The sequence below is a fragment of the Pangasianodon hypophthalmus genome, chromosome 26, assembly GCF_027358585.1.
Source record: "Pangasianodon hypophthalmus isolate fPanHyp1 chromosome 26, fPanHyp1.pri, whole genome shotgun sequence".
Taxonomy (NCBI): Eukaryota; Metazoa; Chordata; class Actinopteri; order Siluriformes; family Pangasiidae; genus Pangasianodon; species Pangasianodon hypophthalmus.
This window is the reverse complement of record NC_069735.1, coordinates 6,128,210-6,388,453: the sequence shown is the minus strand read 5'-3', so window position 1 is coordinate 6,388,453 and position 260,244 is coordinate 6,128,210. Positions and strand designations below refer to the sequence as shown.

Sequence of the window (260,244 nt, the reverse complement as noted above, 5' to 3'; positions counted from 1 at the left end):
TCTATTATATATTTCATTCTGCTGTATGTAATGTCCTCACAGTGGAACTGGAAAGGGGAAACACACATTCCCTCTTTTCACAATGTCAAAAAAAAAAAAAAAAAACCCTAAAACAGCCCACAGGGTTCATAATGTTAAACTTTATGGTTAGTATATCAGTGCATACAATATCCCTCAAATATTGTATATTAATTGAAATTAATATACAGTAATATCTAACATCTTGTATTAATTAAAGCATAAATATATTAAATAATGGACAAATGAGACAGTTGTATAACCTGTAAGAATGTAATATTTCATGTGTTTCACTTGTGTTTTACTTTGTGTTTTATTGTGTTACACTGCTGTAGGAAACACTAAATGTTTAAACTATTGTGTGTGCTGCCACCACTATTAAGGCTGGCAGTGAATTATTTTGATGTAACTCTTTAATATTTAATTTAATGTTTTTTTTTGTTAGAGAAAACATGAAACAGTGCAATATAGTGTTCATTATTCACTCACTAAAACCTCCATTTAGTGTTAGACGAGGCAGTTCAGCTTAAGTCAAGGCCTGTATTGCCCTCCTGTGGTCATTAAACTTAATTGCGTTTTTCTGTGCTGGTGTCCAAGTCTGCGCACTTCGTTAAAGAAGGAAGAGGAATCATTATGACGCTCTCTGTTACAGGCTGGCTGACTGCAGCGCATGCCGTAATACTTGAAGTGAAGAATGGAAATTCGACCTGTATCAAAGCAGACATCTCAGCCAACTTCACCATCACATACCCCATCACCAATGGAACAGTATGTACACACACACCCACACACACACACCCACACACACCCACACTAATTTTAAAAGCAAATATACATTCTGTTAAGAGGTGATTAATGAGTCACAATGTCAACTGGGCTGTGAGCTAATTAGAAAGCTTCATTATTATTACTGATGATTAATAAGTATGTAGTGCTATTTGGTACCACTTTATTAATCATTGGGAAAGATGACCAACATGAATAAACATTGCTTTTCCATACAAATACTGTTTTGGTAATATTTATTTAACTGATTCCACTTTAGGGCTTTAGAAAACATTCATAACATGCATATTTACGAGATATCCCTTATCATCCTATGCAGATGTGACTGACATTTCTGTTTCTTACGTCACCAACTGAAGGCTTAACAACTGAGTTAGCAATATGCGTTATTGTAAATATTTGTTTTTCTAAAAGTAAAGCTAGGCCTGTGTTATGAAGGCTTTATGAAGACTCTAAGAAAGGACTTTAAAGTCTTACTTTTCATACAGATCCAGTTAATGTCTTTGTATTCGAATATGTTGACCACATGACAGTTAACTGACAGTTAACTGACACATGACAGTACTTAAACAGGATGCTGTGTGATGCAGTTTTAATGAAATGTAATTTTTTGCATGTTTGTCAAGTGCTTTTCCTAGTTTCACTTAAATATAGCACTGTTAATATGCGTGTCTGTGTTTCCTGTGAGCAGAAAACTGTAGTTGTGCCGCTCCCGGGATCAGCAGTAGTGGGAAATGGCAGTTCCTGTGAAGGAGACTCTCCGGACCTGCTGGCCACCTTCGGTGATGGTCACTCTCTGGGCCTGGTGTTCTCCAACGATGGCCATAGATATCACGTGGCCAACCTTAGTCTGACCTACAACCTGAGTGACAGTGCCACCTTTCCTCAGTCCACCAGCAAGGGTATGAAACACCAAACCCTCCTTTCTGTTATGCAATATCATTGTACTGCATTCTGCTCCATAATTGTCTCAAATAAAGTGCGTTTTTTTCAGGAAGGAGTTCAGAGAATTCACGATTAGTACATTTCTGAGAGCTTTAATAAGGTATATTTAGGAGTCGCAGTCCTAAGTCATTTATAATGAAGTATATATTAATATTAAGTAAAGAGTACCACATTATGGGGCGTGCTGTTCTAAGAAAACAATCAGCAATAGCGATTGAGTGATGGGACCCTCGTGTACTACAGCAATTTGCCAGCAATTGCTTTTTTTTCTATATAAATTAAAGAATGGCATGTTGTGGTTACGTTTAATGTTGTGAAACCTCTGTTATCACTTATCATCCACTTTATTAGCAAGACCTGCACATTCATGCAATTATCTAATCAGCCAATCATGTGGCAGCAGCTCGATGCAAAGAATCATGCAGGTCAAGATCTACAGTCGTTGTTAACGTCAAACATCGGAATGGGGAAAAAATGTGCCTTTGACCTTGGCAGGGTTGTTGGTGCCAGACACTGTCTGATTATTTCAGAAACTCCTGGGATTTTCACACAAATTAGTCTTTAGAGTTTACACTGAAATGATGCAGAAAACAAAAAAACCTCCACTGAATAGCAGTGTTGCATGTGGAAATGCCTTGTTGATGGCTAGACTGGCTCGAGCTGACAGGAAGGCTATGGTAAATCAAATAACCACTCTTTACAACTGTGGTGAGCAGAAAAGCATCCATGAAAGCCTAGCATGTTGAACCCTGAGGCAGACGAGTTACAACGGCATTATGTGATTCAAGAACGGGAATCTGAGGCTACAGTGGGCACAGGCTCACTGAAACTGGAAAAAGGGGGAAAAATTGGAAAAAGACCAAGTGACTGTTGGCTGAAGTTAATGTGAGTGTCTCTTATTTGTGCAGATATTACGGTGTTGACTACAAACACCTCTCCGATCTCAGCACAGCTCAATACCACCTACAGGTGTTTGAGCCCCAGCTCAGTCAATCTGGGAGGCCCTGGAGTGACGATCACATTCTTCAACCTCCACATGCAGGCCTACATGCACAGCGCCAACCTGAGTACTAACGGTACTGTAGTGCTGTTAATCACTATAATGTTTATAGTGATAGTGGTGTTTTCTTAATGCTGTTTCCTTGACCTTGTGATATGTGATGTGTATGGTATGTCTTAAGCACAGATAATGGTTTCTCTGCACATCATTTTTAAGTTTATATAAAGTCTTAGTGTATTGGCGTGATGTAAATGGTGTAATGCGCTAAATAACGTGTTGTTTTCGCATTACTTCAGAGACTGTTTGTTCAGCTGATACTCCTACCACCACTGCTGCACCCACTACCACCCCTATCACCACAGCCACCCCCATCACCCCAACCAAACCTGAGCGCGGCAACTACAGCGTTGAAAACTCCACCGGCACGGCCTGTCTTCTGGCCAGAATGGGGCTGCAGCTGAATGTAACATACTTCTCCAAATCTCAGAATAAAGTAAGGACACATGCACAGTAAGAACATCAGTCTTTAAAAAAAGTGGTAACTGTCCTTGGCATAACGTGCATTGCAACGTCAATTATTAGCAATATAAACAAAGTTTATGGGAATAGACATACAAATCACCTTATGTTTGGGGATCCTCATAATATCAGATGTGTGCACTTGAGCCATCAGAACAGAGTACACTGTTTTAATACTATTCAAATTTTCTAAATAATCACATGTGCAAAAGCAAAAAAAACTCCAATCTCCAACATTTTCTCGCCTAATATACACTATATAGCCAGAAGTTTGTGGACACTTAACCATCACACTCCTGTTTGCTTACTGAACATCCCATTCCAGATTTAGTCCCCCTTTTGCTGTTATAATATCCTCCACTCTGCTCGGAAGGCTTTCCAGTAGATTTTCAGCCACAAGAGCATTAGTGAGGTCAGGCACCGCTCAGACGTCATGTCAGGCGGGAAGGCCTGGGTCGCAGTCAGTGTTCCAGTTCATCCCAAAGGTTGAGGTCAGGGGTCTGTGCAGGACACTCGAGTTCTTCCACTCCAACTTTGGAAAACCATGCCTTCATGGAGCTTGAAGTGTGCACAGGGGCATTGTCATGCTGGAACAGGTTTGCGCCTCATCGTTCCAGTGAAGGGAGATTGTAATGCTACAGCATACAAAGACATTCGATACAATTGTGTGTTTCCAACTTTGTAGCAACAGTTTGGGAAAGAACCACATATGGGTGTGATGATCAGGTGTCCACAAACTTTTGGCCATATAGTGTAAGTGTATCAAAACACATTTTAACACCGTATGTTTGACAGCATAGTGTAGTATCTGTAAGTTCTACAATGTCATTATGTTATACCTCATGTCGTGAGTATAAATAGTGAGTGTGTTTTGAACACAAGTGATTGGCTAAACTTTGACTCTCAACACAATTCCAGACTATTGTGGTGATAACGAACGTGCAGCCCAATAAGACGCATATCTCTGGGTCATGTGAATCCACAAGTGCTACTCTGCTGCTGACTGGAGAGCTCGCCAACCTCAGCTTCGCATTCACATTGGTGAGGGTCTTAAACACACTCACACAAACCCGTCCTCACACTTCCTCTGTCTTCCACAGCAATGAATTCTAACACATGTCTTATCCACATATCCACAGAACTCCACCACCAATAAATATCATCTCAGCACCTTGAATATGTCTGCCAGTTGGGAAGATATGTCAGGTAAGGTACCATAGTGCTCCTTGTAATAGCTAATACTGTACGTTTTTACTGATAAGGAACTTCCACTTCCTTTACAATATATTATCTTACATATGGATCCATGCAGCTGACTGACATCAAGCCTTTTCACACCAAAATGGATGCAGTTTATTTCTTTACCAGAGGGTGAAAAACAGATACAGTTCAGCCCCATTTTGGGCAGTAGCACAATTTTACATGACAGATACTTGAAAACGGCATGCTGTAGTTCCAGGGAAGAGTTTGTCATTGTGTAAGAAAGTCAAAGTAAAAGAAAACGCTGTTAATGGACTTAGAGCACAGACAAAAATTAATTTCATCAGCTTCGACAAGAGCTTAAAGTATACAATACAGAAGATACTAGCAGCCATAATTTACATAAAACCACTGTTTGTCTTCATAAAACCTTTTTTTAATATACAGTGTATTATAAAACACCTGTGTTTTAATACCCATACAGTTGGGTCCATAAGTATTTGGACAGTGAGACAGTTTTTGTAATTTTGCCTCTGAACACCACCACAGTGGATTTGAAATGAAGCAATCAAGATGCGATTGCAGTGAAGACTTTCAACTTTAATTCAAGGAGTTTAACAAAAATATTGCATTAACAGTTCAGGAATTACAGCCATTTTTTAAATAAAAAAATGGCAAAGAAATGCAATGTACTTAGTCAGGCCGAGTCAGTCACCTGTATATACACATAACTGAAAATCATGTGACGTATGACTTGCTTCCTAATTGCTCAGTCAGTTTTCCGATAAAACACTGGAATGTAATTTGGTTCAATTTTAAAACTGATGCACCGTCACAGAGCAAGCATGTGTGTTTTATTCATTAAAATCATGTGTCCATGTGAGTGGTTAGCCCATGCAATAACGTATAATGTAATAACAATTAGCTCTTGATTATAGTTTGATTTGTGTGTGTTTGTGTGTGTGTGTGCCGGTCTCTTTAGAGCTATTCAGCGTCAGCAACAGCAGTCTACAGTACATGCAGGGAACCCTGGGCCGCTCCTACATGTGCAGTGTTGAGGAGGTTCTTCCTGTGGTCAGCACTTTCTCTCTAAACACCTTCGACCTGCAGGTGCAGCCCTTCGGCGTCCACAACAACGAGTTTGGACCAGGTACACCCCTTTAACCTGATCTGTGTCACTCTCAGAGCTGTGTTCAGTCACTTGTGTGCGTGTAACAAATATAAGATAGGCTATGATAATTAAGACACCAAATATTATCATGGACCCTCATCACTAGCAGTTGTGGTGCTGAAGGGTGTCTATGACGTGATTCCCATAGTGTTTTATTCTTCTTATCTCATAGCAGTACATATTTTTCATTAACGAACACATCACACTATTTATATGTTTATAGTTACATTTAATGATATGGAACATCAGCGTACCAAGTTATAGCAGCTATAAACAGTCATAACCTCCCCAGCCTCTCTGTTTTGTCTCTCTTGAAGATAATAGGACAAAAAAAATGCAGCTCACCATGTTACTGAGAAACCAGTAATTACTGTTATTAATCACTATTATTATTATTATTATTATTATTATTATTATTATTATTAGTCTTATGTGGAGCGTTAACTATACAAGTGAATTTTGTACAGTTACAATAAGGTATTAGAACAAGTGCATTAATATGAACCTGTGAGATCATTGGAGCCTGCACTACTGCCAGATCTGCTGTTATAGAAAATGAACCAACACCTTCTGACAAATCAGATTCAACAATATCCAAAGTGTTGTAGTCAATAGGCTGAATAATGCAACTCTAATTCTGTAACGCAGTACCTAGTTCTCATGTGCTTTTTTTTTGTTTGTTTAGCCGACGAATGTCGAATGCAGAAGGACAGCATGCTGGTGCCCATCATTGTCGGTGCCTCCCTAGCCGGCCTCGTCCTCATAGTCCTCATAGCTTACTTGGTCGGCAGGAAGAGGAGTCACGCAGGCTACCAGACCATCTAAACCACTATTGTCTGTATAGGACTATACTGTGTGTGTGTGAGTTTGAGTACTTCTTGTTTCCGGGTTGTTAAACCTTTATCTTCATTCACGCCTCTACTCTTGGAGTACATAAGAAAAAAGGCCACCTAAATATTACTACCGGCTCTGTTTCACCGACTGACTGACTGACTGACTGATTCCGAGTGTTGAGATATAGATTTGCAGGGGTCACTTGTGACTCCTGTACAGTAGGTGGCAATGTAAACCTAAAATATGGGCCAGTAATTCCTCATTAAATACAGAGAGGAAGTGTTGCCACTCTGGTACCATGTTTCCATGTAATCCAATAAACCCTAAACCAATAAACCTCGCCTTGGGAGAATAAACCCTAACTCGAAATTTCCCTCCTCTGACTAGGAAAAACCAAAGAAAATGCCCCCTCAACTTGGAATTCCTATTTGGAAAGTCAGGAAGGTCTCCTCAACCCCAGGTTTAGCATATGATGTCGTTAACTTGGTCGCTCACACCGTCAACAGTAAATAAAATGATCAATCAACACAGACACAGTAGTTGGTTACATCTCTAACACTGACCATACAGTTTGCTGTTTTGAGAAAGTACATTAGCTGGTTATCTTATTAAAAAAAAAAAAAAGCAAACAAAAAGTGCTGTCATGGCTGCATCTGTGTTTTTTCCACGATTTGTAAGCTTGAATGTGATGTGCTTGAAAATTAGATAAAAATTTCTTCCTACTTCCAAATTAAATGCAGCGTAATATTTCGTATTCAGAAGCAGGCCACTGATTGGACAGTTGAGAAGCCTGATTACAGAGGGTGGAGGTGAATATCCAGCAAAAGGGTGTTTGTCTACAATTTTCGCAGGTTTCACTGATTTGCTGTGGTTGCCACGGTGATGTAAAAGCTTTCTGGAATATCGAATAAGAACATTCAGATGTAGCTGAGGAAAGCTTAGCTTTACTGGAATACGAATGGGGAAAAATAACGTTTCATCAGAAGTAGCTACATCCAAGTTGAAAGCTGATCATTGCCGGTGGAAGTTAACAGGCAGTGATGTATTGGGGTTACACACTGGCACTATTTATCTTGAGCATTATGCCATTACTGAGCGTTATTAATTATCAGTATCAGCCACCTTTGCACTTAGCTAGCTAGCTTGCATGTTATCAACAGTGATGCCGCATTCAAATAGAGTAGAAGTCAAGAGAAGACTAGGCATGCTAGGCCACTGGGAAATATGGATACCAAGCATGAAAGCTAGCTAGTGACTTAAGCTAACACTTTGGCTAGCTAGTGCATAGCCGTTAAGGCTTTTATGCAGATAATGTAAAGGCAGAATGGCATTAGAAACAAGACAAAACTGTTGGGAATATCAACATTTTCCTCAGCTGTGTTGGTAAATCCATAAGAAAAGCTTCAGTATGATTAAAATTACAGAGTAGTTACACAGGATCAACCACAAGCTAAACTTAAGTAGTGAATAACAGAAGAATGGGCTGATACATGACCCCATTTGAATGTGGCATATGATTCAAAAGACATCAGTTTCTAGCCTCCCATCAAAGATTTGCGTAATTTGGAGGAACAGCTCACATTCTATATTAGTGACGTGTGAAAAATTCAATGGAAGTCTGGCAAAATTTAGCTTGCCTTATTTAATTAGATCCCGTTTATCATTTAATTGTGTTTTATTGATCATGGATGACCTCTTTGTACTAACATCTACTGACTTTTAAGAGGTCATTCGTAAATGGTTTTTATGTGTAATAAGTACTTGCATGGAACCTGTAAGTTTGTAAGTAACCATGTAAGTTATAAAATAGCTAAGAAGTTCCAAACATCGCTACTATGGAATTATCCAGCCTTCATGGCACAGATATTCAAGATTCAAGGCTGGGGATGTGGACTGACCTGAGCTCTGACCCACCACAATAAATTGGGAGAATTGTAAGACTTAACAGATTTTGAGAGAACAGAAGAGGAGTTAGCACATGAGTGTGTCTTGGTGTGTATGACAGAGAGACAGAGAGAGAGAGAGAGACTGATACTGATACTAGGCTTGAGGATAACGGCATCGAATGACAAAAGGCTTACAAGCTCAGGTTAAATAATTGATGCACTTGTCTCGTATTTTCTCCCAGTTAGGGAGCTTGAATTAGGGCTTGGATCTTATTCATGCTGTCTTTCTGTCGCTCTTTCTCACAGAGAAATTTAGCAAGTAAACCTTCTCAGGTTGGTGTAAGAACTTTACGCTGAAATTAATGTGAAAGCTCTCAGCGTGTTTAGAAAACTGCATCTTTTAAGCACATACTGACAGCAATTTGATATATTCAGTCATTGGTCTGTTTTGGTAACTATTAAAACACACCTCTTATGATTCACCATCTAGGACCCGTTTCACATTTTTAGGCATGACACACCAAAGACCAAAGACATCTTACTCAGTATCAGTGTGTATTTAGGCCTTGAATGGATTGGGTTAGTATGAACTCCTTTTTTACATCTAGATATATTCCACTTTGTTTTTGATTTTTCTTTTTTTAATGGTAGCCATTTTAACCTTTGTGTAGATTCCAGTGAAAAAGGGAAAACCATGATCGTCTGTACAAACCTATTATTTTACTTTCTCACCCACTGATACTAATTAACGTCGTGACCTTTGACTCCGCATGCTACAGTTACTAGTCACTTTCTATAAGGTTCTAAAATTGAGGTTTTCTCAAAGCAAATTGAATAATGACTAAGCCACAGATGCAGTTTAATTTGTTTTCATGTTACAATATATGAAAACTGTACAGCTCCTGTAGCAGAACCTAACTGGAGATGCTTTTAAGGGGGAGAAGTTACGTAATGTGGGGTGTAGCAGCTGTCTGTGTAAAGAACATTGAGGACTCTGAAATTATCTTCAGGGATATAATCATTCTCTCGAGCACATAATGGAACCTTTCTTGGTGAAATACTGAACAGGACAAAAGTCAAAGAAAGTATCTAATTTCGGTGCATGTGTTTGCTTTGCAGTTCCGATTTTTTTTCCCCTTCATTGTATACTGTACAGCAGACTTTACGCTTTTTCAAAAATGTTGCTTTGTCTAATCTCTTTTGGTTGATGGTTTGCTCATCTATAACTGCAGTGATCTGATCTTTTATTTTTGTAGAGAATATTTGTAATGCGTGGTGAGGCCAATAAATGAGGTGAACACTTTATTTGTCCTGTTGTTCCATAATTAAACAAACAGAAACTGTTGACTGGGGAACATTTTTTTTTTTATGTATAACGTTGAAGTAAATCTTCCACTGGACCACCCACATTGCATCATACCAGCTCACCTGCAGAGGTGCCAGTATGCACTACGCTGCAAACATGACAAGTGAAAATATCTTGAATATATTCACATTTATCTAGTATTTCCTATTACTAGATTATCAACAAACCAAATATAAGATTACTAAAACCTATTTCTAGACATGTTTACTAATTTCAAGCTTGAAACAGTCTCGGTCTATTGGAAGATAATTTTGCTAATATTACGCATTTATTTCTAGAAAAAAGCAAAATTATCTGCCAATAGAACAAGAAACTGTAGCAGATGGTCCCTGGAGGATGACGGGTTAGGCCCCAGCGCTCTTAACACTGTGGCCTGGGTTCGATTCCCAGCCAGGGAACCAACCCCAATGCACTTCCAGCGCCAGTCCCAAGCCCAGATAAAATTGGGGAGTGTTGCGTCAGGAAGGGCATCTGGTGTAAAAACTATGCCAAATCAAATACGTGTACCAGTGATCCGCTGTGTGCTCCCCTAATGGGAGCAGCTGAAAGATGAAGAACTTGCATTAGAGCATAATATGCATTATGCATTTTGCATTAGAGCATAAACGTCATGACACTGGAGACTCCTTCCATAAATGTTAATCTTCTCCTTTTTTAGTGTCCTTAGATTATGTCTAGCAGTTGTATAAAGGAAGCTTAGACACTCAGCTGGTTGCTTATAAATTTAAACGTTTCTGCAGATTGCAGTTAAATCTCAGTTCAACCCATAAAAGTTTTAACATTTAGGCTGTTAATTTAATTTTTTCTGCTTGCTAGGATTTTCCTGTTGGCACCTCTACACTCTGAAAATATGATCTGGGATCAGGTTGCCTTAGGTACATAATAAATAACACACACATGTAAGACCTGACTGTAATCCAGATTATTTTAATATTGTCCACTTAGAAAACTGACTACACAGAGTTCATTAGAAACTGCAGCACTGTATCACTGTAAGAAACCCTTCATTCTCTTGTTTATAAAGTGATTGCAGGTGTGATGAGAACTAATTTTACAGTTAAAATTGCCTGTACCAACAACTTAACATGTATTTCACAAACATAATTGAAAAAATTACCCAGTGTAATAATGCAACAGTACCGAGCTCTTCATTTCAGAGTAGTTTAGCAACAGTCATAAAAATCTGATAGATCCAAAAATGGTCTATCTGGAGAAATGTGCAAGGTAACCAAAATATAACTGTACAAGCTTTTGGAGGAAAGGCTACATCATGCTCATACTTTTAAAGACTTGTGCCATCACCAATTGTGACCAAAAAAAAAAAATGTCACTCAGCTCATTGACTGCAAGTCCAAATGTGGAGCGTACTGGATGTAATATTGACTAAAGCATATGACCCTGGTTTCTCACTGTAGTGTAGTTTAGTGTTGAGCTTCTATACAGGATATAGTTCGTATGAACAGTTTCAGCCATCAGATTTAAAAAAAAAAAAATAATAACAGGACAGTGCAAATACAAGTCTGGAATGTTTGAAGCATTAGGGGTGAGTCAAGATTCCTCAGCCATAATCCGTGCTCGGCACACCACCCGCAGCTTGGTGATGGTCGCCATGGAGAGGCTTCCAGGTTCTTTAAAAATGTTCTGCAAGGAGAGACAGTAAAAGAGCTGGATCAGAAAATTAGGAAGCCTGCCACAAAAGAGGAATACAAGCATGAGGTGAAGTGTTATGATGACTAAAGCCTGTAAACCTATGTTAAAAAAAGTGTGTAGCCTCTGCAACTGAAACATTTTCTACAGTCCAAACCTTTCCAAGAAGACTGTGCTTACAGGGATTAAAGTGATTAGAATGTGTAAATAAATATAAAGCATAATAAAAGATTTCGTTTTAATTATTTACCTTATGTATGCAAGTAAAGAGGTTTAGAGGATCAATACACACTGACTGTGAAAAAAAAAGAGCTACGGTCCCTATACTCACACCTACAAGGTAAGTAGATAATAAAGTGTTTAAAAATCCCAAGAAAGCTATTCTACCTGATACAACACGCACTACCATGTCAAATAATATCTGCTCTGTCCCTTTACACTGATGGATGAGGTAGAGCGGGGCTGACAAATTGTTTATACCAACAACATGCTACAAAGTGAACTGATAAAACGGTCGCTGAGTGACATTATATACCCATATATCAGACATCACTCTTAATTAATTTGACCAAAATCATTTTTTGGATCACATCAGTGTTGCCAAGGACAATGTTGAGGTATTGACTAACAGACAATATATTGTGTAGCCATAGCTCATAATGTGTAGTCATACCTGCATGAACGGGTGGCAGTCCTCCACAAAGGCTCCTTTGGTGATCTGTTTGAAACAGTCGCAGATGTCTGGGAGGCTCCGAGCCTGTGAGATCAGGGCCTGGTTGTGACGGATCAGAGTGAGCGCCACACGGAATAGGATCTTAGAGCCCTCATAGAAAAGGCAGTCCCAGATACGCAGAACAGTCTTGGAAAGTAAAAACAGAAAGTAACATTTTATAATAAAACTCTGGCTCTTTGTCCTGACTCACTGCACGTTGGTTGTCAACATAATTTGTACAGTTTCTTCATTAAGAGATGATAAAATGCTGAGAGAACTTCATCAACAATTACAAAAAGTGCTCTGACTTTAAAAAAAAAAAAAAATCCTTTAATACCTACCTTTAATAAATCTGTCCTGAGGTTAACATTTGTTTCAGAGCAACCAGTTAAATATATTGATGCAGAAAGACTCCAGGTTCAGGATTTTTAACATTACACTATATCACAATTTTTCTGCATATATTACTCCTGTTACTGTACAATGTTGTTACCATCAAGCAGGATTGTTGTTTGCTTACACAAGTTTCAAATTGGTTGCTCTTCTTCCTCACTTTAACAAATCACATCACCTCGACATCCTAATCCCATCTTGTGTTTTTCTCACTTTGCACATGATGTCCACACTCTTACCTCTACAGGGAGGATGTCAATAAAGAGGCAGATGAACCAGCGTGACACCACCAGTGTCCACATGACGTTGTGTTCCACCATGGCCTGCCAAACAGCTGGCACTTTAACCTTCACCAGCTCTCCCAGCACCTCCTGGTCTGTCTTCAGGCCCAACATGGCTGGTGTGTAGAAATCTAAGGGGGTGGAGAGTTAGCGGAGCTCAGCTGCGAGACTGCTCATTCATGCGTTGTACGGGTGTTAAGTGCAGTGGAAAGAAAGGTCAATAAAGAGCTCATAAAAGACCAAACAGTATTCAAATTTAAAAACAAACAGCTTAGTTGAGCTTATAAACCTTGTCGTCTTAATCACGCCCGTCTAACAAGTGGATGCATCGTTTAAGAGTTTTGGAACTTGTCAGATTTCACCTTGTCTCACTAGCCAGACTTCTAACATTTACTACAGTCTGGTACATTTCATCAATAATCCTGGTCAAAGCAGGTTCCCAAGTGGTGCAATGGAAAAGCAGGAGTCAGGAGTCGAAGTCTGTGGTCCTGCCCTCTGCATTACACTCTCCCTTGTCAATCAGTGCACTACTGGCCAATCATGGACTTCTGCGAGCTCATGTATGAGGAAGAGAGCCGTTAGCGCTTTCCTCTGGGTAAAAATAAAAACATGGCGAAGAGGGTGGTTGACTGACATGGCAGATGATCAACCACAAACCTTTTTATGTAACCTGTCAGCAAACATGTGAGACTGTGTTGTTTACTCACCACTAACTGCATCAAACGAAACTTTCTGCTAATAGACTCGCAAGTGGCGCAACAGAAACGTGTTTACCCTAGTGTTGGGAGATCGCGAGTTTCAATCCTGGTGCGGCCAGGAGGCCAAGAGAGCAAAATTTGGTGAGATGCTTTCTATCATGTCACCACTAGGGGTGGGGACTAGCAAGATCAAACTGAGAAGAAAGTGGAGGGGGAAAAAAATTTAATAATCTTTAAAGACAAGATTCTGAAGCTTGTGGGCTGAATAGTGTACAAAAGGTATCAGACAGATTCGGACTAGGCTGCACCAAACTGCATATCATATCATGGTTTTGCATTCTTGTTGAATGCTGTTAAGTCGAGTTGCCAGGTCCAGTACCTCAGTACCCTGGACATGCAGTATAAAGAGTTTCTGATTGTTTATTCTGCTCTGGTAAAATAGCTCAATTGTTTTCTACATCAGTTGATATAGCCATGGTGTTGTCTGCTTGTGTATCTCCTAATGTCATGAGGCAATCAACAATGCCACTTAGCTATTAGTGAAGAAAGAAAAGCGTCTGACTACACACACACACACACACACACACACACTATCAGAGATTTGTACACCCCAACACTGGTTGTATAATAGATATGTAATTTAGACTACACTTTCACATTCAGTACTTATGTTAACATAATTCCTGTACAACATTTGCCTAGAGGATTATAGGGGTTGTGACAGGATAGGACATTAATGTGGATGAGAGTGCAGGCAACTGCGGCGTGTACAGTGTGAGACATGTCTCTCTCCCAGGGTGTGACTGGTGTCTAACAGGATTTGAACAGATCAGAATCATGTGACCTGACACTAGATTTATTTATAGCTCAGGAAACGAGATGAGGTGCTGAGAATAGCTCTGGACAGGTCACCTAAACACATTCTATTCCATGCAAACACATTCATAGCTGCAGCTCCAGCCAAAGATACAGTGAGTGTACAGTAACCTGAATATACAGAATAACAACCGGAGAATTGAAGTAATTGCGGTGCAGTGGTCGTTTGCATTTGCTAAGCAAATTCATTTCATCTGTTCTTTCCATGCACAGTGCTATTTAGTGCATGCAACTGTGCCATGTTTTAACTGGCGTCTTTTATGAATGAAAGAGTGCTGTATTGATATTTTGTGTGCAGACAGACAGAGCCTTACATAAGTATTCACACCCCTGGAACTTTTCCACATTTTATAGTGTGACAACCTGGAACTGAAAGACTTAATTGCAATTATATTGCATTAATATAGAATTAACTATTTAATAAAATATTAAAGTGGGCAGATAATCAATAGTGCAAAATTATTTACAAATAAAAAAACATAAAAAGTTGTGATTATGTAAATATTCACTCCATGAAACCCATAAATTTGTTTTGGTGCAACCAGTTGTCATCAAAAGCCAGATTATTAGTTAACTAGTTGAATGTGCACATAGGGTCACATGATCTCAGTATTAATACACCTGTTCCTGGAAGGCCCCGGAGTTTGTTAGAGAACGTATCATACAAGCGCCAAGGAGCTCTCAAAAACAGTCTGGGACAAAGTTCTGGAAAAGTATCAATCAGGATACACCAAACGTCCCCTGGAACAACAATAAATCCATTACTAAAAAACAGAAAGAATATGGCACAACCACCACGCTACGTTTGGTGTATCCTGATTGATCCATGGTGGAGACTCATGCCAAAAGGCATGGTGGAGACTCAGTAAAAATGTGGAAAAGGGTTCGCTGGTCTAATGAGGCCATAACTGAACTTTCTGGCTTTAGCACAAAGCATTATATTTGGTTTAAAACCAACACTGCTTTTCACCCTTTTCACCGTGAGGCTGGAGCTGCAGCTACCAAAAGTCAGTGACAGGGTAAACAGGGTAATTATTCAGAGAAGCAAACAAGACTGGTGAGAGCCATTGCTCAGAATGGAGAAGCTGTTCACAGCTTTTCTCACCACCGTGAGAAGCAAGCCATTACTGAAAAAGTGATATGAAATGCCATATGGAGTTTGCCAAAAGGCATGGTGGAGACTCAGTAAAAATGTGGAAAAGGGTTCGCTGGTCTAATGAGGCCATAACTGAACTTTCTGGCTTTGGCACAAAGCATTATATTTGGTATAAAACCAACACTGCTTTTCACCCTAAGAACACCATCCTCACAGTGAAACATGTTGGTGGTAGCATCATTCTGTGGGAATGCTTTACTTCAGCAGGGACTGCAAAACTTGCCAGGGTTGAGGGCAAGATGGAGCCAAATCTAACACTAGAAGAAAACCTGCTCTAGTCTGCAAGGGACTTGAGACTGGAGTAAAGGGTTCACCTTCCAAAAGGACAAAAGGCCCTAATCATACTGCCAAACAGGGCTGTGAACAGGACGATAGAAAAGTGTCTATTGATAGATATGTTCCTATATCTTGTACCTCACTCGTGTCGCGAAACCCACTTTTTGGTAGCTGATTCACGTCACTAAGGTCGAAACTAGGAACTACTAGAGGTGTGCCGTAACAAAAACAAAAGCAAGCATTGAGGAGTGTGATATAGAGCAAAACCCCCCACAACACTCCAACACAGAACAAGCATCAGCCCAACTGAAAGATGAGGAACTTGCACCTAAAAAGGGATGTACTTCTGTCATTTGGGCGTGGTTTAGGTATAACAAATCAGACACTGACCACAAAATGGTCATTTGTAAAGTACGCCACAGCCTCATGAATGCATGTAGTTATTTTGTATAGATAATTTTTTTCATGAATTTTAGATAAAACATAATATATCATGATATTTATCATTTTAACATATGAAATTATCCATATTCTGATATAAGATTTTGTCCATATTGCCCAGCTCTACTGCCAAAGCTCCACTGGAGTGATTCAAAACCAAGAACCTGAAAGTATTAGAATGACCCAGTCAAAGGCCAGATCTGAATCTGCTGCAAGACTTGAATTCTCTTTCCAATACTGAGCAATTTTCGCTTCTGATGTGCAAAGCTAATAGAGACATATCCCAGGAGACGTGTAGCTGTAACTGTAGCCAAATGTGGTTCTGCCAAGTATTGGGGGTGATTAGCTATACAACCAACAAATGTCTGCTTTTTTGTTTAATTGACCTTCGTGTCACGAAAGTATTTTGCACCTTCAAATGTTTGCTTGATTGTTTAAGCCTTCAAGATTGTTTAAGTCAAATTGTACAAATCCAGACAGATGTTCCATTATAATCGTTATTCAAACCAAAAAAGCAGAGGTCCGATGATAGCGTGAGGTGATTGTGTGTGGTCCTGGTGTGATCTGATTTTGTAAAAAATGTGTCTGATACATTTGCTGTTTTTATTTTGTGAGAAACAAGTGACATTAACAAAATAGAGAGACAATTTACTAGCCACTTAATTGTTAGTTGCAGCCCTCATTTTATTACATGAATCGTGCAACATATATTCAAATCAATTCAATGATTTGCAATAAATTCAAATTGCACAAACCTGGAAGTATCCTGCCTAGCAAAGCCTCCATCAGCCAGAAGGACTTCTCTTCATCTTTGGTGATGATGAGGAGGTACCCAGCAATAAAGTTCATCCCCTGTAAGAGCGGGAATTATGAAGGACTGAGAAGCAGGAAGACAACAGAACACATCATAACACTAATCACAGGATACCATAGAACCAGACAGAAAGTTTGCCTTCAATGCTAAAAAAGTTTCATGAAGTTTCATGAAGAATGAAAAATAGTGGAAAATCGAGGTTAGGTTCAACAGGAACAAGCCTCACAGCAGGCAAATTTGTGAATTTGCAAATTGCAAATCTGATGTCAGGTGCTACAGAAATGTTGACTGTCAATGCAAAAGACTTTTTGTGCGTCAGGACATTGACACACCCAGAAACCAGACGAGTATGTTGCAATACAACCACTATACGTTGACTAAATGGCATCATCCTGAAACCTGCGTCAATCTTTCCGTATCTTCGCTTCAAAGATTAACTTGGACCTAAAACTTCTTTGGTACTCCCATGAGAAGGTCATGTGCCCATCATGCAGCTGACAGCGGGACATTTTACCCTAAATCAGCAAAGGAGGGAGATCAAAGTTTATAGTGGAAAATCCTTTACCTGACAATATCCCACTGCCTTGTTGTGGTGTCCGTACGCCACCAGAACGTTATACAAGGGCTTCTGCAGGCACGGCTCCGCCGTCTTCCGGAACTGCACGTTGTCTGGGAACGTCCTGTGCAAATCTGTGGACAAAGTGCTGGTCTAGGCGTGTGCTCAATGTCAAAAGAATACAAATACTACGTTTCAGTGAAAAATGAGAGCCAGTAGGATCAGTTAGTGTCATCCAAATCACTTCTTGCTGTTTGGTGGCCATCAGCTGCCATTTAAAGACATACTGGCATATCATGATGAGGAATTCTCTGGTAACATTATGTTATGCCAGTATAGAATAAGGAGAAACATCTCTTTCTTAACAAGTCCATCATAATCTGTAGAAGTTTGCCTAAACAAATTTATTTGATATCATCCACTAGTGAGCAGATTCACACTGTTCCACCCGTAGTTGTCAGAAATATTCCACCCGTAGTTGTCTCCTGATCATGAGGTGAGGGTCATACCAACCTGTGCGGATGGTCTCCACGAGTTTAGGGTCATGTTGCGCCTGGAGGAGTGAATTGTAGTAGCCTGGATTCTTCTCCATCTGCTCCTGGGAGCCGCTTGCTGCCATCCAGATCAGAGCTCGGTATTCGTTTGGGATCCCTTTCCGTACATAACGCTTTACTGTGAGGGACACATACAAGGTCATGATTAGTGCCAAAAAAAGATAGTGGGTTCCCAGTCCCTGTGTTCTGCATGCATCTCTTTCTACCCTCTAGAAAGGCCATTCAAGGGCTACTTCAATAATGAAGTCAAGCAGCCCGGAAATAGTCCATAACAGATGCTCTCAATATTTGCAGTAACAGGGAAATAGCCGAGGAACATGAGGACACATAATAAAAAGTAGAACTCGACGCCAACTGCGTCGACAGGGATACCACTGCCACAAGTCTAGTCCTTCTTGTTACTAATTTGTATGACAGAAATAGCCTTAAAATATACTTCAAACAGGAAGAAAAATTATTTCAGACATACGACCTTGCTGTAATGTTGACTCTGTTTGGACCAATTCAAAATCTATTCATCATCTGCTGGTTACAGTGATAATTCCATATAAAATCCTACAAACTTTCAACCAATCGATCTTGAGATTTCGCGTTAATGAGAATCTTGGAGGGTAGGACAACACCTCAGTGGGGGAGGCATAACAAAGTTGTTTTTTGATGGATATCTTGTTATTGCTTACATTTCCTTCTGTCAGTCATGTTACAGTCAGAGATGTGAATATGGCCAAAAATAGAACCAAAATAGAACCAAACAGGTCACACTCTGATTTTAAACAAAAATTTCTCAGACTTCCTGTCATCGGCCGTCTTCGGTTCCAATGGCACCAAAAAAGGCTGCCAGTGAGCATGTCGCATTATGAACAGTGCTTTGTGTAAAAACTCAACCTTGACATCATGTGTGAAAGACCCATAAACAATGACAGGTGAGCTGAACTGCTGCCCACCATGTTTCTTTTGATCTCATTTGTTCTGTGATATTCCAGGTTCCAAGAGTCGAGATCTGACGGTGTGTATTGTTTAATTTTAGGCAAATCATGTCATTTGTGTGGGTGTGGGAGGGTTTAACATGTCATTAAGACAATCCAGGACAAAAAAAATCAGTGTAATCTGTCATTCTCTCTAGGGTCTCGCACATTTTCCATATTGGTTAGGACTGTATAATGTTGTAGGCTTTCGAGTCGAGCTATGGCCCTCTCCCAACAGCCTAAAGTTTTCATGGAGATGTGTGAATGCAGCATATAGCAGTTAATAATTCATCAACTACATAAATAACTAACCTTTCACTTCACTGGAAAACATCACTGTGATAATGTATCATCATCATCATCATAAGTAGTCTTGCTAAAAACAGCTGTCAATAGAGTATAATAGCAGCTGAATAACCATAGCATGATCTGTCTGTAGTTTAGGGGAAAAATGAGAACAAACACTTGCATAATTTGAGGCAAAATGCTTATCTGTTTCCTCTCAAAGCAACCAATATATATTACTTGCTTTTTCACAAGCAGACATTCTCGGGGTCTGTAGTCGATCATTGAAAGTGACGGATGCTTTCTGTTATGGGTCAGTATTACTGTTGTTAAACCATGTTATCCTGTTGCACTTTGTACAAGGTCACTTTGCAGTTTGTGTATGTAGTGAGCTTGCAAAACAGATGAAAATCTACATAAATACCTCACATCTGAACCTCGGTAATAGAGTAGTTGACTGTTGATGGGCTTTTGACCCATCTCTACTCAAAATAAGCTGGAAAAAAAGCATGTCCCTACTCCAACACACTTATCAGGCAATTACCAAGTCCTTCATCAACGCAATTAACACGTAAACAAGCACAGCACTGTAAACCACTGCTCTACCATAAAAAAAAACACAGTTTCAAATGGGGCTAATGGACCAAATATACAAAGCTATGCATAGTGATGGTGTATTAAACAGGTAGGTCAGTTTGTAGGTACATGTTATTCAGAGCCTTTAAATAAGTTAAGAGCCCACACTCACGTTTAAGATTCTTCTCGATGCGTCTTTTCCCCTGCAGCAGTTTTGACCACTTGATTGACCTTTTAGTGAGAACAGCCAAATAGTCGGACATGAGCTCCTCATAGGACTCGTAATCAAAGTCGTTAGACCTCTCAAAGCCATACGGATCCACGCTGTGGAGACATGGAGTTCAATAAGAGAGTGCACAAAGAAGGGTGAAGACAAATACACCAACATCAATTACTTATTCAGCTTTGGACAAAAACTGTGCTGTGACAAGAACACTGAGAAACTGGCTAAAAGCAACAGACAACAACAAATGTAAATCTTAGAGAAATCTTAACAGACGAAATGTAAAGAAGTAATGCAAAATGGACTTTTTTCCACTGTTCTATTAATATTTATTTAAATTTATTAAATATTTATTTTCCCCATGTTCTATTAATATTTAATAATGGCTGTTCTTTTGATTTAACAGTTTTTACAATACAGTTTTTTTTTTAATTTAAATTCAGATGTCAGATATATGATCTAATACTTGTCTCAGTTATAAGAAATCTCACATATACTTTTGGAAAATTTATTCACAGGTCCAGATCCAATTCCTTCTGCTGGCTGGAAGCAGGTGTGTACTCAGGTTAGAGTGGAAATAGTGGAAAAAGTCATTTAAACAAGTTTGTAGCAACAAGTTGAACATAGTCTCTGTAAGACATACATTACAAACACAATGATGCCATTTCTTTCCATTTGCATGGAAAATGTAAATACTAAACTAATGAAGCTTTATGCATCAGCTGATACTAGATACAGATACGACAGCTGATATCCCGTGTTTACATTTATTATCTGTGTTTTGTCAGGCAATGTGCTTGAATTCTTCAGTCATAAAACAATAAATATAACCTAGCTTCCAGCCCCAGCTTTTTTATCAGATGTGTCAGACACAGTGTTACGGATTTGCAAATGGGAGATCACACTGTACCGGATCTGATACTTATCTAGTATTTCAGGCCACTATTAGCTCAATACTTCATCAGTGCATCTCTAATAAATATAAAGGCAGCTTTACACTGTGCTATAACAGCAGTATTGTAAATGTATTGCCTGTCACGCTGTACGAGGTAATGGCAGTAAAACCTTGGTCAAATTCTGGGGCAAAATATGCAATATCTTTTATGTTCACATTTAAAACACAAATAAGATTCTCTAATGATAAATCTACAATCCAACACAGAGATGACCTCCTGCTATTGGTGACTTTTCAGATACTCACTGCTGAACAATGCCAGAACTCGCCTGTTGGTCACGAAGGCACTAAACACGTCGTATTCAGTAATCCAAGACCAAGAATTTTAACACAACCGAGGAACGTTTCAAAATCTGTGACTGTTTTCTGCAACAGCATTATCAAGACAAAATCGAACCAAGTAAAGCAGCCTTAACTTTTAAAGTTCATGTACACCAATGTTAGTAAAAATGTAAAAAGTGCTAGACCAGAACATAAGGCTTTAAGTTAATATTCCTCACTAATATTTATTTATTGTAATTTATATTAAGATTATTAACAGTGTGCGTTGGTCTTGGGTTGTTTGTACAAGCAAGAAGCCGAGCAATCAGAATTAATTATACAATAAAATAATAAACACCGGCTGCGTCCCAAACGATAAGTATAACACTATTTTAGCATATTATTTAGTGTGGTAGTATGCTATTGGGACAGAACCACACTGTCCCTAGGTACACATCATGTCTTTTAAGCTAATACAACCATAATTTGGACTTTTAGTACCTATGAATACTAAGCTACGAGAAGATAATATCAGGAGGAATACAGGTTTCTGAGGGATGAGTTAAAAAGCCAAACAGCTCAAAGTAACAATATGCTTAGTATCTCCCGAAATGAACATTTTAGCAATTAATTTAAGACACTACTGGTAATAAGGACAAGCTGATCACGACAATAATTTCTCAGATTTTTTTACATCTATAACATGTCTTCTCTTATAAACACTACTAACTCCAGTGGAAACCATGTTAAAGTATAATGTATTTTTAAACAGGTTTTCTCAAAATCATTTTTTTCTATATTCAAAGCCAAACATTTCTTTGCAGATGATCTACATTAATGAAATTTGATTTCAAGTTAAAAGGATATTACAGAGGAATTTTCCAAGATATTGATTATTGTTGAATTTATGATAGACTTTATACTGGAAATGGCATAAAATTGTTTTTTTTTTCTTGATTAAACAAAAAAGAAATGACATTCCAACAAACAATCTTTCTATTGAGGGCAACTTCACAGCAAATAAATAAATATTTTAATTCTAACAGCAAATGACTAGATTTTTCATTTTATTAAGTATGCAAATATATGCATATTTAATTAGATGAAGCTTCACTGGCATAAATAAACATACTTTTTTTTTTGAAAAAAAGATCCAATACAAAAAATATTTATCAGTAATAAACTGGTGAAGATTGATTGCAATATTTATTATTATTTATTCTATATTTAAAAAGTACTCTATTCACCTGTAGTGTCTCTTTAGCTGTGTTTTAAAAGAGTGATCTGGGAAGACGGATGTGTCACTAAAACCGTCACTAAAACCGGGAGGAACTCGGGCTGGCGTTGGTGTTTAGCTTCTCCTCAGAAAGCAAGTGTGTCTTGTGAGATGTGATTACAAAATGTACACATATTACCATCATCTCAGTTACTATACTGTACATATTCACCCCTGATCTAGGCATTTTATGTACAGGGTGTCCAAAATGTCAGAAACCAATGAGAATAATATGTTGAGCAACATCATGATACAGTATCTGAGAAAATGCGTAGGGTGTAAAGGTGAACATATGTTGTAGATCATATGTTGTAAATAATAAATACAAAATTAAGTATATAATATAATACATAATATATGTATTTTTACTCTCATTAAATAAAAATGGACATCTCGGACACCCTGTATTTTAAGGTAGGAGTCAGTAAGTTAAAAGTAAACACCTAAAGTGTGACCTAAATCTCACAATGAAAAAGTGGCAACTTTTTAATGTTTTACTGATGGATAAACTTCAATCATTTAACTAAGAAGAATATTCTTCTTCTCAGTTCATGAGTTAAAAACAGAACTCAGAATGAAAAGAGTTAAAAACAGAACTCAGAATGAATGGAGTGTTATAGTATATTGTTCATGTAAGAAATAGGCTTTTGTCCATCCAGCCATCCATCCATTCTCTGTACCGCTTATCCTACACAGGGTCGCGGGGAGCCTGGAGCCTGTCCCAGGGGACTCGGGGCACAAAGCAGGGGACAATAGACCCCCTCTGCCCAATAGACAGGGTGCCAACCCCAGGACACACACACATTCAAACACTACAGACAATCTGGAAATGCCAGTCAGCCTACAGAGCATGTCTTCGGCCTGGGGGAGGAAACCGGAGTACCCAGAGGGAACCCCCGAGGGAGGCGGGATTCGAACCCCCAACCCATGGGAATATTCATTCTCATGTATATTACCTTTTCCTAGGTCAAAGGTCAAATGTTGTACACTACAAACAATTTTAGAAATCTAGTTTGTGGATGTTGTAAATCTATAAAACATTGTTAATTTTTTACTGACATTTGTATTTTTCCATAACAAGGTCGCCTGAGAGATACTGAAGAGACATTGAAGAGATACTGAAGAGACATTGAAGAGATACTGAAGAGACATTGAAGAGATACTGAAGAGATAGATGAGAATTGAGGTGAAAGTGGGAGGTATACCTGGACACTCTCTCCCTGGCTGTACTCGGGACGTTGATGCGGAGCTGAGGCTGCTGCGGTGCGCGCGTGCCGTTTGCCTTCTCCATCGTGCGTGTTTCACCCGCAGCTTTTCACGCACAGCTCTCCCGCCTTCATATTAAAGCCAGATCTCATCTCAGCACATATCCAGCAGTTAGGTGTACTGGGTGTATTAGTCGCAGGAGGAGGTGAAACACTCCCAGTGAAGTCCAGAGCTCAGGGAGAAGTTTATTACTGGCTGAGCTTCACCAGAAAACGCATGAAAACGCAAGAAAACGCTGAATAAGCACCGTGTGTTCTCCACATTGTCTAGTTTCTCAGTCTCACCGCGCGCACACGCGCGCGCGCACACACACAGCACCCGGCGTCCATGAACCTGTCCTGTCCTGAGATACAGAGACAAGCTTCCACTTTACACCGTGTGTCTCTGTGTTCCCGAGCTGTGTTCACTCCTAACTCATCCTCACGCTAAACATCCAACCGCATTTGTTCTATCCAAACACGCAACAGCGCGGCTTCATCCCGCACGCGCACGCACGCACGGACCCCTGATCGCACTGAGCCACGCTCGCCTGAGCAGTCGGTTTCGCGAGCTCAAGGGCAGACGTCAATCAATCCGCGGAGGCGGGGCTCTGGAGTGGCCCTAGGCCACGCCCCTCCCGGAAGATGTTCCATAGGCACACAGCGCCCTCAATGGGCTCTATACAGTAGAGAGCACTATACCAGGGTGAACACACAAGCAGGAAACTCAACCTTCAGGAATCCTAGAGATTCATGGGTGTGTAATGCAAATATTTAAATATTAAACACATTCAGAACATAAGTTATATTTAATGACAGGAGCCATCACCTGACTTTACCAAGGTTCACAATAACACTTAATTTGCATATTGCCTTAAGTTTCACAATACCTCCGTAGATAGTCCAGTGTGTATATCCAATGTGTAATGTGTGTCCAGTGTGTAAAGATTTGCACCTCCCAAAAGCAGGCTTATGCTCACATCTCACCCTTTCTTCAGTAGATCAGAAGTCTGACCTGCATCTGTACCTAAGAACTGCAGCTGTAATCATAAAGACTGTCCTATGCTCATCCCATTCCCAATACACTCATACTGAATATCCTTTCAACACACTTAGCATTGTGTGACTGTATAATATACACTTGTAGAAGAGTAATGATTTATATTCTCACTATCCGGTGTCAGAAGAGGATGGGTTTCCTTCCTCACGATGTCTCAGGGAGTTTTTCCTTGCCACTGTCGGTTCTAACTCACTTTATTTTTGAACTCTGTGCGTAAAATCATTGCGATAAAAGACATTGTTTCAACACACTTTTTCTAGTTGTATTAAATATCAGTTAGATTCAAGACATTTTAAAGCTTATTTTTAAGGTATTCTGCTTTTTAAATAAAAAAAAAATTAGACAACTTAGGAGAAACACATTTGTGTAACCAGCATCATTTTAAACCTATTAAATTCAAGAAATCATTTAATTAGATTTAAAACTATAATAACAAAATGTCATAAAAAATAACAACAGTACTAATAATGTAAAAATAATATCATTTCAGACTCCATGCCACAGACACGTCATAGACCCTTGTGAGTCTCTAGACTCCATTTTAAGAACCATGTTTTAGTGATGGATGGGATCAAGTAGCCAAAGCGTGGGCCTGGCATGACAGGATAATTTACCTCTCAGAATTTGTCTATAAATTATTTTCATTAACCGCACGATCTTATCTTTGAATTTACACCATGGTCAAGATTTGTATGTTAAATCACTACATCTTTTCACTAATGTTCTGCATTTCTATGTGTATGATGAGCCTGGTGTATGCACCCTGCTGTTCCAATCATTCTCTATCCTCTTCCTCTTCTCATCCCTCTGCTGTTGTGGAAACAGGCTCAAAGTAGATTAGTGTCATATCCATTTGTCCTGACGACTTCATGATGCTCTGCTTAATATTCCTCAGCATGATTATTTCTTGTTCATCATATCATTACAAGAAGTGGAAAGTACATCTTTAGGGTTTTATATGTAGTTTATGATATGCCTAAAAGGCATGGTTTTAACAGGGACGCAGGATTTGAGGAAGTGCTGGGTTTTCTGTAATTATTACAGTGCTCTAGTGATTATAATGGAAATCTGATCTATGCATAGTTAGCCATGTGTGCAATGCTGGTAATCTGACAAGAATTTCTGTTTCTCAAGAATTTCTGTTTCTCAAGATTTTGGATAACACTTAACAGTTGACTATTAGGTGTACACTCTTCATGGCCTTTCGGAATTTAACACCTTAGTGGAAAGACATTTCTAAAAATTTCATGGTTCACAAAAGTCTGACAAAATATACTCCTGGAGAAAAGCCTTGTCAGATTAACTGGGATCCGGGTCAGTTTCCAGGAAACAGATTAAGTCTATTCCTAGACTAAAGTAGGATTCATCTGTGACAAAACACCAAACCATTGTCTGTTTCTGTAAATTTTTTAATATAAAAATGAATAGGTTAATATTTAAATATAACATATATAATATAAATACTATAACAAATAATATAACAAACCATTTAAGCAGTAATACAGCATACAATTTCCACTGAGTTGTGCAACAGACACACCTTTGTTTATAGTGTGTGTGTGTGTGTGTGTGTGTGTGTGTGTGTGTGTGTGTGTGTGTTCTTAAAGGAACCCTGCCCAAAATATAAGTTTGAATTATTTTTTCAATGAAACATTCAATAAAAAAATCTTTAAATCATTTTGATTGGTTTAATATTGCTTTGTTTGGATATTTGGATATTTTTAAATGACTGTACTCAATTGAGTAAACATGGAATATAAAATTCTATTTTTTTGAACAAACTAAATTACACACTCAAATTTTACTGGTGACTGAAGTGCTTAATATTATATACTCTTAATATATTATATATTCTGCACACTGTGGTACATTGTTACCAGCCACTGACACACCCTCTCATTGCCCATAGTTTTCTACATCTCCATTCTTCCAGTAATTAGGATAAGTATGATCAGTGTACACAACTTCTAGATATACATGTAAGCCTATGTGTAGAGCTTTGGACAGAAAGGTGCTGTTAACTTGACAAGAATTGTGGAGCTAGCATTTAATAAACAGCTTCACAGCCACGACCAATAACACACACTCTGTCCACCAACTCCTACAAACCTTGATTGGAAATAACCGATTTGATGTTAAAAGTTTGTACTGAATCTCTCACTCATTTTCAGTAAGCATTTCATCCTGATCAGGGTCGCGGTGGATCCAGTGGTCAATCCTGGGAACACTGGGTGTGAGGCAGGAATACACACTGGATGGGACACCAGTCCATCGCAGGGCACTTTATGCACACACACACACACACACACACACACACACACACACACACTATATATATATATATATCATTCACAACTAGGTGCAATTTATCTAAGCCAATCCACCTACTGGCTTGTTTTTGAGAGGTAGGTGGAAACCCTCCAGGGAGACACAACAGGGAGGACATACACAGCAACACCACACAGACAGTAACCTGAGCTCAGGATTGAACTCGAGACCCTGGAGCTGTGAGGCAGCATTTTAAATCTGTTTTTTTTTTTTTTTTTAAAAAAAGGTGATTTTCCCCCTTCCTTTTCTCCTTTTTGTTGTTAAATAATTGAATTTTTAGATATTAAAAAAAAATTCATCAAACCTATTTTTTAAAAATATATATATTTTTAAATATAACACTAATATTTTGCTGGTGTTTTGCTAGTAAACCTATATACTATGATACACATGGTATTGTGGCATGTAAGTATTGTGATATTTTAGTCATATATCACCCCCATTCTTTTACCCACAATCTGTATTAATCAACTGACGCAAAATCTGGTATTGGGAAGATTATTTCAGCAAACATTTAATCCAGATATATAAATCAAAAGCAAGCTTTTACAAGGTTGCCCCTTTTTAATTTTCCTTAAGTAGTTTCACCTTCTCTTCGCACTGATCGTTGTTGAGAAGAATAAATGGTTAAAACTCACATGTTAAATGAGTTTTCCTGAAAATTGAGCTGGTCTGAAATGACATGGCCAGACCATGGACAATATCAGAGAATTTGAGCTCAGTGGCATCATGATATTTCCATATGATTGTGCTAAAAAATACACTGTTACTGACATGCCATTGAAAATTACAGGGTTAGCTTTTATTATCTTTCTGTGGGAAAACTGGTCCAGGTGTGTTTCAACAAACAGTTCTCTCCTTAATCACATAAAGAGCAAACAGACTGATGTATAAGAGGTCTAGAGGTTTAACCTTGAAGATTTAAAATATATATATATATATAAAATGAATGAACCATAAAAACTTGTATTAATCAAAATGTACTTCTACAGTAATAGACTATATCTGCTACAGACAATGATATACATAAATAATAACTTCTTTTTCCTTTGAAGAGCTATACCACTCCCTAGAGAACCAGGTGTGTTGCTCATATTACAGTACCTCCCACTGGAATTTCCATTACCTCACTTTATTTACTGTGCATCATTAAATACAATAGCTGAGGTCAAAGCTCTAAAGTGCTTTTTATTGTTACATATTTCTGTTAGAACACATAGGCAGGTGCAGCAGGGTGGTTACCGTGACCTCCACAAATATTAGGACAGTGAAGTTTGATTTGTTTTGCAGGAGTACACATGGTCACCATGTGAAAAGCTCTGATTCCCCTATATATCTTAAATTCATTCAAAATGTATATTCAGTTAAAAGTGTATTTTATCATCAAAAATAAATGCTCCATTTTAAATAACATAAGTTAAAGGTGATGATTTGTTTTCACATATACTATAACTTTGAAGGTTGCCTCAGAACTTCTACGTGCACAGTATAATTACATCTATGAAATAGAACCTATACAATACATACTGAACGAAAAATAAACAGAAAGACAAAACATTCACCCTCTTGTTTTCTTTTTACCTACAAGAACAAGGTTCATGAATTCAAAGGCCAACATCCCGTGTCCTTTCCCCTTCAGTGAATTTAATTCATGTTTGACTGCTGTTTAGCTGACAGCAAAGTGAGAAAAGTGTATTTTTTAAGTGTCTCCCATAGCAAGGGGCCCAAAATCATAAATGCTGCAGCTAAACCATACATGTCTGCATCTCTTTTTTTTTTTACATTATATGGCCAAAAGTTTGTGGACACGTGACCATTACATCCATGTGTGCTTTTTGAACACTTGAATCTCATTCAAGATTTAGTCCCCCTTTGCTGTTATAATCTCCACTCTTCCGGGAAAGCTTTCTGCTAGATTTTGGCTGTGGGGAGATTTGTGTTCATTCAGCCACAAGAGCATTGGTGATGTCAGGCACTAATGTCGGGTGAGGAGGCCTGGTTGTAGTCAGTGTTACAGTTCATCCCAAAGGTGTTCAATGGGGTTGAGGTCAGGGATCTGTGCAGGACACTCAAGTTCTTCCACTCCAATCTTGGCAAACTATGTCTTCATGGAGCTCGCTTTGTGCACAGGGGCACTGTCATGCTGGAACAGGTTTGGGTCTCTTAGTTCCAATGAAGGGAGACTGTAAAGCTGCACCATACAAAGACATTCTATATGATTGTGTGCTTCCAACTTTGTGCCAACAGTTTGGGGAAGAACCACATATACTGTAGAAGTGCTGGTCAGGTGTCCACATACTTTTGGCCATATAGTATATATCTTGTTTGTTGCTGGTCTACATTTAAAATAAATTCCTCTCTCTTCAGTGAAGCTGACTAATAAATGAGCAGTTCAGAAGTGCTGAACACATTTTGAGGGATCAGAAGTTGAAAGTATCAGTAAACCTAATAGTCTTGGGTATATAAGTTCTCATCACAGAGGGATCACTATAATTAAATGTTGTGTATTTTGGGCACTCCTTTTGTGATGGTAGATTTTGTTCATCCTTCGTCATTTGTGAAAGTTGTCTGTTTGATGTCTTCTGGCTGCATGAATTGCCTACTAGAATCATTTTGTTTAGTATACTTTTTCCTGAGGGATAAGGGATGTCTTGCTCACTGCCTTTGCTAGCATGACTCGCTGAATCATGGTAGGCTTTTGCTGTACATGAGATTACATTTTGAGATGTGTGTTGTGACAAATGGTTGTCACAGTACTCAAGTGTTGTGCTGTTTATTGGTTTTGTTAGAGTGAATAATGATGTAGAAGAGGACATGGGCTCCATACTCTCACTGTCAGTTCTCATGGGTTTACCTTCCAATACTTCTGTTGAAAGACATTTGTTGGAATCCATGCTCTGCTCTGGTGAATACAATCCACTGGATCTTTGTAGGATCAGAGAAGCATGATGGTCCATCTGTGATTTCAACTGAAGCATTGGACTTTTGAGAAACATCATAAGGACTTCTTTTTCACAGTCACCTGATGACTCTGCACCATTATATGTAAGTAAAGGTCTTTTGAGACAATCATCTGGAGGCTCAATTGGTGAATGCTGATCAAACTCTGCTGTATGATTCTGAAGGGTCTCCTGGTGCATCTTATGCTGAATCTCAGAGGCCACTGGCTTCATGGTTTGTAATCCTGCCTGGTCAGAGCATGGCACCTCTGTACCCTTTTTATGAGGTTGTAGCTCCAGTACATGCTGTTTGTGGTGGTGATGTTCCAAACTCTCCTTTGTTGAACAGGCCAGTTCCCAAATATAAGGGTGTGGTAGGACTATAGCTAGATTCCACTTCTGTGGGTTCTCTATCACAAGAAGTCCATATTCAGCCTCAGATTGGGAGTCCACCAACAAAGCACTGAAGGAAATCATCTCGACTTTTCCATACCTCACTGTCTGTTGAGTCAGAGGTAAACAGAGGCTGCTTACCAGTTTTTTGGAAACAAGGTCTTGTTCAGCCTTGAGTAAGCTGCACGGTGAGCCTTTTACTATTGCCAAAGGACTTTGCTGTTCCTCAAGACTACTGCTGTTTATCTTTGAGCCGGTATATTTAACTATCACCTGTCTCTCTTGCTTGCCAAAAATCAATAAATCTTGAGCTTTCTTTTGTTTAGTCACTTTCTTCTTCCCCATTGGGTTAGACTCACCCGCACAGTCTTGCTTCCTATATTTAATTAAATCACTTCCTTTCTGCAGGGTTGACAGATCCTCAAGATTCTTCATCATATCAGACAAAACAGGACCCGTGTTAACCTGGCTGACCAAGTCTCCATTTGCCAGATCCTTCTCATTTTGCTCAACAGCTGCAAATTTGGCAATCATGTCTCGAACCCTGAACCTCCCTCCCTTAACATCTTGCCCTGTATCACTAATGGGTTTGTCCACTTCCTTGATTCTGTGGACTGTTTTTATATTCAAAGTACCCACTTCCCTTCTATGGGTTAAGGCTGGCCTGGGGTTGGCTAACAGATACTTGGATTGAAGAAGCTGGAAGGTGGTAGGTTGACGAACTGCTGCTTTCTTGGTATTCCTACTCGTTGCGTTCTTTTTTACTGACCTCTTCTGGGTACATGGACACTGCCTTGGCAACTCCTGGGTTATATATTGCAGTAGAGTGTCCAGAATGTCTCGGATCACTGGACTGGTTGAGCGTTCCAAGACTAGCTGTTTAAGTGTCCTGCCATTTACTGCTATGTTGATCTCTGGGGCAATGACTCCTTGAGGCCTTTCCTGTTCTGCTCTGTATGAAATAAAAGAGCCCTTCTTTATGCTCAGAGATCCTCAATAGAGTATTTGTAATACTCTTCTTTGTACAGAGGCCTCCACATAGCAAAAGCAATGCAGGAATGGGGATTTGGTTATTCTCTAAGAAATAGGGGCCTCTGCTGTAAAGCTGCTTTGTGCATTTGAGATGAATAAGGGTTAGGTTTACAGGGACATAACACAGCTAGAGAAGGTTTAGATGATTTTTAGGGAGTGGGAGGTTTCACACTACATCATTTTAGAGAGTAAATTTTTGCCCCTAAGGACCTTAGAATTCTCTGGGAAATCTTCAGAGATTGGTGGAATATCAGTTATATAAAAGCATTGTATTGTGCAAATGCAAAAGAACATTATCATATTATGTAGTGTGAAAGGTCAGAAGTGTAGACAAGTACAAGAATACTATTTGCTTAGCTGTATTATATTGCAATTAATAGGAATAGGATTTTGGTAAGAAATCAAATTCTTACAAAGTAAGGTCTGTTTAAGGTCTTTTAATTTACAAAATATACATGCACCAGAACATGCACAGAGTTCTTTTTACTATAATTTGACCAGACATCATGAATTAGCAAAGAATTAGCAAAGCTCCTGGCCAAACTACATAAAAGTCTCTTGGGGCAAACAATCGTATGTTTTTGTAAGTTACACATATTTTGTCATTGAAACAGCAAAACTGTTTAAATGTAGGATCAGTTAATTGGTATATCTTCTTAGTGGAAATTAGCAGTCCTTTTAGTTATACCAAGCTTTGATACTGGACTTAATTTACAAATCTGTTAACTGTCAAAGGATGGTGGTGTCAGAGAGAGTTGAATGCTGAGAACAGGTACAGGAGGGGTGTGTAGCTGTGCAGCTTGGGAACCATGTGAACTCCCTGTGTGAACAAGGAGGTGAGGAGCAGAGTGTTACTTCTCTATATACTTTTCTGCAGCTGCCATCTGGTACAGTTTTGCTCCAAGCTCTTCTAGTTTCTCCCTCTTTTCCAGGTCTTGGTACAGTCCTGAAGGCACTTGGTTCAGTCCGTAAAGCAGGCCATAGAGACAGCCAGCAATCAGACCTGTAGCACTGCTCTCTCCTGGAATAGTGCAATCAACAGTTTTAGTGTCAAGATGTCATTATCTATACTTCTACAGCATAATGTTAATGGTTTAACTATTTTATTACGCATATAATCTCGTTATGTTTACATCTACATGAAAATGATCACAGAATGGAATTTGGGCTGATGTTATATCAGCGTTCTCATTTGGGCCCAAGATAACAAATGTGCATAACCTTTACCCAAATATGTACACATACATACACTTTTTTGTAATGAATTTGGTTTTGGGTTAATATTGACACTTCACCTCCATGAAACATGGCCCGTTTGCACAGCTCGCCCCAGTCTGAGCCTGCAGCCAACAGAGCATCATAGGCAATCATGGGTGCATCGTGGCCCCTATGCCCTCCTCGGCCTTCTGAGCTCCAGCTCTTATACACCTGAGAGAGATGCAGTATAATTACCATTATTGACAGCTATATTTAATGCTGGCGATTTTACTGACAGTTGATAAGCGACTTGGACATAAGCAAAGATAAAGTCTAATTTATATTCTAGTTGACTGTGTCTATAGACATCACAGCTACACTAGAAAACTGTGTGTCCTTTCATTCATTCATCTTCAGTAAGCATCTTATCCTGGTCAGTTTCACTGGGATTCAGAGCCTATCCCGGAAATAATGAGCCCAAAGTGGGAATACACCCTGGACTGACTTAGGGACAGATTAAAGTTGCCAATCTACCTACTGGCATGTTTTAGGGAAGAAACTCAGAGGAAACCCATTCAGACCTGGGGAGAACATGCAAAACTCCACACAGACATTAACCTGAGCTCAGGATCAAACTGAGTACCTTGGCGCTAAAAGGCAGTAACACTACCCACTACACTACCATGCAACACCCTAGTTTATTCTTCATCTTCATATTCATTCACCTTGTTTAGGTGTCTTCCCTAAACCTTAAATAAATCAATTGTGTTTGTTTAATGTTTAAAGTTACAGTGTCATAGACACACCTACATACATAGCTAGATTACAATATCTGCCTTTGAAGACTTGATGGCGTTTTATAGCAAGGAAAGAAATTAGTTCAATCTTCATTCTGGAATAGGAACATGTTAGATTTTCAATAATATCTGTGCTTCCAGAACTATAATTAAAGTACAATTAAAGAACAGTAATTAAAGTACAATTACTGATCTCTACTGGTATGTGCAGCTTTTTGTTTGCCAGTGGCTTTGCCCATGTGTGTGTGTGTGTGTGTGTGTGTGTGTGTGTGTGTGTGTGTGTGTGTGTGTGGATTGAAAGACAGTTGTTATATGTACACATACAGCCTGTTTATATTATATTTTCGGTCCACCCATTTGTCCCTACCAACTTTGGGTCCAAACCTATGCCTGCAGATTCTACAATAAATGGTGGATAATAACTTATCAAATTAAAGTATATTATGATGCAATTAAAAATAATTAGGCCTAACCTTATCTGTCTCATCTGCGTCATATGAATTAGGAAAAAGAGGCTTGTTCTGTCCCTCCTCCTCAATCCCTCTCTCCTGCAAATAGAACTGCCACTTGGCTTCAAAGTAAAACCATTTCTCCTGGTACTCTGAAAAGAGAGATTATTCACACAGTGAGCACGTTTTAGGAAAGTTGCTCTCACTCCATTACATGTTTAACCTGGAAGCATTAAGATAACGTAAATGATTACACAGTGTCAATAAAATACCAAGTCGAGTCCGATTACTCTGCAGTAGTTTCCACAGACCTCTAATATTCAATGATCATACACTCACAAGCCACTTTAATAGGAACAACTGTACACCTGTTCATTCACGTAGTTATCCAATCAGCCAATCATGTGGGAGCACCTGCACAAAATCATGCAGATACACAACAAGTACAAGTACTGTACATCGTGTACAGGCGTTCCTATAAAGGATATATACTTTAAGGTTTATATATTGTGTTGTAATTTTGTGTAACACATTGTTCTTAAGTTCCTAACCTGCCATGTGGCGTATAGTTTTCCTGCAGTATTCTTCAGCCTTGGGGATCACCTTCATGAGATCACGGCCCCAGTTCACCAGTGGCTTGCCTTGGACTGCATATGAGGCAAACAGGGCACTACAGAGAGATCCCAAAAATCCTGCATACGAAAGAAGTGGCTTAGCTTCTATTCCAGGTCTGTTCTAACTAACCCTCATTAATGACCCTCTAAGTGTATATCACCTACTGCTTTTTCTTTCTGATGTTCATTTTATTCTGAAATTTATGTTTTATTCCCATGTATTTGTGTCATTGTGGTAATAGAAGTAAAATTTGTATTTTTCTTCTACTAGATCTATTTAGTGAAATTTTTAGAGTAGGGATTGGTCAATAGACATTGGTCAGTGTATTTTTTTTTAACCAAAAAAATGCTTTTCCATCATAAAGAAATGTGGATTACACACCCACCTGTGCAAAGGACAGACTTTTGGGGCTCGATTTACATCAGTGTTGTTTATATTGGTCATGACTGAGACGTAGAGACCGCAACTCCAGGTTTTTAAAAATTAAATCGAAAAGCAGTGACCTGGAGCAGACGTTACTTAGTAATAAACAGAACATAAGAGGTAAGATGGTATGGGAAGATGGTGAGTGCAGAATCCATTTTATAACATTTGGTGAAGGTTGTGAAGTTCTCATCACATTCCAGAAAATGTTAATAAAATGTCTTTAAAACTCTGGTCTCTGGTCTCTGTTGCATCCCACCAATCAGGAAGCATCTAGCCTTGCCTGTCAATCACACTTCTGGTGTATTCAGAAAGCTCCCCATCTTGTTCTAGTATTCAGGCGTTCCAGCCTAGGCAGCTTGTATGCATGTGTTTTGGTGCTATAGGAGCCATAAACTTACATATATGAAATTATTAGATAATTTATCAATCTTTTCATTATGTTATTTGTTTCAGTGTCTGTTTCAATATATGGTTTTGTATTCTGTGTTTCACTGGGGGTGAATGATAGTTATTGCACCTGCCTTTGCTACTTCCTGTGGGCAACCATTTTAAACAGGAAGTAAAAAAACTCCCTTTTTTTAACTTTGTGATTTGTTCATTCCAATGAAATGTCAAGATTTTCTCTACTTGTTGCGAGTAGCATCAAATACTCTGTCCTACATGGAGGTGGATATATTTCACTGAAAGGAAGCCATTATGGGGGTGTGGCTTCAAAGGGAACACTGAAGAGGAAGGCTCTATTTCCAAACAGCTAGCTAATTCCCACTTAAAGTTGACTATACCTTTGATAATGAATGACTGGACCATATCATTGGAAGTTGGTTTGTTGGCTAGTCATGATTCTATGACTTCTTGTGGCATGAGGACCACGTGGTACCTATGGGGTGGTTGTGGGTCATCCGGCCTATTTCGATGCTCACTTCCACCAGGTTTTCCAGTCTTTCAGGCTGCCAGTAGCGCATGCCCACACACATAGCCTTCGTGGCAGCTCCGAAACCAGAACCTGTTAGCATTGGTAAGTACATATATTATAACAAAAGATAATAATAAATACAAACCCAGTAATTAGCAGATCCGGTACAGGACTGGATCACTGCTATGGATGAAGGTGTACCTTTTTCATTAAATGGCGTATGCCAGGCCAGCAGGTAGTTGTCAGGTTTGAGGTAGGAACAAGCTTCTACTGTGCTGGGGTCAGGAGTTCGGCCTTGGAGGGACACCATGGCTGCCACAAAGAGCCGCACAACTTCTCTGTACAAGTCTTCCAGACACCAGTAATCTTGGCAAAACAACACAATGCAGCATAATCAGTTATACAGTTTGTGACATTTTCCCCATTTTTTGCTAGATGATGTCACACATCAGAACAGTGAACACTTTTTCTGGCTCTCAAAGATTTTCATGCCGTCATGTGGTATTATCATGCTTGGCATTCCAGGCAACTGAGCAGTAGTGTGTCAGGCTAAATTTAGCCGTGTGTATGAGAGAGTTGGAGAGGGATACTTTCGGGGCATTAGTGGGGCTCATCATTAGCCACATACCCTCTATTCCGTCTGTCCACATCCCTAAAACAGAGCTCATATATAGCTCCAGAAGGCTTAGGGATTCCCTTTGTGGCTGCTGATGTGAACTGAGACGGAGAGGAGCTGTAGATGTTATTAGGTGGGTTCTAATTACAAGGCATTATTAAGGAGCTTATTATGAAGTTAACCTCCTGCCCTTAACCATACTCAGTGCAAAGAAGGGTACGGTTTAACTGTGATTGCTGGTTTTTCTCAGTAGTATTGAAATGTGAACAAACGAGAACCTAATCCCAGAGTCTGTCCTCGTTCCTGTTAGCCAAACTTTGAGTGACCCGCTGATGATACTGGTTCAATCGCCACCACTGTCCCACTGTGGTAGAGGATCACGTTTAAGTTCTATTCTCAGCCTGGTGGCAACTATGTGGCTGAAGACAACTGGAGTTTAGGTGTTGTATGATGCAGGATGATGGGTACTGACTTTAACCTTGAGGTTTTAAGGGATTAAAGATGGCGGGGTTATCTATAACTTGAGCTATGTATTGCTGCAAGCGCATCTACAGATGAAACAAGAGGATGAATTCAAATTCCATTCTCATATTGGTGGACACAGAGATAAGAGGGAGATAACAGGGAGCAGGGCGTGTGTTATTGTTGTGAATGCACGTGTGTGAATGTCATCAACTGTTTATGAGACTATTTATGAGATCAGATGTTTGCCTGTGTCATGGTGACCAGGGATAATGAGTGATCTGGTATGGTATGTGATCTGGAAAGACTATGCTGAGACTTTTTCCTGCTATATATGGCCAAATCTAGAGAAACAATCTTAGATTCTATCGACGATCTCCAACAGGCCATACACGTTTACCCTTAAGCAACTTTGCTTCCTTCTTCTCCCTTATTCTGAAACTAAAAGCAAGCAGTTTCCCTAATCTTAATAATAAAAAAAGACAGGATCAGTAAGTGAATTTTCTCATTTAAACTTGATGAAACATTAAGGACAGTTTAAAAATGGATTAGTATTTATTTGTAAACATGAAACAAAATGATCACTGTAGCTCCTATTGTAGTGTTCTCTAACAAGAACAAGCTACGATAAAATCTCCTGTGGGAAATATTTATTATTAAAAGCAATGGCAATACAGAGGCTAAAGTCAGATTATAAGTGTTGGAGGTGTGAAATGTAACAGCTGCCAGATCTAGATAAGTCTTTCTGGCAAGACTGAACATAAAGGTTAATATTCATCCTCTGTTACTTTTTAAGCCTGAAACTGATGGCTTATGATTGAGTTATTCATCATAAAGCATGTTATTCAGTAACTACTACATAAGACCAGTGAAACTAGTAGTCAAGGTATGTAGCTACGAGGAAGAGAAATGTAAATCTTGATCTTGACCCAGTGATATGGTGAAGTTGAAAAGCTGGGGACACATCTTTACCTGTAACAAGGGCCTCCGCTGTGGTCATGTGCATCAGAGCTCCATCACTCAAAGGCCAGTTTTCTGGATCCAGTTTAAGGGCTGCCAGTCCCCCAAGAGCCGAGAGCTCTTTCTGTATCTGAGATCCTGACGTGCAGCTTTCCCAGCGGCCTTTGCGGTATCCCAGGGAATCTCCTACCGCACCCAGGAGCATTGCGGCCTGGAATTTCTCCATCACGTGCCTTTTCAAACCCAAACCATCTACAAAAATATCTTCAGGCACAAGTAGTAGCTGGTGTTCTTGGCTAGATGTTTGATGAGACCTTACAGGAGACTGGACTACCAGTGTTTTTCAGCTTTAGCTCTTTAGGATTGGGCTTCACTACTTGAGTGTCTGAAAGCTCTACAGAGTACAAGCTTGACCAAAAACCAGCAAATACCCCCTCCTCTGTCCCCTCCCAGTCACTCTTCCTAATCACCAGGGCCATATTCATCTCACACACTCAACCAGCAGGCTCTTATCACCAAGCCTTCTTTGTGTTGCTGTGATCAGGTGTCTCCTAAAAAGGCAATCCCCATGGCACCATAGCGAGAGTCCAGAATCCAGCAGCTGGTCCAGGATCAGTGCTAAATCCCCTCCCAAAGCCACAGACAAGAATGGAGTCTTAGAAAAGAGAGACAAAAGTCATCATACTACATACAATGCCTTGTATGCACCCCCTTTCAACTTTTCAAAATTTTATAGTCTTTCAACCTGGAACTGAAATGAACTGAAATTGGTATTATAAATTATGAATATATGCAAAAATAGCCCATGATGTTGGGGGAAATAAATAGAGTTTGCATGATTATTTACAACGTTGTGATTACATAAATATTCCCTCCCATTGAGCCAAACAATAAATTAGATCTGGTAAAGCCAGTTTCACCTTCCAACAGGACAATGACCCTAAGCATACTGCCAAAGCTACACTGGAGTGGTTCAAAACCAACAGCCTGAATGTGTTAGAATGGCCCAATCTAAGTCGAGACATCAATCTCATAGAGGATATGTGAAAATACTTGAAAATTAGTGTTCACCAATGGTCTCCAACCAATCTGAAAGAGCTTGAACAATTTTGGCAAAAAGAATGACCAAAAATATCAGGATCCAAATGTACAAAGCTAAATCCCAATTCCCAAAAGACTTAATTCCAGCCACCTTTGGTGTAGTACCAAGTTCTACCAAGAAATGAATAGGAATGAATACTTATGCACCCAAGAAATGTCTATTTTTTTGCTTTTAACATTGTGTCACAATAAAAAAAAATATATTGCATCTTTAAATGTTTTTTTCCAATTTTCTCCCCAGTTTAGTCACCCGCCAATTCCCACCCACCAGCCAGCTCCCCCATCATATGACAGGTATCAGTGAGGGTGTAGGCTATTACATGCTTCTTCCAAGAAACGTGAAGCCAGCCTACTGCATCTTTTTGATTTGGTCACAGGCCAGCGAAACACACTTGGAGGAAAGTACTATCTGCCCTCTTCCACATACATGAGCTCATAGACACCCATGATTGGCTAATGTTAATCGTCATGATTCGAAATCGCTCGGCTCCTGATGATAGAGTGAACTCTTTTCTGTTGTGCCACTTGGGAGCCCTTGTTAGACATACTTTGTAAATAAAATGGTAAAAATCCTGAATAAAGCCCATTACAATTGCAGGTGGTAACACTGCAAAAAATTCATGGGGGTAAATACTTATGCAAGGCACTGTACATAATCAGAAATGAACATGACAATGCTACGGTCACTTTCTTTCGGCATATAACCCATACAAGCTGAGATCTTTGAATTAAATCTTTGAGAGCAACCTACAATGAAAATTCGTAGAGCGAAACTGAACATCAGGACTTAAACGGATAATATTACTAAAAATAAATATTAGTCATAGTCTTGGTTATTTTTGTTAAAAACATGCTTTATTTAACACCTTCTTTACTCCACAGTCAAACAAACAGGTTTGGATTTGACAATGGAGATCTGCCATTTGTTTTTCCTTAAATAAACTTTATTTACATATGCAATAATACTGATTTGACGAGCTGAACTCGACTACCTGGGACTCAACACTCAAAACACTCTGCAAAGCGTACCACATGAGGATAATGCTGCCTTCCTCATGATGGAAATAAAGGTGACATCAAACTGGACAAAAATGGCAATCTGTAACAAACAAGTGAGGCAAACCAGAACACCATAGCACCTTGTCCAGAACTCTGGAAGAAATATATAATAATAATAAAGAAAATCTAAAGGAACAATCAAAAACATTTAGTGTGCGCACAAAGAAATGTAACATTATTAACTGAAAATCCACTCTCACTCTAGGTTAGTGTTTTTAAGTCTAAAGGAATCAATTTCTAAATTATCTACTTGATCACATTTTCTGCATTTTGATGTTACACAGTTTGATATGTGCATATTTTGAATAAAAGAATTTCAATGTTTTTTAAAAAAAAAAAAACTAAATCAAATAAATCTGAAAAGGAAACCAATAATTTAAAACAAACTTAAAACCCAATATTGCCTCTTAGATCTGGAAACTGCACAATGAAGACATCTGTTTTAAATGTGAAATTCATCCAAACACTTTCTTGCCACATTAATAAACTGTATGTAACAATATTTCTGTATGTTTTCCACAACACGTCTGTACATCACTGTTAGATACAGTATATTACAACTGTAGCAATATGACGTCTGCTGGTGTTCTGAGCATCGCTGCATGTTTTCTCACTTCAGGATCATGAATTTTTCACCTTTTCACATCTTTGCAAGTTCATCTGGACATCATCAGACTTAAATTAGAATTTTTAAGTTGTATAAACATGATTGTAACAATGCTCAATAAAACAGGACCTGTACTTGACACTGCTTAATGAAACGGATCCTGCGTTTTTCCCGCTTAAAACTTATCAACTGCAGATAACACATCCGTCATCCTCATCGTCCTGTATTCCACCCCCACTTGGGTTTCAGCCTTGGCACTTGAGATGCTACTGCAAGCTACGGCTTCAATGTGCAGACTGGTGGATGGTGGACGGTTAATGGGTCATGAAGTCTGTCACTATGCCGTATGATTTCATGCACGTTTTTTCAACCTGGGGCAAATTTCTGAACGTGTTTCCATCAGCTGCTGTTATGGGAATATTCTGAAGAAGGAGCGTGATGACAACATAATAAAAAAAATAGTGGGAGCCAAACACACACCTCCAGACTCCAAAAAAAAATCCATCCTCTTCCATCATTTCCATCTTTGTTACGATACTTCAGTTTCCAATAGGGTTCAAAAGCTGCGTAAAAACCGGTGAATGGAAACCCCGACTTAGTCACCTTAAAGGCGGGGCAACTGAAATCAGATGACGCCGCTTCCTCGCTCCTCCACGCCACTGTCGCCCCCTGGTGGTGATACGCATGATGCACTCTGACTCATTCCTGATGCGGTGTGTTCAGCTCTGCATTGTACTGCACTCATCTCATGTTTGGTAGCACAGACTCACATCTTTAAAGTCTCTTGCATTTTCTTTGTTTTCTATTTAAATAATTTTTATATAAAAAATGTCTAAATGGAGAGAGATGCCACTTCCCTCTTCAAGAGGAAGGTGGTGATTATACATTTTTGCGCTTGCCTGCTGTAATGATTGGCCGAGCAAACTCCACAAAGTCATCTATGAGGACGGGCCACGCCCCTGAAAAGAGAAACAACAGAATATAATTTCACATTAATGTATTGGTTTTAATGCTGTGTAAATAATACATCTCTTTCATACCTTTTCTTACAAACTGTATTGAACACTCCAACCTTTTTAAGGGAATAATTCAGAAAAAATGAAATTTACACAAGTTTACCACTTCCCTTAATGCAGTTGATCAGCAGAGACATGTTTGTTTTTTCAGTTATTTTTTTGTTTCAGTACTAGAACTAAGAAAAAACCTAAAACTCCCAGTTTAGTACGCTGCAAACTGTACACCTAAATCATCACAGACATCATGCTTTACAAGACACAGTTTGACTCTCAAACACATTTGATACATTTAATAAACGTATTTAATAAATAATGCTTATATATGTATACGCATGATGCCATTTATACTTTACTTTTAGTCTGGCTGGATGTTTATGAACTCTATATATCCATATATATCCAGCGCTATATCCATAACTGGAACTTTGTTCTTGGGTCAGGTAAGTGTAAGGGGTTTGTGTAAAAAGAAGGACAGTTCTACTGAACCTAATCCTGATTGTTGATTATGGTGGAGGAGCTACAATAGTTTTCCTTGTTAGGATACGTGGCATCAAAGACTTGTGGTTTGATCTTCCAGCAGGATAATGATCCAAAATATGCAGTCCCCTCTGAAAGTATTCTAACAGCAAGGCCAATTCTTTAGATTTTGCAATACATTGAAAAGATTTGGGTTTTAGATCAAAAGATGAATATAAGATGACATAAGAATTTCAGCATTTATTTCCTGATAGTTATATGTGGATGTGTTAAACAACTTAGAACATGGCTTAGAGTGGATCTTGGGGAATGGCCTCTATATTTCTACTCTCAAAGTCTTCTTCGAGCAGTGGATTGTGATACCTTCACCCCTGCCCTGTGGAGGTTGTTGGTGATGTCACTGACTGTTGTTTTGGGGTTTTTCTTCACAGCTCTCACAATGATTCTGCCATCAACTGCTGTTGTTTTCCTTGGCCAACCTGTTTGATGTCTGGTTGTTAGTACACCAGTGGTTTCTTTCTTTTTCATTCTAAATTGCTGTATTGGCTAAGCTCAATGTTTGTGCAGTGGCTCTGATCCCTTTCTGTTCTCACTGTTCTCAGGTTCAAAATGGCTTGCTTTTCTCCCACAGACAGCTCTCTGGTCTTCGTGTTGGATTATCCTTTTAACAACAAATGCAGTCTTCACAGGTGAAACCCAGGGCTCAAACCAAGAATAGACATTCAGAGCTATTAATAGTTTAAACAATCAATCTAACAGGACACACCTGGGCAACAAGAAACATCTGTCAGTCACATGTTCCAATATTTTTGATCACTTGAAAAATGGGTGGGTTCAACCAAAAGGTGCCATGTTCTAAGCTGTTTAAAACATCTAGATGTCAACATCAGGAAATGAAAGCAGAAATTCTGATCTATCATCTCAACTTCATCTTCTGATCTCAAACCCAAATGTCTTCAGTGTATAGCAAAAAACAAAAGAATTGGCCTTGCTGTTCCAATACTTTCGGAGGGGACTGTACGTCCGAATCCACACAAAATGGTTCAAGAACCACAGAATCAAGCTTTTGATATTCCAGTGACCTGAACCTAAACTCCATTGAAAAACTAAGGAGTGAGCTGAAGAGGAGAGTCTACAAGAAAGGTTCTACAGCCGTGGAGGATCTGAAGTGGTGTACTGAGGAGTGACCTCAGGGTCCTTGCTCTGTATTCTCCAATCTCATCAAACATTACAGAACAACACTTGGTGCTGTTATTTTGGCACAAACTACTAAATGTAGCAGTGTCAATAACTGACACATTTTTTGGGCTATTTTTTCATAGAGTAGGTTTGCTTCGCTTATATGTCTCTTAGATTTTCTTGAGTTAGAAACTGATATAAACTTGAGTTTAAGCGAATTAACCATAGACATTTTTTCATAACCATTTTTAAAAGTGAAAATTTGACTGTGTTAAAAGGGATAATAGTGGAAGTACCATTTTTGTCTGAACCATTTCTTGATAGATGTGCTTTACTTTTTTCTTGATAGATGTGCTTTACTTGAATTTGTTCTGTAAACAAGTCTTTCTATGTATGTAAATGGCCCAGCTCACCTTCCTCATCATAGTTCGACATATCGTCTGCAATCATGTTTCCAAAGTCTAAAAGAAGATTCCATGTGTCTTTTGGAATAGATCGCTTGTGATGCTCCTTCAAAGAATAGAAAAAAATATAATAATATTAATAGCTGTCATGTCAGCAAAGCTTAATAGCTTAGTTTAATATCTGTGCTCTTGTACACCTTTTTTGTATAGCTGTTTTCTTGAGTATGCAGTATTAAAGATAGTTTGTGTACAGCTTGTATTATCAGCTACATTCGTTTGAATATTATTAGTAATACTTGAGCAGAAATTTTTGTCACTTGCTATCAAAATGTTTAGAATCTGTTCTGTGTCTTTGACATTGATGTTTTTGAGAACTATTGTCTATTTACCAGCAGGAACGTGTTCCAGAGGTCCAGAAACTTGAAGCGGCCCGTCAGAACCAGGTTCCAATAGGCTACAGCCATCTCTAAGTCTGAGCAACAGTCAGGATAGGGAGACGAAAGTGAAGAACGAGAAAAAGATTAAGAGAGAAGTAACTGAGTTACAGACAGTGATCGATCAGACAATGGCCTACTGTGAAGTACTAATAAAGAGGTTGGGGTCACTGCAAATTGACAAGCTGCACCCTTATGTCTACGCCAGGAAAAAACCAGAATCCCAGTTCAGGGAACTCCCATCTCTGGAGAAACACCAAAACTGAGAGAGGCACTAAAGGCTTCTATAAAGGGCCATATGGTGTAGTGACAAATTCATGGCCTTTCAAAGTGACCTATTCTATTCAATTCAATTTTATTTGTATAGCGCTTTTAATAATGGACATTGTCACAAAGCAGCTTTATAGAAATATACAAATTGCAGATATAAATTTTAAATGTATACCTAATGAGCAAGCCAGAGACGATGGTGGCAAGAAAAACTCCCTGAGACGACATGAGGAAGAAACCTTGAGAGGAACCAGACTCAAAAGAGAACCCATCCTCATCTAGTGAGATTGTAAATCATTCCCCTTCTATAACTGTATACTATATAATCAAAATGTGCAACTGTATAACCAGGAACCAGGAGTTTAGGAGCATCAGAGTCATTTCTGAAGTCATTATAGTTTTAATTTGAGGTCTAACAGTACTGCTGAACTACTCAAACCTAGTTTAGTTACACTTCTAGCTAGGTACCAGACATACTGACCAAAGATTTAATTTTTTTTAATTTATTAAAAATGTATTTCTTAAAAAAAGAAAAAAAAAAAAAGGAACACAAGGCAGCGTCCCAAATGGCATACTACCATACTTCTTGTAAAACTTAATGCTGAGTAAAAGGTTAATCAGCCCATGAAGCTCCTCCGTTGTTACTACTGTTAGTGTTCAGTGTTAACCCGAGCGTTGCATGGGAAATGTCACCAGCCCACAACCTCCAGAGAAATGTCACGGGTTCTCGACCAGGATACAGAGAGGTCTGGATCTGGAGTAGTAATTGCACCTTGTCAGGCCACACTCTTTGGTAGAAAAGCATTATGAACCCTATATTTTATGTGTTCCTACGTTGGCAATGCTAATTTTATAATAGACAGGTATCGCAGATCTTTGTGAAATGAATGCACGGTCTGTGTAAAGTGACTGGGATGCAATTTAGCCTTTTATGTTCAACTTTATTATTATTATTTTTATTTATTTTTTTAATCATTTTCAACAGTGAATCTAAGAAAACATGCATTAACCATTCTTTGGCTGAATTTTGTTCTTAAATGAGAACGGGGTGAAAGTAACAGGGTTGAGTTTTTTTTTTTTTTAAGAATAGAATTAGAAAAATACCTGACTTATACCAAATATGGTTAACTAGCATTCTTCAGGATCTTAAAAACATTCTAATGATTTATTTACAATTAATTTTTTTAAATCAATAATTTAGAATGTTATAAACTAAAAATGTACATGACTCACTAGAAAGGATATTTCAGGCATGAGATATTAAATGTTGTGTGAAATCGCCTTGTAAATGTGATGAGGGTGTCCTTTGCGTGACACTTACCTAAGCCTTTCTGGCCTGGATTCTTGGCAAAATTGAAAGTAAACTGGTAGAAGTCCTTAAACTTTGCAGGGTCTTTGAGCTCCTGTTCTAACCTGGGCAAGATGGCCTTCAGTTTCTCAGGACTGTCACAGCTATGGAGACACAGAGGCAGATCTAGATCAACCTGTGAACATCACTGTGATGATGATAGCGATGTTTTAAAAGTCTTACCCCAGCTCTGACATGCCGTCCAGGAACTCCTTCCGGCTAAATTCACACTGCGTTGCTGCCCGAAACTTCCAGGCCACCACCAGAATGCTCATGCTGGCTGGATCCAGAGTGAGGTCATCGCAGAACTGCTGGATCCCATCAATGCCAATTTTATTCTCATCCTGAGGGTCTGTGGGAGAAGTTACAAAATGCCCATTATTCATTATGAACATTTATTCAGAGACATATACACTTCAGTGACATGGGAATAGGCTAAAACCTAGGAGGGTATAAGAGTTTATCCTGCAAATGGCTGGCAGTAACACACAGATTAATGGTGTTAAGGGAGTCCACACGTTTCCAAAGAAGCTACTCATTTTTGAGTTGGAGGTCCAAGCAGAATCTCTGAGCCTTCATTGGCTGTAATTCTGATGTGAAGAAAACAAACTGAGGACCAAGATGATCTAGTGATTTACCTTTGTATCGGTTATAAAGCTGCTCCAGCTTCTTGCGGTCCACTGTGGTTTTCATGGATTCTTTATAGTAGAGATCTGGGTTCTGGAAGTAGTTGTCTGTTGCCACTTCTAGTTTCCAGTCATTCTGTGTGAGACAGTAGACGGCTGTCCTCTCGCCGGCCTGGGTGAAGGACATGAACTGGCGAACCTTCTCTTTCTGTGATGACTTCAGCTTATGCTGTGGGGTAAACACACACACACACACACACAGAGGACTGATTAGTCACATTTCTACAGTGTAACAAACACCTGAGAGGTGGCATGAGTGAGGGATTCCCACTGATTCTAGATCTTCAATGGCTAAATGCTGACTGATTCTTTCACGTCACGCCGCATCACATCGGAAATATCGTAATTGCAAACGGAAACAAATTTTATAAAACAACAGAGATGTTGCTTTGGGGACCATTAGTGAGCCGCTGGACTGATCAGTGTTCTGGTTGAGTTTTCAAAATTCAGGAAATCCAGTACAAATTGGGATTCTTATATATAAGATGCTTCTCATGTCTTTACATGTATTTCCTTGTTTCACTTACATGCAGGAATTGAATGTAACGACATGCTTTCCTGACGTCCTCCGATTGGGACATGCTCGCTGAAATGTCAATTTAAAGTGACGTCAGTTAAGTGAGATTTTATTCTGCAGGCTTTTGTGTAGGAGAAATCTGTGTACGCTTGATCTGGAAGACTCATCTAGCCACAATTTTAAAGCAAATTTAAAGAATAATTATGCCTGTAAAAATGGCTGAGTGTACCAGATTTCTCAGCGCAGGACTGAGAAGTCAGAAATGCTTAGCTTATGTGACTTGCAATCTTGCAATAACTGTTAGGTTAAGTTCAACTTCTTGATAAAGCATAAAGGAATCTTCTGAATCAAAGTCATGGACATTTTAGTGTTTTCACATCCTCCAACGCTGGCTTGTTAATTAGCTGATGAATTCGAAGGATGTCCCCATTCTATTTTTGATAGAGATATAAAAGTGCTGAGTGTTATTCAATATCTGATACTACTCTGATATTGACATGCTCACACTGAACAAGATGATAGCATCCTTTCCAACAATTTAAGTCCTGTCACAGATCCTGTAAAACAGCGACGGCCCCAGAAAAACCATCAACTACTTAATACAGTAGTAACGAAACATAATTTCATCTTCTGAAGTGATAAACAGTGATGCATGAGGAGTGTGTGTGTGTGTGTGTGTGTGTGTGTGAACTCACTGAAGCACACATTGACAGGTACGCAATGATCTAGACACAACTAGAAGATGCTTCTTCTTCAATGCCCTTCCTTACAAGGCCAGGTATGTTTTGTATTGCAAGTGAGCACTAATGCAACATGATCACATGAAACCACGAACGCACCAATCTGATACTATCCAAGTGAACGGTGGACTGGAATCATTATCAGATCAGACTTTTCCAGGCTGACCCACGAACATGTGATTTTGAGTCAAGGACACAACCTGTGTTTGTTGCCAGAGTGCCTGTGATGTTTCACATAACCTGGCAGCAGAAGCACACAGAGAGTCAACTCTGTATCGGATCAGAGCTCTGGATGATCGGAATGAGAAAAGTGGTATAGGTGTACTTTTAAATACAAGATAAGAAGCACAGAAGAAAACAATATAAAATATGCACTATTAATCTGACAGGTGTGGGTCTCTGGAGGACTAGTGGTTAGGCCACGGCGCTCTGGACCCGCCCCGGCCCGGGTTCGATTCCGGGCCCGGGTTCGCACACGACAGTGCACTCCCAGTGCCGGTCCCAAGCCACGATAAAATTGAGGAGGGTTGCGTCCGGTGTACAAACTGCGCCAAATCAAATATGCAAACCAATGATCCGCTGTGGGGAGAGAATCTGACAGGTGTGTTCTTTTGATGACAATTAGATTTGAAAAGGTGTTGTTCATCATCATCATCATCATCATCATCACACTGACAGTACACCTGTGTCCAAAAAGACAGGATCAACCAATAAACACACATTAGTGTGGTGATGATCGAGGTGTCTGAATGCTCAGGAGAAATGGATCAGATCAGCAGGACAGAAGCAGCCTGACAGAGGGATCAGGAGAAATTGTCCCGGTTCTGTCCACTGACCCGCCCAGCTTCACTATCATACACTCACACTCACTCACACACACACACACACACACACGACTAACTCTGCATAGGCGTCACACTCAGAAAGGAGGAAAGAGTGCATGCTGTCAGAGCTCACAATACCAACAAACTGACCTTCTGATTCTCATCCATCACCACACACACACACACACACACACACTTGGCCAATACGACACGGTCGGAGGACAACTCCCTTAAAATACAAAACCCTCCTCTCACCCAGGCGTGTGAAATAATATCCCTACATCTCTCTCCCTCTCCCTCCCTCCTTCTCTCTCTCTCTCTCTGTCCCTGTCTGGACACAAAGTTTGTCTTTACCGGTATTTTTTTCCCATCTTACCTACCATTTTTATCTCCCCGCTGTTTGACCAACTTGATAGGCAACAGCCCGCAGTGCGCATGCGCGGGACTCTGCCGGGCCTGCGCTAGAGCGCGTAGCGATGACGTCACTAGTGGGCTTTTAATGAGTTGTGTTTTTATTTAATTTATTTATTTATTTAATTTATTTTATTGTAGTCGCAAGTATGTTGTCGATTAAAATCTTCCCAAATTCATAACTTCGTGGTTAATAATATTTTACGACTAATCTTTAAATAAATATTTAAAAAAAGCATTTTATTTATTTTTTTAACAAAGGTTTAAGAATCAGGGCTAAATTAAATACAGCTCGTTTAGATTCATCTTCAAATATATATATATATATATATATATATATATATATATATATATATATATAAGTAAATATATGTATTATACTAAACTAACATTAATTACTAACTAAATAATAACTGACGCTGTGCGGTAAACCAACCCGGCCTTGGGGGGGGGGGGGGGACTACATTACCCACAATGCACCTCTGTCCCTCATCCGTTTGGATTTGTTTCGGAAGTAAAAACATTTCTGTATAGTAACCAGCTAACTAAATTATGTATCACACACACACACGCATGCGCATTTTCAACAGGTGATGTCACTCGATAAATTCAGTCCAGACTTTGTGAAAAGTTGGAGTAAAGCTAACTTCTGCTGCGCTTCTTGAGGAAAGCATTAGCATGAGTTAGCATGATTTAAACTCGCACTTAATTCACAAACAAACTCTGTGGCGCGTCTTCGCTTAGCGGAAGTTCTCCTGATATTAAAGCTAAAGGCTCTCTGACTTTATGTATTTAGTAAATGTTACCCAGCACGGGTTTGTCATTGGGAAGCGGAGACTCTAACCTACCTGTAGGAATGAACAACAGTGACGTGTAGCGACAGCAGGTTCAGCTGCTCCTGTGCTGCCTTCACGCGCTCCCACGGTTTCATATCAATAACAAACATTAACATCATGTACACCGAGTATCCGAGTTATTAGTAACTTTTACCAAGTGTATAAAAGAATAGATTCAGTTGTAGGTTGCGTTTAATCTTTTTTTTTTTTAAATACGACATGCTTTTTGTAATCACGTTATAAACCAGTTACAACTTTTGGTTGCATTGTGGACCTTTTTTTTTTTTTTTTTTTTTTTTTTTTTACAAAATGAATAAATGTTGAAATAAGTGCTGAAATAGATAGTCATAAATAAACAGCTGATTATGTGACGTTAGTGGTGCAGTGTTTTTGAACCCCAGAAGAATTTGTAATTACAGCTTACCAACTCGGAAACAGTAAAAAATCCGAGGAGCACGTGAAGGTATCACGACTGCCGCAAACCGGTCTGTGGGTGTCACGGCGCCGGCGCTCAGGTTCAGCTCCAGAGGAGTTTAGTATGTGGCGGCTGGAGAGGGGCGGAATCACAAGAGCCCGATTGTTTCCTTCATTAACTGAGGAGCACAGGGCTACAGAGACGACCTAAACATTCTCCAAGGTATGTTCCTTTCCTTATCTACTTCCGTCGCTGATCTTTTATCTCGGGTTTGAGAGCTGATGTCAGTCATATGACAGCTGATGCTGTGTCCATGATCTGATCACCCGTGATTGCGATCAGGAAATCAGATGTTGGAAATGGACAGTTTAGACAAGACACATGGTTATGACCGTGTGTGTACAAGCTTGGAGCAAGATATCCTTCCAGTTAAGCAGTACATACATCTCAGATGTATGAGCTTCCCATGAGTCACATGTATGTTTACCATGAATGTACTAAAGTATGAGTATATTTTGTGGGGGGGGGCGGGGTCACAGTGGACTAGTGGCTAGCACGCTTGCCCTGCACCTCCATGGCTCAGGGTTCGAATCCAGCCTCTGCCCTGCGTGCATGGAGTTTGTATGTTCTCCCTGTGCATCAGGGGTTTCCTCTGGGTACTCCGGTTTCCTCCCCTAGGCCAAAGATACGCATTGTAGGCATTGATTGGCATTTTCTAATTGTCTGCAGTGTGTGTGAGAGAGATTGCGTCCTGTCTAGGGTGTCCCCTGCCCTGTGCCCCAAGCCTAGGCTCCAGGCTCCCCGTGACCCTGTGTAAGATTAGCAGTACAGAGGGTGGATTTGCATTTTGGTTGTGACTCTGTGTGTGTTTGCATATTTTTTTTTTTTTGCCCATAACAGAACATCACTATAATCTCGTTTTATAAGCTCCACTACATCTACCATATAGACTGACTTCCATTAAATTCAAGTCAGCTCTAATGTGCCTGTATTACATTTCACACTAGAAATGGTCACAAAGCAGCTTCTGGATGTAGATGTTGATCACTAATGAGCAACAGAATAGGAGGAAGAACCCTGGAGAGGAACCAGACTCAAAAGTGTTGACACTGGATAGAGGGATTATAAATCATTACACTTCTACTGTATTGTATTGTATGCACAAATTGTACTGTGTGTTGAAGAACTGTTCAGTACGAGCGTTGTTAGCTTTATGATTACAGCAGCAGTTCTATACAGTATCCAGGTGAAATTATCTACTAAAGAAAAGGTGAGACTTGAGCAGGAAGTGAAAGTGGTTAGGTCACATTAGTCACTGTATTCTTGCTCTACCTTATTTGTTCACCTTGTTTGTTTGGTGACTATAGCGCAACTTTTCCATGCACAGTATGTGTTAATCATCCATTAGCCCTTCGCTGGAGTCGGTTTTTGAGCACAGGACTGTTGTTGGCTGGAGAGTGTAGCTTGATGAACTGTATCTCGACCCAGCAGTGACACTGAGGTGTTTAAAAATTCCAGCAAGATCGAAGAAACCAATGCACCTCTATGCTGAGTATCTGCACTGTGGTGGTCCCTTTCCATTGACGGATGTGATCGAGAGCGGACGACAAATTGTGCATAGCAACAAACATACTTACGCCAGTGAAAGTGCACCGACACAGTCACCTATACAGTAGAATTTCATAATAAAATCACCACTGAGTGTATATCTTACTTATCAGGTTAACGCCCCACCAGAGTGGAATTAACAGTGTGTGACAGGTGTAATGTTTAAATACAGAATCCCACAACTTCTTATCACACAACAGGGTTTTTATTTATTTCTATATTTCTTGTTTGAACAGCTCAGCACCGTGCCACACCTATGTGAGCTCAGTTTAGACACCTCTGACGTTGCAGGATGTTAGCATAACCTAAATTTTTTTCATTGCTGTAAATATTTTCTTTCTTTCTTTTGATGGATTAGATGAAGCGGCCCAGTGAGAAATCAGGGCAGATAAATAAAGCATGTCATTCTCACCCAAATTCTTTTCTGTAAATGTACGGTAGTTCCTAGGTATTGTTGAGGTGACTTGCTGATGTGGTTTAGGACACTGTCTAACTTACTGTAATCTATAAACATAGAGAAATGCTGTAATATAATGGGTAGCCATCTTTCCTCTGTGCACTTGGTATCATTCTGCGCTTTTGTCTGATACGTCTCATGGCAAAGTTAGGAGGATATCAGTATAGTCTGATGAACTATCCCTGCTATTTAACTATATATATGTATGTGTATACATATATACAGCAAAGATTTTGATTTTGTTTCCAGTTCTACATTTGCTTCAAAGCTTGAGTACAAAACACCAAACGTCTTCACTGATCGAGTAATAAAATATTGGACTTTTTGCCTAGCAGTGTTTTAACTCCCCACCGTGGAGGGTGTGACACAGTTCCTGCAGGTTTTTCTATTTTCTCTTTCACCTCTAGCTGACGTGACCAGCCAGCTGAATGCAGACCCTGTATGTGCTGCTGTGTCTGGGCCTGGTGGGGGCGCTGCAACCGGCTGAGCACCTGGCCCGGAGTGCCATTCAGCTCCATCGTGGCAGGGGGGTGGCATCTGCCAGTGGGCACCGCTGGGTGGCCGAGAACTGCCGCCGCCTCTCGAGCCTTCTGCGGCAGAAGAACGCTGCCGTGAGGAAGCTGGAGGCAGCAGCTGCAGCGGCGGAGCGTGACCAGACGCTCTCGGATGCTGAGCGCCTCTTCCAGGTGCACACACTCGAGGTGTTCCAGAAGGAGCTGAATGAGAGTGAGCGTTCCCTGTTTCAGGCTGTGCTGGGTCTTCAGCGTGTGCTGAAAGGTGACTTTGGTGATGTGGCGAACATGAAGGAAAGCAGCCGCCAGAGGCTTGAGGCGCTCAGGGAGGCGGCCATTAAGGTGAGGCAAACTCAAATTCTGGATTGAAGACCTGAGAACTTGAAAGATAAAGCTTTCAGTTCCTCGATGCATATGTAATTCTTTCCCGTCCCTGTTTGACTTTGTATTAAAGCTGCGATTTGTAAAGTAAAAATGTGTTTAAATCTCTAATAATTGGATTGTTTCAAAGATACCTGTCACTATGTCACTGTGATTCACAATGCTAATGTAAATGGATCGTGCAGTTTCTTTATTTCAGGTGTCTTTTTATATTTTTCTGGCCCTGAAATTAGCTCTACCTCCAGCCAGAGCAAAACTGTTTCTCTTCCCTTTTTTCCCTTAAAAGGCAGCTCACAAATCAGAGTAGGTTTAATAGAGGAGGAAGGGTTTGCTGAGGTGAAGGAGACAGGAAAACGTTTGCTTTCATTTGCAATTTGCATCAGAAGCAGAAGAAGGCACTTTACTCTATTGTTAATTAAAACTTATGAATATGAAGTTGAGGCCCTATAATGTAAGCAGGAAGTGATTGTAATTGGCAGGACTGATATAGTGCTGTTTCCATGGCAGCACCAAAATGCCGGGGTGTTTTCCTGAGGTGCTGGAGCTATTTTTGCATAGAGAAGATCTATTCTAATCAGGGAAGGATGGCACACAATGTGTCTCGAGACCTACTGATTGCACACTGCTGTCTTTGTTTGTCAGATGCAAGTGAAGTGTGTGTAGGACAGTGTGTTATTCAGTGAGAAAATGAGGGGAAAAAAACAAGAAAATTGTTTGTTTTAGTTAAGTGTTAAATGATTTGGCTTTACCTGAACCACCAGCTTTAAATATAATATTCTAGGAGACTTCAATTCGATTTTACTTGTATAGCGGTGTTATCAATAGGCAGAGTCACAAACCAGCTTTACAGAAATATCTATGTAGATCTAGATTCCTGATGAGCAAGCAATGAAATGTGACGAAACCTTAAAAGGAACCAGACTCAAACGAGAACCCGTCCTGACGTGATAAAGGTCTTTCCTGCCAGGAGGAGCAGGAGTATGTGGAGCTGGTCGCAGCCGAGAAGCACCAGCAGGAGGCGCTGAAGGTGGCGCAGGAGCGGAACAAGACCCTCTCCATGCTGGACGAGATTCTTGAGGATGTTCGGAGGGCTGCTGACCGCCTGGAAGAGGAGATCGAGGATCATGTCTTTGACAACAACAAGCAGGTCAGTCATCAGACTCTCTTCCGTTTTCTTGTTCTTGTGAAAGACATTTTTCTTTGTTGGTTATTACAACTTCTCTCTCATTTTGAAAGTCACCCCATTATTTTCCTTGCTTTGTCCTTCTCCTTCCCTTTCTTCCTCATTGTCCATCTTTCAATCAGATGAAGGGGGTCAATGTCGAGGCAGTCCTGAGGGTGGAGGAAGATGAAGAGGACAACAAGAGGAAGAATGTTTCGTGGCAAGTAGCAGAAGGTGACCTGGGACTGAGTATGCTCATTGATTCACAGAACAACCAGTATGTACTGACCAAACCCCGGGACTCTACCATTCCTCGTGCTGACCACCACTTCATCAAGGTTAGTGTCTGAACTCACCGCTCATGCCAACTCAGCTCTTCATTCTAAGAGCGCCTGGCCTGTCATTATTACCTCGTTGTTTTCCAATTCCCACCCACTGGTTATCTATCACCTGGCACCAAATGGAGAGGTTGAGGGCTAGGATCTGCTTTCTCTGAGACACATCTTTTCAAACTGCTGCTCATTCTACATCACAGGGCAACTGAACACTCGGAGGAAAGTGCTATCCGCCTTGTTCCGCATACATGAGCTCACAGACACCCACGATTGGCAAACGTCTATCTGATTGACAGGGAAGAGAGAAAGGTCAGTTGTGCTCTCTCGGACTCCTAATTAAGGATGGCCAGGATCATCACCAGGATTTGAACTTGCCACCCCTCAGTGACAGGACACACACTTTTCTTTGTGTTGGAACCCTCAGAAGAACTTGGCACGTCATTCTCTGAGATTTAAGAATGCTCGTGAAGTAGGATCTCACTGCTTACGTGTAAACTCTCTATTCCTTTCCACAAAGGACTAAAAAAAACTAAATCTTTAGATAAAGTCATGCATAGCTATTCTCTGTATTTTTCTGCACTGCCATTTATTGTTTATGCAGCTGTCTATGTTCAAAATTCTTCTTTTTTACTTACTGACCAGACAACTCTAGCACTTAGTGACCTTAGTATTATAGGGCTATCTCTGGGTGAGGAGCTGTTTCGAGATAAGGAGATTCAAATTGTAACATTCCATCTAATGAAACTACTTTAATCTACATGTACAGAACAACAAGGCCTACACTTTATGGTTACTTTAAATCTCCATTAGAAAATTATTATTTTAGGATATTGATTGGCTTGTGTTGCATATTCGTCCTGGATGATTGGTTAATCTGTGAATTTGTAGACTGCATGTTTTATTTTTTAACTTAACCACACCACTGTTGAATTCCTGAATATAATTGTCAGAAGGTGTTGATTAATTTTCTATAGCAGCAGCTCTTACAGTAGTACTGACTGTAATTCAAATCACAGGATTATATTAAATATAAGATATGTAAATATCAGGAAATGAAAGCTGAAATTCTGATCTATCGTCTTATATTCGTCTTTTGAGCTCAAACCCAAATGTCTTCAGTGTATAGCAAAAACAAAGGAATTTGGCCTTGCCGTTCCAATACTTTCGGAAGGGAACCGTAAGTGATAACCTTGCTTTGCATAGGGATGCATGATGCCAACCCGTTCTTGATTAGTTTCCTATAACTGCATGGCCCAAATTGTTTTATTTCTTATATATTACACCAAAAAACAAAAAACCTCACCGGGGAATAAAGTATCTCCTATTTTTGAACCTTGTATGAACCAGTGATAGTTTCTAATTTTTTATTTATATTATGAACAGACTCAGTGCATTGTATCATAGTGCTCTGGATGGATTTAGAAGATTGATAGCTATAGGGCTTTTTTAGATTTTTGGATCGTTGCAGCACGCTCAGTCCTCAGACAGAGGTACACACTTTGTTTCCTCCCACAGGACCTGGTGTCAGTGGTGATGCTCTCTCTGCCCTGCGGCTGGCTGTGCACACTGGTTGGACTGCCTCCTATGTTTGGCTACATAGTTTGTGGGATTCTGCTAGGTCCTTCAGGGCTTAACAGCATTAAGGTACGTTACATGCGGTAGTTGTAGTTGTAGTTATTAAACCTGTTTGTACTCATTCTTATGTAATTTGTCATGTTTGGAAAGGGTGTTCCTTTAAAGTGTCTAAACCTATACTGTACTGTTTGTATAGTATATGCGTTCATTCTCAGTGTTCTCTCTCTGTTTCTCTGTCTCTAGTCCATGGTTCAAGTAGAGACGCTGGGGGAGTTGGGTGTGTTCTTCTCACTCTTTGTGGTTGGCCTTGAGTTCTCTCCTGAGCGACTGCACAAGGTAAAAATAAAAATCCATGTTTTATTTCCTTATGTGTAACACACAAGCTCAGCAGACAAACGTTACTCACCTCCACCAATAGCAGCGCTTGGCCCAACTGGACGAATATACTGAATATAAAACCGGTGTAATGAACACAGTTGATGCCGTAAAACCTTGACGTGAGATTCCCACAGGATCAAGTGTAAAACTGGAAATATGTGGAAGCAAAAAAGAGACATAAAGATTTGAATATTAAATTATTAAACACCATTGAATTCATAGCGTTTATTCATCTGTTTATAGAAATATATATCGCTTCAAAATCCACACATCTGTATTTATTTGATTTGAGTTAACCTTGAAATTCAGAGAGGTTTTATTTCAGTGTTTGGAGATTCAGATATTTGAATTTAAATTTTCAAAAACAAAACAAAAGAAAACCCCAAGAATCTATATTCAAATTCACTTTGCAAAATTCACTTCGGAAAAAATACAAGTTAAGCATCTGGGCTACCCAAGGATAGGCAAAAGCTGTCAAGCCTAGAATGAGAGACTGTGTGCTGATTGGCTCATATCAAATCATTACATTCCAAGCTTGATGCTTTTTGCCTATCCTTGGGTAGCTTGGATGCTCCAGACTTGAACCATACTAAAACTTTGTGGTATAAATTAAAGAATGTAGTCCACAAACTGCACAAACATGAGAATATAAAGGAATTTAAAATATTCAGCATGGAGTAATGGATCTAAGTGTTTCCAGCTCACTCAGTGCTGGTATTCTCTTCTGGGCAGTGACAAAAAAATTGCTAGGGGGCTGATAATGTTGAAACTAGTGTGAATGCAGGGTTTTTTTTTTTTAAATAAATTTTGTCTAGATAGAATATGTCCCTGTATATTTGAGTTCAAAATATCATTATTGCATGTGTTAGTCTTTTTATACAGTATATTAATGTCTATATGGAACCAATATCTCTAGAGGGCACTGTATATGCTCTTTTATTATGCACAAGCTTAGATTATGCAGATCTCACTAGTCTGCATTCTTCTCTTAACTTGTTTTCTTTCGGCTGTTTCCTCAAGTTAAAAGACACTATGCTGATATTCATGCCCTTTGAAATTTTGCGTATTTAGTTTTGACATTCTTTCATTCTGTCTCACGCTTTCACTTTGTCCTGATAACAGAATGGTTATCTCAATAATGACAGATGCACAGACAAACCTGAAGACTGAAGGGTGGAAACAGAAATAACACATTTCATATGCGTCCATTATGTGACCTATTTGGGAGTGAAACAAGATATTTGGACGTGAAATGATGTAAGGCCTGACATGGGTTTTATCAATCAGGATTTAATTGAATTGTTAAAAATGCATAATAAAAATTATTTTTAAAAATGACTATGAGGTGAGTATTGTTTTTCCCACTTGTGCATGGTGATTTCACAAATCAGTAGATATTCAGATGTGGGTAGAAGTACTTGAATTTTGATAGGAGAAAAACAAGAAAGAAAAAAAGAAGCTTTTCTTAAAGTGATTGAAACAGACGGGTTGTGTACACTGTGACACAGAAATGAACTGGAGACAACCAAATGATAAAACCAACCAATAGTTTGGTGTCTTTTGCAGGTGTGGAAGATCTCCGTTCAGGGCTCCAGCTACCTCAGCCTCCTGATGGTGGGGGCGGGGCTTCTTTGGGGAAAGGTGTTTAGGCTCCACCCTATTCAGACGGTGTTCATTTCCAGCTGTCTGTCTCTGTCCAGCACTCCTCTCGTGTCGCGCTTCCTTTCTGGCGGGTCCAGAGGGGATAAGGAAGGTACAGGACTGTGTGTGAGAAATGGAGAGAGAAATAAGAAAGGTTCTTGTGTCTTTTTGTGTTTAAAAGGCTTTTGTGAATGTGTGTGTGTGTGTGTGTGTGTGTGTGTGTAGGTGATCTGGACTATAGCAGTGTTTTACTGGGTATGCTGGTGATGCAGGATGTTCAGTTGAGCCTTTTCATCGCGATCATGCCAACTCTTATCCAGGCAGGAAGTGGTGGGATGGACAGGTAAAGTAACATCCATCGTGCATGCAAGTGTGTTTTTTTTTCATCTGTTGCTTCAACATGGTGTCTGTACAGTACTCAAATCAGCGCAGTCCACACCTTGGTCCTACACACTGAGAGAGAGAGAGAGAGAGAGAGAGAAAACATCATGTTAAGTAACTGTTCACAAATAAGACTCAGGTGTGCCGTGTTAATTCCCCCACACTCCCGCCACAGACTCCTACTAAACCACACCCCACCTGCCACTAGTGCCTATAACATCCAGTACTTTGAAAGTCAAGCTAAGTGTGATTTCCTCACACAGTAAATATTGCACGTTGATCAGTTTATTGGATATCTGTGTGCCATAACAAAACGCACGTAAGCCTATTCCATTCAGATTAACAGATTCTGTCTGTCAAAATGTCTGATGCCTCTGTGCCACAGTCGGAATCAATCTTTAAATGTTACCTTCCCTCTTTTCACTTTTGGGAGTAACCAGATTTTAAAATGCTATAAAGTTACTTGTAATTGAGATACATACAAAAGGGAAACACTTTTTGTTCAAGAAGGTCTGTAGATTTTCAGAATAATATATAGTAAAACATGTAAAAAAAATTGACATCTTGAAGGGTTTTCCCACACACACACACACACACACACACACACACACGTGTGTGTATATAAAATATATATATATATATATTTACTATATACTAGTAGTAGGCTTGGATTTGGGAATAGCAGATTGAGAAGCTCCGTACTCATCAGTGTGAAGCCACATTAGGCTATTTTGTTAAAACCGTATTACTTTTTGAACAGTTGAGTTGGTTCCCAGTAGTTGTGGGCTGCAGCAGCTGTTATGGTTGGTCATGTGGGCTGTGAGATGTGGGTTGCGAACGTCGGCTCTAGCAGTTAATTCCACTGTTTCATTCAGGAACATGAACATCTCAGCCTGCTCTGAGTGAAACCAAGAGTTCAGAAGGTATAGAATAAGTATTTCTGCAGCAAACACCTATTCTGGTGGCATGGACAAAGCACGGCAATGATATATATTATATTACTCCTTCTGTGTTTGTAATCCTTGCCAATCTCTGTGGTCATTTAGAAAAGGAGTAGTATTTTAAAGCCTAATTTCTCTCTCTCTTTTTTTTTTTTTAATTTAATACCTTTTTAAATTTGGAAGATCTGGCTCATGGCTCTACGGCAGTGTCTGATTGGTTGCTCCTGCTCTGTTGCAGTGCTCTGATCGGAGGATTGCGTGTCCTGGTGCTGTTGGCTCAGGTACTCGTCTCCTTCGCCGTCGTGCTACTGATCTGCTGGCTCCTCAGATCTCATCTGATTGGTCCGTTCTACAGAAAGCTCCACACTGAGAGTAAAGGGAACAAAGAGATCCTTGTGCTGGGAACTGCAGCCTTTGTATTCCTAATGCTCACAGTGAGTGTTTTTCATTAGTCTGAGAAATGGTTGTGACTGCACTGATGTTATATGCTGTAAAGAAAACTTTGATATGACCAAATGGAATAGACATAGACATGCATAGATTAAGATAGAGTAGGAAATATATGTAGGCAAAGGTTGGGGCTGTGGCTCATGCTATTGTTCTGACATCCTGATATTTAACTTAACATATAGTGTTTATGTGGCTGGGTGCAAACTTAAACCAACACTGTCCTAATCCTGAATCCAGTGAGGCTCACTGATGATTCTGTTTGCCAACAGCCATGTTCTGGTCATATTTATATCATCGTTATGTCATAGTTATGTACTTTACCTTATGTAGCTTGCGCTATAGAAACATAACAGATCAACACTTTTTAGGTAACAGATTTTCTGGACGTTTCCATGGAGCTAGGCTGTTTCCTCGCAGGAGCACTGCTCTCCTCACAGGGTCACATGGTTACCAGTGAGGTCATGAGCTGTACTGAGCCAATCAGAGACTTCCTGGCAATTATCTTCTTTGCATCTATTGGTGAGTGGGTTGATATTTCACCTCCTACTTGTTGGTCGATTCTTTCAGTACTTTTTATTTATTTATAGTTACATTTAACGTTGCTGAATGTCTTTAACGTTGTTGAATGTCTTCAAAAGAAATTCATTCCCGTTAACAATTGTTATTTGCCTATGTACAGTCATTTCCTCACTTTATCTGGAAGTTAGCAAGACAAAAGCATATTACTGAGAATCCATCAAACGCAACAGCTTCCATTCTGTAGACTTTCCAGCAGGGGAAAAAAAATTAAAGAAACAGCTTTAGATCTCAAGAGAATTTTCTTGTATTGTTTCTTACAGGGCTGCATGTGTTCCCGACGTTTGTTCTATACGAGTTAACCATCCTACTGGTTTTGACCCTGTCAGTGGTGATCATGAAGGTAATGACTAACACATTTCTGCAATGCTCCTGAGGGCTCACCTTCCGAGATGTGACTGAAAGACTTTTTTCTTCTCTCATTCCACATTTTCCTGCTAAGTTCGTCATGGCAGTGCTGGTGCTGACGGCAATCCTTCCCCTGGGATACCGACACATCCGCTGGATTGTATCAGCTGGCCTGGCGCAAGTCAGTGAGTTCTCCTTTGTCCTGGGCAGCCGAGCTCGCCGGGCTGGCATCATCTCAAGAGAGGTGAACCACCAGAAATACCATTTTACTGCTATATTAATGTAACTTTAATTCATGACAGGTTTGTAATAATCAATAGATATCTTGTCCCAGGTTATATAAAACCCAACATTGTCCAACAAAAATGGACAATTTTCCCCCATTTTCTCCCCAATTTGGTCACCTGCCAGTTCCCACAATCCACCCAGCTCTCCTCTATCATTTAATGGTTTCTAACCAGGGAGGGTTTAGGCTAACATGTACTTCCTCTGGGACACATGAAACCCGTCAACTGCATCTTTTCGAACTGCTGTGCTTCATGCTGTGTCACAGGACAGCGTAAGACACCCGGAATTAAGTGCTGTCCGTCCTCTTCCACATATGTGAGCTCACAGATGCCCGTGATTGGCTAGTGTCACTGTGATTGACAGGGAAGAGAGACCTGACCACGGATGGCTGTAGCATCATCGGATTTCAAACTCACAGTCTCAATAGGGCAAAGGTTTTCTTTTTCTTTCTGTTGCGCCATTTGGGAGTCAGAAAAAAACTTTTGCAGTTTGGCTTTGCTAGAGAAGGCGATGTTGATGGGCTTTAGTGATCATAAATCGTTGGTGTCGTTCTAACACATTTAATTCCATGCTTACTAATTTTATAGTGATTTCTGAACCGTGCTTAAAACCGTCTTTTCATTCTTCTTCTTCAGGTGTATCTTCTCGTACTGAGTGTCACTACATTAAGTCTGCTGTTAGCACCTGTGCTATGGAGAGCTGCGACTCTCAAATGCATCCCCCGGGTTGAGAAGAAACCATCCACCTGACCCAGACTCAGCATGAGGAGACTCGCTGTTTTCTCACGTGGAGGATTGTGGTACTAGAAGGGTTGTAAGCCAAGGCACCTTTTGGCTTTGACACAAAATTGCATCATTTTTGTGTTCCAAGCCCCTCTGGGACAAAGGGACTGCCACGTCTCACTTTCTAATGATAACCAGTTCTAAGCATATTTTAAAGCCTCGTTCATGGAGCATACTTAGACAATAATACAAAAGATTGCACAATAGGGTGAGATGAGACTTGAATTTTTATAGATGTGACTAAGAGTTTATTGTGTTTTAAGCTCTTTATTGCATAAACTATATTTAAACTGTATTTATTCCTGTAGATTTGCAAACTGAAAGCTGTTCTGCTCGTATAAGGAAGTGCCTAACTGTGCCTTGACGTCAGCTGATGTCAACAGATGTACCAAATAAACTTCAGTGGCGAAGTACATACCAGTTTGTCTAGTTGCACCAGCCTTCGAAATCTCAATAGATTTTTGCATGTGTACACGTTTGCACATTCTTATTGACTGTTATAAAGGTCAGCAGCTTTCTGGGCAGAAGTCAAATTAGAGCAGAAGTGTCATGAAATCAGCAAACACATTCCAGCACTGTCATGTGTATTATTCTGAAAGTGGCCACTGTCACAAGTGGCCATGTGTACTTTTCATGAATGTCCAATAAATTATTTTTGAAAGTCTGTAGGTAATGTGAATGCCAGGGTTTTCAGACGAAGGAGTTGGCCATGTTGTCTTTATTAAACTATGCGCTGTAAGTAGGAGAAATTACAGTTTACAGATGTAAAGGGTTCATGAATATATGAGATCAGGTCATATTAAAAGAAATTATGACTTATGACTTGCTGCACTCTGGTTTCTTGCTACTAAATGTATATGAGCTCATATCTATTATTACCTACAGTTTGTCTATATCTACATCGATATATTATCTATAATATCAGGGCTGGGCTGGAGTTCGGACTGCACCACACTGCTGTAACTCTGTGGGTTCCCTGACACCGTCAGTTCGATTCCGTTGTATTCTGTGTTAAAACTGAAAAAAGTACTGTCTAAAGCTTTTACTATGCTGTGATAAAAGCTTGCAGTGTATTTACTGTGGACAGTAGTATCATTTTTCAATTATTAGTATTAAAACATCTTCCATTTCAAGAAGCGAACATTCTTCTGAAATTACTTTATTTTCATAAATATTAAATCGGTTGTTTAAATGCACATATGAACAACTTATGAAAGAATCGATAAATGAGGCCCAATGTTGGGAAAGTTGTCTCCAAATTAAGACCTCATACTTCACAATTCTAAGAAAGCTTCTCATAATTATGGCATAATTTTGATGTAATGACATCATAGATTCATAATAATGAGGTTTCTCAATATTGTTTTTTTGTATTACATATGCTCACTGGTGTTTATTGATGATGTGACTGCTGCAGAAGTAGCAAGATGAATTCTGAGGTGTATAGGGCTATACTCTCTGCTCACATTCAGCCAAATGCTACAAAACTAATAGGACGCCGCTTCACAGTGCAGGTGGATAATGACCCTAAACATACTGCGCAAGCAACTCAAGACTTTTTTGAAGGCAAAGAAATGGAATATTCTTCAATGGCCAAGTCAGTCGCCTGATCTCAACCCAATAGAGCATGCTTTTCACTTACTGAAGACAAGACTGAAGGCAGAAAGACCTACAAACAAGCAGCAACTGAAGGCGGCTGCAGTGAAGGCCTGGCAAAGCATCTCCAGGGAGGAAACTCAGTGGAAACTTGATGTCCATGGGCTTCAGACTTCATGGGCTTCAGACTTTCATCCAAGTATTAAAATTATGGTTATATTTCCAATTATGTCATTTTGTCCAAATACCTCTGAGCCCCTGAAAATGGAGGTACTTTGTTGAAAATGGCTGTAATTCCTAAATGGTAAATGCCATATTTTTGTGGAACCTCTTCAAATAAAGCTGAAAGTCTACACTTCGATCACATCTTGATTGTTTTATTTCAAATCCATTGTGGTGGTGTATAAAGGCAAAATCACAAAAACTCTGTCACTGTCCAAATACTTCCGAACCTAACTGTATATATGAAGTTCCTATATAAATATATATGAGAGTTTATATATGAATTTATATACTTCAGTATGGATCCTGACAAGTAAATTCTGATCTAAAAGAACTCACTCTGGACTGTGATATTTAGTGCAGATATAGTGTGTGTTAGTTGTACACTGATGTGCACTATGAGTAACAATATAGTGAACTATCCAGGGGAATATGATTTGTCCACTGAGCATTTGGACAGCATTACAAAATGGAATGAACCGAGACAAATGTCTGTATTTATGAGGCCTCTTTTGGAGCAGAGGAATTAGTTAATGGTGGATGAATTCATTTTTTATGAATCTGCAGTCTAGCAGTTCTATAATGAGAGCACAGACCTGAATGAATGAGATTTCTCATTATTATGTAATGAATAAAACACAATGGGCAGAGCTGCTATAGGAAAGTAATCAACAATGGGACAGTGTGATGTGAAGCTGATTATTTTCCAATAACAGCTGGAATTGTTTTATTCATCTTCTACCACAGCATTTTGCCAGTGATTACAATTTTTATTTATTACTGACCTATATTTTGTACTTTTTTATCCATTTATAGTTACGTTTAATGTTGTAGAACATCCACCAGACAAGTTAGTTCCTGTTATTACTTGTGTTATAGCAGCTATAAAGGTTAGAAATAAATTGTTCCCTCACCAGCCTGACTTTTTCTTTTTCTTTTAGTTACTAAGACAAAAGAAATGCTTGTCATCTTACTCAGAAACCAAAAAGTGCAAAGTCCTCTGTACTGAAGGCTCTCCACTGGCGGAAAACTTATTGACTCGTACAAAGTGCTGAGCGGTTTCAGTAATAGCCAGAAAACATTCTTACCTTTTAGCCAACAGGTTTCATTCCTGCTTCATCTCTGACTCAGTGGCCAGCAGTCACAGCTTGTTGAGCGTTTCTCTGTCCTGCTTTAGTTTTCTTTTTGACGCACTTTACAGTTATTCAGTGCCAGTTAGCACCTAACTGACCGCTGCAGACCCTCACACCAATAACATTTACGAACTGATTGAGATTCTGTGACTGTACATTCACTGCATCAGTGTTCTGTGGATGGTGGTATGTGTGACAACGTAATCATCTAATCGTTCACTTTAAATCTACAGGCACCAGGAACCATAGACACGCGCCCCGGCCCTGCCAGTAACCCGTCTCTGGCTGTTACTATAGAAACAATAACAAACTATAACATATACAGTATTAGAATCAGTCTCTGGCTGTTACTATGGAAACGATAACATACAGTATTAGAATCAGTCTCTGGCTGTTACTATAGAAACAATAACAAACTATAACATATACAGTATTAGAATCAGTCTCTGGCTGTTACTATGGAAACGATAACATACAGTATTAGAATCAGTCTCTGGCTGTTACTATAGAAACAATAACATACAGTATTAGAATCAGTCTCTGGCTGTTACTATGGAAACGATAACATACAGTATTAGAATCAGTCTCTGGCTGTTACTATAGAAACAGTAACATATAGTATTAGAAGGAGTCTCTGGCTGTTACTATAGAAACAATAACATACAGGATAAGAAGGAGCCTCTGGCTGTTACTATAGAAACAATAACACAGCATTAGAAGGAGTCTCTGGCTGTTACTATAGAAACAATAACATATAGTATTAGAAGGAGTCTCTGGCTGTTACTATGGAAACAATAACATATAGTATTAGAAGGAGTCTCTGGCTGTTACTATAGAAACAATAACATATAGTATTAGAAGGAGTCTCTGGTTGTTACTATAGAAACAATAACATATAGTATTAGAAGGAGTCTCTGGTTGTTACTATAGAAACAATAACATATAGTATTAGAAGGAGTCTCTGGTTGTTACTATAGAAACAATAACATATAGTATTAGAAGGAGTCTCTGGTTGTTACTATAGAAACAATAACATATAGTATTAGAAGGAGTCTCTGGTTGTTACTATAGAAACAATAACATATAGTATTAGAAGGAGTCTCTGGTTGTTACTATAGAAACAATAACATAGTATTAGAAGGAGTCTCTGGTTGTTACTATAGAAACAATAACATATAGTATTAGAAGGAGTCTCTGGTTGTTACTATAGAAACAATAACATATAGTATTAGAAGGAGTCTCTGGTTGTTACTATAGAAACAATAACATATAGTATTAGAAGGAGTCTCTGGTTGTTACTATAGAAACAATAACATAGTATTAGAAGGAGTCTCTGGTTGTTACTATAGAAACAATAACATATAGTATTAGAAGGAGTCTCTGGTTGTTACTATAGAAACAATAACATATAGTATTAGAAGGAGTCTCTGGTTGTTACTATAGAAACAATAACATATAGTATTAGAAGGAGTCTCTGGTTGTTACTATAGAAACAATAACATAGTATTAGAAGGAGTCTCTGGTTGTTACTATAGAAACAATAACATATAGTATTAGAAGGAGTCTCTGGTTGTTACTATACAGCCGGCACTAATGTCAGAGCTGGTGTTATAGAAAAAAAGAACAGGAGTGTGTGTGTGTGTGTCTGTGTGTGTGTATGTGTGTGTGTGTGTGTGTGTGTGTATGTGTGTGTATGTGTGTGTGTGTGTCTGTGTGTGTGTGTGTGTGTATGTGTGTGTGTGTGTCTGTGTGTGTGTGTGTGTGTGTGTGAGCCGCTTCAGCCTCAACGGCGCGCCAAAAACTGAAAACAACTCGTGGGCGGGGCTGCGAGCTGGACGCCGTGCATACGTCACATCGTGCGTATCCAATCACAACACAGCACCGTAGGACACCGCCAAGATTAGTTTGATGGCTAACTCAACAATATAGCTGGGCTTGTAGTGGCTCCGCTAGCTAACCTCCATAGCGAGCTAGCTAGCCTGCCTCACACCACCACCCTCACTCCCAGCCAGCACCAGGCTTCACCCGAAACGGGTGTTTACGACCTCTAAAGTAGCAACAAAGCCAAAACTTATAATGACGACACGAAGTGTGGAAACTTAGCTGAGGTAAGCGACACAACACCAACAGTCCGTCCTGTGCAGATAATAGCGGCTGCTATCAGGACTAACCTAGCTAACGTTAATTATAGTTAGCCAGCTAGTAAGGTAGCTTGCTAGCTCCAGTTAGCAGAACTCAGGCCTCTGAGCTGGCTAAACACTTAGCTCAGCAAGCTTGTTAACACTTAGTTTTAAAGGTAGAGCCGCTAAACTTCCCTCTCTGTAAACTGGTTTATTTGGATTTCCTTAAAGTGAAACTGCATTATATCCTGCCGCATTGATGAAGCGTTCCTTCACTCCAACTTTACTCAATTATAGTTTATCATTTCAGAAACAGAAGCGGTTTCTTTCGTGTTGTGAGTTTCTCATAGCTAAATTTTCGCCCAGACTCAAAACTCAAAAGTTGTTTTATAAATCTGCCTACTTCACCAAAACTAGAGATATTCCACAAAGAGTGGCTCAGGCATGTAGTTAGTTTAATAAAATAAATAAATACCCAGATGGGGCATTTTTGTAATAATGTCTTGTTGCCACATTGTTTGTGTATGGCTTATAGTTTTTTTTTTTATTATCATTTCCACATACTCGACATGCTTCCTCCCCCCAGAGAGATAATATTTGTTTCTTTCCCTTCACATCTACATAAAAATATTATTTCTGCTCTTGTTTTTTTGTAAATCAAACTTAGTCTCTTTTCTATTGGACAATTTGAAATCATAAAGTCACAGCAATTCAGAGGTGACTTGAACACTGCACAAAGGAGCCTGAGGCTTTATATTTATTTTATAAATATTTAACACAGTACTCAAACTCGATATAATGTGTGTTTAACAATAATAAGGTTACTGCAAAAGCCACATCGGTGGCACATGTGCAGTGTTCAGAGTTTTAATTCAGTACAAAATTATATTTTAATTTTCCATCAGCTATTTTGAGAAAGAATGATAAGAATAATGATACCTGTGATATTTCAGAAATGTAACAATGTGTTATGTAACAATATCAATATTATATTTTCATATCAGCCAACATTCGTGTGTTAACTAGGGGTTTAACAGAGTAGTCGACTGACACTACAATGGATATAAAAGTCTACACGGCTCTGTTAAAATGGCAGGTTTTTGTGATATAAAAAAAAAAAAAAAAAAAAAAAATGAAACCAAGATAAATCATGTCAGAACTTTTTCCACCCTCAATGTGAAATTACAACGTATAAAAATGAAGTGAAAAACAGAAACCTTTTAGGGAAAAATAAGTTGCATAAGTGTGCACACCCTTTGACAGTTGAGGATATGGCTGTGTTCAGAGTGAACCAATCACATTCAGTCTCATGTACAAAAGAAATGATCATGCAGCCGTCATCAGTGAAATTATTCTGATTAACCCCCAAATAAAGACCAGCAGTTTCTGTAGGATTTTCTTCGCATTTTCTTGGTTTCATCTGACTGCTGAAGCCATGGTCTACAAAAACCTTACAAAGCATGCATGATATCTCACTTCTTGAAAGATATCGATCAAGGAGAGAGGTATAAAAGAATTTCCAAAACATTAGATGTACCGTGGAACACCATGAAGGCCATCATCAACAAGTGGAGAAAATGGAGCACCACAGTGACGTTACTAATAGCAGAAGGTCCATCCAAAATTTATAAAATGACAAGACAAAAACTTACCAGGGAGGCTGCCAAGAGACCTACGGCAACATTAAAGGAGCTGCAGGAATATCTGACAAGTACTGATTACTCTCTGCATGTGACAACAATCTCTTGTATTCTTCACATGTCTGGGTTATGGGGTAGGGTGGCTAGACAGAAGCCCTTTCTCACAAAAAAACATCCAAACTCAACTAAATCACCTTAAACCATGTGGCAAAATGTGTTATGGTCTGATAAGGTATAATAATTCCATAATTCCAAAAGGCATGTTTAGTGCAAAAAAAAAAAAAAAGCACATCACCAGAAGAACACCATACTCACGGTGAAGCATGGTGGTGGCAGCATCATGCTTTAGGGCTGCTTTTCTTCAGCCAGAACTGGGGCTTTTATCAAGGTGGAGGGAATCATGAATAGCTACAAATACCAGTCGATTTTAGTGCAAAACATTCAGGTGTCTGCCAGTAAGCTGAAGATGAAAAGGAATATCACCTTTCAGTACGACAGTGACCCAAAGCAAACATCCAATCAACAGAGGAATGACTTAACCAAAAGATCAGTGTTTTCGAATGACCTAGCCAGCGCCCCGACCTCAGTGTATTAGTTTAGGGGTGTGCACACTTAAGCAATCACGTTATTGTAAGTTTTTTATTTTTCCTATTTTTCACTAAAATGTTTGTTTGTTTTTCACTCAATTTTTATATGCTGTAATTTCACATTGGATGGAAAAAGTCCTGAAATTATTTACCTTAGTTTCATTTTCTTACATCACAAAAACCTGCTATTTTATCGGGGGTGCGTAGACTTTTTATATCTGTTTAATATGGCCAAAAGTTGCTGGACCCCTGATCATTTTGAGTGTTTCCGCATGGCGTTGCAGCGGTCAGGTGGTACAACTTGGAGCTCTTAGAAATTTCATAGTTTACAAGTTGTAATTATGAGTTCTACAAGGACGTGATTGCTTTTTACAAGTCAGAATCTAGTAATTACAATAATTGCAACATGGCGTGAATGCAGCTTAAGAGGCCCAAACCTGTTCCAGCATGACAATGCTGCTGTGCACAAAGTGAGCTCCATGAAGACACGGTGTGTTTAAGGTTGGAGTGGAAGAACTCGAGTGTCCTGCACAGAGCCCTGACATGTTTCAGGCTAGATGAAACCAGTTCTACAGTCAGCTGCACATTGTGGAAGACTGCACTGGAGGGAAAACAAATTTCTTGTGTCAATGGAACGTTACAGCATCATACATTTTAATGTTTAAAAAAATATAAGCAAATAACTCATTTAAACCATGAAAGCCATAAAAGAGAAGGTACTAAAGATGAGTGAATGATTAAGTAAATCCCAGTTTACACTAGACACAGTGAACAGTGTTTAATATGCTCTCATTTCAATCAAAGTGGCTTTTCACCGTCCCGTGAGCTTCATATCTGACCGCTTCCTCCCACACGCATGAGAGTAAACTTTTTGTTGGGTCTTGCCGTAACTCAGCCTTAATGCAGACCACTATTTAAATCTTCCATGTTTAAACGTCTGATGGTTTCATAAATAGTGTGAAATGATACACGGAGATATATGTAGAGTTTTCTATTTTCATTCTTAAGAGTGTAGCCTAAAAAGCATTATAGCTGGAAATGTAAATTGTTGCGTGTGCGTGTGTGTGTGTGTGTGTGTGTGTGTGTACCTCTGCTGGAATCCTTTTGTTGTGGAACTACTGCACAGTTTCAGTTCTGTAATGAAGCGAATGTGGAGGATCTGAACTGTCCATCTTCCTCCAGGGAAAGTAGACCAGAAGCTGAAACGTGCAGTGGGGAAGACGCTCTTGCAGCCTCTGCAAGAGCCAAACATGATGGCAAGAGATGTAAGTGTGATGGGACCATTGACAAACAGCACGTCACCATCATTACAGCGTAAAAGTCTAAAAGAGGAAACTGACATTTGCTGATCCACACTGAACATTACAGGATGTGTAGCATGTGCCACTGGGCTGCTGCTTGGCAAATTGTAAAATCCACACTGTTGTATCTGCTTCCTGTTTATCACTCGAGTTAGTTGTATGGAAGTTGCATGTGATAAAACATGTCGTTTATGTAGATCTGTTGTTAAAAGCACTGTTTTTATTTTGTTGTCCTTTCTGCACTTTATATTGGACTGGGAAATATATTGAGAAGAAACTACCACTGAATGCTTGTGAATAATGATGAGCTAAGACTTCTTAAATACCTCTGTACTTTTTTTTTTTTTTAATTCCTTCCTCACTCTTTATATGTTATAAATCCTTCATGGGACCTTTAATGACTCAAAACACAGACAGGCCTCCACACATGATTATTTTTCTCTATTTGTAAAATTTTTATTTATTTATTTATTTTAAATACTCAAGGTTTTTTTTTTTTTTTTTGTTTTTTTTTTTTTTTTTTTTTTTTGGACATTTCGGGTCATCATGCTCTTTTTCGTGGGTCTTTGCATGTTTGAATCTAATCTCCACCATGTCCAGCGGGGTCAGATGAGATGACGAGGCACAGTTCCTGTGTGTACATTACCGCAGTGGAGTGCACTGCTCGCTTGATAGCCTTCTTCGGCTTCTGTCGCAAACTAGATTTCTTGCGTTTAAGATTATTAACAGCAGAACATCATTACTTGTGCCTGGTGTTGCTCTGTGGTGGAAAAATCTGTATCGTCTGTGCCTGGGACAAGCTAATTTAATTTCTGGGCTATTCTTTTATTCATAGTTTGCAGAACAAAAGTCCTTTGGTATGCATATTTAAATGTAAGGTGCTTCAGGGTGAGGTGATGCACCTCGATGCTAGACCCAACACGTCAGCTGAGGCACAACCTTTTATAGTGATTTTTAGTACACAGAGTAATTAGTGTACACAGATGACAGGCGATCATTTCAGAATGAAGAACACACAGCTATGTGGAACCGCTGATGAAACCGAGCAAAATAAAGTGCAGCACAAGCTTTTTAACACTCCTACTAGAAGTAGCAGTCATCTCATGATTAAACATTGAGACAAAATAAAGCCGCTAGCCCAGGGGTGTCGAATCTTATCCGGAAAAGGCCGGTGTGGGTGCAGGTTTTCATTCCAACCAAGCAGAAGCCACACCTGAGTCTATTGAAAGCAAAGATCAACTGATTAACCATGTGGACTCAGGTGTGGCTCCTGCTTGATTGGAATGAAAGCCTGCATCTATACTGGTCCTTTGTGGAGAAGAATGGACACCTCTGTGTTAGCCAGACTTGATTGATATCTGTATTTGTATCTGTATGTGAGAACAGAACACCATGAGTTTGAACTTTTGCCAGTGACTTGAAATTTAAAAAAAAAAAAAATCCTATTTTTCTTCACTCATCAGCCAGCTCTCCCCTATCATACGACAGCTATCAAGCAGGGAGAGTGAAGGCTAAAACGTGCTTCCTCCGAGACACGTGAAGCCAGCCAGACTTCTATATCCAGCTACTGCTCATGTTGTGTCACTAGGAAGAAGGTGCTATCCACCCTCTTCTACATACAGTCAGGTCCATAATTATTTGGACAGTGACAAGTTTCATAATTTTGCCTCTCTACACCACCACCATGGATTTGAAGATATGATTGAAGTATAGACATTCAGCTTTAATTCAAGGGATTTAATAAAAATATTTCATTACCTTTTTAGGAATTACAGGCATTTTTTTTTTTTACATAGTACCTCCATTTTCACAGGCTCAAAAGTAATTAGACAAACATTAAAATAATTGTTATATTTAATATTGGGGCAAATCCTTTGCAGTCAGTGACTGCCTTAAGTCTGGAACCCATGCACATCACCAAGAGTTTCCTCCCTTGAGATGCTTTGCCAGGCCTTTACTGCCGCTGCCGTCAGTTGCTGATTGTTTGTGGGTCTTTCTGCCTTTAGTTTTGTCGTCAGTAAGTGAAAAGCAGCTCAGTTGGGTTGAGGTCATCAGACATTTAAGAACATTTGTTTGCCTTAAGCCCTTTGTTTTGCTTTGCGGTACGTTTTTGTGTCATTATCCATCTGTACTGTGCAGCGCTGTCCTATCAGTTTTGCAGCGTTTAACTGAATCTGAGTAGAAAGTATATCTCTGTACGCTTCAGAATACATCTTGCTACTTCTATCAGCAGTCACATCATCAATAAACACCACTGACCCAGTTCCACTGGCAGCCATACATGCCCATGCCATAACACTGCCTCCACATGTTTGACAGATGATGTGGTATGCTTTGGATATCTCTCCATACTCTTCTCTTCCCATCATTTTGGTTAATCTTGGTTTCATCTGTCCAAAGACTTTTTCCAGAACTGGGCAGGCATGTTTTTTTTTTTTTTTTTAAAAAGATGTTTTCTAACAAAGTCTTATCTGGCCTTTCTGTTCTTGAATGTTACCAGTGGTTTGCATTTCTGAGGTAAACCCTCTTTACTTACATTCATGAAAACTTTGATTGTAGACTTTGACAATGATACGCCTACCTCCTACAGAGTGTTCTTGACTTGGCTAGATGATGTGAAGAAGTTTTTCCACAGGGATCATCCACATTAGTTGTCTTCTGTGCCTTCTGGTGTTGCTGAGCTCGCCAGTGCATTCTTTCTTTTTAAGAATGTACTAAATTGTTGATTTGGCTAAATGACATTTGGACCACATATTGAGTTCTCATGAACAGCTACCAAATATAAATTCAACACTTGGAATCTCCAGACCTTTTATCTCCTTAATTTTTCATGAAATAAGGAGGAAACAGACCACATCTGATGATGAATATACTTCAGTCAATTGTCCAATTACTTTTGAGCCTGTGAAAATGGAGGGACTCCAAAAATGGCTCTCCATTCCTCATGTTAGCTACCACTTTTTAGCCTAGTTAGTCAGAATTCTGGCCAGTCAGAATATGGACTGGACTGTGGGTTAGTCAATAAATGTATGATTTATCCACCCTCTCTTATGCACTAAACTAAAGAATCGCTGTGATTAGGACCCCTTTTTTTTAAGGCCACTAACTCAATCTGATGCCTAATTGTGACTCTGACCACTAACCCTCTTTCTTTTTTTTTTCTTTTTCCTTTCCCCCCTCAAAGGGTGGCCTCAAAGAAACCAGTGGAGAGCTGAAGGTTTTTACCACTCAGAACGTGAGTCCTGGAACAGGTGAGTACGCCTCGGAATCCGGGTGTGCAGTTCACTGGAGCAGGTAGAACACAGTGTGTGTCGTTATTTATTACTTTGCACGTCTGTACATGTTATTGTTAAGGAACACTGATGAGACACAGCTTTTAGATTCAGGAATAGGCCATCTGAGTTTAAGTACCTTTCTCACAGGACATTGGAGGCTTGATGCAAATTCTCGTTATGCTTGTATGCATGTTAACGTTCTTTTGCAGTTAGCCTTTAATAATTTCTGTGTCGCTGGACTCTCAGACAGTGATAGCAGTGAGGTTTGCTTGGAATAAAAAAAAAATGCTCCAGCTGTCTAATGTGTATACACTGCATCTGTCTCATTATGTGCGATTATCACAAACTTAATAAATAAATTCAGAAATACTTCTGCTGCTACTACTACTACAGATTCTGCTACAAATTCTGTAACTAGTCCCATCTCTGAAAGGGCTGCGCCGTATAACTATATAACATTGATAATGTGATAAATTGTCACATTACAGTTTTCTGAGACATCACAGCTATGATTAAAAAAAAAAAAAGTTTCTAATGACAATTGCAAACTCTGACAGAAATGAGCTTTAAAGTAAGATGTAAGAGTCTTTCCCCCTTCTCTTCAGTGTTAAATCATTTATTTTGCAGACATTGAATAAAACAATTCGACTAATTAAGTTTTTCCACTTTCTTGTATGCAACAGTGTTTTGCTGAGAGTTTCAGTGTATAGCTTACGTATATATTGTGATACGTGACCTGTATCATAGAAATGTTTTCAAGAGTCTTGATCTACATGTCATATTGCCCACCCCTATTCACAAGTACCTTTGAGGAATTGATGAAATCATTCTATAAATATTTTAACATCAGTTAATTATATTTATTACTTGGATGCTGCTGAAAATTGTCAGCGGAAAATGGTCAAAAACAGCATTTTCAGCTGAAAGAAAAAAAACTGAACATATAGTCTTATAATGAAGTGTCAGATCTAACACTTTTAATTATATTATAATTATATGTTAATAGGGTTAGTAATTAGAAAGTGGTTACATTTTTTGCTCAGGGCCTTCAGCCCGTGGCTGTAGAAACTGTAGTCCATATACTGTGTATATATACAGGAACCACCAGGCACTTGGGAGAAAAAGGTGCCACTCATCTGTTTTAGTTCTGGTGTAGACACTAGAAAAGTTGTCATGCACACTTTCTTAATTGCTGAACATAACATCTTGTCACCTAGAATAGAAAGAAAGTGTCTCTAGCTAAACTCACAGATAAACAGCTTGTGAAAGAACTTTTCATACAATACACCACAAACTTTTGTATAATGCTTGTTAAAGTTTTAACACCATGCATGAAGACCAGTGTGTATAATTGTCTCCAGCAGAGGGCAGACGTCCAGGGCATGTTGTGAACTGAAAATACAGAGCTCTGTTTTACCCAAGAACATAACAGAACATTAACATTTTGTTGCCTTGCACCCGGATGTTAACTCTTAAACAGACACACACTGCATCCTTCAGACCTTTTGTTAATATTGGACGTATTATTATCTGTGGCTTTCTCTGTCAGGTGCTGTGGTGTCTCTCGTGACTGTCCATCCTTCTTCTGTCACCGGAGTGAAGCAGATAATGCCTAAAGCGCTCGGTGCCCCTGGCGTTAATGTGCTTTCACATGTGGTAAGACATCTAAGGGTCATAACCATCCAGGGTAACTGGCGTGACTACACCGCTCATCTTGTTTTGACTGTCAGTGTCTCTGACTATGTGATAGGACTTTCCATTCCCAAATAAGGCTAATCTCACCTGCACCAGAGCTCCTTTCCCTTCTCACAGGTTCTACCTGTTCCCGAATTAGAGCCCGGGCTCCCTCTAATACCTCGTCTCTCCTCCAATGAGGTTTCCCCATCCTTCCTTTGAATATGTATGGAGAACAAGAGCGATAAAATCCTCCATTAACATTAAGCGAGGTGACCTGTGAGACTTCCACCTAAGCTGATCACAGAAGTTTGGAGTCAGCAGGATTAGAGCGCAAATCATCGCCATCATCCAATTATAGACACAAGCTCTCAGCCAGAGCTGGGTGGGAGATGGACACTGGGATATTGTTGGTTGTCTTTGTCTCACCACTATAAATGATACAATGATGTTAGGCCAAATGTTTGTGAAGTTTTCTGAGGCTAGCATCATCAATGTTCTAGTTTGCGTTTTTATTTTAGCAGCTTAAAGGTTATTGTTGGCCACCAGAAATGAGCACCTGGAACATGATTTGTATTAACACAGTATTTGATATTCTGAACTCAGCAAACACATGCTTTTCTCTGAATGAATCAAAGAGTTCAAACTGTCTGATGTTGACAGTATGGCTTGGATAAAGGAGAAAATGGAAGGGGTGAGAGCTGCACACTGAACCTTTTTCCTCCATAGATTCAAAAACCTTTTAACTGCAAGTTTTACCATTCAGAGATTAGTTTGCTTTCTGTTAACTCCGTATGGAGCCACAAACGGCCAGCACAGATGATCATCACCATCGATGATGTAGAAATGTTTTTATTTACTATTTAATCTTGCCCTGGCATCTTCCTGCAAAGATAGTGTAAGGAGCCAGTTTAACAAAGAGTGGTTAAAAAGATGTATAAACCTTCCTGGTTAAGTGTGATTTTTGTCACAGAAACAGAAAAATGTCAAATCATTTCAACTGAATGTTGCACTTTAATCAAGTTGTTGGATAGCTATGTGTCATAGAGAAATGGACGCAAGTTTAATCCTTTCAGTTTGTAATCAGATATCTGATTATTCGATTGTCTGTGATGCTGTTGCGCTGCAGTCGGAATTATATCTTTAAATACAATTTTCTCCCTTTTCGCTTTTGGCAGACTTTAAAATGCTACACAGTTACTGATTCTGGTTGAGATGCATACAAAAGAGAAACATTTCAGTTCAGGAAAGTCTGTAGTTTTATATAGTATAGTATTTCCTACTATATAGTAGGAAATGTCAAAATTTCAGCATGTGAAGGTTTTCCCAGGCCTCTACGCAAATACAGTGGGATTCCCAGTATGTATTTATGTATATGTGTGTACACACACACACACACACACACACACACACACACACAATATGGGTTTGTGGACATCCATTCATCACACCCATGTATGCTTTTTTTTTGAACATCCCATTCCAGATTTATTCCCCATTTGCTGTTAAAATAACGTCCACTCTTCTGGGAAGAATTTCCACTAGACCTTGGAGTGTGTCTGTGGGGATTTGTGTTCATTCAGCTATAAGAGCATTAGTGAGATCAGGCACTGATGTTAGGCGAGAAGTCCTGGGGTGCAGTCATCGTTCCAGTTCATCCCAAAGGTGTTCAGTGGGGTTGAGGTCAGGGCTCTGTGCAGGACACTCGAGTTCTTCCACTCCGACCTTCACACACCATGTCTTCATGGAGCTCGCTTTGTGCACAGAGGCATCGTCATGCTGGAACACGTTCGGGGCCTTTAGTTCGAGTGAAGGGAAATTGTAATGCTACAGCATACAGAGGCATTCTATACAGTTGTGTGCTTACAAGTTTTTGTTAAAAGTTTAGGGAAGTCCCACATATGGGTGTGGTGGTCAGGTGTACACAAACTTTTGGCCATATTGTGTATGTGTGTGTGTGTGTGTGTGTGTGTGTGTGTGTGTGTATATATATATACACATACACATGTATATGTTGTTGTTAATAATAATAAATATAATATTATACTTGGAGGATCTGTAAGGTTTTCCAGCCTTTGGAGACTGGTTCTTAAAACTGTATAAACCACTTTTTTGTTAACAATGTTGAATCAGTGGCGGTTTTTATTCTTACACTTGTTTAAAGGGCATGTTGAGAGATGGTAAATTTTGAGAATTAATTGTGTAATCTGTATCTGTAGGTGATCGGCACTCCTCAGAGGCCCACTGCTCCTGCTGGTGCTGCTCTATTAACCAGCCCCAGAACTCCCAGTGCTCAGTTCCTCACACCACAGACACACACGCGAGAGTCTTCGCCCTGGTCCAGTGGGTAAGTCATATGTATCTCTGTACACCTCTCTGGATCTCAGCAGGATTTTTAACCACAGTAACACAACCTTTTTTTTTAAAAATGACCACTGAGGGCCAGTTGTCTCAGTCCCCATGCTGGCCTTATGCAGTATCAGAGGCATCTTTTCTTAGCAGCTGTGGTTAAATAATGCCACTTACTTGCAGGTTGTTTGTTTATTCACCTACATTGTAATATTTATTATCTATTTATTAGAACATAGATTTCCAAGCACTTTGTAGCCAGGGTGTAAATTTTTACTGACCTCCTTATCATTGAGACTTCTTTTTTTTTTTTTTTTTTTTTTTTTATATGATCCAGCAATTCAAGCATTAGAATTATGCAAACATGTATCATTATATTTATTGGATCCATTGGAGCTTTTATTCCTGAATCTTTCACGCACAAAACCCAAACCAGTTACTTTCATTAAATTTATTGTTAAATCCAAGTATTTACACTTTTAAGCTACTGAGCTTTAGATTGAACCCACACAATGTAAGTGACCAGTCTATTAGGGTTTAAACTACACAAACTGATTTGCTCTAAAAAAAAATGTACAAACATTAAAACAAAACACATTTAATTGTAGTTAATGGTTATTTACACCACCATACTGTCATTATAAAAACAATAATAATAAAATCACAGAACCTCTGGTTAGACATCACAGACCCTAGTATTAAAGAGATTAATTAGATATTAGTTATATGTGTTATAGGTCAACATGAATATTTTGTAATTAAAAGATGATTGAAACTATATTTGTTCAACTTAGTCATAGTCTAGAATACAGTACTTAAATAATCATAGGGTGACTGTATCCATGAAAATAATACCATCATTCCTGCCAGTGCTAAAAGCAGGATAACTCTTCACCCTAAAGGGTGTAAAATAATTTGGTAACAGCAGGGGCCTAGACACCATAGTTTTCACTTTGCAGCCAAGAACACTGGATTTGAAATCGTACAATAACTGTAAAGTTTCGGAGAGCAGATTGATGGCTCTAATTCAAGGTACCACCACAAGGCTTAAATATCAGAGATCAGCAAATCATCTTAATGACTGTTTTTCTCCCCTACAGACGCAGCAGTAGAAGAGGGGACAAGAATGGGAAAGGCTTGAGACATTTCTCCATGAAGGTATGCGAGAAGGTTCAGAAGAAAGGTGTAACCTCCTATAATGAGGTCGCAGACGAGCTGGTGACTGAGCTGAGTTCTGGAGACAACATCTCTCCCAATGAATCCGTAAGATCTCACCATTAACATGGGCTTCTGTTAGGTCGGGTTGTGCCTTTTTATTACTGTGTCTCAAATACATTGTTAATAAAATACATACAGTGGAATGTTGGGGTGGAAAGAGTAGATAAGATGGATAAAAGCAATTTATATATATTAGATTTATAAAGTAAGTTAAAATACATCTAACTTTACTGTGTCATGCACACATAGACGTTCCTAGAAGAGTTTGGTACTCAAATTTACTTTTCTGACTAGATACTAAGGATTTGCTGACCATGAAAAATCAGCTGAAGTTTCAAATGTTTCCCAAAATCTAAAATTATCACATAAAAAAAAAAAATTAGATTGTCTCACCTTCTAGACCTTTTCTTGTCTATATTTTATATTATTTCCCACAGTAATAAAAACTGAGTTGTTTTTTTTTCTTCTTGATTGATCTAACTTAGATTTTCCATATGTTCCTGTACCAACAGCATGTTTATGACCAGAAGAACATTCGGAGGCGGGTATATGATGCACTAAATGTCCTAATGGCGATGAACATCATCTCCAAAGACAAGAAGGAAATCAAATGGATCGGCTTCCCAACCAATTCTGCTCAGGAGTGCAAGGAACTGGAGGTTAGAAACCAATATATACACATGCATACAACATGCATAAAGTACAGCTCAATGCAAGAAAGACATTTTACATTTTAAGTCCTGTAAGTTGCAAGCTGGGACCTCCATGGATCGGACTTGTTTGTCCAGCACATCCCACAGATGCTCGATTGGATTGAGATCTGGGGAATTTGGAGGCCAAGTCAACACCTTGAACTATTTGTCATGTTCCTGAACGATTTTTGCAGTGTGGCAGGCGCATTATCCTGCTGAAAGAGGCCACTGCCATTAGAAAGTACTGTTGCTGTGAAGAGGTGTACTTGGTCTGCAACAATGTTTACGTAGGTGGTACGTGTCAAAGTAACATCCGCATGATTGCCAGGACCCAAGGTTTCCCAGCAGAACATTGCTCACAGCATCAAACTGCCTCCACTGGCTTGCCTTCTTCCCATAGTGCATCCTGGTGCCATCTCTTCCCCAGGAAAGTGACACATGACCCCGGCCATCCACATGATGTAAAAGAAAAGGTGGTTCATCAGACCAGGCCACTTTCTTCCATTGCTCCATGGTCCAGTTCTGATGCTCACCTGTCCATTGTAGGCACTTTTGGCGGTGGACAGGGGTCAGCAGGGGCACTCTGACCGATCTGCAGCTACACAGCCCCATACGCAGCGAGCTGTGTGTTCTGACACCTTACTATCAAAGCCAGCATTACGTTTTTCAGCAGTTTTTGCTACAGTATCTATTCTGTGGGATCAGACCGGACAGGCTCTGGCCCTTGTCCATGGGTGCATCACTAAGCCTTTGGCACCCATGACCCTGTCACCGGTTCACCGGTTGTCCTTCCTTGGACCACTTTTGGTAGGTACTAACCACTGCACACCGGGAACACTCCACAAGACCTGCTGTTTTGGAGATGCTCTGACCCAGTTGTCTAGACATCACAATTTGGCCCTTGTCCAAGTCACTCTGATCCTTACGCTTGCCCATTTTTCCTGCTTCCAACACATCAACATCAAGAACTGACTCTTCACTTGCTGACTAATATATCCCACCCCTTGACAGGTGCCACTGTAATGAGATAATGTTATTCACTTCACCTGATAATGGTTTTAATGTTATGGCTGATCTGCGTATATGTTGAGCCTGTTGAGCTTTTCATGCTTTGAACAAGACTTAACAGTCAACACATTTACTACAAGTCTTTAGACATGTTTTAATAAGGCACATGCTAAGAAATTAACTACAGTACATTAACGTTAAGCTTGCTTTTATTATGAAAAGCTTATTAAATAGGTTTCTGTTTTTCTAACTGGAACCCCAGAGGGACCCAAACCTTTGCATGCAACTGTACATCCTGGCCAGTGGTTTCAATATGAGTGAAATCAGTAGAACATGCTTGATTTATGCATGCATGAAGTGTTATCTGTATACTGTACTGATTCAGAGTGTGTTTCCTTCACGAAAGGCTGAGCGCCAGAGACGACTTGAAAGAATCAAGCAGAAACAGTCCCAGCTTCAAGAGCTTATACTACAGGTACGCACACACAGGGGTATGAACATGTTTATTTAAACCAAGTTTATTATGGCTCCTAATCACACACTGTTGTATTGAACATAAAAAATAAATCTAGCAAATAGCCTTCAAGCGCCTAGTGCAAAGGAATCGCGAGGCAGAGCAGAAGAACCACAGACCTCCTCCCAATACGGTCATCCACCTCCCCTTCATCATTGTGAACACCAGCAAGAAGACAGTCATCGACTGCAGCATCTCAAATGACAAGTAAGACTCATGCTGACTTGTTCTCCTGCTGTCACGACATTCCTCAAGCATGCTCAGCATAAATTTGTTGTCCTCCGCAGGTTTGAATACCTGTTTAACTTTGACAACATGTTTGAGATCCACGATGACATCGAGGTGCTGAAGCGCATGGGCATGGCGTTTGGGCTCGAGTCAGGCAAATGTACGCCAGAAAATCTGAAGATAGCCCGGACCCTTGTACCTAAAGCTCTGGAACCGTATGTAACAGGTCAGAACTCAAACTCTTCTCAAAGAGCACAGTTCATCTTAGCTTTTACATCCATGGTGGGAGACATGGCGTAGTCTGTCTTTGAATCTGACACGGCATGAGCGCAATTTGAAAAGAAATTGTTGGCTGGCTTCACGTGTCTCTGAGGAACCACATATTAGCCTTCACCCTCCCTGGTTGGGAGCTGATGTAAAGTTAATCCAGTAAAATTTCATTGTCTACGCACTGTGGCAGTCTTTCACATGGTTTGGCTTTTAACCAACGCCAGAGTGTGCACTATACATGTATGCTACAATAAGCTGTGAAATATCTGAACTGAAGTATCACCCATGTGCTATTTAGGTGACAGGTATATACTGAATCTTTTATTTTGTAGTTTTTATAGGTAGAAACCACAGCCATGTAGCACTAAAATAGCCACTCTGCATGTTTTTCCCCTGATGAAGTTGTTTGTTGTGTTGGCAGTGTGTTTTGGGTCATTGTCTTGCTGCATGCTAGATTTATTTTTCCCATTAGACTGGATGCATTTCTCTGTAAATTGGCAGACAGAATGTTTCTGTAGACTTCTGAATTCATTCTGCTGCTACCAGCATGAGTTACAGCATCAATAAAGATCAGTGAGCTCGTTCCAGAAGCAGACGCGCAAGCCCAAACCATGACGCTACCTCCACCGTGCTTGAACGATGAGCTCGTTTGTTTTGGATCATGAGCAGATCCTTTCTTTCTCCACACTTTTAGAGGTTAATCGTGGTTGCAGTACTTTTGTGGCTCGTCTGTGTTTCTTTACAAATTCTAATCTGGCTTTCCAATTCTTACTGCTGATGAGTGGTTTGCATCTTGTGGTGTGGCTTCTGTATTTCTGCTCTCAAAATCTTCTTCGAGTGGTGAATTGTGATACCTTCACTCCTGCCCTGTGGAGGTTGTTGGTGATGTCACTGACTGTTTTTTTTCTTTTTTTTTTTTCTTTTTCTATTTTTCCCCTCTTCACAGCTCTCACAATGTTTTTGTCATCAACTGCTGTTGTTTCTTTGGCCGACCTGTTCGATGTCTTTTTTGTTAGTACACCAGTGGTTTCTTTCTTTTTCAGGGCATTTCAAATTGTTCTATTGGCCATGCCCAATGCTTGTGCAATGGCTCTGATCGACTTTTACTCTCTTTTCTTACATAGACAGTGCTCTGGTCTTCATGTTCTTTTTTTTTTAACAACAAATGCAGTCTTCACAGGCAAAACCCAGGGCTCAAACCAAGAATAGACATTCAGAGCTATTAATTGTTTAAACAATCAACCTAACAGGACACACCTGGGCAACAAGAAACATCTGTCAGTCATGACATGTTCCAGTATTTTTGATCACTTGTAGAATGTGAGCAAAAAGTTGTTTAACGCATCAAGAAACAAAAGCTGAAATTCTGATCTGTCTTTTAATATTCATCTTTTGATCTCAAACCCAAATGTCTTCAGTGTATAGCAAAAAAAAAAAAAATGGCCTTGCCGTTCCAATACTTTCGAAGGAGTGTAGGTACTGTTAATTCATCTGTAACATTAACTAACTTCACTGCTATGCAGAGTTCCAATACACATGGTTGATTAGATGTTATATTTATTTATTTGTTTTGAATAACTGATCATTTTACATGTAGATGCCTGGATTCAATAGGGCTGATTAAACTACAGCAAAACTGTGTTGTATCTGGGTTTTTTTTTTCTATGGAGTGAATTACTGAGAGCAGTATTTATACAATACCTGTACAATATAGCACAGTTGTGTTATATAAATAAATCTTATTTTATTCTAATTTGTTTGTGTTGGTTTAGATATGGCACAAGGCATCCACAAACAGCCCAATGGAGGCTATTCTCGTACAAACAGGTGAGTTCCTCTCTCAGAAATACAAACGCACTGTTGGAACTCTCAGAGCAATCATGCATGCACATAGTTTAGATTAGTTTTATAAGTATTTCTGTTTTTTTACCTACAATCTCAAATGGGATTCACTGAGCGCGCTGACCACGTAGGAGCAAATCTCAGCCGTGACCGAAAGAATTCACTTACTCGAGGATTGCAAATAAGATTCAGCATACATGCAATTATAAATACAACTTACCCAATTTACGGATGTTAAAAGAACCACTGATAATCATGAAGCCCGTGAGCATCGACTGAATAAATAGAATGACTCAGCACATGGTACCGACTGATGCCAATTCATTCAACTTTCTTTAGTGTTTGTAAACACTTTATAACACAGTGCTGCTGAATTCTCCAATCTGATTGGTCAGAAGGTGTTGATTAATTTTTGGTAGTGCCAGCTGTAATTGAAATTGCTGGTTTATTCTGAAGTGCTTGTTCTAATATGTTATCATTTCTATAGTAACAACTTGCACAAGGACTTGTATGCTAGATGCTTGTAGCTTGATCTCAGCGTAATGATAATGAACAGATTTAAAACGTTTCATTTAAGAAGATGAGGAGAGGAAATGATTGTTTATAGCTATGTAAATGTAACATTATATGTAACAAACAGAAAAAGTACACTGTGACGTTCATTAAGTATCACACCACCCTGTCGTTGATCATTTCCTATAACAGCATGCCTCATCTTTATTTGTTTATTTATTTATTTAATTTTATTTTTTAATTCCTTCCTCATCGTTTTATAGTGATAACGGAGCTGTTGCCACTGTGGCCTCCAGCTCCAACAGCTCATACCATGGCAGCTCTCGTGATACTCCAGCATCCTTCCTGGAAGACGAGGAGGAGGAGGATGATGAGGATGACGAGGACTTTGATGATGACGATGATGAAGATTAACTCCTTTGCCCTGCCTTTGCGTTAGTCTGCACCGCCTGCAGCATGGCGGTGTGTGTGGAGTGAGATGTATGTTCTAATAAGAGGTTTCTGTTCTTCTGTGGCCTCTACAAATCCTCATATGGTTGTATGTTCTAGCAACCCTTCACAGTCTGCTGAGCAAAGTGCAGCTGCCTTGTAAAGGACCTCAGTGGTGCTTTGGAAACAGACTTTTTTTTTTTTCAGTGTTTTTTGTTTTGTTTTGTTTTGTTTTGTTGTTTTTTTCCCCTTTTTATCCCCCTTTAACTGTTTATGATTCTGTTGAAACACTTTTTGCATTCTGTTGGAAGTTGAGACCTAATGCTCATGTGATCACTTTTCCTGTCCAAAGATTCATACATGAATTGTAATATGGAAAGCCATTTTCTTAACATTCAGCTTGATGTGGCAGATTTTTTTTTTAACTGTTCCCTTACTTCTTTTCATACAGGCAACTATTTTTCTTACCTTAGAAGGTTTTTGGAATGATTGAACACTTTCCACCGAGTGTCCCATTATAATAACCTTTGATCTGTAATTCCAAAGGCAGTATCTCTAGTTAAGAATGAATATTAAATTTCTGCAGGTGTTCATTTTTATGTAAATTCCTTTTTTTACAATTATTTTTTAAAGAACAACAAATATCCTACAGATAATATACATTTTATATGGGTTTATATGGACGTGGGGTTGTTCTGTAGTTCTTCTGTGTGTCTAAGCTTCTTATTTCAGGAAGGGCTAAGAAAAGCATAAGGTATTTGTAATCTTTTATTCATATCTTTATGACTTACTGTATGCTGATAATTAACTTACATACAATTTTAAATTAAGAAAATACATTTTTGGACAAGTAAATACAACTTGATTTTTTTTTTTTTTTTTAAATTCTTAATATTGTCTCTAATACAAAGGTTGATTTGCAAAGCAAGTTTTTTGTGTTATTGATTCATACTGGAATGACATGGAAAATAAAATTTAAAAAAGGCACAAACGTAATCTTGAACATGGCTAACTCAGTGCGGTTAAATGAAAGACCACTTTTCCTTCGTAGGGATCGTAGATGTTCTGATAAGCGATGTTGTTGGCCATTACCCTGCACTGGATCACCGCATGCCTCTGGTTAATGAGATCAAATTTTACAGCCACCAGCGGATTCACGTAGGATGGCTAGGAGAGAATACAACACAAGTTCACTGAGACGTGATGTTTACAGATATTTCTATGAAAGAGCAGAATACACGTTGAAGGTGCTGACCTGGGCCAGCTTGCCATAGTATGGAAAGTATGAGAGGTCGAGAGTTCCATTAACAGGATAGTACTCATAGCCACGAACATTATCTTGACCCTCCTATAAACAGACAAACGCTTCCCGTTAGGCTTATCAGTGATATCAGTGTTTGACATCCATCGACTAATATGGTCCACACTCACCAGCACGGTGCAGTTCACATATGGTGCGTGTCCTGTTCCGTTGTTTGGCAGGAAATTGATGACCTGAGAACAACAACGAGTAAATACTCAAATTCACTGTAAGCCAGCCTTTGGATTATTTCTACACAACCCTAACTTACCCTGTTCATCTTGATGATTACACATGGCTGAGCAGTGTTGTAACCAAATGTGGGGTCACCAATGCCAGAACAGTTACCCAGTGTGCTTTGGTAGAAAGGACAGGACCACTTTGTATGTTTTGGAGCGTTGTACATATGTTGGAAGAAGTACTTGCCAGTAGTACAGTTGTAATGATTGCATTGTGCCTGTGTGGTATCATTGTATGCTGAAATTAAAGGGAGAAGAAAATGGAGAATTAATTGTTAGGCCATATTCATTTTTGGAGTTTGTATAGGAAGAGTAGATACATACGTTTAAGGAACGTCTGAAGAATTTTGGAGTTCTTCATCCAGTTTTTCTTATCAGACATGTTGTAGGTGATCTCTAGCACTTCATCATTATACGTGTCCGGCCAAACCATTACACCTATAAAAAATTTTTAAAAAAAGCATGAAGCAATGTCAGCCTGAAAGCTGTGTGTGTGTGTATATCAATATGTATCACAATGAAAGACAGCTTTAAGGGTTTGCTAACCTGGCGATTTTAATCGATCCTGGTAGTCTGGGGTGTATGGGTCCACTGTGTACATGAGCACGTAGATGGCCAGGGAAAACAAGCCTGTCATCACCACGTAGAATGCTACATAATACAGGCTGATGTACACTGAAATAAAGAGTTGTATACATTGTTAAAAAAAAAAAAGAGGCAAGTTTAAAAGTCTTTTTTGCACCTCATTTTGCTCATTTTAATCACCAAGCAGCATGAAAATGTCCATATCTTGATATCCATCTGCAAAGAATTACTTATCTCTCTCTTATCTGTCAGCAACATTCACTAAAAAGCCGTGACTCGTTTTACCAAAAACAAATATACCATAATTCACTTCACACAAAAAGGGCATCAGAAAGTCATAAGAAGGTCATAGGTTGTGCGTCCTTGCTGACTGAATTTTGGAAAATACGCAGAATTCAAGCAAGACCCATTAAAGACAGAATATATCCTTGATAATTTGGCAAAAGACTACTGGTGCAGCTGTTCTATGAAAGAACAGTTAAAGCTGAGCTTTAAAGTTTTATTTTATAAATTGTTAAAAATGACCTGAGGTGAGCAGTAACAGTCTGGTTTTTAACAGTCTGGTGATTTACATGAGGGTTGTTTTTTGTTTTTTTTTTTTTGGTTTTTTTTTTTTTTTTTTTTTTTTTTTCCCTCTTTCTTCTTTCCCCCATCTACTTCTTTTGACTAGATTCCAAAAGGGAAATCTCTACTTTCTACATCACTACATTTTTCTAAAATTGTAAATGTCACAATGTGATTTTTTTTTCCTCAGTTCTCGCAGCTACAAGGAGATCAAAGATCTAAATTCCCAGCAAATCTAAGCTTTAACAGACTTGACAGCAAGAATGGAACTTGTAATCTGTCTGCTGCTATGTAATTCTAACACATTTTGTATGGTGACAGCTAGCTATTACCATTCAACTAGTTGGTATCATGATAGCTAAGATTTTAGGCAAATTTTAGGCTGCTGTTACTTAGCCTTTGCTAAGGTTTTCTGATTTTCCTTGGTGAAAGGTGCATCAATTTACTATGAGACATCTTTTTCTTTTTTGTGCCTTTACTTTCATACATTAAGTAAATTTAAGTATAAACATACTTTAAGTAAGTTTTTACTTTTCTACTTTAACTTGAGTGAGGAAATTGCTGTTCAACTTTTACCAGAATGTTCATTTAGATGATTAATTGCAATTTTACTTGAGGAAAGAATTTGCAGTACTTACCCCATCTTGCTGGTGTTCTACCCATAAATTTCCCTTCATCAGAATTCCAAACAAAATGGCCAAAATCCTGACACCTTTGGCCACAAGTTCTCTTTTCCTTCAGAGTAGCCATTGTTTAGGTCTTGACTGGGAGCTATTAGTTTGTAGAAAATCTTACCAAATCGTTAGTTTTCCAAATTAATTTACAAGCTGTCCTCTATCACTTGGACTACCTGTCTCTTTTGGGTATTTCTTTTGATTTCTCTGCGTTGTGTGGGCACAACAGTTGTGCACCTATCCCATGTCTTTTTATATATGGTGATAAGCACACAATTAACATGCATAACTCTGGGCAGGACTAACCACTCACAGGTACCCTCATTCACCCAGTAATGGAAATGTGCAGAGATTCGTTGTGGTCACCTTGAAGCCTTGGATAAGGCCATGAGATCTCAGCTTGAGTTTGAGTAAGATCTTGGTACCTTATCAAAGAGTAGGACCCAGCACAATGCAGAGATAAACTGTTTGGTTTTAGAGTTAACATTCAACACGGGAAGCAAATGCCAAGATTTTTTCAGTGAGTGTGTTACTCACTTAAACACTTTAGCAGAGTATTTGGCTTGAGATTGGTAGGAAGAAGCTTAGTTACAAGAGAGTTCATAACCCCTAAGATAATCTACTCCAGGGGTCAAGTGTGCCTCATAAAGGCCAGATATTGTTAGGAAAGTAATGTCACAAAGCAAACCAGAGTGATCCACTTGACCAACAAGCCATCTTGCTGTCTATTTTTAAGTATTAGAGTGAATTGATTTAACACATATTTTGGGTTTGAAAGTTGAGTCCTCAAGGGTTAACATGGGGAAGGTATTATGGAGTTAGGAGATAAGGGCTTTATGAAAGGTGATGAGACAGGCAGATCTGGGTGCTCGAGTGTCTGTGCCATAGGGCTTAGTCTTTCATGCTACTGTCTGACCAAAGCCCCAAGCTGGATTCTGCGGACACTTTCTCTGCCTGAATCCTTCAAGACGCAATTTCTCCAGGATTCTGAGTCCCCTGGGATTTGATGTCTGGTTATCCTGTCTATTTCCCTTTGTCTCCTTTATTGGCACTCTGTCTATTTGGAGAGAAGTGCTGAGTCCCAATGCTCAAGGCCTGAACCAGAATAGTTGTTTTTCTGCTCAATTAGTTGTATTTTCTCCCAGTCAAGTTCACCCGTTGAGTTGACACCATGGATATTGGTGGTCTTACAACAGTGGTAGCCAACTCGGCATACATCTCAGCTCGTGGAAGCTTCGATGGCACAGCAAACGCAGCAGCAAATCGGGACAAGAAGTACCATGCCAAGCTCAAACTGCCTCACATCACAGTATGTGAGGGCCTTAGGGAGACACTGGACCTCCAGTTTAACAGTATCTGTGTCGAACAACCCATTGGCAAGCGCCTGTTCCAGGAATACTTAGAAACAACTAATGAGTACAAGGGGCCCTGTCGCCTATGGAAGGATGTGGAGGAATATGACACGGCTGAGGACAAGGATCGTGTCAGTAAGGCTGCCAAGATCCTCCAACGCTACATGGACCCTGCAGCCAAGTACTTCTGTCCCTTTCTCCCTGAAAATGACATCACCAAGGTGAAAGAGCGGCATGCGAATGCTTCAGATGACCTGTTTGTTGACATTCTAGCCTGCGTTCTTGATTTCCTTAAGGAGGTCCCATATACCTTCTACCTGGAGACCATGTACTTCAAGAGGTTCCTGCAGTGGAAGTGGCTGGAGATGCAGCCCATTGGTGAGGACTGGTTCCTGGACTTCCGCGTGCTTGGGAAGGGGGGCTTCGGCGAGGTGTCTGCCTGCCAGATGAGGGCCACAGGAAAGATGTATGCCTGCAAGAAGTTGAATAAAAAAAGGCTTAAGAAGAGGAAAGGGAATGAGGTAAGAATCATATGATTTAGATCAGTGGGGCTTAAAGTTTTACAGACACCACTGAATCATTGTTGAGTCTGCGAGGATGCAGTATGATCAAATTGCTTGTCAAGTCCAGCAAATCCTGAACAGGGCTTTATTCAACATAATGGTTTACATCAAACATGGTCAGTAAACACCACGTGCCAAACTTTTCCAAAGTTTTCTAGTGAAGAGCACTGTGCATAAACCATATGTACTTATATACGTACAGTACGTGTCTGTTCTATTATATTAGGAAATGTCCTCCTAGTCTAAACCAATCCATGTACTTATTTAAAGGTAAATATACCAAAATCCAAAACAACTCATACAGAGTCTTTCACCTTCAGTTGAATGTCATCGTTACTCAGATCACAAGAGCTGCTTAGTTGCATAAGACTCGCTACTGTGGATTTCAAAGTGGCCCACTATCCTGTTCCGTAAGTGTCAGTAACTAAGCCACTTATCTAGTGTTGCACCTTACTATTATGTTACAGTGATAGGAAAGAAGTATTCAGACACCTTTTGTTTTTGTTATTTAATATACTTCCAGTTCACATATCCATTTCAAATTTACACACATCTTTTTTTCCCTACTTGTAAATATGAACAAAAAAGGGTGTATTCATAAGCATTAAAAAGATATACTAAAAAAAAGTATGTCTTAAGGTTATATAAAAATAAATCAAGTTCTAAATGCTGCACAGAAATGTTCTTGTGCAAACTGCACTAGGTGTGAGTATAAAAGATGTTGCCAATGTTTGAGAAGATTTTACACAAGTAGCAATCATTGTGAAGGTGATGGAGCTTCCTAGGGGACAACATTATTTAACAACACTTGAGTGGAAAAAGCTACAGAGCGATAGAAAAGACCTTAATCATCCCTGTCAGTACAAAATAGTTTGATAATATGCAGATGGAGAGTTGATTAAACCACAACTATTCATCCCCAGACAGGTGTACCATGCAAGGTTTCACAACACATACTCAGATTAATGATCAGATAAGGTAAGAGAGAAGCCAGCATTCAACTCAAAAAGAGTTAAAGGACGACCTGAAAGCAGCAGGAATAGCAGTTACGTAGAGAATAAAAACTACACCACAAACATGTCTGTTCCTGCACCACACACAAAACTCCTCTGCTTTAGAAATCAAAACTTTTTGAACAATATACTCTGGTCAAATGAGATATAAATGTAACTCTTTGGTAATAATTCAGCTTATCATGTTGGAGAAAGAAGGGTTGCATGTATGATCCCAATAACACCATAAGTAAGGAGGTGGGAGCATCATGATACGGAGCTGCTTCTCTCCAAACGCTACTGGAGCATTACACATCACTGAAGGAAACATGAATGGGGTGAAGTACCGGGACATATTAGTGGAGAATTTAATCTCAGCAGCCAAGGAAGTGAATCTGGGGAGAAAATGATGACCCCAAACATGCAGCCAAAATATCTCCAGAAGCTTAGCCAGTCTCCTGACTTAAATCCCATTAAACATTTATTTTGGATTTTGAAATTGCACATCCATCAGATGGATCTGCGTAACCTTTGGGAATTGAAGATTATATGCCCAAAAGGAATGGGCCAAAATTGAACCACAGTGGGATATATGTACTTCAATGGATACATGCACTGGAAGTATATTAAATAAAAAAGTGTCCAAATCAGAGCAATTGAGCATTTTGGCAACACAAATAAAAAATCAAATAAAAAGTATTATTCAAAGGGGAAAAAAATATAATTTCAAGCAATTGTATTTTAGCAACAGCATATCATTTGAATTAAGACTATGGGAACTAGATAATAAAGGCTAATAAAAAACAAACAAACTATAGATTAGTGGGTAAAGTGCCAACTTCAACATCTTTAAATATGGAACAGATTTTTCTAAGTGCTTTATTGCAAATATTAACACTGGGACATGAGAATTATTGCTTCTCTGAACCACTGCAGAAGATGTGTATACAATTGTGTCATACTTAATTGTATAATGGACATTTATGCAGCAAGGAACCTGAACCTATGAGCAACATTGTAATCAAACACTGAACCGAAGAACAGTTTCTTAGGCAAAATCATTTCTAACAGAGAGACAGCTTACATTTACTCATTCGTCTATGTTCTTACAGGTATTAGGCTAGTTTTAATTTCACACCTAATGCAAACATTCCATTAAAATGTGATGTGTGGAAATGATTGATAATTTGAATATGTTGGTCTTGCCTAGGGTGCCATGGTGGAGAAAAGGATTCTGGCTCGTGTTCATAGTAGATTCATTGTTTCCCTGGCCTACGCCTTCCAGACCAAAACGGAACTTTGTCTGGTCATGACCATCATGAATGGAGGAGACCTGAGGTTAAGATCCAGTCCTCAAGAACCTCTATATATGTTCACTACTTCAGTACTTCAAAACTTATATGCCTTTAAGGTGCTTAAAGCATATCTGAAATGAGATTTTGTGCTTACTTTGTTCTCAGGTACCACATTTATAATGTAGATGAGAATAATCCAGGCTTTGATGAGCCCAGGGCATGTTATTATACAGCTCAAATCATTCAAGGGTTGGAGCACCTTCATCAGAAGAGAATCATCTACAGAGACCTGAAACCAGAGAATGTTCTTCTGGACAATGAAGGTAATAAGGGCAGTCTTTTTTCCAAAATTGCTGCTAGAAACTGGTGGCATTTAAGAAGATCTGTGACGTACAGTACAAAGACGTACAAAAATGACGGACACAGTGCACTTAATGCTTTTGTAATACTGTATAAACATGGCAGTGATTGTTGTTTTAGTTAGGACTGCAATCTTTGACGTTTGTTTGCCATTGTGCTGATGTTTGTTCAAAGGTAATGTGCGTATCTCTGACCTTGGTTTGGCTGTGGAGTTAGCAGACGACCAGGAGAAGACGAAAGGCTACGCTGGGACTCCAGGTGTGTTCTGAAGTTCCAGTTGGTGCACAAATCTCAGAATCTCCCTTTTCTGTTTTGTTGCTCTGCATCCTGGATATAAATGATTGTATGATTGATTGTAGACCCTCATAGTGAGCATGCATGATTGGCCAGAAAGGCAGAGAACCACTGGTCCCAGTTAAACTGCAATAACACAATATCACAAAAAAAGGACTCCTAGACATGTAAATTGTGTTATCAAGGCCATTCTGTGAATGTATGAGAACACTTCTGACCTTTGACTTTTTTCTTTTCTGAATTTTGAATTCAGGATTCATGGCCCCTGAGTTGCTGAAAGGAGATGAGTATGACTACTCTGTAGATTACTTTACTCTTGGAGTCACTCTCTACGAGTTCATTGCCGCCAAAGGCCCCTTCAGGACTCGAGGAGAGAAGGTGACCAACTACATTTTTACACAAATTTAACCTCCAAGAACTGTATTTGTCTTGTGATTCATAGATCCACATGATCTACACAATTTCGGAGAATGGATCAGGAAATAATTCTGTTTTACACAATTTTCCACTTATACCAAAAGGTAGTTGTTGTTTGCTTTTAAGATGTTTGCTTCCTAGTTTTTGCACTGGAGATACAAACATAACAGAAGTCTATCTCATCCACAATCTCTACATTTTTTAAAAGTATCATGGTTGATTTTTTTTTTTTAAGTAAATAGACCAATAAAATAGACAGTTCTAAAACAGTACATATGCATATACATCAAGATATATAAAATAAAGGTATAAAATAAACTAATAGAGAGAGAACTACTGATGTCTAATGGTGCATGATAATCCATTCACCACAAAAACAGCTACTATTTCACCATATCATCAAGTATTTGATGATGGTGTAAACTTGATTTCTCACTGAATCATTCTTTTCTCATCACAGTCTGACAGCAAAATGTGAATGATCAGAGGTTTTTCAAATCAGGTGCACTGGATGAGGAATCCATGGTCACAAGACCTAAACCAGGGTTCCCCAATTCCACTCTTGAAGGGTCGGAATCCAGCACAGTTTTGTGCTTTTACTGTTTCTAAGTGTATTAGAGCAGGAAAATCTCTGTGCTGGACCCCAGCCCTCCAGGACAGGAACTGGGGAACAAACTCTGACCTATAGGAATATGCTGATCAGATTAGCATGATTGATCTCACCAACTGATTTGAAATTACCACTCATATGTTTACAGTTCTAAACATTTAGCTAGGACCGCCTCCTGATGGGGGTATTGTACAAATGAGGTTCGAATTTCAAAAACTCCAAGCCTGAATTCAGTTATGTAGAATAGTTACTTCTCTCACTGTGATAGGCATTTAGCGTTCAGCAAAATATTCTTGACTTTCAGCTTTTGTTTTCAACCTCTTTATATCTAATCTCAGAATAAAACGTCAGCTAATATTCTTTGTTTGCATACTGATTGGAAAAAAAATGATTCTCTTTCGCACAGGTGGAGAACAAAGAGGTGAAGAAGCGCATCCTGAATGACCCAGTAACCTACACAGAGAAGTTCAGTGAGAATGCGAAGTCCATATGTGAAGCCTTGCTAGCTAAGGAAGTGGACAAGAGGATGGGCTTCAAGAATAGGACTTGTGATGAGCTGCGTGCGCACCCTTTCTTCAGCAGCATCAATTGGAGGAAGCTGGATGCAGGTATGATAGGATGGTACCAATGATTTTTTAAAAAGGGGCACTTTGGGAAGACCCATGTATAGATATTTCTACTCTAGAAATAGGCTTGTTCCTAGTCGGAAGACAGACACTCGGCTCTGTCCCTCTACTACAGGAAGTTTCAGTCAAGGGTGTGGGGTCAGTTGGAGGGAAGGGGTTTTCACTGTGGATCCAATTCACCTGGCAGCCAGCAGAAGGCTCTAAAATTCACAAACTGCTCTTTTAACTGTACTATATATTGAAGTCATAATGTTGTCTCCTTTGTTCTCATAGGAATTCTGCCACCTCCGTTTGTCCCTGATTCTAAGACCGTGTATGCCAAGGACCTTGATGATGTGGGAGCATTCTCCACTGTGAAAGGAGTCAACCTGGAAGATTCGGATAAGGAGTTTTTCGATGAGTTTGCCTCTGGAAATATCTCCATACCTTGGCAGGAGGAGATGATTGAGACAGGAATCTTTGGCGAGCTGAATGTGTGGGGTCCTGGAGGCACAGTGCCCAACGATCTACGGCGTGAGTCTCTCCTGGAGCAGCCAAAGTCTTCCACATGTACCATATCATAAATGCTTCTATATAAAGAGAACTCTTTCCCCTTTCCTTAATGTTCTCTGATTGGGTTGATGCCTGGACATAAAGAGATTCAGGAATGACCAGAAGGATAAAGTTATTTCATGTTGTCATGTTTTTATCAACAAAAATGGACTGCAGAACAGCTTTTAACAAGCATTAACATGTTAATACAAGCTTTGAACAGATGAAAGAAAAGAATTGGTGGTGCATTGATGAGTAACACTTATTCCACAGCGCTGTTGAATTTTCGATTCTGTTGGGTCACGACGGTGTTAATTACTTTTCTGACAGTAGTGCCAGCTCTAAGGCAAAACACAGGTTCTATTTCACCCCCACCAGGGGCAGTGTCTAACACCTGAATATCCTCTAGTGTACATGTGCACATGTACTGAGACCTTCAACAAGTGATGTAGTGTTTGCTGGTTCTACACAAAGTATTTTCTTGTTCAGAAAACGAAGGCAGCACCCGTCCTATTCTAGGCCAGCTTGGTTCCTGAAAGTCCTCTCCTTTTGCATGCTAGCATAGTCAAATGTTGTTCATTCCATGTAGCCAAAAGACAGGTCAGTAGATCTTGCATCACAGCATGTCTCAGACATCACAACGCTTGCCAGCAGTATGCAAGTGGGTTGCTCCTGTACACGCGAACCCAGTTTCTATTGAGGATGCTGGACTTGTTGACTGCAGTCATATCAGTGGTTCCCTTGGGCCTGCTGGGACTGAGGGGCTACTTGAAATCAGGGGCATGTGGCCAAATCCTAGGCTCAATCAACAAAGATGCAGTCTCATCTCAATGAAAGTGGTACAGACCCATAAAGAGATGGTCACCATCACCAAGGATGCCTCCTTCACTGGATTGGGAGCAGTGTGGTATCACAGGAGGCATGCCGACCCTCAGTGTGAAGTCAGAACACATTAAACTGCTGACTATTGCGTTCTGTCTAACTGTTCTGTGACACTTTCCATTTGGGCAATTCAGCAATGGTGAGGCGCATAAATCACCACAGATGCACAAGTTAAAAAAAATTTGCTCTCCACGTTATATGGAAGCTCTTCCAGTGGGCTCAATGATGGCTAGCCTCACTGACATGTGAGTACAATGGGGCTGCAGACATGCTGTTCAGGCAGCACAGAGTCGTGCTAGCATTCAGAGGTGGTGCAACAGGTCTGGGAAAATTTTGGCCAGTGAAAGGTGGACCCTTTTCCTGGTGTCTTGTTGGCTCATTTTCCTCAGCAGAGTGGGAAGGTCCTCAGGGACAAGATGCACATTCCTACCTCCTTTGCTGATTCTGCCCATGCTACACATAATTCAGCAATCAAACCACAGAGTTCTGCTCAGGATACCAGCATGACCAGTGAAACCGTGGTTCTCACTGCTGCTTATTCTAGTGGTTGGGACACCCTGGCAACTCCCTCCTCAGGCAGACTTGTTGTCTCAGATGAATGGGGAACTGTTCCAAAAATGCTGTGTGCCCTGTTGATTGCTGCCCAATGCCCAGTGCTGCCTAACCCTCAAAGTCAGCCATAGGTGAGTCAGTTCCTCACTACGTTGTCGCAGAGGGTATCCAGATGTTAGACACTGTGTCTGGCAGTCAGAAGGGGTGAAATTCGATTCTATGGTCACCCAGTAGGCCCTCGGTGAGTAGGTTCCAGGAAGAGAAGTGGTGTGGTATGAATGTGTTTATAGCAAATACTACGTCACTGTCACTAGTGTTTATATTAATGCACCTACTTATAAAAATTATTGTTTCTATAGTAACACCTCATTCACAGTTACTTGCATGGCAGACACACAACATAATCCAATACTAATAATAAACAAATGAATCCCTGTGTTGTTATTTAACAAGGAAAAACATATAATTGTTGATCTGTCAGTTTCACCCGATGGGAAAGTCTTCAGGAGAGAGGGCTCTGTCAAGATCTTTGACAAGATCTGTTTTTTTTTGTTTGTTTTTTTTTTTGTCTTATTCATTTAAAGAGAGAGAAAAAAAGGCTTGTGAGGGAATAACTGTTTATAGCTGCTCTAATATAGTGATAACAGGAATTAACTTGTCTCACAACAAGTTAAATGTAACTATAAACGGTTTAAAGAACTGACATGTCATTGGTTAATAAATTTAAAATTGTAATCCTTGGCAAATTGCTGTGGTACAAGAGGAATAAAACACTTTGCGATGTGCTGTTATATGATGTTATACGGTGTGATATGGAAGCGGAGATAACGCATCGCCGAAGTTGATTGATTATTTTCCCATAACAGCGCACCCTGTCATGTTCAGCTAGCTTGATTTCCATCATTCAAAGGTACCACAGTTAGGAGTTTAAAGGGTTAAAGGGTTAATGTACTGTACTAATGGACTGTCATTACACTGCTGTATTTTCTATGTTTATTATGACTATCCTAATTTGCATATTGCATCAAAGCTGAGAAGGATATGAAGGTTACTTTATCAGCCTTAGTGAATTAATTTCCTCTCTTGTAAGAATTCACTATACAGATATCTAAGGGTATTGTAGGGCTATTTAATCCAGCAGAAAACTGTCATGTATGATGTTTTGGATAATGAGGAATAAAAAAAAGAGGTGCTGATGACTAATTACACAGGAAATGCTTGTGCTTTTCATAGTGTTTTATTATGGTTTGCTGAGTGCTCCTGCCCAGATAAGCTTATTTCAGCCCACTTAGATCATCCTTTTGTGTAAAAAGCTGTGAATGAATGTTGATTGTGCAAACAATATTACAATGAATAACCATTTTTTGAATTATGCAATAGGTATCACATTTATTCAAATAAATATTTTGACAGAAATGTGCTGATTTTGTGGATTTATTTCATTCAAACATACTTACATTGATACTCACATAAATATATTATGGCATACTAGTGTAATCACTTCACTTTATAATAAAGTTAAGCTATTAGATACTTTTATTTAGTGAACCACCAGGCATAGTTGTTGTAAGGTTATATTGAGAAAAATAAAAGCTGTAAATAACCTCCAAAACACTTGGTGGCAGATTCAAAAGACCTTTAGTACAAAGTAAAAAAATTGTTTAGGCCAGTGTTTCTCAAACAGACCCCCAGGAGTCCATGTTTATTTTGTTACAGTGGTGGAAATCCACCATCATCAAAGTCTTGTTTAATATTTAATACTGAGTTCTTATACATATTAACCTATTTGACTGGTCACTAGAATTAAATGGTTTAATTCAAACATTAATAACTGAAAAAACATGTAGGCCTATAAATAATATAATAACACTGTATTATTACTAATACTAACTGTATTAGTTTCTCATATATATATATATATATATATATATATATATATATATATATATATATATGAATTTCACAATCAATTTCAATTATAATGTTAAATGACTTTTAACCATGAAGACATGGGGTGTTAAGGTTGGAGTAGAAGAACTCGAGTTGTTCAGTATGGAGATATGGGTGTGATAGTCAGATGTCCACAAACTTTTGACCATATAGTGTATCTTTTCAGTAGCTGCATTACAGGGTCATGGTAAGCAGCCAGCAGTGTGTGTACTTACTGAATGTAGGAGAACCCGAAGGTATTTCGAGAAAACACAAAAATTATTTCAAAAATTATTATTATTATTATTATTATTTTTAAGAAAGACCTCACTGTGACACTTTAGGGGCCGAGAAACAAGGCATTACGAGTTGTCGCCTTTGGTGCTCACGTGACTGTGGCCGCATTGTGATTGGACAGAGGCCCGTGACGTCGTCCAATCAAATCGTTTCAAAATTTAAATTTCTTTCTGCAGTCTGGTTTAAACAGAACAGCGCTCGGCAGTTTGGTCGGTTGCTTGGGGAGTTTAGTTTATTACTGTAGAGGCGCAGGACGGATATGAGGGAAAAATGACTGAAGAGTCTGCTGTTAAAGTTTGTGTTAGGGTTCGACCCCTTATAAAACGGTAGGAGAAACACTTATTTTGTGATATTTAGTAGTTTTATTGAGATTTTATTGAATTCTCATTGAGAAACAAATGAGTTTACTGAGGCGAGGTTATGATGCTAGTCTGAGATGCTAGTTTTATTATTATTATTACCATTATTATTATGATTTCTTACAGTCGTATTATGTCAGTAGTTAATGTTGGGTAGACTAGATCCAGTGGGGTGTTTTTCACATATAAAGTGCTTTTGAAATGAGCCAGTGGTTAAAATGGAAAGCTATTTCCAGATGACCTGAGTGCTTGTGGTACAACACAAACGAGTTATTCTGGATGTTAATGAGCTCAGAGCACTTCTTCACACCCCACTGACTTGTGGATAAGCTCGTGGAAAATGCTTATTTTACATGATTCTGTCATTTAGCTTTGGATTAAAAATGAATAAAAAATACTGTCGAGAAAGCGAAATGTGGAGAGGGATTGTGTTGCTCAGCCATGAAATCCAGCTCCTGTTTCATGCCATATATACTACATATATGCTATCTACTACATATATTACGGTAGTAATGTACAGGAACTCTATTATTATTATTATTATTATTATTATTATTATAGCTGCCTACATACTTAATAGCATATTTGCTAGTGCCACACAGTATTTATTAGCCTGTATGTCAGTCATGTTGCTACCTAACACTGCTTATTGTATCACTGCTTACACACACACACACACACACACACACACACAAACCACTGGCAGCCATTTTTATCTTGAAGTGACAGAAGACTGCAGTCACAGTGCATTCAGCTTTATGCTAAAATACTTTGAACTCCCCCCGCCCCCCCAACACACACACACACACACACACACACACACACACACACACACACACACACACACCAGTCTACACTCCATACACCATAATGGAAAAAAAAAAACATTCTTTTAACGCATTTTAAAAATGAAGGGGTCTGAATGTACTGTACGCTGATTGACAGCAAACTCTTGCAAGTACTTTTTTTTTTTAATGAAGATAAATGAGAGTACTGTACTGAGACCCTCTCTAGAGCTGACCTGAGTACACTTTGCTTGTAGGTTGAGGTGTCTGAGTTCATTGGTTGTGTTCACATGTGCACAAAACATGCCAAGTCACTGATCTGAGACAACTTGGGATGCTAAAAGGGACTAAGTGTGAAAACGTGTTCAAAAAAAAAAGTTTACTGAAGTGAAATAAATTGTATTGTATGGAAGTCCAGAAAGGTCATGAGTTATTTATACATTTCTCTTATCTTAAGATCACAACGTATTTTTCTTGCGATCTCAAGTTAACAGAAGTTGTCTTCTTGTAATCATAACGTTTTTCTTGTGAGCTCGTGATAGCTGAAGTTATTTTCCGAGATCACACAGCAGCAGCATGCTAACATTACATCGCTGTGGCCAGTAGCACACTGTCACGTGGCAATTCTGCAGTATTGCTTCCTAGTTCTGAAGGTTCCCTGAAGTCCCTCCAGTTGGTTGACAGTGTAACTGACCCCCCATTCAGGATTACTCTGCTGTCCATGATGGTATAGTTTCAAATTTCACCTTCACAAGTGATGGACAATAATTTGGAAATTGTGTAGCGCTGACAAACATACAGCCATTTGCTCTTGTGTCAGGCCCTGATTGAAATAGTGGTAGGTGGTGATGGTAGTGTTAGCTCAGTGGGTAAGACGTTGGACTAATGATCGGAATGACGTGAGTTAAAATGCCGGCGCTGCCACTGCTGGCCCTGAACCCTCAGCTGCTCAGGTGGATAAATAAGATGAATGCAAGTCTCTCTGGATAAGTGCCGTGAATGTAAAATAAAAACAGACGCATGAACATCATGAACATTTCTACATCATGAGAAGAATAAGTTCTTGAGAAAACAACTTTAGTTATCTTGATTATGAGAAAAACAAGTCATGATAGATAACGGCACAGAAAAATTTAAATAACTCATGGCTTTTTTTTTTTTTTTTTTTAGACTTCCATAGTAATGTTCCTAACATTAGATACATTTTTAGCTCTTGTCCTCCAACAGCAAGCCATAATATAAAGTGCTGCTTTTTTAAATCCTAGTGAGGAGGCGGATAATGCAGAGCCTGTACAGTTGTACTGGAAGGCTGATAAACAGGCTATACATCAGATTGACGATGACGGCAACATGACCAAAAGTTTCAGCTTTGGTAAGTAACTGGCGTAAGAATGAAATCGTAAACTTTACAGTGAATATCTTGGGTAACTGTTATTTATTTACTTCAATTTTCAGACAGGGTTTTTAGTGCAGAAGAATCCACCAATCAGCTGTATAACGACATCGCCAAACCCCTGGTGGTGTCCACTGTAGAAGGATACAATGGTAAGTGTGACAGTTAGACCATGAAGTATGTAATATAGAGTTTATTGAGCATGTAGTTTGACAGCTATATTCTTATCTTCACCCTTCAGGAACTATATTTGCATACGGACAGACTTCCTCAGGGAAGACTTTTACAATGATGGGCAGTGAGCACACCCCTGGCGTGATCCCGCTTGCCATGGCAGATGTTTTTCATACGATCAAAAATGTAAGATTTTCTAGCAGTACAGGTTTGATTTCAGTCATATAACTGATCTGAATCTGTAACAGAGTCCAGTTGAATCACGTCTGGGTCATGTCGATCATTCCAGTGTCCAAAGAAAGAGTTTCTTCTGCGTGTGAGCTACATGGAAATTTACAATGAAACAGTTACAGATCTCCTGTGCGACAGCTGGAAAAGAAAACCGCTGGAAATCCGCGAAGGCAACTACGTAAGTATTATCTTTTTACTTGCCTGCATTTTGAATGTGCAGCATCTAATAGTGAATGTTTCTCATACTGGCAGAAAAACGTCTACGTGGCTGATTTGACAGAAGAGCTGGTGACGTCTCCAGAACAAGCACTGGCCTGGATCCGCAAAGGAGAAAGTAACGTGGTTATTTCTTTTAGCAACCTGAGTAAGGAATAAAACAGAATGGGAAATGCTGTTTTAGCAAAATAATCCACAACGGGGAGGTGTGTCGCGGCCTGATGCGAAGCCGAGTTACAGCTTCTGATTGTAATTAGATTCATTTCTAATTACAGCACTTCCAATGTGTTTTATTCCTCTTACACCACAGCAATTTGCCAATGATTTTTTTTTTTTTATTAACAACATACAACAGCATCATACTTATGTCGATTCACATTTAATGTTATGAAACATCCATGAAATACATTTACGTGGAACCATAATGTATGTTGGTACTATAGAGTTACTATAGAAAGTGTATGTATGTGTGTGTATATATATATATATATATATATATATTATAATATAATATAAATATTATGTGTGTAACTCTATAGTACCAACATACATTATGGTTCCATGTAAATGTATTTCATATAATATATATAAAATCATCAGACTAATTTGTTGCTCTTCTGGTCCATCCTTACAATCATTTATTAATTTCTGCTCTTAGAAAACCGACATTATGGGAAGACAAAAATGAACCAGCGGAGCAGTCGCTCTCACACCATTTTCCGCATGGTGAGTGATCTGCTAAATGCTCATTATTTTTTTGCATCTTGATTTCTGGAGTAAGCTCATGAACTTTTGTTTTCAGATCTTGGAGAGCAGAGAGAGAAGTGACCCAGCGTCTGGGGAAAATGCAGACGGCGCCATCATTGTGTCCCATTTGGTGCGCTGACTTCAAAGCTCCTCCCCTTTCAAATCTCATATGGCCTTCATTATGTAGAAACACTTATTTCCGTCTCTTCATCCTATCCAACAAGCATTTGCCTATATTTTAGCTCTCGTTTTTTCTCCCCTTCAATAGAACTTGGTGGATCTTGCTGGGGCTGAACGAGCGAGTCAGACTGGAGCTGAGGGTAAGCTGAGGTCTCGTTGGTGTACAGTAAATAATTATTAATGTATTCAGTATGCTGCTGTTATTACTTAAATGCTGGCTTTGCTGCTTGTTTTAATTCAGGAACCCGGTTCAAAGAGGGATGCAATATCAATCGCAGTCTCTTCACTTTGGGACAAGTCATCAAGAAACTGTCTGATGAGAGCCAGAAGTATGAATCACAAACACTCGATACTAATTAAATACCTGGTTGTACACTGAACATCAAAATTTTCAAATTGGGTTTGCCTTTGGACTAAAAGCCTATTAGGATGAGGTTGCTTTTAGGCTTTTATCCTGTTTATTTGATCAATTTGGTCCAGATAGGCAGCTGTCACATTAGCCAGATGTTTGCTCCTGCATTGTAAAAATGCAGAGAATTTTGAAATACTTGAAGTATTTCTGGCAAAATCATAAAATGGATGTTTTTAATTGCTGCGAGTAGCAACAATTTGTCTTAATACTTGGAACCAACTAGACAGAAAAACCGTCAATTGGAATAGAGCTCTACCCCTCAGGCCTATTAATGAAAAGGTTTATATATATATATATATATATATATATATATATATATATATATATATATATATATATATATATATATATATAAAATATCAAATCGAAGTTAGTTTTTTTTTTTTTTTTTTTTTTTTTTTTTTTTTTTTTTTTTTTGAGTATCTGCTGATATTGAATACGGTTCACAGTAAATTAGGCAAGACCTTCCAAGAAAATTTGTGCCCTGTGTTCAGATTTACGGCATAAACACACATAAGCAAGATGAGATCGGGTCTAAAAATATCAAATCAGCCTAGATGCAGATATCTGGTATTGTTTCAGTTTTAATATCTTCTTGTTTTAAAAAAAAAAAAATATATATATATATATATATATATATATATATATATATATATATATATATATATATATATATATATATATATATATATATATATATATATATATATAAATCTTTAAAGTGGTTTGTGAAAGATCAAGAGTCATGAAAAAAAAAAAACTATAAACTCCCTCTGTGATAAATGGTAGCCATCTGGATGCAAATTTTATTACAGATGAGTCAAGACTATCCTGTGCTCAGTCCAGGACTCGTGTTCACAATAAACACACAGTGAACTTTTTTTTCCCTTCAACTCCTCTTTCCTTTACTCTTCTACACCTGTGAACTGTAACTGAGTAACTGCTACTGGGAGAATTGAAGGAAAAGAAATGCTACAGTGATGCTTGTTCATGTAGCATGTAGAAAGTGAAGGAGAAATGACAATGTCCTAAACTTAAACACTAATAACAAATCTGTTTTCACTTCATCTTACAGGGGTTTCACAAACTACAGAGACAGCAAACTAACCCGGATCCTCCAGAATTCTCTGGGTGGCAACGCCAAAACGGTCATCATCTGCACCATCACGCCCGCTACTGTGGATGAAACTGTGAGCACTTTACAGGTGGGGAGGAGACGAGACGCTCTCACTGACAACTCATGTCGAATGTCTTACAGCTGCTGAACATTTGTTGGTTAACTGTCTCTTGTCTAACAGTTTGCCAGTGCAGCAAAGCGCATGAAGAACGATCCTCATGTCACGGAGGTCTCAGACGACGGTGCTCTTCTGAGAAGGTACCGCAATGAAATTGTGGATCTCAAACGACGCCTTCAAGAGGTAAATCAGGAAAAAAGATATTTCAGTGTCTCTGTCTAACAAAGGCATGTGTCCAATGAAAGCAATTGAACTTAAGAGCGTGATTTTCGATGTGTTTGCTCCTTCCTTTTTAGGTTTCTTCAGTCACCCAAACAACTGTGACTGAGAAGGAGACACTGTTCCAGCTCCTACAAGAGAAGGATCAACTCCAGAGAGACCAAGCAGATAGAATAAGGAACCTAACAAAGCTGTTGGTAACAGCATCAAATGTGGTTCCTTTCCAAAAGGTAACACCTTTAAATCATTTCTTTTGAGTGAGAATTTATTTATTTATTTATTTAAATCAGTAGTAACTTCATGGCTCCCACATGTTGCTGTGTAATCAGATTCCCAAGAGAAGAGTGACATGGGGTGGAAAGCTCTTCAGATCAGCTCCGTTAATGTCAGATGATTATGGATCTCCTGATATGAGCTTTGCTGAGCCCTTTTTCAAAAAGAGGAAAGCTGATCTTACTGTGACTGAAGAGAGTGAAGGTGGAGATTCTGCTTTATCTAAATTTCCTTCTTTTATATACAGTTTCTTACCATTGCTGTATAATTTGATGGGGTTTTTATGTTTGTGTGTGTGTGTGTGTGTGTGTGTGTGTGTGTGTGTGCCTGCAGACATGGAGGAATTTGACACAGCACCAAGTTTTTACTCCCCTGCTGAGGACACCTCCATAGACCTGGAGATGAACCAGAGTAACGTTACAATGCGCAGCTCTGCAGAAGGGTGAGACGACTTCAGGATCCTTCACGTCTGTGTTTCTCGACGCTGTACCCCGAGAGCTGGGATTTGATTCTGTGTGTCTGTCAAAGGGCATGACTCAGAAGCTGACAGTTTGATCAGCTTTTGTTTTTTGGTCGTGTTTGGGATGCAAGAGCAGAGGTTTTCAGCCACCATGCCTCTGATTCATACATGGCATTTAATCATGTAACACGAGGGAGTGAAATAAATCAATAATGACAAGCAAGATTTCTGGAAAACTTGCACCCCTTTGTTCTCAGATTAAGATTTTGGAGGAATAATGCAGGCACATACAAAGTGCAATTATCTTTAAAAACACACAAGGGACACTTTGGAGAGGGGAATTTACACACAGGATGTAAATGAATGATGATGTACCAGTAGATTGGACAGATTTGTTCTAGAGAGCATTTGATTGGACATAATTGGATGAGTACAGGATGAGTCAAAACTTTCAGTTTTTGAAATAAGAATATCTACAAAACAAAGTATTTGCAGTTGTGTGTATACTGACTTATGGTTTGTGTTCAACACCGAGAGACTCGTACACGGCACTTTCTTTTATAAAGAGTCTGTTATTTACCAAATACTTTTCCCAGATCTTTTCTGCTTTGATGGGACACTTAGTGCTAGGTGTATTATTATTATTATTATTATTATTATTATTATTATTATTATTATTATTATTAGAGATATTAAGCAGTAATTTTTATGTTAAACTAAAATCAAATGTCAGACTTCAAACTAAAAAAGTCTTTTAAAAACAAAAAGCCTTTTAGTAGTCACTTTTATTGCATTTCCATTCAATCTTATATCTTATATCTATAATATCTTGATACTCAGCCAGAATTCAATTATTTTAATTATACAACTTTGACTAATGATTTGATTCTCTTACTAGTATTATAGGCTTAGCAGTAGTGTGTGTGTGTGTGATTGCTATTATCAGACAAGTGTGAACATGGGGAAGGGGATGACTACAGGAGGTGACTACAAGTGGAGCTAACATTTGCTTTGTCTCTGAACCCTCTTTCCCCGCTACCACCACCCTCTCGTCAGCGTGTGCACCGACTCACCCCAGCTCATGTTCAGAGTCGAATGTTTGGAGCGTCAGTTGGAGACAGAAACTCAGGAGAAGCAAAAGGCTGAAGAGAAGAGTGCGACGCTGGAGCAGAGGACAGAAGAGCTTGAGAAACAATTGCAGACCTTAGAGCAACAGCTGGAGACAGAGGTGCAGGAAAAACAGAAAGCTGAGCAGAAGTGTTCCACGCTGGAGCTGAAGGTCGCAGACCTGGAAAAGCCTTCAGAGCCAGAGAAGGACGACAAAGCCTGTGAGCAGGTATGAAGACGTTACTGGCTCATACACGGCTGGTTTTGCTTCTTTCTCTCTATTTCAGTGCTACTTGGATCAGCAGTGGCGCTTGTGGAAAACCAAAATTGTTTACGCCTATGAAGGACATGTTTAATTGCTGAAGACAAGTTACTTCCTTTGTTGTACTAGATTTATTTATTTATTAATGAGTGAATGAATCTTTCCTACTCTCTCTCTCTCTCTCTCTCTCTCTCTCTCTCTCTCTCTCTTCAATAGTACTTTGCGGAGGCTGTCCAGCTCTGTCACACGCTGAGCTCTGAGAGGGTGAGTGTGCTAACACTTTCTGATGTATAATATAAATATAAAACAGCCCTGTCAAAAATGTGGATTTTAAATTAACTCCTTATTGATTGCTCATTCTGATTTATATGGAGTTTAGATCCATGGAGTTTGAATTATATGGGGTTTAGATCATTTTAAAAACATGCTTTTTCTTAAAAGGTTGTTTTTAAAATTTTTGAAAATGTTTAAAATTATATTGCAGCTGCTTTTAGTGCATTTAAGTCCAGTCATTCAACTAACTGATTTCCTCCCATTGAGATTTGTGTTGCATGACTAAATTGTGTGTGTGTATGTGTGTATATATATTATATGTGTGTTATTTATTAAACAGGAAGTAATTGCTGCAGAGCGGGACATGTTGAAGCAAAGCCTTGAGCTCCTGAAGCAGGACATCGAGAGACTAAAACAAGACAATGAGGCGCTGATGAAAGACAAGGAGACTCTCCTGAGAGACATTGAAGAACGGAAAGACGCAGAGGAGTTTGAGAAGCTTGAGGAGGAGAGCAAGAAAGACTATGAGGTCTTTGGGACTTCAGACTTTTTGGGATTTTTATTTATTTATTTATTTATTTATTTAATATTTGCAATATTGCTGTTAATGAATCTGCTAAACCTTCTTGACGTCTTGTGTTTTAGCGAGAGTTGGAGGCTGAAATTTCAGCTTTGAAAACGGCTTCGACAGATGCAGAAGATCTGGTCCAAAAGCTGAAGGTCTGAATATGCAGTCATACACTTCATTGTTTAACATGATACTTTTACACCGTATAGTAGTACAACTTTTCTTTCTGTATATTGGCTTTACACAGGCTGATCTGGAGGTGATGTCCGAGGAGCTGAAAAAGAAGAACGACTTGGTGGCTGACCTGCAGAGTTTGGTATGTAGAGAGATTTGTTAAAAAGCTAATTCATGAGTAAGATCTAACCACTAGTAACCGCATGGGAAGATGATTTAATGCTGTTTTCCACTTAATTCGGATACAGGAAATCAGAATTCGGAAATTACACCTTTTTCAACGTCCGTGCATGAATAACTCCGTATTCATCTTTTGGTAGAAAATACCAGCGTATACAGTATAACTCATTTAAAGGCATGAAGTGCTACTTTATTAACTGTTAATGCTGTGAGCTGCCATGCTGATTTGATATCACATGCGGAACTTGGGGTTGGGGAGATTTACCTGACTTTCCGAGTAGGAGTTCTGGGAAAGCATTTCCTTTCATTTTCTCCCTAGTTGGAGGTCAGAGATTTCAAGTTAAGAGTTCAAGCTGAATGCGTCTTAGCAGATCTAATGTTGATTTTTTTTTTTTTTTGGCGATCCTTATACAGAACGGTAAGGACCTTGTTCAGGAGGTAACGCGGCTACGTCGCTCGTTAGACGATGCAGAGGGGCTCAGTTTGGAAACCAAAAAGGAGTGGGCTTTCCTGCGTAGCGAGAACATCTCCCTCAAAGAGCGAGATGTAAGTATCAACTAAATTTCATTAAAAAATTGTTTATTCTCTTAAGTGATGGCGACTAACAGACATTTCCTACACTAGGAGACTTTGAGTGTTCAGTACAACCAAATGGAGAATGAGGTCAAATCCCTGCAGAGCCAACTGGAGCATGAGAAATCCCGATTCAAGAAAATGCAGGCTGACCTCCAAAAAGAGCTGCTTGGGGCTTTTGATGAGAACACCAAGCTCACTGCTCTTCTGGATGGAAAAGTTCCTAAAAGTGGGTGTTTCATATTTCTCTGTCCATCTGAATAAAAATGATCTAAAATTGGCTCTGTGATGGAATAAAACATTTATTTTCGAATGCTCTATTTAGATTTACTGGATAACCTGACGTTGGAGAAAACAGTTGCTGAATTAAAGAAGGAGCTTGAGAAGAGCCAGGAGAGTGAGAGAGCTCTGCAAAGCAAAACGGAGGAGTTAAAGGCTCTAGAGATTCTTCCAGCTAAAGTGGATGATTTGTTGAGACAGGTGAGAACTTTACCAATATACAGGAACACCATCATGTTTAGCTAAAAGTATACACAATCACTATATTAGGATGCATATATTCCGCTCTAAAATTATTGGCACTTTTGGACAAAGATGGGTAAAAAGGTTATAAAAAAAATATAACCTTCAATTGAAGTAAATTTATTTTTTTCAGTGGAGGTGAGGAGAACATCAAATATTTAACAAAACCACCAAATCTCTCCAGAGCCTCCATGGTTCTAGGTCCTGTCTTATGGATTCACCTCTTCAGCTCGCCCCACAGGTTTTCAAAGTGGTTCGGGTCTGGTGACTGAAATGGCCATGAAAAAGACTTGATTCTTTCTTGGTTGAACCATTTTGTGTGGATTAGGATGCATGCTTTGGATCATAGTCCTGATGGACGTTCCAAACCATGAACCAGTTGTAGCTTCTTGATTGAAGCAGCCAGATTTTCATTTATATGATTTTTCATTCAAAACCTGTTAGTACATGGAGTCCATGGATGCCATGTAGCCTAACAAGGTTCTCAGGGCTTTTGGAGGAAAAACAGCTCCACATCATCACAAACATCGTGGAGAGTAGGTTGTTTTCTGTTAATCCAGATTTGAAGGCTTTGAGAGCCCAAAATAATGCCATCCTTTGCAAATCTCCAACACTCAGGTACACTTACAATCAAATAGAAATGTTGACATGCTTCAGTTACATTTTGTTTGTTAGAATTTCTTAGGCATGCCATTAATTGACTGGTAGGGTATTGTTAAATTTATTCTTAAAATAAAAAAAATTCTTAACTAGAATGTACTTTTAAGGTTAAATATCAGTCTGAGATTAGGCTTATTATTTCACCCCATCTTTGCCAAGGGTGCCAATAATTCTGGACCAGCATTGCAATACTGCAGCTTGTGCAAAGAGTTTAACATTTACAGTATATATATTTTTTAGGAATATTAAACAAAACTGAGTCTTACATGATTAAAAAAAATTCAAATGTGCCTTTTTGGGCTTCTAAAGGAATAAAATGAAAGTTGAAGTGAAGTTTTGATGAAGTTGGTGGTTTGCCAGATGTGTTTTTTGCAGTATTTGAGACCTCAGCCTTCTACTTTGAAATCTTACAATACCTTGTAATACAACTGGATCTTTATCATAAGATGAAAGTAGGACAAACTTTAAGTTGTGTTGTGCATTATCTGTTCTCAGGTGTGTGAGCTCAGTGGTGAACTTTACTCTGTGCAAGAGGAAAGGGACAATCTTGTCTCTGCTCAGGCTGCGTCCAGTGAGGACAGTGAGAGACTGAAAGGAGAGGCTGTAAAGGCCCAGGAGGAACTTGAGAAAATGCAGAAGGATTTGGCAGATGCAGAACTCAAGGAAGTTCAGCTAAGCCAACAGCACACCGAGACCACAGAGCAGCTTGCAAAGGTCCAAACAGATCTGGAACACCTCTTGGAAGAAAACAGGAGTCTCCTCAGTGCCTTGGAGGAAGCCAAGCAGAAGGTTGGGACACCCGTTTGTTTGGTCCAGTGTTCATTTTAATTTAAACTTCCTGAACTTTGACTTAGATGTTCATCAATTCATAATCAATTGTGGTTTGTGGGTTTTTTTCCCCCCCCCCTTTCTTTTTTTTTTTTTTCTTTTATCTTTTCCTTCCTCTCTCCTCTTTTGCCCCCATAGTCAGTGCAGTTGTCTGAGGAACTGGAATCACTTCGCTGTGAAAGAGAAAGGCATTTGTCAGAGCTGACCGCTGCAACTGAAGAGAGGAACCAGCTTCAGGAAGCAATTCACAGCAAAATTTCTGAGCAATCTGAGCTTGTTCAGAACCTGCAAACAGAGCTGCAAACTGTTAAGGAGGAGAGAGATCAACTGAAGAGAGACATGGAAGAAAATGTGGAGCTGGTACGATTAAGATTAAATAAAGATGCTGTTTTTTTTTGTTTGTTTGTTTTTCTCTGCATATCATTGTCTTGTGACATGTTTACACGTAGCCTAAAATGTATACCATGACTTGCTGTGCATGTTCATGCTGAATGAATTGGTGGAACATGATGGTAAATATAAGAATGTTGTCTCTTTGGATATTTAATTTGTACTTGTAGTCTTGTACTTTCATTTCCTTTCTTAACTTATTATAAAATAATTGATCTATAATTTTAGATGATAGAAAATCAAGAAGAATTAAGGGCAGCTCTGGAGACGGCAAAAGTGCAGCAGGACAAAATACTTCATTTGGAAGCGGAAAAAGCTCAACTGGAGTCCAGACTGTCGAATCCAGCTGAGAACAGTCTTGTTGAGGATCTGCAAATTCAGGTACTTTTTAAAAATGTGTTGCATACCACATGGTCCAGGCTCTGAATGAGCTCGTGTATGCGGAAGAGGGCAGACAGCACTTTCGTCTGAGTGTGTTACGCTGCTGTGGATGGAGGGAAACATGCTGTAGTGAAACGGACATAATCCTAATCAATTCAGAGGTCTGTTCAGGTTGCAGCCATATTCCGAATACAATGTTCATACGTACAGGCATCGGAATGTTATTGTAAGTAGGCCCGAGTTGCCACTCCTAAATACCTAGCCTACAGCTACGCATCTGTTAGCACCCACAATTCTTTGCGGGCTGAGCATGTGCATACATCATCTTTCAGTGGATTTTCTGAATAAGGTGTTTACATGCAACAAATTTCCAATTAAATCCGCCATAATCCAGGTGGGAATCAGAATTTGGAGAATCAGAATATTGTCTTAATCTGAATCGGACAATCGGATTGTGGCGTTTACATGGTTCGATATTAATTTGAATATTGGCAATGACCGATTAATATCAGAATATTGATGTGTATTTAAACATAGCCAGTGTCTCATCATAATTAAAATATTTAAATGCTATTTTATCTCTTAATACTTTCGTTATACTTTACACTTACGTTAATACTTAATACTCTTTTAATACAGTCTTTAATGTACTAAAACTTTACTTCTTGTTGATTTTGTTTGCTTTGGTATTTCAGTTTGGGAGAATCTGTAGTTTTCAGCACTGTATATAGTATAAGTGTCAATCAATTTTGCCACATGAAGGCTTTTCTCAGGCTGCTTTGCAATTAATACTTGCAATCTGGTATAACTGGTATAAATACGGAAATCAATTTAATCCCATATTTCTCATTCTTGGTGCATGGGAATGTCCTAAACAGAACTGTTTACGTTCCAGGTGAAGCAGCTGAAAGAGGAGCTGCAGTCTGTGTGTGCAGAAAGAGACAATATTGTGTCTGAGAAAGCCCTTGACTCCGAGTTGGAGAGGATGCAGTCCAATATCAGCTCTCTAACTGAAGAGAGAGACCAGCTCCAAGAGATACTGCAAGGACTGAGAGAAGAGAAAAGCCAGCTGAAGAGAGAAATGGAGGAAAAAGATGAGCTGGTAAGGGAAGAAATTTGTGTAAATTATGATTCGCTCTATGGGCTTAAGGGGGCTTCAGTTAGAAACAGTGTTAAATACTAAGACTAATTCAACAGCAGTTCTTTTTCCAATTCAAGCCATAAGCCAAGCAGTGAAGTTTACAGATTAATATTTCAAGCATAACCAAGATTAATGTCATTTTTATATGATTATTTTTCAGATCATCCGCTTCCAGTCGGAGATGAACGAGAAGCAGTTTTCGGACTCGAATTGCATTATTAATGAGGAGAATGAAGTTCAGCTACAACAGGTATTGCTGTCATGGGTTTGGGATGTGATCTGGGATGAAATTTTCTATTACTGTTACATAATATTCTATTAATTTGTAGATGCAGGATCTTAAAAAGGAGGCTGAAGAGTTGACGCAGGAGAATTCCCGGCTGAGAACAGAACTTCAGGACATAACTGACAAGGTAGGGACTCCATCATGCTTGGGGCTTTAAACTGTAGATAAATACAGTTTGGGAAACAGTTTTAGGGTTTGAACTTTGGTTATTGTGGTATTAAAAACAGCAGACGTCTTAAACACGTTTTCTAGACTTTACGGTGGTTGTGAGATCCTTTCGCAGCATACACGTTGGTCTTTGTGTGATCGAATGAAGGCCTGAGTAACAAATGAGCACACGTTAGGCAAATGTTATTGCCTCATAACATTAGAGTATATTATTTGCCCCTACGCAAATGCAGCTCACGCAACACCTTTAAAAAGGCAAGCAGGTGGGTGTGGGGTTAAGGAGCATGCCTAATTTGCATATTCACAGAAGGTTGATTTCTTGATAAAGGTAAAAGTGTATGGCAATTTGAGCCTTGTACATAAAACTCCTTGTGAACAAAGGTCTGGATAAGCAACTAACATCACCGCATTCTGACAGTCACATATTAATGCTTAACCATTATTGATTAGTTCATGGCTATAAATAGGACAACTTACAGTGGTTACATTTAGTGTCCTTCTCTGTCCTTTAAACTTTGTTTTTGTTTGACTTTATATAAAAAAAAAAAAAAAAAAAAAGACGCAGTCAGTTTAGTAATCAGACCAGAGACGGTAAATAAAATAAAAAAATCTATGAAGAGGATGAAGCCTTTATTTGTCACACACACCTTATAGCACAGTGAAATTCTTTTCTTCGCATATCCCAGCTTGTTAGGAAGCACAGGGTCGGCCATGACGTGGCAGACCCTGGAGCAGAGAGAGTTAAGGGCCCAGCAGTGGCAGTGTGGCGGTGCTGGGGCTTAATCCCCTGACCTTCTGATCAGTAACCCAGAGCCTTAACCTTTGAACCACCACTGTCTGTAGAACAGCTTACAGCACCTGGTATTCCCTGGCGGTCTCCCATCCAAGTACTCACCAGGCCCAACTCTGCTTAGCTTCCGAGATGAGACGAGAGTGGAATGACTGTAAGCGTAGGACTCCACTGTCCTACCTGTGAAAACTTTCCTTTCTCACGTAATGTCTCCAGCCCTGTAGCTAGTCTCAAGCCTGATGAGCTGCCTTCAGCTAATTCATTTACATAAATGTGCGTGATTTAGATGATCTGCAACAGAATCTGTGATGGTTCATGTTTAGAAAACTGGAGAAAACATTTATTGGTCCAGCTAAAGTGCTTTTTCAAGAACTTAAGTTTGGTTTGCTTTGTCTGCATCCAGGCTGTGGTCCACATGCCAGTTACATACTTTTCATTATAAAGCTTGTTTGGTACTGAACTATATTTACTGAGTATGCTGAGTATGCTGTGATGTAGTGGACATGAAGAGTTTTTTTTTTTTTTTTTTAATTGTTTTTTAAAACTTCCTTAACACATTTTTATTCTCAGGTTAATGAGCTCTCAGGAACTCTCAGTGCTGTGCAAGATGAGAAGAGCAGTTTGCTTGTTGCTCAATCCACCTTGAATGAAGAAAATATAAGACTTAAGGAAGAAATGGAAAAGGCCCAAGAGGAACTTGTCAGGATGGAGAGTCAAATGATTGATTCACAGCTGAAGGAAGCTGAAATCAGCCAGCAGCACATGGAAACCACTGAGCAGCTCGCAAAGGCTCAGGCAGACCTGGAGCACTTTACTGTGGAAAATAGCAAATTGTTCACGTCTTTAGAAGAAGCTAACCAAAAAGTGAGTTTAAGTGTGCAGGTCAAAGGAATTTCTTATTTATTTTTGTTTTGTTTTATTGTTTTTTTTTTGGACAATGTTTATTTAATGTCTATGTATGTCCTGTACAGACAGTGCAGTTGGATGAAGAACTCAAATCTCTTCATTTTGAAAGAGAACAGCTTCTGAGAGAGAAGATGGAGGGAGCTTGTGATCAAGAAGAGGTAGAGAGCCTTCGTGCCACAGTTACCTCCGTGACCGAGGAGAGGAACCAGCTTCAGGAGATTCTTCAGGGTCTGAGAGAAGAACGCAGCCAGCTGAAGAGAGATCTAGAAGAGAGCAATGACATGGTAACTCTGAGATTTAATAATAAACATGAATGCAATGTCTCTGTGGATGGTGGACCTGATGAAGTTTTCTTCAGCTCATACAGGTGCAGGAGAAACTAACGCAGAGTGAGATCAGTTCACAACAAGAAGCCACATGTGTGCAAGATGAACTTCAACAAGTGAGTGTGACTTTTTTTAATGGTATACAGTAATCTATATTCACAGGAGATGTTTAGATAAAAAAAAAATAATTGTTGTCCTTAGGTACAGCAGCTGCAAGAGCAACTCACAGCACTGACTGAAGAAAATCACCAGCTGAAGATGGATGCTGAGGAAAATGTGGAAATGGTAAAACATGGCTCTCTGTCTGAGCCGTACTGTTCCTGGACTGAATGATCTGAAAAATATTTAATGACTTGTTTTAATGTGATGCAGATGATTGAGACTCAGGCAGAATTGAGGTCAGCACTTGCGAATATAAAGGAACTAGAGCAGAACATGCACGAGCTGGAAGTGCAGAAGACTCAGCTAGAGTCCAGAGTGTCCCAGACAGACAGCAGTGAGGAGAGCAAACGTGTGGAGGATCTGAAAATTCAGGTATTTACATGTCAGGGTCTTAAAAAGCCTTTCATGAATTTAGTCTCAAAATAATTTCAGCTGTGTGGTGGTCTGGAAAAACCTGTTCAATATCACTGTAGGTAAATTCTGGCACCCAGCTGAAAAAGATGAAAAAAAAATTACCATTTGTAAATAAATTTAAGCTGTTGTGCCAAAAAATATTGACTGCTCCACAGCTGCCCTTAACATAAAGAGTTTTGAGTATTTTCTGGTTTTTATTACTCATTACAAATGTTATAGGTTGTCTTGAGTGATATTTTTTTCTTTCTCTCCTATTTCTTCAACTAACCCCAGATTAACGATCTGAGTGAAGAACTCAAAGCAGTTTATGAGGAAAAGCAGCGTCTTCTTTCCGAGAATGTACACTATGATCATAATAGTGAAGAGCTGGAGAGAGTGAGGATGAACGTCAGCATTCTGACTGAGGAAAGAGACCAACTTCTGGATGCCTTGCAGGGCCTGAGAGAAGAAAAGAGCCAGATAAAGAATATCCTAGAAGAGAAGGAAGACATGGTCAGAATTATACATTTTGGAAAGATGTTCGTTAATGCACATCAAGAATGTAAAGCAAAACGATAATGTTGATGTCTTCTCAGATTATGCAGCTGAGAGAGGAGCTTGAGTCTGCAGCTGCAGAGAGAGACGAGCTTCTGAGTGGAAGAGCTAAAGACGCTGTGGAGGATGCTGCCCTGGAGACGATTCAGACGAGTGTATCCGCTCTCTGTGAAGAAAGAGATCAACTGCTGGAGATCCTGCAGGGCCTGAGAGAGGAGAAGAACCAGATGAGCAGTGAGCTGGAGGAGAAGAATCATAGGGTAATCCTAATCTCGCCTGTTTTTCTGATCAAGAAGTCGGGATCTCTTGCTAAACGTGAAGGACAACTTTGTGTTAAATGCTGTGGGATGTAATTGTGAATCTGTATTGCAGCTGATGCAGTTGATGGACGAGCTCCAATCTGCTACAGCCGAAAAGGACAACTTACTGGCTGAGAAATCTAAAGATGACCTGGATAACAGAGCCGAGTTGGAGAGACATCAGGTCAGTATCGCATCTCTGACTGAAGAGAGAGACCAGATGAGTGAGGAGAATAAACAGCTGAAGACTGAACTGGAGGAGACCAATGAAAAGGTACAAACTTAAAAGGTTCTGTAGTTTATTCTGCCATTCGTGGTGCCTGAATCTGACTAGTATTAGGGGTTTTATGGTATAATATCCTAGTTTCACAGGATTACGGTATTAATCAACCATTTATAAACACACAAGCCAGTGGTGAAAACGAAAGGAGTCTGTGTGAAGAACAGGACGATGCTGCAGTATGATTTAGGGGGAGACCAGGGGGAGGGTTTGTGAAATTTTTTTGGGAAATTGTAGCCAGACACAAGGGTGTGTGTGTTAATATTTATTATCCCACTACAGGTGATGCAGTTAAGAGAGACGCTTCAGTCTACAAGTGCAGAGAAAGAGCATCTTCTATCAGAGACGACCAAAGAGAGTCTTGCTCACATGGCTGAGCTCGAGCAGATCCAGGCAGATATGACCTCCGTGACTCAGGAGAGGGACCAGCTTCTGGAACTGCTGCAGGACCTGAGGGAGGAGAAGATTCAGCTGAAGAAAGATCTTGAGGAGAAGGACGAAATGGTAAAGGAAAAAGCATTCTTTGTACTGTACATGTCAACGTTTCATGCTGTAGGAATTTAAATGGGCCAAGCAAATGAAGCAGGTGCTGATGGAGACGTGGGACAGGAGCAGGGCTGTTAAACAGAAATAAACTTTTACAAGCATGCATGGAAATAACCAAGCATGGGGAACACAGTGCTGGTTCTGAATAATAATCATGGGGAGACAAATCACATAATGTATTAGCTAACCCAGTCCCATGTTTTGGTTGCCTGGAAACCTAATTGGCTGAGTTAAAAAGTAATAACTTATGACAAGCTACTTAAATGCATTAATACAGATTAAGAGAAATGAATGCTAATATAATCATGTCTTGTCATCCATGCACACTAATCACCAGCTAGTATTAATTATTTTTTTGTTAGTATAATCGTTTATTTCTAAAGTCAATAATAGGAGATTTTTTTTTTCTTGGTTGTTGAACCAACTTGTCCACAGGGCAACTATAAATAAAAAAAACCTAATAGTCTGGACAAGAAATCTGTTTGTCCAAGATGTCTGGGATACTGAGATGTCCAACCCTGAATTATATGCATTGTTTAAAAAATTTTTAAAGCAGTTAAAGCAATGCTGCCCGCAACCCATAATACATAGCATGTTTGATTCACATCCTGTAGCTAGTTTGAAACCTTTTACAGCAAACAAACCTCAAACCTCATTTTCTCCGACTAGTTGTTTTGGTCCAGACCAGAGTGAGATTTGTGCTTAAAACATACTAAAAGTAAGACGTGCATAGACTGATGCTGCTTTTTAATTGAATTTCCCTTCTGCAAGGTGATGCAGCTGAAGGAGGATTTTCAGTGCGCTAGTAACGAGAAGGATCGTCTCATGGCTGAAAATGCTAACTGCAACCTGGAGAACATTGAGAAGCTGGAAAGACATCAAGCAAACATCATGTCTCTAACTGAAGAGAGAGACCAACTTCTAGAAGTGCTGCAGGGTATGAGGGAGGAGAAGAACCAGCTTAGATCAGACCTGGATAAGAAGGATGAAATGGTAAGGAATTGTCTAAAATTATCTGGTGTTTTTTGGTATAATACATTACATCAGTCTGTTGGATTTTAAAATAAAGGCTTGGGGAAGATCAGTGACTTCTAGACTAGCCCTGTCCTGCTCACATTAGTCAAACGTAAAATGTTCAGCGAGGTGTTTTTCTTTCCAATCAGTCTGCTAGGATTTTGTTAGCAATATCGGCACCATTGCGTAACTCGGTATGGATCTTTTCTTCATGTTTGAATTAAAGATACAGCAGCTGCAGGAACTCCAGGCGGAGAGAGAGCAATTACTGATAAAGGATGCATCGTGCAGCACTAATGCGAATGAAGATGGAGACAGTCTCCAGGAGCTACTGCAGGGAGTGAGAGAGGTACGACAGTCCAATAAAAATCAGATCCATATTCAGTAGTGAAGCATTACAGGAGACTGCAGAAGAAGCAGACTGTTCATTAATAATCATCTTCTTCTGTGTAGCTCATCCAGGTCCAAGGCGAGTGGAAGCAACAGAAGCCACTGAGTCCTAGAGCCACCCGGAAAGCTGAGCTTCAACAGGCCAATCAAATCGTAATTAAATAATTGATCCTTTAATCAACATCAAAACAATTGCATCTTTGTAATTAGCACCTTAATGTTAACGTAGGTGACTCGAATATCTGTTTCTGTCCTTGTAGAACATTCAGAAGAGAATGAACTGAACCAATACCTTTGAACACCTACAATCCTTGTAATGTTCTTGCATTATTCCACAGATGCAGGCTCTTAAGGATGAAGTTGAGTATTTAAGGAACGAGAGGGCGTTACTCAGAAAGGATCTTCAGGAGGCTGCTGAAACGGTAAGACTACTGAATGAAGTGGATCATCAGATTTGCACCTTCATGCTTGGGGAGTGGGGAAAAAGCTCATTTTTTTTTTCTCTTTCTCTCTCCTCCGTAGTCAAAAGCCTATCAGAACTTACTCCATTCTGCGAGGGAGGAACTGAAGCAGCAGCAGAATGCTGACTCCATGGCCCAAAGTGCTGAAAAGGACTGTCTACTTCAGCAGCAGGTATGTGCATTCAGCTGTGTGTGTGTGTGTGTGTGTGTGTGTGTGTGTGTGTGTGTGTGTGTGTGTGTGTGTGTGTGTGTGTGCGCGCGTGTGCACGCCGTTGCTACATTTCCATGCAGCATAATGATCTTCTTACAAGCTTTATTGATATAATAATCCATGCAGAAACCCAGATTAAATAAAGTGAAATGTGTGATGCATTCACTCCCTTCATTCATCTTCAGTAGCTGCTTTACCCTGATCAGGCTTACGGTAGTTTAAATTATTCATTTGTTTATATTTTGAGAACTAGACTAAGCTAAGTTTGTTAGTTAGTAATAACCACGGGAACGGCTAGGTTTGGTCAGAATTCCATTGTGAGCATTTGGGAATAGGATTAAGATTGAATTAAAATAGGATTAAGATGCTTCTAATGCAGGGTGCAAATTCTTTTTTCCACCTTCTGTTCAGTGAGGACATTTGTAGTATATATAATTTAAGATTTTGCGATATAATTTAAGGTGATGCGATTATTTTCCGTTGATATACTTTCATGTGCATTCTTATTTACATGTACAGTATAAATAATTGAAATGCTTCACCTCCAAATGCAGATTACAAAGGACCCGTTCATGATTCATGTTTTTACTTGATTTTTTTCCTTCCCATTAGATGAGTCAGCTGAATGCAGATCTTTCGAATTTGAGAGAACAGCTTTTGGTGAAGAATACCTCCGAGACTCAGAATCTCAACACAGAGGTGCAGAACCTTCTGACTCGCATTGCGTCTCTTGAGGAAGAAAAAGCGAAACTCCAAGAGATGCTCGAGTCTGCCAGAGAAGAGGGAACTAACCTGAGACGTGATCTTCAGGAGAGTGAACAAACGGTAAGCATCATGGGCAGCAGATGTGTGTGTACACTGATTTTCACTGGAGTTGACCAGTGCTTACAAACACCTTTTTCCTCATCTGTAAACTGGGTTTTTATTCATTTGTAGAAACACAAGCTGATGGAAGAGCTTGAAAGTCTTGGTGGCATTAAAGAGCAGCTTCTTAATGAAAAGACACATGCAGATCAGCTCCAGGAGGTTTTCCATGGGGTCAGAGAAGAGAGAGACCAACTCAGGAGGGAGCTGGAGGAAACAATGGAGGAGGTAAAAATTACTGGGTGGTTTAAATGAAGTGATTTCCTCTTTTTAAACTGTGCAGCAAATAAGGATTAAATTGTGTTTCAGCTGACGCACATTGAGGAAAAGGTACAAGGACTAGAAAAGGAGAAAATGCTGCTTGAATCTGAAGTCAGTACTTTGAGCCAGGTTAGTACCATCATATGGGGATTTTTCACAGGTGTACAAATACCTGGTTACCAGTTTGTGGTGCCAGTATCCGAATACTGAACTCACTATTCAGGTATTCATCGTGTCCTATATGCACATAGTCCATGAATAAATATGGAAAAGAAAAGCTGTCTGGAAATATTTTGATGCAGAGAGCTAGAGGTACTGAAGTCTTAGGAGCGGTTTTTACCAAATACCCTACGGTAAACTCGTACTGCTTGTTTTATGCAAATATATAATGCTCACAGAGATAACAAACATCCAGTATGACAGCATTAAATTTTTAAACTACAACAGACACTTTTTTTTTTGTGTGTGTACACCTATGGGATTTCATATGTGAAACCTGGGTTTTTATTATCTTTGTAGTCTCTTCATGAGGTGAATGAACACACTAATGCACCATCTAATGAAGAAAGGCTGAAGGTGATCTCTGAGATTGAAACCTGTAATGAAAAGCTTAAGGTAAGAAATTAAGAACTTCAATTTAAAACCAAGTGTTTTCATGTTCTTTTTTTTTTTTTTTTTTTCCCTCTTTGTAGAGGTTGTTTGATTTATAGCTCAGTGTCAGTTTCAAGTGTTGTGTGTTGGTGCTAGAGATGACAAAAATGAGTTGAACCTAAAGGATGTAATTGCTTTAGATTCTAAACAATACGTTTTTAAACTTACCCCCAACTCTAGGTTGCCTTCTTGAAGCTCCAAGCGATCATTGACCGTCCAAAACCCAAAGATCATCTTGCAGATGGCAATAGCAAAGAAAATGCCTTGTTTTGTCAGCTGTTACCGTTTGTTCCGATGTCTTATAGAACTGTGTTCACTTGTCTGACTTCCAAAACAAGTCATCTTGATGACCTGCTTAGGAAAAATGAGGTGAGTCTCTATCTGTTATTGAACATTTTTAAACACTTGTGCAAATGTTGAATCTGACAGAATCGGGGAGAAAAGCTTGAACTTGGCCCTTAATTTCACAATGCAAAACAAAAGCAGAAGTTTGAAACATTGAGAGGTTCTAATTTACAGTGCAGTAGTTACATAATAGTTGTTTTGTATCATGGTCTTTATAAACTTTTGGATCGAATCAATTTCAAGAAATTAACATAAACCAACAATCCTTCTCTTAAGGTGGCCTTGCAAAGACTCGCAGCTCTGCACAAGACCCACTTCATGAAACAACTTCACCGTGATGTGGCTTCCTTTGAGGAGAGAAGGCTGCTTGATGTGCTTATTCGCCGAGCTCAGGTTCCTTCACAATCCCTCCAGATGCTCCCTGGGGACCTCCAGGAGATTTGGGACCAGAGACTGTTGGAGCTGTTGGACAAACGCAGGCAATATCTGCAGGTCTGTATATCTCACTAAACTGCTTTTCATATTTACTGCAGAATATAATGAGTGTGCAATCAGAACTGAAAAGGTCTTTTTGATGTCACACCATAATATCTACGAGGGGCATCAATACAATTTGTCACCAGTCCAAACAGTCATGTTTCAGTAGTGTGCATCAGATTATTTTCCTCAGGGTATTAAGTAAAGTCTTTCCTATTGGTAGAACATGAACAGCATTCTGGACTTCCTGGAAGACGCTGTTGCCAAACATGCAGTCACACTCTCGGAGGAACTTCAGGCACGGACCCGTGCCAATGAGGAGAGTAGAGTGCTGGCTGGAACCAACACAGCAGCTATAGTTCAGTTCTTCGAGCGAGAGCTTGTTCGACGCACGGCTTTGACAGACCGCCAGAGAGTTTTCCGCCAAGTAAGAAATAACTTAATTTTCAAGAAAATATCTAACGACGTTATTAGCACTTGATGCCATGTTGAAGGCGTGGGCTTATTAAGAATCTTTCTATCTTGTAGAGCATGTTGGATAAATATGGCTCTGCAGTTTCTGTCCTGAAGCCCTTGGAGGATGAGTCGATTCAGAGACTGACGGAGGAGAGGCGTGAGAGTCTGGCACTGCTGCCGTCTCAGGGCAGTGAGAAGCCCAAAACTGAGGCAGACCTGCTGCAGGACAAGCAGCGCCTCTCCCTTCAGTTACAACAGACTCAAAAACACTTAGAGGTAAGATTTAAGCAAGATGAGTTTTTGTGACTTCAAATTTTGTATGTTCACTTTATGGCCAAATATTTGTGGACACCTGACCATGACAATGCCCCTGTGCACAAAGCGAGATCCATGAAGACATATTTTGGCAAGGTTGGAGTGAAAGAGCTCGAGTGTCCTGCACAGAGCCCTGAGCTCAACCCCACTGAACACCTTTGGGATGAATTGGTACATCGACTGCACACCAACAGCCACGTTCCAAAATCTAGTGGAAGACGAGCAGAAGAGTGGAGTTTATAACAGCAAAATGGGGACGGAATCTGGAATGGCATGTTCAACATGCACATGAGTGTGATGGTCAGGTGTCCACAAACATCCACTAAGTTATTCAGGAAGAGTTGTTGATAGGATTGGATTTCTCCTCTTTGAGCTAATTCACACGAAACATGCTTCATAGAATATTTAATGTGTATAATAGTTCTTAAACATTTTATGTAAGGAATAAAGCACAATGGGGCAAAGTTAAGACAAAAAATAAATAAATAAAAACACAGTCCTTTGTCCTGAAGACTTCCCATGCTGGAAAATTTACTCATCATAAAAGCGCTGACACTGGAGACTCCTTCTATAAATGTTAAATGAGGAGAGTAGAGCACTGGCTGGAACTGTAACACAAGAGGTGTTGTGGGTTTTTTCTCCTCTTCCTTCTATTTATATAAGGTCCTATGAATGAGTTTTAACTATAGAAACTATAACGTATTGAAATAAGCATATTCATTTAGAACTTACATTGACTTATAAAATGAGTCTTACTCATATTTCCGTACATATTTTAGCACAGGATCACTCATTTTAAATACGATAATTATCCCTGTCAGGAGCTCCAAAAGAAAATGGAGGAGTTGAAGACCCACTCAGATGTGTCGAACCAGAAACACGCTGCCAAGCTTGAAGAGCTGAGCTCGGCTTTAAAGGAGAAACAGGATCTCATCCAGAACCTGCAAATGAAGCTGAAGGAGTCTGAGGTGGGTTTAAAATGGTTAGAAAAGGAGACATGCTTGAGTGCTGGTCTCTAATAAATGTTTCAGTTTGGTAGACTGTTGAACAGTTATGTGACGAGAGCGCAGTTATGAGGTGCTTCACTCACATGTTTACATAATAGTGTTCAAGGTTATAATGTGTTTATAAAAGTTGTGTGTTTCATGAGCGAAAAAGCCTAACGGTTATCCACGTTTAATACCACTGCTCTGTTCTTGTCCAGGTTCTTGCTAAAGCTAAGATGCCGCCTAGTGCTGCTGAAATGGAGGCCATGAAGGATAAACTGGTGAAGATGGAGTTTGACCACATCGCCGTAACGACCAGTCATGAAAAAGCGTAAGAGATTTTTGTCTTGTTACATGGGATGAAATGTAAAGAGTTTGATTTGACAAATAGTACAAAGGGTAAATGGTGTAATATGGTGTGAACGGTGTAATATTTTATTGTAATAAAGTTCACAACCAGCTGATTTTTGCTGATGTTTTCTAGAATAGCACAGTTAACGTCAGTGGTGGAGCACAGAGGAGACGTCATCCGCAAGCTGAAGGAGACTCTCCGAAAAACCCAACAGCAGGACGAGCATTCATGTAAGTGGCGATCACTGGGTTTATGAAATTTCTTTAGCTGGCTCTCATTATTCTGTTCTTCTCCACAGTTATGGACGGTGAGGAGCCTCATACTAATCCTGGCACCCAGCCCAAAACTTCTACTTGTCATAAAGATAAAAAGATTGAGGAGCTGGAGAAGAAGACTGCACAATTTGAAAGGTAAATTGGTAGATATTAATTCAGCTAGTATTTAATCCAAGATCTGAACCCCATTTAAAATAACTGATCTGTCTAATTTCCAGCCTGGTGAACAAGCAACAAGAAGAGATCACTAAATGGAAAAACAGAGCTTATAAGTTGAGAGAAAGTAAGAAAGAAGCTCCTCATTCTCCACGCACACCAACCAAGCGACCTCCACTGTTAATAGAAAACGAAGTGAACTCCCCTAAGAAAGCGTTCCTCGATTCTCCAAAAAGCAAGTTCTTTGACGTCCATGCCGGCACAGAGCCGATGTCGCTCAAGTGCCCAAAGCAGTTCTTTGATAACTCCAGCCTTGGAACCATGCCAGGTGTGTATGCAGCTGTTTGTCCCGATAGGTCTGAAAACCACTGATTGTGTTTTGTCGCTTTTCATTTGATGCATTTTCTTGTCACGTATGCCAGCTGAGCCAGCTATGGATGATTCCTCAGGAAGTGATGAGGGTAATGTACTGTACACATTGAGGGTTGGTGGTGTGCATTTAAGATTTCCTAACACGCTTGGGGTTGCACGGGCCTGGTTCTGCCTCACCACAGTTTGGATTAAGTTCTGCAATGCCATAGGGTTGCACAGTTTTTCCACAGTTTTAAGTACGCACATGACAGTATAATGGGAAGAGGAGCTGCTGGGGCTGCAGGCAAATCCCCCCCAGGTGGCAGCTACATAGTATCTTGGTCACATCAGTAACTTTATAAGGTAAAAACATAAAAATCTTAACCATAAATTAGGTTCAAACAGTGGGTACAGTTAGCTTTAATTGGTTAATGAGCTTGCAAGGAATAGGCCTGTTATTACCAATGCAATCAAACTCCGTCATTAAATCCTGCTGAAAAGGTTTATAACTTGGCTGTGTAGCATTGCTTTGAGCAATTCACTAGCAGGAAATAATTAATCGATTCATCTTGAAGAATGATGCAGATGACGGCTTCCATAATGATGAATAAATTGTTTTTCATTTATATAGGCTTCTTGCTAGGCTTTGTACTAGCTTTATAGACAGTTTTAGCAAAGCAAGCTAATTAGATATATACTAGATATGTACACTCACAAGGGGCACCAGCGATTTCTGCTATTTCCTCACACACTTTTGCAGGTAGGATCTAAAGTTGTGAGTGTTGAACTGAATCAATTGATTGGCTTCGCTGCATCGTAGCTAACTTGCATAGAATTGCGAAAATCTCAATTCAAATGCTGCTTCTTGCATTGTCACTTGCCATTGTCCAGAGAAACGTTAATGGTTGCCTGAACACTAAAGAGGGGGTTTTGGCTCCTTAAATACTTTTGTAATTAGGAGTAACTAAAATTTTCCAATATTAAAACCACCAATTTTAACAAAGGAAAATACATTTTGGAGAATCACAGCCTTTAGAGTAACCCTGGACACAAACATGGTTTTAGATGATTAACTCATCTTTCATAGAATCTTTTAGCCACAAAAATGTCGCATTATACTAGCTCACTAGCAAATTTGGCTAATGTTAGTCATGTCAAAATAAAATCTTTATTGATTTATAGTATAAGTTGCTGTTAAATTTCTGAGATTCAGGTTTCAACAAAGTCTCAATTTGCATTATGTTCTGGCTGATGTCTCCTGATGACAAACGTGTGCTAGTTTGCTGGTTAACCTCTTACCATTTGATATGGTGGGAAACCATGGAGTTTTCAAATTGTAGAGTTGTTATAGGATATTTTTAGTCATTTCTTAAACATTTAACAGAAAACATAAAGTTTATGGTTTTGCATAAATTATTCTTACTGAAAGTGACATTAAATTAAAACGTGCCTCAATTTATTAGCCAGTTATGAAGTCCTTTACAAGGTTTTTCTCCACTACGTCCATATCTTTTTATTTAGTCTTAAACATTTGCTTGTGTTTGTGTATTTTCTCAGACACTGGCCCCAACGCAGCCGTCAGCTCTGACACACACACAGAAAGCTGGTGGCATATTCCAAACTCGTCACCGAATAAGACCAACCTGAATCTGGATGCCAACGGCTGTCCAACACAGTGATTTAATTTTATTTGTTCGTTTGTGTTTTTTTTAATGTTTGTCTCTGTCATTCATCCACTTTTCTAGAATAAAATGACCCTATTTTAATGAACTCTAACTTTTTTTTTTTTTTTTAAGCAGCTTTGTTGGAATTGTTTTAAAGCTGTTTGTTGGATACTGGTGTATATATTAAACTAAAACCTTTTCTTTTAAAAAGTAAAAACTTTGTGTTTATTTATGTAATCTCACATAATCGTGCGTGACTCTTTGGAATTACCAAAAGTCAGTGATGGCTGGTGGCTGAAATATATCATCAGTAGTTCAGCAGTGAAACTGCTAGTGTTGAGCATCGCATAATATCAAAAGGTCTCATTGATGGCATAATAATGATAATGATGATGTGAGGCAAGCTGTTACATACACGCACAAAGGTAGATGGGCAATTACGTTTGTGGGTTTGTGTGTGTGAGAGAGAAGTTTCAACTCTAATCCTCGACTAGCATTGTTTGGTGTTTCATCTAAATACCAAACATGAAACCCCAAACAAAACAACACTAAAATTACAGTTCTGTGCTTCTGTGTAATTTGTGCTTAATCTGTCTACTTTTAGTTTCTCCTCCAAGTGCATTTTGGGGGGAAAAGACGATAGAGTAAATCTACATTCGTTCACAGTCATTGCACCTGCAACTGTATCGCACATGCGTCGCCTTCTGTGTGTGCGAGATGGCTGGGAAGCTCAGCCCAAATGGAGATCAAATCTAGGGGTTGTTTCACTCTGTGTAATCACCTCACACCACTGACGGTCTGTATGAATCTACAGTCTGGGATAGAAAGAAATCAGTCCCAGCCTCACTTCTTTCCGTGCCCTTTTTTTTTTTTTTTAATAACCAAGCTGTTGCACTTTGTTCTTCAAAAATCTTCAAAAAAAAAATAAATAAATAAAAATCTCCATTTGTTGATGGCAAATAATCTGATGTGGATGCCAAATAGAGGCTTAGCCCTGCTGGCCCCATCTCAATTTCATGAAATTCTTAATGGATCTTAATAAATGAATGCACAACCTTCATGCATAAAAGTAAAGCAACATCATTGCTTCTGGGTTTTAATTTTGCATTAAAAACATTCAGGGCCAGCTCAGAATCTTTTCACCGGGTATTATATAGTAGGAAGTTTGGTAAATGCAGCACTTTAGCCGTGAGGTGTCGCCTCTGTCTGGTGTTGAACAGTAACAGTAACAGTAACAGTAACGGTACACCCGGGCTCTGTGAACGCACCCCGCGCATCAGTTAAGCAGCACACCTGCCTGAGGAACGCTGAGAGGCGGCTTAGCTCACACACCAGCCTCGGCTTCTTCCCAAAACTCCTTACCCAGGAAAGAAAACTAATATATTTAGAATAATTTAACACTTTTGTTTTAGAATTTCGTCTCTTTTGGTGGTTAAAACAACTGAAAGATGCAGCAGCCCTCGGTAACCCCGAGCACAGACGCAGACTCGTCAGGTAAGCAGCCTGAAACAATGCTGTGTTCATTTACTGCTCTTTTCAGTCTTTCTCTGAATCACTCTGTGCAGTTTAGCTCATTTACAGCAAAGTTAACCATTTTCACTTCGAGTAAACCACTTATTTATGTCATTTATATCGTCGTAATATATTGTTTAAGTAAAACTAAGAGACATTGGTATTCATGTACTTCATATTGCTCACCACTTAAAGTTAAAGACTCTTCTTGTTAGTATTGAACAGTCACCAGACTGTGAATTAGAAATAATAAAGTACTGAGTGTTAATGCTTTTCTTTTCCTTATGAGGAGGTTGTTTTTTTTTTTTTTTAGGTAGGACTAACATTATAGGACTATATTCTATATGTGTATATGTTTCTCAGTTTTTAATCTGTTTCCTCTTCCATTTATATATATATATATATATAAGTGTGTGTGTGTATGTTTATGTAGGTTACTTGAAAGTTTATTCATATAAACCTTTAACATCTGGCTTAGTCACATTTACAAACAATTTAAACCTATGATGTATGCATTTTTGCTTATTTTTTGCTTATCTTCTTATTTTCAGATAAGACATAAGCAATGATAAGTACCACATTCGTTGTGGCTACAGTATGAGGAACGTTTTCAGCGTAGGTGGTATTTGTGCACGTTGTTACAGTTGAATTACATGTGCTACATCAGGAATGGGTGTTTACTCATATATTATTTTTTATCAGACTCTTTACCTGTGTAATATGGCAGTGACATTGATGTTAAAGCTCTGTCAACATCTGAATGATAGAAAACTTTGTCATGTTCATTGTCATGCTGTTCTGCTGGTCTAATTGTAAATTTATAAACAAATATACCTAGGGATTGGTGCATTGAGCTGATGGGATACTGACTGTCTTACCCTGGAGCATGGCAAAAATCTAGCTATGAATCAGTTAGTTGCAGAGTTAATGTGACATAATACGATTAAATTTTAATGCTTAATACATCTCCCAAGATTATAAACTGAAATTTACTGCTGTATTAACATCTTGCGTTGCCTGGATTGCACCTGGATGTTTGACAACCAAAGCGACTTATGCATTGATTGACATCTGAAGAGACTTAACAACATTAATCCCAAGGAGGGAAACAGGGATGGCAGGATTTATTTATTTTTATTTATTTTTTTTAAAGTATCTCCTCACATCCCCACCTTAACTCAAGCTCTAGTTACAGTACAGTCCAAATGTCTGAATTCACGGTGACTACCATTAACAGTAGTAATAAATAATACAAGATTCTTATTTCTCTGGCATAAGTATAAAAAAAACTGATTGAGTGATTTTGTACACCGAATATCATAAGGATGGTGACGCAGTTCGAGGAGTAAGCTGGGTCGCTGTCAGACGTTGGTCAGTAATTAATGCTCTTAAGAGCATAGTGTTTGAATGACAATACATCTTTAAAGAGAAAAGTACTCAAATGTTGAATATTTCAATTTCAAGGATTTCTCAAACTGAAAAAAAATTCTCTCTATCTCACATAATGTTGACTTTTTGAAATTTTTTTGATTAGTCTGAACTAGATTTCTAGGATTTAGTATATGTATTTGATAAATGATAATATCAGAACAAATCTTTTAGAAAAAACGTTGAAGAATTCTAGAGGGGAACCTTTAAACAACGTATACAGAAGCCTACTGCAAGGGGTTTCCTTAAAAAAAATTTAATTAATTAATTAATAATAATAATAAAAAACCTAAGTAAACCCCTTGGGGAACGGTTGCATATAAAATCCTACAGCAGAGGCTTTCTCCTTTTAGAAAAGGTTCCCAGTAGAACCCCACTGAAGAACCCTTAAAGTCTGTATTTAAACCCTGCAGTGGAGCTTTCTGTTTAAAAAAATGTTCAAGGTAGAACCCTTTGGAAAACCCTTAAAGGTTGTATGTAGAACTGTACATCCCTTTGAGGAAATGTTCTAAGTAGAACCTCTTTAGAAAGCGAAAACTCATAACTAACCAAAAACAGCTGAGGAACCTTATTTAGTGTCGTGCACCCAGATGTTTGGAAGTTACAGTGTGTGTGTTTTGTTGAATCATCCTACAGAGCAGTACTCAAAGAGACGTTGCACAGCGATGTGGTGCACTGTGGCTTTACACTCTCTGTCCGTCATCATCCTGCTGATCGGCCTCATGGCTGCTACCCGCACTGGAAATGTGGCAGTGGCTGGTTACTACTCAGGCATTATAGTGAGTAAAACCATCTGAACAAGCGCAGTCTCTTATAGTTTCATCAGTGTGAGGGATGTGAGCTGAACGTGGGGTTGGGCTTGATCTGGGATTCATGCAGTTCTCATCATTTCTTCTTTAGATAAACAAATGGATTGACTATAGATTTTTAGGACTTAAAAACATAACCTGTCCATAAACTCTTCCTTTGTTCTCCTAGCTGAGCTTTGGGACGTTCTTGGGCATCGTTGGGCTCAATGTGGTGGAGAATCGCAGACCCATGGTGAGTCACAGCTCCTTCATTTCCTGGTGCTGAACATAGTTTTTAAATACAAAAAAAAAAAAAAAAAAAGAAATACAAAAATTGACCTTTTCTTAACGTTCACATTCACAAAACTCTTGTTTATCTAAATGTAATAACTTTTGTCCACCTTTAAACATCTACTGATGTGTAACTACATCATCAATCGCATACTGATGGTGGAAAAATAAATATTAACCAATAAGATCATCACATGTTTCACACAAGCTTGTTTTACTTGGAAATAGGTGACATTATAAAGGAAAAATGCCTAAGATTTCGATTTCAGGTTGTCTTTATGAAACTTGGCTTGTCAGATCATAGGGTGTACATTAGCCTTATGTGAATACATACATACATACATATATATATATATATATATATATATATATATATATATATATATATATATATATATAAAATGTTTTTCAGTTTTTCCCTAAATGTTCTATTCTACAATAGACTTTTAATGTTTTAATGTTTTACCAATTTATTTACATGCCTTTGTTTTCACTGTACGTAGGTAAGGCAATGATTGTGCATCAATTATTTATTCACCTTGGTTACTGTAAATAAGTCATATGCTCTCCATCATTTCCTGTTAGAAGGTATTCAAAAACAGTCTAAATAAGAAAAACACTCCACCCTTTCTTTATTTTTAAAATGCAAGAATCAGATAAATCCATTGTGAAATCCATACATATCCTGGTGAAATGTTTCCATGAACTGAAGCTGAATGAATTCGCATTATGCAGGTTGATTTGCTAGGTTATTTCTCCAGAGCATGTTTCTCTCTTTACGATTATTTCTGACCTCAGTATTTTTGTCATTAGCAATGTTGCATGAATCAATCACAATTTGATTTTGGTACTTCTGTTTATTTCTGTCACTGAACGATTGTGTTACACATGAAAGGATGCAGGGATCTTATTGCAAACAAATAACATTTTACCTGGGAGTACATGACAAATAAAATTACAGAATAAATGGGCATTGCTTTGTTAACTGCCTGGGTCGAGACGCGGTCAACAACCTTCACTGTGATTGGATAATGGCTTTAAGCACGAGCATCAAGCAGAATTATATTAGCATTGGTGAATGGCTGGATTTCCCAGAAAACACTGATGCTCAACTTTTCTCTCAGTGAGGGAACTTTAAATAGGCTTTTCTCAAAAGCATTTCTCAACTTCAAGTTAAATATAACCTTAAGCCTGTTTTAATTCCAAATGAGCAGGCACGGGATATGTGTATCACAAGCACATGCCAAAAATCAGCGATACAGTATACTCAAACGTTGTTTGACTCTTTAATTATCATTGCTTGTGTATTTCTAGGTTTCATTTAAAGGCATGTGTTGATTTGATAAAATTAGAGTTGCATTACACCACTTAATTTTCAACATAGTTTAACAAATCCGCGATTATATCCTTAAGCTCTGAATAAAATCTTAACCTGATATTAATTCTGATGGATTTACTGGTTTGAGCAAGTAAACAGCCACTATGTTACTCTTGACATGACAGACTAAATGAAATCCTTAATATTTTTTAACAAGGTTTAAAGATGGTTGCAACAGGATGTATAGATAAACTTTAGTTAAAGCTTAATCATTCCTCTTGCTGCCCAGTTTTTAAGACTCGGTGTTGTGTCCAATTTCACTTCTTATGCACGTTTATTTTCATTTAGTTTCCAAATCCTATGACGTTTTATCCAGTAACTACATAAAAACAGTGCAAAATGATTAAGGGAATATTAGGAGTGGAAGTGTGGAACCATTCATGATTTCTTGGTTTAGGAACTTAAAGGCAAACGCGTATCCTGAAAATTGAAATTAATGTCGTAATTATGTTTCTTTGACAAGAGTTCCTTTAAGCATTGACCTTTTAGACTGCACAATCAATGGTATAATTTATCTACCTAATGTAATGCAGCCTTATAGACAGCACTCTATTTTCCCTCTACTGTTCATTATCTAGTCAGCTTGCTCGTGATACAAGTGCTAAGCCTATAAAAATGTATTACGTTCATTTCAGTTTTATTTTTATAGTGCTGTTTACAATAAATATTGTCATTTTATTGAAATCTGGCGATTTAGATTCGTAATGAGAGGTGACAGTGCCAGAGAAAAACTCCCTGAGACAACATGAGGAAGAAACCATGAGAGGAACCAGGCTCCAAAGAGAACCTGTCCTCTTCTGGGTGACACCGGATAGTGAGATTATAAATCATTATAGTGTACATGTGTACAAGTCAAGTCAAGTCAAGTCAAGTCAAATGGAGTTTATTGTCATTTCAACTACATACAGCCAGTTAGTACATAGTGAAACGAAACAACGTTTCTCCAGGGCCAAGGTGCTACATAAGACATACACAGAACAACACAGAACTACAAGGGACTACATAAATTTATACGTAAAGTGCACAAGTGCAAACGTGCAGACAGCACAAGACAGCACAAGACAGTACAGTGACTACTGGGATAGACAATATGCACAGTAAGTCACAGTTCTGTTTGAAAGTGAGTTCAGTGAGAATAGTGCAAAGAGTACAAGAGTACAATATAAGTAGCTGAAATAGTGTAAACATAAGAGTAGCAGCCTGTGTACAGTGTAATAAATATTGTAGCAGCATAATATAATGTGCAAAAACCTGCAAAAAAAAAAAAACTTGCAAAGAGGATGGAGGATGTTCAGTTGTGTTTGTGTATATATGTAAGTGTATGTGTTCTTTCAGTTCAGAAGATAAAGGAAACAGTAGTAGGTGTTGAAAGGATGTTCAGTATGAGCTGATTGTCCTGGAATAAGCACAGGACAGTCTTTATGATTACAGCAGCAGCTCTTAGGTACAACTCTGCAGCATCCAGGTGAGATTATCCACAGTGGTGTGAAATACAGTGTTCTGCTCCGAGACTGTTGTGAAGAATGATGAGTGTGTTATGCCTGTCTTTTTTCCCCGATTGCACTGTCACCCAAAGAGAGACCTCAACCAAACCTAGTAATTTATTAAAATAAAATAACATTATGTTGGAAATGTAATATTGGCACCTGAATGTTATAGTACTAATGTTATGAATGAAGCAAAATCAGAAATGTTAGTTTCTGATTTGCTCAAAATAGAATTGCAAAACCAAACACGATACAATATTATATTAAACTTCTATATGTGACACAAACCTAAAGAGAATGTACTGTTACTATGATCGTAACAAATGTAGGCCGGTGTCCTTCCTTAGTTACCCGCAGTAACGGAGTCGTCATTTTATTAATTAATGGTGACTGGCTTTAGTGTAACTTGAGTTGCCATATCACTGTCGCTGTCCTTCTCCACTGAAACAAATTTCTGAGGAATTTCGAAAAGCACACAGTGTTCCACTGACATATAACACCTACCATATACTCGTACAACAACACACACTCAATGCTTCCTGTATAATTCAAGGCTTCTTCATTTTTTCAAAATTGTGCTGGTTTAATCCACACTTTGGTAACATTGTGACCGGGATTTAGGATGTAAGTGTGGCTGTTTGTCGAGATCTCTTTGTCTGATTTAAGGACCTGTTCTCTGTGCCCATCATCTTGGCACTGATCCCAGAACACCCTTTAAAATTTAATGGTGGAGACTCTGCCACATGCACACACTCATCCACATACATACTCACACAGAGGTGCAGTGTTTGTAACCGAACCCCACAGATGCTCACACACATTCTCATCCACACTGATATTGTGCACTGTATGTCTTCACTCATGTAATGTGTTGCTTATACAATCACACTTTTACACACACAGTAACTTATGCGAATACTGCTAATTCTTGCCCCGAGTCACACTGAGGAGCAGTGTAAGTCTGTCTTACACATTAATGTGCAACAAGCCCTATCATGCTACTGCCAGATCGCTAGTGTCAGGTAGCCTGCTAGTGAGGCCACATATCATCTTCCACTCCTCTGCTGTACTGAAATAATCGGAAAATGGGAAAATTGGATCTATTTGGATTGATGCATCGATTTGAAAGGCAACGATTGAAATGAATTGAGTACGATGAATTGAAACGATTATTGATTATAATTGATTAAAAATTGATTATTATTGAAAAAAGAGAGATAACTGGTATAAAAATAATATTGATACTTTAAATAGTCCTCCTCTATGCCGTCATCATTCGGAAATTCTGAGTTCAGTGACGCAGGGTCAGTGGTATCATCAAATGTTTATTCGATGCCTTAAGAATTAAAATAATGCGGTATAGTGTGGAAGCCTGAGGTTAACACCAATAATACCTACTCATTATTCTTAAAGTCACTAAATCACCAACACAGCATGATTTAAAAAGTCTAGAATCCATGTAACACTTCCAGCAAAACAGTTATGATGTACAGTCAGGCCCAAAATATATGGATAAATCATGAATATTGTGCAGACTTTCAGCTTTCATTTGAGTGTATTTATATCCAAATCCGGTGAGCGGTGTAGGAATTACAGTAACTTGTACATGTAATTCCTAACAATTATAAATTAAATTGTCATTTTTAATATTTGGCTGCAAGTCAATGAGTGGATGAAGCCTGGAACCCATAGACACCACCAGGCACTGGGTTCCTTTCCTGGTGATGCTCTGCCAGATCTTTACTGCAGCTGTCTTCAGTTCCTACTTGTTCTTGGGGTGTTTTTTTTATCCTTCAGCAAGTGAAATGCAGCTCAAATGGATTAAGGTCCAATGGGTTTTGAAGCATTTGGTTGAATCTGAGCAGATAATATAGTCCTATACACCTCATAATTCATACTACTGATTTTGTCAGCAGTCACATCATCAATAAATACAAGGGAACCAGTTCCATACATACCATCTCTGTCACCCACCACAGTTGTTTTCTGTTGTCTTCCAGGCCTTTTGGTGTTCCTGAGCTCACCAGTGCATTCTTTCTTTTCAAGAATGTACAAAATAGTTGATTTGGCCACACCTATATGTGGTGTGCTGAATTTTCAACCTAGGGTAGTGATGGCTTGCTTCACTGGCAGTGACAGCTCATTTGTCTTTTGTCTAAGAGTTAACAGCAACAGTTTCCAAATGCAAATGCCACAGTTGAAATCAATTATAGACCTTTTATCTGCTTACTTGTAAGAGAAATAATGATGGAATAACACACATTTAGCTATGGAACAACTTCAGCAATTGAAGATGAAAAAAATCACCTGGTCTTTTTCCAGTCTTCAACTGTTCAGTATGTGTGAGTCCAGTATGAGATAGCGTCAGATTCTTGTTCTTGGCTGACAGGAGTGGGACCTGATGTGGTCTTCTGCTGCTGTAGCCCATCCACCTCAAGGTTTGATGTGTTGTGTGTTCTGAGATGCTTTTCTGTTCACCACAGTTGTAAAGAGTGATTATTTGAGTTACTATAGACTTCCTGTCAGCTGTGACCAGTCTGGTCATTCTCCTCTGATCTCTTTCATCAGCAAGGTGTTTCAGCCTGCAGACCCTCCGCACAAAGGATGTTTTTTTTTTCACCCCATTTTGTCTAATCTCTAGAGACTATTTTGTGTAGAGATCAGCAGTTTCTGAAATACTCAAACCAGCCCATCTGGTACCAACAATCATGCCACAGTCTCAGAGATCACATTTTTGCACCTTATGATGTTTCATGTGAACATTAACTGAAGCTCTTGACCTGTATCTGCATGATTTTATACATTGTGCTGCTGCCACATGATCGGCTGATTGGATAACTGTATAAACAAGCAGGTGTACATGTGTTCCTATTAGGATGATAAATGTATATACATCCATATATAAGTGGATGATAAGTGTATATACCCTCAAATTAAAGATAAATATCTGTACTTTGAGGTATATTCATATTCATATTCATTATATAATTTCAACTCCAATATATGATGAAAGACAGCTAAAATAACAATAACTTTGTCAATGTCCAAATGTTTGTGGAACTGACTGTATCTTTGAAGAGGAATGCACAAAAACAGAAAACATTTTAATATACAGTGGAGTCTTAAAGTCTGAGACTTGATTGATTGAGATTCTGCATTATTTCTAGGTGTGATATTGAGCATGCTAACTGCTTTGTACAAAACGTCAGATTTTCCTCATGCCTAATCTCTTCCTTTGAAGCATATGTTCAGAAGAGACTCTGATGGATTTGATTTAAAATGGATCATTTTATGATTTTATGATTAAAATGGATCAAGGTTTTGCACAAACTTGTGGAGTCCATGCCAGCTCGAGTGTACACTGTCATTAAAAGCAAAAAGAGGACATACCAAATACTAAGAAACTCTGAAATTTGTGTAAATATTTCAGAGATTCTGCTGTGAGTGCTCTGTAGGCAATGAGGTGGTGTGATGTGGTCCCATATGAAGTGTAGTTACTGTTACCACCTGAAGTTGATTATGGTGGTATAAAGGTGTTACTCCTTTTACACAGCAGCAATTTGCTAACAATGACAACAGATCTGTGTGAATTAGCTGTTGTGATAAAACGATAACGTATTAGACTGAGTGTTTTAATATAAATCTGTGATTTGAATTATTGTCAGATCTGGGGTTATAGAAAATTAATTACCACCTTCTGAAAATTTAGATTTGGAAATTCAACAGTGCTATGGTGTAATTCTGTTGTTTATCACTTGAAATATTTCAGGCTGGGACTTCAGTTGAATTCATGCAATAAAAATCAACCACTTTTTGGTTGCATTGCCAGAATGACACTATTTCACGATGCCAAAATTGTTGAGAAATTAATTGAAATGCCTTTCATTTTAATTTTGTATTTCTACAGGACTGTATGTTACAGTAATAAATACTGAATACTTACCAGACAGAATTGTATTGAATTTCCTACTGCCTGCACACTTCGGAAAAAGAGTACTAAACTGTACTTTTTTTCTTGTCACTGGGGCTGAGGTACACCTTTTGTACCATCAGTAAGTATGTCTAACCTAGAAAGGTGTGTATAGTGTACCTTTAAAGCTTTATTATAAAACTCAATTATAGTGCAATTATGTACCTTAAATAAGTTTAATAACGCTACACTATAGCCACATTTCCAGGTGAAAGATACAGATTAAAGGTACAAATTATGTACCCTTAACAGTACCACTGAAGTGACTGAAAAGATACATTTTAATACTATGTGTAGCGCTGATGTACCAGGATGAACGTCACCCCAACACATTCTCTCATACATCCTACTTTGTTGTGTGTGTGTCCTCTGTTGTAAAATATTTAAGCGTTTGCTGTTCTCTAGGTCACCTTGTGGCCAAAGCAGCGTTCTTGTCAGGGGTCATAATTCTACCTCCGGACCCTGCAGTTCTCATTAAACCAGTGACCACTGGTGTTATTGATCACTTGACCACGCTATTCTGTTTGGCCTTGAGCTGATACAGACGATTATGCAGTGATACAGATGCTTTTTATTTTCTCTCAACTGTTTCACTATGGTGTGTAGAGATGCTGACAGTGTAAATGCTCTGATTGGCTGGCTTTTGGGATCAAGTCATTATAAACGAAAGGAGCAAGTGTGTGGCTATTTTATAAGAGAACAGCTGGCCAAAAATGTGCATTAACTCGCCGTCAGGGCCCATTCTCTCTGCCTCTGTCGCTCTACTGGTGCGTGAAATGGCCACTCATGGAAATTGTTGGTTAGGCACAATGGACTTTATTTATGTTTGGAATTATTACAGATTGCAGGTGGCAAATGAAGAGACTTAATGTTGGTCAGACATTCACCCTGCTTGAGATAGTCAGTTCTGAAGGGTGTAATTTTGCTTGCATTTAGGAATAAGGATTGTTTTTAAACTCATAAGACAGGGTTATTCCTAAATAAAGGTAACATATCCCTATGTGACGTGGTTTTCCATCAGCACACTATCAGAATAAAGAGTACTAAACTGTAAACTGTAAAGTCATCACTGGAGTGGTAATCTCAAGGGTACATCTTTCTTAGCTTTAGCAGCTTTTAACAGAGCTTTTAAAAGACCACTGAAGGTGTGCTGTGGTATCTGGCACCAAGACGTTAGAAGTTTACAGTACCTTTAAGTTGCCAGGTGGGGCCTCCATGGATCAGATTTGTTTGTCCAGCACATCCCACAGATGCTCGATTGGATTGAGATCTGGGGAATTTGGAGGCCAAATCAACACCTTGAACTCTTTGACATGTTCCTCAAACCATTCCTGAACAATTTTTGCAGTGTGGCTGGGAGCATTATCCTGCTGAAAGAGGCCACTGCCGTTAGGGAATACCTTTGCCATGAAGAGGTGTACTTGGTCTGCAACAATGTTTAGGTAGGTGGTACGTGGCAAAATAACATCCACATGAATGCCAGGACCCAAGTGTTTCCAGCAGAACATTGCCCAGAGCATCACACTGCCTCCGCTGGCTTGCCTTCTTCCTACAGTGCATCCTGGTCCCATCTCTTCCCCAGGTAAGCGACGCACACACACCTGGCCGTCCACATGATGTAAAAGAAAACGTGATACGCAGCAAGCTGTGATGCACTGTGTGTTCAGACATTTTTCTATCAAAGCCAGCATTAACTTTTTCAGCAGTTTTTGCTACAGTAGCTCTTCTGTGGGATTGGACCAGACAGGCTAGCCTTCACTCCCCACGTGCATCAGTGAGCCTTGGGTGCCCATGACCCTGTCTCCAGTTCACCAGTTGTCCTTCCTTGGACCACTTTTGGTAGGTACTAACCACCGCATACTGGGAACACCCCACAAGATCTGCCGTTTTGACCCAGTCGTCTACCTATCACGTTTGTCCCTTGTCGAAGTTGCTCAAGTCCATACGCTTGCCCATTTTTCCTGCTTCCAACACATCTACTTTGAGAACTGACTGTTCACTTGCTAATATATCCCACCCCTTCATCTATTGACAGGTGCCATTGTAACAAGATAATCAATGTTATTCACTTCACATGTCAGTGGTTTTAATGTTATGGCTGTGTACTCTTAGAAAAAAGGATTTGGATAGCTAGTGGTCCTCTTTGATAAGTTGTAGAGTTCTTCATAGAACCATTAAGGGTTTCACCAGAAGGACAAACTGGAGAACGCTTTAGAGAGCTACATTTATCCTTCATTTCTAAAAAGGTTTTAGAGGCTTTAACTGTTTTAGAGGAAACCTTTGTTTGATTGTACATAGAATTGAACAAACTGAAGAATTCTTTAAAGTGCTAGATTGAAGCATTTTAACATTTATACTGGTGTACACATTAAATCACGTCTTGCCCATGGGCATACTTTACTCAACTCATCTTAACCATATTAATAATAATTCAAGCTATGGGATAAAGCTAATATCCTTTTTGCAAGGACTCTAGCTTTAGCACTTTCATCAACAGCACCATCGCAGTGAATCTCATGGCAGACCAGCAGATGGACGAGGAGTTCAGAGTGACCACAGCCATGATTTTACCTCAGTATACACAAGCTCACATGTGCTTAATGTCTCTTGGCTGGACAGAAGAGTGGCGTTTACCGCATCCACTGTTCATCATCCACTAATGATTTTACTCTACAAACCATCCCTGATTAAAAAACCCAGTTGGACAGGATTTTTAGGAGTGGCAAAATTTATGATCAGTCTGGGCTTTCAGTTTGACAGGAAGCTTGGTGAGTTTTCCAGGAATTAAAAACGCATTAAAAAGCGCATGCATTTCTTAAAAACTGATTTGGATTCTGTGTAAGGTTGGCGGGAATGTTCAGAAAAGCAGAGAAATTTCCAGATGTAAAAGTTTTCATTATTCGCAATAAGCTTGTGCAGTGTTTGAGGAATCCGATCGGTGAATGAGATTGCCCTTTGCTGAGTGTAGTGTTGCCCTTCAGGCTGCCTTTGGTCAGTAAATTACACATAAAGGACCAGTTGGCAGACAGTTTCACAGGCTGTACATTTGCTTTATTACTCCAGTCCACATCCAGACATTGAAGTTATCAACTAGGAACGAAGGAAAGAGAGACAAGGGCATTTTCAAAACACATGGCTATGTATGGATGTGTGTGTGTGGACAAGAATGCAGTACAAAATGAAGATATATGTTATACTAACATAGTCAGTGTGTTACCTACAGATGGTTATCGCAAATAATAAAATGGTCAAACAGTGTGTGTTGATATTAATAATAATAAAAAAAAAATCAGTTCAAATGTATGGCATCTCACACATTTGAACTGATATAATTATTCTCTAATACTGACCCTTTGCCACGGTATTTAAGGCCTCATTCTTCTTGTCATATATAGTATAACTGCCATATTGTTTGACAAGTTTTATTCATTCTGCTTAATAAGCTGTCCTAACTTTACTAGATGTCATACACAGCCTTCTTCAGATCAGGTGATGAGACTGTCAGGGTCGGTGCGAAACATCTTTCCTGTAGCTGTGGAATTTTGAATAATACAGCCACAAGCTAAATGGAATTTGTTTTTGTTTTTTTGGGTTGATAAATCGCAAAATAGATGTGCATTTTCTTTTTATTTAAAGCCCTGAGGGCTTTGTTATATTAATACTGTATGTCTGTCTGAAAGTGTTGTAATGACAAGGCCAATTCTTTTGCTATATACTGAAGACATTTGGGTTTGAGATCAAAGATGAATATGAGCTAATAGATCAGAATTTCAGCTTTCATTTCCTGATGTTTACATCTAGATGTGTTAAACAACTTAGAACATGGCACCCTTTGTTTGAACCCACCGTTTTTTTCAAGTGATCAGAAATATTGGAACATGTGAGTGACACGTGTTTCTTGTTGTCCAGGTGTATCTTGTTAGATCGATTGTTTAAACAATTAATAGCTCTGAATGTGTACTCTTGGCTTCATCCCTGGGTTTTACCTGTGAAGGATCTGCTCATGATCCAAAACATACGAGCTCATCGGTCAAGCATGGTGGAGGTAGTGTCATGGCTTGGGCTTGCATGGCTGCTTCTGGAATGAGCTCACTGATCTTTACTGATGATGTAACTCATCCTGGCAGGAGCAGAATGAATTCAGAAGTCTACAGAAACATTCTGTCTGCCAATTTACAGAGAAATGCATGCAACTAGTTGGAGAAACTTCATCATGCAGCAAGACAACGACCAAAAACACCCTGCCAACACAATAAAGCACTTCATCAAGGAGAAGGTTTTAGACTGGCCAAGTCAATCACCAGACCTTAACCCAACTGAGCACGCATTTCACCTCCTGAAGAGGAGACTGGAGGGAGAAACAAACAAACAACTGAAAGAAGCTGCGGTACAAGCCTGGAAAAGCATCACAAAAGAAGACTGCAACAGTCTGATGATGTCAGTGAGTCTCTCGCTTGATGCAGTTTTTGCAAGCAAGGGATTTGCCACCAAATATTATATTATTTACTTTAAGACTATCTGTTCCAATTCTTTTGCTTACATAAAAATTGGGTGGTCTGCCACCAAAAGCACCATGTCCTAAGTTGTTTAACACATCTAGCTGTAAATATCAGGAAATGAAATGTTAAGATTGCTCTGTTTATTATGGTTGATTGAGAGGAATACAATAAGACTAATATAATACTGTATCCAGACCAAATTGTATTGTTCTTGCTTTGTTCTTCAGCTCCTGATCTGTCCATGTTTATGGCTTGCTTTTCTCTTGCAGTTGGTGGCCTCCATCATTTTCATCAGCCTGGGCGTAATCTCCTGCTTCTTCTGCGCCATTGTGGACGGCATCATCGCCGCTGAGTATATTGTAAGCAGCACGAGAATTTATTGTTTGTATGTTAGATTTTGTATACAGATTCCTACAAGCGTAGACTTATATAGCACATACATAAATTATGTCACCTCCTTATCTTTTGTCATACAATTTCTTCTGCCGTCCTAGTTTTGGGTGTCAGCTTTGGTAATAAAACTTTGTGGATATAATCAAACAGCAGCCTCGTCTCATCCGGCTGGGTGACTGTGGCTCAGTGCTCCTATCACACACCTCCATCTCACTGCAGTCCAGTCACTGAACCTTAGAGGCTACATTCTGGCCTGTCCCTGACCTCGTCCTAATACACATTCATTTATTGGGAACGGGGAGGTAATCAGAATCTCAGTAATCAGAATCTCAGTAATCAGAATCAGTTTTGGAAATATTAAACCCGGTGCTATGAAGTGTGTGGGATGCTTTATATGTGCTCCAGGTGTGTTAAATCAAAATGTTAATTTGATGAATTTTTATGTAACATTAGCACATAAATAAAGCAAAGAAAGATCACATAACACCACTTGTTTATTTGGTAGATAGATTTATATTTTGATGACTTTGTTCCCTACTGATTTACAATTACACCGATGTATAAGAGAAATTACAAATGCGTTAAACACAGATTGGTCTCCATCTTTTTTATTGTGTCTAAATCCACCACTCAGGGATGTGCATCATACACAGTCTTATGTCAGTGGAGTATATAAGCTTTAGGCTATCTATGGCCAGTAAAGAACACAGCTTACAGGAACAACCAAAGCCAGAGATAAATGGTCATGTTAGTGTTTCTCTGAAGTGGAGATTTTATTAAATGGCTGTTTTGGTGCATTTTGACAGGCCAGAGTTAAACAACTATATGTATTAATGCATTCAGATAGCCTTCTATAAGTGATGGAAAAAAAACACATTTAAACTGTGATTTATACTAAAACTAGATTCATTCTTTGAATCAGTTCCTGCTACTGTAAATGTGGTAATTAAGATCTGTGCAGTCTGATTACTCCCTTAATGCGCTCATTTTATTAATGTTACAGCCAGTAGGTTTTAATAGCTACCTTGCTTTCCTTCATTCACATTTGGCCATGAATTTATAAACGTCTACACCCTAGGTTTGCTGTAAAATTATGAGAAATCATTAGTCAGTTCAAGGATGAGTAACTGCCATTCTTGAAGTTTATTTGGGTAAGAAAGATTGAATGTGACGTCACGTGCACTGGATCTGCAGCAGCCTGGAGCTGAACTGAACATCTTGCTCTAATAAAGCCACAGAGACAGATTCAATAAAACAAAACTTGTGCTTGGTTAATGTTCATTAAGTCTGTGTGGTGTGTGTAAGCCTCTGCTAAAAAGCTTCAATATAGCTTACCTGCAAGCAATCAAATATCAGAGGTGACTGATTATTTTTTTTTATTATGCTTGATAATAGTGCATTCATCACATTGCTTGTTTTACCTCTGTTAGACATGCTGTATTTAAAAAAAAAAACATTTTAATTTAATTGCAGGAATTAATCAATTTGCTGCATCAATAAAAACTTTTTCTTTCTACTGTAGGACAGGAGACCACTAATGGAAGGAAGGTGCGAGTTCTATGCCAGCAGCACAGGTTATGCGTATGACAACTACTACAATGAAGTGAGTAAAAACCACTTACAGTATATGTATCTGGAAAGGGACATATATATATATATATACACACACACACACATTATACATACATATATATATATATATATATATATATATATATATATATATATATATATATATAAAGAGGGAATGATGAGTTACAGACCCACGGCAGAAATGTCTTCTTCAGGGTACACAAACACCCACCAAACTGCCTCAAATGGGCTCTCACCTAGAGCAGCTAATTTAGTCACGCCTGCTCAAATGAAATGACAAAACAGAGGTGGCTAGTGTCAAAATGCCACTAGGTGGAGTAAGTCTAGAGCTAGTCTAAAAGGACACCACTAGATGGTGCCACAATGAGAGAAGACAGATAAATATAAACAGAAACGTGTATAGCAAAAGTCAAACCTATTGCACATATTCAGTACCATGCATTACAAACGTGAATGAATGATTTCAGAGAAAGGAACTAAAATCACTTTCTTCATTTAAACCAGGAAAGTCCATTGCCTTCATCTGATATATGTAAAGTGTTTCCCTTTGTAATAATAGTTTCAAGTGATCTCCACCTTGTACGTTTTTACCTACTGTTTCTAATGCTTCCACTATGAGACTGTCTGGGTTGCTGTTATGTGCTTCCTGAAAATGTCTCGCCATAGGATTGTCCATATTCTGTTTTCTGATGCCATTTTTGTGTCCTGAGACCCTATCCTTCAAGCGCCTCTTAGTTCTACCAATGTAGAAGCAACCACAGCTGCACGATAGCCTATAAACTACATATTGTGTGTTACAATTGATAAATGACTTAATGTCATAGACTTTTTGGTCTTAAAATCAATGTACTGTTGCCTTCCGTTATACTGCAGCAATGGTTGCAGGAGCCATGTTTATGTAAACCCTTTAAAGACTGGTGAAGCCAGATAGTTTTCCTCTTACTAGATAGGTGACTTCGTACTAGTTTATCTTTTAAGGAAGGTGCTCTTCTGAAACAATTTTTTTTTGGGGCATATTCAGTTACAAAATAGATTTTTAAAAATCAATTCTGTTTTGTAATTGAATATAGTCATTTATCTAACCAGGTAAAACAAATTATGTCTAATTAGAATTTGAATTAGAAAGCAACCAGTCTTTAAAGGGTTTACATAAACATGGCTCCTGCAACCATTGCTGCAGTATAACGGAAGGCAACAGTACATTGATTTTAAGACCAAAAAGTCTATGACATTAAGTCATTTATCAATTGTAACACACAATATGTAGTAATGCATGGTACTGAATATGTGCAATAGGTTTGACTTTTGCTATACACGTTTCTGTTTATATTTATCTATCTTCTCTCATTGTGGCACCATCTAGTGGTGTCCTTTTAGACTAGCTCTAGACTTACTCCACCTAGTGGCATTTTGACACTAGCCACCTCTGTTTTATGTAATTTATCATTTCATAAAATTACATCAAACTGCAATATAAGAAAAGATGGCCATCTCCATAACTTTACAGCATTCAGTATAAATTTTACAGTGTTCATGTTTATAGATTACAGTAACAAGCCTGTATGACATTCTGTTAGATGGTCATAAAAATAAGCAGATTTTTGGGTGACAGGTCCACTACTCGTCTGTGCAAAGTGCAAAACTAAAGAAACAACTGCCAGACAACACACACGTCTTGTCTGTTTGACTCTATTTGGGGAACTGTTTCCTCTGACATGTACCGAAGCTGGTGTAATCTGTACAGCATGGCTTTGCTGATTCACTAGGCCAGTGGGTTCTCAGCCTTTTTTGGCCAGTGATTACATTTTAAGTGTTCAAAATTCTCACTTTCTCACATTTTGTAAAGTTTCTAACAATATGACTGTGGTGCACAAAAATATGATTATTTTTTATTTTAAATAGCCTCTGCGTGTGCTGAAAGTGTCTTGTGTAAAAGCCACTTTGATTAACATGAGAAAAAAATAATAAGCTGACAGTTTAAATTATTATTTAATATGTACAATAAATCATAAATCAATATATGCATAGAACTACATCATATATAAGGCTTGATAAAAAAAATCTCCTGCAACCCCATCCATATTTATGGATCCTACAGCAAGTAAAAGTGACAGAACTCTTAATCTGTGGAACGCCAAAGCAAGGGATAATCACATTACAGTAAAGAGCACTGCGCACCAGAAGACATTCAAATGCTGCACGTTTACATTTTATGTGTCTGTCTGTTGTATAGGACAAGGTCTTGTTGCTTATTTCTGTCTGTCTCTCTGACCCTTATTTCCTGTTGCCATAGGTTGTATGTCAGAACTATAACCAAGACTGCAAGCTCAAGGTGAAGACAAACACCTGTTACTGCTGTGATTTATACAGTTGTGAGAGGTGAGCTGTGTGGACTGCAGTGTAAAAACATCACACTGTAATATAGCAACTGTAACTATTAACATGCTCTCCCTCTTGAACTAGGCTGCCTTTACACCCTTTATAAAGGCAGATGGGGTGTAAAAACGTTAAATGTTTGTGGGTTTGTCTCTCCAGCCCAGGGTACCACACACATTACTTTGAGTTCACGGGTGTGAGTAGTTGCTGGGACGTGGTGCACCTGCACAGGCTGCTGTGGTCTGACGTAGTGCTCAATGTGCTGGGAGTTTTCCTGGGCATCATTACTGCCGCCATACTGGGAGCCTTCAAGGATCTGGTGAGACCTTGTACTACCCCTGAACTCAAAACCTTTTTTTTAAATGGTTAACTGTTCTGTTGAAATTTAACACGGCACCGAATTAGTAGAATAGGAGATTCGCCGTATGAACGTGCAGCTGACAAATCTGCAGAAATTATGTGATGTGCTCACGTACCAGAATCTCAGAGGAAAATTTCCAACACCTTGTGGAATCCATGCTATGAAGAATTAAGGCTGGGAGCAAAGGGGGTACCACCTGCTATTAATATGGTGTTCCTAATAAAGTGGCCAATGGGTGTATAACATGCTGCAGCTACATATTTAAGCGTTCTGTTAAAAAAATTAAATAATGTATGTATATTAAACATTTTTGTGTCCATCACAGTGCAAAACCATAATGTGAATGGTCAGTGCCATCTTCAACAAATGGACCAATCAGATTACATCTGGATGTGATTGGATGTGACATTGCTCACATTCATCTCTTCTTTTATGTCCAGCTTGTCTTAATTTTCTCACATTAAAAACAGAGCAAATTTCATATAACCATAAAGCCTGATTATTTTTAAAATAAAGCAGAAGTGCAGTGTGAACAGTTCACGGGATCCACTAGCCAAAAAGACCTTGGCAAGTTAGCTTGCCAATTTGAAAAATAAAAACTATCCTATTTAAAATATAAGTGTGTTCATGTCATATTTTATCAGGCATCTCTGCTCTGCCTGTAAACCAGTAGATTAATTGGCTGCCTATAAAATGGCCCTCGCTACTGCTGATGTAATAACTACAATATAAAGGTTACAGAGGTTTAAAGACACTGAGTTTGTCAGTACTGCTGCAGTCAGAGCCACCTGCCTGAAGATTACTGTACTGATGCGTCAACAAATACTTTTCCTCCGACACTGAGTCAGGGTTGGATTTCTCCATTACGGCCTCTTACCTTTTTGTAATAGTGTAGTAAATTTGTGTTGTTCTTGAAGGACTTTCTTTCTAGGTGAACGTTGGGAGCCGACTCTGAAGAGCTGTAATAAATCCTGTGACGCTTTTGCTCAGAAGCTAGCAGGGGCTAGCAGTAGGGCTGGAGTGAAGACCGCCATTGTCAAGTCCAAAACCAGGACTAGCCGAGATCAAGTCCAAACGAAAGCGAGACAAGATCAAAACTTAAAACCATCAAATCCTTTTTTTTCAAGTCTTTACTTAACTAGTTAGCTTCATTCGTGTTGTGCCAATGATTAAGCGAAGTTTTCTGGAAGGAGGAATTACATCTTGTCAAACCTTGTGCAAGCAAAAAGAAAACACAACACGATCAATAATTATACAAGCTCTTGGTCAAGACCAAGACCATTGCCCAAGACCGAGACAAGTCCAAGTACAAATGCCGATAAATCAGAGACAAGTCCAAGTCACTAAATCAGAGTGTAGTCCAAGACTAGACTAGCTAGCAGTTTGCAGATTGATAGATCCTTGCATTTTGAGGATAAAAATGTAGGAATGTTTCTAAGAAATTTTCATAGTTACAGACATTAAATAATCATTTATTATTAAACATTTTTACATTTATTTTTGTTATTAAAAATAATTCTTTTGAACAGTCAATATTATAAATAAATATTTTTTGATATTCAATTGCATTAGAGTCGTAATTAAAACTATCGTAATTATGTATTACATTTTTAATGCATTGCACAATAGGTTATACAAAACTACTGACCACGACTCCTCTCATGCCTCGCATTACAGGTTCCAGCTGTTCAGTCCCAGATGTCTCCCAGGCCAGCTCCTCCACCACACATCCTCTATAATCCCACCCAGCATGTGGTCACTTACGCAGGATTCTGCCCATCTGGACAAGCCCTGCCTGCTTACCCCAATTATCCAGTGCCCATGCAGGTAATAATGTGCACAGCTGAAGCCGCATTCACAGAAACTCTTCTCTTACCACTGAGAGTTCTGAGTGTTTCTCCTTAAAACCTGTTCATGAAACCGACGAGGGTTTTTACTGAGGAATTCCTAAGATATGATTAAGGGTGCGGTCAATCCCATCGTTAGTGACAGTGCTTCATTCATTTAATTAATTCACCCCCATACACACTCATCTCTCTCTCTCTCTCTCTCTCTCTCTCTCACCCCCCATACACACTCATCTCTCTCTCTCTCTCTCTCTCTCTCTCTCTCTCACCCCCCATACACACTCATCTCTCTCTCTCTCTCTCTCACCCCCCATACACACTCATCTCTCTCTCTCTCTCTCTCTCACCCCCCATACACACTCATCTCTCTCTCTCTCTCTCTCTCTCTCTCTCACCCCCCATACACACTCATCTCTCTCTCTCTCTCTCTCTCTCTCTCTCTCACCCCCCATACACACTCATCTCTCTCTCTCTCTCTCTCACCCCCCATACACACTCATCTCTCTCTCTCTCTCTCTCTCTCTCTCACCCCCCATACACACTCATCTCTCTCTCTCTCTCTCACCCCCCATACACACTCATCTCTCTCTCTCTCTCTCTCTCTCTCACCCCCCATACACACTCATCTCTCTCTCTCTCTCATCCCCATACACACTCATCTCTCTCTCTCTCTCATCCCCATACACACTCATCTCTCTCTCTCTCTCTCTCTCTCACCCCCATACACTCATCTCTCTCTCTCTCTCATCCCCATACACACTCATCTCTCTCTCTCTCTCTCACCCCCCATACACTCATCTCTCTCTCTCTCATCCCCATACACTCTCATCTCTATCTCTCTCTCTCTCTCACACACCCCCATACACACTCATATCTCTCTCTCTCTCTCTCTCTCTCACCCCCCATACACACTCATATCTCTCTCTCTCTCTCTCTCTCTCACCCCCCATACACACTCATCTCTCTCTCATCCCCATACACACTCATCTCTCTCTCTCTCTCATCCCCATACACTCATCTCTCTCTCTCTCTCATCCCCATACACACTCATCTCTCTCTCTCTCTCTCTCACCCCCCATACACTCATCTCTCTCTCTCTCATCCCCATACACACTCATCTCTCTCTCTCTCTCTCTCAACCCCCATACACTCATCTCTCTCTCTCTCATCCCCATACACACTCATCTCTCTCTCTCTCTCTCTCTCTCTCACCCCCCATACACTCATCTCTCTCTCTCTCTCATCCCCATACACACTCATCTCTCTCTCTCTCTCTCTCACCCCCCATACACTCATCTCTCTCTCTCTCATCCCCATACACTCTCATCTCTATCTCTCTCTCTCTCTCTCTCTCACACACCCCCATACACACTCATCTCTCTCTCTCTCTCTCTCTCTCTCTCTCTCTCACCCCCCCATACACACTCATCTCTCTCTCTCTCTCTCTCTCTCACCCCCCATACACACTCATCTCTCTCTCTCTCTCATCCCCATACACACTCATCTCTCTCTCTCTCTCATCCCCATACACACTCATCTCTCTCTCTCTCTCTCTCTCTCTCACCCCCCATACACTCATCTCTCTCTCTCTCTCATCCCCATACACACTCATCTCTCTCTCTCTCTCTCACCCCCCATACACTCATCTCTCTCTCTCTCATCCCCATACACTCTCATCTCTATCTCTCTCTCTCTCTCACACACCCCCATACACACTCATCTCTCTCTCTCTCTCTCTCTCTCATCCCCATACACTCTCATCTCTATCTCTCTCTCTCTCTCTCTCACACCCCCATACACTCATCTCTCTCCCTCTCACCCCATACACTAATCTCTCTCACCCCCCATACACTCATCTCTCTCTCTCACCCCCCATACACTCATCTCTCTCTCTCTCTCACCCCATACACTAATCTCTCTCCCTCTCTCTCATCCCCATACACTCTCATCTCTATCTCTCTCTCTCTCTCACACCCCCATACACTCATCTCTCTCTCTCTCTCACCCCTTACACTCATCTCTCTCTCTCTCTCACCCCATACACTAAGCTCTCTCTTTCTCTCTCATCCCCATACACTAATCTCTCTCCCTCTCTCACCCCATACACTAATCTCCCTCTCTCTCTCTCACCCCATACACTAATCTCTCTCTCTCACCGCCCATACACTAATCTCTCTCCCTCTATCACCCCCATACACTCATCTCTCTCCCTCTCTCACCCCATACACTAATCTCTCTCTCTCTCATCCCCATACACTAATCTCTCTCTCTCTCATCCCCATACACTAATCTCTCTCTCTCTCATCCCCATACACTAATCTCTCTCTCTCTCATCCCCATACACTAATCTCTCTCCCTCTCTCACCCCCATACACTCATCACTCTCCCTCTCTCTCACCCCCACACACTCATCTCTCTCCCTCTCCTACCCCCACACACTCTTTGCTGTCTCCCTCTAACCCCCACTCACACTCATCTCTCTCCTGCTCTCACTCTTAGTGGACTAGACATTCATGAGCTGTATGAGTGAAAACTTTTATAAACAACTATTTGTTCTTACTCTTGTCCTTCTGTCCCTCAGCACCTTAATGGTTACCAAGCAGCCAGCCCTTCTCAGCCCAGTCCTGAGGTGCCTATGTCGCCATCGGAAGAGAGCCAGCCTCCCACTCAGCCCAACAATACCAACCCTTCAATTCCATCCCAGTCCACCTGTCCAGACACCTCAGGCTATATGCTCACTCCAAACGCACCCTCGCTCTACCCTCACTCATTAGGGCCCTTTGAAAAGCCTCCACCCTATGCCTACTGAAGGACTCAACCATTTCATTCTTTGAAAATAGAGGGCACAAACAGCCCTGGTCTAACGTGGTCAGGATGTTAGAAAAGGACTACTTGAGTAAGGTTCTCATAAAAGACTTAGAAGTGTAGAATAAGATGTTGCCTTTTAAAGAACATTATGAACAATATGAAGCGGGGAAATCATTAATTAGAACTTATTCTGATGAGTTTTTAGCACACCTCACAGCCTGATCTGAAATACTGATTCTGTTTTATCCCTCCTAACCCCCAGGGGCAGTGAGAATCACCTGGATAACTTCCTGTAAATTCCAGTTAAATCATGAAGTCATGTATGACGAGTTATTTGCAATAACTACCACAATTGTACAGCCATCTTTACCTTTTCTTCATCTCGCTTTGCACACAGTTCAGACCACATATACCACATACGTATCCCGTTTGGAGCTAGTTGCTTAACCGCATATGACTTGTTAGCTTTTCATCTCCCAAAGTCTAGTATGTGTGCTGCATATGTGCTGCTAGCATGGTTCAGTGCTATACCACACACTTTCTCCCTGAGCCTACTAAGTTAGCTAGACTCCACTAATGTGCATACTGGGGCTGGAGTAAAGCTGAACAGTCACAGCTTATTCACAGCTGAACAGTTGAAAGTTAAGGGCCTTGCTCAGGGTCCCAACAATTGGCAATGCAGGGATTCAAACTCACAAGCTTCTGATCATTAGCCCAATGCCCAATGCCTTAACCAATGAGGCATCCCTGCCTCTTCCCCTCCCTTACTCCTGCCTTCACCTTTCTGCTGAGTAAGGGTTTTTCCGTACTTTCCACCATCTAACAGACTGGCAGGCCTGTAGGTAAGTGCTGCTACCATGGATTAGTTAGTTTCCTTCACTGTACCACACACCATTTGCTGCTGAGCCCCTGCAACCTTAGCCAGATTCGCTACACTGAGGCTGGAATCACTAAGCACTGCTAGCATGATTCAGTAGGTTCGTCACATTATGGCACTCGGTCTCACAGTGAACTCAAAGCGCTCCCTAACACTGAAACAGGCCACACAATTCATCAACATGAAAGTAGATTACGCAGGCCAATACCAGCTACCAGCTCCTACTGAGGAGGCTAGTATTTATGACGGTGCAGCTTCAGGATTAGTTCTCTTGGGCTTGACATAACTGAGACATCCAGTGGGTTATCATCTGCAACTACATCCTAAGAACCACCGGAAGAGGCATGTCCTCATTTCACTGAGAGGGGCACATGTTCTTGTCTTGTCCACTTGGGAGTGATACCCCATTGGAGAGTCACCAAGGACCTCTACCTCACTGGCTGTGGGGCAGTGTTGTGCCACAGGAGGTGTGTGACCACCTGGTATGAGATCAGAACACAACACCAGCTAGAACTGAAGGTGCTCCCTCTAGCAACAGATACATCAAGCATCAAGGTTGCACGAGATCGAACAGCTTCTTCACCTTACACATAAGCTCCTCAAGTGGGCCTATCCATGGTTAGCCTCAATGAGAGCGACTCACCTAACAGGACTGTACAATAGTGCAGCAGACAGGCTGCAGAGACAGTGGCATCTGCATCCAGAATTGGGATCTGAAAAATGTTTGGCAAGGAAGATTGCAGTTCCCCTAGCAGAGCCAGGCAGCCTGGTGGGACATCTACTGCCGTTTAACCTCAACCACTGCTTCTGCCAGAATTCAAACAAAATTCAGCAGCTAGACCACAGAGTCCTATTTGTTACTCTGCAGTAGCCAGTAAGGACTTGGCTCCCATTGGTGTTTAAAGTTGGGGTCATAAGTTTACGTACACCTTGCAGAATCTGCAAAATGTCAATAAATTAAAAAATAAATAAGAAGGATCATAACAATTCCTTTTTTAAATTTAGTACTGCCCTGAATAAGCTATTTCACATAACAGATGTTTACATATAGTCCACAAGACAAATTACACCAATCATCCTGTTCAAAAGTTTACACCCCCCTGGCTCTTAATGTAATGTGTTGCCTTCCTGAGCATCAGTGAATATTTGCACCTTTTGTAATAATTGTGTATGAGCTCCTCAGTTGTACGTAAACATCTGTTATGTGAAATAGCTTATTCAGGGCAGTACTAAATAAAAAAAAATTGAGCCCTCATTTTTTTTTTTTTTATTATTAACATTTTGCCAATTCTGCAAGGCGTATGTAACCTTATGACCCCAACTGTATGCTAATTGTCTGAACACCCTGGCGACTTCATCCCCGAACAAATCTTCTATCCCGAGTGGAAGTGTGCACCTAACAGTCCAGGAAACATCTGAATGCAAGAGCCCCTATTATGCCTTATGATGGAACCTGTTCCATGAATGGTGCAAACCTCATCGGCTGAACCTGTGCACTGCCCAATTCTAAAAATACTAACCTTTCTTGTTGCAAAGCAGTCCACAACCTGGTAGCCAGATGACTCTATAGTTATGCCCAGATTTATTGCCCAAGGTCATAGTACCCAAATTTGACGTTATTCGGGTGACTCTCAAAGAAGGGGTGAAATAGAACACTAGATATGTATGTAACTGTGGTTCTGTGAAGACAACCGCCAGGGTTCATTGTCATTCAGAACCAGAAAAGACCCAGTGAGAAACTTCTAGAGCAAGAAGGCTGGATGTCTGGTATTTATTGCAACTACTGTCATGCATCACTTTGTGACTTTGTTGGAAGGTCTCAGTATGGGTGTTTACCCAGATAAGAAGGTATCCAGGCGAGTCTCACCATCCCTGGGAGTTACAGCCAGTAAGCCATATCGCTTACTTACTTACTTACGTATTCTTCTGCCAGGGCAGTTACTCAAAACTCCCCAATTCACAGCTGACTCATACTCTGATGAGTTCTGACATTTACTATGTTCGACAAACTATGAATAATTTGCAATAGGCCTACAAAATTTAGTTTGTTTGCTAAGTCCATTCGGTTTCTTTTAAAAGCAGTAACAAGAGATTGTAGGAAATAAATCAAGTCTTATCCAGTATTACCATCTTGCACTACAGAATATCCAGACCAAAGAATGTTTTCCGCTCTATACAAGATAGAGCACAAACACAGTCTTATTACAACCACCTTTATTTTTTTTAAACAGCACTCAGCCTCCAGTTAGAAAGAGGAGACTGAAGATTTCCCCAGTACTAAATGCACCAAGGACTAACATAAGAGAAATACAAAAACAAAAAAATTCAAATACAATACAGTTGATTAAAAAACAAATGCTTAAACAAATAAGGAATGACAAAACAAAATTATAAAACAATGACTTTGAGTACCTACTCAGCCTTTGGTGGCGTATGAAGACCTTTTATTCTAGAAATGAAGGTAGCAGAATGTCTTTGTCTTTTTTTTTTTTTTTTTTTTTTAAAAAGCATTGTACAGTCACGTATTTACATATACACTATGTTACAGCGCTCTCTCTCTCTCTCTTTCAGTAGCTTGTGTTGTGGCGCAGTGCTTTTTCAGATGTCTAATGTAAGTGTACACCTCCCATTTCTCAATGAGTATAATATAAATTATACAAGTTACAGTGTCTGTGATTGTGTATACATTATTTACTATTGGAGGCATGAGTATGCAATGAATCTGTCAGAATAAAACACAGGTTTGAAATGCAAGTGTTGGTTTTACCCAGAGGAGTGTATGTTGGACAATGTAGAAGATGTGGCTCGGTAAGCCCATTATCAGTCAGTCCTAAAGAGACAAATTAAGTTTACTCTTGAACTAAAATTCAATTTTACTCAAAAGTTCTCTTTTTAAAGGCATTTGGTTGCAGCGCTAAGCTTAAGCTAGGGCCGAGCTAGGTTGCCCTGGCATTTTCTCTGATTGGTCCAGCTAACCTTTTGTTTTTCACTGGTGTGGGCCCACTAGAGGGCAGGCGTGAGAGCGGACATCATTGTGCTTGTGTTGGGCCTCATCCATGTCTAACAGATGGCCGTTGACTGTAACGTCCATGCAGCCCGTGTAGAAAGCAGAGACCGGCATAGACACCAGAGAAACATCTGCAGAAGGAAACCAGAGTGTGTACTCAGTACATGCGAATCTTGTTAGCAGGGTGACTATTGCAAAATGTACCACTGACCCACAAATTTTTTTTGTAGTTCCTCACCTGGTATGCCTCCAATAAATGTGCTATATGAGGATGAAAGGTCCAGAGGCTCCAAACCCTCCACAGATTCAGTGAGGCCCAGCCGCCCATCCACCTCTAGTGTGGTGCTGTTTCCTGCCACAGTCACATTCACTGTGTGCGTCTGCCAGTCACACAGATGGGCTGCAGCACTGGCCACAATAACATTGCCGAAGGACACTAATATATACTGTTATGGGAACACACAAATGAAACTAAATGCTTAATTTGAAACTGCATTCATGTGGCTGGTGATGTAAGGATAGAATACACCTTGATCTTGCTGTTTTCCTAGTAATCAATTTTGGAAACATATTTAGTAACAACAGTCCTTCATAACACATTCATAAGAACTGTAAACGTTTTAAAGCACTGCTGAAATACAAAGGTTTTATGTCAAAATGTGTATGGCAACAATAGACGATTTGTGACTATAATGGAAACCAAAAGAGAGAAAAACCCCTTATAGTAAGCATTAAGTATAAACTACATAACTAAAATCACCTCACGTTTTGATATACGCCTTAAACAAATCCTCCAGCATTGCTTTCTGAAAGATGTACAGAATGCTAAAAAATGCTTATAAAAGCGTTATAAAACTTCAAATGCCCATTGATAACATTAAACATTAGTAGATTGTATAGACAGTAGGTGTATAACAGTTTTTCTAAATAAGTGCCACAAAACTTACTGACCTCTGCCCCCTGCTTAGTTCCAGAATGGTAGTCAGATAAGGAGATGGAGAGAGGCACAGTATCCTGTCGAACGAGTGCAAACAGAACTCCCGTTGTTGAGGCTGGCCGTATGGTGAGCTGCACACTGAGCACCTGCGTGTCACCTGTGTGAGATAGTGAGTTCAACTACAGGTGTCTCCTGCTCCCTTCCCTCACAAGCACAAATGTGCATCTATTAGAATCAACTAACCAAACACAAATATGCCTGATATGTAAGATAATTAATATATTTACTGTGAATGTAAATCAGCAAACACTGAACACACCATGGCTGTGATTGAAGTAGGCGAACCCATGGCCTGGGAAGAAGGAGCTGTGATCCTCAGTGGAGTAGCACTGCATGCGTTCGTTATGGCGAATGGTCTCCTGGATGGATGTGTCTTCATCAGTCAACCAGTGCCACTCTTTCATACAACCGTCTAGACGTGGGTTCACCTGAAGTACAACAAACACACATGTACAGAGCCAATGCCATAAAGGGACAAGTTAAATTAATCCGTCATACATGGCCAGAAGCGCAAGCAAGAAGAACAGTGTTACATGTGTGGCTGGAATGATATTTTCCCCTAACAAATAGGTTTTGGTACAAAAAATGGTAAAGTAAGGCTGTGAAATTTCCTCCCATCCAATTAATCAAATAGGACTGTGGGAAAATATATAATGGCCCAGCCTCTAGGAAAAATTCCAATAAAAAAAACAAAAAACAAAAAAAAAAACATTGCATTAATCCCTACTGCTGGTGCCCTTTACACATTTGTCCTGTGAAAAAATCTTACAAATTTATAATCGAATCATTTGGTCTTTGGAGCCGTAAGCCGTAAGCCTCCTGCCATAATCGATTTCCATAAACAGAGCACCGTATCAATGGCCTGGCAAAGCACACAAACAACTGTTCAGTCAGCTGTGCCTCTTCATCCAGCATGCTTTTGATTTCTATTAAGACAAAAGTGTACTCAGAAACTTATCCTCATTTGAACTCTGATGGCAAACTTCAAACTTAGAAATTTTCTGAGCTACTGACAGCATCCAGGCCACCACTGCACATGAAGCTTTTTCCCCTGCCCATTTATGAGACATGGCTGCCTCCTGGTGGAGCAAAAAAAAAAGCATCTACCCATAATTCTCCAGGTCAAAGTCAAAGGGGCTATCCTTTTTAATGCATTGTTTTTCCTGTAGGACGATGATGATGATGATGATGATGCCTACGACTGTTGTGTGGGAAGAAATGGGCTGTGCTGACAAAACCCGAGCACTGCTGAGCTCGCAGGAAGTGGAATTCACAGCAGTGACATTGTACATCAGCATCAATGGGCTGAAAAAGGAGTTAGACCAAGCGTGCACCAGTTCCTAGCTAACACTGTGCCAAACTTTCTTGTTTATGTCTTATGTTAGGTTTGGAAACGAGGTTCAGGGAATAGGCTTCGAAGGTCATGACGTGACCACAGGCTTACTATCATTGTCCAGTTCTATTTTATAAATTCTACTGACAGTCTAATGACAACTGGATGCAAGATAAACAATTATAGTATATGATAAATGCTCTGGTACAGACTGACTTGCTAAAGTGCTTTGTTGTCTAAGGCACTGCAAGAAAAGGTATCAGTGCTTATTAAAAAGATTAAAGAAAGGAAGTGACTCTGTTGTTTAGGCAGCCAGGGGAAGTTCATTCATCCACCTGGGTGCCTGTATGGAGAAGAGTGTTAATGCTTGTCCTTTTTGCATTTTGATGGGTGGTATATTGGTAGTCTAAAGATAGCAGGATTTGTTCACTATCATTAGATGGATGGGGTTCAGTTGGCCATGTAGGCAAGCATCTGGGTTTTATATATTATTTAAAACAATTACAGGAAACCAGCAGCCTGAATACAGCAGTGAAAACAAATCAGGTTGCTACATCCTCGATCAGTTACATTCATGAAGACCAGCTTGTAGCAGGCTGCAGTAGTCAAGTTTCAACAAAAGGGAGCTCTGAACATGCAAATGAGTGGCCAACCTGAAACAAAACTGTCGATTCATCCTAAACGTTGTAAGCTGAGAATGATAACTGATTGTCGAACTCTACAATGAAGCTTGATGTATACAACACCACACAAGCGTCATGCACTTCCAGGCACAGTGGACCAAGGACTTCTCAAAGGAAATGACAAGATCAAGCTGTGGACATGCATATCCAGAAATAATCAGCTGATCAATCTTACTAGTTTTAGCTTTAGGTGATGAGCTACTATCCATGATGTGACAGACATTCCAAAATACGATTAGCAATCAGAGAATCTGATGGTGGGAAGGAAGGAATGAGTCAAGTGTCATCAGCATAATAACTATGGCAGGATAATGACATTTTGACAAGAGTATGGGTACAGAATGTAAAAACAAGTGGACTGAGAACGGAGCCTTGAAACTTGCCAGTAGAAACTGAACTGGAGAAGCAGTTAGTTTAAGAAAGTGGGGTGGAAAGCATTGAATCAGTTTCCAGTGAGAGAGAAAAAAAAGGAGTCAGGTCACGGAACACTATATGGCCAAAGGTTTGTGGACACCTGACCATCACATCCCTGTGTAAGACTCCCCCAAACTGCTGCCACAAAGTTAGAAGTGCACAACTGTAGAGGATTGCATCCAAAAGGTTCATACTGCTGTTCTCAGTACCAGAACCTCATCTGTTAAACAAGCACATCTTTCAAAACCTTTTGGTTTTGCATCTTGTCTTCCAGTGTTTTTCGTATTTATTGAGTTTTTCATTGGTGGGTTGTTACTGAGTGGCTTTCCATAGATTAAAATCTAGATAATAAAATGCAACCTATTTGCTGGCAGGTTTGCTGTAATAACATCTAATGAAGAAAGTGAAAGTGTCTTCACACTGACTTGTTAAGACAAATCACTCACAGGAGGAAGAATGTTTTGAAGAGGAAAATATATTGTTGATGTAGAGAAACCAAGCTCTGAAAGCAGCAAGCAGATGGCACTGGATAGCGCTATTATGCTTTTGTGCCTTTTAGATTTAACTACTGCTTCTCTTTCAAAGTTTGTCTGAAAAGAAACTCATGTAAATCATAATACCACATCTATGTGAAATATGTCCACTGAGAAATAGCAAAAACAAAAAACAAATTATGATGAATAGATTTAGAGAAAAATATCTGCCTAACTTCATCCTTACCTTATTAAGCAGTCCGTCCTCTTTGAAAGGAACTCCTCCCACAGTAAGGTTGAGCTCATGGATGCCTTTCTTCAGAGTAAAAAGATCTCCATTCACTGCAATCTTCATCACTGCCTCCCTGTCAATCTTTATCACAAGGCTTCGCCCCTGCTCTTCTACTGAGATCTGGCAGCCAGTTGAAGAGAGTCAAATTTTAGCACCATTAAGCATCTGTGTGCTTTGAGCACAAAGTACAATTTGGAGAAAGGTTGATGTAAATCACAGTACATCCACGTGCTACTGATAATGTACATTTCCCACAGGATTAAAATGTATTGAAGAAAAAATTGGCTAGTATTGAGGTTCACATACATCCCATAGTAACCTTTTTATACATCATGGCTTACTCAGAAACGAATGAAGGAGTCCTCAGTGTTTGCTCACCTTGTGCCACTGGCCATCATTAACCAAAGGGCCGCTGCTGGTCACCCGGCTCACAGCTCCGTATTTCAGCTGCAGCTCCAGTCTCCCGTGGTGGATTGCCAGTACGATCCAGGAGCTGTTTAAGTGACCACCAGCGAAGAAGATAACTCCTTCAGTGTCATATGTCCTCAGGTCAAACTCTGCTGTGAAGCTGGATGGGAATAGAGAGTGAATACTACATAAGTAGACAAGCTAGTGTAATAATAGGTCAAAGGGAAAAGTACATATTGTTCTGTTTATACTGGTTTGTGATCTGGTTACTGAAATGCCAAAGGCAGATCATTATAAATCTGCTAACACAATAAGTGTGCTGTGCTCACCCAGTCTGAACTAGGCGTCTGAAGCGTAGCTTGACCACAGGAACTCCACTGAACATGCGGCCCAGGTACAGAGAGCGAGTGTTTCGCTTCAGGTTCAATTCCAGACAAGGCTCAATACGCTAAAGAGTGTACATGTATAAGAGTAAGCATACAGAGTAATAAAAACAGCCGTCAAGTGGAAAAGAGCAGATGTATTCAATTAAGCAGCTGTAAATCACTCAACAGCCATTCCGTTATATTTTTCTTAATGAATCAGTGCACCACCGTTGCTCCTGTAGTCTTCATTACGTAGGTATTACGTGTTATATGAGTAAAATGTGCACAGCAGTAAAACAAGATTTCACACATGGAAGATGTATCAACCCTATTCATTACCTCACAGCTCCTCAGGTCATGCCCGAGCTTCTTGCCCTGTCTGCCGTCACAGTAGCAACGGAAACTCCCGGGCGTGTTGACACACTGCTCCTCACACACAGGTGATTCACATTCATCCACGTCTACCAAACAGGAAGAGAACAGAATAAGTCATTTCTCTCCAGACAGCAACAACAAGGCAGCATGTGTGTACAAGTAAAACAAAAATGTCGGAACGATTCACTTTGATAGCCTGGCTTTCCATCGCATATAATAAGCTAAGACCAAAAAAGGCAGTGTTTTAAGAACATTAACACAAAATAATATCAGTACACATTCCCCGATTTCCAGTCTGTGATATCGCACCCCATTCCCTGACAAAAACAGATCGCAATCTTAGAATATTGTTATGGTTTACACTGATATGTTTTGACTCAAAAGATGTAACAACAGAAAAAGTAAACCTTATAATCATTCGTAAAACATTGTCTAGACTCTATACTAATTCAGCCTGTTTGTGCTGTGAAATATATTGCTGGAAATGACACCCCATGACAGCCTTAAAGATTATAACCATGTTTGGTTTACCAGAGTGTTGAAATGAACTGAAGACTGATCAGTCCAATATGTTCTTCCAGACCAGTGCCAGAAAAAATAACTTCAGAAAAACATGGATTCTAATCACTCATTACTACACCGTGTTTCCTGGAAGATGGTGCCATTGTGTATAATGCTTGTGTTAGTTTGGCTTGTCATAATGTGCAATATCTGATGCTCATGCATGTCAGTAACTGCACCAAGTCTGTAATGATTTATTTTATATTATCTTTGGATTTTATCTGATGGGGATATTGTGTTTTTGAATGTACCGTTACACAGAATGTATAAATCAGCCAACAGGAATCTGACGCACCGTCACAGGTCTTGGTCTCATTATTGTAGACGTAGCCAACATCACAAAGGCACTCGTAGCACCCTATCAGGTTCCTGCACTGCGCAGAGCCACACACACCAGGAACATCTACGCACTCGTCAATATCTGGAATAGAAGGAGGAGAAAATGATCTACAGTTTACAATCACCATCAGTTATATTTAATTACGCTGAAAAAATGATGTCCTAGCAAGTAAGCTTAGCATGTATTTATTCATACAATGTAGGAGCATTTACACAAGAAATTTGTTATTCATGAAAATTCCGTAATTTCGGAAAAACATTTGTGTCCTATTCATGTAATTTGTGACGAGTTACTGCACTTTTATACGGATTACGCTGTCAAGTTTAAATCGCTTGTATGTTTCAGTCACACAGACAAATTTAATGAAAGTTTTGTGAACCCCAGTCATTTCCTGTTCAAAATCCTGTTCAGAAAACACCCCAGTCAAAAAGCTGTTTACGTGCAACTGCCAGAGCTGCTGTTATAGACAATTAATCAACACCTTCTGACCAATCAGAATTGAGAATTCATACATTTAAAAAAATAGTTTATGAAATGTTTCCGGTAATTAAATGTGTGTGATTAGTTTGTTGTGGCAACAGAAACATGCTTGCGGCTTTTTATTTTCACTTTTAGTTCTGAAGTTTTGAGTGGGTTTTATCTTACTCTCTCTGGATTTGACTTACCCAGACAGCGGTGGTGGCCGGACAGCCTGTAACCATCACGACAGGAGCAGTGGTAACTTCCCACTGAATTACTGCACTCATGATCACACTTCCCATTTTCTTTACTGCATTCATTTACGTCTGCCAATCAGAGAAGGAGATGAACCAAAATGAGCCAGTCACAGAAATATGGGAGGGATTTGCCTGAACCAATCAGATTTGAGTACCATAGTCCAAATGAATGGGCTGCACTAGGAAGACTCAAAGACACAGTAGCTCAGTGTTGTGGTGCAAACCATGTCACATTTTCCTAAATTTCCTAGGGTGATTTTAATGCAACTGTAACACATAAATGACTGCAGCAATGACAGGCTTTTCCACAGCTGAGCTCCAGCTCCTTTTGCTCAAATCTTTTTTCCCTCCTGTTTTCATCTACTTGTCATTCCGCACTGGTAGGTGAATGAGTCATAGTGGATATGTGCACTGCAGATAATCTTTTCACTCCCTGTGTTTAGGACAGAAGTTCTCTCCCTTCTTTCTGACAGCTGACTCAGAGCTGCGGCAGTGTTGCTTTGTGGGACTATGTTTGCATGTGCAAAATAATCTGATATTTATCAAAATTACCCAGGAGGTTTACATGCACGAGTAATTTCAAAATATTTGGAAAAAATCCAGTGCTACACTAGTCAGTCAGTGACTGGATTTTTTTCTAAATACATGACTAATGCACTGGTATAACTGCCTCAACCATGAACCCAACGATGTCATTGGGGATGCCTCCAACAGCAAGTTTAGTCCTTCTTGTTACTAATTCGTATGCCTCAAATACCCTTTATTTATACACTATATGGCCAAAAGTCTGTGGACACCTGACCATCACACCCATATGAGGGTCTGTCTTTGCGTGCTGGAGAGTTAAGATTTCCCTTCACTGGAACTGAGCGGCGCAAACCTGTTCCAGCATGACAGTGCCCGTGTGAACAAAGCGAGTGCCACGAAGATATGGTGTGCCAAGGTTGGAGTGGAAGAACTCGAGTGTCCTGCACAGAGCCCTGACCTCAACCCCACTGAACACCTTTGAGATAAACTAGAACGCTGAATGCACCTCAGGCCTCTTCGCCCAACTTCAGCGCCTGACCTCACTAACGCTCTTATGGATGGATGGACAAATCCCACAGCCCCGATCCAAAATCTAGTGGAAAGGCTTCCCAGAAGAGTGGAGGCTGTTATAGGAGGAAAGGGGGGGATCAACTCCATAGCAATTCCCATGGTTTTAGAAAGGGATGTTCAATGAGCACATTGTTGTGATGATCAGATAACCACACACTTTTGACCATTTAGTGTAGGGCTGCACGATATTGAAGAAAAATACGATATGCGATAACTCGTTAAATAATACAATATGCGGTACGATAATGCTATAACACGTAAAATCCATTTAAATTATATTTATATATTTAAATATATAAAATCTGAAAGACATAACTCAAAGACAAGTTTCATGTTCTTTTGAGGAAAAGAAAGCATTCTCTGCTATCTGCATCACCCTAAAACTTTGATTCTTCCTAACTGTTTGAAGCATTAAAATCGCGAGCCCTTGCAATACGCATATTGCAATATTTTGATAATTTCTATATATTGTGCAGCCCTAATATAGTGTACTTCAAACAGAAAGGAAGCTATTGAAGAAAAACTATGTGACTTGATCTTGCTGTGATCTTGACCCTGTTTGGATCAACTCCCAAATCTGAAAAACAATCCAAAAAGTAAAAGGACAAAAAAATTGATTGATTCAAAAATAAATCGACATCCTCTCAATGAGTGTGAGTAACACTGTGGTTGGCTGGAGTTCCACAAGTACCAAAATCATCATATATCGTGTGTATCGTGACAAGATATATCGTAATAGTGATAGTGAATATTACATACAGAGCACGCAGGGCCACTATTGTCTCATCACTGTAGTTAGGTATGTGCTAATCCTGATTTAAAGGCAAACCAGATGAATAACAACAAAACAGGAACCTTTCACAGAACAGTGCAGTCATGATAAGCTTTCCGACATACAGTGGAAAATTGGCTAACAGTGTTTCTGTTACTGTTCCCCTCAGCACTATTTTAAGTCTCAGCTGAAAGCATACCTTATTCACTACGACTTTTCCTTCTGCTTATTTCATTCTTCTTTCTCTACTCCTTCTTTTTTTTTTTTTTTAACAAATAATATGCAGCATGCTCGAGTGTGAGAAAAGCACCATATATATGGGCATATAATTTTTTTTTCTTTATTACTGCTTGAACTACAAATATCATGGTCACTCTGCATACGAGCTTGTAAAACAGGAGAAGGGACAAGTGGGACATCTTAAAGGACGAGAGGAAATGTGCACAGTCATGCCAAGTCAGAGCGGCAGAAGAGGACACAGCAGGCACCCTCCCAATCCAGCTGCATCTAATAATAGACACTTCTAATTCTCTAAAGGGATTTGACATATTAAAAAAACGTACATGAGTACTCGAATTAGTGATGTCCTTCAGTAAAATGTCTTGCAGCAGGTGTCTTTTGATGCTGAACCGTGCTGTGTGTACTTAAAGATGATGACTGATGAGTCTTACCTTTCTCACACCTGAGGCCAGTCCACCCTGTGAAGCAGTGGCACTGGAATTCGCCCTTTTTGTCCTCACAGCGCACCGTCCCTATGTGATGACAAGGATTGGGGGAGCACTGGTCTGGAATGTCTGAGAGAAGAAAAACAGACAGAGAGAGAGAGACAGAGAGAGAGAGAGAGAGGGAAAGTTGGCCAGAGGACAGAATGTTAGATTGGTTATTCAGGGTCAAAACACAAATCTGGGTCTAAAGCCCTGCCATTCTTCTCCCTCCCCTCATTCTCACGAGTTATATAATAACCAAACATCCACCACCTACAGTTCTCAGGACAATTTGTTCTTCACAGCTGCATCTTAGTTTATGAAATGCTTAATATCATCTTTCAGTTTCCTTTCACACAAAGCTGTAGTCTCTGATCTGTCTGCTGACGCTGCAAAGTCTCACTACACTAAGTCCAGGCATGTCTGGGCAGAGCTGAGAGAGTGCGCGAGCACGATGAAGAGCGAGAGGGCACGAGAGAGAGAGAGAGAGAGAGAGAGAGAGAGAGAGAGAGAGAGAGAGAGAGGGGCACTGCAGAGTCACAGCATCACAGTTACTGACTCAGGGCTCCTGGATCAACCAATAGGAGCAGAGGATTCTGAGCTGGCACACTGCTGCCTCTGATTCAGCGGAAGCTCGTGGTGAAGGACGAGCCTCCAGAATGCATCAGTGCTACCAGCTCACATCACGTCACGTGCTTACATACACACACACAATCCAGAAGCTAATTCAGGGCATTGAGATACCCACGATTATCTACCAAACATACACATATCACTAATACTACAAAGCTGCAGAACAGACACAGAAACGTGCATTTGTTCTGAGTGTGTTACCTGCTCCTTCAAAACTACTGCAATGCAGTGCTCGAGCAACAGACAGCGTAAGAGCACTGCATTCCTGTTCAACTATTTATAAATAGGAGCAAGAAAGCAGAGAGAGTGAGACTGACAAACGGACACTCACTGTGGACGCAGGTGACCAGGTCTTCCTTCTTCTTGTCTGCAAATTTCTCCACACATGCTGAAGACACAGGAGAATGCTATTTATGCTTATGTTTTAGCACCTTCTAACAAAAGCGTGATTAAACTGTATATTGTGTATGAATGACTCTTGTCTGAAGTTTAGACAAATAAAGAGATTTTTTTTCAGATTTCAGAACTTACCCAAATATTTGGGGAAGAAATAGTCCTGAAAAAGAGTCGCAAGAAATGTGATTAGACATCATCATCAAGTTTGGCTTGAATGCTCATAGACTTAGGTACTGAAATCTCTTGTTTTGACCTGTGACAGATTGCCAACTAGTTATTCAGGATAGCAGGATGACATGAAGACGTTTCCAAACTGCATATTCATAGCATGATTAATGAGAGCAAACGCGCTCTTATGCCATTCTGTCATTAGAAAGTAGTTTAAGCAATGTTTTATTATACCAAGATTGTTTTAAACTGTTTAAAAAGACATGTTTTGAGGTACTATAAATGCAATCCAGTCTACATTTCCTGTTAGAGAACTCATTCTAAGTATGTATCGTTGTATTCCTGTAACTCCCACACTCTGAACAACACTGGGGCCGGAAGATGTGATGCAATTATTCTTCTCTGAGCTCGCCTTTAATCTCAGTGTCCTGTCACAACATGTTAGGCCTGAGTATCTTTTCATCTGTTAATGTCAGGAACCAGACCAGTTATAGTGTGTAAAATGTGTCTCTGGCACCTGATCAAACCACGCTACCTGCACACACTGCAGAGGTATGGGGTGTGGCCAACCTACTATGTTTGCACAGCTGATGAAGGACTTCTTGTTACTGTTGTTTCTCAAGAACCATTGTGTAGTTCGCTTTTACTATATCTACAATAAATACTTATGTACATTGCTGTTACTCTATCTATCTCTTTGTCTTTCCATGCACTGCAGTCATAGATCAGGTCAATCAACGTGACACCATTATCCACAGATCTGCTCTCCTTACAGAATGAGTGTATGTACAGACAGGTCCTTAAGTATTTGGACAGTGACGATTTTTGTAATTTTGCTTCTGAACACCACCACAATGGATTTGAAATGAAGTAATCAAGACGTGATTGAAGTGTAGACTTTCAGCTTTAATTCAAGGGGTTTACCTTTTAGGAATTACAGGCTTTTTTTTTTTTTTTTTTTTTCCCAGAGTCCCTCCATTTTCACAGGCTTCAAAGTAATTGGACAATTGACTGATAAGCATTTTCATGGCCAGATGTGGCCAGTTTCCTCCTTATTTCATGACAGATTAAGGAGATAAAAGGTCTGGAGTTGATTCCAAGTGCTGAATTTGCATTGGTAGCTCTTCATGGGAACTCTCACTGTGAGGTCCAGAGAGATGTCGATGCAAATAAAGGAGGCCATCATTAGGCTGAAAAAACGAAACAGACCTACCAGAGAGATAGCAGAAACTTTAGGAGTGGCCAAATCAACAATTTAGTACATTCTTAAAAAGAAGGAATGCACTGGCGAGCTCAGCAACACCAGAAGGATCCAAAGCATATCACATCATCTGTCAAACATGTGGAGGCAGTGTTACATGGCATAGGCTTGTATGGCTGCCAGTGGAACTGGGTCACTGGTGTTTGTTGATGATATGACTGATGACAGAAGTAGCAGAATGAACTCTGAAGCATACAGAGATATACTTTCTGCTCAGATTCAGTCAAATGCTGAAAAACTGATAGGACAGCGCTGCACAGTACAGATGGATAATGACCCAAAACATACCACAAAATCAACTCAAGGGCTTCTTAAGGCAAAGAAATTAAATGTTCTTGAATGTCTGATGACCTCAACCCAACTGAGCGTGCTTTTCACTCACTGAAGACAAAACTGAAGGCAGAAAGACCCACAGACAAGCAGCAACTGAAGGCATCTGCAGTAAAGGCCTGGCAAAGCATCCCAAGGGAGGAAACTCAGCATTTGTTGGTGTCCATGGTTTCCAGAATTCAGGCAGTCATTGACTGCAAAGTTTTGCATTCAAGTATTAAAATAATCCTAACATTTATGATTATGTTAGTTTGTCCAATTACTTTTGACCTGTGAAAATGGAGGGACTCTGTAAAAAAATGGCTGTAGTTCCTAAATGGTTAATGCTAATTTTTTGTTAAACCCCTTGAATTAAAGCTCAAAGTCTACACTTCAATCATGTCTTAACTGCTTCATTTCAAATCCATTGTGGTGGTGTACAGAGGCAAAATTACAAAAATTGTGTCACTGTCCAAATACTTATGGACCTGACTGAATAAGGCAATAATGACAGTAAGAGAGTGCACACTAGTAAGAGCACATTACTGAGTGTGTGCTTCATACGGCTGCTGCAGTCCAAAAGCTGCAGAGTCAGAATTCTGCTGAGTCAGACACAGATTCCACGACTGCACCATGGATAATACACAGATATCTCCACTTGGACAACATGAGCGATGGGTATGCAGGGCGTTTCATCCCTGCACACACACACAGGTTCACAGCATTGAGGATGACCACCACCCTATTTAACCATTCCGCCTTGTTTCATTTCTACTCCCTGATGTATAGCTCACACTCAGCTGCCTGGGTCCCTTTATTCTCCCCTCTAAGGGCCCAGTGGTGTGTAAAAAACTCAACAATTATATCCTAATAATAGCACTAGGCATCTCACAGGATCAAAGCAGGTATAATACGATCATGTGCGGCGAGGAACAGTACGTCACATACAGTATAAGCGCTCGTGTAACAGAAAGCCCAGGAGGAATGTATCTGAGATCAAGACATTCTTGCGTTACTCTGTCACCACCGAGCCAATCAGCAATGTGATAGACATGTGTATAATTTATATAATCACCTACTTGCACACTTTCTTGATGTTAGAGGCCAACTATTAAAGAAGTGCATTTACATAAATCACACATGCTCTCTTGTAGGACTGTCTGTTAGGTGCATATGGAAATGCTGAGGAAAAATAAGCACAGGAAAATATTAAGGGGTTTGTTGTAATGTGGTTCAAGACATGCTCTGTGTCTGAAATCATGCCACGCTCCTCATACAAGCAGCAAAGTGCATTATGGGTATTCTCAGCCTTCTTCGTCTGGTAAGCTCACCTACTGCTTTGCAGACTTATGGAAAGTTAGGACACATAGCTGGATATGTCACTGTGCTATGAATCAAATCTCCTGTGGTTCATGAGCATGTAAAACCAGGGCATGGAAGCTAGGGTGCAGGACTGTTAACACTCTCTGAAAATGTCTCTTCTTTTCGGATAAAAACGTCCAAGGCTGTCTTTCCACATATCACATAGGTACAACTGTTCGAATCAGGAACTTTTAGTGTCGACTCTGATTCAGTTGTGGAGTCAATTCCACAAAATAAGACAGCACAGGGAAAGGTATCTTATGAAATAAACAGTGCAATAGTAATCAAACGCATAATACATCTCCTACTCTTTTTTTTAATCCTGCGTCATCTGTGCGCGTTTAAAATGTATGGAAACGATTCAAATCGAGGAATCGACTCGTTTAGGGATCGAGTCCGAATCCGAATCAGCTACACGGCTAGCAGATCCACACGGATTGATCACGACACTGTAGCTCACACAGCTCGGAAGTGTGCGTGCTGCTAGGTCACCATCATCGCCAAGGACGAGACACCGACAATGCTCTTATTATTTAAATACAAATAAAACCAAAACATTGTACCGTTTCAGGGTCGTTTTCAAACACTTCTCTCGCCTCCTCTTTGGTGCACCTCTCCTCCACACACTCCCTCTCCAAATGCCCTTGTTTGGTTTCCTCAAAAACCTGGTTCGCTCTCCGGTGTCTCCTTAAAAACTGGTTCGCTTCCTCAGGCGATAAGGACACTGAGAAACACAGCAGACATGCAACAGCAGCATGAAACACACAACAGTCACCAGTGACACAGAGAGCCACAGTGAGAGACAGAGAGAGAGAGAGAGAGACAGTGAGGGACACAGAGACAGTGAGAGAGAGACACAGTGAGAGACAGTGAGAGAGACACAGTGAGAGAGACACAGTGAGAGACAGAGAGAGAGAGACAGTGAGAGACACAGAGAGAGAGAGAGAGACAGTGAGAGAGACACAGAGAGAGACAGTGAGAGAGAGACAGTGAGAGAGACACAGAGAGAGACAGTGAGAGAGAGACAGTGAGAGAGACAGTGAGAGACACAGAGAGAGAGAGAGACAGTGAGAGACACAGAGAGAGAGAGAGACAGTGAGAGAGACACAGAGAGAGACAGTGAGAGGTGATGTTCGAGCTCTGAGCTCTGTCCTTCACAACGCTTAACGCTAGCTCCTCACACTGCAGTGTGTCCGTTACACTAACACCAACATTAACACCAACATTAACACTAACTAACACAAACATTAACATTAGCATTAACACCTGCACTAACACCACCATTAACACTAATTACAACCAACACCTATATTAGCATTACTACCAACATTAACACCTACACCAACATTAACACCTACACTAACATTAACACCTGCACTAACACCACCATTAACACTAATTATAATCAACACCTACACTAACATCAGCAACAACACTAACATTAACACTAACATTAACACTAACACCAACATTAACACTAACATTAACACCTACATTAACACTAACACCAACATTAACACTAACATTAACACCTACATTAACACTAACACCTACATTAACACCTACATTAACACTAACACTAACCCTCCAGCTCGTACTCGTGTAATGCCGCGTTTGTTTACTTACACTCAGAGGAGCTGGCGACCAGCAGCAGGATTAACATGGAGCCCGACAGAAGCTCTCCCGGGGTCAGAGGCATGGCTCAGGCTCTGCGTCAAGCTCGGGAAGCTTCTGTGTGTGTGTGTGTGTGTGTGTGTGTGTGTCCGTTAAAGCAAACCGAGGAGCGACTCGGACGACCAAAGTGTTCACTCTACATTCAGCTCGGCACAGAGACACTCTCTACCAACCAAACCTCCCCACTCTTCCTCCACACACACACACATACACACACACACGCAATCAGAGTCTCTCTCTCGGTTAGCGTCCATGAATGTGAGGGCTGAATGCTGATTGGTGGAAAGTTTGCTGCACGCGCAGGGAGGTCCCTTCCTCAATGCAGATTTTTTTTTAGCCAGAGAGCTCACGAGCTCTGTTGACCTCGGATGCATGCTGCAGTACACTACCAGCCCCAAGCTCTGTGTGTGTGTGTGTGTGTGTGTGTGTGTGTGTGTGTTAGTATGCTAAACAATAGGCACTTTCTTATATAAACCCACTTTTTATCTACAGCCGTTAGCCTTTTATCAAGTAGACCTGGCATGTAGGTGTAAGTGTACAGTCAGTTACTGTACACAATTTGTCCTCCAGTCATCCATAGGATCAAGTTTGAGCAGATATTATTTGGGTGGTGGATCGTTCTAAGCACAGTAGTGACGCTGGATGGTAGTTGGGGTTTGTACGTGTGTGTGTGTGTGTGTGCTGGTACGTGTTTCTTAGGAACTGAGGTTTTAAAACATTGGTTTCCATTCCAAGGGTCTAGTCTGTCATATCCCTTGACCCACACACTTCATCATGTAGGAGGTGAGTCCACAAAGTGGCCTTCCCAGGCTGAGTTACATGCATGGCCTGGTCACCAGACGTTCACCTGTGGACACCACTTCAAGACCTGGCTTCAGGGTTGAGTCCCAGTAACCCTAATCCAGCTAGGTTAACTTAGTCTTTTTCGTACCATTAACAGAGGTAATTAGCATCGTTCTGTTTGACTTCTCCCCAGGGATCTGTTCACCAAGCATTAATCTCATGGTGATATAGCTCTGAGGTTCCCCGAAGTACACAAACCCCTTCACTGTGACAAGGGAGAGAATGGTCCCTCACCCAAACAATATATGTATAGCTTTCTGTAGAGGGGAGGCTGAAGAATTGTGTATAACAACACATGGGCTACAGTGACTATACACCTAAAAAAGCACCTATGTGATGGTTGTACCTGATAAAACGGCCAATAAGTGCAGCTACAAGAGTGATACAGAATGTTGTATGCCACTATTTTGCTATTTGGTATGTTAGTCTGTGGCAGTGATGAGCCCTGTCTTGTGTTTGAGAAATGACCTACACTAGCCCACCATATATTAAGTAGAGTGCAGGTTTTTTTGTACATATGGCTACACTTGGACTTAAAATAGACTCAATAAACTATGGGCTCACTTTTTCTGAACTTTTTTTATATTTAAACTTGAGACTTGACTTGGACTTTGACTGGACAACACACTGGTTTGACATATAAGACTCAACAAAAACAATTTCCCTATGTACCCTGTGTGATGCAATTGTAAAGGCAATAGAGGATATTCTGGGTTGGAGCATCTGTTCACTAGGCCTATATAAAATACATTATGAATAGTTTTTGTAAGTTAGGTTATCTAAAACCCTGGAATATACTGTTCTAACACAACTAGCTTTTCTCAGCTCTAACTGAGCAATGCCCTGGTTGCAAACCAGTCTGAATACAAGGCCATTCTACAGAAAATGTGCTCCAAACAAGCACTAAGTCAGAGAAATCCCTTTTCCCCAGTCCTCATCTTTCTTTGACACTGCAAATCACCAGATCATTATCTCCATTCTTGCTGCATTAAGGGCTGTGGTCTGGCCTGCTTTTTATGATATCTGTAGGATAGATCCTAATGTGTAGCCTAGAGAGATCTAGTTTCATCACCTCACAGCATTACAGCAGGAGTTCCCCAGGGGGCAGTTCATGGTCCAGTCTTTTTCTCATTATCCACCAAATCACTGTGTTAAATGATCAGATCTCAAAGCTTCTCTTGCCGCTGCTTAACAAGCTGTAAAGCACACGACTTTACTTCTCTTATCCTCATTCAACATTCCTAAGTCTCATAGAAGATACTAGAGATTTGACATCTCTGCCTGGGTGGAGACCCATCATCTAAAACTACATCATAGCAACGCTGATAACCTACTAATCTAAGAATTCTGGAGAACTCCTAATGCTGGTCCCTTTGAAACGCCACTGACACCTTCATCAGCTTCTCTGATTGCATCACATCAACCAGAAGATTCCACAGATTTCTTTTTCACAAGACAAGCTTGATCCTGACTACAGAAACTGTTGGAACACCTTTGAAATAATCCTGGAATCCTTCATTTCATTTCCTCATCCATCTGTTACCTGCCTTCTTGCATGCCATTTTTTTTTTTTTTTTTCCTCAGAAGTGCTGTTGCTGTTAGATCTTTTCCCTGTAGCTGTTTCCAGAATATCTGTTCCCTCTGTTTCCCTCATTTCCCTCACTTCCCCACCCCTTCTTTTGGATCTAGGTCAGATTACATGTGCATATGCTAAGAAACACAGTGATGCTGTCTGGCCTAATGGTAATAATTCCCTATGACAAAGAATTAATTGCATAGTATCATATTATATTTTACATTATTAGTTACATTGTATGCATTCGTATCATTTATTCTCAAATATGACTGGTCATAATGTGTTAATAAATCTTCTAAAACAGAAACTCTGTTCCAGCTGCAAAGCAAATTACAGCTTTATATTAATGCATGTTTTATGATTTATGATTTATTTTGCATATGTGTAACTCCCAGTATTCTGCAGCCACGTCTTCACATTTTGATATGTTTCTATAATAACTACTTAAACTGGGCCTTGTGTGCTAGACGCGCCACATAAACAGATTTAAAAGGGTGTATAATTGTTGATATGGTGAAGTTTTCTGTTTGATGCTTATTTAACATTTTTGGAAGGAGTCAAGTCAGCCCTTTGTAAAAGTCAGAGGTAAAACAAGATTTCGGACGTGGGACAGTTTTCAGGACAGAGGCTTTAAGGTTTCTCTGTAACATCACAAGCTGCAATTTTGGCTTAAAAACATCAAGAGAGAGAAAAAGGAGAGGCTTGTGGAGGAACAATTGTTTATAGCTGCTATAAAGTAAGTGATAACAGGAACTAAGTTGTTACATGGACATTCCACATCATTAAATGTTACTATACATATTGTAGATAAGAAAAGTTTAACACATTGTTCTTTAATGAATAAACAAGTAGAATTCAACACCAGTGGTGTCTGCTGGGAAGCCTCCACCACCAAGTCTAGACATTTGACGTCGCTGTGATCTTGACCATGTTTAGCTCATCTGCTGGTTACAATGACAATTCCATATAAATCCTACAACATTCACCCACTCATTCTTGAGATATTGTACTAAAGAGAATCTCAGACGAACAGACGCACAGACACCCTGAAAACATAATGTCTCCACCACCTAGTGGCCAGGCATAATAAATAATTGTTTGATTTGGTAAATTTCTGTAGTATAGGGGGAATAAAACACTTTAGAATGTGCTGGTATTGAAAATAATCAACTTTGGGGTGATAACAGTAACGCCACTTCCTGTCGGGCCACATCACACCAACCCTTTGTTGATTGTTTTCCTATAACAGCATGCCCCATTGTGTCTTCTTCCTTAAATATACCATGACAAAAGTAGTCATTCTGTGGTGCAGGAAGGCGTACAGATGTTTCTTCATCACCCCGAGTGCAAATAAAGACATCTACAAGTATTTTTTTTAAATTAAAACTCATTAACAGTTGAATTATTGCCATTTTTTTATTACATTTAACAACCTCTCTATCTTAAAATTCCGACAACAAAAAAAAAAAACTAAACATAAAATTTAAAAAATCTTTTTTTTTTTTTTTACATGGAAAACCTATTTGTCCCATGACAAGCACATCATTCATGTCGAATTAAAACTGCATGAGCCTAATAGATCATACTCATAAATCTTACTGAATACAATTTGAGTACATATTTTAAAACCAATCAAAGCTCTCCTTCATAAGCTATGTGTTTACAATAAAGTAGGAATGTACAAATAAGAATGTCCTCTGTAGTTTCAGTACAACAGTGTTTGTAACAGAATACTCAATGGTTCGTGTGGTTTAGTGGAGGTGTAGGAAAATCTATAACTAGCACCACAGTCCCACCATTCTGTGTCTTACCCTGTCTCTCTCACTCAGCATATTCTAATAAGTATCTACAACAGGACACAGAGCAATAATAATAACAGCATCATAGACTTCACTTCCTGATTAGTGGGAGGAGATGCTCTCTGGAGGGGAAACTGGGGGACAGGAGTGAGATTTGATGCTGTTGTGCTTGCTGACGGCTTCATCAAAGTCAAGCAGCTGATTATTCACACGGATCTCCATGCAGCCGTGGTAGTAAGCTGAGACCGGCATGGAGGACAGGGGGAGATCTAGAGAGAGAGAAAGAGAGAGAGAAAAAAAGAGAGAGCAAGAGAGAGAGAGAGATTATTTCATGATATCCTCCATTTCAGTGTTTAATACTGGAAACTGATAAAGGCCTGATAATTAAAATCCTCACTTAACACTTCATACATTATTAAAACATACACTTATTACTGTGATTGTCTTCATGGCTTTTATGAAGCTAACTAGAAACTTAGTCAACTGGATACTGCATTATATAATAATAATATAATAATAATCCTGCATTTTTCAACCTAATGTGCGGTTGCTATAAATAATTTCAACGTTTCCCTGTTCTGAGAGCAGAAAAACTTCAATTGGAAGTTGTCAAGTTGAATTGAAGCCTACCATGTTTACACTCTACGATTAAATATACACAATATACACTATATTGCCAAAAGTATGTGGACACCTAACCATCACACCCATATGTACTTCTCATTCCACATTTAGTCCCCCCTTTTGCTGTTATAACAATCTCCACTCTTCTGGGAAGGCTTTCTACTAGATTTTGGAGCGTGGCTGTGGGGATTTGTGATCATTCGGCCACAAGAGCATTAGTGAGGTCAGGCAGTTCTTCCAGTCCAACCTTCACACACCATGTCTTCGTGGAGCTCGCTTTGTGCATGGGGCATTGTCATGCTGGATCAGGTTTGGGCCTCTCAGTTCCAGTGAAGGGAAATCTTAACTCTCCAGCATACAAATACATTCTATACAATTTTGTGCTTCCAACTTTGTAGCAACAGTTTGAGAAAGACCCTCATATGGGTGTGATGGCCAGGTGTCCACATACTTTTGGCCAAATAGTGTATTAGGTTGAGACATACATGAGAAAGTCTTACCAAAGCTATTCTTATGTAGTTTTATCTAGCTTTACAACAATCTAGCTTTTACTGTTACCTAGCAGCACAGTTAAAAAAAAAAAAAAAAAAAAAAAAAAAAAAAAAAGAAACTCCAGTATCCATGCACATCATGCAGAGATGGTTATGTTTACTTGTCTCACTGGTAATGCAAAATCAATGAAAAAGTAGTATATTTTAAAAGTTTTACAAATAACTTTGAAGAATTTATGAAGGTGGTCTCCCAAGGAAAATGTCAAAGTTACTGTCTGTGATAATCACACATAACATTGCATATGTGGTTAATAGAGATTAGGTTGAGAAATGCTGGATGATTCCTTTAACATTACTATGCCAGCTTTCCCATGCAGAGCTCTGAAGTTTGTGGGAAACATTATTCTTCAGTCTGCAGGAGTTCTGCACTTAAGCTTTTCCAGCATACAAGTGAAATTCAATTATATTACTCATTTGACCCTGAATTTGCACAAATTTTCCAGTGACTTCAAATGTAGGCATGTTTGCTGTCCAAGTTTTGCTTGGAGCTACGAGGCTAATGTAGTACCAGTAACAACTACCAGAATCACAGTATCTTACAAACTGCACTCTACGATAATGGAAAATTTGTGTGTATATATATATTTTGCCCAGTACCATTACTTTAAGTCTTGTTTGCTTGTCATAGTTTCAACTCTGTAGTCTGAGGAATACCCCCTGAGGAATCACATGCTGACTGAGCGATAATGAACAGGAAATACTGTGCATTATTTAAGAGGAGAATAATACAGATGTGAGAATAAAAATCTCCAGTAAATACATGATCGCCTATTACTGCTGGACAGAAAGCAATATATTGAACAGATTTATGATCTTGAGGAGAGAAGGCTCGGGTGGTTGCTCTTTTAAAAGGGCTTGTCTGTCTGCAGCTCTCTTTAATGCTGATCTGTGGAAGCTTTAAGGTGACATAAGCAGTTCTTTTCTACCAGCATGTGGAATTACCCTGTGCTAAGTAAATCTAAGGATAGTAATGAATTCCCATGGACATGAATGTCTTAAGTATTTCATTTAATTTTTACTGTATATATGAAAATCTCTAGGACATACTGAGAAAGGGTTGTCAGAGAATTAGTGTGAAATTCTTTTCTTCTCATATCCAAGCTTCCAAGTCAGAAAGCTGGGGTCAGAGCGTAGCCATGATGCAGCTTGGTGGTGCTTAGATTTCACAACCTTCTAATTTGCAGCCCTGAACCTTAACCACTGAGCCTCCACTGTCATAATAATCCTAGTGGCAATGCTAATCTGCTCTGTAGAAATTCAATTTTACTTTGTATATACTCTATATACATAGAAGACTTATGTGTATAGTACACTTATAAGACTTAGGTGTGTTTTGGTGTAATAAATGGTATACAATTAAAGCCTGATCTATTTTTAGGAGAGATTGCAGGTTTAAACAACAGATAGGTTGGGCACACATTTACATTTTAAGTACGGTAAATAAGCATTGTAAGCTAGCATTATAAGCGTGGTCAAGCATCAGCTGAGGATGGAGAGAAGCCAGGATGAACCGACAGGTAACGCTTGATGAGTCTCACCTGTGTGTGATCATGGCGAGTTTACTTATGTGTGCTTTGTTTGTCTTTTAGAGCGAGAGCTGAGCTGAGCTAAACTCTGGGTGTTGTGCTTGTGGGTATTTGTGTGTGTCTGTGTCTAAGAAAATGCTGAAATCGCTCCATGTAAAAAGTTAAAATAAAATAAGCATGAAGCTCTGTAAAAAAAAAAAAAAAAAAAAAAAAAAAAAAGTCGCCTATCTCCTGAGTCCTCCTTCTTCTTAGAGACACACCAGGTTCTACAATACTGTTAGGAAATTGATCAAAAACCTTATTCACAAATAGAACTAAAATTATTATTTTGCATTAAAAATCTGGCTAAACAAAAATAGTTATAGCTAGCTAGCCTCCCAATGTCTTAGCCCAAGGACAGTCAGCAGCTCTTTTCGTGTTTGTTCTGCATTTTGCCAACAGATAGGCTGACCAGAAATCCTGAAGAAAGATATATTACAGACTAGTTTCCTAGGCATGGGAAATAAATATTGATAAATAAACATTTCCTGGAAATATTTGAGAGGTCGTGGAAAAGTGTGAAGTTAGGCTACTGGAAGTACATGTCATGGAAGTGTTTCTGGAAAACTGTTCTCTAAAGGGGAGAAATCCTGAGAGACATTTTAAGTAAAATAAGAATTTTTTTGCACTCTGGGTTATGGCTTCACAACATAGCTATACCAAATTAGAGCATTACAGTCTACACAATCTACAGAGAGGGCAGTGATATTCCATCTAGCTTTTTTTGCTTAAAGTGTGGATCATTATGACGATCAGCAAGACAATGAGTATTAACAGTGGTAAGAAAAGATCCACGGAAAGCAATACAGTTATTATTGTTGAGGTAAGTCATTTCATTCCACAATATAATCCATTTTCCACTGTATATAAGAATGGATTGTTTATAGCGTATAGGTTAGGATAGAAGCAGAAACTCTGCAGTTGTCACTCGTGTTACTCTGGATCAAAGCTAATAAAGAAGGAATATAAAGCATACAGTACCTGGCAGTCCTCCAATATAAGTAAAGACTGGTTGCTGCATGGTGGCATTGAGCTTGGTTAAAGCCTGTCTGAGAGCTTCGGTCTTAGTGTAGGACACAGTGGAGGAGTTCGCCGAGATCTGGAGGTCATGAGCAGACACATGCATCTCCACTTCTAAGCGTTCTGGGTAACACAGCATCAATGACTCGAGCTTCACAACAGGAATGTTGTCTAAAAACACCTGCAGGTACTGTAGGAGGGAATTGTGAGTGAAATGTGAGTGAGTGTGCAGGTGTGTATCGGTGAAAACTGACAGAAAAAGGCAGAAAAGTAATCAGCAAAATGAATGCATCATTCAAGATGATCATGGAATGGTGCTGAAGGAAACTTCAGTGCAGCACTTTTACCGCATCGTTTGGTTCTTGAGTTAGCACAGAGACAGAGAGAGGGACGGCGTCGTTGCTGACGAGGGCGAAGACAACGCCTGTGCTACTGGACGGTCGAATGCTCATCACCACATCTACTCTCCACTGACCACCAACATCTGCAAAGCAAACACACAACACAAACTGTGAGTGGATATAATACATTAGAGTACATATCCTATAAGGTTTGTGATGGTCCAGTTTCATAAAAGTTTCATAAAATTCCTAGCTTACAAAGCAGGTAACATGACTGAATGGTGACAAGAGGTGCCTTTTAATGTTTAACCACTGATGATTAGATCATGGCTATAAATAAGACACTTTAACTCAAAGTGGTCACTCTGTTTCGTAGTGGCACTTCATGGATATTGATACATCGGGTTTGAACTTGAAGTGGGGAGAATAAACACATTAATCTCTCTCTGTCCATTAATCTTTAAACATTGCTTTTCATCATCAAATTCCTTTTTTTTAATAGGTGCCATCACTTCATTAATCAGGACAAAGATTATAAATGAAATTAAAAAATCTAAATCTTAACGCTCCCCTTTCTGAGCTAACGTCTCTAGCCCTGTAGCTAGACTCTGGTCTAATGAGCCATCTTCAGCTAAAAAAAAATAATAAGCCTGAGAAGACCTGCTCCAGAAGCTGAGCTGGCACTGCTGATGGAGTTGCTGAACCACAGACTGTTTTATCTCATATACTGAACACTTCAGCTACAGGATTTTCTTCCTCTCAGTCTGTTAGAATTCTTTGCTGGGTTCACATCTGGCCTGCGATCTGCCCGTTGGTCCCTGCTTTAGATCATGTAAATGCTAATTTGTCACTTAATATTTATTTTATATGCATTATATATGTTTATATTTACCCAGATAATCATATATGATTACACTGATATAACCTCATTGCATTGATACAGCCATATGATCAAGCAAATTGTATCCAAAATGTAAATCGTAACTCGTAAAATCGTAAGAGGGAAAAGAATTGCATTGTTAATAGTCTGAGATGACATTCAGTCGTTCAGGTGTATCACAAATTTGTTTAAATTTAAATAGTGACCTAGAAAATGCATCTTGAATACTGAATAGTCAAGATGCTGCTCATTTTGTTTCATTTCCACATTTTTTTCAGAATTCTAAAACTTTCTATTTATTTTCAATTTTACATTTAAAAAAAAAAAAATCCCAGCTTTTCAATGTGGTCTCAGACTTTTAGACCCCACTGTGTGTAAAATAAAGGTTTGAATATAATTAAATTTCTTTTCCTGGTAAGAACACAGACCTTCACATATTTAAAAGGACAAAACAGCCAGCCAGCAAAACACATTATCATGATCTAGAGGTTATTAAAGCATGTGCTAGTTCCTCAGCTTCATGTAGTGTTAGTATGTGTCATATTCTGGCTATGTTCCTACAGTGACACTTACATGAGTATGAACTGACAAACCAGCATCTAGGCTTACACCATGGTCTTTGGTCTTACACCATGGTCTTTGGTCTTACACCATGGTGTAGCTTTTGGTTTCACAGAATAGCTGGAAAACTCTGGGGTGAAATTTAGCCACCTTTGTACACAGCTTTATTATGTTTCAATTCAATTAATCTTTCATGTCTTTTCCATTTTGCATAGATATGCTCCTGATTCAGGGGGAGCTGACAGATATAATTGTGTATCATCAATGTAGAAGTCAAAGCTGACATTAATTTTGCAACACACTCATCCGAAGGGCAGGATATAAACAGAGAACAATAGGAGCCCTAAAACAAAACCTTGTGGGACGCCAGCCGCCAGGTCTCTAGCCTAGTAATATTTATACACTTGAACACTGCGGACTCACTGTAGTCAATGTTGAACTGGGCCATTCCAGCACCACTGAAGTAGGATCCTTTCTCCACGTGCACAAAGCAATGCTTGCTCTCTTTCCCCTGAATGTACTCCTTTACTCCAGAAGCCCCCTGGTTCATCAGATTCCAGCCACGGATGCATCCATCTAATCTGGGGTTGATCTAACACACAAACACACACCAGATGTTCAAGAGCTACTTCAGTGAAAAAAAACTGTGTATGGATCTTAAACAAAGTTTACATAAATGGTTTCTACACTTATAAAATGTTATCTAAACATTGTAAACATTGCCTAAATGTATTAAATTCCCAGCATGCTTATCTGTGAATACTTTCCATTAAAAACCAGGTACTGTCAGGTACAGTTTACATATTAGAGTGTAATATGCAGGCAGTGTTTGTTGCATGTATGTTGGTGAAAGAGATACTTGTTTAATGACGCTGTTGGTGCGATTGGGAAAGCCAGCGATGTAAACTTTGGCCTCCAGTTTGCCGTTGACAGGCATGAATAGGTTGCCAGGGTTATTAATACTCATCACTGCCTCCTTACTGATCTTCACACTGATGCTGTTCTCCAGCTCCTCTACTGATATCTGTGCTCAGATAATGGACACACAGTGGTGCAATGTACAATGATGAATGACTAAGAAAGGCAAAAATACAGGTGAAAAATATTAAAAATAACTCTTACACTGTAATCTATATTTATAACCAGTTCTTATAACCACTAAGCCCTACAGACAATCTTTAATCCATGGAATCTAATTGCAGATACTGACTTCCCATAAGTCATGAAGTTCATTAGAATTGTACTTTTCAGTTTCAATTTTGTTTCCTAAGAATCAAATAATTGCACAAGAGCAACTGAAGTGCATAAAGTAGTTGAGAACTTCAGACGTCAAACTTTCACTTTCAAGTCAAACAGTACACATGTATTCCCAAAAACCTTCTCATTTCCGTGCCAGATCGAAAACACATCAGACCCATATATGGTAAGGGGAAATAAGTATTCAGACACTTTTGGTTTTGTTATTTAATATACTTTCTGTGCATATATCCACTTCAAATTAACACATGTCTTTGTCTACACGTCTAATGTCTTTTGATTTTCTGCTTATAAATATTAATAAACAGTGTTGCAACAAAGTGCCGTTGATCGTTTGTAGTGTCCAAATCCTTTTTTTTTTGCGGATCAATTTCATTTTGTAAACATATCGCTGTTCATACCTTTTTGTTATATTTATACATACAAAGTCAAAAGACATATAACTTTGAGGTAGATATACACTCACCGTCCACTTTAATAGGAACATCTGTACAACTGCATAAATGAGCAGGTGTACAGGTGTTCCTATTAAAGTGCACGGTGTGTGTACCATGCGGCAGCAGCACAATGCATAAAATCATGCAGATAGAGGCTTCAGTTAATGTTCGCATTAAACATCAGAATGGGGAAAACACATGATCTCTGTGACTTCAGCGTGGTTGTTGGTGCCAGAAGGGCTGGTTTGAGTATTACAGAAACTGCTGATCTCCTGGGAATTTCACACACAACAGTCTCTAGAGTTTACAAAGAATGGTGCAAAAAACAAAAACACTGAGTGAGTGACAGATGAAAATTAGAAAAAAAAAATCACCTTGTCTTTTTCTAGTCTTCATCTGTCCAGTTTCGATGATCCTGTGCCCACTGTAGCCTCAGATTCTTGCTCTTGGCTGACAGGAGTGGGACCTGATGTGGTCTTCTGCTGTTGCAGCCCATCCACCTCAAGGCTTGATGTGTTGTGCATTCTGAGATGCTTTTCTGTTCACCACGGTTGTAAAGAGTGATTATTTGAGTTACTATAGACTTCCTGTCAGCTCAGACCAGTCTGGTCATTCTCCTCTGATCTCTCTCATCAAGTGTTTCAGCCTGCAGACCCTCTGCATACAGAATGTGTTTTGTTTTTCGCACCATTCTGTGTAAACTTTAGAAACTGCTGATCAGTAGTTTCTGAAATACTCAAACCAGCCCATCTGGTACCAACAACCATGCCATGGTTAAAGTCACAGAGATCACACTTTTTCCCCATTCTGATGTTTGACGTGAACATTACCTGAAGCTCTTGACCTGTATCTGCATGATTTTACGCATTGTGCTGCTGCCACATGATTAACTGCATAAATGAGCATGTGTACATGTGTTTCTATTAAAGTGGACGATGAGTGTATGTACTGGAAGTATATTAAATAACAAAAACCAAAGTGTCTGAGTACTTATTTCCTCTCACTGTAATTAGTCTGAGTAACTACCTGCATCAGATATGTTGCATTTGGGTTTGGGAAAAAAAAAAAAAAGATAGTTTCTCAGGGACAGAATCACTGACCACTGCTGGAGCCTACATAAACACTCACCACGTGCCACTGGCCATCGTTGATGGCTTTTCCTCCACTGGTGACTTTAACAGAGTGTTGGTTCTTGAACTGAACCTCAATGCGTCCACTCCTCAAACCAAGCATGAACCACGAGTTCTCCAATGATTCAGCGTACAAGATTACACCCTCCGGATCGAACGTCCGGAAGTCAAACTCAGCAGCAAACCTGTTGCTGATGATGACAATATTTCAAAGTAGTTGTTATCTAAAGGAATACTTTTTTCAACATTGCAAATTTTTAAAAACATGTCTTGGTTGTCCCTCACTTTCTGTTCTCTGGAAATCGAAAGTGCAGGTAGATCATAGGCTGGCCTGTGAACTGCTCTCCCAGGTAGAGTATCTCCCCGTACTTGTGGTTGTAGAGCCCAAGACATTCAGGGATTTGCTCACAGGAGTGCCCGTCATCCGCCAGCTTCAACCTCTCTCGTCCATCACAGTGACAAGTGTAGCTGCCCACTGTGTTTACACACAAGCCCTTACATCTGTCCTGCTCACATTCGTCCACATCTGGCCAACACACAAGATATATATAAAAAATATATTATATATATATATATATATATATATATATATATATATATATATATATATATATATATATATACTTACACATACATACAGTATATACACACACACAGTCAACAGATGTGCTTTTGTGGGGCAATTACACTGTAAATAAGTCTGAATTGAGAAAAGCAGGGGTAGCTGGTATAAAATGGGCTAGCAGGGCTCTAGACAGGTTAATATAAGGTGTCGGTTTTGGCATCTACATCAGATTATTTGCTGTTAATAAATGTCTTAAAGTGGATTACTTTGGATTTTTGTGGAACCAAGCGCAACAGCACCACTAATGGTCAGCTAGTATAAATGCACAGAATGGAATGAAGGAACGGAACCTGGGGCTGATTTCTTTTTAGCCCAGCCTGTAAACATCTGTGTCAGGTGATTAAACAGAGTGAAACACACACTAGATTGGATCTCCATTTGCGCTGATATTTTTCAGCCAAAAATGACACATCTGTAACACGTCATCCGCAGTGACTGAGAAAGCGTGTGGTGTGTGTAATGAACATGGACAAAGTGGATTATTTACTCTATCATACGTTTCCCTCCAAAATCCATTTTGAAGGAGAGACTAAAAGTAGACTGAGCACTACACTACACTAAAGGACAGATGACAGAACCGTTTAAAGTTTTTTTTGCGTTGAACATAATCACGTTACAGCTGTTTAAGTGAATTAGGCTCCTCCCCATTAGAACTGATTAGCAAGTGGTGGCCATATTGTTCATAAACCTCAGCATTTTTTGGACAATTACTCTCCTGAGCCATTTGACACCAATTTTGTGAATCCTAGGCCTAGTTCCCAATAGCAGGTTTTACATATTATGCAAATTAGCTATATATATATATATATAAGTGGGCAGAGCTAAATGGTATCTACTGCAAATTGGATCAAAATTAGCCAAGCCAAAATTTTGTCTCTAGGCCTCATGGTTGTCAAGATATGAACTAGAACTGCTATAGTTCCACCATTAGGCTGGTCAGAGTCATCCCTCTTGCATGAGTAGAGGATTGGAATACTACACAATGGCCAAGTTTCATGTCTGTAGGACCTACGGGTTGGTCTGCACTACCTTCCAAAGATTTTTGCTATGTATTCCTTCCTATGTTGTTTTGACACAGTAACAGCAGAGTTATAACCAAAAAGCTAGAGATTATCTGGATAATAATACAGTTTCATTTTAAATCCCTGCCATTTTACAAAAACAGGATTATGTAGCTTTACAGTATCATTTGAAGCAAGTATTTGAGTATATATTTAGGGACAAACTTTGTAGTGATTAGACTGTGTGTGTGTGTGTGTGTGTGTGTGTAAGAGAGATAGATATTGAGACACTGAGAAATTGATCTCTTACCCTGGCACTCATGATACGTAGAGTTGTACACGTATCCCGTAGGGCACTGGCACATGTATGAGCCTGGACTGTTGATACATCTGGACGGCTCTTTGCATTGGCTGGGGTGAAGCCTACACTCATTAATATCTGGAGATGGAGATAATGATTCTACATCTTTCAGATACTATGGCATTATTTACTGTTGTGTTATGTGCACAAACCATTAATGCTCACACTAACACACGTTACCACGTTGCATTCGAGATGTAAACAGGATCCATTAATGTCCAGCAGACATGCCGTGTGTTTACTGTAACCCTGAAGAGGAGCCTGGCCAAATGGAGGTCACTATTGTGCAAATGCTGTTACGCAATATAGATAAAGATCAGCTTTTAAATAGGATCTATATCCTGAGAGAGCAAAACACCAACAGTGTGTGTGTGTGTGTGTGTGTGTGTGTGTGTTTGCACACTGGCTGGGGGGTCCACATTTGCATGTGTGATTGATTGAGATGTTTTCTTTTCCATGGTCTCTTGGTGTGTGTTGTCACACAGCTTGGTCGGAATCGTGTTTTGCTGTTACAGGAAAAATCCCAGCATTCTCAGAACAGCTGTCGAAACTCAGACCCAGCTGGCTGAAAGCTCAGAGTGAGAGAGAAGTCAACTGGATAGGAATCAGGACAGAGCTGGCTCCTCAAATGTGTTTTTTAAGGATTTTTGTGGCCTTAAAATAATTTAGTAGCTCACAGAAGAGTACTGGACATTTTTTTGTATTTGAAAACATGGTTATTATTGTAACTTTTAGTATTATTATTATTATTATTTTAAATCAGCTCCAACTGATTTTGAGTTATTAGATCTTGCCTTAATGAACCATCGTAAAACAATTTAAGCCCAGTTTCCCAAAAGCATTGTAAAGTTAAGATCATTTTACTAGAGAGAGAGAAACAGAGAGAGAGAGAGAGGGAGAGAGAGGGAGTGGGTAGAGAGAAAGGGGAAAAGAGAGGGGGAGAGAGAGGGAGAGAGCGGGAGAGAGAGAGAAGGAGAGGGAGGGAGAGGGAGAGAGAGGGAGAGAGAGGGAGAGAGAGGGGGAGAGGGAGAGAGAGGGGGGGAAAGAGAGGGGGGAAAGAGAGGGGGAGAGAGAGAAAGAGAGGGAGGGAGAAGGAGAGAGAGGGAGAGAGAGGGGGGAAAGAGAGGGGGAGAGAGAGAGGGAGAGGGAGAGAGAGGGGGAAAAGAGAGGGGGAGAGAGAGAAGGAGAGGGAGAGAGCGGGAGAGGGAGAGAGAGGGGGAAAGAGAGAAGGAGAGGGAGAGAGAGGGAGAGAGAGGGAGAGAGAGGGGGAGAGGGAGAGAGAGGGGGGGAAAGAGAGGGGGGAAAGAGAGGGGGAGAGAGAGAAAGAGAGGGAGGGAGAAGGAGAGAGAGGGAGAGAGAGGGGGGAAAGAGAGGGGGAGAGAGAGAGGGAGAGGGAGAGAGAGGGGGAAAAGAGAGGGGGAGAGAGAGAAGGAGAGGGAGAGAGCGGGAGAGGGAGAGAGAGGGGGAAAGAGAGGGGGAGAGAGAGAAGGAGAGGGAAAGGGAGGGGAGAGAGGGGGGATAGAGGGAAAGAGAGAGGGGAAGGGGGGGGGACGGAGAGAGAGAGAGAGTGAGAGAGTGAGAGAGAGTTCAATGTGACATTTGCTCTACGATTTACCAATGACCTTTGTGCTGTAATGCTTTTGGGAAACTCAGCCCTGTTCAAATTTATCCTCAATGAACCACATCTGGATATTAGGTTATGATAGTTTTGTGTTTTAATGTATTGTATTATTATTTTAGGTTACTTTCCATCTCACTGTCATTTTCCTGGGTGTAGTTTTTATTCAGTTTTTATTTTTAAAAAGCATCTATTAGTTGGTTTTGTGTGCCTTAACAATAATTTTTAATCACTGAAAGACTAATGTTGCTAATTCTTTACAAAAATAATTTCCGATTATTATTATAATTATTATTAGTAATAGTAGTAACTATCATATCTTGTTTGTAATTTTGTTTTACTGCCTAGTCTTTTACCTGATTCAACTGCATCACTCAGTCGTCTTTAGAGAAACACTGCATCTCACACAGAACAATACAATTGCGTGCAAAAGTTTGAACCCCCTGCTTTTTTCTCAGTGAAAAAAGCAAACTGTACCACTAATTTACAATTTATCTAAAAAAAAAAAAAAAAAAAAAAAAGAAGTAATAAAGTAATTACAGGCCTATCCTACAGCAACATGACAATCTAAAACATAAGGCAAAAGTTGGCAGAAGCCAAAGTTTTGCTGTGACTCTCTCAGTCTACAGCTCTGACCTGAAGAAGGCAGTCTATAACATCTGGAATTATAACAGCTGTCAGGAGGAATCAGCAGCGAATACTGCTAATGACATGACCATAAGGCTGCTTAGTTGATATAAAAGAGGCAGTTATAAAGGTAAGGCATGTACAGTTAGGGTGTACAGTTTAGAAGAGGATATTTACAACACTTTCAGAAAGGGAGATGCGAAACATTGAATTCACAATTAATTATCTTAACCTACACTCTTTATACAAACTATGCAAAGAACCCTTAAGAAAACCTCTAAAAAAAAAAAAAGTAAAAGGTTTGCAAGCTGTTTGTGAAACACACTTTACTAACTAGCAAGCTCCAGTTTTTCAATGTGAACCATTTCTTTATCATCAGCATGCACCCTTGCTGTGTAAAGCTGTTGAAAGCATAATTTCTTTTCTTTTTCTTTTTTTTTAAGGACTATTTTCAACCATTTTTTCTGACTGAATGGAGAAACTGAGATTTCTGTCTGTAACCAGAGGTGGAAAAGGTACTGAGAAACTGTACTTAAGTAAATGATTTACTCCAAAGGAGAGGTATGGAGCCAAAAGTCAAAACGTATCTACATTCAAGAGTAACAAAAGCAGATATTTTGATGAAAAGAGCTGACCCCAACTCAGATAAACCTGGAATTTGGCTTGTTGCTTAGCTAATTTTTCAATGGATATTAGTGCACTGGCAATGAAAACAAAATCTAACTAGCTAGCTAATTCAGCAAGCTAATTTACAAAACTTAACTAGCTAGCTAATTCAGCAAGCTAATTTACAAAACTTAACTAGCTAGCTAATTCAGCATGCTAATTTACAAAACCTAACTAGCTAGCTAATATGCCAATTTAAACATCCTAACTAGCTAGCTACTTTACAAAACTTATCTAGCTAAATTTAACCTAACCAAACATACTTCTTTGCATTTGATGGCAGATTTTAAAGGCTGATATTTCATTTTTACATGGTAGGCAAAGGAAACATCTCATCCTATATGAATAGGTAACTCCAGCAAAAAAAAAGGAAAACCTCTCATGGCACTGGAGACTTGTAACCAGTACGCTGAAATTTCTTTTCTCTTGGAAATTTACTCAAGTAAGTGCATTTAACTTGAGTAAAGTACGAATCTTCCAAGATAGTATTTAAGTATATAAATAACAAATTATCTAGATTACAATTACTGAAGTATTTTCCACTCCTTCTGTAACTCACACACTATGTCTAAGGCCATAATTAACTCATTATTTATTATTCTATAGATTATGCTACATTAATATTACACAGTGCATGTTTATGAGAAAGAATATAAAGAAAGTAAGTGCAAGCTTGATGTTACAAATGTGGGCTCACCTATACAGTGGATCACGTCATGCTGGTAGTAACCACTATAACAAAAGCACTGGAAGCTCCCGAGTGTGTTCTGGCACCCCTGCTTACAACCAGCAAGGAAATCTGGGTCCTTACACTCATCAATATCTGTCAAAAAATAACGGGTACCAATACTTTAATCAGCTGTTCTATTAAATAACTACCAAGACTAGCCAGTAAAGGGTTAACTCATTCACAGTGACCAATCATTCTCTTTTAGATTCCTTTCTGAATGTAAGGATCTAGTAAGTGTTATGTACTTACCCTCCTCACAGTGAAGCCCTTTCCAGCCAGGTTTGCACACACAAGTATAGGTACCCTGACCATCAACACAGCGCTCGTATCCCTCCTTAGAGCACGGCAGCGGCAAGCACTGGTCATTGATCTCTGTAAATAACGTCAGTAGAAACCAAAAGCTTAATCTTACACGACTTTTTGAAGCATGTTTGGCAATTCTAGGTTTGCTGCAGTAGTAGTTGTAGCTGTGCATTCACAACAACTGACTAGCCTTGAACACAGGTGCGGAGGTCCTGAGGAATTCCAGAATCTGCGTTGTTCGGATTGTAGCTGTTGACGCGATAGTACACCAAACACTCTGAAACACAAAATGATCAACTTGATGCAATCATGTTTGAAAGTCATGGCGCCATTAAAAGTGTCTAACAGAATCTTAAACCACAGCAGGGTTACATTCTCAAATCTGAATGCTCAGAAAGTGTTGATTAATTTCCTGTAACAGTAGATCATCAAAATTAGAGGTTTATATTAATATACTCATAATACTTTTCTGTTTCTATAGTAACAGGTTATACAGGGGCTTGTATGGCGGACGCTCCGCATTGTTATGGTGAAGTTGCTGTATAAATTTGTATTTATCCTTTAAAAATGGAACAGATGTTTTTAGCATGTTTTTCTGAGGTTATGTAAAACTCACACAGTTTTTGCCTGATCACACATAGAAAAAAAACCTTTAGGAAAGTAACCAGCATGACTTTTTCCTATGCTGCTCCAGTAGTTGTTGTACAGAGGATAAGTCTAGAATCATTACACCAGCTTTGGAAAGACTTTATTTTTTTCTATTTAAGTTTTGGTAAGTCTTTCTCATCCTAAGACCATTATAGAGTAATGACTGTGTAAAGAGTTCACCACTTGCCCATAGGCTACGAGTACAAGTGAGGGTTTTTTCCCTCCAAGGTTCTTTTCTGCTCTTTTCTCAATACAGAAAATGTGTTGAAAAAATGATTGTCTGTGGTAATCCCACATACACTATAGATGTAGTGGATAGAAATTAGATAAAGTATAGCAAAAAGGCTGAAATATTCCTTTCAAACATTGAATTAAGTAACTCTTGAGAAGCAGTGAGATCGTTTTGGCTTTTCTGTTTTCATTAGAGAAATAATTTTGTCAAGAAAAGCATAACAGTTGGCTAAATTAGTGGATATGTATCAGTAGAATCTTTTACCTTGTGAAGAAGAAATTTCTCAAAATGCTACTGTTTGGGGACAATCAGTAACTTACCTGTATATTTTGGGTAGAAGTATTCCTAAAAATAAAAAAGACAAACATCTTGTCAGTGTAAACTCTCAGTAACCACAGTTGTTTTTACACTAAGACAGGTACGACTTAGTCAGAATGGTTGATCTGATATCGAAGAAGACATATCGGATATTGTATCTTGTAAAAATGGCAAAGATTGGACTTGGATTTGGAAAAGAACTGTATTTTAGGATCTGAAAGCATTCACATATAAAGAGACTTGATTGTTTTGTCAGACTTGATTTTATTATATTTATACTTTATACACATCAAACATCAGAATGGGGAAACATGTGGTCTCGAGTGTGCCCACGTGGATGTATGATTTTCTACAGTTGTTGTTCTTTCGGCTGCTCCTGTTAGGGGTCGCCACAGCGGATCATTTGGCACAGGTTTTACACCAGATGCCCTTCCTGACGCAACCTTCCCTTTTTAACCGGGCTTGGGACTGGCACTGGCAGTACACTCCCAGTGGCTGGGTTGGTTCCTTGCCCAGGAAGCAAACCCAGGCTGCGGTGGTGAGAGCGCGGGATCCTTATCCACTAGACCACCAGGGAATTTACTACAGATGTTACTTTTAATACTTTTTGTAACATCAGTTTGTGTCATGACACCTACAGGCCAGCAGAAGGCCCTCTCCCATAAGTACTAACTGCCACTTCCTGTTCCATGATCACTTCCTGTTTATAGACTGCATAAGGACAATCAAGTTCACAGTCAGGTTGCGAGGTCTTGTTCATTCCTTTTGTTGTGTAAGTTCTGTTTCCTGACGGATATCTCCGTACACAGATCTTAAGATTTTACCCTTTTGATTCTCCTCTGGCCTCAGTTGTGGCTATCCTGTGTTCTGATCTTCTGCCTGTTTTTTGACATTGCCTCCTGAACTGTGTGTGAAATTGTATTAAAATCCCCAGCATACGGAGTCTAAACCATCTCCTGAGTCTCCAGTGTTTCAAAACACTGACACTGTAAAAACTTTAAACAACAGAAAAGCACCGGGAGATTGTGAGTTCAAATCCCGGCTGATGGGTGGGAATTGGCATGTGACCAGTTTGGGGAGAAAAGTGGGGAAAAAATAATAATAATGAAATAAATAATAAAAGAATATTAAGGAAAAATACATGCATACATACTTGCACCACATGATACTATTAAGACCATGGCCAATTAATATTTTATTGTAGAAAGTATACCTGTATACCTGTCCATTCATGCAATTATCCAATCAGCCAATCATGCGGCAGCAGTGCAAGAGCTTCAGTTAATGTTCAAATCAAACATCAGAATGGGGAAAACATACGATCTCTGTGACTTTAACTGCTGCATGGTTGTTGGTGCCAGACTAGTGGTTTAAGTATTTCAGAACCTGCTGATCTCCTGTCTCTAGACTTCACACAGAATGGTGCAAAAAACAAAAAACATCCTGTAAGTGACATTTCTGCAGGAAGAAACTCCTTGTTAATGAAAGAGAAGGAGAATAGGAGGAGCTGATAGCAAGGCTATGGTAACCACTGTGGTGAGCAGAAAAGCATCTCACAATACACAACATGTGAAACTCGTGAGGCAGATGTGCAACAACAGCAGAAAACTACATCCAGTTCTGCTCCTGTCAGCCAAGAACAAGAATCTGGGGTTACAACTGGTACAAGCTCACCCAAACTGGAGTTAAAGAAAGATTAAGAGTAAAGACCATGGGACGATGTTCCTATCTTCGACTGTCCATTTTTTCCCAAGGTTTGCGCAAAGCTTTGACTATCAACCAATCAGCTTTGACCGGCTGACTGGACAATTGCATGAATGAGCAGGGATTTCTATCTATCTATCTATCTATCTATCTGTCTATCTATCTATCTATCTATCTCTACACACATCAACAGAACAACATGTCATGCAGTTGGACAAGGCCAATGATCCGATGAGAAACATAAAGAGCATTTTACAGACAAACAGCCAACTGTGGAGAGAGTGACATTATGCAGTGCACAAGTTACACATCTGAACAGAAAGTGGTTTTAAAATTTTAGGAAAAGAACTATAGTCGATCATTTATATGTTACAGGCAAAGAAGTTTAAGGCTTTAAGTCAGGTTAACCCACTCCTAAAGGATGCAGATCGGATTAAGGTTTAAAGATGTAAAGGTAAGTAGAGGGGAAAAAAAGCCAAATGAAAGCTAGCTACCGTCTCAGGGATGTTCTCGAAGATCTCCCTTGCCTCCTCCTTACTGCACAGCTCTTCAATGCACTCTCGCTCCAAATTGCCCTTCCTGCTCTCTTCAAACACTGTGTTTGCTCGCCGGTGCCGCATGAGAAACTGGGACGCAGTGTTCTGTAGGAGGACTTCAAGAACCAGAGGAAAAAACGATTTTGATGGTGGGATGTGGGAAATATTGGGCTAGAGATACAGTGTAATATTCGTATGTGAAGCAGAAGATGCACACACACAAACTACTGGAACTTCATGATATCCATAACATTGTGTTTTTACAGTCTAGGATTTTGTAGAGGATCTTAGGGTGGTGTGTTAGTATAGTGGAGGGAGAGAGGAAGGAAGGAAGCATGGAAGAAACGAAGTAGAAAAGGAAGGAAAGAGAAAGAGAGAGAGAGAGAGAGAAAGTCTAGCAAGTCAGATCTAGCAGTTTGCTGAAAAACACCCTGTTTCAGATAAAGTTTCCTTCCTGAGGTAGGAGGTGGTCAAAAGTTCAAACACATTTTTTTTTAAAAGAAGGACAATAACAAATATGCGCTTGAAAGATTTATAAAACTAAACAATATGATTCCAAAGCTGTGGAAGTGTGTAGATTTGTGAGTCCTTTCTCCTTACACTTACTCAGTTCATTCCCAGTGGAACAAGAACTGAGTTAAAGTTAAGATGTCACGTATGGAATTCATTTTATCCACCGTACTGATCTTAATTCACTGATTCCTTTGAAACTGAACTTATTCAGTAAATAGACAGATAGATAGATAGATAGATAGATAGATAGATAGAAAGTCAGACAGACAGACAGACACATAGATAGATAGATAGATAGATAGATAGATAGATAGATATAAAGACAGATAGATAGATAGATATACAGAGAGACAGACAGATACACAGATAGATAGATAGATATACAGAGAGACAGACAGATACACAGATAGATAGATAGATATACAGAGAGACAGACAGATACACAGATAGACAGATATACAGAGAGACAGACAGATACACAGATAGATAGATAGATAGATAGATAGATAGATAGATAGATATACAGAGAGACAGACAGATACACAGACAGATAGATAGATAGATATACAGAGACAGACAGATAGACAGATAGATAGATATACAGAGAAACAGACAGATACACAGATAGATAGATAGATATACAGAGAGACAGACAGATACACAGATAGATAGATAGATAGATATACAGAGAGACAGACAGATATACAGATAGATAGATAGATATACAGAGAGACAGACAGATACACAGATAGACAGATATACAGAGAGACAGACAGATACACAGATAGATAGATAGATATACAGAGAGACAGACAGATACACAGATAGATAGATAGATATACAGAGAGACAGACAGATACACAGATAGATAGATAGATATACAGAGAAACAGACAGATACACAGATAGATAGATAGATATACAGAGAGACAGACAGATACACAGATAGACAGATATACAGAGAGACAGACAGATACACAGATAGATAGATAGATAGATATACAGAGAGACAGACAGATACACAGACAGATAGATAGATATACAGAGACAGACAGATAGACAGATAGATAGATATACAGAGACAGACAGATACACAGATAGATAGATAGATATACAGAGAGACAGACAGATAGACAGATAGATAGATATACAGAGAAACAGACAGATACACAGATAGATAGATAGATAGACAGATAGATAGATATACAGAGAGACAGACAGATACACAGACAGACAGGGTTAGAATGGTAAAGAAGTGCGTAAAGTGCGTTGTTTGCGTACAGCTGTAACCGGATTAAACGCGTGTGCACGTGCATCCGGTAAAGTTATTAACCTAAGTTTCTGCTCAGCTCTGAGAGAGCAGCTACACCAACACGAGCAAAACAATGTCGCTTTTAAACGTGTTTCAATCCTGCTCTCCTAATAACACAGCATGCTTTCATACCGAGTCTAACGGGCCACACGTTGCTGATGTTGCGCAGCGTTTCGTATCATTACACTCCATTCAGATTAGAATAATGTAAAGCGTTAAAATGTGAAATACGGACGCATGAGAGCGGCGGCTGAGCGCTGAAGGACGCGACAGTGTGGAAGTGTGGAAGCGCTGTGTCACTTACAGTGCTGCGCCTGGCAGAGCGCCGCTACCAGCAGCAGGCTGAGCACACAGCCGCTCCACTCCGCTCTCTGCCTCCTCATACTGAACACTCAGCGCTGACTGCAGGCCTGCCCGAGCAACCCTACTCTTCCTGCACAGCTCCTCGCTGCTTCTCTGAGGGAAAAGTGCTGAAGTGCCGGGAGAGTGAGCGGACAGGGGGAGAGCACAGCTCCTGATACCGAGCCTCCAACCAGAGCCACTGCGCACATTAGCCTACATGCTACTGACCCCCTGTTTACACTAGCACAGCTTCAGCGTAGGAAGAATACACAACCCGGGTTAACCTTTCACAGGAAAACACACTCACACTCACACACAAACACACACATACACACACATACACACACCTCATTTTCACAGGAAAACACACACATACACAGACATAATTACTAATGCAGCTACACATTTTTAATCCTATGACTACACTTAAATCTAACCCTAACCTTAACCTCAGTAACCAAAAGGTTTTTTAAATAAAGCTCAAGTTTTTGTTTTCCTCATGGACACCAGCCAAATGTCCCCACAAGGTCAAAACTGTCAGATATTCCTATCCTTTTGGGGACATTTCCTAAATCACCTCAGGGGTTCACACTGCAGCACAAAGTAGGCCACGCTCACTGTCTTATTCCACAGACAAGAGGGAATTTAAGCAAAAACTTCAACTCAACAACACCAAAACCCCAGTATCTAGTTTTAAATGATTTCAGTGTACAGTGGATGGATGGGTAACAAATCAGATATTTTTTTCACCAGTTACTCTAATTATTTCTCTCAGCATAGTGAGATTACATCTGAAGTAGATTCATGTATTGCACTTGTTCTAAAGCATGTAAAGTGACCAACACTGAAATACTGAGAAATGGAATAAAACACACATTCACGGTTTCATTGCTATTGCCTTCATTTAGACAAAAAAACTTTTTTGCATCTACATTTTCATCATTCATTTCACATCGACCTCTACACATCACAGATTTGTAATAATACTCTTTATATAATTATACAAAATACACTGTTCTCCCCTTTTTAAGGTATCGCTGTGAAGAGCACTGATCCGAAGCTAAAATGAGTTACCGATTATAATTCGTAACTGATCAGATATTCATAAAATAACTGATCATGAAATTATTGCATCTTTCATACTCTGCATATGGAGACCTTTCGTACTCAAATACTCTCACCCACAAAATGTTATATTGTGATATAAAAATAAATACTGAACCTTTTTTGGAGTGGGTAGCAAAAATTGTCTGGCTTATATTAAAACAATATATTCACACTAAAACATGCACCAATGGATGAGCTATAGTAAAGGAACTGGGCCATTAGTACATTTCTGTAACTTACACAAATTTCTGTAATACACAAAAGTGTGTTGGTTTAAACAACACTCGGTATGTTACATTTATAAGTGTTGGGAGAATGTTTGTTAAAATAGAACATAATCATTAAGATAAGAAATCTCTTCCTCACACATGCTTCAATTCTCAATCACACACACACACACACACACATCAGAGGGAAATAATTCTCAGTACAAGACACAGATTACAAATGCATTATTTACAGTACATAAAACACAAAAGTACAAAAGACCACAATGTCTGGCATTGGCATAACTGGCAAAAGGGACCTGTTAAGACCAGTTCATTTAAACTGACCAGTTAGATTAAATTAAATCAAAACCTTACAGATGATCTGTTTTTTTTTTCTTCCTTTTTTAAAAAAAACGAGCAATGTACAAAAGTTACTGGCTTAAAATTGGTCTCTGAATAATGAGTTTTAGTGTCATGCCATGCCAGGGCAATATAGATTTAATGTTCAGATTTTGTGGATATTTTGAGAACATGATATCGCTAACTCCATTGGCCAATATGCTTTAATCCTTCAGTTGCTGTTATATTTGGCCGGGAGTCTTAAGGAATGTTCTCAAAAGGCATGTAACAATACTGTAACAAGTCTGGACATGGTCAAGGTGCAGGGAAAAAAAAAAATCAACACTTTTCATTATGGCATAGACAGTAAATCTAAGACAGGTCTCTCAAACAATGCCATTCTAAGAAAAAACAATGGTTACAGTTAACATCTGATTCAGATAGGTCCTTTCAGTCAGCATCCCAATTCAGAGGAATTAAGCACCTACTCATTTTGACTTGGCCTACGTTTCTCACGTTATGTGTTACTTTGGCTAAAGCTATTTTGCCAGAGGTAAAATGCTACCATGCATTAACAAATGCTGATGATTATGTGTTCGTGCATCCTAAAGGTGAAGTTGGTAGATTCTTAACTCTTCTGAGCTGGGATTGGCCACAAGGCTCTCATTAACAGGCATGCACCAATGCGCTTAAAAGTGAAAAGCAGAGGGTTCTCAAACCTGCAGTTTGGTCCTGAAGACTTAGAAGAGTTATAATAAAATTCTCAAGACCTAAAAACAAAGTCCCTCAGTGAAAATTTGCCACAAGGCAGAGCTTCATCGTCAACGGGGCAGGTGTGACGATTAAAGTGCACACAGGTCTGTGGAAAGCTGCTGACTGGGTTTGTACAACATACAAAAAAAGGTATAGCTTTGTGTGAGATTGTTTTTAGCTTAATCTCACACTTGTTTCTCAACTTCTTCCCGTCAATCACGACATTGTTCCTGTGATGTACAGGCATTGTCGTGGTATTCATTGCAGAGAGAAGGGCATTGTGGTAATGGGCGGGGTCAGATTGAGTAGGTGGAGCTCTCCGACTGTTGGCGGATATAGCACTGGAAGCTCTTGTCGCCAATTGGATGCTCCCTGTACAAACAAACAAACAAACAAACAAGGCATTGCTCTGTTATCCAGGTAGTTCACAGTCATTAGCTGGCTAGTTCAGAGCTAAGTTAATGGTTAGTTAATATGTTACCTGCAGGCCTTACTGAGGTTCAAAACTTTATAGCTGAATATTTAATATATTAAATATATTATATATAATATATGAAATAAACAGAAGGTTTTTGAATTTTTAAATATTTGAAACAAAGAAAGTAAATGTTCAATATCTTGAATATTTAATATTCAAGATTCTGCACAATTTCTAGGTCCCTATTTAAATGTAAGCAAATGTGTGATATTGACCATGTTAACTGCTTTGTACAGAAGGACAGATTTTCTTCAGGCCTAATCTCTTCTACTTAACACATGCATTCAGACAACACTCTGATGGATTTGATCTAAAAATGGATCATAAGGTTTTGCACAGACTTGTGGAGTCCATGCCAGCTTGAGTGTACACTATCATTAAAGCAAAAAAAAAGGAACATAGCAAATACTAAGAAACTATGAAATCCATGTAAATATTTCAGATTCTACTTTTCCCTCAAGTTGTTATCAATAATATAATTTGATAACAGCATTTTCACTAGTGCTCTCAGACTTTTGGACCCCATCGTATATGCAACTAGTTTAGACTATAAACATAAATATACCCAGCTAGCTCAGGAGTGTAAACCTGATATATGAATCCAGAATAGCCTGTTAGTTGACAATATAAAGCAAACCTACTTATAGTTTTACTGGGACTGGTAGCTTTCAACAGCCAAACATTTCTGAAATGTTCCCCGTGCTAAATACTTTTATCTACGGATTGTGCCAAATGCCTTAAAACAAGGAAATCACTAAACTGTGTTAACATAAAAACACGTTTCACACATAATCGCAATAATGATTTTAACTTCTTATCCAGCTCATTAATAGAAATGACTGTACAAGTAACCTTCTTAGGAAGTATCTGAAGTGCTACTCACTGGCTACCATACTTGGTCTTCCTGAACTTTTCACGCTTGTACTGTGCATGCTGCTGCTCCAATTTTTGCACGGCTGAGACGATTTGCTTGAGGATCTTGTAGGTCTCCTGTGGGTCATCTATGACAAAGCTGGAGTACTCTTCCTGTTCGGGCCCGTCATACACAGACTTACTGCCGCACGCCTCTGAAATGGTAGGACATGGCCACAGGTTACTGAAAGCACCATCACCTGCTACTCTAAAGTATAGACAACATGGATAACACATAGCGATACACACCTTGCATTTTGACCAGCTTGGACATGTAGGTGCTGAACAGCGAGTAGATGCGCTCAGTCTCTCTGTCTCCATCTATGTCAAGCTGAATGTTTGCAGGCAGGCCACTGCACAAACACAAAGAAAAGACACAGTAACACATCAGTATTGACACTAGCATTTCAGGTGCTTTCATAAAAGCTACTGGATGTAAGATTTTGGAATTCTGTTAGGAAATTTTGTTTGAGACAGTACACAGTATGTATGTATGTATGTGTTTGTGTGTGTGTGTGTGTGTGTATATATATATATGTATATATATATATATATATATATATATATATATATATATATATATATATACACATACACACACACACACACACACACACACACTGATCAGCCATAACATTAAAACCACTCACAGGTGAAGTGGATAACATCGATTATCTCATTACAATGGCACCTGTCACGAGGTGAAGGCGTAGGATATATTAGGCAACAAGTGAACAGTCAGTTTTCGAAATTGATGAGGAAAAATGGGCAAGCGTAAGGATCTTAGTGACTTTGACAAGTTCCAAATTGTGACGTCTAGAAGACTGGGTCAGAGCATCTCCAAAATAGCAGGTCCTGTGGGGTGCTCCTGGTATGAAGTTGTTAGTACCTACGAAAAGTGGTTCCAGGAAGAACAACAGGTGAACCGGCAACAGGTTCATGGGCGCCCAAGACTCACTGATGTGCGTGCGGAGCGAAGGCTAGCCTGTCTGGTCTGATCCTACAGAAGAGCTACTGTAGCACAAATTGTTAATGCTGTCTATGATAGAAAGGTGTCTGAGTGCCAATGCTGACCCGTCTACTGCCGAAAGTGCCTACAATGGGCATGGACCATGGCGCAATGGAAGAAAGTGGCCTGGTCTGATGAATCACATTTTCTTTTACATCATGTGGACGGCCGGGTGTGTGTGCGTCGCCTACCTGGGGAAGAGATGGCACCAGGATGCACTATGGGAAGAAGGAAAGCCTGCAGAGGCAGTTTGATGCTCTGAGCAATGTTCTGCTGGTAAACCCTGGGTCCTGGCATTCATGTGGATGTTACGTTGACACGTACCACCTACCTAAACATTGTTGCAGATCAAGTACACCATTTCATGGCAACGGTATTCCCTAATGGCAGTGACCTCTTTCAGCAGGATAATGCGCCTGCCACACTGCAAAAATTGTCCAGGAATGGTTTGAGGAACATGACGTTGACTTGGCCTCCAAATTCCCAAGATCTAAATCCGATCCAGCATCTGTGGGATGTGCTGGACAAACAAGTCCGATCCATGGAGGCCCCAGCTTGCAACTTACAGGACTTAAAGGATCTGCTGCTAACATCTTGGTGCCAGAGACCACAGCACACCTTCAGAGGTCTTGTGGAGTCCATGCCTCGACAAGTCAGAGCTGTTTTGGCGGCACAAGGGGGACTTACACAACATTAGCCAGGTGGTTTTAATGTTATGGCTGATCGGTGTGTGTGTGTGTGTGTGTGTGTGTGTGTATATAAACACTGATGTCATGAATGACATACTCTCACCCAGTATAACCATGTGTGAAAAACAAAAATACAGAGAAACCACAAACACCTCCTGTTAATCACTAGCCAGCTATCATGAGTTGTCTTCCTAAGAATTTCCTAATAAACTACCTAATAAACTAGTGGTGTAATGGTGCATCGTGAAAATGTGGGATTCTCATTGTGAAAATCATTCTATTAATTATGCATCTAATGCAATTGCACAGTTTGGACACCAGAGGTCCCAATCTGCACAACCCTTAGAGTTCAGATATATAGAGAGCATGCTGGGCCCAACAGCTCCGGAGCGACTGACACACATTGTACATTATATGGTTACACAACCACATTATAACAGTTAAAATGAGTTCTTCAGTAGTATTAAAATGACACCAGCACCATGCTGCTGTGTTCTACAGCGCCCAAGAAAGAGGACATGGAATTTGGGCATTTTAGTCGACTTTAGAGCGCTATTTCCATTAACGCCTCAGGCACTGCTACAGAGCACATTATGTTTCAATCAAACAACTTCCCTGGATCAGAGACTTCAATCAAATCTTTGGGAGAATTTATACACTGATTTATGTATTTTTAAGATATGGTGAACCTGTAGTATGTTTTGTTTTCAATCTAATTTTTTTTTATCTATTTAGTTTTATACAGACAAAAATGCATATTGTTTTGCAGTGTTCATGATTCAGAAAAACAGTCTTTTCAGTCATAATTTTTCTTCATCGAATTGTGAAGCCAGTATCATGAACTGAATTGAATTGTGACCAGAGTGTATCGTTACACCCCTATAAGAAACTATAAAAAAGTTTGACTGGTGGATGGAGAGAAAGCAAGGTGTACACCTTAAATGCCTATTGGTCAACTCCAATGTAGAGCAACAGTTCCCTTGACCCTTATCCTTGCCCTGTCAATGAAAACATTTACTTTTACAATGGTTGAATCTTGTAATATATTTAATATATCTGGCACAAAATATGCTCCATAGCCTGCAATCCACCAGGACATCAACTGGACTGAGCACTGAACAGTGAATTACAATGTGTTTCAGTGCAGGGGTGCAATAATCTAGGAAATATAAAGGTCTTTATATTTAATAAGAATAATAATAAGAAAGTGTTTGACTAACCCGGTGCAGGGTGTGCAGCCTGGAGCAGAGTCAATGGCCTGTTTGCAGCACAGCCAGTGGCCGTTGAGGTAGGCTGAAGGGTGGTAGGTGCTCAGGCGCTTGCGGTTACACTGGCTAACTTTAGTAAGGATGTCAATCCAGTCTCGCGCCTCTACACAGTTGTTGGCTTGAATGTATAGTGCCCGCTCTGGCTGGATTACCTGGAACATCTGGAGAGCCGAAATAGAAGAGCAGAAGCAAAAAGGCCACAAAGTGTTTATTTGATCTGTGGAACTTTATTTTGTTTCTCTAATGGCTCCAGTGAAGAACTCATATTTCATATATCCACTGGACAGACAAATCAGCAAACGTATTGGACAATACTGAAATCCCAGACTCACTTTGGTTCTGCTTAAACAAATACTTCTTTTTGCTTTTGTCATAAATTCATATGTATGTCAATGTAAAAAGAAGAAAAAACTGTCTACTGAAGCGTGAATGGCAGTGCCATTATTAAATGTGCAGTAAGTGTAGCTGGTACGTTTGGTCATTCAGCGTTTTAGAGAGCTGCATGGCGTAATCAGTTTTCTTAGGTACAGTACATGTGTGTGCGTGCATCATTGTCTTACATTCTTCATCTTGAAAGACTCCTCCTCTAATCTCTCCACAGCCAAGATGTTCTCAATAGGGATTCTACACAAAGCTCCTTCACCTTTACACAAAAGCAAAAAATGAACCATGAACAGTAAGTACAAACACAATGCAATGAATTCCACAAATCCGGATTTACACTTCAGTAATGGCAACTACCAAACCTTTCATACTCTATATGAACATTTCAAATGAAGTATGTTGGGCTATATGCATAACAACCAATACCATATGTACGAGATGAATACAAGGTGCCTAACATGGTCACACTCAGAGAAACTTCTGCATTACCTTTGGTTTTATGGTACGTGAACTCATGATTAGTGAGTCGGAACCATCTCTTCTTAAAGTTCTTCATGCCAAATCGTTTCCTCCCTTGCGCTCTTTTGATCATACATCTGGCCATCAGCCAAGGTATGAAGGGAAAGGAGAACAAAAAGAAGAGATAAAGAAGAGCATAGATTAAGCTCAGAGTGTGTTAAAAAAAATTATTAGACATTTTCTACATCACAAGCATTACTTAGAGGTATAGTTTATTTTGTATTGTCTTTTGACATGCTTTTTAATACCTAAATGATTACTGTTTCCAACACTTGCACAAATTTATATGCCTGAAATCATTGTTTTGATGCTTACTGAATGACTGAAAAGCAGTGATGACAAAAATACACATATTAAAGTAAATGGCTGTGTGAATTTCAAGCACACTGAAATGGTACACCAGGTCGCAGCATATTGCACGTTGTAGCTAAACAGACTCACAGACTTCATTCTATCTAACTTGTAGAACATGTCTGTGCTTGGACCATGCCATGTCCAGCCTCTATGACAACCAAGGGGAGGTGGTGCTACCAAAGAACACTGAGAGGCCACAACCAGAGACATTATCAAGAGAGGAGACAGTTCACGAGCTGAAATTTGAATGGGGTAGTGCACAAAGCTCAACATGACGATTGAATTCTGGAAGCCAATCAGCGGGTTGGTAGAGGTATGACTTGGATAAAGCCAGGCCTATCAGATTCATTAACACAGTGCAGATTTAGAGTACTGCTGTCTCTGCCTATCTTCTGCCTCGGTGTTGACTACTGTTACGAAAACCCTCATACCAGTGATGTCATGCTTTAGTGATCTCAAGGATATAAACCTTTTCTTAACTAGACATTATGAAGATAATTAAAAAGATTTAGCTGAGACATTGTCTAGACAAATATTTATGATGCATATAAACCATAAAATTCAGAACAGCTAACAAATATTGCTGTAGGGTGAATCCTAAATGGCTTCCTATTGCCATTATGTTATATCCTGTGTCGGGGTATTTAACCAATCTATGTAAAGGTCCTGTTACATAAAACTCCTTGCTGACAAAGAATATAAGCAACTAACTTCATACCCATAGTAGCTGGAACATCATTTTTGGTTCTGTTTGAGCCAAAGACTGCTAATTACTTACACCACTCCAGTCAGATTTGAACAGTGATTTGAAATCTGCATTAGAAACATCGGCATGGCTATCATGACAAGTTTGTAGGTCTCTTCTAGTTAGATAGGAGCTTGGTCTTGTATGACTGAAAATACATTGCCAGGATGGCTTGCAATGAGTGAACTGTCTCCTCTTCTGATAATGTCTTTGACCTCAACACACAACACAAAAGAACAATGGCAGGAGCTTTCATCTGCATTTACTTTGGCATATTATTAGGTTCAGCACTTCCCTGATAATTGTCTATACAATTTACACGTATCAGGGAAGTGGAAAGGGCTGTGAGGGTCAGAGGAGCGGCCAATCGGGCGCAGCTTACCTGCAAGAACCCTTCCCATCAACCCTCTTATTAGTCAGTTTAACGCTCCTGTGCCCAGCAGAGAAATACAAGAAAAAAGACACCTGAATGTGTCTTAAAGGCCAGAGGAGTCAGACCCTAGTCCTAGAGGGTCACAGCACTGCAGAGTTTAGTATTATATCTCATTTAACACACATGATTCAACTCATTAGCTAATTACCAAGGACTAAAATTTGATACACTGGAAGAGAAAACACAAATCTCTAAAGAGCTGTGGCCCCCAGGACCTGAACTTGACAGACAGATTAGAGATACACACACGTATCCTTTCCATTGGCTCTGCTGTTAATACTTAAGTTAATAATGCATGTTCCAAACTTGCAAAAGATACAAAATTGTCATTTATCACATGCATTAACTCATCTTTGGGATAGCCATTCACAAGATGATAAAAAATACAGCAAAATATTGCTACTTGCTGCTTACCCTTCTTTTAACATGATCGATGTCTCGATGCTCTTCTGGTCCCACCTCCCAGACGATGAAATCAGATCAAGAAACTGCACACGAGTACACAACATGCACACGTCAGAAGAAATGGAATCATTAGCATTTATAAAACAGGTTCAAACGTGTGTCGGCTATGGACTCATCAACAGAAAATAATGCACACTGGATAATTGTGCTTTATTAAATTAAAGAAGAATACAGTGAAAAGGCAAAAATGTTAAGAGGATTTAACAGTATGTGTCCACTTTTAAATTATATTGTCACATGGCAACCCCTGGTGGGCATTTCTCGAATGTTTTTATGGGTTTAGTTATGAGTGGGGTGTTGCTATGAAAATCAAGTAAACAATACTGAAACTATTTTTTATTTAAAGTAATATCATAGTCTAAATGAAAGAGACATTTGTCATGCACTGCACTGATATGACAGAGCTCCACAATGAAATGAATAGGACATGGTGAGGCAAGTGGAGGTGTACCATAAGACTCAGAAGAAGAATCCATCTTACTCCGAATTCAACAAAATCATAAGTTAGAAAGCACAAATAAGCAACTCACATTTTTCACAGCATCTGCATACTTCTGCTCGTTGAAGTAATCATAAAACGCAGCCATATAAGACTCTTTAAAGTTGCCCTGGAGAACAGTGAGAAAAGCTGAGATCATTATCACTTATATGACCAATTTCAATATACAATATTTCAGCACGGATTAGAGAATGATTGTTTCAGGTTTCAATCTTCATCACTGCATAGTTAATTAGCAAGCTTTGAGAAGCAGCAGTTTTTTCTCCCCCAGTTTGGTCTTGCCCATTACTACCAACAAAACAGCTTCCATCTTGGTGGGACTAACACGTGCTTCCTCCAAAACACGTGAAGCCACCCTCTGCATCTTTTCAAACTGTTGCTCATGCAGTGTCACAGGGCAGTGTATCATACTCAGAGGAAATCCGCCCTCTTCTACACAAAACATGAGCTCACAGACACAGATGATTGGCTAGTGTCACTATGACTAACTGAACTACAGGGCTAGAGAGTATAACAACCCACCCACTCAATTTTGCTCCCTGGCTCCCAGCTACAGATAGCTAGGACATCATTGGGATTCAGATTTGCAAGATCCTGGCAACAGGGCAAATATTTTTCTGTTTTAAGTTTAAAAAATCATTCATAGTGATAGTGTTTCTGGAGCCATAGACTTTAATCCACTAACTTACTGATTTAGACTTAGCAAGGCTTCCAAGGGTCTGGATGGTTTTGGAGATGAGCGTCAGAGTCCGAGATGTACAAGGATCCTTTTGGGTAAAAAAAACCAACAAGGACATTAAGGACAGTGACACAAGGAACTCCCACAAACACACAATTTCACAAAGTGGTAATAGCTGCAGGTTCCTTCAATCAGTTCAATCCAGTTCCACCCATTTCATGTGTAAAGTCAGGACATTATTATCAGCAAGGAGAGCACATGGTCGATGATGTATATTATATTGTATATTATGTTGCATACAGGGAGTAAACACTCACCGGATGATGTGGCCTAAGTTGAAAAAGGTTGGGTGATAGGATCGCTGGGGCAAAGAAACGCAGGAAAATGAAGCTACTGACTGCTGTGTACCTCACATCTTGGTCCACTGCGAACATCCACAAACACATACATCGTCACTCTCCTTTTCTCCATCATCATCCTCATACTATAAATACATATATACTATAAATACGGATTTATTGAATGTGTTTTTTATACTACCAAGTCCTCAAATCCAATTTGGGACTGTAGTAACATTTGCTCATTGTTATAGTAATAGCGCAGGTGTGTGCTGAAAAAGTAGCATGAATTTTTTCATGGACTACATTTTACATAAAGGCAATGTCCAGTCATGGATATGAATATATTCAGCACACACAACAGCGACAAAAACTGAAAACAATGTTATTGTTCTTATTACAAATTTCTGACAAAAGATCTGCAGCACAATGAATGATGGAAAAAAAAATGATTTGATTGGTCAAACTGAGATACACAAATGTAGCTTGAATGTGATCGGAAAGAAGTCAGATTTCGGGTGCTTGAGCTGCCTGACTGAGCATATGCTGCATTCGACTAAAGCTCGCAACTCGGAATTTCCGACCTCTGACTAAGAAAAAACAAAGAAAACGGAATTCCTCCTTGGGAACTTGCTATGGTCTCCTCAAGCCTGAGCTCAGCAAGTGACTTTAAATCAACATGGCCGCTCCCAGCATCAAATGTAAACAAAGTAGCCCTTCTTTATTTTTAAATGAGTTATACTGTATAGACAAGTATTTGCTTTAGATCTATCATTGTACAGACTTCTAACAAAAGACAAGCAGACTGCTAACAAAAGATGAACATGGAGGCATCTATGTTTCCCCCCCACTTTATAACTCAAACATACTGAGATTGAAAATGACGTAATTCCTGTCTTAGTCTTAATGCTCTCCTGTTTGTGTATAACGTCACTGCAATGTGCCTCACTGTCCAGCAGGTGGCATCATGCAAACTCCAATTCCAACCTGCCACTGACTTCTTTCAAATACCAGCGACAGTGAGCAGGAGGTGAAAGCAAATGAGGACATGGCCGGGAATGCAGAGTGACCAAAGGGATAAAGAACAGGCAAACTCAGAAGCTCCTCAATGACAGTCTATTTCTGAATCTCTGCTACGCAAAAGGGAACTTCACACACACACTGTATGAGAACCAGCAGAACTGATCTGGGGTCAGGGTGACGCTGAACACCACCAGCACCACTAATGAAAGCAAGAGACTGTTTTATGCTTCACAGCATTCAGTTGCTAACTCAAGGTCACATGAAGTGTGTACGCGGTTACCTTGGAAACGGGTGGCGGCGGATTCTCGGAGTGAGAAGAAAATGTCGCACATGACAGTGGGGCATCTGACGCCAGAGGTAGTGATGACGCTGAAGATGCGATCCACGTACTGCCGCAGGTTCTCCTGAGAACAGACATAGAAAGGGAGGTGTAAGAACACACACACACTCACACACACACACACACACACACACACACTGCTGGGGAACATTTCTGCATGCTCGTGTTTGTGCCATCCAGTAGATGAAGACAGACAACTGTGAAAACATTTGGAAATTAGAAATGCCTTTCATAACATCCAGCCTAGTGTTCTGTCTATATTGCTTTGTTTCACATCGCTAAGTAAACAAGCATCCAGGATCACATGCCTCTGTAACCCATATAAACGCATCAAACCTCAAACGCATGCACACACACAAGGAAACCACACACAGCCTCATAAACATGCAGGCTGAGAGAAGTATGACTCACCCTGTTGGTCTCTAGATTCTCTGATTCCTTCAGCTTAACAGGGTCGATTTCACAAGGCTTGTGCTCCGTGCAGATCTACGCCACACAACACACAACACACACACACACCCCATCATACACACATGTACAGTAATAATCACAAACATTAAAAAACGATAATATATGCAAACCTGACTCACAAAGATAGAGACTCACAACACACACACACACACACCCCATCATACACATACAGTAATAATCACAAACATTAAAAAATGATAATATATGCAAACCTGACTCACAAAGATAGAGACTCACAACACACACACACTCCATCATACACACATATACAGTAATAATCACAAACATTAACAAATGATTATATATGCAAACCTGACTCACAAAGATAGAGACTCACAACACACACACACACCCCATCATACACATACAGTAATAATCACAAACATTAAAAAATGATAATATATGCAAACCTGACTCACAAAGATAGAGACTCACCTCATCAATTATGGGTTTGAGCGTGACCTGTAGATAGTGCATTCCTGCCAGCTTCATGGTCTCATCGATGCATTTGGACGTTAATGAATTGCCCCGAAATATCGTGTTGGGATCCCTGAGGGAGAGCAAGATTCTGCTAGGCAACTTGAAAATGACTAACACATTATTAATACCCAAGAACCAATTTGCAGCCCTATAAATATTAAGGTGTGGGAATCTCTAGACATCTCAACATTCAGTCAGATTTTAATTCAAGGTGCCAAGACGTGATTATGAACTGATACTTCACACATATAGTTTTTTGATTCTTATAGCTTATTTTACGTTAGATACATTTTACAGCACGAGTACTAATATTAAACACAATATTTGTCATTTTCACTTAGCATGAAAAACACCAGGCTTCATGTATTAATGTTTATTTTGCATTAGAAATGTTACTGCTGACATTTACGTGTAGGCTTATGTAAAGGTCTGATTAAGATCCTGATGCATTTAAAGCTCTACACCAACAGGATTAGTTTTACATGGTGAAGTGGGGCAAGGTAATTATTGTCAGAGTATTTTTTTTATGGACACGTTCCCATGTCGGTAAAAATCTCATACACTGTCAGATGAGCCTTTTTTTTAAGTATGCATTTTTTGTCATAATTACTACAGATGTCCAGCGGTAGCATTATTGACAGACATACTGTTTGTCCAGAAAATATATCATGTTCAAATAGTATAGTATTTAAAAATCAATTATTTTTCCAGTCTTTCAACATTAAATGGCCCTGAATACTCAAAAACATACTTATTACTGAGGTTGACAGCTGAATGTAAACCCCATATAAAGACAGTAAATAAGTGTGTGCGCGTGTGAGAACTCACTGTGTGCGGTTAACCTCTGCATTGGCAATTGCACTGACAAAAGGCACGATTTTGCCATAGTGCAGAAAGAGTCGGACAAGCGGGACGGCCGCTTCCTGCTTCTCGCGGCACACTTCTCCAAGGATGTGGGCTGCTGACGCTGAGACAGGCTACCACAGCACAAACACACACACACATACTTTACAATCATAATTATCTTCAGGAACAGTGGAACCACATATGGTTATAGGTGTGGCAAAAAATTACAATATTATATAATCACACAATCCAATACTACAGTTATTTGTATTTGCTACTCCACGTCTGTACAGTACAACCGCAAAGAGGACAACATTAAAGGCTTCCTAATCGATGCACAGAAATTTAATACAAATTCTAAAGCATGGAATGCAATAAACTGATATCTATCCAATCAGCACAGTCTCTTACAGCAGGCTCGATTGCCCTTGCCTACCCCTGGGTAGCTCGGATACTTAACCTGTATTTTTTCTAAATTAATTTGACTGGTCAGATTTGTACACTGGAATGAACAACACTGAAAAAACCTATTTGAATATAGATCCTGATTTTTTTTTTTAAAGCTGTTCAAACATGACTTACAAGCAACATATTTCAATCCTATGAATTCAATGGTGTTTAACTTGCACTATTACGCATTAAGAACACACCATCATGTTAACATTCAAATCTTCATGTCTCTTTTTTGCTTTCATACACACAATTTCCAAAAATATATGAAGGTTTAAGCCATGGCGTTATATTAAGTGGTGGAGAAAACCCACTTGGAAAACTGAATTCCGGTCCGGAATGCTTGTTTGTGTTTGGATGTGTGTCCTGTCAGTCATTTTATAGACACTATACTCTATAGGCCGGAGCCTGGGCGGGAATGGGGGCGGGCTCAAGGAGTGAAAAAAAAAAAATTATTCAAAAGTTGAATCCACCTGCCTAACTGTTAGAGAACTAATCTTATCATCTTTCAACAAATCCAGTTTGTTGTGCAAAAGTGACTACACAAAGAGACTCACCTCCATCTGTGCAGACTGCAGCAGCAGATCAGTGAGGTCACTATAGCACTCTGAAGGGAAGACATGATCCTCTGTGTAAACAATGTTGAGTCTTAAAGAACCCAGTTCATCGGCCTTCACCGACTTACTGCCGTTATCCCTCGGCTGGAGGAAGTACCTGAGAGACAGAGAGAGAGAGAGACAAAGTGAGTCCAAAAGAGAATCAAAGAAAGACAGTCAGATACAGAGGGACCATGTAAGCCAGAATTAGAGCATGGTATTAGATATCCATCACTGACACATGCACACTGAGCTCTTTCAGTTACTAACATCAGGTGCTTCAGTTTATACCTCTTCTTAATGATGCCTATGAAAGAAGGGAAAGCTATGTGACTATAAGTTTTGCTGTACTTATGTTGAGATGGTAATACCATGCATCGTGAACACCCTCCTGGCCCAAAACCTTCAGTGGCACCCGAACACCTCCTAAGAACTCGTCTCCAAACTTCAGGTTACTGGCGTTCCACAGATCCACCCTGGAAAAACCAAACCAAGAGGTTAGATCTTTCCTAAAGCCACATTCAGTCACATTCAGGATGAAAAACCCCTGAAGTGCAGTACATTATGATCTCTTACACCACAGCACTGTTGAAGTCTCAGATCGACTGGTCAGAAGGTGTTGATTAATCAAATTAAGTAACAGCTGAGCTGACAATAGTTCTGGCTCCAAGGTCTCAATGCGCTTGTTCTACAGTAACAACTTACACAGGGACGTTTATGGTGGACGCTCTGCATTAACAGACTTTTTAAAATTCAGTAATTGTTGATATGGTGAAGTTTTCCATGAGGAGATGTTTATTTATCATGGAAGAAGTCTCCAGTGTTAGTGCTTTGTAACAGTCAGAAGTAAAGCTGTCATTTTAAGTTTTTTCCAACAGTGGAGAGTGTTCAGGACAGAAAGCGTTGCACGCTGTGGTTTTTGTGTAACATGACAAGCTGGAAATTTTGTCTTGTTAATGTCAATGAGAGTGAAGCTGGTGCGGGAACGACTGTTTATAGGTGTTATTATAGGTGTTATAATGTAAGTGATAACAGGAACTAAATTGTTATGTGGACAGTCTACAACATTAAATGTAAGTGATAAAAAGTATGACGTTCTTTAATAATTCAAACAACAATAATCGTTGACAAATTGCTGTGGTGTAAGAATACTAAATATAAAATGACATTGGGACGTGGTTTTATAGGAAAATAATAATCTTGGGGTTATCACACTAACAAACCCATCACATCACCCCATCACTGATTATCTTCTTATAACAGCATGCCCGTGCATGCCGTGTTTTATTCCTTAATTAGTTGTCACATGTATTGACGCTCATACACAACACACCTGAGAGCTAATTTATCCACATCCTCCTCCTCCACGTCAAACTGCCGTTTGGTGTAGTTGAGTGGTCTGGTGATCTGCAAGGACAGTTCATAAAAATAAAGTTTTCTCTCCTTCCTATAAACATTCAGATGACACACCTAGCAATGACTATAAAAAAGAGCAGTGCGTGCTGTAATGCCAGTACACTACCTTTAAATGCTTTTGAATTATAGAAATAATCAGTTTGAATGGTGCAGTGAATTTGGTCATGCTCTTTTACCCTGTCGTTGTTAAAAATAGGGTTTGTGTGGTTCTGGAGCTCCTAGACATGGGAAGTGTTCAACTTCCCCTCGTCTAGCCCTAGCCAGTGCTGTCATCACTAGGTACTGTTTCTTTTCTTTTCTTTGTTTAAAAGAAGGACAATTATAACAAATGACTAATTGGTGGGTGAGAAACAAACAATAGTGGAAACTACAGAAATATAAAATATTATGAGAAATTATGAGTGAATTCAGTTCCAGCATTGTTGTGCAGATGAACTGAAAGTTTCTTTCATCTGGTAGTGTACTCATTTGTGACTGTGGCTAAAAAGCGCTGGCTGCTGACGTATGAAAATCTTTTTCTGTCTACATTTCCATGGTGTACCTGTACAGAAGGTCAGATATAAAGACCAGTCATGTAAAGCCCATATAAAAGAAATTTGTTTACCCTTTAATTGACACAGTGACAATGATCTTTTGTTGTGTACTGTAACTGACTCAGACCTAATTTGCATATAAACTCAGATGTGCACGGGATGTTGTGGGCCAGGTGATGTGCATGTTCAACTAAAACAATGAGTGCTTGCTTGCAGGCAAAAAACAGAAGAACAGGACAGCATTCAGCTTCAGCATGGCATTATTCCAGATTGGCCACTGATGAATGTCTGAGCTGGCATGAGATGTGTTTTCCATAATGGAATCCCGCTTGATTTGGAAAGTCATATCTGAGGCTAGCAAGCTGCTGCAGCAGAGTGTTATCTCTATGTTCAGTACGAAGACCGAGACATGCAATGTTTGTACTACCTCCAGTGCAGGTATGAGGGTATGCATGTGCAGGAAACCGATGCAGGATTTGCTTTGCTTATGCTTGAGTAGGATTTTGTTATCTTTCCTTTGCTAACCTCACAAACAGGGCTGTAATTTTTAAATTTTTGTTTTTTTAAATCACCACAACTGCAGTCTCACTACAGAATTACTGGAGTGAGTGGAGTAGGAGAGCTAGGACGAGCATGTGCCCCCCACCAATGCATAAAATTATGTAGATAATGGATAAAAATATGATCTCAATGGCTTTGATCTTTGTTTATACAGAATGGTGCAATAAACAAAAAAAAAATCCAGTGAGCAGCAGTTCTGCGGGCAGAAATGCCTTGTTAATGGGAGAGATCAGAGGAGAATGACTAGACTGGTTTAAGTTGACGGGAAGTCTACAGTAACTCAAATAAACACACTTTACAACCGTGGTGAGCAGAGAAGCATATCAGAATGTACAACACATCGAACCTTGATGAGGATGGGCTACAAGAGCAAAAAACCACATCGGAAATCCACTCCTATCAGTCAAGAACAGGAATGTGAAGATACAGTGGGCATAGACTCACCGAAACTGGGCAGGTGAAAACTGTTGAAGAATGAAGAATGTTTTCCAGCGATTGGTGTGTGTATATTTAGACATATACTATACACACACACACAAATACAAAATGTATCTAGTGGAAAAATGTATGGAGCTGTTTATGTCATGTTTGGAGCTTTCTTTCACCTCTTACTACCACGCCCTACCCATACTCCCAGACATATTCATCATTAAGCCTGTTGTATTTTAATGTCCTCTACACTGTTTAAAGTCAAATAAAAGCCACAATGACAGTTAGGTAAACATTACCAAATAACTAGTTCACCGTAAGTGAAGGTATTTTCATGGTATGACAGTGCTACTCCCAAGCTGTAGACAAAAACATGTCATTTGATCCAACCAAGCAGTTGCATCCCTAACTAACTCAAGTAATTCAGTAATATCAGTAAATCACTGGTGGCATTGCAAAGTTTCTTGATCTGGAATAAAGTGTGTAATTATTGCTGAAGAGATAAAACATGCATTCTGGCACGTCCAGGATTGTGATGCTACATCCTGATACCATTCCACTGCATGCCTTTTGAGGAAATGGCTTTCAAGGCACCTTCATTGGCTAAACTGATGGGAATCAGCTACACTGATACACTAAAGCTTAACTGAAACAGAGGGTTAAATGATATGCTAAATTGTTCAGTCCTATATTAGATGAGTCTAACTCATGTTATGTAGCTCTTAAATGAAATGTAGGAAATCTCGGTTGTAGGTAGCATGTGCTGTAGTTGGTGGTGAGGTATGTGGCACTGCGATGAACTCTGGGCTGTAGGGTTCGGTATGTCTGTGTGGCATGCTTTGTGTGGGAAAGACCGTGACTGTGAGGGGGATGAGATCAATGGAGTGGATTGTGTATCTTGCAGCATTGGAAGCAATCCTGCTGTTGTCTTCTCTTGTCCACCAGTGTGTGTGAGTGTGCCAACGGAGCCATTAGACAGTTTTGTCCAGGACAGACAACATGGAGTCCACGGAGAGAAGGAGGAAAGGCAAGTCAATACAGAGTTTTCATTATGATGAGTCTGAGAGGTTATCGTTTTCACTTGGAAGCCCTCACGGGAGTTTAAACACCAACAACTCTGCTGAGGTTTCTCTGAAAGCAGTGGTTCATGAAGCAAAAGCAACTGCAGGGGTGTGGACATGTCCTCCTTCCGTTTTGATCCCCATACTTGCACTTTTGTACAGTTTTTTTTTTCCACAGCAGTCAACCACAATTTATCACTTCTCACAATCTGCATTCGGCTTGTTTGTAAACTGTGCATAGACATCGTTATGTCTGTTTTGAGGAGGTCATGAGGGTGTGGACACTCGTCAAGCGGAAAACCACAAACTGTAAGCTTCAGCCTTGAACAGTGTGACTCAGATTAATTTGAAGTATCTCAAAGAGAGTGAGATATTGTTCTACCAACAGTGTTCACATATACGTCCAAGCTGTGAGTGGTCAGCTTTTACAGATTCAATCCAAATATTTGTGTATCATAAAAAATAGTTTTAAGTTGAAGTAAAATTCCTCTTAATGCAGATTTTAATCAAAGCATGCGCCGTGCCTAAAATCTCAGGCTCCATTTCACATAAGTGTAATAATAATGGTTCACAGAATGTTTCTACTGGTTAATGTTTACTCAGGCAGAATTAGTTTCAGAGGATCTTGAAAGACATCTGTGGTCTTTTTTTCTACCTCAAAGTAGAAGACTTCATCATACTGAGGGTTGTTGGTTTTCCGCTTGACCTTGGTCTTTTTGGCTTCCGATCTGTTGGAGATGAAAGAGACAGGAAGGGAGAGAGAAAATATGAGAGGTTTTATGAGAAAAATATGAGAGGTTTACACTTAACTTAAGGATTGTGAACAAGATGGCTCTCACAAGACATGTGTGCTACTACCAAACATGAGGCGGTTGTTGTGCTGGTGCCGTGGCAGATTTACCTGGATGGCCCATGTAAGGACACTGCAGCATAAGGATCGCACTGTCCATTAACGATAGGCAAGTCTTGGCACTCTAACACTCTGTGAAAAGAAACAATTATCAGGATCATTAGGATTAGTAAAATTAAAGACAAATAAGTCCTGTTTTAAACCTGCCCTCATTGCACTGTGCACCTGTATAGCCCAAGTGGCCCCTTGTAGCTCGAAGCGAATGCAATTACTACTTGGCAGAAAGAACAATATACTATAGTCAAAGCTCTTTTCTTAAACCATGTACAGTCATATCTACAGCACCTTGACTTGAAAATGACTAAATCACAAGTACAAGCCCAAAGACAGCTGCGCATGTGAGTTATTTTAAGTTGTGTGTTATCTAACAGACAATTAGCACTATGATACGTGTCAGTTCAAAGCTACATGACTAACAGAGCTCCAAAGAGTTTGAACTGCAGACGAATCACAAAAATTGTAAAATGATTAATGTTTCAAGGGGAACAGTGATGTCATGGCAGTGTACGTCAAACACAGACAAATGGCGTGAACAAAGAGGAACAGCGTTTGCAGGACGGATGTTATGCAGCAGGGTTATTCAACATTGGCAGACAAGTCACCTTAAAGAAACACACTGACCAGGGCCAGTCAGTCTATATAAAAATCAAGTAAGCAATAATTAAGTAACTTATTAGGATTTCAGGGAAAAAATATGTTTAAATTTTAACTATTTTCCCGCTGTAATTCACACAAACTAATCAAGCAATCCTACTCAAGCTTACCAGCCATCATAAAATGTGGAGCAGTCATTAATCAAAGAGAACTGGGATATAAATCTTTTAATAATCCCAGTCTTTATCTAAACAAACACCACACAACCGTGCAGCAATAGCATAGAGCTGGGTTCAGCTGGCTATCCTTCTGAGAAAGCTTAACAGCGAAGGGTTAAGTGACATTTTAAGCGAACGCATAAAGTTTGGCTTCTCTTGCCGGATTGAAAAAGCTCTGACTGTCTGACTGTTAAACAATTACATTAATTACATACTGTAATGTCTCAGAACACAGACTAAGCGAAAGGGAAAAGATATCATTTGAACATGATATTATGCCGCATTATCCAGAGTGGCTGTGTGACAACAAACATACTGAGTGTCACAATCATTTATCTGCAGTAACCACTTCACTCGCATAATTACATCTAGTTTTTGCACAGCCCAAACATACTGTATGTCAAGGAGCCCTGTGACAAATGCAGCTTGAATTTCATATATATGAAGTGTTCAGAGTTAAATATTAGTTTTCATTTTTATTCCTTGTTTTATCAGTTGGAAGTGGTCTGATGGGATGTTGGAAACAGTGTTGCACTGCCTTGTGAATAACACAGCCCCAAAAATAACCTCAGAACTGAATGAGCACCCCTTATTAAAAACTGAGCCTCACAAAGCTGGAATTCATGGCTCAGATGCCATTCAGAAACCTTTTGTATCAAAGGCCAAGTCAAAACCTGGACCCCTGAACAATGGAAAAAAGTAATTTTGTCTGATGAGTCAGTTCACCATCTGGACAGATTTATGTTTGGAGGAAGACAAAGGATGCCTTTCACACAAAACTCTTAACTATGATGGAGGATCCATAATGGTATGGGCAGCCATGTTGTGGAAATCATTAGGTCTAGTGATTGCTTCGCATGGTCATATAACACCCAACAAATATGATGTCATTTTACAAGACCAGGTGCATCCAGTGGTGCACACACTCTTTCCTAACGACGTTCCCATATTCCAGGATCATACTTCCCCCATACGTCCTGCTAAAATGATTGGTTTGATGAACAACAGGATGATGTCAGCTGTTTCGCATGGCCGATCACCAGACCACCAGATTAAAGCTGGAAGGTTTTCTTCCTGAAGAATCCTGAACATCCTGTCCAAGATGGACCACAAGCCATTCTGGATTTGTATGACAGCATTCCAAGTAAGATTAAAGATGTTCAGGAGGCAAAAGGTGGTCTTTCATATTAATATATTGTTACTGTACATTGCTGTTATTTTTTTTCCCACTACCTGTACTTGCTAATTACCTAGCTAACTCAGTATCAGATCCCCATGCTTTCTTATTAAATGATCTTATATTATATATAAATAAGGTCAAGCTGGGGATCATAAAAGCAGCACTGAAACACGAATAAACATTATTAACATAATCTGGAATGTTTGGAAATTATAGACAGGGCTGTAATGTAATTGTGCAACTAAAACTATTAAAGATGTAGTCCCTAGGTGAAATTCCTAAAAGTTGAAGTCATGAGAAAACATGGTGATCCCTGAACAGCAACTTTGAAGTTCTTTCACTGCAAACATTTTCATTTCAAATACCAGTGATGTCGCTCACAAGTGACCGCACGCATATTCTCACGTTCGCATATCAGCTTAGTACAAATACAACCCACATCACCTTGGTGACGCAAACATTTTCTAGTTTTTTTAGCTAATAACTCAATTACAGAGGAATATCTAAGGGACGCTGACAATTTTGAAGAGGCAGACGAATCACAGAGTGTATTTTTTTTGTCACTGAGTGTATTTTTGGACGCTGTTGCCTGGGCAGCAATCTGGAACTAATCAGATTGCACTCCACTCATTTCCCCAAAGAAAATGCAGCAGATCCAGGCCCAGAATGCTTTGAGGAACTTAACAAAGCTGGAATCAACACTAGTCTAGATTGAGACACAAGCCAGGCTGCAAGGAGAATCAGTATTTCCTAAATTTATACTTCCAAAACTAATGTTCTTTATCTTATCTGAAAGAAGATAAGGATGCTAAGTAAGTATATCTGCTTATTAACCTTAGACCTCCATTAATAACTAAGTAGTTTATTGCTATCAAGTCTGACATCTTAATGCTGGACTTTATATTTTGGAATTACTTTCTGACCCTGACTGATGATATTTTTGCCCTACATGATGATATCTTGTTCCTTTCCATCTTGTCCCTTATTAACTATCTACCATCACAAACATGCTGTTATTGTAGGAAGGAATATTCTTCATGGCTCCCTTAATTTGTTCTGCTGTTTCTATCTGGCAGTATCTTAAATGTCCCCTGTATCTATGCCACTGAACATGTTCTGCTGTCAAGAGTTCTTTGGTTTTCCTGTGTCATCACAGCACACACTCACTACACCTGGTGTGTCAAGCTGTCTGGTCTGACACTGGCTTTCAAAATTACATCCTTTGCACAAAACACACAACCACATATTACCCAAATGTCAATTGATGGCACCTTGCATTTGAGTTCACTGTATGCAGTGTAACTCTTAAAAGTCTTAAAATGAATCCATATGTACATATAATATGTGTGCCTCATAATTAATATTATTTGATTTCCCTACAGTAAAGGTTTCCCTACAGTCAAACATTTTTAGTGAAATTATGGCTTCTGGGTGGCATAGTGGTGCAGCTCATAGCTCCAGGGTTCCTGGTTCGATCCTGAGCTCGAGTTGCTGTCTGCACGGAGTGTCACATGCTCTTCCCTTAATTGTGTTGGTCTCCTCCGGGTTCTCCGGTTTCTTCCCACCTCCCAAAAACCTGCTCGCAAGTGGCTATCCTAAGTTGCTAAGTGTGTGAATGTGTGTGCATGGTGCTCTTAGATGGTGCATTCCCATTCATGTGGCCCTGACCAGGAAAGAGCAGTTAATGAACATGAATGAATGAATTATGGCTTTTACAACCATGCACTATTTGTCCAACACTAATCATATATTCTTGAATGTCTCACCATCAATATAAGACATTGCATTCCCAGACCAAACAAACTTGAACCAAATCATAATCTTTATTTACATCGAAAATTTCAGAAAATGAAAATGGATAATGTTAACAGTCTGTGAGCATTTACATATCAGAGGATGAAAACAACATAGACCACATCTATCTCAGTTTCAGTTCCTTTATCACTAGGTTTCAAACCTTATGATGTAAGAAGCCTCGTAATAAAGGAACTGAAAAACACTCAAAAGTGGTCTAGTGCTCTAAGGATTAATAACCTACAAGCCACAAACAGGTAGCTCAGCACACTAGGCTTAAAAGCAATTCCAACTCATTTGTCTTTGCATTGCTAAATGTGATATATTCTCATATTTGGAGTATGTGCACTGATACACTTTTACACAAGGGAAGGCTAACAACCACTAATCAAAGCAAAGCTACAAAACCCTCTATTTAACTCCTACATGCTGGTGTGTTGCCTCATGGAAATGTAACATAGTTTACACAAGTGACTAAGCCAGTACCCAGTAAACACACTGCATCATGTCATTTCCACCGAATGGTAGATAAGCTCATGTTTTTATGATCAAAGCTGAATCTTACCCACACACAATACAACTGACATCATTACTGTGTCTGACAGAAAGCTGCGTCCTGTTGCCTGGGCTACATTACTCACACACTCAGTGACTCGCACTCATTCAAACTCGAGTATTATTCATGCTCATTCAGACACACACCTTCACTGCCCTGATGTGATAATGTCTCCCTCTCTCTCTCTCTCTCTCTCTCTCACACACACTCTAACTACCATAGTGATCATTAACAGGAAAAAATGGATCTGTTTATGGAAAAATGTACAGGCTATTCCACTCCGTAAATTAAAGACAATATTATTTATTACGTTTATATCATACTTATTGGTGCACTTTGTTCATACAGGCACATTATGACCCTTTTTTAGTTTCTGCTTCGGGTGTGTGTTTAACATGCACAGGCTGTGGGTGAGTGTGATAAGTGTTTAAACATGTTAATATGGCAGCACTTCCTGTGTGCTAAGCTGGTTTGTGTAATGCACGGCTGACCCGGTGCCACAGCAGGCCTTAAATACACCCAGCCATGACGTACATCAGTGATCCATGGGTAATGCCAACACTCAGACCAGCAACACACAACATGTACACTAACCGTCCACTTTAATAGGAACACCTCTACACCTGCTCATTCATGCAATTATCCGATCCTGTGGCAACAGACTGGAAAATGACCAGGTGATAATTTTTCCAAATCTCCAACTGTTCAGTTTTGGTGAGTCGGTGCCCACTGTAGCCTCAGATTCTTGCTCTTGGCTGACAGGTGTGGAACCTGATTTGGTCTTCTGCTGTTATAGCCTCAAGGTTCGATGTGTCGTGTGTTCTAAGATGCTTTTTGCACTATTCTGTGTAAAATCTAGACCAGCAGTTTCTGAAATACTCAAACCAGCCCAGCACCAACAACCATGCCACAGTCAAAGTCACTGAGAGCACACTGTATTTTCTGATTCTGATATTTACAATAAACTGCACGATTTTACACACTGCGCTGCTGCTATATACCTGGCTAATTGGATAACTGCATGAATGAGAAGGTGCAGAGATGTTACTAATAAAGTGAGTGCATATATTTTGCATATACAGCATATATGAATTTGTTCTAAACATATTTTAAGTGCATCAAAATCACGTAAAGCCTTCCATTCTCATGAGGCCAAGCCATGCTCCAACATGACAATATTGACTTTCTGGCAAGTAAATGATCTGCTAGATATTGCACATGTAATCATACAGGATATTGCCTTTGACAAAGTTGTGTGCACAAAGACAAAGAAAATGAGTTCTAAAAATAAAGAAAGACGAAAAAGAAAGCAAGACTCCTCCCCAGAGAATGCTGCTTATTTTTTGTGAGCCATTTTGCCCTAAACAAATACAAAAGTAGAAACATAAGGCAAGTCAGAAAAAAAACACCATATTTGACCAAACCGCTCCTTGTCTCTCTCTGGAATGTAGCTTGCTAACGTATTCATAGACCTAAAGCATGCCTACAAGCCTCTGATAAAACAGCTCTCTGAGGGCTTTCTACATTTAGCATCAATAGAGCTTTATAATAACAAAGGAGCAAGAGTAATTATCGGCTTAATGAACCCGGCTTCAGTGAAACACTATACAGGATGAATAAATGAAAAATCTTAGTTGGGATCAGTTTTTGTACTTTTTATACTCATAATAAGCATCAAGGAGCAGAGATGTCTGATTTGTTTTCTTTTTTTCTAATAGTAGAGATGGAACAAATTGCAGCAGTATTTCTGTGATCCATTTTTCAGATTTCTGCAAAACAAGTAAAAACGCTGCCTTTCCACAACTCTAGAAATCCGAACCTCCTCTGAATTGTATTGGGTTTCCTACATGACCAGTCAGGTAAATGACGTTTGCAGCGTTGCTATTGGCTGGCGGGGGAGTGCAGGGAGACCAGGGATTGGCTGACTCACCGGGTTGCCAGCTTGTGGCAGACGACTCCGTTGTCCGTGATGACCTCACTCAGGCGCAGCTCCAAGTGAACCTTTCCCTGTGGAGGATGGGGATGGCGTTACCATGGATACACACACCACCCAAAGAGAAAAAGTGAATGAGGGGAAGAAGAAGACCCAAAAGTGTGGGCATGTGTGTGTGAGAGAGAGAGAGACAGACAGAGACAGAGAGAAACGGAGAAGGTATGTGGAGAGTTTTAGTCGTTGCAGTTGCTTCATCATGGCAAGAATGAAAGAATGATTTTTTTTAATGAATTGTAATTTGGTTTATGTGCAGTTATCTTCGATGTAGCAGATCATACTTGGAGAAGGAAACTTCACCATATCATTGACTTGTGTGGGTATAAATGCACTAATTATATCTGTTACTGTGTGCGTGCATGGGTGCGTGCGCGTGTGTAAACCCTCTGAGAGCTGCACTGTCAAACTCCAGCCGACATCATCAATATGCAAATGAGACTTGACAGGCGTCTGGGGACTCTCTCTCTCTCTCTCTTTCTCTCTCACACACACAACAATGTGCTCCTTATGATTGGAGGGAGATGCTCCATCTTTCCTCTCCATTTCAGCCCATTCCTCTCTCTCTCACACACACAAACACACACGCACACACATGCTTCCTTTCTTCACAGTCACGAATGAATACGACTGTGTTACTGGAGATCCGCTTTAGGGCAAATCTAGCCTTCTGAATAATACAGATGTTTCTTTGGGCTGAAGAGAGAATGTGTCTGTGTGTGAACCATTTCTTTGAACTAAATTCACACAAGTCAGGATGTCTTCAAGCTCTCAGGGTAGTGAACTTACTAGGGCAATTGGTACTATCATAAAAAAAAAACCAGTCTGTTTGTGGTGAATATATTGTATATTTGCTAATCTGCTCTACACTGCATGCACACATACCCATATAAACACACTGATTCGTTTTAAAGGTGTATGCTTAAACAGATACTGAGTGAGTAAATGACTGAGTATGACTCATTCTTGCAGTCGCTTCTAACCGCTGTCTAATCGCTCTGCTGTAGGAGCTCAATGACAGCACAAGGGAGTAGCATTAAACAGCTGATGTACTTACATGTTCATTTACTGTTTTGTGAGAATCAACATGAAGGACTGTGCTTTATTTACACACATTGCTGTATACTGCTTTACAGTAGCTAGCCTGACGTCAGCCCTCAGCTCACATCATTGTCTCATTGACTGACCCTGATCACTTCCCTTCCATAAATATTTACGTTATTTACCTAGGATAGTTTAAGAGGTTGTGAGTTTAAGCCCCAGGATTACGCAGAGTCCTTAGGCAGGAACTGAAACCCACAACTGTGTGCTTTGTGTACTGAATTACTTATAAGTCACTTTAGACAGAAGCAAATGAATGAAAGATTCAGACTGACCCTATGACTAGCTGGACACTGACAGCTGCACACATTTCTATGCTTCAATGTGATAGCACTCTAGTTATCTAACATTACTGCATGCATATGGGACAGTGTTATGTTGTTTTAGATTTATTGCCTATATGTTATTTATAGCACACACCCCCATTAGGTAGCTCTCCCCATCACAGGATATGTGTAATACTCATTATACAACATCATTATTAAATATTGTAGAGAAAATTATAAAACACAGCACCAGTCTGATGTAGTGGCTTTGACGTTGAAAATAAATTGTCTAGTGACCTCGTGATCACCTTGACCATTTAAGAGGACTAAAGTTCTTCAGACAAAATTATCATTGGCAACTACTATGCGTTTAGACAAATGATTCACTCATCAGTGCCTCTCGTTTTCACAAGGACACTGAGTGAACGGATTCATCCTGAATAGCAGGACTGTTCGCAACAAGCAAAAAAGCTGGCTGAGCAGCAAGAGACCTCGGCAGGTTGTAAACTGTCAATTACTGTCATACTGCATTAAAATAATCAGGAGGTGTGTTTGCAGTTCTAGTCCTCCCTTATAGAGTAAGAGAGCATGTTGGCTTTTGGTTTAGGCAATCTAACTGGAGTAAGAGAGAGAGGAAGAGAGAGGAGATACCCACCTGCACCTCAGAGTCTGCACTGATGGGCTGCAGTTGGAACCAGGTGTCTTTGCCATGATACTTCTGCAGGTCCTCCTTCTTCACCGCCACTTTACCTGTGGACACACGACCAATCACAACACAGCTCTACTAACCAGCCTGGACACATATAATATTCTCAGTTACAGAATATAACGTTTCCACTGAACCAAACCTAAGGAAGTCAAACCCTTTGTCCTACTGGAGAATGTGTTGTTGTATTCGAAACACTGCAGCAAATGAAAAAGACAATGAATGTACATAAATAACACGTTTAATTACAGCGAGTGCCACTCAGACTGTGCTTATTAATTGCTATTAAAAGCAATTTGTCACAGAATAGAAATGCACATGAGTATAAAGCTCACACAACTATCACAGAGATCTGAATGTAAATTAAAATGCTTGAGTAAATATGAAATGTTGTTTCATATTTTTCAGGTGCTGATTTTCGGATCATGATAACTCTTGAACTGGTCTTGTTGAGCAGAATTTTAACCAAAAAAAGAGGGAGCTTCAGTAGTCACGGTGTTCAGGACTCCCCTCTGGGTCATCATATATCATCACTCCTAGCATGCTATGTGAATGACTTTTGTTTACTTACTAGCTTCTCAGCTTAGTGAAGCTGAAGGTGGAAGTGGTGAAGTGTGCACTATAATAATAATCAGCATGTTACATATTATCAGCGCAGGCCAGTGCAGGGACTGACAATCAAACCTGCTCAAACTGCTGCATGCGATGCTTTACATGAAATAATGCAATATAGCAATACAGTTATTATACACTTTAGGAAAAAACTGCTGATGACTAGCCCAGTTTGTTGCTGCGTCATCACACTATAGTGCATCAGGCTTGGCTAGGCTAGCGATCAATGAAACTTAGCAAGAAGAACATTCTTTACAGACTTCTATTAAAATTAGGACATTTTTCTAATTAAATTAATTTTTTTCAGACAGCATTTCACTTGTTTTGGAGAGAAATGAACATCTATCACATCTGGTCGCTTCCAATGTGTGTATTATATTCCCCAATCTGTCTTCTATAAGTATTTTATTATCTGTGTATTTTGTTTTTCAACCCGTCAAACACAGTAGACAAGCCAAGACACAGAGCAATAAGTTTAAGTCACACACAGATGACAAGCAGGCGTCCCAGATCGCTCACTCTTGCCCGATATAACCAAGTTTGAAACCCACAACACCTTCCGTAAATCACTAGCAGCCTATCATCTGTTTTCTAACCAAACAACCTCACAAGTGGGTAAAGCTACAAATACAACAAGTATAAATCAGCAATCACTAGCTTCTAACCAGTCCGAGAAGAAATAAATGGCTTTGGCAACATTAGTTAAAACTTCATCACATCTGAATCCTTTTTTCCTCTTATTGTATAATATCGGACTCTCTCACTCCCGTCTGTTTACACTCTCAAGTTCTTCTCTCTCCCCTGTTTGGCTCTTGACAAGCATGAGAATGAGAAGCAGGGTGGGAGATGGCAAACCGACAAAAGAGAGCATCTGAGAGTGGCAGATGAGAAAACGGCTTAATATCTTTCCTTTTCTCCCCGATTTAGTCTTGCCAATTCCCTCCCACTGACTAGATAACTCTCCCCATCACACAACAGCTATCCACATCTTTTCACACTGCTGCTCATGCTGCGTCACAGGCAAGGAAAGTCCTATCTGCCCTTTTCCACACATATGAGCTAACAACCGGGGAGCCACTTCTTCAACGTTTGGAGAAGGTGCACCTTTCCTGGACTTTAAGAACCCAAATGATGTACATTCCTGCATCATCATTATCTAACCCGTTACACAGTACTGTGAACAAGGCACCATAATTTTTTAATAGACATTTTCTCTTAAACTTTGGTCTTCAACTATAAATAACTAGCCTCAAAGAAGATCAAGTTCTTCTTTTTACAACACAGAGTATGGCCTCCATAGGTCCTGGTCTAAACATCATGAGGTTGTCTGGGATCTGCAGAGACAGAAGCAAATGAGCAGAAGAAGTGTGAAAGGGTTTCCAAGATGCCTGTACCAAAGAGAACTCATACAGTTTTAAAGGCAGACAGTAATACTGTGATATTCATATTTCAAGTTTGTTTTATCACTTGCGACTTGCGTGCAGCTTTGAGTCTCACACCGCCATAAAAAAAAAATGACTGGCTGGCTGTCACCTTGGCACTTGCTAGTCTGAACACTGGGTTAGAAAAATTTTGACTGACGTATGTGTGACAGAGTGCCCAGTTAATGCCAGGCTCACACACTTCCTCAAACTTATGTCCAGGCAACACTTGAGGATAACTGAGACAATTTACCTCTCCTGACAATCAGCACAGGTGTGCTGACTTCTGGCTTCCCAGACAATCTTCCCAGATTATTCAATCTTAACCTTTATCAGCTAGTCATGGCCATCCTGATTTTAAAATTATTACATGTTTAAATATTTTCACTATTTACCGCACAGTACCTTTGACGTTGCACAGGAAAGACCAGTAAGCAATGAAAGCCAAGATGAACTGTTGTCTGGCATCTTTTCATCTGATGCCATGTTTGTTCACAGGAAATTCTGCAAGACCCCATGTTCTGATAGCATAAGCTGAGCCTTGATATTTGTGGCCATAATCTTACAATGTGTGGTGTCAAATTATGTATCTTTAACACTAGTTGATAATTCTTAGAGTGTATATCACACACACATATGGCACAAGGTTAGGATGTGTTTTGCTCTCAACTTCAGACTCTGGACTGGAGAAAACAGTACCAGAGCCTTAATTACACTCATTATCATAAAGCCTACATTCATTAACACCAGACAAAGCAGAGGAAACAGAGAAACAGCGAGAGAGAAGAGGAGGAGGAGGTGAACAATGTTCTGGCAGATCAAACGTGTTGTTCACACGAGCTCAAACCAACATCTGCTGGCCTCGCTCTGCTTCTTATGCTTGCAAACAACCACCAGATTGGCACACTTTATATCACTCGCATCACGTGTGTGGGAGAGAAAGAGACTGATACTTTCGCAAAGGCCTTAAAAAAATTACATGATGTTAATTACATTTACTATATTTCGACCTGTGAAATCAACAAAACCTACTTCAAATTAAGCACTTACTATTGTACTTGAGTACCCTGATCATAAATTACAAAACATGGCTGCTTCCCTATGATGAGGCGATTCTGTACTGAAACCTAGGGATGCATTGACAGCATTTTGTTCAGTTGTTTCTCTGATTTGTTACAGTTCGATTCTATTAGTGATTCTCAATACTACTGTCACTCATCCCAAGCCTAGTACCTTGTTAGTATTGATCAATCAGAGATATCAACATGAACATGTTATTTAACTCTGTTTATGTCTCCCTGGCACGCGTGTTTATGCACTTAGACTACACTTAGTCACGCATTAGCTAGCTACATTAGTTAGTGAATTAGCTAGCTACATTAATTACCTTCAGTTGAGTTGAGTTGCAGTGGAGAAGAGCAGGTTTCATTCCACTTTGGAAAAGTGCTTCTGTACAGCTCTAAGTAAAGTGAGTTTTTGTTTTCATTGCATAAGAATCTCTTGTTGTCAGTGACTGACAGCAGCTGACCGTCAAGAACAACATACTGGCTAAGAGCTGTTATTTTTACTCACCTAACTTTATCTGTAGACATTTTTTTCCTCATCTAGATGGGATTATTTCTGATTCTGCTTCAAAGCAATCAAGCTAACTTGTCAATCATAAGCAGCAATAAAAAAAAAAAAAACATTTTCCATACCATCTGATCGAGTACCAGTCTCTCTCTGTTTATGGAATAATTTATAGTTTGGGAAGTATTATATAAAATCTCACAACTGCAACTAAACTAATTTGTTTTGTTGAAATTAGTACTTCTTTCATTATGGATCTTCTGTGCTGCAATAAGAAAGACCACCATTTCAGTCAAAGCAGGTGTTCTCTTGATCAACATCGCAACTTCATAGGTGTTTTGCTAGCAAAGTTTATTCACACCAGAACTTTGTTATGTGAACCCAACAACTGGGTCAAATTTTGCTAACAAACAGTGTGTGTGACTGGAAATTTACACCAGTCTTCTCTCTCTCTTCACCAACGTTTGGTAACACATAAAGGCCTGAGGCTTAGCTCGCCAAGTTAGTCTCAGCTCTCTGTTTGGTCAGCAGCTCCCGTTTGAGTTTACTGAAGACCAGGTCTGATTGGACACTTTTTCTACAGTGATGTTAACTTGAAGCTCTTATTGGCTTAAGCGCAGCTGCTTCTGCTTCCCTGAAAAAAAACAAACATGGAAACATTCTCACTGCTGTTATCAACACTTTCCCCCTGCCCCCACAGCCCCCTGCGCGCTTGCACACACACACACACACACACACATGCACACAGACACAATCTCTAATGAGCACAGCTGTGGTAAATGTTTGACACATGAGACGGCCCTCCCTTCCCCCACTCACTCCCTCCTCCTTCCTCTTTTCTTTACAGTTTTATCTCTCCTCATTTATTATTTCCACCAATAACACACACACACACACACACACACTCACACAAAGAAATTGAAGGAAAACATTTTGGCTCTTAGTTTTTCAAGTGAGAGCTGCTAAAACATTAATGTCACATATTACATCATACATAACTACACCCATGTAGCCAGGTTTAATAAAGTAGTTAATTTTAGTATGAAACTGCCTCAGGTTTAGAAGCTCTTCGGCATGGCATTTGTTTCAAGCGTAAAGTGTGGCTCGGGTTGAGCTCTGATGTCAGAGGCATAGAAGGGAGCGCAAGATAAGTAGGGAGACCTCACACACGCTCAGCGGGGTGAAACAGAGCACAACGTCACACACACATACACACACATACTAAGGGTGCTCAGAAAGCACTCTTTTCGTGTGGTCTCGACTGCTGGATGCGTGATATGGCTTCAAACGGGGCATAGCTCAACTCAGATTGACCTGAACGTAAGCCAGGGGGGTAAGATACGGCTGGTTAGATTAACCCCTGACGTAATGATGCAAGAGCTGGGGCTATGTGGGGACAGAAAGTTCACCGACACTGACATAAATAACAACTAAGCCGAAATACACGCCATTTAACTGGCAATAAGATGATGATCAGTCATGTGGAATTGCACTTTCTGAGACTATCACTGGTCTCATCAGCACTTTTACACTGACTGACTCCGCTGTTCATCACAGTAACATGCAGCCGATTTGATGCTTAAATATATTTTTGTACTGAATGTTTCATTTCTCCTCCTTTTCCATGTTAAACACTCAATTTTTTTATACATGCTCAAGTCTTATTGATTATACAGTGGATAATTTTATCTGGATATTATAGACGCAAAGCTAAATCTCTGCTCAAATCAACAATGACCCTGATGCTTAAACTGAAAAGCTTTCCAACACACTTAACACTACTTGACTCTATACTATACAGCTGTAGAAGAGTAATGATTTATATTCTCACTATCTGGTCTCACCCTGAAGAGGATGGGTTCCCTGCTGAATCTGGTTCCTCTCTAGTGGTCTTCCTCATGTCGTCTCAGGGAGTTTCTCCTTGCCACTGTTGCCACTGGCTTGCTCATTAACTATTAATTAATTAACTACTATTAATCTGTAAAGCTGTTTTGTGACAATATCCATTATTAAAAGCGCTATATAAATACATCTGAATTGAATTATATAAACGTTCCCTCAGTTTTTGAGAGAATTTTTATGTTGCGTACTACTTTGCTAATACTGGTAATAATAACCTAATACCGTGTATCAGAAAAATGGCATGTACTGTAACATGATATGCAGTCTGCAGTAGATAATTTCATGCTTTAGCCTCACACAAGTATATACTTCTTCATAATTGAGGGTCAGGAATGTCTTACAGCATCTGGCTTGTTATTTTGAAGCTTTAATTGGCACTATGCAATATAAGCAGAGCATTATGGTATAGCCAAGTCTAAACAACACACAGTAAAAATATTCTGGTTTCAGCAGAGTGCCGCTACTCACATCTGCTCAACATATGAAGCCCATTACATCTACAGTGTTTCTGTTTCAGGTAAAAGGGCAAGCCACTTAACGCTGCCAATCCGCTCACACTATCTGACTGATGACGAGACACGGTGTGTGATCTGATGCTTACATCACAGCCATCAAGCCTCTTACCACAGTGACCTGCAAATATCTCTAGACAACGTGAAAATAATTGTGGTTAATATTTTTCTCAGAAGTTGTTTAGCAGTTTTCCAAATGTCTCAAAAACTGGTGTTGTTGTTGATTAATCAATGAGTGATTAACTGCCATTAAAAATCTGATTCAGAGTTTCTAATTAAATGTTTTAATTAAGTAAGTTTCAACCTCAGACACATTTTTTTCATCAAGGGTTCTTGGTTTAGTTACAATTTCTGTACAAGGCAATTACTGGGCCTGCAATAAGCACATAACAAGTATGCAACTAACTTGCTACCCAGCAAAATTTCTAAACCTTGCTGATGCTTACTTGGCTACTCAGTGGGTGTGTTTTCATTCTGTTTTCAATTTCATGCTGTACTGTACAAGAAGGTAAGTCCAGAATTACTGATGCTACAAACCTACTTAAGCTGTGATGCTGTCATTTCATTTTTTTCATTCTTTTAAGAATCCAAATACGAAGTTCTCAATAAAGCTCTGATGGAGAGAGAAAAAGGTGTTCTGTATTTGTATAAGCTGTGTTTAGAGATTCTGTTAATGACTAATTAATCATTGCTCATTAATTCTATCTACGCTTTATCAAGGAAAAGTACTAAAAATTGCTTCATTACGGCTTCAACGCTGTCCTGTTCCTCAGATTATGATTCAGCACTGGACAGTGATTAGCCTGCCTGTGATCTGCTCTGCTATAACCTTTCACTATGATTATTAAAATGTCAGAATGAAGAGGTTCTGCACATGCGTCCTACCGAGTGTGTTCGTGTTAGTGGAATGAATGATGAGCGCTAAACCCAATGCTGAGACTCACCGATGCAGGAGTCCCTCCTGAAGACGTCCCTGTCGAAGATGTAGAAGGAGAGGTGGCGGAAGCTGCGTGGGATTTCACAATAAAAGTCTTCGCCGTAGAATGGGCTGCGGTCAGAGAGGAAACAGATCGAAACTTTCACCATCAGTCAGAACGGACATTACGAGATTACTACCGGAATTGTAATCATGCTTGACACACACTGGCACTTCTGAAATCTATCTGAAATCTACAAACAAACTCTTTAAAATGGGAACTCTTTCAAAATATATATATATAAACATCATTTCCTTAAGAAATATATTTAAAACATCAATAACTACCTGACTAAACTCTTCTGCTTTATGCTGCATTCAAGCTACAAAACGCTTTAAAACTTTCATTCCTACTTAAACTTCCTGTTTATTGCCCTTCAAAGCCTTTGACTGCCCTGTAGAATTATTGGCGCCCTTCATTCGCCCAGTTCATGAAGGGAAAAATACAATAATGTATAAAATATACATTACACACAATCATTCAAAGTTCAACAACAGAAGAAACTATTTATCCTTGTTCTAACAAAATATACTCATTAGAACTACTTTTTAGTAGAAAATATTGACACCCCTACTTCATTATTGTTAATTGTTAATTTAACATAAGCCATCATTTCATAATAGTAACACATCTATGTATGATATAGACAAAAATAGCCAATAGTGATTACACTGCTACACACTGTGACAGTGATCTGTGATTAGCGCAACAATATACGAACACACTAGGATCAAAACCCTGGGGCATTAGAATGTCCACCGAACACAACAAACAACATTGATATAGTGACTATTTTCATACAGCAGGCATTCTGATATCAAAGGCTGATATTGCTCTAATGATTAACAGATGGTATATTGTGCAGGCCGATCAGACTTTACTAAAAAACTCATCATTTTTTCCACAATATTACGCATTATTTTGATGACAGAAGAGGATGGTACACACTGAAAACCAGATCCTGTTAGTGAGCATATCTCTCATCTCAGTGGAAAAAAGTCTGTATCTAAAGCGAAGAATTTTGTCCTGCGAGAGTTACAGCAGGTCTGACATGGTTAAAGTGGTTAGTTTCTGTGAAGACACACCCACCACACTTGACATTTTCCACAACTCTGTTTGTTTTGTCTATTCATCTTCCCCGTAGTCTCTCCTTTTTGAGTGGGAAGAAACACTGTGTGACTGCTTGTCCTACATGATTACTGTTCTCTCTATACTCGCATGGCCAGTGCTGATTACCAGCTCAGGGTTGGCGATCTGAGATGATGTAAACACACCTACCATCCACTCCTCCTTCCAACATACACACACACACACACACACACTCAGGGTTTACTGGATTTTCATAATCAATCTCTCCAAGGAACTACTGCAGAAAATGACCACAGTCCTTCCTTCCTGTGTTCCACATCACATTCACCACAAACCTCCCTTCCCCCAACACACACACACACACACACACTATGGAGGAATGAGGGCGAGTGGCTGAGCAGCACTGAGCTCGAGAGCGGGCGACTGGGATGATGGAATGAAAAGAACGCCGGAGATCCCTCACCATAATGACTTCTCGATGATTTTCGTTCTGAAGACCTCCTCCTGGTCCAGGTTCACCGTACAGTAACAGTCCCTCATTTTGTTCGGCCCGGGGTAGGGAGGGATGTTCTTGGCTTCTCCTAAAGAGCAAAACAACAAAGGATGGGCTCAGTTAGGAAAGTGGTCATCCAGAGTGTGTGTGAGGATTCTGTGAACAGTCAGTTTTCCCGATTCCACTGTTATGACTCAAAGACTCAAAGCTCATGGGATTAACACAGTGGCAGTTTTACACAAAGTCGAAAAGCTGCGGCACATTAAAGCACATCATTAGTGTTTGAAAAGGCATGTGAGAAGCGTTGGGTCAGAAATTCCTCTGTAATAACTCAGTAATGCATAAGTATTCAGTTCTATTATTCTACCAGCACACATTTTTCCCTTTTTGCATGCTCTGCACATCTATAGGCTTATACAGACGTCATTTATAAGTGTCTGTTTGTGCTAGGGCTGTCACATTGCATTTTATACTGTACAAGATTTACTATTCCAGTACATTCAAATATTAACGAGCCTACGGTATATTTTCACTATAATGCTATAGTGTTTGTATCACATAAACCATTGAAGCAAATTAAATCATGAGGTAAGATTATAATTTTATCATTATATAAGGAATAACACATGGCAGAAAATAAGCATCGCCACCATGGTGTGATATGACCAGAGTATGGATTGCATATTTTGCTTATACCACAGATATCTGCCAACGATTCGAATTTTTAATTTATTAACGAATGACATGTTGCACATTTTAATGGTTTAATAGTGAAATGGTTTATAATGTTGTGGAACATCCGAGAGACGAGTTAGTTGCTGTATTCGCTTCTGTTATAATCAGCGACATAATCATGTAGCCAGAACGTTTAGGAATTCTGGGTTTTGATAGATGTTCACTGCGCTACTAAAAGTAGAACATGAAATCTCAAACAGCGGAACATGGACATTTCTGTCCAAAAAATTTGAATAGTAATCAAATAACTTTTTTAACATTACGCCTTGTGTGTTTAATGATGGTGGCAAATGTAATACTTTAAAAGCATGAGGGCATTACACTGGAAAAAATCAAATATTGAGCTGCACCAAGATAAAGAATCAGTTAATAATCTCAATGTGACTTGTGAATTGAAATCAAATTGAATCATAGTGTGCTTAGGGAATCTGTATGGATGTATATGGAATTATGTATAAATTGATATACCACTTTAATCTTACACAGAGAGTAATTTGTAACTGCTAGTTTATACACACACACACACACACACAAAAGAAGACATAAGGATCGATGCTAAGGTCTAACCTTCAGCATTCACTGAAACACACATTCATTGTCACTTTCTCACACACACACTAAAACAAATCAGGTTTGAGATCAATTATAATCAGTTTCCTTGTTTAAAAGTTAGTGTGAGGTAAAAATATCCATGTGGTATTGTTCTTTTATGAACCCAATAGCCACAGCCACGTGCAACAACACACCCAGGCAGAAGAATGTGGTCTGTCTGGTCTAATACACACACACACACACACACACAATGCACAAACACAAACAGAAGAGTAGTGCGGGATGAAGACGTGACAGGAGGAAGTGAGGGTGTGCTGTAGTGTGTGTATATCCACATGTTTGCGTCCGCTTAATTCCAGCGCCTACAGCAACATCACCCCCACGCTAACACACCCATCTACTGCCTCTGTAGAGGAGTTCAACATTTGGTACCGATTAGCCTAGCTTAGCATAATGAACTGAAATCTTCTGTACAGTTAGATTGCTCTTCAAAGGCTGTGTTTAAAGACAGCTGTGGGATTGAAAGACTTTATATAATGCCTTTTAGTCTCAAACCATCTACAGTCAAGAATCAGTTAAATACTGCCTAATGTATAGAAATAGAAAACAGATCCAGGACAGAAACACATTCTGTTAAGTTCAGGTATGTCATTTCAGTGATTTCTGAACTGACGCTGAGTGATGTATATACACCAGTTTAAATGTGACACTGATGTGTATATATATACACACACACACACACACAACACACACACACTCCTAGGCCAAAAATTGGCCCAAAATAGCAAAATATTAAGGCTTTTAATGGTCCTAACAACAAAGCATTGGTCAGGAAATTAGCAAGAATTAATCAAAGTATTAAATAAATAGGAAGTTACTAAGGAAGCTTTTCCCTTTGATTTCTTTAAATCTTTAAGCCTTGATGGGCTGCATCAGATGTGGCAGATAACCAAATAATGACTAATCTTTTAAGAAGAAAAACATCCCAGAAGTCTGTACACCCAGACACGTGTTAGTTTGAATTTTACAGCAAACATTTTAATCGTTATCATGATTTTACCTTTGTGTACAAGAAGACTATATAATGAATTTCCCTGTTTCTAGCTTTTCCCTAAACAGCAAAAGTAAATGAGCAAATGGTGGCACAGGAGCTCTCAGGAGTGCATTTGTTTAATTCTTGCTCATTTTCTGACCCAATGATTTGTTGTTAAGCTTAATATTTGCCATTTTGGGCTTGGCCCATTTTTTTTGCCCAGAAATGTATACATATAGTTTTTATATATAATATTTAATAATAATGTAACTATATATAGTTCCTGTGATCAAAAAAGTAGTAGTCTGGCTCTGTCAAGCATAAATGAGGTTTCATGTTCAGCTACTTCACAGTGAAACAGCGGCTGTGGGCCTCTGAAATCTACACCACAAACAAAACTTAGACGAAGAGCTGGCTAAAAAATCACCAGTTTGGAGTGATTTATATGGATGTTTTAATAGGACATTTAAAATGTTTAAGCTGCTTTTGCACGGCTGACAGACCGGTTTATGGCGCAGCACTTCTTCTTGGCTCGAAAGCTTTTTGTACATTTGCTGTCTGGTTAGTTTCATTGCTGTTTACATGTTAGAATGAATTACACCACAGTGTGGTTAAATTCTTGAATCTAGCTACTCAGAAGGTTTGGATTAATTTTCTATAACCGCACGGCTTGGACAGTAATGTGAATGACATTATTAATACGTTGTTAATACGTTATTGCTTCTATAGTAACACTCATGCATGGCAGACGTTCCACATAATCTAATACTAATAATAAACGGAATAAAAATGTGTTTTAACATCACTGATACTACTGTGGTGATGTTTTTTGTTAGTTTATTTAACATTTATGGAAGGAGTCTCGAGTGTCGGTGCTTTGTAACAGTCACGGTGCTTTGTAGCTTTTCCCAGCACGGGAAAGTCTTCAGGACGGAATAGTTTACGCTTTCTGGTCTCTCAGTAAAATGACAAGCTGCATTTTTTGTTTCATTAACTCCAAGAGAGAGAAAAGGAAAGGCTGGTGAGGGAAGGCCTATTTATCTTAGTTAAAACATAAATGATAACAGGAACAAACTTGTGAACATTGCACAACATTAAATCTAACTATAACCCATTACAATGTGTGACGTGTGGTATATTAAGAAATGGAACCTTGTAATTGTTGGGAAGTCGCTGTGGTATAAGTGCAATAACACACTCCAGACTGTGCTGTTATATGAAAATAAAACACTTCAGGGAGGTAACAGTCTGATGAGAAGCATATCACACTACCCAGGTGTGTATTATTTACAGATAACAGCACGGACCAAAGTGTGTTATTCCTTACATAATTCAAAATTCTCCACGTGTTATAGTGTAAGTTTGTAAAAGACTGAAGTTCCAGTACTTATTTTTAGATCATATTTTTATTAAAATGTGGTAAAGCTTAACATTAAGGTTCTCTTAACCAACATCAACAAACCATAAGTGATGTTAACAAAGTATGTATGTAAGTGAACGCGTGTATTATTTGATATTTATTTTAATGTTAATAAAATACAAAATGTCCTGACTAAAGTTTATTCAACCCAATCTAAACATAAGTGCATATAAATTAGCACAAAATTACACTACATCATGTTCCTAAATGCTAATAATTTACCGAAGGTGTAGTTTATTCCGTGTATAAATACTGAAACTTGCTATTCAGACTCAATTCTGAAATTATGATGGTAGGAAAATCAGTTATTTGGCTTGTTTGGTTTATTATTATTTTTTAAAAGGTTTTAGCTACTTTGTTAATGTTACTTATGGTGTGTTAACGCTGAAGATCATGATTTGTTAACTGATGTGTTAAATAATGCAAAGCGTTACCACAAAGTATATTCTATATCATCATTCGTTTACTCATCTTCAGTAAGTGTTTTATCCTGGTCAGAGTTGCGGTGGATCTGGAGCCTAACCCGGGAACAACCGGCTCAATGTGGCAGAATTCACCCAGGACCGGACACCATCACAAAGCACCCCACACACACACACACACACACACACACACACACACACACACACTCACACCTAGGGACAATTTAGCATAGCCAATCTGCTGTGTTCCTGTAATATATATATATATATATATATATATATACTGTTAAACGTTACATGTTGACTGTAAGCCTGTGAGCCGTTTTCTGAAAATGTTTATACCATTAAGATAACTGTGTGAATACAGGTGAAGGTTTAATGCTATTGTTTTGACACTGAAACGTGTTTTATTATATAAGAATCAGTATTTTATACTGGAGTCAGTGGTAAGAAAAGAGCAAATCGAGCATGGCAAAAAGTGGATTAGGGCAATGATGACATCAGACCACCAAAGATCTCGAAATCTCTCCATATCCTGTTTCTTCATCCCCCACACACACTAACACACACATATAATCACAGATCCTGACTGGATTACACCTTTTAGGCTGTCTCAGAGAAGATGGCATCATGGGATTACAGGGAGTGTGTGTGTATGTATAATTGGGAGGTGTCAACAGTAGACATAGCATTATTTAGCTAACGTAAATCCAAATATCTCACCAAGATAGAAATATAAGACAATGTGTGTGTGTGTGTGTGTGTGTGTGCGCGTCAGTCAAGCACAGCAAGGAATGACCAATGATGACACGCTATGATCCATCAACCCACAAAGAGAGTAGTCATACCAAGATGACTGCTGAGTATACAGACATCTACACACACACACACACACACCCAATCTATTCTGAGTAAACCCAAGCCAGACGCTTTGAGTCTCCACACCACAGGAAAACACCACAACAGGAAGTGCAACCCTCTGTGCCCTGTATCTGTTTCCCTTCTGTTTCCAAAGAAAAGCAAGAGAGGAAGAGTGAAGAAGAAAGAAAAAGAAAGAGAGATAGAGAGAGGTGAGGGCTAGTCACGAAGTGCGGCCTGCCTTGTCTCTGTGTATGTTCTCCCACAGTGTGTGTTTCTTCAGGAGTGCTTGTTTTCTCGGTGGGAGGCAACGCAGTCAGTCTGTGTCGTCAGACATATGCGTTTGTGTGTGTGAGTGTGTGTGTGTGTGTGTGTTTGTGTGTGTGTGTGTGTGTGTGGGGTGAGAGAAAGTCATCTGACAGGCATAAGGGAATCTTCAGCATCAGTGTACATACTGTAGCACTCTGTCTGATGGAGAGATAGAAAGTGTGTGTGTGTGAGAGAGAGAGATAAAACAACAGAAAATAAATACTTCCTCCGCAATCTGTAATCTCTCCTTCATCCTTTCTTTGCATCTCTCACTGCCGCATCACTTTACATCTGACTCTATTTCTCTTCCTCACTTTTTCTGCCTCCACAGCTGTTGTCTCTCTATTCCACTTTCAATTCTCTTTCTGTCCGTTCCTCTAAGGGCTGCAATGACTCATTCTAATCTCTCTGCACAGAATGAGCAGAAAGAAAGAAATACAAAAAGACCTTTCATCATAGTAAGATCTTTTTTCTTTCAGGAAGTGGACTTCATGGTTTAACATGGTTGTGCCAAAGAAACCCTTATTACACATGCAGTGGCGTGTAAAAGTTTTCTCCAGAGGTTCTGGGTGGAAAAATGTGCCTCTAATTTCAAGACATATCAAAAATAAAAGAGGACACAATGGTGGCAACAAGACAACAATCTAGGGCTCCCAAGTGGCACAAAAAAAAGAAGCGTCCACCCTGTAGTCTGGAGTCACAAGTTCGAATCCCGACCATGTTACAGACATCCACGGCCAGGAGTCCAAGAGAGAAAAACTGGCAGTGCTCTCTGGGTGGGAGGGATGGCATGCTCTCTGTCCCCTGTCAATCACAGCCATACTAGCCGATCACGGGCATGTGTGAGCTCAGGTACGTGGAAGTGGGTGGATAGAGCGTTCCTCCGTGTGGCTTACGCCGCCCCGTGACACTGCATGAGCATGGCTTCGTGTGTCTCAGAGAAATAGCCTTCACTCTCCTGGACTGGTAGCTCACTTATGATGGGGAGACCTAACTGGTGGGTGAGAATTAGCCAAGACTAAATTAGGGAGAAAATAAAGGGGGAAAAAAAACCCAAAAAACAAACAACAATCAAAACCATGGGGCGAAATCAACAGAAGTCAATGATTCGTTCTGAATGGATTACTACGTGTCTTAAGGGCGTGCAAATTTTTCACGCATGCGTTCTGTGTCTATATTGATTTATTTATTAATAATGATGATACACGAGTGTCACACTACATTATTTACAGTAACATTTGTGTGTGTATTTTTTAAACCATTACCATACAGACATCTTAAATTAAGAAAATATATATATATTTAAATGTGCTGGAACTTTGATAAGGAATTTGTGTACCATGTATTGCAAAAATGTCTTCAAGTGATATTTTTTGCCATATTTCCCAGCATGTGCTCACACACTGACTGACACACACACACACACACATACACATGCCTGTGTAGGTGGTAAAATATAATTACAGAAAGAGGAAATTGGGTCAGAAGAGCTCCAGAGAGTGAAGAAAGGCGAGGAAGAGTGTAAGTGAGATGCTGTGTGGAAATGTGAATGACAGGAAAAAAAGATGTGACAAGAAGAAAGAAACAGGTGGAGAGGAGAGGAGAGAGAGAGAGAAAGAGAGAGATGGATCACTCTCACTGGTGAGAAAATGATACATGTATTAGCTCCAGTGTGCTGCTTGTGCAATACATTAATGTGTGTTTGTGTTTATTGGGTAATCGTGAGGTGACTGTTACTTTTTTTTTTCTTTCTTTACCTACATGTTCCTCATTCTGAAAAGAGACTTTCATCAGCACATGCTAATTAATCCACCTCAAAAGCAGTGTATCAGATTTCGTGATTCAGAGCATGTACACAGAGCTACAGTTACAGCATCGAGGTGCATCACACCATCATAAAGCTCATTATGTTTAAACATTTTCATCAAATGAAAACTTTTGAGGAGGAGCCTGATGGCTTAGTGGTTAGTTGCCTTGCTTAGTTGCCTCATACCTCCAGGGTTGGGGGTTCAAATCCCACCTCTGCCCCGTGTGCACGGAGTTTGCATGCTCTCCCATGCTTCGGGGGTTTCCTCTGGGTACTCCAGTTTCCTCCCCCAGTCCAAAGACATGCATTGTAGGCTGACTGGCATTTCCAAATTGTTTGTTGTGTTTAAATGTGTGTGAGATTGTGCCCTGTGAGGGGTTGGTACCCTTGCCTTGTGCCACAAGTCCCCTGGGTTAGGCTCCAGGCTCCCCATAACCCTGTGTAGGATAACTGGTAGGGATGGAAAACTTGCATTTTGCAAAAGTCAGTAAAGGAGTAGTTTATTTTATTCTCCTGGCTGTTGAAGCTGCTTCTCCACTGAACAACTGATAACAAATAAAAACACGAAATCTGCCTGTGTCCCCACCATCACACCACCGACTGTAAACAAGCAGTAATGATCAGTGTGTTGAAAAAACAAGTGGCAGAATGCAGGCATGACGGTAGAAGCAAAAAAGTTTGCGACAGACACAAGATGGAAAACAGAAAGGAGGAGAAGGATAAGAAGGTGATGAGACAAACCGGGAAGAAGGAAGCACTGCTCCAAAGTTTGTAAAGCAAAGCGATTAGCGAGTCCCATTTCCCTCTTCTGCAGAGTTATGTGTGTATTACATCACAGCTATTGGGACACACACTAATCACTAACTTGGACAAAAGTCCCTTCACGACCAAGAGAGTATAAAAGAAAGCAGATACAGATATTTCTTTTCCACCCTTTTATGGTTTCTGGAGCTTTTCTGTAAGCAGGACTGGGAAATCCCAAAACCAACAGCAGCCATGTAGAAGGAGGAGGACAGAAAGGACGAGTGGGATGGCAGAGCAGAGGGACAGTCGAGAGCTGAGGGGGAGGGGGGATGGCATGAGAGCAGACCCAAGAAAGAGAGAGGGAAAGAGAAGGAGAACTGTAACAGGAAATGAGATAGCACGAATGGAATTTCAGGCTGCGTCCAAGATGTAGTTTAGAAGGCACTGAAGGGTGAAGTTAGTGGGCCGAGCATTTTGACGAGCGCCGATCGTGACAATCTGTTAAAAAAATGGTTAAATTAGCCTGATGCTAGCCGTTTTGGCAAACACCTCTGAGACTAGCGCTAATGTTAATGCTATTAATACCACAGAACACAGCTTTAAACTGAGAACAGACACTTGACACACATGGACACTTTGTTCTGCTCTGTTGCCTGGGGGCATTTGAGGGGAGGAGGTGCATCCATCATTAGGACAGCTCTGTCTATAGGCATCGTCCCCCCAGCGCTCTTTAATCTGCCTGATAATAACCTCTCTCATCTCTGGCTATAAGACCACAAGGACCATGGAGATGAGTTGTGGCCGTGCGCCTTCGGCTCAGAAGGGCTCTGTGGCAGCTGCTCGACAGAGACTGCTTCATTTGCTATTGTTCATTTGTGAAAAGCAGAGGAGAGGAAAATGTGTAAGACATCCTGTCGGGCTGTTTAATTTTATACGGAGAAGTGATGAGTCGAGGCCCGATGCCCAAATATAGGCATTCAGCTACTGTGGCCTGAATAAGGTCATGGCACAACTGATAACCAAGCTGCTGTAAAACTTACATGTCTGTGTGACTACAACTGAAATATATCACAACTCAATCCAAAACATCTGCTGACAGAATGTTAACAAGCGCATGGTATTAAAAACATACAGAAAGCCACGCGGCATAAAATATGTCACCGATCGACTAATTTCTGTTTCTCATATCCACAAAGGTCTGGAAAGGTATTCATAATGTAATCCTCCCTGAGCGTTAAACTCACAGGCCCATGTGTTAAACGTCTAAATTCATCAACTCAAAGGATCAAAACAGGAAGTGGGTTTCGTGTTTCACATGGCATTTCTTTACACAGCTGAGATGCTGAAACCCAATGACTGGCTTCAGGCCTGACGGGAGAGGGTATATTCTCTGGTAGCAGCATGTACGTCTGCAGAAATAGATACAGAGGCTCAGAGAGAGAGCAGACACACTGTCCAGACACGCAATCCATTCATAAAATTCCTCCCTGCACTGGCATTCAACAAATACATGATACACCAGGCAGGTCTCCAGATCCGAGGGGCTTTGGCTTCCCTATAAGGGGGTTCCTTCTCAAATCAGACAGAGCTTCTTAGATGCTCTGTGATGCATGCATCAAAACATCAACACTTTTTCAATATTACAACGAGGCAAACAATCCCAGGTCTTTCTTTAAACAGACTAATACCACAGTGATGGTGTATCGTGCCTCTATGTTAGTTTTACATTAGCAGATCCTCAAAGGTTTAGCAAAAGTGCTAGCAGATTGTCCGTAGCCGATTTTTTATGTCGCTCATTTAATAGCCTTGAGAAACAGAGGGCCTGATTTAATAAGATCCGAAATAACAGGCTTTAATTTGCATTTGCTATGCAAAAAAATGGGAGTGTTGCGGCTCATTCGCACAGAACAACTGCAGCAATTACATCATGTGAAATCTAGTGGGAAGAAACAATATATCATTTTTTTTGTATGTGCCAATTGTTCTTGATAGCCACAGTGACTTTAGATGTCAAAAAAAAAAAAAAAAAAAAGGCCCATAAGATGAAAATAAAACTAAACCTTGCTACATGCGTGTAACTAAAGAACGTGAGGTTGAAAAATTTTTTTTTATTGTGTTCATTTTGTATTTTGTATAAACACAAATGAACCGAGAGTATGTTTTTTTCATAAATGCTGTTAGGGTTGATGGTGTGAACATGTATCTAATAATGCAGGGCTGGGTGAAATAACGATTTAATACTGATATCGTGAAAACAATCACAATCACAGTACTTTTCAAAGACACTGTGATAAATTTATATATTTTTTTAATAATTTCTTTAAAAATACATTTATTTACTACCTGACTAGAAGCAGCTGATTTTGTATTTCATCTTTTAAATTTAAAAAGAAAAATAACAGATTTTTTTTCTCCTTTTCAGTGTCAATATAAGATAACAAAAAAAAAATTGCATCCCTAAGGGCGAATATTTGATATGAAATCAGCTTTGCTGCTGTAATATTAAGTCGTCAATTGAAGAAGTTCATGATTATTTTAAAATACAGAGGAATAATCTGGATCAATATTAAAGCTTTCCGCAAATATAATACCTGCTTTGTAGTTGTACTAATTTGCGCATACGTTCGCTAATCTCGCAGAGATTGTCAGGCTTAGTGAATCATATTACAGGTGCAAAATGAATGTATTTGTATCGACTCCGTCCTGCATTCTGCTCTTATGGGGGTTAAAAAAGGGCCAAAATCGTACCCGTGATATTAAACCAGCTCGCACATTTCCATGGGTGTTTTTCTTTTTCTTTTTTTTTTTTTTACAGGAGCCACACCGTACACCATAATCTAAAACGATGAACTGATGCCATTTAAGGCAATGAGGAAACATTTACTGTAAACTGTATGACTGTATTTGTGTTAAATGCGGTGTGCTGAATGTCAGACCATGATATTTTATTTTCTTGGAGCACTGATACGGACATTGATCCTGTACTTGGTATGAGAATGATGATACCATAATGCTTTAATATTTATTCCTATGTACAGACATCAAGAATCATACGGAGTCTGTTATTTTTACTTGAAGAGGAATGATGGGGTTCTCTACGCACATTTCTACTCGATGATTATGCAGCGGAATTCAATCCGAATTCGTTTTCATTAGATGTAAATGCATAGAAGCCTGTGCACAGATGACACATGGGAAGCAACCCTTCTCCTTGCCCCTTCCTCAGTGATTCAACAGCCACCCCCTGAGCTTTTGGGGAAACTCTGTTGGCCAGCTGCCAGGAAAGCCATGTGGAAACTGAGATCACTTCCTTCCTGTGAAAAGACTTTGCTTCTCCCCCTAAACTAGAAACGAGGGGCAACACTAGGTGCTAGCTAACCATGACGACTCTCAGTCTGAAGGCTAAAACTGGAACAGTTAACTCTAGGATAACTAGAGTTAAGTGGATTAGTTTATATGTGTAGATCTGTCTGTGTAATGTTGCAGTCATGGATGTGAAGCTCTCTGCCATTGCTCCACGCTGCCACTTTATAGCACAGGTTCTAGCAGTCATCATGTGCTATTTTTAACCCTGTTGTGCTGACGTGGTGTTCTTCACTGCAAGGAACTCCTGAAAGCATTCAGGAGGCAAAACACATTTTCATGTGCAAATGATTGCATCCAGAGCAATAAACCTCAGAGAACTATTTTTTGTTGAAGAGGAGGGGCCTGTAGCTCTGGCCCTCCATAACGCTGGCGGAAAAAGAGATTTCCATTTCTGCTTGAGGTCTGAGGACACAAATAGCTCATCAAAACCACAGAATTCTGACTGTAGGAAGTCTAGCTCTTTCGTTTATCTGACTGCAACCTGCAGATAAATCTCACCAAGTTTTGATTTGACTTGATTGTATGCTGCACAGTCATTCCAGACTTTTTCGCTCGGTAATGAACGCTCTCAATCTGCAATTGTCACCGTCCATTGGACAAGCAATGCAATGTGCACACGTTCTACGCGGAGAACATTGAGGAACCTTTTTTTTTATGTGAAGATGACATCGGTATAAGCAGTCACGTGTGAAGCGGCCCTCCTCGCCCCTTCCTCAGTGATTCAACAAGCCCTCAAGGTTTTGGACAAACTCTGCTGGCCAGCATCCCTTAAGGCCATGTGGAAACTGGGAACACTTCCTCCTCTTGCCTTGTTTCTCCCCCTTTAAGTAGGGACAGGGGAGTTGATTCTCACGTTCTGCAATTCAACCCCTGACTAAGCACTGTGCCCGACTCCCTCCTGTTTCTTCACTGAAGCCCCTTATACGAAACTGCTTCTTCACACCCACATGTTTCTCAGCTCACTTTCACTCTGATCGAAGCAATCACATTCACTCACTTAGTTTTGTTCATCTTCAGTAAGCACTTTGGTAACTCTGGTCGCATATGGGCAGGAATACACCGTGGACGAGACGCCAGTCTATCACAGGGCACCATGCACACACATTCACCTCTGGAGCAATTTAGCATAGCTAATCCACCTTTTAGCAATGTAAGGAAGTGCATACACAACAAGTGCTGCATGCTAGTGTTTCATAGGCAGTCCTTCCGCCCTTACTTGACCCTAGTCGATCCACGTGATTGAAGCATCAAGGCTAAAAATTGACTTCTACTGATTTATTTATCTGAACACTCTAACCCTGCGTACATACCTGACAACCTGACAAGGCACCAGGAAGTCATTGTTTTGTTTTGTTTTTTCTTGAGAACTGGAAATTTACGGTGATCCAAAATAGGCGGGCAGGCGGTATAAATGAGACGAGCCAAGTTTTTAACTTCATGCACATTACAAGTGAAGCGATATGTGGCTACAATACGGAGTGAAGGGAGGTGGTGCAGTACGGAACTGAGGTGTTTTTAAATATACACTCACAGTCATGAAGAACATTTCTGGCTCATTTAGGGATTTCTCTTCAGAATTTTTTTTTTTTTTTTTTTTGAAGAAACACATCTTTAAAAAATATAATAAAAGTCTAAAGACCAATATTATATGAACATACATGATGTCAAAAATATATAAATCAGTCTTTACACTTTTACTACTGACATGAAAGGAAAATATCAAAGAAACCAAACACTTTTCTGCACAAAATCAGAACAGAAACAACTTAATATATATTAAAAGCTTATAATAGCCTATATAGGCGATAAGGGTGATACACAGCACATCATATCCTGCACTTTTATTACTGGACAACCTGTGTGTTCATACAGAAATGCAAATTCCACCTTTTTTGCATACAGTTAACCCATTCCAATTTCCCCAGCTCAGATCCAACAGACAGTTATAGAAACTAAGCTAACTGATCATGCGATACTGTTGATTTGCAAACATCAACAGTGCTGGTTCTGGTGGGTGTGAGAGATGGTAGGGCTAGCTAATTTGCCTTCTTGTTTTCTATCAAGGTTTGTGAATCCACAAATCACCTATATAGAGTCCCTCATCCTTTCCCCTTCAGTGAATTTTATTCAAATTTGGTCTGACCGCTGCTTTAGCTATTAAAGAGATACTAAAACATAGGTGTCTCCTGTATCTCCGCAGCAAGAGGTTGAAGGCTGTAAATGCAAGGGTTACACCGTACACACTATCACACTAGGCAGATTAGGGCACCTGAGACTAGGAGCGCACATCAACAATGTACAGTTGTTTGCCGTGAAGCGAAAAATCACTGCTGGTGTGAAAACAATTAAAAAACAATGTTCTGCCTAGCAATGTACTTGAGTTTGTCCGTCTGGGGAAACATTGAGGAACCTTTTTTTTCTAACTGAAGATGACATCTAAGCAGTCACGTGTGAAGCGGCCCTCCTCGCCCCTTCCTCAGTGATTCAACAAGCCCTCAAGGTTTTGGACAAACTCTGCTGGCCAGCATCCCTTAAGGCCATGTGGAAACTGGGAACACTTCCTCCTCTTGCCTTGTTTCTCCCCCTTTATGTAGGGACAGGGGAGTTGATTCTCACGTTCTGCAATTCAACCCCTGACTAAGCACTGTGCCCGACTCCCTCCTGTCTCTTCACTGAAGCCCCTTATACGAAACTGCTCCTTCTATTAAAACTTGTCTTTCACACCCACACGTCTCACAGCTCAGTTTCACTCTGTTTTTCAGCAAATGCATTAAGCAATAAAAAGTTTGGGGACTGACTCAAAAAAAGGAAATAGCATTACAGCATTTGGACTCTCAGTGTGAAAGTCAATCTCTAATTCCATCTGGTTCGCGTTAGTCCGAGTCTAACCCCGGAACACTGAAAACAAGCTGCTCCGAGCTGCTCTGTAGTTCCTTTGGCCTATCAGGAAGTGATCTGGAGTGCTTTCCTGTTTCACCCCCTACCAGAAGCTCCCGACCCCTAGAAGCTTCCTCCAGACAAATGTTCCCTCAGGAAACCGGGCCGAGAACTCTGTATACGTAGCAAAACAATCAAACACCCTCCTCTTCCTGACACAGGCATACACTGACAAAATGAGTAGACATTATAGATCATTTAATCCTGAGTGTTTCAAACAGCAAGTGTAATAAACTGTGCTTACTAATGGTAGGCTTTGGAATATAGTAATTAATTTTATATGATGTTTTTGTTATTCTGAATAGTAATGGTCAATCATGACTCCAGGCCACCTTTTAAAAAACAGTAATTACATTATTATTATTATTATTATTATTATTATTTGTACGTCATCTTCCCCAAACCTGGGACCACAGTGCATTGCATATAATCAACCTCCACTCCTCTCAGCGCTGTCCTCTGTGATATGGACTTTAAGCAAATACACTAATAACAGTTCATGCAAAATATGAACAGGAAACCCTGACAGGCAGTTTTCTGGTAGCTGATAGTATCGAAACACCCACACACCTTGTAAAGTAAGTCAGGTTTCCCTTAGAAAGGGTGTGTCTCACAAATGTGCAATAAGCCCAAACACCCGCAACATGATTTCAGGCACAGATGATGCTCACTTCCTGCAATGCAAATGCTTTTTACGCAACTGGCAATTTTGCAACTGGATGCAGTTTACAAAAAAACGTAGGCTTTATAAACACAGTGGGAATCTGTCCAGATCCATGCGCTTCATTCTAGCACAAGTATTATGGTGCGTTTATTGACTGTGCACCTCCCAGGCGCTCATTTAGTCTTCTTCCCATGTGCTTAGAGAAATGCAATGCTTTGATAAATCACAGAGCTTATCATATGAACAATAATGAATGACAAACTGTTAAAAAGTTGGTGTGGCTAAAGAATGCTTATTACCATCCATAAGAGACATGGGACACACGATGCATCTAGCTGTAGACATCTTGCATCTTAACGATTTCAATCTTTCATGCATATGCTGTTTTGATGCACACAGCACAAGCACGTGGCTCACCAATGTGTGCTTTTGTGGTAAAAATTCAGACAGATGTACATCAGATCCTGCTGCGTGGTTTGTGCTCTGCGCCTTGCATGGGCTCAGTACATATACATATATATATATATATATATATATATATATATATATATATATATATATATATATATAAACCCCCCCACACACACACACACATATGCATCTGATATTTTTTATATGCCAATAATATGTCTGATCTGAATGCAAAAACAAGACTTCAACATCCAAAACCCTTTTTTGCGCACTACTGGCACACGACACAGCACAGACAGATGCGGTTTGGAACACGACCAAGGTGTTAAATTAATAAACAAACAAACAAACAAACAAATAAATAACATGCACGCGCAAATGCATCGTTGGGACAATAAGATATTATGCGTTACAACCAAAGGGAAGGGACAATTCGTGTTTAATTCAGGTTTCCATATTTTTCTCCTGTGGAAGTAGAATTGTCCACTGCAGAAGCTTGAGCTCAGGAAAAGATTCTCGCATTTCATGTTTTCAACACATTACAAATAAACACACAGAGCGCGTGAGCGCGAGCGTGCCATCTGGACGGTGTTTTTTAACCAGTCCACACATCCAGGCTCGGTTTAAGCCTTAAATTAGACCACGTTCTGGTTCTGGGTGTGCTGGAAACACGGTGTAAGGCACAAAGCGCTGCTTTTTGTTTCAGTCATGATGTTGCACTCCACACACACACTGGACATCCGCCGCGGCGCGAGCGTGTGCTTTGAATTAGAATATGGAAAAGTGGTCTCGCGCGCCAGCGCTCGAGCCTCCTTGACCCGTTAAAGCCGTTAGCTAACGTTTAGATTATAACCACGACTCCAGCCTACCCCCCCCCCCCCCCCCCCCTTTTGGCAACTTACCTATTTTTATTTTGACACTCTGAAAGACTCGAAGACCTTCCTCTTCGACCGCCATGCTGGCTCTTTCCCGTTTATCGCGTTTGGAGACGTTCCTTCACGGACCCGGACTCTCCAGCAGCCGCGCAGAGAACCACGACCACCGTCCGCCTGCTCAACCTGGAACAGCTCTCACCCAGGGGCGGGACGCTGACAGTAGCAGCCGCTCTTCTGATTGGATGGTGGTGAATGACGTCGAGTTGTGGGCGGTCCGTATGCATATAAAGCGCACTTGTGTTAGGACAATTCTATTATAAAGTTAAAACGGAGCAGGACAGTGTGTGCTTGAATGTAGCACAGTGTTTCACTGCACTGAGGCACTCATTCGGTGTTCCTCCATCCATCCGTTCATTCATTCATCCATCCATTCATCCATCCATCCATTCATTCATTCATCTTTAGTAAAAGCTTTATCCTTGTCAGGGTCATAGGTGGGAACTCAACCAGTCTCAACCATGCACTCTCACACACACACACATACACACACACACATTCACATGCTCCTTCACACCTAGGAGCAGATATCTTATGCTGCATCCTATCTAGTAACCACAAAAATGCCCCCCCGCCCTCCACTTCCTACTAAGAAGCGCAAGATTGTATCCTCAATTCTGAGTTCAGCAAGTGACATCAAATCAACATGGCTGCGCACACTAAACAAAGTAGCACTTCTTACCATTAATTGCGTTATTCTGTATATACATATTATGTATTTGCTTTAAATCATTCAACATACAGAGGAGCATGAGAGGAAACTGACGTAGACATGAGGAGAATACTCAAAACTCCACACAGACAGCAGCCGAAGCTCAGGATCGAGCCAGGGATGCTGGAGAGGTGAGGTGGCTCCACTACCCGCTGTGACACCAGGCCACCCTCATACAGTGTAGCAGAGTTAAAACACAGTCACATCCAACGTATCATAGCCCATCAAATCTTTTCTGCATGTGTCACTAGTGGAGAGTGCAGGCTTTTAGACGTGGAGTGAAAAGAGTGCAATCACGCATCACCCATTTGTTTATAGTGGTTTCACTATATTCAAGTGATTTTAGTGCTTTTTGGTCAAATGCATGCATATAAAGCAAGATAAAGAGCAAAATAAACTCCTTCCACAGGCTGACATATGGCATAGAACAGAACTGTGTCCATTTCCAGATTCAAATTAGACTTGCAGTCAACAACTGCAAGTAAAAAGTCTTTTCAATACCACATATATGTGCATATATATATATATATATATATATATATATATATATATATATATATATATATATATATTCATATTAATGAATAAATTATGAATAATTCACATATTTACTGAAAAATATATTAAAATTAGAACACTAGTTAGCTAGTATTCTGTACCTGTGTTGGTATGGGCAGCATGATTTAGAGGTCATTCAACAAATTATAGGCCACATGCTTGCCTACACTCCATCTAGCACCCTAAAGGGTTTCTTCTCAGTTTGTCCTTCTGAGAGAACCATTAAACATTACAATATTATAAGAAAGGGTTCCAAGTGGAACCTCTAGAAATCTTGAGGTACCCCAAGGTTTGCAACCCTCAGACTACACCAAGATTTCAGAGAAATTCAGAGAAAGTATGCAATGAAAACCTGAAAATCTGCATTACTACTCATATTCGTCAAAATAGTCAAGCTAAAAAAAAGGGCTTTTGAAGCTTTGCATAAGTATTCACCCCGCTGAACTTTTCCACATTTTGTAGTGTCTCCAACATGCTTGGCTCTCGGCCAACGAGGAATTAAAATGGACTTCATTGGCATTTTTACCATTTGATTTACACAAGATGTCTAACGTTGGCTGCACTGACAGCTGCAAGACATCTGCAAGATTTCTGCCCATTCTTCTCATTCTTGCTCAAGGTTTGTCAGGTTTTTGGTTTTGAACCACTCCAGTCTAGCTTTGGCAGTATGCTTATGGTCATTGTCCCGAGTCTCAAGTCACTTGCAGGCTGGAACAGGTTTTCTTTGAGGTTTGCCCCGTATTTGGCTAAGTGCATCTTGCTCTCAATGCTGAAAAGTTTCTCAGTCCCTGCTGAAGAATAGCTTCCCCTTCATGCTAGCACCACCGTGCTTCACTGTCCAAATGCTGTTCTAAGGGTGTTTCTGCCAACCATCATGCTTTATGCTGAGGCCAAAAAGTTAAATATCTGAGTTCAGTTGCTCATCATGGAACTCTTTTCCACATCTCTGATCAGTCTCCAAAATGTCTCTTGGTCAACTTTTGTCTTCTCGCTACTGTTCCAAAAAGACCAGCTTTGTGGAGTGTCTGTGCTATAGTTGTCCAGTGAAGAACTTTCTTTTGGTTCCTTAAAGAATTTTTGGTTGGCGTCATGAACAACCGGCGAAGCGTTTCCTACAAAATGCTGGATGGTTTTAATTATTCATGAATTGCATCACCAACAAAAATAGTTAAAGAACAACACACTGAAAGGATCTTTGGGGAAACAAAAATGGTCCTCATTAGTGTGACTTTAAAGCTTTTTCCGGCGCCGTTATTTTTATAGGTACTTGCATTCTCTTCATTGTCAGTTGACACCATTGTTAAATATTTCACTGCCAGATTAGCAGTAGTTTATATTAGAGTTTCTAAAATCAGGCCTTTTCAATGCCTGGGTAAGCATACAGGTCATTTCAGTGCTGCTCAAAGTGCTGACAGTTGACCTATTTGCTGCTATTATCCACAGTAGCAAGGATTAGGACTTGACTCTTTTAAAATAGCGCCAAAGCTAATTTGCTGTTGCAGAGTTGGCAGTCAGCATGGCTGTGCTCCCACTGTGAGGAGATAACTGCCTTCAGAATAAAAAAAAAAAGAAAAGAAATGCCTTAAGTACAGGGAGCTCATTCATGTTCATGTGCTACAGTTTCCTGGTCCGGGTCACTGTGTTGTACATCAAACACATCCTCAACGGAAGCCACATGCAAATTCAGAGGAAGGCTTTTAAAGTAAATGGTGAGGATAGTGAATCATACCGGGGGCTATAAGGTCTGTTGTTTCATGTTGTTATTTTAGTCAAAGCGGGTGTGGATCCACCCTGTGGTTAACCAGCACGGGCGTGTTACTGTGCGGGACCATATTCTTTTTTTATTCTTACTGCAGCAGGTCCAAAGTGTGTGTGCTGAACATCTGCAAGCTTAAAACTGCTTTATAACTCCTCTAGTAGCTGCCTGGTATCTCACTGAGGTGTCCAGGTGGACACGTGGTGGCAAAAGAGATCAAATTAATTTCATATTACTCTTTTATCATTAACATGTGATCTTCACTTTGGTAAATGATTTCCTACATTACCCCAAATGCCTTTCACCTACCTGCTGATAGTGTATAGAATTCATCTCTACCTAAAGAAAGCGATGCAGCAGTCCTTTAGTCTGTCCAGCTCTCTCACCTTCTCACCTGTACACTTAAACAGACGATGGTCCAAACCTTCTACTGTCATGCTAATACTGCCATCACCACCATTGTGGATCACCATCTAGCTGAGCTGCAGGACAGTCAGACTGGAATTTCTTGCTCTTGACCGTTATCCCTTATGTTTGTGATTATAAACTTAACAACGCAGGAATAATGAAAATACAGAATCAGCCAACAAATTACCACCAGAACTACTAAGCACATGACAATGATTTCAGTACAAAAATATTTAATGGTTTCAGGATGGAGGTTTCATTTAACACTCAAAGGATTTACTCAAAATTGACCATGCCCATAAGGATTTAAAGCAGCATGTGCTAGATATGATTCATCAAACCTGTGTGATTTGCATTTGGGGTTTCCTTCAAACGTGCTTCTGTACTAAACAGAGGACCACACCCCTGCTGAAACCCACTTTATAAGTGATAAAATGAGTCTTCAGTATCATGTTAGGGCATTTCCGTACACGTGTGTGTGTGTCAGAGGGCACTCCTCTCTTGTGAGAAACAAGAGGACAGATGTTGACTGACTAATGGTGAGAAAACCCTGCTGTTTCCATTCAGCCAAAAGGGGTTGAGAGGCTAAAAATAGCTTCTCATCAATAAAAAAAAAGGTTCTACCTTTCTACTACACAATACTCTCTATGCTTTCAGCCACCTAACGCAGTTGAGCATGCACAAAAATGAGCAGACATTTAAAATAAAATAATATTTATAAATATTATGATTTGTCATGAATAAGCACTGAATGAGCTGACTTTTGATTCGTTTTGACAGAGAAAGAACACCCAGCTGGAGATTAGCATCTGAAAACGGTGAACTTTCTATTTTAAGCCAAGATGTCATATCCTAATGATTCAAAACACCATTGAAAAAAGGAAGCAAAACCTTTACAGTAAGTGCATGAACAACAACAACAAAAAATCTCAAATATTGCGCTGCTAATCTGCCATGCAGCTATGGCTTTCCTTTCAGGATCTTTGTTTTTTATTATTCCTACACCACATGCATGGTAAATGGGCTAATAAGACAGTTTTATTCAATTCAATTCAATTCAATTTTATTTGTATAGCGCTTTTAACAATGGACATTGTCACAAAGCAGCTTTACAGAAATAAATGGATTCACAAAAATATATTGTAAATATTTAAATTTATCACTGTGAATTTATCCCTAATGAGCAAGCCAGTGGCGACGGTGGCAAGGAAAAACTCCCCGAGATGATATGAGGAAGAAACCTTGAGAGGAACCAGGCTCAAAAGGGAACCCATCCTCATCTGGGTGCAACGGATAGTGCAATTATAAATAAATCCCTTCTATTGTGTACTATATGGACAAATAGTGCAATTGTGCAACCAATAAATTCATCGCAGTATTTGCAAGAGGTCCGGCTGGTTAAAATCTATCCACTGTCCACTGATGGAGTCCTGAGTACGAAGCTGCTCGTGGCAACTGCAGCCCCAAAGCCACTACAGCAATCGCAGTCCCAAGCCATTACAGTACAGCTCCCCATATGTGATCCCCAAGCCATCTCCACAGCCCCCAGGTGGCACCATCCCCAGCAATCCAAACAGTTCTTCAGGCAGTCCATATGGGGCCACCCCCAGCAGCAGCGAGCGAACTCAACCGATGAGAACTCCAACCAGAAGTAGGGCATCAGGATGGGTCAGGCAGCGAGGAGGAGCAGAAGGGGTCAGGATCACTGGCATCACTGGCATCTCAGAAGTAGCATGTGTAGCTCGACAGAGAGTGAGGGAGAGAGAGAGATGGAGAGAAAGGAAGAGATTGTTAGGTGAGCTTTTGTCCTCTAATGGTTAAGCACGATGTACTTTGCATGCAGAGTGCAAGCAGGGACTCCGGCAAGACTAGCTATGACAGCATAACTGAAAGGGAGAGCCAGAAGCTAACACAGACATGAGGGCACCCTGGGACATAAGGCAGCCAGCCACTCCACCGTCGACAAACCTGAGTGAACGTGTGAGAGTGGGGGGGCGACAGCATCCAAACATCCCATTTCACCACAACACTCTATGCCTGTGAAACCCTCCAGACCTGCCCCTGTACCTAAGAAAACTATTCACAAAAGGCTTGACTAAACAAATATGTTTTCAGCCTAGACTTAAACACTGAGACTGTGTCTGAGCCCCGAACACTAAGTGGAAGGCTGTTCCATAACTGTGGGGCTTTGTAAGAGAAAGCTCTACCCCCAGCTGTAGCCCGCATTATTCGAGGTACCAACAAATAGCCTGCATCTTTTGATCTGAGTAGGCGTGACGGATCATAAAAGACCAAAAGTTCGCTCAGGTACTGTGGCGCGAGACCATTTAGTGCTTTATAGGTCAATAGTAGTATTTTATAATCAATACGAAATTTGATTGGGAGCCAATGCAGTGTGGATAAGATAGGGGTGATGTGGTCATATCTTCTGGTTCTAGTAAGGACTCTCGCTGCTGCATTCTGGACTAACTGGAGCTTGTTTATGCATCTACTGGAACATCCAGACAGTAAGGCATTACAATAATCCAACCTAGAGGTAACAAAAGCATGAACTAATTTTTCTGCATCGTGTAGTGACAATATATTTCTTATTTTAGCAATATTTCTGAGATGAAAGAAAGCAATCCTAGTTATATTATCTACATGAGCTTCAAAAGAAAGACTAGAGTCGATAATCACACCAAGGTCTTTTACTGCTGCACATGACAAAACAGAAAGGTCATCCAGAGTTATTATGTAATCAGAAAGCTTACTTCTAGCTGCATGTGGTCCTAGTACAAGTACTTCTGTCTTGTCAGAATTAAGTAAGAGAAAGTTAATAAGCATCCAGTTTCTAATGTCTTTTACACATTCCTCAACTTTATTAAGCTGGTGTCTGTCATCTGGCTTTGCTGAAACATACAACTGTGTGTCATCAGCGTAACAGTGGAAGCTAATACCATGCTTACGAATAATTTTGCCCAGAGGTAGCATATATAAAGAAAAGAGCAGTGGGCCTAAAACAGAGCCTTGCGGAACACCAAACTTTACCTTAGCATGAGAAGAGAAGTCACCATTTACGTTTACAAACTGATAACGATCAGTCAAATAAGACCTGAGCCAGGAAAGGGCTGTTCCCTTAATGCCTACTACATTTTCTAGTCTATTGAGGAGAATAGCATGATCAATGGTATCAAAAGCTGCACTAAGGTCAAGCAGCACCAGCAAGGAGACACAACCCTGATCAGAGGCCAGTAGTAAGTCATTTACAACTTTTACCAGTGCTGTCTCTGTGCTATGATGAGGCCTAAATCCTGACTGATACATTTCATGAATGTTATTCCTATGTAAGTATGAGCATAGCTGCTGTGCTACAACCTTTTCAAGGACCTTGGAAATAAAGGGGAGGTTTGATATTGGCCTGTAGTTGGACAGTTGACAGGGATTGAGGTCAGGTTTTTTAATCAGGGGCTTGATAACTGCTAATTTAAAAGATTTAGGTACATAGCCAATGCTAAGGGAAGAATTGATTATCTTTAAAAGAGGTTTGATTGTTTCAGGAATTATCTGTTTGAGGAAACAAGTAGGTAAAGGATCTAGCATACAGGTTGATGATTTTGATGATGAAATTAGTGAAATTAGTTCAGTCTCTTCAAGGGGACTAAAGCGTTGTAGTTGTTTATCTAATATTATCATATTATCATCTACAGGGTTAGTTATAGAACTGTCCGGTTTTAAATTAATAGTCTGAATTTCTAGCCTGATATTTTCAATTTTACCATTGAAAAAATTCATGAAGTCATCGCTGCTATATAATGATTGTGTGCGTGTTTCTATTGTGGTCTTATTCCTAGTTAATTTTGCTACAGTATTAAATAAGAATCTAGGATTATTTCTGTTATCTTCAATTAGGGTGGAGAGATACATTGATCTAGCAGCACTAAGAGCTTTCTTATAGCTCAATAGGCTCTCCTTCCATGCTATTTGAAATACTACCAAGTTAGTTTGACGCCATTTACGTTCTAGTTTTCGAGTGGTCTGTTTTAAAGTTCGTGTGTGATCGCTATACCAGGGTGCTAGCTTTTTCTCCCTAATTATTTTTCTTTTAAGTGGAGCTACCTTATCTAGCGAGTTGCAGAACGTTGATTCTAAACATTCAGTTGCCTGGTCAAGTTGTTCGGGATCAGACGGTGATCCAATCATGGTTGATAAATCTGGGAGATTACTGATAAAACTTTGTGCAGTTGTTGACGTGAACGTACGTTTGACATGGTGACGTGGCAAGGTGCATATACTATGATTAATACACATTTTAAATGAGATGAGGTAATGATCTGAGATAGCTTCAGACTGTGGACATGAGACTATATTTTCTATATTTAATCCGAATGTTAGTATTAAATCAAGAGTGTGACCACCACTATGGGTGGGTCCTATTACATTCTGATTAACCCCTACAGAATCTAGAATGGACACAACTGCTGTTCTCAGAGGGTCATCTGGATTATCAAAATGAATATTAAAGTCTCCAACAATTAATGCCTTGTCTAAAGAAACAACCAGGTTAGAGATGAAATCCGCAAATTCACACAGGAATTCAGAATATGGCCCTGGGGGTCTGTAAATAATAATTACTGGAATCACCTGGGTAGACTTATTTTTAGTGGCTACGTATGTTATGTTAGAATAAAGAACTTCAAATGCGTTGAATTTATGACTAGGTTTTTGTGTGACGGCTAGATTATCATTATAAATGACTGCGACGCCTCCTCCTTTGCCAGTTAGACGGGGCTGATGTATGTAACTGTACCCGGGAGGACTAGCTTCATTTAATGCTACAAACTCGTTTGGTTTAATCCACGTTTCTGTTAAACACAGTACATCAAACTCCTGATCAGTAATGGTTTCATTAACAATAAGCGCTTTAGACGTAAGAGATCTAATATTCAACAGTCCTAGCTTCAGATCAACGGTGCTGGCTATGCATTCGGTATGGTTTAATTTTATGTTAATTAGATTACTAAAACAAACTGTCTGAGTATGTCTATAATTTTGTTTAGCTCGGGGAACAGACACAGTCTCAATACGGTGGAACCTAAGTGACGACTCAGTGCAGCTAGCAGACGGTCGGTTTAGCCTGCTTGTCTGCTCCCTGGCCTTGGCCCTGGATTGTCACCGATTAACTAGGCCTGTTCTGAGACTATGTGCTATGCTGCAAGAAATGAGAGCAGCACCTTCCCGAGTGGGATGGACACCGTCCCGCCCTAACAGGCCAGCCTTGCCCTCAAAGTTAGTCCAATTATCTATAAAGCCCACATTGTTTTCGGAGCACCACCTGGACATCCAGCAGTTCAGCGACCATAACCTGCTGTAAGCTACATCGCCACGCCGCATTGGGATGGGGCCAGAGCATACTACAGCATCGGACATCGCCTTCGCTAATTTACACACCTCTACCAAGTTAATCTTAGTAACCTCAGACTGATGAAGGCGTATATCATTAGCTCCTACATGAATAACTATCTTTGAGAACCTGTGCTTGCCTAAGACCCTAAGATTACCTGCTATGTCCGGCGCCCTGGCTCCCGGTATACACCTAACTAAAGCTGCTGGTGCCCCTAAAGGCCTAGCTAATTTCACGTGCCGCAAGATAGAGTCACCTATAACCAGAGCTCTTTCAGGTTTCTCAGCGGGTGCTTCACTGAGGAGAGCAAACCTGTTGGACACGTGAAGCGGAGAGGAGTGGTATAGATATATAGATAAAGATAGATAGATAGATAGATAGATAGATATGGGGAGAGCTGATTTAATTTAAACAGTGTCCTGAATAAAACAACTACAACTTTATAACAGATTGGTTATTGCAAATGCATACAGTAGGACTACCCATGCACACAAGATAACATCCCTTAAGTTGCATCTCTGTAAAGATTCAAGGGACAGGGTCTTTGCTAAAACCTAAAAATCTCAGGAAGACCCACTGAATGTTCTTATATAAAGATATTTGATAGTAATTGTTGCATCTCTGACATACTGAATAATACAATATTTCATACTTTATACAGAGAATAGGGAGCCATTTGGGGAATAAAGCTAGCATGGACTTTAAAGGTCCACCATTACCCTTATTTTCAGTGAGGCTTCTTCATGCTCCCAGGTCACCACTTCAGTGTCAGAGTAAATTAGCGTGGAGATCCCTTGGTGTCATTGGAGTTTAAGACAAGGCAGCTAATTTGTAATTGACATTATTACTCCATCTGCTGGTCACTAGAACTATAAACCTGACACTCTGGTGCATTATTTGAGGTTGTGTTGTATAAGATAATAATTAACTACTCATTATATTTTTTAAAAACATGTTAATGTAAAGCAGATCTGACTGCTTTTGTTTTTGCCATAAAACTAAAGCTGGGTCTCAGTTAACTTCCCTTTGGACTATGTATGGAGTCATTATTTCATACCTGATGTAAGGCACTCAGAAAGGGAATAGGAAGCCGCTTGGGTTTCAGCTGAAGCAGTGCTGGGGTCACTGGCCATTTGGGGCTTAAGCCCAATTATTCTTAATTATTCCTGCACTGTAAAAAATATACAGTAAACTGTAAAACATATTCACAGTAAAGTACTATAATATCATACATAGTATAACATAATACAGTACATTTTCTCATTCGGCTGGTGCAGGACACAACTGAGCAGAACTTTAAGGGTCTTGCTCAAGGACGCAACCGTGGTGGTGGGATTTGAACACATGCCCTTCTGAGCTGTAACTCAAAGCATTAACCAGTGAGTCACCACATCCAGCTCAACAAGCTTGCACTGGTTCAGTGTAATCTTTTAGTGACGTTAATTCAGCGGTAGAAGTGGGTGAATCAGAGCAAGTTTGATGACTCAGTGGAATTCTGAGTACTACAGTTAATGGAAATGTCAATTACAACATGGCATAAGGGTGACAGTAATAATGGTGTAATACAGTTTCACATTGCTTTATTGAGGAATATTTTCATTTCAAATTTCAAAGTTTTCCTTCATTCTGTGCAGTTGTTAACTGCTGTTTATATACTTAATTATTAAAGCAAAACATATTGATTTTGCCAGTTTTTTTTTTTAAAGCTTTACAGTATCATCTGTCTTTGCACAAAAGAATATAATGATATTTATTCTTTTATACTCTATAATTATCATTTTGAATCTGAAACAGACACAAATTAAACGCTGAAAACCAGCAACCCAACTGCAGTGAGTTAACTTAAGCCATTTCATATTTCAATTACATCAGTACTGAGAACTCCATATAATAAATATCATAAATGATGGGGCATGCTGTTTTTGGAAAATAATCTATTATGGGGTGTTGTGATGGCTAGGTGTGTATTATTTTCCTATAATGGCATGTCTTGTAGTGTTTTATTCCTCTTATAGCACAGCAATTTTCCAATGATTCAATTTTTATATTGTAATTTTTATCAGTTTATAGTTACATAGTTACAGCAGATATTGTGTAACAGCCAATTATTGTGTCATATCCGCGAGAAAGTGAGAAATCGTCCGTCCTGAAGACTTTCCTGTGATGGAAAACTTACTATATGGTACAAACCACTAACACCTAAGACTCCTTCCATAAATATTAAATAAACATCTCCTTACCAAAATCTTTACCATATCAATGATTATACATTTTTCTTTGTTAAACAACAACACTTTTTTAAATCCGTTTATCATTAGTCTTGGATTATGTGGGGCGTAATCCATACAAGTTCCTGTGAATGAGCTGTTACTATAGGAATGATTTAGAAATGTATAAGAACGAGCTCATTAACATAAACCTGTGATTTGCCTTGCAGCCGGCACTATTGTCAGAGCTGCTGTTTAATAGAAAATTAATCAAAAACTTCTGACCAATCAGAAAGTGTTGTGATATAAATAAATCTAATATCTCTGTTCCAACATTTCACAGAGACCCAGACCTTCTTGATGAAGAATGAATAAATGAATGAATAAACGTTCCCACTTTTTTGGCACTGATGACAGAAGTAGGACAACCCGCCCAATTCGATCTTTGATTTAAGTGACTCTGTTTTCAGATACTTTAGAAGAAGAAAAAAAAAAAACTCATTTGAAACAACAAGGGGAAAAAATGCACTGATAGTTTTGCATGTACATAGATCTCATCCTTCCTCTTGTCCCCTTTAAATGTATTCTCGTCTCTGTGATGGATCTATAACTCACCATTTCCTCCTTTATATCCAATCTGTCATCATTAATATATTTTTCTGTCTGTCTATCCTCTCCCTAACCTGTCTGCATTCTCGTCTTGGTAAAACAGCAACAGTAAACCACAACTCTTGCCTGAGCTCACTCAAAATGACTGACTAAAATGAAATGTAAAATGATTAGCAGGGTAGCGAAGGCCAACTCATGTTAGGTACAAGAAGGGTTGGAAGTTGCGATCACAAAAAGCGAACACTATTCCTGGTTTATTCTTTAATCTGACCTTTTTTTTTGGTAGTTTATCTAACAATTTTTAGAATAATAAATTCTTAATCATGATTTTGTTCAATGCACAAGAACCTACTACAACAGGCCCAGGAACATCTCTACCTCCTTCCCATAGTTACAAAGGCTAGGATCTTTGAATATGCATTAATATGAAATTAGGAAACACACTCATGTCCTCCTGCCTCTAATCTCTAATAACTGGCTAGTA

General features: G+C 39.6%; 13 protein-coding genes across 21 annotated transcripts in view; 6 read left to right on the top strand and 7 right to left on the bottom strand.

Annotated features, from left to right (window-relative positions):
* The window catches only part of lamp1a (lysosomal associated membrane protein 1a), a 12,909-nt gene extending 3,247 nt beyond the window's left edge, over positions 1–9,662 (top strand). Inside the window, exons 2-9 of the mRNA XM_026932227.3 lie at positions 671–786; positions 1,496–1,706; positions 2,658–2,825; positions 3,046–3,242; positions 4,187–4,309; positions 4,408–4,474; positions 5,451–5,618; positions 6,325–9,662. Of these exons, the coding sequence (XP_026788028.1) occupies positions 671–786; positions 1,496–1,706; positions 2,658–2,825; positions 3,046–3,242; positions 4,187–4,309; positions 4,408–4,474; positions 5,451–5,618; positions 6,325–6,464 (1,190 nt within the window). The 3' untranslated portion in view covers positions 6,465–9,662. The remainder of the gene's footprint in view (positions 1–670; positions 787–1,495; positions 1,707–2,657; positions 2,826–3,045; positions 3,243–4,186; positions 4,310–4,407; positions 4,475–5,450; positions 5,619–6,324) is intronic.
* Positions 9,663–10,636: 974 nt separating this feature from the next.
* On the bottom strand, positions 10,637–24,499 carry grtp1a (growth hormone regulated TBC protein 1a). Its single transcript, XM_026932304.3, has 8 exons — positions 23,876–24,499; positions 20,128–20,279; positions 18,089–18,247; positions 17,585–17,709; positions 16,961–17,057; positions 12,717–12,889; positions 12,046–12,231; positions 10,637–11,366 (listed from the first exon to the last, which is right to left on the bottom strand). Exons 1-8 carry the CDS (start codon positions 23,959–23,961, stop codon positions 11,274–11,276), a joined length of 1,071 nt encoding a protein of 356 aa, XP_026788105.2. The 5' UTR covers positions 23,962–24,499; the 3' UTR covers positions 10,637–11,273.
* Positions 24,500–28,082: 3,583 nt separating this feature from the next.
* Positions 28,083–38,743, bottom strand: adprhl1 (ADP-ribosylhydrolase like 1). Of its 2 annotated transcripts, XM_026931649.3 has the most exons (8): positions 38,114–38,743; positions 36,265–36,429; positions 36,028–36,153; positions 34,661–34,801; positions 34,134–34,261; positions 32,962–33,094; positions 32,534–32,687; positions 28,083–31,586 (listed from the first exon to the last, which is right to left on the bottom strand). In XM_026931649.3, exons 1-8 carry the CDS (start codon positions 38,325–38,327, stop codon positions 29,723–29,725), a joined length of 2,925 nt encoding a protein of 974 aa, XP_026787450.3. In that variant the 5' UTR covers positions 38,328–38,743; the 3' UTR covers positions 28,083–29,722. The 2 variants fall into 2 exon arrangements, with proteins under 2 accessions (XP_026787450.3, XP_026787452.3); XM_026931651.3 differs by lacking the exons at positions 36,265–36,429; positions 38,114–38,743 and having other exon boundaries at positions 35,933–36,153.
* A 1,852-nt stretch (positions 38,744–40,595) lies between these two features.
* Positions 40,596–50,561, bottom strand: dcun1d2b (DCN1, defective in cullin neddylation 1, domain containing 2b). 4 transcript variants are annotated; one of them, XM_034300200.2, is made up of 7 exons: positions 50,435–50,561; positions 46,635–46,851; positions 46,180–46,348; positions 45,970–46,100; positions 44,334–44,416; positions 43,954–44,050; positions 40,596–41,827 (listed from the first exon to the last, which is right to left on the bottom strand). In XM_034300200.2, the coding sequence occupies exons 2-7, from the start codon at positions 46,807–46,809 to the stop codon at positions 41,748–41,750; spliced, it is 735 nt and encodes a 244-aa protein (XP_034156091.1). In that variant the 5' UTR covers positions 46,810–46,851; positions 50,435–50,561; the 3' UTR covers positions 40,596–41,747. The 4 variants fall into 4 exon arrangements, with proteins under 4 accessions (XP_034156091.1, XP_026787734.1, XP_026787732.1 ...); XM_026931933.3 differs by lacking the exon at positions 50,435–50,561 and adding an exon at positions 50,023–50,154; XM_026931931.3 differs by lacking the exon at positions 50,435–50,561 and adding an exon at positions 49,144–49,369.
* tmco3 (transmembrane and coiled-coil domains 3) lies at positions 50,508–63,059 on the top strand. The gene is made up of 13 exons (XM_026931930.3): positions 50,508–50,647; positions 52,898–53,344; positions 54,351–54,530; positions 54,689–54,883; positions 56,396–56,524; positions 56,699–56,791; positions 58,400–58,586; positions 58,700–58,817; positions 60,035–60,230; positions 60,615–60,765; positions 61,086–61,165; positions 61,265–61,414; positions 62,094–63,059. The coding sequence occupies exons 2-13, from the start codon at positions 52,919–52,921 to the stop codon at positions 62,205–62,207; spliced, it is 2,019 nt and encodes a 672-aa protein (XP_026787731.2). The 5' UTR covers positions 50,508–50,647; positions 52,898–52,918; the 3' UTR covers positions 62,208–63,059.
* A 4,002-nt stretch (positions 63,060–67,061) lies between these two features.
* On the top strand, positions 67,062–86,477 carry tfdp1b (transcription factor Dp-1, b). Of its 2 annotated transcripts, none has more exons than XM_026931690.3 (12): positions 67,062–67,299; positions 70,721–70,803; positions 74,024–74,090; positions 75,664–75,770; positions 78,008–78,135; positions 79,238–79,400; positions 79,868–80,014; positions 81,462–81,530; positions 81,628–81,776; positions 81,857–82,023; positions 83,840–83,894; positions 84,686–86,477. In XM_026931690.3, the coding sequence occupies exons 2-12, from the start codon at positions 70,789–70,791 to the stop codon at positions 84,834–84,836; spliced, it is 1,218 nt and encodes a 405-aa protein (XP_026787491.1). In that variant the 5' UTR covers positions 67,062–67,299; positions 70,721–70,788; the 3' UTR covers positions 84,837–86,477. The 2 variants fall into 2 exon arrangements, with proteins under 2 accessions (XP_026787491.1, XP_026787492.1); XM_026931691.3 differs by having other exon boundaries at positions 70,665–70,803.
* Positions 85,860–88,329, bottom strand: LOC113537621 (potassium-transporting ATPase subunit beta). Its single transcript, XM_053230105.1, has 7 exons — positions 88,178–88,329; positions 86,937–87,065; positions 86,715–86,828; positions 86,423–86,628; positions 86,283–86,345; positions 86,107–86,199; positions 85,860–86,018 (listed from the first exon to the last, which is right to left on the bottom strand). Exons 1-7 carry the CDS (start codon positions 88,287–88,289, stop codon positions 85,860–85,862), a joined length of 876 nt encoding a protein of 291 aa, XP_053086080.1. The 5' UTR covers positions 88,290–88,329.
* Positions 88,330–88,527: 198 nt separating this feature from the next.
* Positions 88,528–98,089, top strand: grk1a (G protein-coupled receptor kinase 1 a). Its single transcript, XM_026932058.3, has 7 exons — positions 88,528–90,086; positions 92,331–92,458; positions 92,581–92,738; positions 92,950–93,033; positions 93,323–93,447; positions 94,503–94,704; positions 94,996–98,089. Exons 1-7 carry the CDS (start codon positions 89,385–89,387, stop codon positions 95,283–95,285), a joined length of 1,689 nt encoding a protein of 562 aa, XP_026787859.1. The 5' UTR covers positions 88,528–89,384; the 3' UTR covers positions 95,286–98,089.
* Positions 98,090–99,104: 1,015 nt separating this feature from the next.
* cenpe (centromere protein E) lies at positions 99,105–126,762 on the top strand. Of its 3 annotated transcripts, none has more exons than XM_034300227.2 (58): positions 99,105–99,239; positions 101,323–101,429; positions 101,513–101,602; positions 101,692–101,810; positions 101,914–102,033; positions 102,108–102,189; positions 102,730–102,797; positions 102,874–102,948; positions 103,087–103,138; positions 103,240–103,327; positions 104,486–104,615; positions 104,709–104,828; positions 104,942–105,094; positions 105,194–105,341; positions 105,471–105,579; positions 106,654–106,933; positions 107,183–107,230; positions 107,580–107,768; positions 107,885–107,959; positions 108,055–108,123; positions 108,576–108,707; positions 108,786–108,963; positions 109,060–109,214; positions 110,412–110,705; positions 110,901–111,104; positions 111,363–111,515; positions 112,411–112,617; positions 112,817–112,906; positions 112,986–113,069; positions 114,471–114,764; positions 114,872–115,090; positions 115,165–115,248; positions 115,334–115,417; positions 115,505–115,666; positions 115,982–116,200; positions 116,284–116,502; positions 116,615–116,815; positions 117,104–117,325; positions 118,139–118,360; positions 118,608–118,730; positions 118,835–118,924; positions 119,110–119,193; positions 119,294–119,404; positions 120,056–120,268; positions 120,380–120,535; positions 120,617–120,697; positions 121,088–121,183; positions 121,400–121,588; positions 121,841–122,056; positions 122,265–122,468; positions 122,570–122,773; positions 123,634–123,780; positions 124,017–124,129; positions 124,283–124,380; positions 124,449–124,560; positions 124,644–124,909; positions 125,004–125,042; positions 126,490–126,762. In XM_034300227.2, the coding sequence occupies exons 1-58, from the start codon at positions 99,184–99,186 to the stop codon at positions 126,609–126,611; spliced, it is 8,265 nt and encodes a 2,754-aa protein (XP_034156118.2). In that variant the 5' UTR covers positions 99,105–99,183; the 3' UTR covers positions 126,612–126,762. The 3 variants fall into 3 exon arrangements, with proteins under 3 accessions (XP_034156118.2, XP_053085981.1, XP_053085982.1); XM_053230006.1 differs by having other exon boundaries at positions 110,883–111,104; XM_053230007.1 differs by lacking the exon at positions 125,004–125,042 and having other exon boundaries at positions 110,883–111,104.
* Positions 126,763–126,962: 200 nt separating this feature from the next.
* On the top strand, positions 126,963–154,410 carry LOC113537602 (transmembrane protein 255B). The gene is made up of 9 exons (XM_026932176.3): positions 126,963–128,090; positions 130,173–130,315; positions 130,515–130,577; positions 142,219–142,308; positions 143,865–143,945; positions 146,229–146,314; positions 146,471–146,630; positions 148,350–148,499; positions 151,101–154,410. The coding sequence occupies exons 1-9, from the start codon at positions 128,045–128,047 to the stop codon at positions 151,326–151,328; spliced, it is 1,047 nt and encodes a 348-aa protein (XP_026787977.1). The 5' UTR covers positions 126,963–128,044; the 3' UTR covers positions 151,329–154,410.
* Positions 154,411–154,678: 268 nt separating this feature from the next.
* gas6 (growth arrest-specific 6) lies at positions 154,679–170,804 on the bottom strand. Its single transcript, XM_053230009.1, has 15 exons — positions 170,498–170,804; positions 169,435–169,595; positions 165,907–165,931; positions 165,707–165,763; positions 164,710–164,832; positions 162,118–162,237; positions 161,408–161,533; positions 160,516–160,637; positions 160,141–160,259; positions 159,782–159,971; positions 159,359–159,523; positions 156,468–156,636; positions 156,163–156,305; positions 155,450–155,657; positions 154,679–155,342 (listed from the first exon to the last, which is right to left on the bottom strand). Exons 1-15 carry the CDS (start codon positions 170,568–170,570, stop codon positions 155,191–155,193), a joined length of 1,953 nt encoding a protein of 650 aa, XP_053085984.1. The 5' UTR covers positions 170,571–170,804; the 3' UTR covers positions 154,679–155,190.
* A 2,857-nt stretch (positions 170,805–173,661) lies between these two features.
* pros1 (protein S) lies at positions 173,662–194,951 on the bottom strand. Of its 2 annotated transcripts, XM_026931730.3 has the most exons (14): positions 194,627–194,947; positions 192,457–192,614; positions 190,261–190,285; positions 189,251–189,337; positions 189,007–189,129; positions 188,725–188,850; positions 185,066–185,194; positions 183,415–183,655; positions 183,128–183,320; positions 181,165–181,329; positions 180,729–180,897; positions 178,871–179,007; positions 178,485–178,713; positions 173,663–175,032 (listed from the first exon to the last, which is right to left on the bottom strand). In XM_026931730.3, exons 1-14 carry the CDS (start codon positions 194,703–194,705, stop codon positions 174,866–174,868), a joined length of 2,028 nt encoding a protein of 675 aa, XP_026787531.1. In that variant the 5' UTR covers positions 194,706–194,947; the 3' UTR covers positions 173,663–174,865. The 2 variants fall into 2 exon arrangements, with proteins under 2 accessions (XP_053085983.1, XP_026787531.1); XM_053230008.1 differs by lacking the exon at positions 185,066–185,194 and having other exon boundaries at positions 173,662–175,032; positions 194,627–194,951.
* Positions 194,952–195,547: 596 nt separating this feature from the next.
* rasa3 (RAS p21 protein activator 3) lies at positions 195,548–248,264 on the bottom strand. Its single transcript, XM_034300036.2, has 24 exons — positions 248,098–248,264; positions 231,908–232,025; positions 230,323–230,426; positions 223,312–223,406; positions 221,233–221,309; positions 214,952–215,032; positions 214,706–214,778; positions 211,384–211,457; positions 210,422–210,526; positions 210,012–210,168; positions 208,987–209,135; positions 208,114–208,228; positions 207,619–207,693; positions 207,148–207,271; positions 205,824–205,930; positions 205,517–205,594; positions 204,859–204,936; positions 204,278–204,351; positions 202,302–202,408; positions 201,989–202,071; positions 201,381–201,589; positions 198,712–198,815; positions 198,434–198,617; positions 195,548–197,444 (listed from the first exon to the last, which is right to left on the bottom strand). Exons 1-24 carry the CDS (start codon positions 248,150–248,152, stop codon positions 197,369–197,371), a joined length of 2,502 nt encoding a protein of 833 aa, XP_034155927.1. The 5' UTR covers positions 248,153–248,264; the 3' UTR covers positions 195,548–197,368.
* Positions 248,265–260,244: the final 11,980 nt, after the last annotated feature.

What these genes read in the sequence shown, in the direction of transcription:
- rasa3 (XM_034300036.2), bottom strand. Translation starts at nt 248,152, where the DNA reads ATGGCGGTCGAAGAGGAAGGTCTTCGAGTCTTTCAGAGTGTCAAAATA. An exon ending in GCAGAGGTTAACCGCACACA is followed by an intron (nt 208,229 to 208,986) that starts GTGAGTTCTCAC and finishes GCTCTCCCTCAG; the next exon opens with GGATCCCAACACGATATTTC. An exon ending in AACTTAGGCCACATCATCCG is followed by an intron (nt 205,595 to 205,823) that starts GTGAGTGTTTAC and finishes TTTACCCAAAAG; the next exon opens with GATCCTTGTACATCTCGGAC.
- LOC113537621 (XM_053230105.1), bottom strand. Translation starts at nt 88,289, where the DNA reads ATGGCTACTCTGAAGGAAAAGAGAACTTGTGGCCAAAGGTGTCAGGAT. An exon ending in TAATCATCAAGATGAACAGG is followed by an intron (nt 86,346 to 86,422) that starts GTAAGTTAGGGT and finishes TGTTGTTCTCAG; the next exon opens with GTCATCAATTTCCTGCCAAA. An exon ending in ACTATGGCAAGCTGGCCCAG is followed by an intron (nt 86,019 to 86,106) that starts GTCAGCACCTTC and finishes ATTCTCTCCTAG; the next exon opens with CCATCCTACGTGAATCCGCT.
- adprhl1 (XM_026931649.3), bottom strand. Translation starts at nt 38,327, where the DNA reads ATGGAGAAATTCCAGGCCGCAATGCTCCTGGGTGCGGTAGGAGATTCC. An exon ending in AACTATACGCCACATGGCAG is followed by an intron (nt 34,262 to 34,660) that starts GTTAGGAACTTA and finishes CTCTCTTTTCAG; the next exon opens with AGTACCAGGAGAAATGGTTT. An exon ending in ACGCAGATGAGACAGATAAG is followed by an intron (nt 33,095 to 34,133) that starts GTTAGGCCTAAT and finishes CATCTCTCTCAG; the next exon opens with GTGTATAAGAGCTGGAGCTC.
- cenpe (XM_053230006.1), top strand. Translation starts at nt 99,184, where the DNA reads ATGACTGAAGAGTCTGCTGTTAAAGTTTGTGTTAGGGTTCGACCCCTT. An exon ending in TGGAAGAAAATGTGGAGCTG is followed by an intron (nt 111,105 to 111,362) that starts GTACGATTAAGA and finishes CTATAATTTTAG; the next exon opens with ATGATAGAAAATCAAGAAGA. An exon ending in TACTGCAGGGAGTGAGAGAG is followed by an intron (nt 118,731 to 118,834) that starts GTACGACAGTCC and finishes TCTTCTGTGTAG; the next exon opens with CTCATCCAGGTCCAAGGCGA.
- tfdp1b (XM_026931690.3), top strand. An exon ending in AGGAGTGCAAGGAACTGGAG is followed by an intron (nt 80,015 to 81,461) that starts GTTAGAAACCAA and finishes CCTTCACGAAAG; the next exon opens with GCTGAGCGCCAGAGACGACT. An exon ending in TTCAAGAGCTTATACTACAG is followed by an intron (nt 81,531 to 81,627) that starts GTACGCACACAC and finishes AAATAAATCTAG; the next exon opens with CAAATAGCCTTCAAGCGCCT.
- grtp1a (XM_026932304.3), bottom strand. Translation starts at nt 23,961, where the DNA reads ATGGAGAAGGCAAACGGCACGCGCGCACCGCAGCAGCCTCAGCTCCGC. An exon ending in GCCAGGGAGAGAGTGTCCAG is followed by an intron (nt 20,280 to 23,875) that starts GTATACCTCCCA and finishes ATGTCTCCACAG; the next exon opens with CGTGGATCCGTATGGCTTTG. An exon ending in CGTGGAGACCATCCGCACAG is followed by an intron (nt 17,710 to 18,088) that starts GTTGGTATGACC and finishes CTTTGTCCACAG; the next exon opens with ATTTGCACAGGACGTTCCCA.
- gas6 (XM_053230009.1), bottom strand. Translation starts at nt 170,570, where the DNA reads ATGCCTCTGACCCCGGGAGAGCTTCTGTCGGGCTCCATGTTAATCCTG. An exon ending in TTGAAAACGACCCTGAAACG is followed by an intron (nt 165,932 to 169,434) that starts GTACAATGTTTT and finishes ACTCTTTTTCAG; the next exon opens with GACTATTTCTTCCCCAAATA. An exon ending in ATTTATTGGAGGCATACCAG is followed by an intron (nt 155,343 to 155,449) that starts GTGAGGAACTAC and finishes TTCCTTCTGCAG; the next exon opens with ATGTTTCTCTGGTGTCTATG.
- tmco3 (XM_026931930.3), top strand. Translation starts at nt 52,919, where the DNA reads ATGCAGACCCTGTATGTGCTGCTGTGTCTGGGCCTGGTGGGGGCGCTG. An exon ending in TCAGGGAGGCGGCCATTAAG is followed by an intron (nt 53,345 to 54,350) that starts GTGAGGCAAACT and finishes CTTTCCTGCCAG; the next exon opens with GAGGAGCAGGAGTATGTGGA. An exon ending in GGAAGTGGTGGGATGGACAG is followed by an intron (nt 58,818 to 60,034) that starts GTAAAGTAACAT and finishes GCTCTGTTGCAG; the next exon opens with TGCTCTGATCGGAGGATTGC.
- LOC113537602 (XM_026932176.3), top strand. Translation starts at nt 128,045, where the DNA reads ATGCAGCAGCCCTCGGTAACCCCGAGCACAGACGCAGACTCGTCAG. An exon ending in CACAGACGCAGACTCGTCAG is followed by an intron (nt 128,091 to 130,172) that starts GTAAGCAGCCTG and finishes ATCATCCTACAG; the next exon opens with AGCAGTACTCAAAGAGACGT. An exon ending in TGGAGAATCGCAGACCCATG is followed by an intron (nt 130,578 to 142,218) that starts GTGAGTCACAGC and finishes TTTCTCTTGCAG; the next exon opens with TTGGTGGCCTCCATCATTTT.
- dcun1d2b (XM_026931931.3), bottom strand. Translation starts at nt 49,200, where the DNA reads ATGCGCACTGCGGGCTGTTGCCTATCAAGTTGGTCAAACAGCGGGGAG. An exon ending in GCTTTATAACCGATACAAAG is followed by an intron (nt 46,349 to 46,634) that starts GTAAATCACTAG and finishes CTTCTCCCACAG; the next exon opens with ACCCTCAGGATGAGAATAAA. An exon ending in TCCAGGCCAGAAAGGCTTAG is followed by an intron (nt 44,417 to 45,969) that starts GTAAGTGTCACG and finishes ACTGTTGCTCAG; the next exon opens with ACTTAGAGATGGCTGTAGCC.
- pros1 (XM_026931730.3), bottom strand. Translation starts at nt 194,705, where the DNA reads ATGAGGAGGCAGAGAGCGGAGTGGAGCGGCTGTGTGCTCAGCCTGCTG. An exon ending in CCAGTTCAACATTGACTACA is followed by an intron (nt 179,008 to 180,728) that starts GTGAGTCCGCAG and finishes TTTGCTTTGCAG; the next exon opens with ATGTTGGTGGTCAGTGGAGA. An exon ending in TTATATTGGAGGACTGCCAG is followed by an intron (nt 175,033 to 178,484) that starts GTACTGTATGCT and finishes CTCTCTCTCTAG; the next exon opens with ATCTCCCCCTGTCCTCCATG.
- grk1a (XM_026932058.3), top strand. Translation starts at nt 89,385, where the DNA reads ATGGATATTGGTGGTCTTACAACAGTGGTAGCCAACTCGGCATACATC. An exon ending in AGAAGAGGAAAGGGAATGAG is followed by an intron (nt 90,087 to 92,330) that starts GTAAGAATCATA and finishes GGTCTTGCCTAG; the next exon opens with GGTGCCATGGTGGAGAAAAG. An exon ending in TTGGAGGAAGCTGGATGCAG is followed by an intron (nt 94,705 to 94,995) that starts GTATGATAGGAT and finishes TTGTTCTCATAG; the next exon opens with GAATTCTGCCACCTCCGTTT.